General features: G+C 32.2%; 5 protein-coding genes across 8 annotated transcripts; all 5 read right to left on the bottom strand.

The window, feature by feature from the left end:
- Positions 1 to 74293: 74293 nt before the first annotated feature.
- On the bottom strand, positions 74294 to 84640 carry LOC129217399 (flavin-containing monooxygenase 5-like). The gene is made up of 3 exons (XM_054851695.1): positions 84584 to 84640; positions 78227 to 78864; positions 74294 to 75887 (listed from the first exon to the last, which is right to left on the bottom strand). Exons 2-3 carry the CDS (start codon positions 78860 to 78862, stop codon positions 74928 to 74930), a joined length of 1596 nt encoding a protein of 531 aa, XP_054707670.1. The 5' UTR covers positions 78863 to 78864; positions 84584 to 84640; the 3' UTR covers positions 74294 to 74927.
- Positions 84641 to 88322: 3682 nt separating this feature from the next.
- On the bottom strand, positions 88323 to 98048 carry LOC129217398 (flavin-containing monooxygenase 5-like). The gene is made up of 3 exons (XM_054851694.1): positions 97921 to 98048; positions 94921 to 95559; positions 88323 to 89495 (listed from the first exon to the last, which is right to left on the bottom strand). The coding sequence occupies exons 2-3, from the start codon at positions 95554 to 95556 to the stop codon at positions 88536 to 88538; spliced, it is 1596 nt and encodes a 531-aa protein (XP_054707669.1). The 5' UTR covers positions 95557 to 95559; positions 97921 to 98048; the 3' UTR covers positions 88323 to 88535.
- A 10249-nt stretch (positions 98049 to 108297) lies between these two features.
- LOC129216067 (flavin-containing monooxygenase 5-like) lies at positions 108298 to 173253 on the bottom strand. Of its 4 annotated transcripts, none has more exons than XM_054850212.1 (3): positions 168269 to 168412; positions 115914 to 116552; positions 108298 to 110097 (listed from the first exon to the last, which is right to left on the bottom strand). In XM_054850212.1, the coding sequence occupies exons 2-3, from the start codon at positions 116547 to 116549 to the stop codon at positions 109135 to 109137; spliced, it is 1599 nt and encodes a 532-aa protein (XP_054706187.1). In that variant the 5' UTR covers positions 116550 to 116552; positions 168269 to 168412; the 3' UTR covers positions 108298 to 109134. The 4 variants fall into 4 exon arrangements, with proteins under 4 accessions (XP_054706187.1, XP_054706188.1, XP_054706185.1 ...); XM_054850213.1 differs by lacking the exons at positions 108298 to 110097; positions 115914 to 116552 and adding exons at positions 130851 to 132548; positions 134052 to 134690; XM_054850210.1 differs by lacking the exons at positions 108298 to 110097; positions 115914 to 116552; positions 168269 to 168412 and adding exons at positions 157125 to 158255; positions 165361 to 166013; positions 173174 to 173253.
- Positions 173254 to 178447: 5194 nt separating this feature from the next.
- Positions 178448 to 186445, bottom strand: LOC129217397 (flavin-containing monooxygenase 5-like). The gene is made up of 3 exons (XM_054851693.1): positions 186351 to 186445; positions 180526 to 181164; positions 178448 to 179426 (listed from the first exon to the last, which is right to left on the bottom strand). Exons 1-3 carry the CDS (start codon positions 186402 to 186404, stop codon positions 178470 to 178472), a joined length of 1650 nt encoding a protein of 549 aa, XP_054707668.1. The 5' UTR covers positions 186405 to 186445; the 3' UTR covers positions 178448 to 178469.
- A 47761-nt stretch (positions 186446 to 234206) lies between these two features.
- Positions 234207 to 237245, bottom strand: LOC129216590 (uncharacterized). The gene is made up of 2 exons (XM_054850805.1): positions 236442 to 237245; positions 234207 to 236090 (listed from the first exon to the last, which is right to left on the bottom strand). Exons 1-2 carry the CDS (start codon positions 237243 to 237245, stop codon positions 234207 to 234209), a joined length of 2688 nt encoding a protein of 895 aa, XP_054706780.1.
- Positions 237246 to 288358: the final 51113 nt, after the last annotated feature.

Genomic DNA, 288358 nt, shown 5'->3' with positions numbered 1-288358 from the left:
ATATATATTTTTCAAAAGATTGACATCCATACGCACACAAAATTAAACAAATAATTAAATAAGTGATAAGTGCACTTTTTTCTAAAATTGATGAGAAATAAAAAAGTTAAACTTTAGAAACATTAAAAAGTGCAGTTGATTGTTTGAAATATTATTAAATATTTATTTTTAACTGCAAGAAATTAGTCAATCAACCAGTATGAAAGATTGAATTGGTAACTCAAGGATTACGTTATGTGCATACTGCATAATTTTCAAACGTCCATTGCAATTATTTTGAAGCAGAAAACATAATTTATTTACGTATACACAGAGAAATATTTCTAATTCCAGAAAAATACGCAGTTTAAAAATCCCAAATGTTTGAGTTCTGTGATAAAATTATTTCACCTTACAGTTTAGGAAAAGCAATGCAGCTTTGTTTAAAAAAGCATTTTTCTTTCAATCAATCTGTCGTTCTTTTTTATTACTGAGCTTTATATGTCGTTAGGATCAAAGGACTGGCGAAAAATGTACTGTCATTAATCACTTTCTTGCCGTAAAATTTTTTTTTTTCTTTTTTTACAGATTTAAATGCTTCCTTTTTTTTCCTTCTACATTTTATTTTTTGATAAGAGATACGTTTTATCGTTTGTCTTCATACACGTAATCCCTGATCATTCAACTTTTTGACAGCTGAAAACTTTGAATCGTCCCAACTTTTTTTTTTTTGAAATTTTATCTCCTGAAATCAAATGCTTCCTGATGTTCTGTGGGAGAATACTAAATGCAAATGTGATCCTAAAATCTTTCTAATCCGTCAAAAAGCTTAGATTTTTTTTATTCTTGATACTCTACTAAGGATATTTTATGATTCTATCTAAAATGTCATTCTGGGCTTGTAGATGTAAAATAGTTAATGACAAATTTTTGCACTAAACTCTGTGTCTGATTAAATCAAACACAATTTGTCAAACTTTTTTTTTACGAACACGCATATAAATTATTTTTGTAACGATTCCATAAAGGTGGAATTTATGTAAAAAGATGATGAATTGATTCTAAAGATGAGGATTGATGTAAAAAAAAAAATACCCAAAATATTTCTACTGTTCCCAAACTAAATATTGGCCTGTATGGAAAATAATTTTCATCAGATTTGATTTTTAATTGATTTTATGTCGATTGCAAGAAGTTTTGCCTCGTACCACCTACGAGGTATGACCAATCATTGTTTCACGAATATTAAAAACTCGCGGTACACAAACGGCCTTAAAATAAAGTTTATTAAAAATTAAAGGTCATTTGTTTCGCCTGTATATTTATAGGTAACTTCTGTTGTACATACATGAGTATTGTTTTTTAAGATCTCTACACATTTTCAGCAGATTTAAGAATTTTCTTCTACTACTACCAGTTGACTACCTTCTGGCTGCTTCGCGGCCCCCCGGCCTTAAAAACTTAAGGCTGAAACATGAAAGGTAGGGTGTTTTGGAGAAATGTTGACTACCATCTATTACGGCAACAACAAAGTACAAAAGTAGACAAAATCCTGGTCACATGTCCTCTTGTCACCGAATTTGGCACATCACAGCTTCAAAATTCTCAAGATATCTCTAAACTATCGTAGTTCCGTTCCAATGCTTCCGTGATTTTACTACCAAAGCAAGTTGAAATGTAACCTTCATCGGCTGAAAGTAGTAAAACTTTCAGATTTTTGACTTTTTAGAACTTTTGTTTTCTTTATTGAGTTAAAATTCGTTCGAATATCTTTTGTTTACAAGGAAGTGTTACCGCTTGATATTAATAAACTCAATTACAAATAAATAAAATAGCCAGCCGTAATCATTATTCACTGTGAACAAAATACTAATTTCATATTTTCTCTTAGATAGTAAATGAAATTTTAAAGGAAAAAATTGTTATTTGAAAATAAATATTAACAGTATAAATCAGAATCAGTAGAAATAAGTAAATTTAAAGTCTTAATTTACGCAGCATTTCCGTGAAACGTAACCCCCGCGTAAAACGAGTGTCTACTGTACATATAACTTTATCTATATTTCATTAAAAATTCAAAGTAAGACAAAATTTAAAAAAAACTAAATTTTGTTACTCACATTAACCAACAGAAGTTTTGAAAAAGATTCAAAAGACGTTTTCAAGTTTTCTTTTCTAGCTTTAAAAGAGCAAAATGATACATCTTTCTAAAATTTAATATTTGGAAAAGAATTTTGCAACTGCAGCTCTTACAAGTGAACACTTTATATTAATGAATAATTTTTCTAGGTTAATTTCATTAAAGAAAAAAACTGTACCTCAGAGTCAGAGTGACGTAAGTCCAAAAATTGCGATTTTCTATTTTTTTTCAGTGTATTGTGTATGTAGAAGCTATTCCGCATTGATCCATGTGAACGTAATTATTAAAACGAGCTGATGTGTGCATCACATGACTTCCTTTTACTCCAATTTAATGTCATTTTCCCATTATTGGCAATTTTAATGTGATTCAATTGTTTACTCTCTAAATATCACCAACAGTGGCCAAATCGAAACCAGATTTAAAGCCGCCAAGTTGGCGACAAAACTTGGCGACCAAAAGACTAGCGATATATCGCCAAGTGTCCGCCAAATTATATCACCACTTGAGTTTACATCGAAATTAACAATGATTTCCCTCCAAAAAAAGGGCAAAAGACCCCCTTAAGAACATTCGAATACAACCAAAAGGGAAGGTGAACTACTAGACCCCACTAGGAGTCCACGTACCAAATTTAAGCTTTCGAGGACATACCGTTTTTCAGTTATGCGAGATACATACACACATACGCACGTCATGAGAAAACTCTTTGTAATTCATTCGGGGATCGTCAAAATGGATATTTCGGGGTATCTGTACGTTCTTTGGCATATATCCACGTGTGGTCGAGTCGGAAAAAAAAAAACCCCAGCATTCATTCGGGGGTGAGCAAAATAGAAATTAATTCCGATTTTTGAGTGAAATTTTTTTCGCGAATACAATACTTCCTTTTTTGTAAATGGAAGTAAAAAGGAATCAATTTCAATTTTTTATCAGGGTTAAAACACCGCTTTTCCCGTCCTTTGCATGGTAAAGTACAGATTTTACAGTTGACTTTCATTCAACATTTATTTTAATTTAATTCATTTTATGTAAAATGAAGTTTTTTTTTTAAATGTCAATTTTAAACTGAGTTTTTATCCATACAAGGACTGTCACTCGCAAACCCTTACTCCACGAAAGTTAAATTCTAGCTGCGCTAGTTTCTAGCAGGAAGTTGAGAATCATTAAGATGTTCTTAGAACTGTGGTAGGTGCACACGTAGCGGTGTATTTAAGTTGAGAAAAATTATAGCGGTATAGGAAAGGGTGATGCGCACAGAGCTGAGTTAAGTGAGTTTTGTATTAGTTTTAAAACGTATAGGGTAAGTCAGAATGAATGTAGCGATTGCAAACGGTTATAACTATTTAATTAAAAAAAATTATCAGTAATATTTTTAAAGGATGTAGACGGGATTTCAAAATTTTGTTTACATACCTCAGAGATTTTCTATGTGACTTCCTTTGGTTACAAGGACGTCATCATATAAGCGGTAGTTCCTTTCACGCCAAGTATTCTGAAGCATTTGATCAGCCATCTGCGTATGTTGTTCGCATTTGGAAGTTCTTAATTGTACCGCTGATGAAATTTTCTCAGCACTCTTATAACATAATGAAATATGTTATAACCCAAGACACATAATGTTTTCTGCACTTGAGTAGCCATTTCCACTAATGAGACTGAACAGGTCGTTGCGAAATTTGACTTCACACATGGGCTGACTTCCGCTTTGCTGCACTGCGCTTTAGGTAATGAAATTTTGGAATTCCATCTACATTCTGTGAAAATTTTACGGATCAATTTTTTTTTCATTAAATAGTTGCAGCCTTTTGCAGTGGCGGAGCAAAGGGGGAGGAAGGTGTTTGGGGGTGAAAACACCCCCCAGAGCTATTGGTTTTAATATAAATGCAAATTCCAATACAGTAGTTTATGCATATGAAAGGGCTGCTTTGATCAAAAAATCCCCCTCAGAAAGTATTTTTGGTCAAAAACCTTCTCGAGAAGGTTTTTTTTCATCAAAAAGCTTCATCCAGAAGGTATTTTTGATTTCAAAAAGGACCCCCAAAAGGTATTTTTGGCTGCGCTAGTGGCCGTTTGTAATCACTATATACATTTTGAGCTACTCTGTATTCCTATAAAATTCCAAGCCAACAGACCGATCATTTTTCACTGATCTCCACCAAAAGAAGTAAATATTTTTAAGATCATGCCTCCGCTTTTCGGAGCCACTCCATAGGGATTTACTCAGAAAAATCTTTCATGGATTATTCCTTTTCTTTTAAACTTTTATTTTGTTAAGCTCTTCGTTTATTTATATATTGTAATTAGTGGCACCCGCACAGTTTTGCCCGTAGTAGAAAATTAAAAGGTCTTTTGGTTCGCTTGTATATGTAGAAATAATGTATGGTGAATTTCTCGTCAATTGGCTTGCCCATCTTACGGTTCCACGTTATGATAACTTGGTAATTTACTCGTCCATCTTATAATAATTTTGTTCGGGAAAATGTTCTTAAAATTGGAATAGAAAAAAAATCGAATTTTTGAAAAATCACTTCAAGGTGCACACCCCCATGCTACAAACTAATTCTGTGCCAAACTTCATGAAAGTCGGCAGAACGATCTAGGCGCTATGCGCGTCACAGAGACCATGACAGAGATCCTGATAGACAGAGAGAGATCCGGACAGAAATACTTTCAGCTTTATTATTAGTAAAGATTACCATATTGAAAAGGATTATTTTTGAAATAAGCATAAATTACTTTGTACTACGTATATTTTAGTCTTTGCTATGCAATGCTAAAAAACATTTGAAAGTTATATATAGCAACCAAAATCTCTTTCTTTTTTTTAAATGTAAAAGTATATTTCATAGCTGCGCTTTTTCAGTTAAGGCAATATGTAGGGAAAAATAACTATTTGAAGTAACGTATTTGTTGGTTGCACGATATTTTCCCCAAAATAACGATGTTTTAAATTCTGCAAAAAGAACTCTGTATTTTAGAGGCTCTGCCTTTTCTCTTCGTGTATCTACTAGCAAAAAATGTGCCATTGCTTTTTCTCATGCTGCACTGCGTATAACAGCTTAAAGTTTAAAGGGCTTGCTTTTCAAATCCTTTACCGAAACCGTTTATATTTTTGTTCTTGGAAGACTGTATACACTAACAGAAACTTCTAAGCTTCTTTACCATGTTTATCCCGCAGAAAAGCACGAGATCTGTAGAATTGTTTTTCTTAAGCAATTGTTTTGCCTGTTTGCGTTTGCGGCAATACTTTTAGTCAAAACTGAAGAAGTGAACTCGGTAGTTATGCTTTAAGGCATTTCTCTCCCTGTAAGTTCGTGCAAACGTAGAAAAAATATGTTTGGGTATTTTAAATGCAATTTCTATTTCAAAATATGTACTGTAACATAAAAACAAATATTTTGTATGATAGATGCGTTTGTGTAGGGGAAGTTAAAATCACTTAAATGAAATTCAGATTTTAAATGAAACTGAAGTAGGGTTAATTGGAGTAAAAGGTTGTTAATATCATTAACTATATTTGCCAGTTACCGTCTTTTTTTTAATGTACAACAATCTTTTTGCAAAAAGCACAAACGCACATGGTTTTACGATAGATTTTTTCAGTGAAAAAATATGAGATTTACCTTTCTGCTTCAAGTTTCTCATCTAAAATCAAAATTGATTTTAAAATGCAGAGGCTTTAGTTTCCCATATAAAAGCATATCACTACATCCAGATAACTTATTTTCATGAAGTTTTTACTTCAGATTAGATCAAGTAAAGCGGAGTTAGTTGATCATATTGTTTGGTTTAGTCATTTGTGTGTTCCGAAGTGATGCATATCATTTAAGTTGCTTTTCATTTTTAATAAACATATAACATGCGACTCAACATGTATCATCTCACCATTCGATTCCAGTAAAGTTAATTGGCTTCAGGAATTTTGAAGTAAAATGAAAGTGTCTATAGAAACATGGGGTGCTGATGGAGGCTTATTGGCTGGAAGTTCTCAAAAAAAGTATGAAAAACGGGATAACGAAAAGTTTTCTGCTCTTTGATTATTGTATCAAAAATTCCGGACCAGAAGATGATCTAAAAAAAAACTCAAGCTGAAAAACCACTAATATCTCCTTCAGAAAAATTAACTGTTATTTGTTAGATATGGATCAAGTAGGGAAATGTGGGGCAAAGCGAAATGTTGAAATACTTACTCTGCTTTTAGCGCAACCTAAAAGCGTAACCTTCAGTAAGTTACCGCCCTTTAGCCAGGGCTAAGGCAGAAATACATGAAATACACCGCCAGCTCAGTCAATTCCAGCCGATGACTTTGCAGTCCTCGGCTGGAATTGACTGAGCTGGCGGTGCATTTCATGTATTTCTGCCTACTGAATATACCTTGCCTTGCCTTCAAATTCGAGTTGAACCGAACCATTGTTCCGGTCACTCGTCTGGTCAGTGCTAATTCTGTATTAGCTACCAGTTTGTTTGGCACTCTAGGCTTCCTTGAGAGGTTTTCCACCTCCAGCTCAGTCACTCCTATGCCGGGCTGATGAGTGCTAATAAGCACGAAACTGCAGTCCTCGGCAGGAATTGACTGAGCTGGCGGTGTATTTCATCAATCTAGTAGTATTATAACTGCATACAGGTAGTAACACATGTAGTCTATTCCAGTTAAGAAAAAGTTACCTCTGAAAATCAATAAATATGATAATACAAGCAATTTTCAAAAATTTATACTCATATCGCAATATTTTGTTTTAAGTCAAAATTTATTTCTGCTGTTACTTAATGATTACTTTCTTGCTATTAGCATTATAAATAATGATTGATACCCATTAACATTCGATGCAATATTTATTTGTTTAACAGCTTATTTGTTTTTTATAAGCTTTTTTTAGTAAGGGGGTGAATTTCATTCGAAGCAAAGTGGATGGGGCTGAGTGAAATAGTTAGTCTCGTTTACTTATTCAATCCTTTATCGAATTCATTAGTTTATTATTTCATTTACATTCTTTCACTAAATATTTCCCATTATTTATTCATTCATTTTCTTATTTTTGTAATTATTCACTATTTTATTCACTCATTTAGTTTTTCTTATACATTGTGTTTTATTTTATTTTTTAATTAATCGTTTATTGTTTCATTTTCTTTTCATTCATTCAGTTATTTTTTTATTAACTCATTCATTTGATCAAAAATGTATGTCATAATCGAATAGAAGAAAAAAATCGTTAGAAAAATATTTTATTTTTTACTTCTCCCTTAGAAGATAAAAAGTGATTTTTTTTTTTTTTTTCATATTTTATGAAAGTACAAATTTACTGCCAAGTGTACAAAATACTGTTTCAATGTACTTTTCATTATGGAATATCTTGTTTTTTCTTTATGTGTTGTAATTTTCAGAACAAATTTCAAAAAGTTTCACTTTGAAAAAAGTAAATTGTGATAATTATTTCACTTTGCCCCACATTCCCCTACAGTGGGATTAAATCTTTCGTCCGTTTAATTTTGTCAAAAGAAAAATTTATTTACCTTTAGTATATCATTAAATATCCAATTTAGAGAATAACTGTTACAAAATATAGTAATGTAGATTAAATTTGAAGTAGTTTCATTCAAATACTTGATGAGCCAATATTTCATTGTAAAGAGTATTGCTAAAAGCTTATCTTCAATTTGAATAATAAAATTACACACAAAGATGTTCAACAACGTATATTATCTGTTTTGTAAACTGATCTTATTGAATTTTTTAAAAGTTATCTTTCTTTTCTCCCAATTTACAGTCATTTTACCTCAAACTAAGGGATCAAATGGCTATCAGAAATATGCAAAGACTATAAGTGGCTTTAGGAAAGCTGAAAATAGATAAAAGTGTGCTCATTTTATCACACTTGACCCTGCCATAAAATAAATTTAAACGAGCTGATGTGTGCATCACATGACTTTCTTTTACTCCAATTTAATGTCATTTTCCCATTATTGGCTATTTTAATGTGATTTAATAGTTTACTCTCTAAATATCACCACCAGTGGTCAAATTAAAACTAGATTTTAAAAAAATCTGCCTAATTTGTCGCCAAGTTAGCGACAAAACTTGGCGACCAAAAGACTGGCGATATATCGCCAAGTGTCCACCAAATTATAATACCACTTGAGTATCCATCAAAATTAACAATGATTTCCCCCCAAAAAGGGGAAAAAGACCCCTTTAGAAACACCCGAATACAACCAAAAGGGGAGGTGCACAACTAAACCTCACTTGGAGTCTACGTACCAAATTTCAACTTTCTAGGGCATACCGTTCTTGAGTTATGCGACATACATACGCACATCCGCACATACGCATATACGCACATACACATACTAGAGCCCCTATAACTGGAGAGACCGGCGCATCCGCCATTTTGGAGCAAGCGTACAACAGGGAAAGCTACGTTTATTGGCAATCATTCGCCAAACAGGTAACGAGAGAGTCGGAGAGCGAAAGTGAACATTGGCGAAATTTTGGAAACAGTTAGCGTCGTTTCCAGGCTGCCAGTCACTTCGCGGGCTATTATTAATCCATTTCTTTTTTCTTTCTGCATCTGCTGGAAATCTGAAGAGCTGAAAACCTTTTTTAGAGATGTTTACACAATTAGTAGCCGAACAACCACCCATTTGACTCAATTTAACACATGCTAATGAAATGTAAACATCAGTAGCGATACTATCGCTACGAAGCACTGGATCAATTTTGCTCCAAAATGGCGGATGCGTCGGCTCCTCCACTATAGGGGCCTTAATACATACATACGAACATACGGACGTCACGAGAAAAGTTGTTGTAATTAACTCGGGAACGTCAAAATGGATATTTCGGATGTTTATACGTTCTTAGGCACTTATCCGCGTGTGGTCGGGTTGAAAAAAAAAAAAAAAACCTCAACATTAATTCGGGGGCGAGCAAAATGGAAATTAAGGCCGAATTTTGAGTGAAAATTTTATCGTGAATACAATACTTCCTTTTTTGTAAAAGCAAGTAAAAATATTGGATTGTTGGCTCATGTTTTCTTTTTCCTAGTAAAGCTTTCGACGCTACAAAAACTGTTGGAAATATTGACTGTTTTCGCAATTAGAACAGCGTTTATGCTGTAATAAATATCGGGAAATGATTTTTACTTCCTTTTACAAAAAAGGAAGTATTGTATTCGCGAAAAAATTTTCACTCAAAAATCGCCCTTAATTTCCATTTTGCTCACCCCCAAATGAATGATGAGTTTTTTTTTCGATTCGACCACATGCGGAAAAGTGCCTAAGAATGTATAGACACGCGAAATATCCATTTTGACCATCACCGAGGTAATTACAACGACTTTTCTCGTGACGTCTGTATGTATGTGCGTATGTGTGTATGTGCGTATGTGCGTATGTGCGTATGTATCTCGCATAACTCAAAAATGGTATGTCCTAGAAAGTTGAAATTTGGTACATAGACTCGTAGTGGGGTCTAGTTGTGCACCTCCCCTTTTGGTTGCTTTCGGATGTTCCTAAGGGGGTCTTTTGCACCTTTTTGGGGGGAAATCATTGTTAATTTCGATGTAAACTCAAGTGGCGTTATAATTTGTCGGACACTTGGCGATATATCGCCAGTCTTTTGGTCGCCAAGTTTTGTCGCCAACTTTGCGACAAATTTGGCGGAGTTTTTTTTTTTTTTGGTTTCAATTTGGCCATTGTTGGTGATATTTAGAGAATAAATATTGAATCACATTAAAATAGCGAATAATGGGGAAATGACATTAAATTGGAGTAAAAGGAAGTCATGTGATGCACACATCAGCTCGTTTCTTTTGCGAATACATATGCGAGATGGTTTCTATGTATTGCTGAGCAATGAGTATTGAGATTATGAAAAGCTGTTGTGAACATGTTCATTTCCCACAAAGTATAAATTTCGCCGAATGAAAAATACTGAGAACTCATCGAAAATAGTTGTATCACTTCTATTATTTCTACTATTGTACTATTCTAGTAATAAATCATTTTCATTTCTTCTCCGCAAGATATACAAAAAAAATAAAAAATAAATAAATAAATAAAATACATTTACACGATACGTTAAAAACATTATGACAACTTTAACAATTACAAATAGCAGTTAAAATTAAGAACACATGTTTTGTGGTTGTAATAAAGAACTTCATTAATGCGAAAATGCTTACGACGAAAAAAGAAACATATAACATAAATCGAAACTGTGACTATTTTTAAAAATCCAAATGAATTTAGCAGACATTTATAAAAAATATAAATTTCAGAAAACAATAAACAGCATTCTCCTGAAAACTAAAGAATAAATCCAACAGAAGTTGGGCCATATAATATGAGATTAATGCCGTGTTGAATGTTACGCACCCTGCATAAACCAAAATCCAGTAAAAACTTCAGCACTAGATTTCTTTTTGAATTGGGATGTTCTCTTTCGAGGCTTGACATGCATTAGGCAAAACTTTTAAATTGTCAACAAGCCCTGTGACTTCAATCTAGTAAAAAGTAAATAAATAAATAATGTTATTATCCAAAATGCACATTAAAAAATGATCAGATCTAAAGGAGATTTTAAAAAATGATGCTCTGTCGTTGCCTGAAAATCTTATTTGGGTTCAATAAGAAATGAAAATTAATGAAATTACATGGTATTGCATTTAGAGACAATCGTTTGAAGGCTGCAGGATACCCTGGAGATTATTTTCTCATAAAATCTCAGCACTTAGGGGGCCAGTTCTGGAATAAGACAATACTCCCATGCATACAAACAATCCCACGTTTGAATGGTGTCTGGATAATGATGTACATAAAAAGAAAATCTACAGCTTAAAAAGTGAGACAGTAATTCTAGTTTTTTTTTTCTTTACAGTGCAGTGATACCACTTTGGTAGGAAGAATTATTCGTTTATATCGACATTCCAGTTATTCCGTCAGAGATTGAAGTTCTGTCCTTGTAATAGACTACAGTCTGGAATAGACAATAACTGATCTGAAGGCAGATGTTATTTCTTTAAGTAGAGATTGCCACTCTTCGATTAGCCACGTTACAGCCCCGCTTAAAATCAGTTATAAATCATATGGGAAATAGTCTTAAGAGTGTGATAAAAAAAAAAAAACCTGTAGGGGAGGAGTGTGAGATCAAGTGAAAGAGTGAACCTAGCTTATCTTTTTCAAAATGAACAAATCGAAAATTTGTTTTGAAGATTACAGTATATAAAGAAGGAGTGATTTATTTAAAAGGCATTGAAACATTATTATTATTATTTTGTCAGTAAATTTGTACAGTTGAACTAGCTAGTAACGAACCCTGATTTAACTAGTTCCCAGGTTTTGCGAGGAAGACAGAAATATTTGGTTGTTGGTTCAATGTTAAATCTAGGGGAGTATAACTCGCTTTTAACGAACTAATCCTATGAGCAGTATTTTGGAATTCATAAAATTCTTACTGCTCTCCAGTTGAACGTGTCCTTGGAAAAATTCTTTCAATATTATGAAGTGAATCGGAAGTTAGTAATGATTCATAAATCTGGAGAAAAAGTGCCGAGGATATTTGAGGTAGTGAGAAGCAAAGGGATACAAGTGGCAAAATTAAAAATTTGGAGATAACCAGCACATATGAACCCCTCCTCTGTCTTGGGTCAAGATATTGTAATAGTAGTCCTGGTAGGTGCTGCTGTACAGAATTATTTAGAGAATAAAATTCAATGGAAGCCTACTCAGGATCTGATCTTTAAACGCGTTTTACTCGAAACTTTAAATAGTCCATTTGCATCCCTTTGTTTCTCACTGCCTCATTTTGGCTTAAAGTCAGGCTAATACAGATGGAAAAAATAATGACAACAACGATGATGACAAATATGAACAATTTGAAACCGAACAACCCTTAACCTATTCAATGGCTTTTGATGTGCTGCAAAACTTAAAAATTTTTCATGGTTGCGGGTGGCTATGACGAAATCAAACTCTATGTTAATCAAATGCTATAAGCAAATGGCTATGATGCTCCAAATCAATAACACATTCAAGAGATAGTAAAACAGTTTGAAGTTTGTTAAAAAACTTCTTTATTGCTGGTACAGAAGTATGAAATAATATAATTGCACAAAGCAAGTATGTACGAATTTTTGTGATTTTTCATGAACTTGTTTTTTACGAGTACTCGGATAGAACGAGCAATTATCGCGGTCCGTTCACGCTCATTATACACGAGTTCGACTGCACCATTATCACTTTTTTTAATAGGCAAAGTAAAGTATAAAATAATTTCCAAAATAAATATTTTCCAGATTGAAGGTTAAAAATTATTAAAATAAATGAGTAAATAGTAAAAAAAGAACTACGCAATGAAAAGATAATGGAGCAGTAAATGAATAAATAATTACAATAATAATTTAATATATGTGAAAAGATAAAATAGTAAATCAACAAAATAAACCATGAATTAATAAAAAGCGCAGTATTAAATGAAGAAATGTTAATGAATTAATTATTCAACTAATGTATAAGTGATGTACTAAATGATTAAATAAGTAAATGGATGAACTAGGGATATCAATTTGCCCCATTCATTTTCATAGGAGAATTTACGGGGGTACGTCACGCTCTCAACATTTTTTGTAGGACTTTGAAAAAGAATAGAATTAACTGTATTTCATCAGGAAGAAATCTATACATATAATAAAATAAGATGTTTGTGTGTGTGTGTGTGTGTGTGTGTGGCGCGCATCCCGGGAAAACGGTAAGGCCTACAAAGATGAAATTTGGTATACAGGTGTAGTTTTTGCTGAAGTTGTGCACCTCGGGCTTCGAATTTTGATATTTTAATTATAAAAAAAGTTATTTAATGTTTTATGTGATTTTTAGCACTTTTTAGTACTTTTAACCTCACAGACCCCGAACCAATCGCGCCAGACAAATATTTTTTGTACTATAGGGTCGGAAATTTAATTTTAAATATGATGAACAAAAAAATTTTGAAAATAGAGCAATTTTTGTATTTTTTATAAATTTTTGAAAAAACCTTTATTTTGCATTTTTTTCTGGGTTTTATATTTTTCTAATATCATCCTGCGAGAAGTATCAAAGCTTCATTTCTAAAATTTAAGTTGGTAATAGTAAAAACATTTTGCCCTCTTCAGAAGAAAAAAGTTCTTAAAAATACGCAATAGCTTTTTTTTAACAATTTTTTTTAATGCTGAACACATTATGTCTTTCCACACATCAGTCGAAAAAAGCGTTCTTCAATCTTCTATGGCTCTGACGTCACTACTTGGATTTCGATTCGATATTTACGACGGAATCTTAATCGCAAACAATGTTAATCTCTTTTTTTTTTTACTATATAGCTTACTTCTAATTTTATGACGTGATGACCACGTGTTTTTCCGACAACGCTTGCTTTTTTTTCTTTCCTTTTTTTTTTTTTTTTTGTTTTATTTAGGGATTGCATTTATTTCCTTTTTCATTCTCCCCCCCAGCTGGACGTTTTGTTGTATCTATATTACGTTACATTTCATAGTTGTGCGCATTTAAGTCACTAAAAACAGCGAGATTTTTTTTTCTTTGTTACTTACTTTACTTTGTTACTTTTAGCACACTACGGCGAATTTTGGAGATAACTTTTTTTTTTGCTCTACTTAAATTAAAAAGCGGTTTTTTGAGTGATCTTTGTTTTTATTAGGAAATGAGCTTGGAGGTTAAAATAAATAGAGATGAATAAGAAATTTTAGAGACAGATCGTAAAGGTAGATAGCCGCCGAAGGCGTCAATCTTGGCGTAAAAATATGAATGGCACAAAAAAAGATAGAGATGGATTAATACTGCGGCCAAATTTATTTAAACAGCCGCCAAAGGCGGCAAACTTGAATTAAAATGGTAAATGACAAGTTAGCCAAACAGCCGCCGTAGGTGGCTGCTTGCATAGAAAGGTGAAATGCGTAAGAAGGCGAACCAGCTGGTCGCCGCAGGCGGCTAGTGTATACATAAATGTATATCATCAGAAATTTTGGGAAGTAACTTCACAAACAATTTTTCACGCATACAATGGAAGTTAATTTACTTGAAAGCAAGCTTCAAATATGTTGATACATAAGATAAACTTGATCTTGACTTTTGGGAATCCTTTCATATTTTGAGGTACAGTTCTAACTTAGTTAACGATCTTAGTGCAGTTCCATATTTTTCCAACATTTAGTTCCCATATCTTTAATACTGTCCTTTCCCCATTCCCTCCTTTTTTCCCATTCATTTTTATCTATCTTCCTTTGTTTATTTTTACCTTTTTGTCTTGTTGACATCCCCCCCCCCATTTTTTTTCTATTTATCTTTTTTTCCTTTTTTCGAATTTTTTTTTGTTTCTGTTTATTTTATTTCATGGTTTTCCATTCTGCCTTTCCTTTCTTTCGGTTCACGGTTACTGACAATTTCTTTTCTTTTTGTTTAAGCTTCAGCTTATTCTTTGTCCAATTGAATTCTTTCTTTCTGGTTTTCGTACCTAAGAGAAAGCTCTTGGCCTTTGCTTGCATTCCTATTGGTTCCGGATTGTTTTACAACTTTGTCATTGGTGTTTGGCTAATCCGCTGTTTTTATCTTTTAAGCTGCATGCTTGTCTGCTCTTGGCTTTTGTCGGATGTCTTTTCATCCATAAGCTCATTATTTTTTGTATTGAAAAAGGCGTTCCCTGTAACGCCGAAACATGTGTCTGCTGTAATTTGAAAATTTGTGCTTCTTCTAACGTTGTTTGTTTTACATTAATGTTGATACATAGTTAAAATATTATGAGATAGTTGTCTCTAAAATCAGAGTAAATATTTCCCCATGTTCACATTTCCCTTCTGCAGACTTGGGGGGAAAAAAACAAACTCCTTTGAACGGGTTTATTTATCGTTTTCTTAATATGAACTGACATATTTCGTAAAAAACTTTAAACCCATCAAAAAAGGTTTTTCCAATAATTATCATGTTTTCATTAGTTAACCTTTCGTTTCAAAACACGTTGTATGATTTATTAAATGATAACATAGAATCAGAAATAAGAAATAAAAAAAAAATATCTGTAACAAAACTTGTTAAATAGAGGTGCAAGCGATAAAATGACATCATTTTGTAATTTTCAAAACATAATGATGTTTTTTTTTTTTTTTTTGTCTAAAATATCCAAAAAAAAAAAAAAAAAAAAAAAAAAACATGATAGCATAAATAAGGATAACAAATTCATGCTGAATAAAATATACATTAAGCCAATTTATTATTCGCAAATAATTAACTAAAAATAAAAGACATTTTTTTTTTATCATTATGATTGAGTACCACTTTGCAATTTTTTTCTTGTGTAACACTGTATGTTAAAACTCAATCTTCCAAAAAAATACTTTAAAAAGGTAATTATAATAACTATTACATTAAAGAAAAAAATCTCGCTGCTTATAAAACAAAACAAAAAAAAAAAAAATGCGATAGGGAAAAAAATAGGAAAGCATTTGATATACTAATAAAGCCATAATTGTGTTTTATTTATATTATTTTTACTGTAACTGTTGATCTATTTATTTATTTATGTTTTTTTCTGATAAAAACGTGAATAATTATTACTCAAGCATACATTAAAAATAATTAATGACCTCAAAGTAAAAAGAAGTAAGAAAAATTATTTTGTCTTCCTTCATGTCGGGTTTCCCTTCACTGATTTTCTTTTATTTTCTTTCTTTCCTTTTCTTTACTTTACCTGTATTTTTTCTTGGAGTAAAAATAAAAAGGCCAATCTGACACTCGCAGCATTAACCCTCAACGTATCATAGCCATAAGCTATACGAATATTGATCATGCCATCGACTAAAAAAGAATGTATGTAGTCTGTACTTACCTTTAACATTATAAATAACGTTCAAAAAAAACTGTTTTTTGGAAGTTCAAATTCTCTTTTCATAATGCTCAATAATAGTGACCTTTGACATGTTTCCTGGTAAGTTCGAAACGCTAGCATTTTATAGAATTACTCTTAGACATTGTGTGTAATGCCAGATTTTTCAAGGAAAAGTATGGACACTATTTCACACTTTCCCTAAGCATTGACGCCTAGACGTTCTGTCGAATGACGATGGTTTTTTTACGAAACGTCTGACAGAAAAGGTCATTATAAGGCTAGAAGATATGTTACCGGCTTGATGTGAAATCCAATATGCTATAGAATGCCTAGGCATTGTATATATATATATATATATATATATATATATATATATATATATATATATATATATATATATATATATATATATATATATATATATATATATATATATATATATATATATATATATATATATATATATATATATATATATATATATATATATATATATATTATATATTAGGGTGGTCCTTATTTATATAGGAATTTTTTTTTGTCGGAATTCAGCAAGTGATGCCCCCTAGTTTTGTGACACTATAATAAAAAGTAACGTGTGCAAAATTTTAACTCGATCGGTCAATAATAACACGTGCCCCTAGGGCGTTGAACTTTACCCCTTTTGATCATTTTCCCACAAATCTTTGAGTTTTTACTTCAGACCCAGTTCATCGTTTCTCCCAGGTTAGCAAAATATTTTTACAGTGAGGTAGCATTAAAATTGATCTTTTTAGTTATTTTATATCATCTAAGCATTTTACGTTGAAGAATGAAATAATGCTTTAGAAACTTTACATTAATCATACGCTTTTCTCAATGTATCTCGATCGTGTGTATTTTTTTCCGGTAGTCTTGGACACTATGTAAAATAAATTGATTTTGTGACTCATATTTGGCAAATTGTTTGTGAAACTCTTCGATTAATTGTGCTCCTCTTTCAGTTGTATCATTCACAACTTTCAGCATTTTAACGATCTATCTTCCCTTTAAATAGCTTACTTCATTTTTCCATAAATCGGGATCAAGTAGGAAAACATCTTTTGTTATTTGTAACTTATCAAGCAGTTTTATTGATTTGTAATTGACTCTATAAAGAGGAAAATCTTTACTAAGAAAGTATTTCAAATCATCTACCATGATATAAAATTTTTTGTACAATCATCAGACACGGCTTCCTTATCAGCAAGCATTTTTTGGAGTGGTCTTTTACTATCTTCAAAGTCAATTCCTTCATTTAATACAGACAAGGCTACTAGTTTATCCTCTCAATACCACAAGTGATTTATGAATTTTCCAATTGCTGCTTCTACTGCATGTTTATTATCAATTTGTACGCAGTTAGTGTTTTTGGCAAATTATATTATTTAAAGGAGCCTCGATTGAGTTCCTGCGAAAAACTATATCTTCATACAGCATTTAACTGTAAAACAGCATTTAAAGGCTTTCCCCTCATGTAAGATCAATTTAAATTGTTTCCTAAATATATATGAATTTTCAAGTAATAAATTCCTTTTGCCACCCACCTGGCTCTGGAATAAGCTCCAGGCTGCCGAAAGCATATCCCTCTGGGAGGGTCTTCACCAGGAAATATTACAAGTTAAGATAATTCTCTTAAAGGGAAGTTCTTTCTCAGTATCCACTTCTTACGAATAATAATATATCATCATTTTCGTCTTTAAGAGGTCTGTGTACTTGATTGAAATGTTATAAGTTATGAATGGTGAAGATCTCTCCACAAAATGCTTAATAATGGAATATCGGGTCTAGAACTAAGAAAGGCAAGAACTTCTTTTGAGACACTCTGCAGTACGATTTCAAGTGCATGATGATGGCAATCAAAACGTAATATATCACCATTCAGTTTTTGCTCTAAAAAAATGCATGAATGTACTTTCGCTCTCTTGTCCTTGTGTTTTCTTTGTGTGGATGTGTTGTGCTAAGAATGCAGAAATATTAGTAATTAAGCACACAATTTATTGTATTAAATTTATATTTATAACACACTCCTCTGAAAAAAATCATTCATGTCTCAAAATTAGTAGTATTTCTATCGAACAATTATTTTAGTTTTGTCAATATAAAAGTGGAAAAATATTTTACTACAGCTATAAAGATACATTTTATACAATACAATTAAACTATGAATATTTCTTTTTCGATAGTTTGCAATAAATCAACAGTATCTTTGATCTGATTCACCAAAAGAAACATTTCTAGCTGACGGAAAATTTGATACAACAAAACTAACTTTTATATGTTTTCAGAAAATTTGCAGAAGTTATGATGCAACAAAGCTAAACTACTGCGATTTTAAAAAATAAGGTTTTCTCTAAATCAATTTCCTGCAAATGTAACTTGACAAAGCTGAATTTTCAACAAATTATACATTTTAATCATAAACTACAAAACGACATAATGAAAAAAGAATTAAGTGGCTCAGAAATGGGGGTTCAACATTGATCGCTTTTTTCCTTTTCCTTTCGGTATTTAACCCTTTAAATAAATGTCTTTTCATTTTGTCTTTTCCCTCTATTTTCAAGCAACAGCTCTTGCTCTTTGAGCTTCTCTCTCTTACATCAGCATCAAAATCATATAAATAATAGACAAGTCACTGATCGAGTAACGCAGACATCACCAGCAAAGAAACTCGTGCCAAAGCATGATAGTTTGATAATATTTTCTAGCAAAGTTAGACATGCAGGGAAATGCTTTATTTTAACAAGACTGAACTTTATTTGATAACTGAACCAAAATTGTAGGAGAATGAAAAACGAAAAAGTGGCTAACAGCTAATGCTATCTACTGGGGTTTACGGTTAATCCACTGGGGTTACGGTTAAAATTTCAACTATCAAAATATCACCAAACAGGCAATTGCTTCGTTCAAATGGAGAAGCAATTTTCAACCCTCATACCTTGACGAGCGATTTTCTAGTCATAAATATTTCACTAAAGTGTTAGACGTGACTAATAGATGGCAGCACGAATCTTGGCTATCATTAGATTTTTCAACATTGTTTCGTTCAGTTTGTCTCTCTAATCTACGCCCTCTCTCGTTTCCATCCATAAAAAATTAATGCTGCCTTAAAATTCCCAATTCGACTCCCCCCTTCAAATAGAAAACATTTATGCTCCAAAATAGCTGCTTTAGCAACAGAATATTTTTTTCTTGCATGGTGTTATCGTTTTTAAGGTTAGTTTCATAAAGAGAGGGTCGTGTGTGTAATTACACATTTTTGAAAAAAAAAAAAAAAGAGCAATTTTTAGTGGGCAGTTAGTAGAAAAGGGGAGTGTATTTGGCGCTGTGGTACCTTGCGCTACCTTCATAGCGGTATTAATTCAACAATAACTTTTCTCTTCACTGTGGAGAGCCAAAGATGTAATACATTTTCAAAATCGGTTGCAAAGTTACTAGAGCCGAACGTCGAACTCATCGATAAATTGCACAAAATTGAAGCAATCGTTAATTAATCTTTTTTTTTTTTGGAAATTTCTTTCAGTTTTATTCCAGAAATTTTCTATTTCAACCGACCACCACGTTTTCCCGTGATTCCCCTTTTTATACGCCTGTATACACAGAAATACTCGATAAGTTTCGCTCTCACTCTTTCTCTCTCACTCCCACTCTCCCTCTTTTTTAAGGGAGTGATATAAATTGTCAACGGTCATTTGGTTCGCATGCATATTTGCAAATAATGGATGATGAATTTCTCCCCAATTTGCTTCTTTAATTTGCTCACCCATGTTATGGTGATTTACCCGTCCATGATATTTAAATTTGCTCGGTAAAATATGTTCTTAAAAATGGAATAGAAAAAGAACAAAATCGAATTTTCGAAAAATAACTTCGAAGTGCCCATGTTACAAACTAATTTTGTGCCAAATTTCAAGAAAATCGGCCGAGCGGTCTAAGCGGTATGCGCGTCACAGAGATGCAGACATCTGGACGGAAAAACTTTCTGCTTTATTATCAGTAAAGATAAAAATAAAGATTAAAACATTGCAGAATAAAAAGCTGTTATTATTTCCTAGTCAAGGGAATGTAATTATCCCTGTTTTCGGGTTGAACCGCGCATAAAGTACAAAAATCAGTATTTAACAACACTTCCAATCCAAACGGGAAAAAGCAAATAAGATGAAAATTGCAGAAGTTGAATATTTCATTTATGCTATCATTCATTAAATTTAAATTTTCTTATGGTATGGGCTCCAAAATTCTTGTAAAATGGATGTTAATTGTCCCCTTTACATGAATTTTGGAACTTCGGTGAAATAACAGACATATATTAGTTGAATATATAACTATATCTTTATGAATCTTTATGAAAGTTGATGCAGAGTAAGGAAGGGAGATCCCTTCAAATTGAATTTTCAAGCTTCTACATACTGCTGAAACTTGATACTAATTTTATTTATTTGTTTTTTTTTTTCTAATTTTTTTTTCAAATATTTTATTAATATTTTCCGTTTTGGAAAGGGGGAATGCGCCATTGAAGGGTGGGGGGTTGAAGGACGCTTACAAGATGCAAACAGAATAATTACTGAAACTAAGAGACATTAAACTGAAATTGAAATTTTGAGGAATTCCTATGGTAGAAAAATAAATAAGAAAAAGAAAAACTTGTATTCGTTTATGACAAACCAAAGCTCACGCAATCAAGAATTGCAGCTGATTCATAATGAGTACTCTGTGATATTTTGAATTTTCCGGGAGAGGGGAGGAGGGGGGGGGGCAAAGAATATGTACTGAAAATACACCCAGACAGCCACATATTTCCAAACTACTTCCTATAGATATCTAAGGGATAACAAGCTGGACATTGACCTTATCCAACAGATATCTATAGCATATCCGAATGTCCAAGAGAATATCCACCAGAGGTAAAAAGGTTGCAACGTCTGGATTCCAAGCGACGTCGAGATATCTCGATCTCCCTTGGATATGCTGGAGATATGGAAGGGAGGTTTTGGTTAGCTCTTGGATATGCTATAGATATCTCTTTCATGTTCAAGCGATATTATATCCAGATAGCTCTAGGATATCGTATAGTTATGAAATAGATATGCATTTTAAATCTCTTAGATGTATATTAGATATCAAAAGCGATGTTTTCTGGATTTGATGTAGTTTTAAATATACTTTAAAGCTGTAAGCAAATTTACAGGTCTAAAAATCGCATTTTTTGTATTAAAAAATAAATTATTTATAAATATCTTCATTTTCAAGGCCCAATGCAGTTATAACAGCCCATTTACTGATAATATGAGTAAAAGTGTTGATATTTATAACTAACTCATCTGTTAATACAAAAAGTTATGATTTTTAAACCTGTAAATTTTCTTACAGCTTTAAAATATTAAACAAATTAGTAACATGTCTTTCACTGTATAATTCTTACGAAAAGTTTTAATTTCCATAATATTATAAACGATATCTTATTGTTCAAATAGTATGAAGTTGTAAAGATTTAGGGCTTTAGAAATCGAAGTTTTTTTAAACTTATGAATAAGTTATTTATAAATGTATACAATTTTACAGGCTCAATGCAGTCTAACAGCCATGTTACTGATAGTTATTTATAAATAACTTATTTATTAATACAAAAAATTGAGTTTTTAAATTCGTCTTACAAACTTTGTAGTAATTACTTACAGATTTCTTTTTTTTTCTTTCATAAAAAGGATGAGTTTTCCCTCATTTCTCCTCCAATAATATAAAGAAAAAGTAATCATAACTGAAATAATAGCATTGTGACTGAATTTAGGTAATGTTTATTTTATTTTTTTTTAAAAAAAGGTCTTTTAGCATGAAATTCAAGATTTATGTCGAACAAAGCAATAAACAATGTTTGCTTTTATGCTAGACAGTTAAAAACGTACTAAAGCAAAATTAAAAAAAAAAAAAACTTCAAAGTAAAAATTACCATCTCTTAATTTTATTTTGTTATTGATCTCTCTTTTTTCAATTATTATTTTCTTTTTTGGAAGTTCACATATTTGGGCAGGCACTGGTTTTTGCCACTTCAATTAAAAAAAAATTCCCTGCATTTTCCAGAGTTGTAAAAAAAAAAAAAAATCAAAATTTCCTGTACTCTCCCTGCTTTTTCAGGTTTCCCTAACCCTGTATAATCAAATTATGCACATTGTATTTGGAACTGTAATCTTGACTTCATTCCACTTTTTGAGAAGCTGAAAAATTATATCTTATAACAATTATAATATATAAAAATTATATCTTATGACAAATATTTTAGTGAAATTAATCTTTTTATTGAAAATTTAGAGAAACCCACAGAAATAGCTCAAAGATCTTTATTTACATACACAAAATCAAGTACTGTACATAAAAAATTAAATAATAGATTGGGAAGCATGCTAGAAAAAGAATTTCAACTGTTAAACCATTAAGTTAGTTTTGCTAAAAAAGAACATAGTTATGTCAAAAACATACTATAACGATTGAAAAGAAATAATGGTAAATAATTGTTCACCTACAAATTTTATTAATACAAATTATTAAGCAAAACAAAGCATAAAATCTCAGCTAAAATTCAAAATAATTAGAATGCAAATTAAACCAACGTATATAAAAAATATATGCACTATAACATGAAGAAATAAACTAATACACATTAATACATAATACAAACTCAAAGTATTGAGTTTAGCGACCGCTTGCGTTCAAAACAGAACACAAGAAGCGAGAGAAATGGCGTGGCTGCTCGACTCAACTGATTAACAACGTTTTGTAAAATGTGGAGAGCACGAGGCCTCAAGCGTTTAAGTTACAGTTAATTAACACTATGTCACACATTTCAATGCAGTAAAAAACATTGTTTTTTAATAAAACATGAAAAATAAAACAATTTCATGCAGATGTCTGAATGTAAATAAATCCAACAATATCTATAAGTCAAATATCTAAGAGATATCTTGAAAAAGATATGTCCTAGACATTTGCTATGTAACATGGAGGTTATCGTATAGTTATCTACAGGATATCCAAATATCTATATCTGAAACATGTAAAAGTCTGGATATCTCACAGATATGAAAATAATCCAAATCCACGATTTGGATATACCCAGATGTCCAATGGATATCCGAATATCCATATCTAAAACATGTAACAATCTGGATATCTGGTAGATATTAGAAACTCAAAATCCATGACTTGGATATTCCTGGATGTCTGCCAGATAACTAAAATATCCAGCAGATATCTCGATATGTGGTGGATCTTTTTGGATGTCTAACAGATATTTGTGGTTGTCTGGGCACTTGTTCGTGAGACTTGAACTTTCGCGATTTTTTGTTAGCCAAAATCACAAAAAATTAAGAGTCGCGAAATATTTCAACCTTATACTGATAATCAACCTTTGGTTCTCTTCACATTCAATTCGCGAAGTTTTCAACTCGCAAAATCATCAATAGCTTCATTTTCCTCAAAATTATGTCTCACAAAAAAAAGTGCTTTTGCAGTAACAACGCATTGAATTTTTTTTTACGTTTTACTCCTCAGTGTCAAAATGTCGTGCTGCCATCTGATGTGTAATTGCAAAAATAAAATAGATTAGCACAATATTTATTGAAAATTTTTTCTAGCTTCTAACATTTTCTTTCCACTGAAGTAAGAGATATATTATTTGAAATTAAAGACATTTATTGATTTTTTAGATCAGTTTTTTGGCCTTCTTTCCAAATTAATTTATTAGTGTTCCATTTTTTTTAATTTCCAAAATTGCAATAATTATTATTTTTTACGTCATGGCTTAACAGCATGTTTTTATAGCACTGCCGTTTACAAAAAACAATCGATTTTGCACACTTGACAGATAAACATTTCAAATAGATTTTTTTCAATTTCTGCTGAAAATTAAGTGCACAAGATTAATTAATATGAGCATGATGATTAGTACACATGAGAATGACTTTCTCATGGACATGACAAAAATTGACCATCCATTGTACATGAAAAAAATAATATTATTAGCCCCTAAATGTGTTCTCTTTTTATTGTGTGAATAGATAAATTTTTAATTACTTTTTAAAAACTTAATGGTATGCATTTAAATTATCTTATGTTTATATAGTATTTAAAAAAAAAAACAAATTTCCATTTTGTATGTGTTTTTAAACATTTTGTATTTTTTAAAATTAAAATGATCTACTTTGTTATCTTTCGCAACTTCTATACCTAGATTTTTCTCCGGTAGAATCCTTAACCTTTCTTCGTGCATACATTTAATAAAAGAACATTACTAAGAGGAGGGTTATATGTAATGTCACACATTTTTTCAACAAATTTGAAATCCCTTTGACACAAAGTGCCAAAATCTACTTTCCTTTCCCTCCCCTTGTAACGTATCACACTGTATTACAAAAGTATGTTGCTATAGAACAACTCTGCCGAATTTCCATAACTCGAAGTTTATAACTCAAATAATCCTTTATCTCGCAGTTTTCATCGGGTCCCAAACTCTGGAGACTGTTGTAAAAATTTCTCATAACTCGAACTACCAATAACTCGAACGTCTTGGGACTTCGAATTATCGAGAGTTATCTGTATGTCATGCTAAGCTTTTTTAACATTTCCCTTCCGATTCAGCACAAACTGTCAATTTCACAAACCCTCTTGCCCCTCAATGTGTCAATGTGTGAAATGTGTGATATTATTTATCATTAGTGGGATGAATTCTAATACGACGTACGTACGAAAGATCATTTTAGGTTTCTTTCAGAAAAGTTATCTTTATAGTTAAAAAAGACATGTAGGCCGGGAACTGCGTGACCGCAGAAACCGAAGCGCAAGGGGGGGGGGGGGGCTCCATAAAGGGCCCAACAGTCCAAGAAATTGAAAAAAAAAAAGAAATTGAAAAAAAAAAAACTAGCATTAAGACTCATTGACGTTGCAATATACATTACTGGCCTGGTGGGGGGGGGGGGGAGGCAAAACTAAGTTTTGTTTTGACTTATTGCAACGAACCTGCCTTATATAATACAAAATATTACATATTTTATGGCTATTTTAAATATTAAAATCATTCCTTTTGTAAATTAGTAAGTTTTTCTTCTTGATGCAGCATGATTTTCATTTGAAGGCTTCTTTTATTCATACATGTACTTGGAACCATTTAAATTATAAAACCATGTTAGGATTGATATTTAATACTTGATTGGAAAAATACATTTGACATGGCTCAGTTGAGGAATTGAACTTGTGAACTAAATCCATTTTAAACTGTAACTTTAAGAAAAAATGTATAAGAAAGACAATAGATGGCGCCACACAAAAATATGTAACCCACATTGTTATTTTGGCTCATTGGGTCGATTGTTTTCGTCAGATAGAGAACCGAATTAAATTTTTATTTGTAAATTGCTTGATTTCCAAATTAATAATACATTTCCACGAAGTTATAAATGTCATTTTTATGTACTTGCAGTGCAGTTAGGAGCTTTTAGAGCTACCAGCTTGGAATACGCATTTTCTAATTTATAAAGCAAAACTAATTTGCGAAAATGAAAAGGTTTTACATGAAGAAAGAAACATGAAATGACTCTGCTGCAAAACAACTGATTTTCACACATGCGTCTAAAATATCATTCGCAATCTTTTTATTATATTTTTAATTTAAAAACGATCCATCCATACTTATTTAAAATAATTCAAACAAGTGTTTTATGAACAGTTAGTAATCCAACGTTGTGAAGCACAAAAATTGCAAAATTATTGCAATAATTTGCAATAATTATTTGCAATAATTTTGCAATGTTTGTGCTTCACAACGTTGGATTACTAACTGTTCTAATTTTCAGCACAAAGGTATTTATTTGTTATTAAGTGTTTTATCCCTACTAGCAAAATTTCTTGCAACAACCTTGACAGATCTTGATATTATACTGACGGCGTCAATATTGACGTGTTTCATACTGCATAAAGCTTGCATAAAGATTAAAAAGCAATATTACAATAACAACACTTATGCAACATTGCATTCATCTTAAAATATCAATATTGATATTACCTTACAATAACAACATTGCATACATGTTGACGCCGTCAAGATGTATTGATTTCATGCTGTCGCCGTCAAGGTAATTAGTACACAATAGAACAGGTGGACCTTCGTTGATACTTGCGCATGCGCACAGTTCTTTCTACCCAGCGTCCCTAGCATTGCTGGCACATCTCCCTCCTTTATCCTACGATTCAGTCGGTTCAGAGGAGCTGCACGTGGCGTTGGCGTTGCGTTCTTTAGGCTTCGTTAAGTTTGTTGCTTAGTTATTAGTGTGGAATAGTACTGTTTTAGGAATAACTTATGAATGAGTGATAATTGCATTTGTTTATTAATATAGTACTAAACAAGTCATATTGCAGACGATGTGCGATCAATGTTAGAAATGGTCGAAAATAACTTTTTTCGTCCCTAGACTTTGAAACAAAGGACATGAAGCCCAGAATTTCGTATTATCACTTTAATCTCATGAGTAAGATTAATTTTATTCAATGGTTATCTCACGTAAGATTAATTTTATTCAATGGTATTTATGTTATTCTTTAAGATAAATTTATATGTTTTGTCCATGGGATATTTTCAATGCTGACATCCATTTGGAAATGCACTTTATAGTATTTATTTACTTATTTATTATTTTGCTTTCTTTACTCTTAAATGTGTTATAAAAACTTCCGCAATTATTCCTAACTAGGCATTTTATGTCTTTATAACACAATTAGAAGCATGAATTTAAAAAATAAGTCAAGTATTACGCAAAACGAAGAAACTTTCATTTTTTAAATTAAATTGCGAGTACTATTAATACCTTTATATGAATTTCCGATTAAATGTCAGCTTTAAGGAAATATTCTTAGGCCAGAAAACTATCTTGAAGAATAACAGAAATAATTAAAGAATGAAATTTAATTCTCGAGTTTAAAGTGAAAATAATACAAATAAATAAATAGATAAAACACCTTGCAAACGTGCTGATTTCATACTGTCATGTCAATGTATCCTGACATTTTCCTGTCATATCAATACGTATGCAATATTACAAAAGCAAGATCATCTTGCCTAGACCTTGATTTCATGCTGTCATGACAACATCTTGATATTATCCTGTCATATCAATACGTATGCAAGATTACAAAAGCAAGATCATCTTGCCTAGACCTTGATTTCATGCTGTCATGACAACATCTTGATATTATCCTGTCATATCAATACGTATGCAAGATTACAAAAGCAAGATCATCTTGCCTAGACCTTGATTTCATGCTGTCATGACAACATCTTGATATGATCCTGTCATATCAATACGTATGCAATATTACAAAAGCAGCCTACCTTGATATTTTCCTGATATTATGCTGCATACACCTTGTCAGTCAATATTGTGGCAGCCTGCTTACAGCATAAATGGAGTAACATAACAACATTGAGGCAGCATTAATGCAAGATGATTTTTCTTGCATGTCAACCTTTATGCAATACTGAGGCAAGATATTTTGCTTACTGGGATGATTTTAACAATATTGTCTAACTGTTTTGAGTTCAATGAACAACAACTAAATATTTTAATAGCGCATAAGTTATAGCAGGGTTTCTCAAACTTTTCCGACTCACGGCACTTTTAAAGAATTCAAAAATCTTCACCGCACCATAGTCTATCTCTATCATATCATACATTTACAAAAAGGGGAAAATGGGGCACATGTGGCCATTTTTTTTTTTCTTAATTTCTCAAAAAGAATTATCACTTTTTGGAAAAAATTGCCCTCATGATTCAATTCTCTTTTCTTTCTGCCATGGAATTTTTTCAGCCTTTTCAAAAAATTGTGTCTTTACTTTATGGAATTTTTAAAAAAAATTCTTCAGTTGTTCACATGTGCTCCTATATTGGGGATATGTGAGAAGGTGGACTGTGGAAAACGTTATCATCACTTCCCGAATCTTCTGAAGGAATTCTGCAATTACTGTTTTGTGACTACAAAATAACAGCAATTATGTGAAACTGTCATCTCAGTTACCAATAAAAACGCTGACGTTCAATGTTACAAGCTTTGCGTTCATTGTTTAGTGAAACATGTAAAAATTAAGTTTCAGTGCACAGTTTTGACGATGAGGATGATGGTGATGTTGAATGATGCTGCTGCTTTGTTCTAGATTTTTTCAGATATCACGATCTTTTTTAAACATATTTTACACGTTTTTCAATAAGATCGTCACACCTAAGTTTTCATAGTAATAAATGAATGCTGCAATTTTTTAACTAACTTTTTTCCCTTATCTTCATTTCAAAGTTAGAAACGGTAAGATTTCTTTCAGAAATGGAGTAAAAATTGCTAGGTTATTCAATAAATGGAATATATCAATCAGTTTGCAGTTCGTATTTTGAAACGAATACCAAAAAAATTCTTTATTTTAGTTGCTTATGCGTTCTGCTGCATTTTACGTAGAAAATAGAAATTTTAGCTTTTGGCGTCAAAACGTGTTTTTTGAACTTATTTATTAGGAATTTCAGGGTATGTATCGAAACAGTATTACTTCTACAGCATGTAGGTTTTGCTATAACTGAAAAATCTTCGTTTTTGCTCGAGGTATAAGGAAGCCAAAAAGAACTAGGTGGCCATCTTTGATCCGCCATTTTGGATGGAAGCTCACATCCAAACTTAGGGCATTTTTTTAAAATTTATTCTACTTCCTACAAGGATCTGGCTCTGAAAATATTTCTTAATTATAAATTTGTGGTACAAAAAATCCTGAATTTACTGGGCTTTAAGTGCAAGTGGGAAAATATCACTTGTTCCTGTTGATCGAGGGATACAGATTAATCGAGAAACTTATAGCAAACTCATTTTGGAAGTCGTTGTCTTACCTTGGTCACAAAAATGCTTTAGAAACAAAAGATGGTCCCTCCAAAAGGATTTTGATGCTGCACATAGAGCTAAAGGCACTCAAAATTGGTGCATGACACATTTTCCGGACTTCATTGAAGCTCTAGAATAGCCACCGTATTCCCCAGATTTAAGCCTAATGGAATATTCTGTTTGGTCCATCGGGGAGACAAGCGTGTTTGCTAAACCTCATAAAACTTTGGCATTCCTTAAGAAATCTTGATGCAACGAACGGGATAAAATATCGGTAAATGAGTTGCGGCCCATTGTCGAAAACTTAGTGACACGTTTAAAGCGTATTAAGGCTAAATGTTGCCACTTTGAAAATTTGCAAATATATTAGACAAAATAGTGTATTTTTAATAATTTTGAAGTTTGGTCGTAATATTAACACTAAAACTATAATGTATCATGTGTGTCCTAGTTATTTCTGTACCGTAATCAGTGTTGGTAGGACAATATCTTCGAATCTCATTTGTAGCACGGCCACTTAAAACTTTAAAACTGAATATTTTCTTAAATTTTGCCTGTTAATACTTCAAATTTTTTTTTATTGCTTGTGATGTCCTTTAATGTGAATAAAAGAACATAGGGAGCATGTAAAAAGTTAGGTTTTATATTTTTTTACTTTTTTTCTCGCTCAAAACAAATTTAACTCTGCACCAGCTTTTGATCATTTTTGCAATTGGAAATACGTATCTAGGATTAACGGTTGCGAAAATAGAGGGCTTGAAGTTTAAACAGGGACACATGCTGTGTATCTTCAACTGAAAATTAGCATCGGTAACGATTCTTCTTTCTAGAAAACGAAAAACGTTTTTATGTAACTAGCAAAGGTTAGGATATATCTTTCAAACAGAATCCTTATTCAAAGTACAAAAAGCATTGTACCGTACCTCCTTCACTAAAATTGCAACATCGCTTTATCGAAGAACAACAATTAAAGCTCTCACCGATGTCAGCTGGATAAGATAAAATTTGAAAATTCTGTCTATTTTACACTTTATGTTTTGCAGATTTTTCACGAGAGAGATTGCAAAAACTAATAGATTAAGCACCAATAAAAATTATTTTAATAAAAATATCAATGTCCAGATATCACTTCAAAGTTTTTAGCAGTGATAAAAGAGATAAAGGAGGTTGTTGTACGCGTGACTTTAACTCACAGTTTTTAAGAAACTACACTTATTTTTCTGACTGAAGAACAAGTGTGCGAGAAGATACAATAGTGCTCGTGTATTGGCTAATGAACGTTTGTATTCTCGAGACTAAGCAATATTAGACTCTAAAAAATTATTTAATTTGAAATGCTGTAAAGGTTCTAGAACATTTGTTATTTTTAGGAATTTTTTAATCATTTCCTATGTTGCCTTTTACGTATCAGTGAAGCCGCTATACCTTTTGTCAACTCATTCTTTCCAATGAGATCTTGTCGCCTCAGAGCAACTGTAGGATGTCCTGCTGTTGTTTACAAGCTTAGAAATCTTACTGTTATTACTCTTCAGCTTAGATATATTAATGTTGCTCTTAGGCGACAAAATATACTTTTTTAGTGGTAGTAATTTATAATAAAACGCTTGATTTGAAATATTTGGTATTTTTAATCAACAAAAATAGCATTTTCCTTACTTGAGTTATGCTATTTTTTAGTTTTGCGTGCACTTAGTCAAGGGCGCATCTAGGAATGTTTTAAAGAGGGGGCGGTTGATTTTTCAACTACTAAGTATTGGATTACACATGTCTGGGGGGGGGGGGCTGTCACAACATTTTAATCTAAAACAACTAAAATATAGAGACTTAGTCAAGGTAATTGCGTTTAAAATTGCGTTTTAGAACTTCTATTTTGCAATAACTCTGTGAGAAGGTTTCGAAACTCCCACCACCTAACATTATCAACGGTTGTCTAAAATCACTTTTTGAAACTTTAGTTTTGAAAAATTACCGGAGGGTAGTCACTGAACCCATATTTCAACTAACACTACCTGAGAGATGTCTACAGTCGCATCTTTTAAGACCCAAATTTTGCGAAATACCCGGGGATGGCGCCCATGAGTCCTCGTAACATCGCGAAAAGACAGTCTGAATTTACCTTTCTGAAATTTCCATTCCGAAAACTTCCCCCCCCCCAGGAGGGAGATTTGAATCCAATTCCTTTCCTAAACGGCATTAAATATGGCCAACACTTGTGTTTCGAACTTCAGGAATAATTGATGGCTAAGGTACCCTCAAGGGAGGGTCGATTGCCCCTCCCTTGTATCTGTCCTTGCATTTACAAATTTGTCACATGTATTCCTCCAAATATTTACAATTTACGATATTTCTTTAGTGAAAGCTAAAAGCCCCTCAATATTTAAGATTATGTTGCTGTCTTGAATTTTATGGAAACTATTTTTCAAATGAAACACTATTCAGAGATAGAATGCAAAAGATTCTGGAGGGGAAAAAACCCGTTAAGGTTCACACTTTTTACATGTTATATTTAGCGGTTGTTGTTAAAATATCAGATTTTATGCGATAACAAAATTACTAATTTTTCTAACATTTTGAAGAAATATTTTCCTTTTTTACCACATTTTGTAAGTGTGAGACGGAGTTTCATTTAAAAAAAGCTGTATAAAATTGAGTATGCGTGTATGTGTTTGTTTGTGTGTGTGTGCGTATGTATTTTCCCTTTACAAAGCCAGTTAATGTTGGATTTTTTTTTTTTTTTTTGTTATTGTATTCCATTATTTTCTAGTGTCGTGCTCTTTTGCCAGTACAGATAAAGACAAAAGCTTTTCTTGTCCCATTCTGCTCCAAAAATAATTTTCTAAATTCCTGATTCACGATCTTTCAAAATACCGCAGCTGATTGGAATAATAACACTTATGGGTAAGAAATTTATATTCAGCGCTTCCCTAACTTTTTAGGCTCATGGTACTCTTTGAAGAATCGGAATTTTCTCACTGCAACCTATTCTGCCTTTACCATACATAATGTCTATAATGATTGACACTGCGTGGCACTGCTCGTCGCTCCATGCGGCACCCCCAGGGTGTTTGGCGCCAACTTTGTTAACCTCTCTTTTAGATATTTCTCTTTAAAACAACCCAGGGCATCATTAAAAGCTGTGCTAGTCTTCGTTTTTATCATTGAATATTATAGTTGCTATTCGCAAAACAATACTTCTTGCTTCGGGCAAGATATTTTGCTTGTAACTTAAACATTTTTATCTCCTTTTTAGCGAACAATCCATATAATACTGAACTCATAACCAACAATAGAAATACATATTTATCATCAAATCTTGCGTTAATTTCGTTACACTGTTAAAACTACAGGTTGCATTCGGCACCTTTCAGGGGTGAAACGCTTGTTCACCAGCGGCACCCAATACGGAGCCGAAATTTCACCTCTAACTAGGGTGAAAAACAGGCACCTTTCAAAAAGTAGGCAGCCGGGGTGAAAAGAATGAACCTTCGGAGAGAGAAATGGCACCCTTACTGTAGATCCTCCCCCCCCCTCCCCCGTATTGTGTGCGTTTTTGAATACAGTTGTGTATTTTTCTTTTTTTAATAGTGTTGTTTTGATTCATGATAGTCTACGTTTTGCACACTTTTCACATTGCATGAATTCAGTACTGGAAATGATTAAAACTTGTAATTACAGCATTTGACCATATTTCAGAGTTTTCAACATAGTTAAGGAGTGCTCATTGCTTTAATTCATCTGATCGTTCTCTACATCAGTGTTTCTCAACCTCTTTTGACCCACGGGTCGGTAAAAACAAATGAAAAACATTCGGGACCTGTGAAATTTTTATCCTTTTCTTAAAAATAAATAAAATAAATAATAATAATTATAATAACTCTCGGGGCGGTAAAAAACTTGTGAAAAAATTCTGCGTACTGATGAGTTTTTTTTTGTTTTTTTTTTTTGTTTTACAAAGTAATATTAAAGATGAATAAAATAATAAATATCTACAGACTTTATTTGGTATCAAAGAGTTGTCACAAATATATTTAAAGTTAAAGACGAGTAATTATTTGAATAATCATAGTTAAGTTAATAATCATTTGTGAGAAATAACCGCACCGAAAGTAAAGTGTAGATGTACTTATGAATTATTTACATGAACAGCCAAAAATATTCTGGGATATTAAAGTTACGATAAAACAAAATCGTTTCTCAAACGTTCAACATTTCAATCAAAATAACAATAAAATAAAATGCGCATAAAATTTTTCGACAGTTAAAAATTTAAAGAAACTCCTAACACTATCGAATAACCGCTAACAGGAAATGATTCAAACACTTGAACGAAAAAGCAAAAGAAAAAGATAGACGGAGAGAGATTTCTTTTTTATTTTTTGCGCTCGCTACACGAAGAACAAGAATCATTTTTATTTAGGTTCTCACTTGTTGGTTATTGAAAATATCATTGCGGTTACTATTTCGGTGATTAAATGTTGCTTATCGAGTACTCAAGAAAATAATGATAGATACATTTAGTAGCGTTTTGTGTGAATGATGGAATTTTCACGATAGTAACGGTAACCTGAAAATAAACAACTAACGGTACTACGGTATCGTAACGGACTAACGGTAAATGAAAAGCATTAAACGTACTTTTAACTATGTTTGAAAGCCCTAAAAGCTACAAAGTGATCAAAAGCTGTACTTACTTGTTATTTTAAAAGAATTATCCTACAAAAGTTGAGATTTAATCCAATAGTGTACTTCATTCAATGTGAAAGACGTAGAAGCCACGCGTAGTGCAACCTATCATTCGTCCGCCATATTGAAGTGGTTGAATGGTGAATGTATGCCGGAAGCGCATGCGCCAGCAAGTCATTTAGCGATTGCTTGCTGTTTTGGCACCCCTGTCTACGACTGTCTGCTACTTTCGCACCTCTGCTTTACTTCCTGGCCAGTATGACACCCTTGGTCACCATGCTTTCACCTTAGGGGGAATATATTCACTCGTCTGGAACTTCTGGTTATAACAGTGTAGAATCTAAATCTATTATTTTTTTACAAAACATTAATTTAATTTATTTCTTTGCAGTTTGCATCATCATGTGAACTTTTATCACCTGTTCTAAATCCGTTTAGATGTTCTATCTTTTTTTTTTGCGCATTTTTAGAGTATGCGAATGCAGTAGACCCTCTTTAATCAAGCCATAGTTAATTCGTATCAAATTGATACACCCTTTTTTTTTATAATTTCACAAAGTAAACGTTCGCTATTCACTGAAGGGAAACTTTTTAGGCGAGGGCTTAAAATTTGGATCGGCAAATTTTTTGTTTCACGGAAATGACGTAGTTAATTTATAATTGTTGCCAAAAGCAATATAAAATAATAGTAATTATAAATTAAAAAATACTTCCACATTTTAATTGTTGCCAAAAACAATGTAAAATATTAGTAATTATAAAGTTGATTTTGTTAATAAACTTAACAAATTAATTTCAAAGCTGAACTTAAGCAGGCATACATTCGTGGAAATTGGGCATTTTAAACTTTGCAAATGATGCAGATTTTCAAAGATGTCTTTGATTCAAGTCAAGTCCTCAGCTTTAAAGTGCAATCTACATTGCTTAAGTTAAGCCTTGAAATTAGTTTGCTAACTTTTATTAACAAAATTAACTTTATAATTATTATTATTATTGATTATTTTCTTGGCAGCAATTAAAAAACGGGTTTCGAGTATTGGTTATTTTTTTCGTTGTCTGTAATCTATATTCTTCATTCAAATATGCAATTTGATGTATATATATATACTTAAGTCAGGGGGGAAGGAAAAAAAGCGTGGCGTAAGAGAAAAGTGCGAGTGAAGTTTTACAGTTCATAATGTTAAAACCTTTTTTTTCCCTAGGTTTATGATGACGCATTTGCAAAATCGTGCTTTACATTCAGACACCACACGTGCTTAAAGCAACGGACCCATGGTTAGCTAAGCAACGATGTGAAAAGCTGTTTTTACATTTTTAATGTATATTAAACAATGCGATGTAATACAGTTACAAAACGTGGTTTTTTTTATCCTAATTTATGGTAAAATCTGCTTATTTAAGGATTTGCTAAGGATTAAGGTTTAGAATCCGGTTTATCCTGATATTCGATTCTCCGAATTTCTTTCAGTGTGAATCAGACCAGATTTACAAGATTGTACCGTACTTTTTTTTTTAAAAAAGGAAATTTTAGAAGTAACATTCTTTATTGAAATTATATTTTGTCAAAAAATATAATTTACCGGAAAAAAAAGTTAATAAAAGTTCAAAAGCAATACATTTTACGCTTTCTGTATTTGTTATTTACTGCTATTTCAGCTATTCATGAAAATATTTACTGTTTTCCAATCCGCTTTGAAAAACGCAATCTTGTTTCACCTGAAAAAATATGCTTTAGAAATCAATTTTCTTGAACCTATTGACGAAAAAATATTTTCCACCCTCCATCTTTCAACTTTTCTTCAAGTCATGTCTTGAACATTAAATTTCTATGTTTCTGATTTCGTGTTATAAATAAAAGAACCGTATTTCCTATCCATTTTTTTGTGATTTTATTTCATGTATTTATTTATTTTTTTTTTTTTAATTTCAGATCACAGGAAAAATATTCACAAAATCGAAATTATCAACTCCGAAGGGAAGGTTTTTTTTTTTACAGACCATATGTAATTTAGAAAGGCAATAAAAGAAATAAAAAAGAATGATTTTTTTGAAAAAGTGGCCTTATTATTTGTTGGTACAGTGAAACCTGTGTAAGTTGACCACTTGCGGTGCAGTACTTTGGTGGTCAACTTAGACAGGTGGTCAACTTATGGAGGGTAGTTATGAAAACTTCTTTTTTTTTTTGTTGTTGTTTCTTGTCCTATGCATTCATTTTTAAACTAATTGGAATACTTTAAACTTACTGTCATTGTTTAACATTACTTTAAAACATTAAGAAAAAATGTTGCTTAAATATTTTTTGAGATTATTTACCAGAATGACGCGTAAAGTATCATACAAATTTAAAATTTCTGTGAATCGATCAAAAAAAAAAAAAAGCCTCATTGCTTATGAAAAACTACTTACTTGATACTAACAATTCCTAAAGATTCATAACAAGTCAAAAGTGACTCAAATTCTTCATTTGATTTTTTCTTGTACATTTTTAACCATGGTAATCTACTTTTCAACAAAATACCTCCTTATAGAATTTTAGCGCTTTTTCTTGGACTTAACATGAGCCCAATGTTTTTCGATGGAAACAAATATTTATAGGTTTTTCTAAAATGCCTGGTTACTTATTTGAGGCATGACTGAAGGAGCTTTTAGTACAATCTAATGCTTTTGCCTAATGGTCAACTTACAAAGGGTTTTTTACAAAACTCCAAACCAAAGAGGTGTATATTAGTGGTCAAGACAGACAGGTGGTCAAGTTAGAGAGGTGGTCAAGTTACAGAGGTTTTCCTTCATTATATAAGATAGGACTAATTCCGTTCCTGACAAAAGCGGTCAACTTAGACAGGTGGTCAACTTACAGAGGTGGTCAACTTTACAGGTTTTATATTAATCTGAAAGTAAATTTTTTGTTTCATGTAGTAATAACTTTCTGAGAAAGATTATATGTGAGGCAGAACGTAAACAAAAAAAATAAAAATCACGGTCTCTTTTGATAAAAACATCGTGCATGTTTTCCATATCGTTATAGCTCGAGAATCAAGTGGAAAATATTACGGGACATTCTCACAAAAATAAATAAATTATGTTCGACACATTTGAATTTTATTATTACTTAAATTAATTACTTTCAATGAATCATATATTTTAATTGATTCTCCATTTAATTTCCTTTAACCAAGTGCCAATGACATGTGCCCAATAAATTTATGATTTGCTAAAAATGCAGGGCATCCAAAGTGTCCTTGACACATTTAAAAACTTCATAAAAAATCAACAAATCGTCGTAAAATATGCGGTTTTCATCATAATGCTTCACAGGTTCACGATTTTTTTTTATTACGTCGTAATAAAAAAAAGTAATTATACGTAATCGCTGTATCATCACAGTAATAAAAACCAATATCATGTGAAGTGTTTACTCGATTTATTCAACAGAAAGAAATACCTTTCATTATCAGAGTTCAATGCATGTGCCGTTTGTAGACATGGGATTTCGAGCAAAATACGGTGCACAAATTAATCTCTGATAATGAAAGGTATTTCTTTCTATTTCATTAAACGGTTAAACCCCTCACAGGACGTTTGCATTTCTTACTGTGACGACACAGCGATTACTTTTATAACTACAGTAAACTACCGATTATCGACGGAATTGGGTGGCACAAGTGCCGCTGATAATAAAAAGCGCAGATATTCCGCAAAAAGGCTGACTTAACTTGATTCTCTTAACGCCTAGTGGCGCACGAGGCCGCTAGCGTGGCATTTCATCCCGACCGGTTTAATGCCGCGTCCCTGACACTCCCCCAGCTGGGCTATCTAAAGGCATTTCTTTCTTGTGTGGTCATCTGACGCCAGGTTAGTTTTGGACGCCTGCGCTTCTTCTTGCCATCATGGGTCCACGTGAGAGCAGTTATTGCAGAGTCTATTGCCTGCATTCTGAGAACATGTCCTATCCATGACCATCTGTGCTTTTTTATCAGTGTGTTTATTGGCTTGCAATTTGTACATTTGTACAGGTCTGAATTCTAAATTTAATTTAGCCATTATATGAAAAGGCTGAGGGACTAATAATTTAAAAATTGTTCTTCCTGAAAAACTTGGTTGCATTAATGCAAAATAATTTCCACAAACAGTTGAAAAATATAAAAACCAGCAGGGATTCTAAACTTTTCAGAATCAGCGCCCCCCTTTGAACATTGGCAGGAGCTCACCCCCCCCCCCACACCCTCCGTCAATACGAGGACACAGTCAAAATTTGAAACTGAAGCTTGTTGGGATAGCTGCAGCAGGTTATTAAATAAAAATATTGATAATTTCGTAATATTACTACACATAACTTTGTTTTGAGCATAGTCTTATTAGAACATAGGAAATTAAAGAACTGAATGCAAATAAATTGGAAGCAATCTAGGACCTAGATGAGGTTGATTATCAATAAGCAGTGCTAAAATTTACAAAGCTGAAAAAGAACGCGTAAAAGTTGTTTTTTGAAATATTGAAAATCATTTGGCCATGCTGGCAAAAAATTTCAAAAAGTATTTTCCTGCTGACGACAACTTGATAGCAAGTTACGAGCCTGTTAGAGATCCATTTCATAAGGTTCCCGAAGGACTCTCCATTGATGAGGAAGAAAAATTCATAGACTTTGCGACAAAAGGCGAAGCCAAAAGACAATTGAATAATAAATCACTGTTAGAATTTTGGTCAGGAGTAGAAGATTCATTTTCTGCACTAAAAACAATGGCATTTCGCATTCTATAACCATTTTCAAACCCTATCTTTGGGAAACTGTATTTTCTGCTGTGGCTTCTTTAAAGACAAAATATAGGTATCGGCTAAATATAGAAACGGAACTGAGAGTGTTTTTTTTTTTAATATTTAGCTTTTCTTCGAAAAACAAATCTTCTTCAAGACAAGCCCAAGAAAGTCACTAATAATTACTATTTTTTTCAAAAAATTGGTATGTTTTTACTAAGTTCACACACCCTGTATTTTGTTTTGAAACAGGAAGAATAATTTTGGTCGTCTAAACTTCAATTCATTTAGGCTTAAAATATGATTTAAAATTGTACTGAACTTCAATAGCAATTTAAAATATCAGTAAGTTATATTCGTCACACGCTCACAGTATTATAATATAACTTAAAAGATATCAATATTTTTTTTTCAAGAAGCATAACTTCTGTGCTGCCCCTTTGAATTCTGTAGTCAGGAAATAATATTCTATTTTTTTATAGTTAATTTCAATTGTTAAATGTCCATTATATTGCGTCTGCATAATGATAAAAACTCTTTTACTTCTTTTTTTTGTCTCTTGAAATTGCAGACATCACATAATTTCAGAATCATAATTTCATCTTGTTATGTACATATAACTTTTTTTCTCAGTTAGAACTTTTTTAAAGGCTTATTTGTCCATTCTGTTGGTCAAAACATTTAATATCCATTCATTAATTATTTATGTATTAACTATTGATAATTTTTTAGCCACAAATGAAAGAAGAATCGATTAAAAAAATGTATGAAGCGTTATGCTTTTTTTATGGAAATAATGCTCCATCCCAAGAAGTAATATTTATTTAAGAAGCTATTTATAGCATGTGAATATTGAACTTCGAACAAACACTAAAAATATTTTCTTAGCCTTAACGTAAAATAAATTCAATTAACGTACATGAACCATACATACAAATCTAAAAAATCATATTTCTGTGAGTTGAAGTGAAAACTTTTCAATCCCAATAGTACGCCAACAAATCATCTTCCTCGAAACTTAAATAAACAGCAACAACAAGTAAAGACTGAATCATAAAAAATATTTCCACGGAAACTCAGATTTAGCAAAAGTGAGAACTGCTTTACTAGATGCAACTGGTGAAGCTTATGGCGACTGACATTTGTTTATGCTTCTTATTTCTTTTTCAAGCTGGTGCATTTGCTTTTTGAGTAAAATGCAGAATATCCGAGATGTCTTCCTATATTGGAAAGAAAAGTGAAACGACAGAAGAGATTTGAGTTCTTAAGTTGTGAGAATTTCGTTCTGCATAAAAATCTTAGTCTGCGCAGCACCTGTTTCACCCATTTACGTTTCTGCAAACGCAGATAAAAATATAAATATAAGAAACTTAAAGCAAATGTTATTGATAAAACTGTCAGCAAGGAATCTTGGTATTTACTTTGCTGTCCTATCAATCTAAGAAATTGTTATACTTGTGAGACATATTTGCAGAGAAAATAAATTAAAAAAGTCCAAAAAAGAATATTAGCTTCAGTTTAAAGGAGTACATGCAAATATTGTTAGACCAGACATAACAGTGGCGCGCACGAGGGAGGGGTCCAGAGGGCTGGACCTTCCCATAGGTCTTGCTTTTTTTCCTCTATTCATTACGATTCTATGTATTTTGTACGCAAAAATAATTTCAAAAAAGGTAACAATAATTTCAGTTCTAATAAGTGAAAAAATAAAATACTCATGTTAAAATATTTTTAAAAATATTGTGCACTTGTCCTATAACAAGCCCATTCCCTATAACAAGTAGAATGATGATTATAAATGTATACACTGTAATAAAACTATGTTTGTAGTTTTGCAATTGCAGATTGCATTAAATGAGATTTTATGAACGTCTAAAATCTTACGGCGATTATGCAACTATGAATTTGCTATGCTGAAACCATTTTTTAATGATGAGAAAAAGTGAACACGTATATTATTTTGCTTTCTGGTGATTTATTTAAGTATATTTTATTAAATAATGCTAATTATTTATTCAATAGTTTATTTTGTACTGTTTTTTGTTCTCGAGAATCGATAAAATCAAGTCAATATGTTTGACGGCTTATTGAGGTATGACATGAAAATGATGCGATGCTTTCGATCTTGGACCCTCCCTCTGCAAAAATCCTGTGTGCGTCACATCATAAAAACATGGTGTATACTTCTTTTGAAAAACAAAATGCTATTCATCTTATTTTTCTCCAACTTCCGCTTGTTATGAGGAATTTAAAGTACTGAACAAAATGGTTTACTGGTATTTAGCTTGGAAAATATTGAGTTGTAGTTCGGGCAAACCTAATCTGGCAGAGTAGAAATGCTGTGATTAAGATTCGCGTAGCCTTCTGCTGACAGGTTACCTTTGCCCAACTATAGATATAACGTGTTCTTACTCATTTAATACTAAAACTTGTTGCGCAAAGTAATAAAATGCATGTTCAGGCGAAAGAAAAAAAAAATCCTCAAATTTAATATTATTTTTAATGTATTTTAGTGCCTTTCTTAGGGTACCATGAAACCCATTTTTTAGAAATATCTTACATATTTTAGTCAAAGTTTTCAAATGGCATCACCATGTTCTTACGCTATCATTTTGAGCGAGAATATTGACAACATATTTGTTTCACAGCTGAAAAAACCTATTTTTACGTAAAACAGGTAATGTTTCATTACTCTATAGTTTATAGACACGCAGAAATAATAGTATGTGCCAAGAATATGCCAGTTGGAAATAAATTGACATATACACGCACACACACCACAAAGAAGAATGAAGGAGGAGGAGGAGGAGGGATATCGGTATTTAAAACTGTGGAAGAAACGCGGTGTAAAACTAGTTACCAGGTGCGGAAAAACATTTACTGTTTAAAAATGTAACAACTCCTCGCGTGTGATGCAAAATGTGTGTTACCTTCAACAATACCTAATAGTAAAACGAAAAAAATGTTTTTTTTTTTTTAATTTTCAATTAAATCTCTCCTTGAGCTGAAGTTGAGTCACTGAGATGTGACTAGGCAAAATGAATAGCGAAAAATTTCGCATCACTTGGTATCCGTATCGACACCTAACCACCAGTCAAATTTTGAGAACATAGAGTGAAATACATATGTTTGTTTGAAAGATGCCTTAAAAAAAAGGACATAACGTCAATCGATGTGGAAAGAAAACAACGGGCATTAACTGTTTGATCAATGGGAACTAATTACCAACTGTTGATTTTAATGTATTTTATCGTTTAGACAATTTTATCTTTAAATTCTTCTGTCTCGAGTTGAGAGATTTTTGGAGAAAAAAGGGAAATGAAATTCATCGCCACACACTCAGCTGGCAACAGCGCAGAAATAATATCTAGGAAAGAAATGATAGATGATGCGCAGCCATGGTTTTCAATTTTGTTTAGTAACACTCTAGTAAAGGATCAATATCCAATATAATCCTTCTTAAAGTGATGGATGAGCACTTCAAAATTGTACACTCCATGTTTTTACTATTTTTTCCGCCAGAAATTCATAACGCGGCACTTCTTATGCTTTGTGAATAGAAACAAAGTGAGAAATATTCCCTACACGTATCCGATGGAAAATGAGAAGAGTTTTGCTTTATCTCATTGTAGACATGTTAGATGCTTTATTTATGTCTTAAATGCACTTTTTGAATTTCACATGCTTTTATGCTGGTGTGTTTTGTTCACGATTTGGTATGTTTTATGTATTGTAATATATGATCTTTTAAATTGGGTTTAAATAAGACGCTTCGTTTGATCATGAGTATTTATGTAGGTAATCACTCTTTAGGATATTTTATTTGTATACGCAAGTACTTTATCTTCAGATAAAACAAAACCATGTAATAAAACTGATTTAGCCCAAATATTTTTCTTTACATTTTAAAGAAAATCTTCAAACAAAAATACTCTAGAAATTCGAAAAGCATATTTAAAAATTCGATTCAGTAAGTCAATTTGAATTAAATTTTTAATTAAAAAACAATATTTTTTTAAATCGGTTTTCCGTATTATTTATCGTAAGGTAATTGCAATTATTTTAAATAGGATTATGGGCCTAATCTAGAAAGTTTTAGGTAGGCATACTAAATATACGTTAATTATGAACCATATGCATGACACTATGTATAAAAAATACATTTCATTCATGCCAAATTAAAAAATCGTTACAACTAATATTTTCATTTGGTTTAAGAAGTTTGTAAACGGGGCCTTTGTGGCTTTGTGGTAAAAGCTTCGCTTCAAGTACCGGAGGTCGTGTGTTTGATTCCCACCCGTATTCTGAGTGTTATTTCCTCTCAATGTGCTATAAATATTTCTTGTGTTGTTTTATCTCCAAACAAATAAAGAAGTCCAAACTCTCAAGGAAATGGCACCAATGTTTCCGTGGTCTATTTTATTAAAACATGTGCACGCACTGTATTTTAAAATTCCCTCAAAAAACGGAAAATGTACTGGCAGCAGAGTTGCCGACAATTTTCCTTTTTTTTACAGAAGCGGTGTTTTCCGTTTTTATCACGGATGGTTTCCGTTTTTTCATACTGACACTTTCAGTTTTTATCACGGACACTTTCCGTTTTAAAACTGCTATTTTCCGTTCTCAATCGGAATATTTTCCGTTTTGTGAACTGATGTTTTCAGTTTTTAATGTAGATATTTTCCGTTTCATGAACTGATGTTTTCAGTTTATAATATAAATATTTTCCGCTTTATACACGTGTATTTTCAGTTTAAAAAACTATTATTTTGAAAATATAGCTGGGCAATTAAAGCATAATGTATTAACATTTGCAGATTTTAAAAGCTCATATATTTTTTTTTTTTTTTTTTGAAAAACAGCAAAAAAAAAAAAAAAAAAAAAAAAAAGAAGAAGAAAGAAAAAGAAAAGCAGTTTTATTACAGCATTTGCACAAATTTCTTCCTTAACTTTCAAAAATTTGTGAAACTTCCTAAAAGTGAGGAAACACATTTTTACTATGCAGAAAACTATGCATCTTTCTCTTTTGAAGGTATAGAGGGAAGATATAACAGCTATATGGGAATGTATTTGCTTTGCATTTTATTGTATTAAAATCTTTCATCAACAAACAATTACAAAACATATGAAATAAACGCAAATCATACCAACTGTTTTTTTCTTTTTTAAATCAGTCTTCACAAAAATACCCTCCTCTCCCCCTCTCCCGACAAAAAAAAAAGTTCCTGTAATTAACTGTGCGATGTTTTATTTAACAATAACTGCCACAAAATTTAACTTTATCAAAATTATTGAAACTTATCAATTGTGCATAGTTAACATTGTTTTCAATAAAACAAAACATTTATTACAAGTACAAAATCATTTATTGCAGATCTTGTGCTACACAATTTTTAAAATTTTTTGCTTGAGTCAATGTCGAATTAATAGTTTGCTTTGCTGTCATCATTAGTACCATTGTTATTTCTGCACTCATATATAGAGATTAAATAAGATTGATAGGTACAACTGGGCCATCTTTGGACGATTCCAATTTTTCACAATTAATGTCACAAACCTAAATTACAAGAATAAAAGTATTAATGCATGATATCGAAAATATTTAACACATGAACATTTTATTGAATAAATTACCAAGTGTCATGTCATAAACATGCAGATGAAAACATCAATTACCTACGGTAAGATATTTGACATTTTTTTCTTGACAATGAGGTAATACGCTGACAGCAAGCAAGAAAAGTAGTCAACAGCACTGTCGAAATTTGGAGAGAAATTAGGCATCTTACTTCAGAAACAGTTAATTTGTAAACACCCATGCTTTTTTTTTTTGCAACAGTTTTTAAATTAATACTTTCAATTTTAAAAGTGGCAGTGTGGAATAGTTTATATGTTAGAATTGAACGTGCCAGCCAATAGCTCAAAAACAATTCTCGATCTCTTCTAATTCTCGCCTAGCTATAGTTGGGGCGAACCTAACCTTTCAGCCAAGTAATACTGAGCTTCGGATATGCTTAGCTTTCACAATGCTTCCAGGTTAGGTTTGCCCTAACTATAGTAAGTGTAACATTTTATTTGCTAACTCAATTTTTGTTCCGAACATCATTACTTGACTCTCAAGAAACAAAACAAAACTTATCCATGAAAAAATAATATTTTAGCAGGTTATAAGAATTGTTTCGAGAATATTATTCAAAAACTACTAAAGAACTGTTATGAAAGGAATCATGAATTTGTGAATCACAATAAATATCACGGAGTTATACCTGGATGTTTTTCTACTATATTCTCTCCCCCCCCCCCCCGCAAAAAATCATTATTTTTTTATGTTTATAATTTGTCCTTGTACTGTGCTTTCAATCTCCTTTCGCATTTATTTGGAAGGATGCAATAATGCACAATTCCACAAAATCGTATAAAATTGCAGCTAGTGCAGAATTAATTTTTTCAGTGTATATGTTATAGTTGAACTCAGGTCAACGAGAGCCAAGGTTACGCCTTCTTAGTTTGGTCTCCTTAACCCTTCCCCACATAAAACTAAAAATTATATTATTCCGATTCTGACTGATTATTATACACCTGAAAAATTTTTCATGGAAACTTTTTTTTCATAAAAAAATTATTTTTAAAACAGTAAAATATTGTTAGGCTTTATTTCTCAGGGCCAATCGGGTTTTTTAAACTTAAAGTATATCCTTCCGCAAGAGGAAAGACTTCTGTTTGACATCAGTTACTCTTTAAATTATCATTGAATTCGGTTTACAGACATTCTGCATTTTAGAACAAATTGTGAAGTGTGTTGGGTTAGGATAGGCTGTCTGCTTTATTAGTTTTATTTGCTAAAGCAGCTAGGTCGTTAAAACTAGATTACACTGCAATAATTAAAAATTACTTTTGTTAGACTTAAAGCAGAACATTTTCATGAGTGTGTAAATTTTGTCGTCATAATTCATAGTAATCTAGTAACTGATAAACAGCCAGCCATTTGTGCTGAGTAGGGCAATGTGGGGCAAAGTGAAATAGCTATGATGACTGAGCTTTTTCAAAGTGAAAAAATTAGAAATTTATTTTGAAAATTATAGTACGTAAAGAAAGAACATTCTATTTAAAATAAAACTAATATTGAAACTGTATTTTTTATGTATTTTTTAATTTTGGCAGTAAATTTGCAGTTTCAAAAAAAAGGGGGGAAATTTTCAACTTTTTTTTTTTTTTGGAGCAAAGTGAAAAATGAAATATTTTATTCAATTAATAGTAGTATTCGCACGGCTTTCCCCATTATAAACAAATTAAAAATATCTTTTGGTTCGCCTGTTATATTTACAAATAATGTATAACGAATTTTCAACAACAACAGTCAACATGCAAGTCTAAGTTCCCTTCAAGCACTTTTAATAAATCAATGAATAAAAACACTGAAATATGATGTCGAAGAATATGATTGGCTTTGTATTGATATCCCGAGCCGGTAAATGTGATATTTGATTTTATTTGCTTCAAATGTAATTTTTAGTTACAATCAGGGGCCTCGCAAAATTCAATTACCCACACCACTTGATGTAACTATGCCACTGCTCCTCAGTAGGGCTCGACCGATGGCATTTTTTGGCCGATGGGCCGATGCCGATTGTTGGCCGATTGTTCAAAGATGGCCGATGGCCGATGGCCGATTGTTTTCCTCCAAATGGCCGATTGCCGATGGCCGATGGCCGATGGCAAAAAAAAAAAAAAAAAAATCAAACAGAAATAAATTGATAAAATTGTCAGGGATTTAAAAGATCGTTGATTCATTTCACTTTACTTCCGTTCTACGAATAAGGAATTGTAATCACAAAAAAAAAATCAGATTTTGACCTAAATTTCTATTTTACGATCACCCAATTTAAACTTCACAAGTTTTTTCGGCACATCTGCTGTACATGCATATGTACCTAAGAATATATAGATGACCGAAATATCCATTCTGAATGCCTCCTCAGTTAATTATCGCAAATTCTCTAGTGATGTCTTCATGCGCGTAAACTTGCGTCACTCAAAAACTTTATGAAATAGCAAGTTGAAAACTCATATGTACGTATTATGATCTAAAAGTTAGAGGAGAAGTTGTATAAAACCTTACCCTGAATAGTTCACATTACCGAAGCACATCGATCTACAAAGTAGTCACCTATATATATACAAATTGAACATATAACTAAGATTTCAGAAAAAGATTGTAATGATGTATGGATTTTGGAACACTAAACATAGTTAAAAAACATTAAACTATGTTGTTTAATCATTCCCAAAAAAATAATAATAATAATAATAATAATAATAATAAAACAATGAAACCTTCAACAAATTACGCAATTAAAGTCGAAAGATTGCACGTAGACATTTTTTAGTCATCAAATTAAACAAAAAAGGTAACAGATAAATTACAATATTAAATCATAATAGGAATATTTTTATACTTATTTAAAATTTATGAATAGAAAATTTTGCATTTTTCAGAAAACTAAAACAGTGACATAAATTTTGCTGAAAAAGAAAAAGCCATGAAAAGAGCGAGGTTCTTAAAACGCAGCTACAATAAACAAACTCAATATTTACACCAAGTTAATAACTGAATACATATACTACTTGATCTGTTGTTTGCACACATAATATTAAACAATTTGATTGTTTAATCTTTTATGAAGCTTTACAAACATGTTCAAATTAAATTGTTCAATATAACAATAATTTTCTGAAATTTAAAAAATTACATAATAGAAAATCCTTGAAACTTTTCCATAAGAAACGAAAATAGGTTATTCATTGATTTTATATAAATACATTAAAATAGTTACTTACGACAGAAAAAAAAATCGATCGCAAAAAAGATGGCGCATTACAAAATGGGGGGGGGGGGTCACCCTCTGATTTTGCAGTAACTCACACTTCGGCCCCAACCTCAGCCTAATTTTTTCAGTACAGAACCGCTAAAACCAACGCATTGGAAGAGTTTCTGAATCTATTTCAGCACTTCCGAAGAAAAAAATTCAAAAGTCTCTTCGATTTCCGAATAATGTCACCATTCAAAACGTCTTTAATCAATTTCTAACGTTAATGCTCTAAATTCTTTCTAAACAATAGATAAAGGGTTTGAAAAAAATCTCTAATTTTATGAATGGTGTTAGTTTTTAAACAACTCAAAAGTACAACTAGAGTTTAATTTCAAAAATTGAGGGGAGTGGGAGGAGGGACGCGCAAGTGTTCTTGGAAATTCAAAAAATAGTCGTAAAAAATAGAGTTCAAAATAATCATAAACATTGAGCAGAAAAACCCTTTCAAAACTTGCACCCGAGTTTGTTTTGATGTGCAGTGGCGGATTTAAAATATAGCAAATGTTGCAATTGCGCGAGAGGCACCATAACCATAGTGGCACCGTAGGAGTTAGAAAAATGCTTGTGATAAATGTTTTACAACTTCTGTGATAGGGAAATAGGGCCCCAAAATGTATTTCGTCGGGCCCCAAACTTGTAACTCCGCCGAAGCGATACAGAAAAGACTGCATTACTGTGATTTATATTACAAATAATCAAAAATACCCGGCGTTGCCTGGGTCAGTCATAATTGCGAGAAACAATCGCTATTTTCTTTCGTTTTCTGTTTTAACTGAAAGAACTCAAAACACATCGCTTTGACGTGATTAAAAATCGAGCTTCTTCTTTACCCATAAAAGTAAAATAGCAATAAGTATAAAGAACGAACGAATATTAATTTAGAAACGAAAGCACGAATTTAAGCATATAAAAATTTGAAGAATTTCCAAAATACGAACTAACAAAAACAAAGATCACTAAAAAAAAACCGTGCGCTTTATTTAATTAAATAGTACACACACAAAAAAAAAAAAGCTCTCTACTAGGTTTCTTTAAGGGTGCAAAAAGTAGAGTTTCCAAAAGTTTAAATGACTTTAAACTCATGTTTGCTCCGGAGAAGCCTTGATTCAAAATTTTCATTATGATTACTTTTAATATTGTTGTTGTTAGGCAACGAATTTTTGTAACAATGGGTTTCATATTCGCGACTCCAGAGCTCGAATACGCTACCTTGCGGTGAAAAACCAATGCTAAAGAAAAAGGTAAAACATTCCATTCCACGTGTTTTCTTTGGGGTAAACTACAGGCTTCTAGCAGTTTGTGGTGTAATGTAATTTCAGAAGAATAGAAAAGAAGGCTTCTCACAAACACGATGAAAAATTAATGTCATTCACTACGCGTCAAAGCAAGTTTTACGGTATTTTTTTGTTTTACCTTTTTCATCCGCCATTAGACAGTGGCTGCTGCGCCCCCTATAGTTTATTGGAGTTGCGAATTTAATCATTTCATGGGGAAATTATATGAAATTTACTGTATTCCACCATAACTTTTTAAAACTAAGTTTATAAGGAATAAATTGTAGCCTAAGTTGCTCCCGGATAATATAGCTCTATATGGTGAAAAAATTATTAAAATCCGTCCAGTACTTTTGAAGTTTACCCCCGGACATCCCCACAGAAGCAGCCACACACACACACACACACACACACACATATATATATATATATATATATATATATATATATATATATATATATATATATATATATATATATATATATATATATATATATATATATATATATATATATATATATATATATATATATATATATATATATAAATGAATGTTTGTCTGTATGTCATCCATGAACTCAAAAACTACCCGACAGATTTGGCTGAAACTTTCACCGTTTGTTATTTTTGGTACTGGGAATGTTTATAGACCAGTTCGAAAAAAATCCGATCGATAGTTCCTTTTTTATTCCAATTTAAGTCACAATCCATTGGATAAATACGAATAAAATTATCGGCTGCAGAAATTAATTCGCGTGAAAGATCTCATTGATAAGAAGTTTACTGTTGCCATTTTTCTTGAGTTTGAACAAATAAATTATTTCTTTATTGTTTTATGACTTTTCATGCAACGGGGGGATTTAAAACTTTTTCTATTTGATATTTTTAGCGATTGATTGATCTTGCAAACTGCGTGAGTACAAAATTTGAGTATAGTCACTAGGGTGGGCCGAAAAAACTTTTTTTGGAAATCTGTTTTTGGATAGTGCGGAAAAGTTGCTATATGGACCCGTTATTACCCATAAAAAATTTCGCTAAATTTGTTTAATATTTAGCCGGCGCTATTTGACCTTGAAAAACTGAAAAAAAAGGCAAAAATGCACTTTTTTCAAAAAAAAAAAAAAGAAAGAAAATGGGGGGGGGGGGTTAAAAAATAAAAGTTTGAAGCTAGTTTCAGCAAACATTAGAAGTATCTGTCAGTGAATTAGTTGAAATCCTCAAAGACTTTTATACATTTCGTAGAATATTTAGCTACACTCATTTAAGACTGACACATGGGAAAAATGAAAAAAAAAAAAAAAAAATTAAAGTAGTTTCAAAATAAGTAAATACTGAAATGTTACGCAATACGTTTTTTAGAAAAATCAGTGAAAATTCAATTCAATTCTATGCGACATTTGTTCGCCAATTTTAAAAAATGCACACACTCAAATAAAAAATAGTTACATAAGATGCTAATTTTTTACTCTTCGGTTCCAATTGTTTCTCCTCGATAATAAACGGCGCTCAACTGCTTCTATTATTCCTAAGATTATGTTATAACTATTTATATATGTTTGACAAAAAGAGCCCTTGAGTATTAAAAAAATGTGAATCCTCTGAAGTTTTTTAAACGGGAGCCGGACATTTCGAATGTCATTGCATGAAAGATGTTACGGGGCTGAAGTTTAGCACTGAAAGCAGGACAAGGGGTCATTGTTTTAAGCTATTTAAATCTCAGGCTAACATGGATGTTAGGAAAAATTATTATTTTAGCAGGGTAGTGGAACCTTGGAACAGTTTACCGGAAGAGGTGGTAATGAGCAAGGGAGTAGATAGTTTTAAGAGGGCCATTGATCTTCACTGGGGATTGTAAATTGACTAGGACCATTCTAGCTGGGCCCAGAGCCTGTTGCTGGTCGTCACTTTTGTATTTGTATTATCTTTGTTTTGGTATACAACACGACTGTTATGTAGAAACGCGCGAAAAAGAAAGTAACGCGAGCAAGCACAAGTAGTCTTCTATTTGGATCTGTAAGAGATTTGTCTCCTCCCGATGCTTTATTTCTTCCAAACATATGAGGACATTATCAGATGTTATCAAATCACTAAGATGCAAATAAAGGGAGAAGGAAGTAAGCAACCATCTTCAGCAAGTGTGGCCGCTGTAGTTGCAAAATAAGTTATTGATATTAGGGGGCGTGCTTCCCTTCCCCTTGTTTCGATAAGAAGAGTGATTGCCATGATTTTATCTTATTATTCTAAATATAATAGCGCAACAAAAAATGCTAAAAATATAAAGACGCAACTTTTACAATCAAAGCTAGGCAAATTTAAAACAGAGGCTACGACTTTGTTTGACGTTTGTGCCTCCAAATGCGCAGATTTATATTCGTGTAATTGCAGAAAAAAAGCAAAAGTCCCTGATAGAGAAAAAACAATTTCTAATTGATCAAAGGATAGTAAGAAAAATGGCTGTTGGAAAAGTGGATAAGGTAACAAATAATGCATATTTCGCTCATCCTGAACAGCTACTGTTGACAATGTTGTTTGACTCAAGAAAATACATTCGGGGAATTAGCTGTTAAGGTGCATTCTGAACTCTAGAAATAAGAAGACGAAGAGCTCGGATAGTTACGATTTTTTAAGCGTCCTAAACTCAATTTTGAAGCCATTGATTATGTTGATTTAGTTCATTGGGCAAACTGTGTTGCAACAGAGCCACCTCTTACAATGCATCTAAAAGACCAACAATGGAAAGAAATGTGCAAAGAACATTCTACAGAGTTTACTTTCGAGAAATTTCCCTGTCACACGCAAGCTGTGAAACGTTGTGTGAAACTAATACCCGAAGCTGCAATAAAAGTTCGTGGTGAAACTGCACGAGATGGATACATTCGTGCCAAACTTCAAGCTAGGAAAGAGCTTCCATCATTTGATAACAAGGCACAATATTATTCCAAAAAATAATATTCATTATGCATGAGGTATTATAAATCAAATTTGAAGATTTCTTTTTCAAAATTTTAATATCTTTATATGTAATTCTAGAAAATGTATGATATTATTGCGTTATAATAATTACTATGATTAATATTGCTATTTAATTAATTAGTCTATGATTTAATTTTGAAAAATAATTTTCACAATGGTTTTTTAAAAAATTCAATATTTTTTCGTTTTTCTCCAATTTTTTGATGTCCGAAAGGAGCGGTTAAATGCTCATTAAAATCAATGAAACATTTTATGGGCTCGAACTAGCTCATTATATAACATTTTCGGTGCATTCCAGCAAAATATTTGGAATTTAGTTTTTTAAAAAAAAATTTGACAAAAATTCATTTTTCTCATTTTTTCGGTTTTTTAGTGTCAAATAGCGCCGGCTAGATATTTTTTAATATCCAAGAAATTTTTTGTGAGTGCTAATTAGCTCATCACGCAACTTTTGCGCGCTATCCAAAAATTGATTTCGAAAAAAAAAAATTTTTCGGCTTATTTCGGCCCACCCTAATAGTCACGGCTTCACTTGATACCTGGACCGATTATTATGAAAATTGCTATATATGTGTATTTTTCCACGGAGAAGGTGCATAATATGCTCATTGAAGCCACTCACCACCAGGTGGCACTGCAGAGTAGCAACTTCTGCCCCGTTCAACCGATTGTCATGAAAATCAGTATAATGATGTATTTTTTTGTTGGCGTAGCTACGCGCGTCGGGTACAGCTAGTTTATGTATAAAGATGAGGATACAACATCTAAGAAAGCAATAAATGTCATGCTTGCTCCGGAGAAGCCTTGATTCAAAATTTTCATTGTGATTACTTTTAATATTGCTGTTGTTAGGCAACGAATTTTCCTAACAATGGGTTTTATATTTAATCATAACATGGGGAAATTACATGAAATTTAATGTTTTCCACCATAACTTTTTAAAACTAAGTTTTTAAGGAATAAATTATAGCCTAAAATGCTCCCTGATGATGTAGCTATCTATGGTGAAAAAATGGTTAAAACCTGTCCAGTAGTTTTGAAGTTTACCCCGGACATCCCCACAGAAGTAGCCATTTATGTATATAGATATCGAAAAATTAAGAATTACCGTCGGCTCAACCGGAATCTAACAAAATGACACAAAAACCGGTTTTGCCGTCTCATATTTGTTTCCAAGGTGTCCAATTCGACAATATATTACCAAATGATCGTCAGTCTGAGACGCTACATTAGTTTTGCATTGAAATAAGTAATTAATAGCCACAAAACATGAGTAAACAGGCTTTTCACAACACCCGATCGAAAACAAAAAGGGAAGTGCACAACTGGAAGTGCACACCCCACATGCGAAAATTATCTTTCTACAGCTTACGATTTTTGAGTTATGACTTATGAGAGGTACATACGTACATCCAGCAGCAAGGAACAACGCAATAATAAACTTGTTTGGTACTTGAATGCAGTATTAAAAACTCTTTCAGGGGTGACTAAAATAGAAATTCATACTGAAATTTAGTAAACAATTTTATATGAAAACAACCTTTACTTTGTATTAAAAAGTAAAACATCAAAGGTCCTTTTTTTTTCAAAAACATCGGCCAGTTCCATCGGCTTTTCGATGTTTTTAAGGCCGATGGGCCGATGTTTCCTGCAATTTAGCATCGGCCGCCGATGCCGATGCCGATGGATAAATTGTTGAACAATCGGCGCCGATGCATCGGCCAGGCCGATGCATCGGTCGAGTCCTACTCCTCAGTATTGAAAATCTCAAAGTAACAGGTCAGGCACCAGATCTACAAATATACTGGATCCAACAGGTCACCGAGGTGACAAAAAAAAGAAAAAAAAAATGTCGACAAGTTGTTTTAGAGCAAGACTCTTTCAGAAGCTAAGATTTTCCTTATTAAATCGGATATGTAATTTGTCGGTAACCTACAATTTCTTTTTACCTCTCAAGAGTTCACATTTTTTGTCGAACTCCTGCATATGCATACTATATTCATTATACAGTAAAACCTGTAAAGTTGACCACCTTTGTAAGTTGACCACCTGTCTATGTTGACCGCTTTTGTCAGGAACGGAATTAGTCCTATCTTGTAAAATGAAGGAAAACCTCTATAACTTGACCACCTTTCTATCTTGACCACCTGTCTATCTTGACCACTAATGTACCCCAAATTTGGTTTGGAGTATTGTAAAAAACCCTTTGTAAGTTGACCACTTGGTTTATTTTTTAAACCTTAATTTAGCAAATTATTTTATTTTATTATTATTTTTCTTATATCTTTCCAAGAATATTTTTGATGCCAGACCAGCATTTTACCAACTAAATAAAACAGCAGCATAACTAAACCTCCTTGTAAGTTTAACCCCCACATTGAAAAACTACTAAGAACCCTTTTATTCTAAAAAATTGTTTTTCTTTTGTTGTTCTATTTGAGATTACCTTTTGTACTCTCTGTTCAATGAAAACATGTGTCAGTAGAAAAGTTCAAAGTATTTTTTTCCAGATATTAAAATTAATTGAAAGGTAGAAATCCAGAGAAAATTAGCTGACACATATGGAATTTCCAAAACTAGTGTCTAATAAGTGCACCAGATTTCAATAAGGAGTTATTTTGTTGAAAAGTAGATCATCATGGTTATAAATGTATTAAATGTATATGAGAAAAAAAAGCGAAAAATTTGTTATTTTTGATTAGCTATGAATTTTTAGAAACTATTAATATCAAATAACTTTTTATAAACAACGATTTTTTTTTGATCAATTTACTGAAATTTTAAATTTATATGACACATTATACGTCATTCTGAGAAAATAATCTCCTAAAATATTTGAATAACATTTTAAATTATTGTTTCAAAGTAATGTTAAGCAATGAAAGTGAGTTGAACGGAAAGAGTAAGTGTCAATTACTGAAAAAATGAATACATGGTGCAAGAAATGACAAAAAAAAAAAAAATCGTTACCCCCTTTATAAGTTGACCACCTGTCTAAGTTGACCACCAAAGTACTGCACCGCAAGTGATCAACTTACACAGGTTTCACTGTACATGCATATTTATGTTTCCAAATAGGGCTGGGCATTGTAGGGATTTCTACATTGTGATGCATCGCCAACCTTACATTACGATGTTATGATGCATCAAAATGTACATTTTTTTTTCTTTCTTCATTTCACTTATAATTGCTTGTTTAAATTTTAAAAAATACATATATTCTAAATGAAAAAATATAAATGCTACAAACACGTTCTAGCACCAGCAAAAAATTGTCAAAAATAAAAAAAACTGTGTACAAGGTAGCAATAAATATTAGTCATCTGTTTTGAAACTACAATGAACCTATTTTTTCAATACAAACAGATGCAAGCTTGTGGAAGCAATATCATCTTGCATTTGGAAAGGGGTAATTCAAAGCAATAAAATTCGTGCATACAACCTTTGCTCCTATTTTGAGATTTCATTTTGATTTGTTTTGCAGAGTTATTTTCTGATCAACTTTGTTCATCAATATATTTTTTGCAAAAAGGTTTTTAAAAACAATTGCATTTACTGCAAGTTTTGGGAAAAGTGAAAGTTGTTCGTTCACTTATGATACTTCTTTACAGACAACCCCGCTTTTAAATGTTCGGGAAGGGATGATTTTTTAATTTACCGAACGATACTCTGAATTTTACCGAATGATAAAAAACGAGCATGAACACAAACGTGCATCCAATGAGAAGAGACATTAAACATCACTATTTAAAAATTTCAAACAGTTTTGCATTGAAGTGTCCAAATTTACAGAATCATCAGAAAAAATTGTCGACGTAGAACACTTTTGGTAGTTCACAGTGACCTCCCATCAGGGTGCCGCTGCCAGTGGCGTTTTGAAACAACAAAGATAATACAAAGGCAATAATAGTAAACCGGTATCCGTACAATTGGAGCTTCGATTCGTAGTCGATTCGTAGTGTGGAACCAATGCATTGGTTAAGAGAAAAATTAGAAAACCGATTTAACAATGCAGGGTTTACACGGGTTTTTGGCGATGTATCAATCCAACGCCCAGCCCTAATGCATATGTAAAAGCAACATGTTTTATACTTACAATTTGCATATTCGCGGCAAACTTCCCTTTTCTGTTCAAGGAGTTCTGTTCACTCAGTTGCACAGTTGAATCCGCATTCCATCAATAAATTCTCCGGCTCACTTTGGAAGGTTCCAGTGCTGAGAGGGTTCAAAGTGGACAGCATCTGGAATGATAAAGTGCTTAGAATAATATGATTCAAAGTTCTCAAAATAATGCTTTTTTTAATGATTGATACATTTTTTTTTATATTCATTTCCTTAAAAAAATATGTATTATATTCATTAATGTAGATAACAAGCATTTAAAAGTTTGAAAGAGGGGGGGGGGGGAGAGAATTGAAAACCCAAGTAGTTAACTAAAACTAGATGCTTCAACTCGTTAATGGAAATCTAATCAATTGCAAGAAGCAAGTTTATACAGACATAGTCATAGAAATTAAAATAAATTAATAAAAAATAAATAAAAAAAACAGTAGTATTTTAAGTAATAAGCAATATCTTTACATTAACCTTACATATAGGCAGAAAATATTCTTCATTAACAATAAAACAATCAAGACTCAATGGTGTCCTATCTAACAATTACCTAGTTATTCGAGACAATTTTGTAAAATATCCCCTTAGCAAACAAAAGTTTTTAATATTATTAGAAGTTTTTTAATTTTAAAAACTTGTCACGATGTTTTAATGTTTAAACAAAGATCTACGGGAAATTAAATGTTCAAACTAGATAAAAACTTAGTTTTAAGCAGCAATCATCGTTAGAGAATTCAAAAAGTATTTATTTGTAGTAAAAATGTAAACACTCACCTGCAATCAATCCCGGATGAGAAGATACAAAAACTTCGTCTTCGGGCGATAACGATTTCTGACCGCTACGGCATCCGCCATTGCTGCAAGATAAACAAACTAACCGTAGCCTACGAACAAACGCTCTAAGCGTTTCAGTTAATGCAGTAATCACTGCTGTTGTTCAAAACAATTTGATGTTGATGGAGAAGAGGAAAAAGTTCGAAAAATGTTCAGTATACAGCTATCTCCATGCACGAAATAAACAACGTGCTTCGTCGCCATTACTCATTTGTTACTATCACTCAATACTTAAAAAATCTTCTACGCTGGAGATATTCCGTTTTTTCACGGATCAAGGCTCCCTCTAACGATCGCATACGGACATGTTCTGTTAGTGCGCTAAAGTAAAAGAAAATTTCCAGTAATTCCATGAAAAGTTCCGTTATCAATCCAGAACGGAACTTTTCTATTTATAAGGGGAAATTGTACAGTAAATTTACGGAAAAGCATTAGTAAATTAAATGAAGCAATTTTACAGTGCGTCTATCTGTCTGTCTTTAAGTCTATCTCCTGCGAACTGGAAATGTCTATCAGGTTAATATTAGTATCGTTGGATGAAGGACATCCAGAGGTAACGATTCCGTCAAGTCTCACTCCTCTACACCAAAGAGGACCGGAGATAAGGGGTCGGACACCCAGTTCTGAGGACATCAAGGGATGCCCTGGCACAGTGAAAAGTTTTAAATTCAGCAATTGTGACCCAATGCAGGTGGCATTTAGCCATTGCGGGTGGCGATTCGGTGTTGGGGATTGAAGCAAACAGGGGATAGAGCCCTCTAGTATTTATTAACTAAGGACACATAGTTAAGCGCAGATAAAGTGCAGTACGCGTAAATTTTTTATTATTTATTTTTTTTTCCATTTTCGGTTATCAATTGTACTTGAGCTTTATTGTACAAGCTTGCATATTTGGTTTTCACCGAAAATAAAGCACACAATAAATAAATAAATAAATAAATAAATAAATAAAATAAATAAATAAATAAACAAAAATAAAAATAATAATTTGAAACTTTACATCTCGAATTCATATTATGTTTTTCGCAATCATGAGTGTGTGTATGTAGGCGTGTGTGTTTACGTGTGTGGGGAGGGGGTATATTTGTGTGTGGGGGTATGTGTTTGTGTGTGGGGGTATGTGTATTTGTTTGTGCGTGTATGTATAGATGTGTGTATGTGTAGGTGTGTGTATGTGCAGGTTTCTGTATGTATACGTGTGTATATGTGTTTGTGTGTGTAGGTATATGTGTGTGTGGGTAGGTGTATGTGTAAAGGTCGGCAAATAAGTGACGCAACCTGGAGACGGTTTTCTCAAGAGGGAGCAGCATTGTGAGGCGGAGGAAAATAAAATCATAGACATTCAAAACTGTCAAGTGAGAACAATAAGCAATCGTGATTGCTCAAAAAAAAAAAAAAAATCACAAATTCTAACATGCTTGTATGGAATCCGAAACAAGTTTCTTCAACTATCTCAAAAACTCATTTCTGCAGATACTACGTTTTACTTTCCTACGGCTGTATTATTTCCTTATTTCAGATAACTATTGATTTTTAAGAAGTTTTTCTTCCGTTTTCACCAAGAAATATAGTTAAACTACTCAAAAGCGAATGAGGTAGTTTTAAATGGAAAACCAGAGCTCAGAGTTATCCTTAATAATTGTTGGAAAAATGACACTAAAATGCATCATATTATTCTTTATACAGACGACTTTACAAAGGCGTAGTTTCATGCAATATTGAATTATAATTTTTTTGCGTTTTAAATATAACAAAGTTTGTGAGTGGCTTTATTTCGAACATCAAATTATATATATATATATATATATATATATATATATATATATATATATATATATATATATATATATATATATATATATATATATATATATATATATATATATATATATATATATATATATATATATATATATAATTTTTTTTTAAATATTCCCGTAATAGTCTAGGTTTAAAATTCCAATCGATTCCGGGTATTCCTCAGAAATGTTTCTGGATTTTATTTTTCAGACAGCGAGCACATGGTTATCTATTACTTTCGAAACTTTTACTTTCAACACTTCTCGTGCTTATACGTCTTTGAAGAGAATATCACTTACCTCATGGGACGTTCTTTTTGGATCCGATCAAAAATACTCACATGTTTAACGCGGATAGACAGAATGAAAAAATATATATCAGAGAATGTGGGGCAAAAAGGAATAGCTAAGATAACTAATATTTTCAAAACAAATAAATTGGACATTTGTTCTGAAAATAAGAACACATAAAAACAATGTATTTTATTATAAAACTTTGAATTTAAACATTGTTATTATTATTTTATCATTATTATTTTTGGCAGTGAATTTGTCCTTTCGAAAAAGAAGGGGAAAGTGAACTTTTTTTAACGGGGCAAAGTGGAGAATAAAATAAATTTTATTTCATTGCTAAAAATAATTTGGGCAAATAATAATTTGTGTAAATAGGAAATGGGATGAATAATAGAATATGTAAAAAAAAAAAAACAATAAACGAACAAATAAATGAATTAAGTAATTAGAAAATGAGGAAAAAATTAAAAAGTGAATAATATAGGGAATAATTAAGAATATAAGTGAACCATTAAATGAAACAAGTGAATTATTAAATGAAAAATGTAAACGATTGAATTAATTAAAAAATTTGTAAGTAATTTGGTAAATGTTTTAATAAGTAAACGACATAAACTCTTTCATTTTGCTCCATCCACTTTTCCCTGCATGCATTAGACTAATTGCACAAACTAATTAGCATAAAAATTCTTTCATAATAAATGAATAATTACTGCACTGAATAGTGGTATGTCCGAGTTAATATTTAAAATGTTAATAAAAAGAATCATTAAAAAATATATATATTTTTTGACTTAAAAAAAAAATGTTACAATATGTATGAATACCAATTTTTGAAAACTGCTTGTTCTGTTATATGCTTTGATCTACAAAGGTAACTTTTTTGTGATTGGAATAGATTTTAAATACACTGGTGTGCAAAAATTAAGGACGAAGTCGAAAAATTAGCATACCAGCTGAACGAAGAGGCAGAGCGGACAGAAAGACCAATCAGGAGATTATGTAAGGTGATGTACGGTAGCACATGCGCAGATATGCAGGCAGACGTAATGGGGGAGTGTCTGAGTAGTATAAAGCATGTTGTCGGTGTAAGATCAGTTTTTCTGGCAAAGAGATTGCACGCCGTATAGCAGTTAAAATCACACCGAGTTGCTGCCTCAACGAGAAATGGCGAATAATCAATATGTTAGACGACATCTGGATGCTTTTACCCGAGGTCGAATCATTGGGAAGTTGGAGGAAGGCCGCAGTGTGAAAAGTGTGACTGCCGAGTTTGGAATTGCTCACAGCATCGTTTCACGACTTCGGAGACAATTTCAAACTACAGGAACAGCTATCCCGGGGTTCAGTAGTGGTCGTCCACGAGGAACCACACCCGCAGATGACCGGTATATTGCCTTACAGGCCAGAAGAAACAGGCGGCAGATAGCGGGCGAAATCGCTAGACGCACGACACAGGCGACTGGACGACCGATATCGCGTTTTACCGTGGCCAGAAGACTGCACGGTGGTGGTCTGTTTGCACGACGCCCTATACGGTGTGTACCTCTAACGCCTGCCCGTCGGTGAAGGTGTTCTCTGTGGTGCCGGGAACACCGGAATTGGAGAGACAATAAATGGGGACGAGTACTCTTTACAGATGAGAGCAGTTTCAGCCTGCGTAGCGATTCTCATCGCATACTCATCTGGAGAGAGCGGGGAAGCCGCAATCATCCCTCGAACATCATTGAAAGGGACAGGTGTGGAGGACGCGTTGTTCTAGTTTGGGGAGGCATCATGCTTGTTAGTCGTACAGACCTTCACATCTTCGACGCAGGTTCAGTCAACGGGACCTGTTACTGTAACGAGATTCTTCTTCCATATGTGCGTCTAGAGGCGCTATGGGTCCGCAGTTCCTTTTCATGGACGACAATGCACCATGTCATCGCACAGTAGCTGCCGAGAGTGAGGATATTGAACGCATGGATTGGCCGGCACGATCTCCGGATCTCAATCCTATCGAGCATGTATGGGATTTTCTAGACAGACGCTTGGCAGCTCGTACCTTACCACCAGTAACGATTCGGGAGCTTCGATTGGCGCTGCAAGACGAATGGGCAGCAATGCCTCAACAACTCATTGACACCCTCATTCTCAGCATGGGCAGACGCTGTGAAACCTGCATAGCAGTCGGGAGAGATCATATCCCCTACTAAAGACCGGATGTTTCTTGCTGGACACCCATCACAGGGATGTTTCGGCCTTCAGTCGCATTGCGCTCCATGCTACTTTTTCAATAAAACTTCTTTTTATCCCTCATTTCTCTTTTAGTAAGTGTTGCTTACATTACACATGTCCTTACGTATTGGAGATCTTACAGTATTAAATGTGTTGATTTGGAAAGCTTTTGTACAAAATTATATTGAAAAAACCGTCTCGTCCTTAATTTTTGCACACTAGTGTAGTTCGTGCTAAAAACAGAGTAAATATTTCACCATTTCACTTTGCCCATATTCCGGCGTAAAGTTACATATCGCTTGTGGAAGGTCACACCATGGTAATGTAACTATGGTGTAACGTCTCTCTCATCTGCTTGAGAATTTTGATTATACTGAGAGAAAAAAAAATCTTGGAAGTTTACACTTCAGCAAAAATTAAGCTTTCATCTGACTTTCTTGAACGGGTACTCATTTTCAATTGTAATTAGACTTATCTTCGAGTTAACTATTCGATGGTGTAAATTATCCAAATATATTAAACGATCAAATAATTATTTTTTTTAATACGTTTTAAATTAAGTTACAATACTTGAAACGTCGTTATAACAGTGTAAAAATATCATGCTAGATACGGCTTGTTTTTTTAGTTCTTTACAGCTTTTACTTTCAATCATTCGTTTATTCAATATTTTTCAACTATATGGGTCATTCTTCAAAAAGTGTAACTTTTCTGTCACACGTTTTTTACAGTAAACACTTTTAGAAGCAATTCATTCCACAATGATTTTTAATTTTATCAAAAATATATCTCTTTAAACCTGCCAACATTTTTTTTTGCAATAATTTTTATTTTAGTATATTTTTGGTTCACAACATGTGAATTCTCACCTCCGTGGAATGTCACACACCTTGTGTGACTGTTAATTTTACTTCATAACTTGTTTAATTAAGAGTATGTATTTATTTATTCATTATTCCTTTCACAAGTGTCTCAAATACTAATTGTTTAGGTGTATTTATTTTTTTTAAATATTGTGTTTTAATTCGTTTTATTAGGACGAGAAGTCATATCACACAATAAATTCTCACCTTCGTTACCTAAACACAAAATGCCATCCCTCATTAACATGTGGCAGTAATGACATCAAATTTTATTTTCCATGATACGAGGGAGCCCCGTTGTTTATTTTCAGCCATAGTTGAAGTTGTGAGAATTTTGTCGAAAAACTAAAAAATAGATTTTGCTTCAAAAACTTAGAATGGTTATTCTGACTTCTCACCTCCGTGATTTTGAATTTCAGGGATGTAAATTAATGTAAAAAAAGAAGTGAATATGTTTCCATATGCTTAACACGTGCAGATTGTAGCAACGGAGAATAAAAAAATTCCCTGAAAAATGAATCTATTAGGCCTATATTAATGGAAAATTTCTCACCTCCGTGACAGACCTTATCAATGTCATTATTTTTGAGGTGAAAATAAATGATGGAGGAGAAATACGTCAATAATAGGCATTCTACCAAAATTATAAATTCCCAATGTGTCCTAAAATTTACTAAATACTATTTTTAACATACAATTGAAACTACTAATTAAGCCGTGCTTTTGTTTAGAGAGCTTAATATTATATTTCCACTAATAATTTAATCAGCTGATTGCTTGCACCAATTAACAAAAACTACTACTTTGATATTAAATTGGCCTTGATTTTTAAATATTAAAAGTTTCTTTCATTCTTTCTTTTTTTTTTTTTTTTTTGTTTCTATGAACAAGGCTTTTTTTTATTTTTTTATTTATGTGTAAAATAATTGGAACTTAACTGGGCCATTGTTTATGGGAACTTCTTGTAGGTAAAACTTTCATATAACAACGAAAAAAAAAGAAAACGAAAGGTTTTGAAATTGAAAAATATTTGCGTTCAAAAGTTTTCTGGAGAATGACCCATATGCTTTTTCACTACCTATAGGGGAAGGTAAGGCATGGTGGTCCACATTTTTTTGCTTTTTTTTATCTCCTCAAAAAAATTAATGAGTAGTTTGTTTTTCTACATTAAGTTTCACTAAGCATTTCTCAATACCACAATTTTTTTTATTTCATTTTATTTATTATTATTATTATTTTTTTTTTTTTTACGGAACCTTGTAAAGTAGTCCAACATGACCCACGGATGGAGTACGTTGATTTGCCAGGTGGGGCACGTTGGACCGCACAACGCAAACAACATCTGTTCAAATTTTAGAGACAAATTCTATCAAACATTGTAACTACTTTATTATCTTTGTGTGCAGAGTGAAAAACATAAAGATTTATGATCAATGTAGCAAATTAAATTAGTTTTAATTAATAAATCATTTTTAATTCAAAAGAGCAATAACTATTAACCATTAGTACACAATTGTTTTTTAAATATTTAATACTACTTTTTATTAAAATAACATGCATTTCTTGAAAAGTAAATTTTATTTTTCTAAAAAACTAAGCTTGACCCTTGATAAGTTAAGTAATTTTTGTGCATAAAATGTAAAATAAGAAACAACAACGTCAAATAGCACAAATTACAGATTACTACAGACACACGTTTTGGCGTTACTTTTTGGCTTTTATCGGATGTCTTTTCATCCATAAGCTCATTTATTTTGCATTGAAAAAGGCGTTCCTTGTAACGCCGAAGCACATGTCTGCAGTAATCTACAATGTATGATATTTGACGTTTTTTTTTTTTTTTGAGCAATCACGATTGCTTATTGCTTTCATTTCACTGTTCTTGATGTTGTGGTTCCTTTTTCAGCTTGGATCAAGCACACCAGCACCACCGCCCACCGGCCCCTGCAGGCGCGACTGTCCCCCGGTAGCCGCTTCTCCTGGTCGGTAGCGTCCATGTCCTAGACACACGCACGCCCATACACACCGACACGCTCATACACACACACAGACTCATACACACACACACGCTCATACACACACACACGCTCATACATACACACACGCTCATACACACACACACACGCTCATATACACACACACGCTCATACACACACACACACACGCTCATACACACACACACGCTCATACACACACATGTCTTTACACACATACGCACACGCCTACGTGCAAACAGACAGGTCTACGCACACACACAAGTCTACACATGCACGGACGTGCACCTACACACACACACATAACCGTCCAGAAGGTGGGGCAGGAGCCGTTTCTAGAAACAATAACCTCAAAGTAATGTGAATTCAAAATTTCAGAATTCACATTAATTTGTATTTTTTTTTTATTTTACCCCTTTATATTCATTCTTTTTCATTAAATCTTATTTTTCTAAACTTTAAAAATAAGGTTCATGTAAATATTAAGAAACCGCCTTTGGATAGTAACGAACTTTATTAGCGCACAAATATGTACTATGGTCGAATCTGAAAATGGGAATTTTTTTTTTCCTTTTTCTTCAATGAAGCTCAATTTTCATTTTGAAAGAAATTCAGTTTTATGAATCAGATAACACACCCTTGATATCAATAAACTGAATATTTTTCGCAGACAGATATTTTTTTAGCGCATGTGAATAAAAGGAAAATGTTTTTCCTTCAAGAAAAAATAATTATTTCTTTTAACCTTAGAGAAAGAGCTTTCTCAGACGGAATTTTATGATGAGAAAATAGTTTTCTAAAATGTTTTCTTCTCTGCCAGTGAAGACTCGGAAAATATGTTTTTGAGCTTTTCAAAATTTTTACAGCGAAATTGTATTATTATGGTCATTTTTTTTTTTTTTTTTGAAAATACTTGTATCATTATTATTATTTCTTTCTTGGGTTGAAACTGTTTCCACCTCCAAACATAAATATTATTTGGAAATTGAAAACTGTTGTAATTATAGAAAATTTTTCATTAATTTCAAAGTTGTGCGAGACATAAATACAATAAAGTTTAAAGATTCGATTACATTTACATCTTACGATATGGGATTTGTTTTTTGACCAAGTTTGCAATAAACTATTTAAGTCGTAATACATTTTTTTAATGTTTGCATTTTGTTTACTTTCAGGATCCTGTAGGATACTTCGAATTGAAAACAATTTCAAATTATGTGAAATAAAATAGTTTTAGTCAATGGTATAAAAAATTAAAATCGAAACTAAAAATAAATTATTTACTACAAAATAAGATTGAAACTTCACTACTTTTAGTTCAAGAAATTGTCGGTAAATTGGCATAGCTCTTACAGGTTCAAACCTGGCTGTAGTCGGAGGGTTTTCAAGACACAAAAAGTTGCTATCGTCCATGCCGTATGATTATGTGGCATGCAATATATCCATTGAATATTTGTTTGGTTTTGTAAAAATCTTGGCAAAATTAAATTTATCGTGCGTTTTCGAAACGAAGACAACCCCAGTGCCTCCATCTGGTAGGGAAACTGGGTGTTAAAATTATTTGAGGATGACTATACGCTAATAGAGATCGGGAGCAGTAGTATATGTGAAAAATAAATAGTGAAAAATCAATACGTAAACCCATGACCACACAAAATGAAACAAACAAACAAACAAAACAAAAAAGAACGAAATAAATAAAAATTAAATAAAAATAAATTTCCTGAGCTGAAAAAAATGAAGTCGTAACTTCTTGTAGGAACAAATATATTTTGTAGTTTGAAAAACTTTTAAGAATTGCAAGAAGGAAATAATTTTCATTATGTTTTCTGAAAAGCATTTTTTTTAGTAAGTAATGATAGGTTAATTTAAAAATTACGCATTATCTAACAGCAACACAAACAATGGAAAGTATTACTTGGGGTAATTTTTTAAAATTAGTTATTTGAAATATTTAAACAAAGCTTAATTCATCAAAAGAAGAAGAAAAGCTGGCTCGTTTTTTTCTCATGTCTAATGAATGAAATTTTGGGAAAGGTGGGCGTTGATCGCACGCAGTTTTTTTTTTTTTTTTTTTTAATAATCAGACCTGCGGAGTTGGAGTCAGACAGGTTTTGAGGTACAGCGGTCAGAGTTGGAGACGAAGGATTTGTAATTTTAATTGTCGGGGTCGGTCATTTGCCCTCAGAGCAAGGACGAAAACAAGGGAGGGGCGATGAAGGCGATGAGGGCGATTGTCCCCTTCCTTGAGCCGAGATACAGGAACTTTCTTCTGGTATATTTTCGTTATTAAAGTTCCAAAAAGGCAAATTTACCTAATCTTCGATGGTGTTAGGTGAAAGGGAACTTTTCCTCGAAATTTTTCCGGAATTGAAGTTTTGGAAATGTAGTCGTCGTATATCTCTTATTACTGTGAGATAGGAACCAAAATTTTCTACAAGATTTTTTTTTTGCAATTTAAGTTCCAAAACCTCAATTTTACACGATCTTAGATGATATTAGAGATAGGTTCATGGGCTCCACCTGGATATTTTTCGAAAGAAACACATGTATAGGATACATTTGATTACGCAAGGGAAAACGATGGGGTTCAGTACACCCCTTCGAAAAATTTTAGAAATTGAAGTACTTAAGAGTAAAGAGTAAAATATAATCGCCCCCTCCTCGAACATGTTTTTGGATCCGGCCTTGCCTCAGGGTCTATCTCTGCTAGTGCTGCGGCGTCGGATTGATTTCTGGTACATGTATCGAAGTCGAAGTTGGAGATTATTCGGTCCTATATCACAGCTGATATTCTATAGATACCTTTTGCTGCCTAAAAATTGTTTCTGTAGGTAACAATTGTTTGAAAAACAATATACATACGTACTACGCATGGTTTAATGTTGAAAAAACTAGTAATCATGTTGAAAATGTTCTTCTTTTGGCGAATCGGAATAGAAAATAAATAATTTATTCTTAACAATTGATAAACGACGTGCATTGTACTCTAAACATAATTACACAAACACATATATTCTATTGATTAACAATAATTTCCCAAAACAAAATGTTTCTTTCATGAGAAAATGAATAGAATACTGAATATTAATCAATTAAATGTGGCACAATAAAACCAATGCATCTATTGGGAAAAGTAAGTACATTTTGGTTAAAACAATCAATTAACTTCCTAGCTTTTGTCTAATTATAAACACTTATCAGAAGCTTCAATAATCAATGCTTTCAATAAGTTCTCTTGATCTGTCTCAGATTTCTCCATTTTTCTTCATAGAACGAAAGAACTGTACATTTATCGATCAAAGTGCTGCATTCAGATTAAAAGGGAAATTAAAAAGGAAATTAGAAATACTTATTTATCGTTATGTTTGTCGGATACAAGGGGTGAGTCATGCTGGTCACGACCCCAAAGGCTGCTAGTAGTTTTATGCACATTGCCTGCGGAAACGTGGGCAACATTTAAAACATTGTGTTCAAATATTTTGTAAATAAAATGTTAACGACTGCAGTCATCGTTTCAGCTAACTATTTTTAGTAATAAATGTTTAAAGTTCTACTTCCTTTAATTGCTTGAAAAGTTAATTATAAGAGTTCATGCCCTAGTGTCGTTTTCAAGGCCGATTTAATGCTTTTTATTGAAACTTGCTTTTTCTCCGTTAAAGATACGTCATTTGAGTCTTCTTCTTCTTCTTTTTTTTTTTTTTTTTTTGACGATTTTATTTAATTCATCGCTATTGCAAACAAAATTTCGTAGTTGGCGCCATTTAACACGGTTGATTTCTAAATTATGGGTTTGCTAGTCAGTTTATGCAGATTTTCTATTGTCGCCAAAAAAGAAAGTAAACAAGTTGCCTAACCTAGTGACGTGCATTTAAAGGCGAAGTACCAAAAAACATATCAAACAAACAATCAAAATCCTTAACGAGAAAAAGTCAAAATCAAAGTACTGACTCGATTCAATGCACTAGTTAGTTATTTTAGTTGTTTTAAGGGTTTGTGCAAAACATGATAGATATTTTTTAAAGAGAAATATTTCATTAAGTTTCAAACGCAGAAAAACGTTTTCTAAAAAAGAAAAAAGGTAACATTCCAGAATATTTATTTTTGTTAAATTTTGTAATTGGCGACATTCAATAAACTTCAATTTCTAAATTATAGGTTTGCTATATACTTATACGCTACCGACAGTCAATTAAAACAATTTTTCTACTGTAGCCAAAAAAGAAAGTAAACAAGTTATCCAACCTAGTGGCGTACCTATGACGTGGAAGAGCCGAAAACATATCAAAAACACGTTAAAAACCTTTAACGAGAAAAAGTCAAAACAAGAGCACTACCTCTATCAAATACAAGAATTAGTTTAGTAATATAGGTCATTTTAATGTTTTTGCCAAAAATAAATAAATAAGTAAATAAATAAATAAATGAAATATATTAAAAAATGGAAATAAATGATTTATTATGCTTTAAACGCAACAAAACGTTTTCTAAAAAAAAAGATAACATTGCAGAATATTTATTTTTGACAAATTTTGATCCAAAGACGCTTGGAAAACGAAGTGTCATCGATCAATATTGCATTCGTAGGGGTGAACGATGAGAGACTTAAGCAGGCTTTGCCTGCAGCAACTCACCAAATCCGATGATTGTGTTCAATATTCAACAAGAAGAACATGGTATGAAATTATAATCCCCTTACAAATTCCGAGCAGGAAGTTTATAAAGATGCGAAACATGAACTTCGCGATAAGAATAGTTGGAATACGAAAGGAGGGAAAAATTTTATTTACCGTCATTTCCGAGCATTCAATGCAAAACTGTTTATTTACTTTTCTGAAGATGCGTAGCGTTTTTAAATTTTTCCGGCAAATTAAAATGGAGCTGCTTTGAAGAAGGGAGAAAGTTTTCCGGAGCAATATGTTTGAAAGTGAATGATGTAAATGGTGGTTTTCTTAAAGTTATTTTGCCTAAACTGTAATAGATATGCATAAATTATTTTTGAGCTTGCATTAAAATATTCAAAGGTGCAGTTGGGTGAGAAGGTGCAGAGTTAATGTAAAATTAAAATATGCCGATTAGTGTCTTCTCTTGACTAGTAAGAGTTGCGTTTGACAATTCTTTGCATTCAGAAATTAGTTCGAAATATTGGGTTTTTCTTTTGATGCCTGAAAAGTTTGTGTATGTCCGTGCTCACGGGAATGTATTCGACACGCAAGAACCACGCTACCATAAAAAGGTAAAACGTTCTTTTGTTTTATACAAAATAATAGAATGCAATTTCTAAACTATGGGTATGACAGTTTAAAAAACAAAAAGAAAAAATAATAAAACTACCGTTCAAACCTACCCTGAATTACATGCATAGTACATGTATAGAACTCCGAGAAAAAATAAGACGAAAGAAAAAACAGAAAAGTTTGGTACTTTCTTCTTTAGGAATCCCAAATTTCATTCAAATTGTTAAAAAGTCGCATGCAAAATTATTCTTTTGGTAGGTGACATTCCATACAGTTATTACACTTCGGAATGCTTTATATGTAATAAAAACTAATCTCAAAACAAAGATTGGGATTGGTTTTTCGTATTTTCTGTACATTTTTTCAAAATAGTTCAAACATATCTAATACCTATACGAAGACAATGTTTATTCATTCATGATTCATGTTTTCAAAGCTCAAAAATTACAATTTTGAATCTAAAACTAAAAGAACGATTCGAAAAGGTTTTGTCATATAAATGTAAATTAGAATTGAAGTTGCTTGACAGTTTTGAAATACGGCATGTTATTTACTACTCTATGCACTTTAGTAGGGATGTTTTATGCATTTCAAAACGAGTATTTGTCTTTAGAGAGAGAAATATTTGTTGAATTATGCATTGTCATTTTGCCTCCATATTTGCATTCACGTTTGAAGTGCGCAACATAATATAATTATTGTTTAGGAAAATGTAATTCGAAATTTCCATTTTTTCTTGTTTTGAAAACAAGTGATTTTAATGTTTGTGATCCTCATTTAAATAATAGCCAATGATTGAGTAATGCTCCAGACGTCATCAACAATGAAGCTCGCGCCATGGCATAATAATTTGATAATGTGTGTTGGAAATGTTTAATATGCAGGGAAAGGCTTTATTGTGATAAGGCTGAACTGGATCCGGTAACTTAACTGTTTTACTGGTAAGACTGTCATTTCAGTGGAATGAAGAAACGAAAAAGCGCTCAATTATGAACGCTATCTACTGAAGTTTAGGGTTAAAATATAAACTATAAAAAAATCACCAAACAGGGAATTGCTTCGTTAAAATAAAGAAGAACAGAAGCAATTTTCACCCGTCATACCTTGACAGGCGACTCTCTAGTATGTGCAAAAATGATATATAACCCTGACTTTTTAATTAGTATTAATTGAAATTTCTCTTATCTACGATCAAAAATGGTAATTACGCGTTAATTTCTTTAAACGTAGCGATTCTAAAACTCGAAAAAATTTTTGATTTTGCATATGTTTCTTTTATTTTCCCAAAATAGTTTCTTACAATATCTTAATTATTGAATAGGCACAAACTCTTAACAGTGTGTGATTTTTTTTTTTTTTTGCTCTTTGGAATTTTCATCTACTTCTCAAGTAGTCTACGCTTTTTTTCACTACACACAATGCAAATAGTTATTTCGGAGAAATGTATTTTTTTACAAATAACATTTTCCTAAAGATTTCGAAAAATAAATATTTCGTTTCTACATTTCCCAGCGAAATCTAGTTTTCTTTCGATAGTAGCAATATTTCAACGAGTGGCAAAATATTTCAGGAAAAAATAAAATAATACTATTTTTGAAAAATGAACTGATATAAATTATTGTATAGAAAAAAAAATACGTAGAAAGAATGTTATTTTTTCTTCTATCCTATTTTTAATTCATATAAAATGGGTAACTTTCTTGTCATTTTAAAATACCATATAACTATATTTTGTACCACGTGTGACGTCATGTCTTCTCTTTCACCGGTTTTTCTCAATTAGAATTTAGTTGCTATCGTAGAAAGTTCTTAATCTTATGTGGTTTTAACGGGACACCCTGTATTCAACGTAAAATTTTAAGAAATTGTCCATCAATGATGTCAAGCTTTCAGGGCAATGGGGTTCGAAAAATCGTGAAATTTTGCAGTAAGGGGGAGGGAAAATGTAACATGAGGTGTGACATCACATATTTTGGTTGCAAAAACTTCGTAAATTACATTGTCATAGAAGTAGAACTATTTGGGCACTTATTTTACTCCTAGCAATAAATCTGGCTGTGCAGTGCGTATGTGGTTTTAACGAGACACCCTGTGTTCAACGTTGAAGTTAAAGAAGTTGTCCATCAACGATGTAAAGCTGTCAGGTGGATGGAGTTCGTGAAATTGTGATATTTTAAAACAAGAGGGAGGGAAAAGGTAACTTGAGGTGATAAATTACAGTGTCAAAGATGTAGAATTCATAGGGCACCTATTTTATTTCATGCAATAAATCTGGCTGTGCAGTGCTTATGTGGTTTTGGCGGGACACCTTGTATTCAGCGTAAAAGATAAAGAAGATATCCATCAATGACGTCAAGCTTTCAGGGGAATGGGGTTTGAGAAATTAAGATTGGGGGGAGGGAAAATGTAACATGAGGTGTGACATCACATATTTTGGTTGAAAAAAGTTCGTAAATTACAGTGCCATAGAAGTAGAGTTCTTAGGACACTTATTTTACTCCAAGCAAAAAATCTGACTGTATAGTGCTTTTGTGGTATAGACGCGACACCCTGTATTCAACGTTAAAGTTAAAGAAGCTGTCCATCAACGATGTCAAGCTGTCAGGTGGATGGGGTTCATGAAATTTTGACATTTTGAAACAAGAGAAAGGGGAAAAGCAACATGAAGCAATAAACTACAGTGTTATGGAAGCAGAGTTTTTCAGGCGCTTATTATACTCCAAGCAATAAATGTGGCTGTGTAGTGCTTATGTGGTCTTGACGGCACACCCCATATTCAATATTAAATTTTATGAAGTTATCCCTTAATGATGTCAAGCTTTGAGGAGGAGAGGGCTTGAGAAGTTGGGACAATTTGTAACAAGGGGGAGGGAGGGGGTAATATGAAGTGTGGCGTCACATATTTTGGTTGAAATAAAACCTTTTTTACTGTAAAATGTTTGTAAATTAGTGACACGTGTGATAAAGGGGGAATGGGATGGTAAACTGGGACACTTTGTAACAAATGCGTAAGGGTGGCAAATATACGTAGGGAAAAATTTGTGACATCTTCTATAAACAGTCTCTGATGGGGTAATTTTGTGGCATACTGAATACCTACACAGAAAAATCCCCAGTTTCACCGACATTTCAATTTTCCCCCCAGTTTAATATATCAAAAGGTATGTTTGAAAATGAAAAGTGGGGGGCGGGGGTCGTGTTAGCGAAACTGGGGAGATACCGTTGTTTGAGATGATGGTTTTATAATCTAACAACGAAAATATAAATGATTGTTTTTTTCCGTTGAGAATAAATTTTACTTTCAGCAACATGCCTTGTCTATGATCAAATAAAATGTGTGTCTCATACTTTGTACTTCTTTTAAATCCTCATTATACGATGTGCTTCAAGAAATTTGATTTCTTTCAAAAGCGTAAATATGTTAAAATACTAAAAAGTTATTTCTTAACAGTGAAAAATAAATATTGTTGTTATAGTGTTTCGTTTCTGCAAAAGAACATTGCGAATTGAGGTTTGTTGAAGAACTTTAAAACTGCAAAAACAATCGAATCCTAAAAGTGCTAAGTTTCAACTGCTGGTAAATTTTCATGAACAAGCTCAATGAAAAGGAATCACTTCCACGTGATATCTTGTTCATCCTCATGTTTTGAGACTCAAGACTAACGCGAATCAGTGATGTTAAAATTTCGATTTATAGCCAGCTTTTTGGCTCAAATACTTCTTGGTCATAGCTTTGGGTCAGACAACCAAGCAGCCCTTTGATGCCTTTTCAAAAAACAAGAAGCCTTAAATCTTCATTTTGGCATGTGACCGTGAGTTAAGTTGTAGAAGATTTCGACCCGCAATTTGGCTGTCCAACCGAGGATAAAATCATCTATTGAATACAAACCAGGTTTTTTTTTGCAGATTTTTATACAGTTCATCGAGCTAAGAATGTTCATTAATTTATCATGGCTAGAAAGTATTAAATCATGATTAGGAAGGAGTGAAAATTTCCTAAATTAGTCAAATAAGTAGAGTGATAAACGACAAAAGTTAAAACCTTGACTGATTTAATATTAGTTATTATGTGATTTTGTTTTTAATTTTATTTTAACGTTTCTGCTGAATATATTGAGAGTTTTCTTCCTGATAAATGTGTTACTAGCGATCATAACACAAAAATATTTTTAAGGTCGAGGAAATATGTACATAGTTTCCATTTTGAATGTATATTTTAGAATTTTTAAAAAATATATTTAAGTACAATATGTAAATTTAAATATAATTGCGTGCAGTTTTATGGTCATTTTATATCATGTTCTAGTAAAAACCTCATATTACAGCGATGGCAAATACTTTAGACTACCCTGATAATAAACTCTAGTTAAAACGCAATAAAACTGCTTGGCGACAAATATTATGCTGATTTATGTGACAGTTATTTCTATATGACATTTTCCACCCCATTATTGTTACAGAGGCATAACTGGAAACGATTAACTTTTATCAAAAAAAAAAATGTGGGGATCCGCTCTGTTTCAGATAACATGAAAATAAGTGTCTTAATTAAAGGCTGTTTATGTTTTTTTTACAGTTAGAGTGAATATCGTAAAAAATATGTGTGCATGAGCTTTACTGCTGCAACGTTTTCTTGTAAGTCGTGTGCAAAACCGTTTTAAATGGAAAACCTTAATCCAATAACTTAAAACTACACAAAAATTTATATTTTATTGCTCTTATAATTTCGGAAATCATAAGTGAAGAGGTTTTTTTTTTGATAGATTGAATCAAGCAATGCTGTATTATACTAGTAATCAATGCCATAAAACCAAGGTAGCACCTTCACTTGTTTTATAATTTTCAGTTTCTTTAAATGCAAAATAAGATTTTAACATTGCGCTGCAGTCTCTCGCCAATGACTGCTGAATGAAGTGAAATAAAGTACGACTCACTTTGTTCTGTCCAAGTAGGCATCTGCCTTTCCCGTGCAAATTGAAATGTTGCCTCTTAAGCCTCCTTAAATCACCGCTAGGTGGCGTATAAAAGCTCCAGAAAAGCTAACCAGCAATGAAATCCAAAGCTGATTTAGGGTCTAGTTGTTCAAGAATTTTAAGCAATGAAAAAAAAAAAAAAAAGAAATATACATATATATTAAGATTAAAACGTATATACATTATTTTTTTGTGTTTTATGCTTTGTATAACAGGACTTACCATCTGTATTTAATCTAAGTACATTAATCTTATGAATTAGCAAGGAGAAAATTAGTTATGCGAAGTAATACCTTGCTGTTCTATTAAGAAGCCAAACGAACGAATGTGTAAGGGTGTTTTTACCTTCAGATAGCGTTTTCTATGGTAAAATGGTAAGTATTGGACACATAGTTTGCGCTGGTCTTGTTGGAAAATAAAAAGGCATAAATCTAGCTGAAACTCATTCAAAATAAAACATTACACAAACAATCTTTTATATTCAATCTTTTTTAATTTTAATTGCAGAACAAAACTTCATGTATAAACAATACAAGAAATAAAATGACACCCATTTGGCAAAATCGCACCATTGCCTTTTACTAATATTTGAAGTATGCATACATTTGATTTGTTAAATAAAAACATTAAAAGTTGTAATCAAAATTCCCAATAACAAAGTCATATTCTATATTTTTTCTTTCAGTTTAATAAATTAATTGTAATAATAAATTTCTAAATTTTTTTTCAGCTTATTAAAATTCAGTTTAGAAAAATAAACTGAATTTTTAAAGTTTAATATAATTTTAATAATTCAGTTTAATAATTGAAAAACACTTAACTTGTTATTGTCAGATCTTAATCTTATTTTATTAAATGAGTCATTCAAAGGCCTATTTGGTCGTTTCCCTATGAACTTCTTGATTTCAAAAGTTAATAAGTAATAATCTCAAAAGCTGTTAAAGAATAGCTGAACGTATTCAACCTAGTAGTTATGTTATCTCTGTTAAAATTAAGAGCTCTAAAATTTTAAAAATGAATATTTAAAAACCAATACATTTTTTTATATACAACCATATTGTCTTCTGAAAAACTGAGATGGCCTTAAACTAAAATATTGATCCTGTTTAAGTTTTCAACTATCATTACTACATATTTTTGTTGCTACAGATATATATTCGTTGGTATGAGATTTACAATATATTCAATTATGTAGTCAAAAATTCCTTTCTTTGTTATTTTTCTTTTTTGAAGGGGCCAGTGTATTCGTTCATCACTGGTCATTATAGCTTCTCTAGCACCTTCCCATTTATGCGGGCCTTCTAATCTATACTGATATGAAAGGCAAGGACCGAACACCAGTCTCAAAAACAATTTGGGGTCTGTAAATAACAGTCTCCAGAAATTTGGTTTTACCCCAAGTTCGTTCGCTAGTTCGTCCATAAACTGAGAGAAATCGACACGGAGGGTCATTTTTTCACTTGGAGTATATCTCTTCTCATTTTCGCAATGCCGTCTCTTTATCTCTTTAATCATTTCGTTTTCAGATGGAAGTTTGTTTTTACCAGCAAGAATACTAGCAGCCAATCTGCTTTGTAGTTCAATGATGGGCCAACTGGGCCCATAAGGTAGGAAGAAGCCAATGATTGATAAAGTAGGATGCGGCAATTGTGGCGGATACATACATTTGTACAAATTTATAATTCCATTTTCATTAACTACTGTTCCGTTTTCAAGAAAAGGAAAGTCATATGTGTATCCAGTAGCCATTACTATGACATCTGCTTTCGTTTCTGTGCTTTCATCTCGAAATATGACTCCATTTTCTGTAAAGCAACCAATGTCTCCTGTTTGTTTTACTGCTCCAGACAGAAGTTTCGCCGCTATGTGGTCATTAACCATTGGATCTTTGGAAAGAAGGTGATATTTCGGTTTTATAGCATACAATCTGTGGTCGAAATGGCGGTCCAGATAAAATGTTTCTACATACCAACTGCATAGGTTTGTTGGTAAAATATCTAAAAATGTAGTCAAGTATCTTCTAAACATGATGTAGTCAATGGGATATCCGCTAGGGCCTACGCGGTTGATCACAAAAGCACCAGATCTGCTACTCAGGTATACCTGCAAAAACATGTTCAGTTTGCTGTAAAATTATTTCAAAAATAAAAGAAATCTAAAGCAATAGGAAAACACAAAATCATTGGTATATTTTAAATAATGGTTTACGACAAAAAAAAAAAAAAAAAAGAAAGAAAGAATACACAGAAAAACTTAACGATACATGCTATGTCTAAGGGTCTTTTTGACCCCAAGCTAAGTTTTTTTTTTACTAACTACTTTTCTGTATTTTCATAAAAAGCTTATTCCTTCTTTAAATTTTCTTAAATCATCGTGCTGTGCAATAATATAATGTTTTCAAGAATATTGAACTTCTTTTAAATCCAAACTTAAGGAATATACCTAAAAGTTTGGGCATATATCATTTGAACCCTTTTTAAAGAAAAATAAATGCAAGCAAATTTACTGATGCTGAAACAGAGCATAAATTCAAAAATGCCTCTTAGAAAATAGCATTGTCACAACTTGTAGCATTTATATTATTGTTATTATTTTTTTTACATAGAAGAGAGCATAAGTCGCTAGTTTCTGGATTGCAACTGAAACAGGGTTGGTTGTTTTAAGGGTATTTCTAACCTTTTTTAAATGCTTCATTATTCCTCCCTAATAAAGTCCTAATTTCCCAATCTGTATTCATATGTTTTTAAACTAATTATCTTTGCTTACTTACGGTCTGTACTTGGTACATACGCACAAACTTAAACGGATTTTTTTTTATTTTGGCATTATTTTTTTCAATCAAAAATAAATGTTTAATTGTAGCAGATTATTATGAGATCCGGTACGTTTAAAAATTGAAATTTCGAGGAAATAGTAACTTAAAATGTACATGAAAGCAAAGAATTGTTTTTATTTTACTAAATAAAATTTGTAGTATTTGAATGGGACATTTTTTTCATTTGCATCACTAGAGATCCATAAACATTGATTTAAGATTTATATGAGCTCACACTCCTAGTCAGACAATGTCACCAAAGATCTATTAATGCTGTTTTAAGATTCATATATTTTTAAATCCGTCGTATTTAATTGGATCCATTTTTTTTCTTGCTGCTTCAAATAATGCAATCACAATTAAGGAGGTAGATTTCATATTAGTTTTGAAACCCTAAAATGTTAAGGGGCACAATTTCAGTTGACTCCTTTTCTTATTGTTAAATTATCTCATTACATCTTACAGGGGAGCTAAAATGAAGAGGAAAAAAAAGCGAAGAAACTGACAATTTTCGTATTCCGCATGCAAATGTGTGTATGTTACTGTATACTGTGTTCACTTAGAAATAGCATAATGTTTAAAACATTTGTATTACTGTATTAACATTGATGATTTGATTTACAAACATTTCATTTCTAAGACTATTTACAGATATAACATTTTTTTCTTGTTGGGACAAAGAAATTTAATTCAAAATTAAAACTTATATCAGTGCTCGAAAAAAAAAAAAGAACTGCAGTGTGTCGATAAAAACACACAATCGAAGTGAAACTTTGTGTTACAGGAAGGCACTAAATAGGGGATAGGATTGCATTGCCTGTCATTTTGATAAACTCGATGAGACGATTCCTCCTACATTCCCTGCAGAGGACAGGCCAACCTCTGTCTATAATCCATTTCGGTTCCAAAAGCGCTATGGATCTAAACTGTTTCGAAAATACTTGAAAATGCGTTTTACGACTGCCTTTGGTTGCTATGTCGTAAAAATAACTGATGAAAAGTTGAGTAAAATGCACTTTCAGCAAATCTAGAAATGTAACTATTTTCTTAAAAGAAAACATTGTACATCGGGACATATTTCCCATTAAAAACTCAAACTTCATACCTAACTTATTTTAAATGAGAACAAATGAACGTTCTCCTTTTATCAACTGAAACAGTGAATCAAACTAAATATCTGAATTTTAGACACCAGTCTTTTTTCAACGCGATTTTCGTACACATGCTAATATTGCCACACAGCGCAGTCAGACTGACAATTACCATGGCTCAATTGACAGAGCGCTAAGCGTTGAATGCATCGGATCCCGGATAGGGTCCAACCAAAGACGTTTCAAACCTATTCACGACAACATTGTATATTTAAATGGCGAAAAAAGTGAAATGCGTTGGTTATACACGCGTCTTTCAATGGATGTTCTGTTAATAACCAACAGCTGTACTCAATGCAGTACACTTCACCATGAACAACGAGAAATAAAAAAACGCGTAAAAAGTGCATGTGCGACTTTTCACACACTAACATTCGTCACTTCCGTCACACAAAAATTTGCCGATCAGAATTTCAAAGCCCACTTATAAAAATTTTTTACTTCGAAATAGTAAATATATATAATATAGGACTTACTTGTTTTGCAACTCTGCTTATTTCCACAGCAGCATCAAGTGCCGAACAACCAATCCCAACAACTACCACTCGTTTGTCTTTGTAACGTTCTACGCCTTTCAGACTATGAGTATGTAAGATCTCTCCTTTGAAATCAGATTGACCAGGAAAGACTGGGATATATGGATTATTTATATGACCAATGCATACCATGACACCATCAAATATATCAGTTTCCTCCTCTCCCGTTAACCTATTTCTTGCTGTTACACTCCAACGTCCAGTTGTTTTGTAATCTTCGGATTTCCTCACTTTTACCACTTCCATATTGTAACGGATATACCTCTCTAAATCTTTACATTTTACGTATTCCTTTAAGTATTCATATATTTCAGTGTGCTTCATGTAGTTGTTGAATTCTTTTCTTGGAGGAAAATTGCTGAAAGCTCCCATTTCTTTACTGTGGTTGATGACAGTAGTTGGCATAATTGAAGCAACACCAACTTCTGATTCCTCTCGATAATACCAAGTTCCACCCAAAGCGTCTAACTTTTCAAAGCAAACTGGCTCCATACCTTCATCTTTAACCATTGAAATTGAAGATACACCCGAGAAACCTCCTCCAATCACAGCGATGCGCTTTGTGATTGGTGCCATTTCTATAAAGAAAAATAAAAAAAAAAATAATTTTACACAACTGTTAGTTATGAAACATGACTTCTTAGGTTAGAAATCTATCTCAATATTTGTGATTTAATTACTTTTCTATCGGTTTCTATTCCAGATTTTCTTAGCTCGTATAACATTTTTTGTTGTACAACAATCGATAAAAAGTATCCTCATTGTATCTTAAATTTCTAGACATGAATTGTTTCATGGGGTAGAGTTGATTTTAGGTTTTTTCACACAAGGAAGTCAGCATTTTTGCTTAACTATTATAATAAATGCTATGTACATAGCCTTTCTCACATTGAGGCTTTTTAGGTATACACATATATTCAAAAGGAATTTTATGTTTCTTTTTAAAGATTAGATTTAATTTTTCATTTTCATATTTCCATTTGGATCCAATTTTGCAAGTTATTTTATGCACATTTAAACTTTACTCATAATTTTTAGTTTTGTCAAGCACTCGTTAAAAAATGTTCTGTAATGCAATATCAGTTGCTATGATATAACACTACAAATTTTTAGGGATTTAATGCGTTGAAAAACTATCTTCGGTAAAAAGAAGGGAACAGTTTTCAGTTTTCCATTTGAAATTAGTCCTATTAGTAGAGTTCCAAGTTTCTTATCGATGAACCTTGAGGCAGTAACCTCATTAATCTCGTTATTGATCTCATTAATGTGTATTACAACTAATTAAGCACGAAACAGAGTTTTGTTTCTCGATTTTTTACTGAGTTTTTAAGTCTGTAACATGTTCTGCAGATGCTTCCTGTTATATTTTTTTCCATGTCAAGCATTTGTTATTTTTCTTGTATGAGAGAAAGGTTAAGTTAGTGTACATTATTATTGTACTTTTTAAGATAGCAGCTCATTTTAGTACGAATAAAATTTTTTCACCAGCTAGTACTAAAAGTTGCTTCATTAATCTTGTTAACATTTGCAACATTTTTTCATGTAAGTAAATTTTATAATTTTTTGAAAACTAATAAAAATGAAGTTAGTAAACATTTTCCACATTTGAAGTTAAAGCATTAACACTAAAGCTCTTAGGGTTTAAAAAAATACATAAAACATGCGCAGTTCAATCTCTTTAGAAGTAATGATTATCTCCCGATATTTCCAATAAAACTATTTACTCATACAATTTGCAAAAAGTGGTAATATTGCTTACATAAATAAAGCATTGCTACTTTCAATAAAAGTTTTTAACAGTTGAAATACTGAAAAAGTTTGAAAAAAGTAAGGTAAAACCAACAGCAACTAATATTGCACTAATAGTTGGCACTTATACAAAAAGAAAAAATTAAAAAGAGAAACATAGGCAGACCAAAATATCAGCTAAGAATTAGCTGAAAAGAAAACAAGAAAATTTAAGTAAAGGTTTATTATTTGTAAACATATTTAAATTTTCTATTATAAATTTACTTTTTAAAATAAAAAACTACTGCTATTACATTGCCAACTATTGTGCAGTTTGAACTACTATTTTCGTCAACTACTGGGAGTTTCACAGTTATTTAAAATAAATGGCTGCTAGCAGTAATGATAATGCACTTTTAAACATATTGTGCCTTTTGATAGAATAAATATCAACACATTCCTTTGGATTTTTTTGGACCTGTTAAATTCGATACTGTAACAGTAGAACCTTTGTGTAAACCAGGATAACAAGTTCACTAAATCCTTTAAGTCGTTTAAGTTCAGATTATTTTCCGTCCAAAATCTTAATATTTAAAAGTCATTCTACAAATAACTGCTCTATAGGGGAAACTGCTGTGCCCACGGATGTTTATCGGGAAATTCCTGGTATTTCGAACGAGATCGGATGGGGGGGGGGGGTCATCATGTGTGTCTCAACCCTCTCCAGTATCTCAGGATATTTCAACTTCATCAAACGAACGAGCAAGAACTAAGCACAATTTTTCGGTTTTAGTAAATAGTATCTAAGTTAAAAAAAACATGTACAATTATATTTTTCCCCACTTAGTGGATTGTGTTATTCACTACCGATGTAGGTATCACGTTTCCCTATGTTTTCAAGGTGCTGTTTCTGAATTTTAATGTCATGAAACTATTGTCCTGTAAATGTGACTGGATTGCAAAACCAAAATGGCGTACCTTTGTACCCAAGGACACATAACTATGTGTACCCTCGAACGGCAACCTTTAGTGTCCTTGAGTCACAACCTCCCAACCGAGTCTTCATACAATGTGAAGTACGTCAAAATGATGCCATATCGTCAACGTCAGAAATTTACTTTCAACAATGATGATGATTCCAATGAATTGGAAGAAGGGCTTGAGGATATAGAGTTGAAGTTTCCTCCACCTGTTCTAGGATCTCCAGACCGTCAATCCCAGTTGTTTCCCTTTTGAAGTCGACTTTTCTGGGTTTTTGTAGGGTTGACTGAACTGCGTTTTTTGTTATGGGTTAATTTCGTTAAAGGTTTCCATTTTCGTATAAATTGAAGTAATTATATAGGTGCATAGAGAGCCATATTAGTCATGTATCTAGTTTTTTTTTGTTTAAAAACATAATATACTCTCTCAAGAGTAGTATATTTCTTAAAGGGTTCACTGATGTTAAAATTAAAGATAACTAAAAAAGGAAGAAAAAAAAAAACCTTAGGTATTCGGTAAATTTTCGGAGTTTGATTTCTGTTGGACTTTTTGTTCACTGTTTCTTTCAACGGGTGTTGGAAGTATTTTTAAAATATAAAATGGCATATGAAAATGTATTGAGTTTCTCAAACCTATTTATAATTTTTTTTTTGAATACGTCCATGGATACAAAGACTACTGTCCATGGGGTCAACGGAGTGTTGTACCCACGGAAAAAAAAGGTTAATTGCCTCATTAGATGATAAGTTGCAAATTCTGCCATTCAATTTTACCGATCGATTATCCATTTACGGAGGTCAGCGAAAATTGGTAAGTAAATTTTGTCCGTGGGTACAGTAGCCTCCCCTACGTTTAAGTTTATGCACGCATATCTTCGCAAATACTTAAGGTAGTTTTTTGCAATGATGTGCATAACATTATATTTTTGACAGAATACAGATACAATATACTTATATGTGTCATTTTTAAATCTCAGGATATTTTCGCAAAGAGTGTGTTTGTAATGAAATACGCAGTACGATCTAAAATTGTGGGTAGAAGTGTTATAAAACCTTACCAAAAACGTCCACCTTCAATATAGTCATCTTCAGCGACTATGAACTTCTGCCAACGTTCGTATAACTTTTGGAAGCACTCCCGGGGTTAATATTAAACTTATTTGTGTTTTAAATTATTTTTACAATTAGTCAAGTACATGCGAGGCAAAGCGGATGGAGCAAAGTGAAACAGTTTATTTCGTTTACTCATTAAATCATTCACTAAACCACTTATGTCATTTAGTAATTCAATTATATTTATTCATTCATTAACTTATTTCCTTATTCATTGACTCCTTTACTCACTCATTTTTCTTCATATATTAATTATATTTAGTTGTTCGTTTATTGTTTCATTACATTTTCATTTATTCATTCATTCGTTTACTTACTGAGTTACTTGATAAAAAATATTTTTTATAATCGAATAGAAAATACCTAATTCGAAAAATATTTTATTTTTACTTTGACATGAGGGAAAAAAAAACTTTTTTTTGGAAATGAAAATCTTCTGCCAAAAAATTAAAAATACTGTTTCAATTCAAGTTTTATCATAAAGCACAATGATTTTACTTTATGTATTGCAATTTTAATACAAATTTCCATTTTGTTCATTTTGAAAAAGTTCAGTCATCTTAGCTATTTCACTTTGTCTCGCATTCCCCTACGTAGTCACTCAAGGTGACTATTTTGAAGGTGGATGCTCTTTGGTGATGCGAACTGCTCAGGGTAAGGTTTTACAACTTGTCCCCGAACTTATGTTTCGTACCTCGTGTACATTATTGCTTTTGTTCAACTGTTTATTAGAGAACACCGATCAGTGAATGAATACTACCCAGTAAATGAACACCTCGTACATTTTGTGAAAATATTCGTTTTTAAAAGCTTTGTAAAAAATGATTTGACAGTAGTAACTCCCTTTAACTTTTACAGAAAAAAAATGATTCGACAATGCTGAAATTGTCCAATGTTTGGGGTGTTTATACACTGGATCGGTGCACTTTTTTAACTTCAACACCTCAAAAAGCTTTAATGCAAAACCATAATGTTCTCACAAGTCTTTTTAAATAACAACCTACATCATTTATTGTTTCTTTATTGTCATGTGGCAAATACTAAAATTTTTAACGATGCTATGAATTTTTGGAAAATGAAAATTCGCTTAAGGGTTCATTCACTGGTCGGTCTACCTTTCAAAAATCTCATTTTATGTTCTTTTTAATTGAAGCATTCCGAAAAGCTTTTTTATAGCACAATAGTAAAACTTTTAAACTGGCAAGTAGTAATTGTATTGCACATTAAACATTAATTGTATCGCATGGTAAGTTTTAAGGATTGATAATGCATTTTTAATAAGGAGTCTCATTTTTTTTGTGGAGGAACCTTTTAATACCTTCTCAAAAATGCAAATTATAGTCAACTAGTTCAAGATGTAGCCTAATGTAATAGTTTAAAAAAATCCCAAAAAATGAAAAATTTATCTTTAGCAGCCAAAATGATAGTTTTATGTGAAATATTAATTTACTTTTATAAATTTCTTTTGAAAAAATTTTTAAACTGTAATTAGATACATGTATTTAAACATTGCTAATTTAAAACTCCTGTAACTGGTCGGTTTCCCTGAGCTCTATATTTTAATTAATTTTATTTCCGTAATGGTAATAAAAAGCCTTTTTTAAATACGCAGCTTTAAGTTAGCATATTTTAGAAAGTAATCATTAAAAAAATTCTAAGCAATCTGAAGTTAAGCATTTTGAATTTCCGAGTATGCTGTGCAAAGACATTTTTTTTATGAGCACATAATAATGACATACATAAAAAGCAGTGGTGCCAAATCTTTTTCTACCTGAGAGCCGGACTTCATATTAAAATGATTCTCGCGGGCCACAAAACGTATGAAATTTCAGAAAATTAAATTTTTTTCTAAATAACATGGAAAGTATGGAAAAGGAAAGAAAATTAAAATACAATAATTGTTGTTGTGATTACTACACTTCTTTTATTAAATGTGTCTGTTTTTCAGTTGACACTTTCTGAATCTTTGGCTCCAAATTTGAAACATTGTCATTAATCGTGCTTTGCGTTTTGTAACATTAAGTAAAGCAATGGGAAACACGGATCAGTTTCAAGGGCCGTAGGTGTGGCACACTGATGTAAAGTAATGAGATGCATTTCACATAGTGGAAAAAATGAAGACATTATTTAATGAAAGTAGTAATGCTTAGATAGCAGTAGACTTCGACAGTTTAAAAAGAAAAACGTATTTACTTTTATTCACAGAAAAAGTTTGATTTCATTTCATAAAAAATTGTATTTAAGGTAAAACCTCTTGAGATAATTAAAGTTAACAAGCCAGGTTAACACTGGTACCAGCAGATCAGCTAGAAAAAACTGAAAGGTAAGCATTGCAAATTTAAACACCATTTTATTATTTTGTAATTTTTGCTTAATTTGGTCATTAATAATATTAAATTAAAATAGAGAAAAAAATGGAAGTAAGCAATATTATTATAGGTTCCAGCGGGGGATAGTATAAAATCTTTGATCTTACCTGTTTTTATCTTGCAATTGTGCTATAGATAGAAATGCTTTCTCATAACATAGCTTTCGATGGTAAAATAATTTTAACCTTTTTAATCTATATCACATAAATAAATTATGATAAGAGAAATCTTGTTCTAGAAATTTATTCCTTTTATCAAACAATTCGTATTATCTCGTTTCTTATCTTCTGAATATCATTTTTTCAAATTATGTGTATTTTGCCAGAAAAAAACGACAGATATGAGATGATTTTTTTTATTTTATGTATTTGCTAAGGAAATACAGGAGCTTTTAAAAATTAAATAGCAGGTAGGTTATTTAACTTCACTTGAAATCACAAATTTGTAGAGGTTTTTTTTTTTTTTTTTTTGTTATTAATAAATACTTAAACAAAAAGTCTAATAAAGATGACATCGATTATGAAATACATTCTTAAATACAAGTCTTAGCAATTTTCTTTTATTTGTGTTTAACCGATATTATTACCCAAATACTTAAATAAATCATGTAACGTTAATGATTCGTAAATTGTATGTCACTCATTAAGTATTGCATGCTAGAATCATCACTCTCATTCTTGAAGGAAGAGAAACCATGGGAGCAACAATATGGGCTTGTTATACTAAAATAAATGTTTTTTTTTTCTTCACCTTAAACATAATTAAATAATCAAGTCTAAAAATATCCCTGCGAATCTTTTTGCTGTGACTGACAATTGTCTCCCTTTTAGAACACTTGGAAGCACACTTTCCGGAACAGCTTACAAAACACTTCTCAAAACACTTTTCGGAACATTTATTTTGTTTGGCACTTTTCAAACCCTCTTGGGAACATATTTGAGAACATTTTGTGAGAGCTGACGCATGTTCCGTTCTTTAAAACACTTTGCAGCACCCTATTTGGGACGCTTTTGAAAGCATTTTAGGAATACTCATTTGATGCCAGTAAGTTTTTCTGTTTAGTTCACAGTAATCTTAAGAGGCAGCAGTTAACCACTGCCGGACAATGGATATTCTTCAAACAAGAAAGACTATTCTTTTTAACGGCATCCGTGACACTAACCGATAGTGATTCATTGTTGAAAAAATTCTAGTTTTCAAAGATTCAATTAACTGAAAACTAAAAAAATCTGATGAATTTATATTTGTTCGAAAAAAAAGGGATATATTTCACAAGTCTGCCCCTTTGGGTTCCCAATCTGTTCTTAATTGAGCCCTCCATTTGTACTAAAATGTTCCCTCCATCTGTACTCAAAATTCCCATCCATCTGTACTCAAATGTCCCCTCCAGGTGTACTCAAATGTGCCCCAAATCTGTACTCAAGTGTGTTCCCAAATTTAAATTTAGAACTTGACACATTCGAAACTGATTTGGAGAGCATTTGAGTGCACTTTCTTTTTAACAGAGCACGTTTGGAGCCCATTTTGGTGCACTTTAACAATTTTTCTGAATTAAAATATTCCAAACTTGTCTCTCATATTCTCAGGAAATTCGCAGTGTTTTGGCAGTTGAAAAAGTCTAGTGTTTTTTTTTTTTTTTTTTTTTTTATGTCTAACGAGTTTATGTTTTGACTTCATTTACAATAATATCAAAATTTACTCCCCGAACCTAAATGAAATTTTGAAATATTATATGAAAAAAGATGGAGAAATGGTGGCATTAAAATTTATCATTATCATTAATTAGCCCTGAAGATTAATCTATCGATTATGAACAGCCGATTAATCGTTAATCAACCTATTTGTTTATCGGCGCATCCCTTAAGCTACATATAATTCGCAAAAGTTTTCGACAAAATGTTTTTTTTTTCTCTTATGTTTTAAAAGTTCCGAACCTGAATGACTTCCTTGATCATTCGAAAGATCTCTCAGTGTAAAATATACAAATTAATTCTGGGAGTCAGTTTCAATTACTTTTGCTGTTCCCGAAAAATGCAAAAATTAGTAAAATATGGCCAGTAGACCAGTGAGAGCATGTAACGTGCTACAGTAGCTTATAGAAATAGTGGTATGGACCTTAACGAAGTTTGCCGACAATATAGAATCCTGAAAGCAACTTTAAACAGTCGCATGGAAGAAAAAACATGTTTGTTGTTACCTTAGTTACTTATTAGAAATTTTGGAGATAAGCCCTCCGAAATAGGAATATAGTGAATCATATTTTGAAGCTAGAGAAGACGTTTTTGGAATGACTTCCGAAAAATGGAGGGAATTTGCCTTTCAAGAAGCTGAGAAAAATAAAATGGCCCTCTGATTTAATTTAGACAAAAAGTCTGCTAGTACTATAATTCTCTGGTAGTTTGAGACTTCTGGTTTCAGGAATAAAATGGTTAATAAGTTTTTTAACATTTTGGAGTACAATCTTGCGTCGAACAAAACTTTCAAAATTGATTTAACAAAATTCTCAACAGTTCAAAAAAGGTGGAAAATATATTAGCTAAGAAGAGTTTTTCACAGGTTGAGAAAATATCTAGTGGTGAACGAGGTGCGATGACAACAGCTGTGTGTTGTGTAAGCGCTAGGGTTTCTTTTATGTTCCTTTTATTCGAAAATAAAGCATTTTAGAAAATAAATCTTTTTGTCTACAACTTATTGTTATTTGTCCTGTTTATTGATCACCCGTTATAAATGTTTGTAAGTGGCGAATTGATTTTTTAGTTTGAGACAGTGGTCCATCGATGGAAACTCGATGGTCCATTCATAGCAACCGGTAGCCATGAATGGACCACATGCAAAATTTTTTATTTTTTATTTCCATTCTTTATTGGGTATATTTATCAAGAAATTGAATGTTATTATTAAACGAGAAATATACTGAGATATTGTTCCTATAACTAACGTGAAATTTGAGTTGCATTTCCTTTTTAAAAAATCGAAAACTGTTATGTGACTCATTGTCGGAAACCTTCCCCTAACTTCTTGAAACTTTTTTTCAAACTTCCCCTTCAAGAACATACGTTTTCTTAAAAGATTTTAGTTTTTATTAGTTTATTAAGAATGTTTCACAAAAAAAGACAACAATAATAATATACTAAAGAACTTTGAATGCACCAAATAAATTCTCTGAGAAAGTAAACTGCATTTATTTATTTATTAATTCAGAAAAAATGGGCAAAATTTTTCTGTGTGTTTTGTCTCCAATGTTTGTTTCGCATTTGAAACTTTTATGCGAAAAATTAATAAATTAGCTTCTACTGTTTAGAACGATACACTTCTAGAGATTAGATCACTAGTAATTTATTTGTATGAAGGTAATTAAAAGCAATTAATAATATATTTCATAATGATTCTAAACTGAAATCTTGTTCATCCCTTGTTCAGTAATTTACTCCTCGAATATTAAATTTAAAACAACAGCAACAACAACAAAAATTGTAATCTAAGCTACTTTTTAAACTCTCCTTTTAGTTGAACAAATGTTCATAAAAATGTTCTTAAGTATTTTTATGATGGTTAAAACCATTAATGTTTGTCTGTTGGTCTTGTAATGGCATCATGTGAGAAAAGTAACATCAGTGAAATATTAATGGCATACTAATGCATTGTTATAAGAACGCAATTTTAAACATAATTATGTTACATAGAACAATTAACATGCTACTTAAATTTTTTTAATAAGAGTTTTGATGTGTTTCTGCTTGTTGGCTATAAAGAAAATATAATGAAAATTTCTTGATTTAAAATCGATATATACTGCAACAAAAAAAATTCTGTCAGTAAATAATACTAAACAAATTAATCACGAAACACAAAATAAAATTTTATTTCGACGAATAACAAAATATTTTGCGCATTAAAATGCGCATTCTGCTTGAGATAAACTAAAAGTCGAGGTAATTCAGGATATTTTTATATTTTTGGCAGAAATTTAATATTTGAAAGTTCACCAACAATTAGCTTAAATTTTATTTTAGTTTAATGAAAGAAATCTTTAATCCTGTTCTATTATAACCTTTTTTTTTAAAGAAATATATTTTTGGGTATTAAGTTTAGCACATACTCAATTAAGGATTCAAAAAAGCCTTTCTTTTCTATTTTCTTCTGCTGAAGTGGCCAATGCAATCGCTCATCACTAGTCAATAAAGCTTCTCTTGCCCCATCCCATTTGTAAGGTCCATCTAGTCTATATTGATATGGGAGACATGGGCCAAACACAAGTCTTAAAAACAACCTGAAGTCTGTAAACATAAGTTTCCATAAATTGGGTTTTGCTCCAAGTTCTTGAGCAATTTCATCCATGTACTGGACGAAATCAACACGAATGCTCATTTTTTCACTTGGGGAGTATCGAAGTAAATTTTGCTGATGTCGTCTTTTGATGTCTTCCATCATTTCAGCTTCTTTCGGAAGCTTGTTTTTACCAGCTAAAACACTTACCGCATACCTAGTTTGTAGTTCCGCCAAAGGCCAACCTGGTCCAAATGGCAGAATAAAACCAATCATTGCTAAAGTAGAATTCTGTAACTGAGGTGGAAATATGCACTTGTACAAATTCAGGATTCCATCATCTTTTATAATAACGCCATTTTCAATAAAAGGAAATTCGAATGTGTATCCAGTAGCCATTACAACAACATCAGTTTCAGTAACAGTGTTCTCACCACTGAAAATTACCCCATTTTCAGTGAACTGCTCAATATCTCCTTTCTGAATGACTGCACCAGAGAGCAGTTTTGACGCTATGTGGTCATTAATTATTGGATCTTTCGACAGCAAGTGATACTTTGGCTTGATTGCATACAACCTGTGGTCAAAATGGCGATCGAGATAAAATGTTTCTATGTACCAGCTGCACAAATTTGTCGGCAAGAGATCCAATAAGGATGTTAGGTATCTTCTGAAAAGGACATAGTCGATGGGTAATCCGTTTGGTCCAAGCCGATTGACGATAAAAGCCCCGGCTCTGCTGCTTAAGTACACCTGTAATAAACATAATTACGTCAGAAATAAGTGCACTACAAATACATATACTGCCATGTGAAGGTAAACGACAGTATCTGCAGAAATGAATTTTCGAGATATTTGAAGAAATGTATGTCGGATTCAATATTAACTATAGGGAAATCTTGGAAAAAGACGTTTTTTCGCGCCTTTTTTTCAGTGGAAACCAAATAAGCAAGCTTCTACAATAAAGCTAAAGTAGAATAGATGACAAAAATACAAAAAAATGAAAAATGAAAAATTTGCAATTACTGCCCTATACCTGCACACGGCAGTATAAACCGATCATGATTTGTTATATGTTAGCGTTGTAAAATGGTTGTTAGTCTCAGATGGTGCGACGGTTTAAAATATGCAGTTAGAAAGTTTTCAATAACCCCTCTGTGCGTCTGAGAAGCGTGCTTTTTTGATTGTATGCTATTGGTCATATATCGATCTTTTTTTCTTTTTTCTTCAGAGTAAACGTTGAAACTTGAACTGGCGTAAGGCATTATGCTTAGAATAATCAATCTCAGAAATATGTGATTAAGTAATGCGAAAATGAGTAACAGGTGCGCTCAAATCCTGAAAAGTATTTGATTTGAACAGGCTGAGTATTCAAAATATTTTTGAGCAGCATTGTAGCATTTTCAAAATTATTTCAGGCTAATAAAACAAAGTTCTCAGTTTCAGCTTAAAATTTCCTATTCTGAGAATAATGCGAAGTTTAAAATAAATGAATTTAAGAAATGAATACGCTATTTGTAGCCACACATAGTACAATAGCATTTTCAATACCATGCATATTAAGTAATATGTTAAAGCAGCAGTGAGCACAAGTTGCTGTCAGTGTATCTAATTATGCTGTTTTTAACCCTTTTCCTACGTTAAGAAAGCTTCTTTATTTATTCCTTACTTTTGAAACTTGATTGAGTCAATATTTATGCAAGCTCGGTTAATAAGTAATCAAAATTAAAATCCAAAGCCGAGTTTCATGTTTTGTGCGTAGAAAACTCAATTTTTTATTGTAATGTACCGTGACTGCGCAGATAATTTTGAATCTTTATTACTGTTAAATTACACTATTGAATTCAAATAAAAACGTCAAGTTATTTGTATGTATGTATATATGTCACCATGATACACTCAAATTAGAGAATGTCGACTTTCGCCGGCGATCGAACCGAATTATTCGGTCTTTCGTCGAAGTCTTGGTATGTGCAATTGTACATCTTGATATTCACCGGATAATGTAAACATTTACCAGATTTCGAACTTTCACGGTGACGTATACATTCCATTTCACTGCACTCATCAATTGTAGTTTGAAGAAGCTACGTGAGATCTGATTACTAGATACAGGGGAGAATTATGTATTTGAGGGACTATTAACAATTAGCGACAACACATAACTGACTTACCTATATGAGATAGTTTAGAGTAATTATCCTCTATGTGACTGAGTTTACCTCTTCAAAATGATTACAGAAATCTGACCTTTTAGTTCTCAAATCATAAGTGATAGTTTCAACTGGGGTATCTTTGCCCCAACTAACGAAAAAAGATTGTCAGTACTAAAATCTCTACATTGTATAAAATGAAGTCTCCAAAAGCCGTCTGTTTGTGTGAACGCACAGAACTCAAGAACCATTCCACCGATTTCGCCGAAATTTTCAGTTTCTTTCATTTAGCACCGAAAAGGTTTGCAAACCAGTACGAAAAAAATCGATGAAGAGTTCTTTTTTTTATTTTAATTTAGGCATAATTTTCGCATAAATTCCCAAAAATTGGGGGTGAAAAGTTCCTTGCACATATTAATATTACATATCGTTAGAAAGGGTAGAATTTTCCGCGCAGTTTATTTCAATGCTCTAACTTAACTACGGCGGGAATTATTTGCGTTTTTAGTTCGATTGTGTTTTTAGGCTTAGCTGAAATTTAAGCCCTAATTTCTTCATTAAATCTATGAATAAAAAGCGAAGGAATTGTCCTACGGTTTTCTTTTTGACACCAATGGAATAGCGACACTTTTTACTTCAGATCCATCTCGACCCATGGTCGCAAAACTAAGCTTCTATCTCCAAAGGAAAAGAAGTTATAAGTCTTTTTAAAACAAGTTCGAGAAATCACATCTGCATTTAAGCTGTTAACCATTTTATTTTCGCGTTTTCACGGTTACCCTTTTTGAATTATTGTTTCTTTCCATCTTTCTCACTTTTTTCATAAACTTATTTTATTTTGTGTTTCTATGACAATGCTTTTTAAATCCATCTTTCTTATTTTAATTTCTTCGGTTGTTATTGTTTGAAAGGGAAACTTTTCATGATTTTTTTTCTGCTATTTAAACTTAATTGTTGAATATACATCATTTGACACAATTTTTATTTTCAAGGTAGACCGGGTAAAGCCGAGCAACGCAGCTAGTAGGCATATAAGATAATTATCTTTTATTTGTTAGTATACGTATTCAAATGTATACGTTACCGGAAAGTTCGAAATCTAGTAAATACATTAACCGATGAATATCAACATGTGAAGAGTAATTTATCAAAAGGGAACATATCCATTTTTCAAAAATGTTCAGGAAGTGAGAAAACGAATTAAACTAGCATAAAAATAGTTTTTATTATATTAAAAAAAAAAAAAAAAAAAACAGGAATATATATCATGATTCAAATTTGGGATATGTGCCTTTTTGTTTAAAAAACTTGATGATGTGCCTTTTTGAACGAAAACCCAAGTGTTGGTAGCTCCAACTTCATCAAAACTATTGCGTCACTACGTCGGGTCCTCATATCGAAGTACTTGAACCTGAAATTAGTAGATCAAGTGTTCATGAGCCTAATGGAACAATTGAAGTTTTATCATCATACATTTATGTACTTCATTCGTGGTATTTTTTTCGTAGTAAGATTTTTTTTTATAGCTTTTTACTTAATAGGTGTTCATGATTGTACTCTTTCATAAAATGTTATAGTAAGGTTGTCAAATGATGTAGCAAATTAGAACAAAGGTAAATAGTAACAAAAGCAAGAAGTTCTCCTCTGAGACACCGATTTAAAAAAAAAAACAATATTCGAAAGTTTCACACAGAATAATTTGTACTAACTTGTTTGGGTAAAATTCTCAACGCTGAAAAAAAAATTCATTTTTAAAACACTGTAAGGTAATAAAGGTACAGTATATTTGCTAAGAGGAAAAAATAGTCCATTTTCTGAAAATCCGTTTGTTGGTCAAACTAGACATCTATAGCAGTGTCCTCTTCGTCGAAACATTTTCCATCGTCTTCACAGTCTTAAAAGCTTATCTAATGACACATTTGATGAAGAAGACTAAATGCACTCTAACGGTAGTAAAATTTGTCTTTTCCATGAATCATACAAAAAATCATCTGTCACCTAGCGGATATTTTGTCCACTTTCGAAGAACACCAATTAGAAATTCGGAGATTTCGGATGCGCGCTCTTTTAAAAAAAATGTTTTCATTCTACAGATTTAGTTCAGACATGCTCCCTTTAGTTTAAAATAACCTGAAAAAAATTGTTGGGGTCGGATTAGTTACCTTTTGATTGAAAAGTCGAACTTTGCCCTTTAATTAACTATGGATGTGTCCCACTTTTGATTCCAGAGACTAGGGGATTTGATTAAGTTCATCTGAAAGATATAGAAAATGCTAAAAAACGATTTTTTTTTGAAAAGTGGATATTTTACCTTTTGATAAATTACTCCTCATGTACAACTGTACATACAAAAAACGTTGACGAAAGACCAAATATTTCGGGTCGATCTCCTGCGAAAGTCGACGTTATCCATGTTGCTTAGTCAAGACAACACTGACTTGAGTTAATCATTGCTAGCAGTGCTGATTGATTTTTCATTTGTTGAGCCAACGGTACCTAAAGTTGGCCAATAATCCCAGTTGACAGTAATGTTTGCTGTTGTTTTTAATTATGTGCTCTATTATTATTATTATTATTATTATTATTATTATTATTATTATTATTATTATTATTATTATTGCTGTTCTTCTTACTCTTCTTCTTATTATTATTATCAGTATAATTGAGTTTAAAAAGAAGGAATAGGAAATAATTAAAATGAGAGATAAAAAACAGTGAAAAAAATGACGCCTTTAATCTGTAGAACCTCACCAGTTGTCAAACGATAGGGGGTTGTTTGGACTTCCTCTGAAGGATGAACCATTGTTAAAAAGGATAGCTCAGTTTTAATTCATTTTATTTTTAAGACACTAATTTACTGGTACATCGTGTAAAATATTGCATTACTTTCTTTTTAAAGTGAAAAAATGGTTATTCATTTTCTATGCTTATTTAGATTTGTTAGCTACATAATTTGTTCGTCCTTTAATGGAACAATTTTCATTTTGCTTTGAGCGTTACTGTATGTAGTCATAAATGAGGTACAAAAAATAAGTTGGCAGTTGACTCGGTATTAAAATATAGTAGTGTCAGTAATATTAAACTTATGATACGATAAATAGAGAAATCTATTATTATTGTTAGTAATGTTCCTTAGAGCTGAAATTTAGAGATTGAACTACTGATTTATACTTACATATATGGCCTTATCATTATTGCTTTGTAGTTATTTAATTGTTTTCATTTTTATTTAAATCTTTTAATTAATTTTAAGTTTGATTTTAGCAATGCTTTTTAGTTGTTGGAATTGCTGATAAGAAGACATACACTAACGGTTTTAAAATCACCTTGCACTTTCCCTATGCTTAACATTTTATTGATAATTAAATGTTTAACATAAAGATCTATGCTGTTTTAAATTAGAATTTTTATTCCCGCGTTTGACAAATTTTAATAAATTTTTTGCCGGACTATGCATTGATTAAAAGCTTTTTTTTTTCTTTTAACCACAAATCATACTGTGTTAAAAATTCAGGAAACTTTTACGGTAAATATTACTGTAAAATGTAGTGTTTACAGAGCATAAAAAAATTACAGTAAATTGTACTGAGAGAAATAAACGATTGCATCGCCAATTGATATACCACGTGACTTACAGTTACTTACCAAGTGACTTACAGTGCGAAGCAGATAAGAGCATATTTCCCTTCACTCGATGTGCCCGAACTCGTATGGTGGGCAGCAAAACCGCCAGCTAGCTGAAGGTCCCGAGATCAAACCAGCGGATCCCATTTTGCGTTTTTTAACTCTCATTTATTCTACCGTAAAAATTTACAGTAAAATTGGATTTTACGGTAAAAGATACTGGCAACATGGATGCCAGTAACTTTTGCTGTAAAATTTCAGGACTTTTTTTTAACAGTGTATGAGAAATAGAAGTAAGCAAAATTTTGCACTCGGATGTAAGTTCTATCATATCATAGCTTCAAACAAAACACAGTTTATACTAAGAAATAGCAAAAAAATAATACACAAAGACCACTTACTTGTTTAGCAACACTGCTTAATTCAACAGCAGCATCAAGACCGGAGCAACCAATGCCAACAATAACAATTCGTTTTCCTTTGAAACGTTCCACACCTTTCAAACTATGAGTGTGCATAATTTCTCCTTTAAAATTTTCTTGACCTGGAAACTGCGCCATTTTTGGTCTGTTGATATGACCGACGCATACCATCACAGCATCGTAGACATCAGTGTGAATCTGTTCAGTTACAATGTTTTTAGCCGAAACAATCCAGCGTCCTGTGTCAACAAAATCTTCCGTTCGTCTCAGTTCAATTACTTCCATATTATATTGAATGTGTCTTTCAACATCATTATGTTTCACGTACTCTGCTATGTACTGATATATTTCACTATGTCTCATGAAATTGTTGTATTCTTTTTTGGGGGGAAAATTGCTGAATGCTGCTACTTCTTTACTATGATTTATGATTGTTGTGGGCATAATTGAAGCTTGTCCATTTGTGGATTTTTCCCGATAAAACCATGTTCCTCCAAAATTGCTCGACTTTTCAAAACACACTGGCTCTAAACCTTCTTCTTTGAGGGATGCGATTGAAACTATGCCGCAATATCCACCTCCAATTACGGCAACGCGCTTCTTCTTTTGTGACATCCCCTGCAAAGTAACAAATGCTTTTAAATTCAAAACGTTAAATTCAAAAAAAAAAAAACTTTCGAATTTCAAACTTAATTTGAATTCTGAAATTTTCAATTCAAATTATGTTTTTCGCAACCACAAGTTGCGACAGAACCCTACTCATTGGTTACTACCCCACTCGCTTGTTTCTAGAAACGGTCCCCCCCTCCTCTTGAACGGTTACGTGTGTATAGTCGTGTATGTGTAGGCTTGCGTGTGTGCGTAGACCTTTGTGTATGCACGTTGGCGTGTGTGTATGTGTGTTAAGGCGCGTGTGTGTATGTGTGTGAGTGTGTATGAGCGTGCGTGTGTCTAGGACATGGACTTCACCGACCAGGATCAGCGGCTATCGGGAGGAGTCGCGCTTGCAGAGGGTGGTGGGGTTGAAAAGGAACCGGACATCAAGGACGGTCAAGTGAAAGCATTTAGCAATCGTGATTGCTCAAAAAAAAAAAAAAAGGAACCTCACGACATACAAGTAACTATTTTTTAGAGCAAAAAGCTGCCAGTGCTAAGTATGAGATTAAAATGGATAGAAATGTATTTGAAGGAAGATAAATGGTAAACTTAACTCATACTTCTACAAAAATAATTTTAATCCAGAAAAAAATGAGAAAAGGAAAAAATTATGTATTGTATATATATATTTTTAATCGTCGTATTCAGGAAATCGATAAACTGTTTCTAAAAAAAACATACCGCAACTTTCCGTATTCTTAACTATATCCAATTTCCCTTAGTAATAAATTCTTGTCGCTTTCTCGCTTTTAACATATAGCGAAAATGAACCCAAAACGAATGTACAAGGATCAGTAAATTTTGGTACGAAAGCTAACTGAAATTTATCGAAGGTACAGTGGTGGTTAGAATTATAAGGATCAACTAGGCTCCGAAAGCTCGGGGTTGAAGGATCCTGACCAACCTGTGGAAAATCCTCTTTATACGCCAACCGGTAACTAATTCCTATTGAATCTTTATTGGTCAAAAAGCCCTTTTCGTTCGCATCACATATCAGTACTTCAGGCAGATTGAATAAAGGATTGTTTCGTCCCTGATGCGCATCAAAACTATTTAAATGTTGACAAAGTTTGTTTCTATATATCGTGTGGTGTCGGTGTTAAAATCTGATTTCCACCGTTGCGATGCTCGTTTGAAATGAAAGCTTAAAATGTCACTACTTAAAGAGTAGATTAAAAAAAGAGTTGTGTAGAGTATCCAAAAATTTATGACTACACTGAACGCTAAGTTTGGTAAATGTCCCCTTGTTGATTTTGTAAAATTATCACGCATAGACTTCCATTATTCGATTTCACATTTAGAAGTTTGCAAAAAAGTATTTTATCATGATTAGTGTTTCTATGTATCCACTTTTTGTACTCATTTATGTTCTTAATCCTACGTGAAAAAAATTGTTTAAAATGTCTTTTGACGGCGTTAAAAGGAAAAAGACCTTAAGATGGTAAAATAATTGGTAGGAGCGAATTTCTCTGATCATATTTCAAAATAAATAAATAAGTAAATAAATAAATATAAATGAAAACAATGAATTCAAAAATTAATAAATAAAGATTAAAATTTATAATATAATAAATAAATAAAAACATAAATAAATAAATAAACAAAAACATAAACACATAAATAAATAAAAACAAACATAAATAAAAAATAAGAAGCATGAAATAAAATTAAAAAAAAATAATAATAACTAATTATTCAGAGAGAAAGTCAAAAACAGTTGTATAATAAACTAATAACAAATGCAAAAGTTAGTTGTCAAATTTCTGAATATTAAGCAATAACAGTTGAAGAGGAAAAAATAGATGAAACGTTGCTTCGCTACAAAAAAGAACCAAAAAAAATTCACCCTAAATACATGAGGAAAAATACACTGATTTAATAAATTTACAGATACATTTCTTCAAAAACACAGTTGGACTATTAGTACATAGATTTTAATTAAATTTTATTTTGAAGTTAAACAAAGTAAAACTGAGTCCTAAAAATAAATTCAAAAATTTTAAAATTAAAAAACTTTAATTCTAACATATACATAATACGATTTGTAGTGAAATGTGTTTTTAAAAAGATAACTGACTAGAGTTTAACAAATATGCCTTATTAATTTAGGTTGCAGTATCAATAAAATGTATTACATACTTTCCTCCAAAAATATTCATGCGAGAGTTTTGAAGAGAGATTTGAAAATGCTTATCAAGTAAAACTAATTCACTACTTTTCTAAAAAAAAAAAGAAGGAAATATAGTAGCACAATAAAAACTTATTTTGCCTTTAAGGGTAGTTTTAAGGTATTTTATGTTACATAAAAATTGCATATCGTACCTGAATTTTACTTGAAGATTATGAAGTTATAATATATTCAAAGAATCGTTTGAAACACAATGTATTAAAAACTAGCTCTCCAGTGTTTTAAAAGGAATCGAGTGCTTTAAGATTCATTGTCGTTCTTCTTGTTTCAACGTTTTTCGTATTGTTTTCCTATATCGTCATCGTTCATGTCTGCAAAGTTTGACTCTTCTGGTATCTGTCCAATCGAAGTCCATTTCTTATCTTATCACGACACAAGATGGAATATGGTTCCGTGCTAACATAATAATGCAAATTTTATTTAATCATCCAAAAAAAAAAAAAAAAAAATAGTTACAGGAAAAAATACCGGCTGCAAAAATACAATTTAAATCTTAATTTTCATTTCAGCTTATTGTTGTCAGATAATTGAAATTAATGTCTATTGAACGCGGAAACCAAGTACCTTACTTTGTTTTTTGTTCGCTTTTTTTGGTCAAAATTTCCGCAAATCTGAATTCACTAAGAAAATATTTGTTAAACTTTTTCAAAAGCCGGGTAATTCGTTTTCCTAATGCAGCCGCTCACCTGTTTTTTCCCTACGTAGGGAAGAATGACTTGCGGTGAAAATCTGTTCCGTAGGGACAAAACGTCCAGCTTTAAGCTTGATTTTCCATTTCCTTTGTAAATGCACAATTAATGTGACAAAATATACCTTTTAAACAAAACAAAAAATCACTTCATCTAATTTGAACATTATTTACACTATAGACATTAAAAATGTCAATTTGTTATTAACAATGCACTACACGAGTTTCTAAGTTCTGACAAGGGGTCATTTTCATATTTACTCACTTGAGTAAGTCATTGATAGAAACTGACGCCCTCCCCTCCCCCTACCAGTCCTTGCAGGAAAGCAAACATAATTCAAGGAGACTTGTAAATCAAGGTGCAAAATAATAAATTGATAGTTGCGATTACTTATATCATCATAAATCTATTTATTTATTCAATGTAAGTTTGTTTTTACAGTCGTCTCTTACATTTATTAAAATGAAGTGTAGGGCATAGGGTGCAGATAAGGTAAGCGGCGGTTCCCCAAACGCTGACTTTAAAAAATAGGCAATTGAATTTTAACTTCATTATTGATTAAAATTTGGAATTATATTTCGTTAAAAAAAAGAAGCTTTAGCATCATTTGTGGCTGGTGTACCAGGAAAGTGTGGACTCAAAGGAGGTTCAGGGTAGAGGAAGGGGGGGGGGATTGTTTAGATGAAGTGGGTGGAGTTCCTATCACTGACTTGGAAAAAAAGATAGGGAAAAGGAATTATATATTCTGACCTACTACTATTTTCATTATTAGGGCAATTCCACGGTGTCGGACGTAGAATTTGCACGAAATTTACCAATAAAGGTTCATATTTTTCAGAGTTAAAATGGATGAACTGAGCCATTTTTTTTTTCTTAATACTTATGTATGTAGGAACACTATAAAAACTTATAGAATTTCTGAAAAAAAATTCAAACTATTAATATTAAAAATAAAAAACCTCATGGTGTCGGACGTAGATGGAAGGGGAATTGAAAATTGACGTACGTTGAAAAAAACCCAAGTTTCAGCTTAATGAACTATTTTCAGATTTTTTGACTACTTCAATATTGAAAAGTAAAGCTGAAATATGAATAATTTTTCCTTTTTCACCAAATTAATTCACGGATAAATAGCACAATTTTTTTTCCCTTGGTGTCGGACGTAGAATAGTTGGTGTCGGACGTAGAATGTGCAAAGCAGACAACATCCGATATGAAATAAACGTCTTAAAAAGCTGCTTAACTCTTAATTTGTTTATGGAATTATATATTATGGTATTTTAAAGCATAAAAAAGGGGAAAATATGCATAACAGGAGTCGGTGCAAAATTTTTCCCTGGGCACCATTTTTTGTGAAAAATCAAATAATTTTGTGAAAATTGAAATAATTTGAAACTAAAAATTTTATGCAAAAAGAATGTAGGGAGGGAGGGGGGTCATGGCCCAAGTTATGTCATAGAACTTGTTTACAAGGAATGTTTTTCAAGACATTTCTTTGTTTTTCTGACAAAATATTCTTCTTCTGGGTGTTCTTGAGGGATTTTTTTTTTTTTGGAGGGGGGGGGGGGCAAGGGGGATCTCATTGCTTTTATGGAGATGGACACCCCTAATGTATCAATATCTATGTATCATTCCAGGAAATTTGTATTTTAAGTCTTCACTCATAAAATAAGGAAAATACTATAACGAGAACAAGAGAGATTAGACGCATTTTGTCAAGGTTTTTTTTTTTTTTTTTTTTTTTTTTTTAATGTGAACAACAAAAAACTCAATCTCTAAGGTGAAAAGAAATGAAGATTGATTTGCAGAATTTTAATGAAGAAAAATCTAACTTATTAACAAATAATAAGAAATTTGGATGTTGGTTACAAATTGTTGAAAACGAAACTGAGCATTTCTAGGCACAAACAGGGGTTGTTGCGAGTTCACCAAAAATACCTGAGAGTTTTTAAGTGAAAACTGGGGAAGGGAGGAGTGTTATTTTTGAACTGAGAACCCTAATGCTTCTTAAATATTCATAATTTTATACATAACTACTTTAATCGCTATTGATAAACATATGAGACTCATTTCTTATCTTCAGATATTTTCCCCAGTCAAAATATTGTGTATATGTTCTTTAAATTTATGTTATGTAAAATATAAATATAAATACGTAATTAGGCATGAATAGCATGTGTGAATTATTTAATTTAACCAGGAATTTTCGTATGCCTTTAAACCTAGTTTCAGTTAGGAAAATATTGGTGTCGGACGTAGAAATTTTTCTGACCATTTATTTAAGCATAACTAGTTTTTTGAAATTTAATTTAAATGATTATTTTTAATTGCATATAAAATCTTTATTTGCAGACAAAATATTTTGTAAAAATCTCCACTCAGTTTTACGTAACATAAACTTTCAGCCAATTTGGTGTCGGGCGTAGAATTACAAAAATGCCTTATATGAAAAAATCCCTAAAAATTAAGTTTTTCAGTTAAAGTGCAATTTTTTTGTATATAACTCTTCTAGAGAGTTCTGAGAAGCATATTTTAGAGAGAATATTTGAAAAATGCGATAATGTAAGTATCAAACAGCCATTCATAAGTCGTATAAAATAAGTTACTCGTAAGAACATGATCATAACAACCTGATTTGAAGCCTCAGAACTCTAATTAATTTTGCTTTTGTTATTTCCATACACTTCAGATAATTACCTTTCCATTGATACCAAAATTGTGAGAAAAATATTATTTTAAAATTCTGCCACCTTTTCCCCTTTTCTGTGGAATTGCCCTTTAATAATTTCATTCAGATTCTGAAATAAAATTCAAAACGAAAACACTCACGTGGTCTAAATTTATTAAACCAGTGACGAAAACATGCACTTACTCTACACACTAACAAATAAACCAAAAGAAGAAAAAAAAGTATAATGGTAGATAATCAGTTATATAGCTACTGCTTGTTGGAGTGAACATTTTCGGTGTACTCGAGGTTGGTGTGGGGGATTTTAGGTGTGGAGGGTCAAAGGAGGTACGGGGGAGAAATAGGATGGGTGTCTAGCTTTCTAGCTGAGATTGGGTGGCATTCCTAGCACTGACTTGGGAGAAAAAGCGAAGCATTGAGATTATATATTCCTTAATACAAATAATTTATAACATGGACAGTATTGGTTTAAACTGTCCGCGTGATCCCATGTGGAAAAAAGCATCATACCTCCCTTAGAAGACATGAGAAAAGTTCGTCGCCCTTACACCGATATGATTTTCTTTTGTGTATGGTGGAAACAGGACACTACGTATAGGGAGCTTACGGAGTCATCAATACACACGTACTACGGTTCCTAAAGCACGGTTCGTTTCGTAACCGTATTCAGGTGATTTAAATGATTATGTTTGCAATATCAAAAACCTCTTATCACACATTTATAACACATTTGTAATTATTAATATTTTATCTCTTATAACAATTTTCGTTTATAGTATAGTTTCAATAACTGTTCCGCAGAACATTTATTGAATCATTATTATATCAGAATCTTTTGCAATCTTAAAATGCTTCAGATATTTTTGAGTACAATCTTAGCTAACGTAGTTTTAGGCAGGGCGCACACCTAGAGGATATTTGTCTGAAACATGCCAGCGACATTTGTCTTGCCTCCTTCACGTCGGCGACAAAACATTTTTCAGCGCACATTTGACAGACAACCAGCAGGTAAGACGGTATCGAGCGCGCATGCGCAGTGCTACATTTATCAGTTGTTAACAAACATGGCGACGTTTCGCGGGTGAGATAACGATTCATCTGATGATGAAACTTTGTTTTTATTGTTACTCCTTACTCGCAGGTGAAGAAGAAATTAATATAAATTTCAGACTGAGCTTTTGTTTATTGATGTTTTTATTTTAAGTTTTTTAGTGTTAAGTACCTAAATTAAACTTAATCAAAACCTCTTGTAATATCCTATGAATTTTCAAGAACTAATCAATTGTGTGTGGAATGTGGGTCAAAGTGAAATAGTTGAGAAAACTTTCAAGATGAACAAATTGGAAATTTGTCCTGAAAATGGCGATACATAAAGAACGAACAATACATTTTACAATAAAACTTGCACTGAAACATATTTTTATTTTTTTGTTTTTGGCAGTAAATTTGTACCTCAAAAAAAAAAAAAAAAAAAGGTGGAAAATGTAACTTTTTTTTTGATGGGCAAAGAGAAAAATTTAATATTTTTCTCAGGAAACGTTTTTTATTTGATTATTAAAGTTATTAAAGATATCTTAAACAAATATGGACATAAAAGAATGAATCAATAAATGAAAAGAAAATGAAACAGATGAGTAAATAAATGAATGAATAAAATAGAAAATGAATGAATAAATAAATAAGGGAATTATTAAATAAAGGAATGTAAATGAAATAATAAATAAATACTCAAGTCGCATGCACTTGACTAACTGTACGACGTATTTAAAGTACAAATTAACTTAATATTTATTAATATAAACAAATAAATTCGGCACCGAATATTAAATATTTGAAACGTTGAAAACAAGAACTTTATCATTTGATAATAATAATAAAAATGTTTGACTTACAGACAGCGCTTTACATTACAATTTGAGTATCAAATTTCGAAAATTGCTTTTATTTTAATGAATTTTCAACACTAATCACGCAATTCATTAAAAGCTATGAAGGTGCTAAAACGTTTAATATTAAAAACATTTAGGACAGTGTTATTAACATTTAATAGTTATTCATGTAAAACCATATCAGTTATCTATTTAAAAAATATTATTATTCAATAATACAATGATTTTAGTGGAAAAAAATTACATAACACTTATTATATCGTCACAATTTTTTTTCTCAAACATGGAACTCAGTGCACTCTCATTTAGCTCGTTTTGACCAATTTCTTCCAGCGCCTCAGACTTTTTTCAACAACTGAACTAAGTTTCAACTTTGAATGTTCATAGTTTGGTAGTTAAATTGAAAACCTCTTAAAATAATTCATTTCATTACAGAAATTACCATTACAGAAATCATTGAACTTACTCATTTATAAGTAAACTACAACGTGCAAAATGGTTCCAAAAGGCGTCAAATGCATACATTTCTGTATAAATTTTACATTATCACATCCCTCATTTAAAGCTTAGAATAAAAATATCATAAATCCAAAAGTAATGCAAAAACATTAACTTAACAATACTATCATAGTTCTTAGTTTTTGAAATGTAATTTTCCAGTAGAATTTTGCTTTCCTTCGACTTTAATCCGCGCTATCTCCATTTATATTTTGTTCGAACAATCTAACGATAGGATTAAAATAATTTTTCTTTTTGTTTTCAACATTTTTGATAAAAGAGATACTAAATTAAGCGCTTTCTAGCAACACAACACTCATCTTGCTGTTTTGTCTTTGGCGACGCGGGAGCGACCCAGGAACAAATATCCCTCCTGCTACACTTCGAGGGAAGGGGGGTAAGACGGAGACAAATGTCGTACCCCCGCCCTGTCGCTTAGGTGTGCGCGCTCACTGCAGAGCAGAATGAACTGGTTTTTCGGACCGATTGTCTGAAACCTGTCGACGAGATGTTCGCCGCGCCTTAGAGGAAATGTTTTCATCCGCATAAAACTATGAACTATCCCGAGAATGAAACGGACATTAAGTAGATGAAAAAACCTTTTTTTTTTTTCTTGTTACAAATGAAATTAATTGAATATCAAATAATGTGTAAAATGAACAATGAATCATTGTATTATGAAATTAATGTGTGAAGAAAAATTGAAGTAATACTATAAATTCATATATAAAAAACAACCCCATTCTTTAACAGTTTTCATGTAAAGAGCCAAGATTTCAGTTGAAAATATTTAAGAACTGATTTTTCCTACGCTTTATTATTAATTTTTCCCCGTTTTTAGGACCGCCACACATAACTTCAACGCGAAATGATGATAATAGAGAATCGTTTTTTAATTATTGAATTAAATAGTAGTATGAATTCATTAAAAGCGAGCTTAATAAGCGTATTATATTTTTCTCCTTACACATTACACGTAGTTCTAACTAGAAATCGTCGATAGTGGGAAGATGATATCGCTAATCAAATCACGGTGGCAACATAAAAAAATATTTTTCCTTTAAAGTAACTTTATTTTATTAAGTAAAAAAAAGGTTGTCATTGATATTTTCCGTGCTTTAAAATGTTTTATTTAGAAAGTGAGCAATGAATAATTAGTAACCCAAGCGCAACGCATCCTGATCTTCCGTAACTTACTTTCATTGATAAAATTCAAAAAACATGTTTGAAGTACAAGATGCTTATAAAGTTTTGCACTGATAAAGAAAATTTATTCAAAAAAAAAAAAAGCTATTTAAGAAATAACATCATTATTACTTTGGTGTCTAGGAAAGGAAAGTTCCCAGAGACACAGCGAAGGGATTTTGATTTGACCCCTACCCCCAGAACCTTTGATTTGAACACATATTGTCAATTCTAATAATATAGATTATAGCAACGTAAGAATTGGTTACCTCTTCCCCCTCAGAAGGTAGTATGTGGCTGCCCTAGTGCCTAGCGCTAAGTTGAAAATCATCTAAAACCATGAAAGTTTCCCGCCTAGAAACTTTTTGAGATACCATTCAATAAAGAAAAACAATTATATTCGTATAGGAAGAAGTTTTTTTTTTTTTTTGATGAATTTTCTTTTAAACATCCTGTATAATGGGACATCAAGAGAGTATAAGTTATTTACTGAAGAAAGTCTGCTTTATGAAATATACTTTTAATTACATCTACAAAAACATTTATTTACGTATTCTAATTTCTTGTAGGGGAAAGTGTTGTACCTTGGGACACTGCTAATTTCTAAGAATCCATTTTTAGCAGCCATGTTTTTGCAATCTGGAACAGTAACCTTCACCGCTAAATGGTGCCATAGTAAGAAACAGCATCAAATGAGTAAAATTGACGATTTTGTGAGAGAAAGAAAATTTCATGGCTCCAAAGTAAATACTTCCTTTATTTCTATTTCATTTTCTGTCTTTGTATTTTTAAAACTAATCAAATGAAAGTTTATTTTGTTATGAAAAAGAAGTATTTTAAATATTTTGGTCACGAGAAAATAATGATTGTGCATCTAGATTGACCACCATTTTGGTTTTTCTTAAACCACGTGGTGATTGTACCTTGGGGCAGCCAAACATGTTGTATCTTGGGATACGTTCCAAGGTACAAATTGTGCATGGTTCTTAATAATAAGGATATGTTTAGGAACATGGAACACTATTCTAATCTAATGGAGTCTTTTAAACAAAATTAATGTTATATAATTATTCATAATTCATTATTTATAATTTATCTTTCATTATTCAGGATTTAATTAATTACCATGAAAAAAATATATTTATATATTTTTTGTTTTTTGGTGCAAAATTGGTTCAACTATATGGTTGTTTCCTGAATCATGGAGGCTTTCCCATTGTACAACAGGATATGCCCCAAGTTACAATAGGATGTTGTACCTTTGGACAGCTTGGAACTCTTGCTTTAAATGTCTTGTATTATTTTTTTTTTCAAACTGTCTGAATTTAAAAAAATATATTTCATAGAAATATGTAGGGGTATTTTAATGTGACTTTAAGATTTTAAATTTGATTCAAATAATTGACGTTAAAAATTAAAATATGAAAAGTGTCCCAAGGTACAACACACTTCCCTATATCTGAAGTTTTATCGAATTTTCTAAATAGTGATGGAAACTAAACATTAAATTTCGTCCTGAATTAAAACTGACTCTCATTATTTAGATACAATGTTAGTTTTAGGGGCTATTTTTAGTACCTTCTGCTCTCTGTTTCAGCCTACACTGTTGAAAAAAAAAAAAATCCGAAACGGTACTGAATATTTCTGAGGAACGTTTCGAGATTTCTCAGAATTACATCTATTTCCACGTAAAATCAAGTATCTTGGCGAAAAGGTTTCATGAATTGCTACAAATTTACAAGTTGCACAAGTTCAGACTTTTCTCTGTTGTGAAAAATTCTCTGAACTGATAGTTTAAAGACTTTTATTCAATATATCGGCTTTAGTTCGATTACGTCCCATTCAGATTGACTATGCTCTCAATGAGTAAGAAAAATTCACTGGATAGCTGCAGAGCCAGAATTGCAGGTGAGGTAGATGCTTGGCTCTTACTTACAATTCTGTCTTTGCTTAGACTATGGCTGTAATAATTTCTGGAGCTTTCTTATCGAATCAGGAATGTTCCAATCAATTACCCATAAAAAATCTACATAATTTTTCTTGAAGGTTCCAGAAACATGATTGTCTTTAACCGGGATATTTCCAAAATGTTAAGAAAGTTTAAAAGATAATTTCAGAAAGGTTACTAAAATTTAGCGGAAAGTGTTCCTGGTTTCAGCAAGATATGTAATTGGCAGAAATTGGGTACATCAGTTGCCCGTTATTTTCCAGGAACTTTTCTGAATCGTTTTTTGTATAACCGTAGGAATTAAAAGCAGTTCCAGTTGGATTACTTAGCAACTGTTTGACAAAATGATTTGTTGAGGTCGCATCATATCTGAATTCAAAATTGTTACTGAATACTTTAAACATAAAATCTATGTGTGAAGTTTTGACTTATTTTCTCAACATATGAATATACTTTTTTTAAAACGTATATGAAGCGGAACATTCGTTACCCCTTAGATGCCAAGTAGCATCCCATAAGAGTAGAGTTAAAAATAGGCTCGCTAAATATTGAAAGAACTTCTTCTATGTAGAAAGGGCCCATTTCAGAAATAATGAAACATAATAAAAAAAAAGTTTCTTTGAATGATGAAAAGAAATGGTTGAAATAATTTGGGGGTTCAAATGAGAAGAGATGAGAAGTGTCACAAAATCGATGATCTTATTCGAGGACGTAGGCTCGTTGCAAAGGCTTTCACTGATTTCTCTCCGAACCCCTTTAATTAACTGCCATAGTTAATTTTCCAAGTGATCTGTTATTGTGAGTCTGTCACACCAGTTTGTCTTCTTTCGCTTTTAGCCATTTACCCCAAATTTCTTTATAGCCAGTGACAGCTGCTCTTCAACAAAAGTGCCTACAGTATTTTTAAAAGCAGTTTTCACTTTAAAAGAATGTGTGATGCTTCAAAATTAAGTAGCTTTAATTTCAGTAAACTAGGTTATTAGACTAAACAATATCAATTAACTGTTTGCGACAGAATGATAGAAATTATTTTCTTGAAGGTTAAAACAAATTGCGAAGAAAGAGTGAATTTTAAATTATTTTAAAATACCCTCTCAGATTCAACTCTTGTTACTGTCATTGGGTTCAACGTTTTTTTTTTTTTTTTTTTTTTTGAAGCAGTTATGACCATCATTAAGTAATATGTGGTTTAATGTGACATTACTTTTGATTTTATTACTTAAAACCAAAAGAAACCAGAAGTTTTGATCTGTAGATGCAAATTATTTCTTGCTATGTTTTTTTTTTTTTTTTTTTTTTAATTTTAATACATTATACTGGTCACTGTGCAGTGAGGAAAATTGAAATTCTGACAATTGATACATTAAAAATTGATACATTGTGTAAAAAAACACACCTGAAAAAAATTGCACAAGATTTTGTTCATTTATTTATCTTCATATGGATGAGCAAAGAAATGGCTAATTATTTATCTAGACTTTTAAAAATGCAGTAAATAAATGTAAACATATAAAAGATTTTGCATAAATTTATTTTGCATAATTTAAGAGTTATAAAGGTGAAAGAAGTGATAATAATTTTATTTAAATGGATATTTCCTCGCACCTGTCCATGTTAATAATAACTGTATTGCTTGTTCCAGTAAAAGACACAAAAAACCACCTATAATTTTTGAAGCAATAAATGTACATTCTGCTTTTAGAAATAGAAAGGTGTAATATATTTACGAAACTTACACTTTATAAGTAGTACAGTATTATTTCCCCCATAAAAATTAAGAATGAAAATAATATTTTTTGGATCGAAGAAAGAAAACATCAGTATACCAAATAATAAAATATAGATGTTACGTTTTAGTCTTTCAACGAATTAAATGCTTCCAGTTTTAGATGATGCAGAATATATACACTTTAATTTCGAAGTAATATCAGATTAATAAAAAATGATGCTATTGAATTCTACACAAATTCAATAATATTTAAAAAAATCTTTTAATTTTCGGTGTATTTTCTTTCTTCTGCAAAGTCCAATGCATTATATGTTCTCAAATCATAAATGTTTAGCGAGCGCCTTTCCAACCATGCAGACCCTTTTGTAAACAATGGTAGGAAAGGGATGGAGTGAACACCTAACATCATGAGGAATCTGTAAAGAAGAATTTAAGGGAAAATGTGGCTTCACTCGCAATTCCTCTACAAGATAATCTTTCTGTGAAATTGATATACGTGTATGGCCATATCTTAATTTATTCGAGAGTTTCATAACATTATAATTCCTTTTTTGTGATCTACTACTTTTTTCTCGTCGTAGAAGGTAGATGTTTTGTATCTGGAATTGCATTCACTTCACATCTGTATTGGCACACACAAAATAAAAAAAATAAAAAAAACTTAGACCAATAAGAAAAATTAGTCTTATATCAGTCAAAATGTTCATCTTGTAAACTAATATCACAGATAAATATTTGAAGGTATTAAATTCAAGACATATTCAATAATGTATTCAAGAAAACTTTTCTTTTGAACTTTCTCCTTCTTCTGTAGAGGCCAGTATATTCTCTCTTCAGAAGTCATAATTGCTTCTCTAGCTCCATCCCACTTATGAGGTCCGTCTAATCTGTACTGGTAAGACAGACATGGACCAAAAACTAATTTCATAAACAGTCTGAAGTCCATGAAAAAGAGCTTGAGGAAATTTGGTTTTACTCCCAATTCATTTGCAATGTCATCCATGTACGAAACAAAATCCACATGCAATGATGCTTTCTCACCTGGTCCGTAGCGTTTCATAATGTTATGATTTCTTCTCCTAATATACTTACGCATTGCAGTTTTAGACGGCAGCTGGTTCTTCCCTGCAAACACACTTGCTACCCACCTGCATTGCAATTCACCAAGTGGAAAACCTGGGCCAAGAGGAAGAAGAAATCCTATGAAAGCCAGTGTTGCGTGTTTCAGTTGAGGAGGAAACACGCCTTTGTACAAATTTATCATTCCTTCTTCTAGAGGCAGGATCCCTTCCTGAAGAAAAGGGAATTTAAAAGTATAACCCGTTGCCATGATTACGACATCCACTTCCGTTACATGTGTGTCTCCTTCAAAGACCACACCACCCTCAGTGAAGCGTTTAATATCACCTTTTTGAATTACTGATCCAGATAAAAGTTTCGATGCAATATGGTCATTCAAAATCGGGTCTTTAGATAAAAGATGGCTTTTTGGTTGTATGGTGTACAATCTGTGGTTAAATTTTGGATCTAAATAAAATGTCTCTATATACCAGCTAGATAGATTTATGGGCAATATATCTATAAACATAAAGAGGTATCTTCGAAGTACGACATAGTCAATAGGGTAACCATTGGGTCCAACTCTGTTGATTACGAATGCCCCACTGCGAGTGCTCAGATATACCTGTTAAAGAAATGTACATGAATAAACATTTAAAATAGTCGACAAATGCAATAATGTATCGTAAAATGGTACTCTATGTCCAGGTTGTATTGAGAGGGGGTTTAAATTACTCTAACGTGGAAAAGGAAATAAATGAAATGAAAATTAAATAAATGAAGGTTTCATACAAACAGCCGCAAGAAAAAGAAAGACTTTTGCCTGCGCAAGTTTTTAACTAGGCAGAGCAGAATTATTAATAATAGTTTTATTAAAATATTTTAAACCTCTTCCTTGTCTGCACAAACAACTACTTCTGTTGAATTGTGTTGAGATAGAATGCTTGGCAAAATAATAACTTTTTGATTATTTTGCTCAAGATTTCCAAATCAAAGTTATTTCTTAGTGTGTTTTACATATTCAAAGCGATTAATATGCAATTAAAAGTTAGAGAATAATTACTTTAAGAAATTTATTTAAAAATTTGTAGTGTCTTTTAAAATTGAATATTAAGGGGGAAAATTTAGTTTTTAGGAGGAAAAAGTAAGTAAAGGTGCATGAAAAATTATCACGTATTAAATATTAAAGATTATGAACAAAATGAACAGGAATGGGAAAAAAACTGCCACCATAATGTCGTAAGCTTTTAAATTTACCGACTGTTAAAACTCAGAAAAATGTAGTTGTGTAAATATTTTTGTTTTTCTAAACACTACTTTTTTGATACACAGCTTGCCGAAGTTGGCAACCCGGGCATCATTTCTAATTTGCGAATTTAAAAAAAAGAATTGCTTCATGAACTGTGCACGATATTTATTTTTTTGAAAATATTATATAAAAAATATTTGCTTCGTTTGTAAATATGAAGGCAATTTTTTTTCGCACAACTATAAAAATTAATAATAAAAAATATAAAAAAATATTTTTTTTTCTAAATTTCCAATTTTAAAACTTTTGATTGTTTTACCCTTGTTTTTTCGAATAACTTTCAAACCTGTTATACGAAAAATAAGAAGATCTGGATTTAAAAAAAGCACCTTTTTTCTTTAAATCCAAAGGCTGTTTTAAAGAAATTGAACTCATATTTCCAAACGTCGTTATAAAAAAAAATGTTTCAAACAAAAAGAAAAAAAAAATCCGTTCCGGAGTAACTGAGCTTAAAAATTTTATTGAAAATCGAAAGTGAAAAATGACTCTTAGATTTTCACTTCTTTGGTGTTTCTCGGGACAGGAATATGTTCGGGAAAAACAAAAATATTTATTATCTTACTTTTATCTGAATTTTAACATATGTAAAATTCAAACACTGACGAGAATATGAAAGTAACCCTCCTGCTTAGATGAAAATGTACGTTACTATACGAATATTTCTGCTATGCAAAGGGGAGAGTGTTGTACCTTGGGATACTGCTAATTTCTAAGAATCAATTTTAAGCAGCCATGTTTTTTTATGTTCTCTAATATTAACTTTCATTACTAAATGATCATAGAGTTCCAAGCAGCTTTAAAAAATTTAAATTGATAGTTTTATGAGAGAAAAAAAAATTTCATGACTTCAAATAAATATTTTCTTCATTTTCATTTCATTTTCCCTCTTTGTATTTGTAAAACTAATTCGGAACTCCAGCGCTCGAATACGCTACCTTGCCTTGATTTACAAAACTGCCGATGAAACTAAAATATTGCCACGTTGCGTTCCACGTGTGTCTGTTGACGTAAACACAGGCAGTTTGTTCTGAGTATTTATTAACGCAATCGATGAGTCTTAGTTTGCTTTCAGCTACAGAAATTAATTCGTCCCTTAGTAGTATTCTCGAGCTTCTCAAAATAATGTTAGTTTTCCTTATTTCCTTCTAAAATATGAGTTGATTGAAAATGGTGAAAGCGAAAACTGGATTAACAAACTTGGATAACTTTATACAAGGTAAAAATTTTTTATTGTTTTGTATGAATTTGTAAGAATATGAATTTTTTTTTAATCTTAAATTAATTTAACTAACCATCTTTTACAGCAGCATTTAGTTGGAATGGACGGTATGCAAAATATTTTCTTGAATATATTATCGTAGAACAAAATGAAAAATGTTTCACAGAAAAAGAATTTACTTTATTCCTTTTATTCTCAGCTGAAAGGTTTCGCCAAATTTGTTCAGGGTTATAGTTTTAGTATTGTGCGAGCAAAGTAGCCTTGGCGAGATTTCGCGTTTTTAGTTAAACCATTTTTAATTTTTATCATGAGTGGAATAAAATGGTAGTAAGATTACAGAATTCGTAAGTAAAAAGAAATAATGGTCAATCAACTGAAAAGAAAACTGCCACCATATATCCGTAAGAATTCTGTAGATGATTTGCATAACTTGACATAATTAAATCGTAACTCAGAAATTAGAAAAATCGAAACAGAAAATTTTTAAATTAACCGATTCGGGAATTCGAGAGAAATAACTCAGCAACAAATACAAAACAATAAGCGCTAGCCAAGCAAGGCAAAGAAGTATCATCTTCTTTCGATAATAATTTGTAATGTCATATTGAATTTTCTAGCATTAATTGTTGTTCTTGTCAGGCCACAATTATTATTTAGTTTTATCAAGAATGGATAAATATCGAATTCAACATCGTGGAAATAGCTGCTTAGAACTACGAACTACGTAGTTTGCATTAATCTTTAACGTTTAGTAATGCTTCTTGAATTCTCATTTCTTTCTACGTGGGCCAGAATATCCACAAGATTTTGAAAATTAATTTAAAAAGAATAAAGCGAAAAAATCACACGTACGAACAAAAATCACAACACTTTTAGCATTTTCTTCGTTACCATGTGCGTTTGTTTTAGTTTTTAAGTCCGCCATTAGACAGTGACTTCAGTGCCCCCTATAGTTCGTTGCAGTTGCGAATCCCAACAAAACATAAATGTGAAAAAGAAGCCAAGTTCTGTTGAAATGAGAAGCGAGAAAGACGGTGTCACAGACAAAAAAAAGTTCAGATCTAAACAGTTACCAAGCTCCATAGCAGTTCCTCATAGAAGTGAGATTTTCACATGTTCTTCAATTCATTTAGAAAACAATTTTTTACTTGCTTTGATATTGGATTTTAAACTTGAGGCAAGTTTTAATCATCACTATTTTTTTTCTTTTTTTTTTCAAATTTGCAAGTTTTAAATCCAATATCAAAGAAAGTAAAAAAAAATGTTTTCTAAATGAGTTGAAGAACATTGGAAAATCCAACTTCTATGAGGAACTGCTATGGGACTTTGTAACTGTTTAGATCTGAACTTCTTTTGTCGGTGACATCGTCTTTTCCGCACTTCATTTCAACCGAACTTAATGTTTGTTGGGATATCATTATTTTTTAAAAAGCTAAATCAAAGGTTATGTTGTAATTTAGACAGTTATAAATGCAAAACCTTATATTACAAATATATGATTTAGTTTTTTTCTCTGCTGTTACGGTGCAATGGTTTGCGGTTTCTTTTTATTAGAAGTTATGAAGATATTTTGATAACTGGGGACTTGGCGCGATCTCCAATTTTGAGCAGTAATCAGCTGTTTTCCCATTTAACGGCAAGGCCAACGTACATTAGGTCTTGGCTCTTGGTCTTTGGCGAAAATATTTCTCAATTGTTGAAATGATTGCTGCCATTTTTGCTCCTCCTATAAAATTTTTCATTTAATTGAGATCTAAAGTTTTTATAAAATTTTAAAGGCGGTTATTTTGAGTTTAAAAGCTTAGATCTAGATTTGTAATTTTAATTATTTGAATGGACATTTTTCATTTTAGCGGAATTTAAAGTACTGTTTCAAGCCCCATTTCGGTTAGAAATGAAATTGTTAATTTAAAACTTCAACTACCTTGTTTTGGCATCGTTTGACGAGCCTATTAGTTTTGATTTATTTGACGAAATATTTTGCAATCGCGCGGTGAAGTGATTACGCCGTGATGCTCATACAAAATACCGTAGTTTTTTGCTATTTTAAAGTAGTTTTTTAAATTTTTAGATTTTTCGGTAGAATTACGGTAACTGGGTCGCGACGATAAATGTTTCATTCTGGAAACCCGCTACTTCAATTGGCGACAGAGCAATATTAGCAACCCTACAACCAAGCTAATTCGCTATTCGTTTGGCCAATCGGCGATACACAAAATTGTAATTGATTTGTCTCATAAATCTTTTTTTTCTTTTTAATTCTATAGAGTTATATTTTTAAATTTCAGAAAGTTGATTTTTTCTGAAAATTGGCAACGTAAACTTTATCTTTTCAGTTCTTAGATCGTCGAAACATTTTAAAAAAAATTTACATCGTGGAATGTTTTTCACTCTTAACTATTTTAAGTTGTTGATTTAAAATTTAGTCATTCATATCTTTTGGATAGTTTTTTTTTTTTATAGATTTTGCTCGCCGTAAGTACTTTTCTTCATGTTTTATTGTTCCATCTTTAATTTGAACTTTACTAATTATTATAATTATTCAGCAAGGTAAAATTAAAATTTACAGTTATATCATAACGTTCTCGGACTGGATCTTTTCGTGTAGTTTAATTTATCAAATAGATTATTTTCGTTTTACTGTTACACTTTAACTGTTTAATGGCGTTTTCTGTTTACTTGACGATTTGTTTCATACTTTAATGTAGTTTTCGATCCAACTTTTAATGTTGTTGAATTTTGTTAGAATTTATTTTACATTTTTTTTTTTTTGTTCCTTAAAATTTGTTTCAATATGTTTTGGTACAGTAATTTAAATTTTAATGGAGTTATTAAATCATTTAATTAGAATGTTATTTTACATTTTAACAGAGCTTTAACGTCATTTTTTGGTATTTTTAATTTATTTAGCTTTTTTTTTTTTTTTTTTTTTGAATTTTAATACAATATTAATGTTACATAATGTTTCGTTTCCATTTTGCTCATTTCGCTCATTGCTAGTTATGTATTTTGTTCGAATAAATTGTGCACGGTAGACAAAAACAGCTGAAGTTTTATTATTATTATTATTATTTTTGTTGCATTAAATGTTTTTGAAAAATATCAATTATATGTTCCAAATATCCACTCCCCCACCCCTTTTTTTTCTTTCAAGTATTTAATTGTTTTCTCTCTTAAAAAAATGCTATCTATACTGGATGATTTCCTAAATCAGGTTTAATAATATGTTTATTTGTATATTTTGTTACATTATCATCATTTAAAAGAGGAAAAATAATTTTAATATTTTTTTCTTTGCGGTTACGATCAGGAAAAGAAAAAAGTTATCAGACTCTTTGTTACCAAGGTGATAGTTTGAGTCATTGAGAGCTCCGCTTTTTTTTTGGGGGGGGGGAGGGGTCTATTCTTATTGGTGGATTTCCTTTGTTTACATTGAAGTATTTTGTTTACATTGAGTCGTAGGTGCCAACTTTGGCTGTTTTTGAAAAAATCCGCAAACGCGACCTGGTTACCGTAATTCTACCGATTTTTTCTTTTACATATGCATGAAAATCTATCTTTATACCAAATTTCAAGTATGTGAGACACTTGAAAGTTCATAAACATTTTGATGAGTGAGTTAATGAGTCAGTGTAAAAGATGACACTTTTCAGATAGTAATAATTCCATAACTATAAGAGGTACATTCATGAAATTTAGGACTACAAGTCTGCCAGGAAGCTCTATTAAACATACAAAATTTCAAGCACGTAGGTTTAATAGATTTTGGGCAATGAGGGAGTCAAAAATAGCTTAAAATGGTTCGTGTAAGATACACACTGGCGATTACGAGAAAATAATAATACTTCATCTAGATTAAGCATCATTTCGGTTTTTCTTAAACCACGGGGTTAAACCAAGTTGCACTTCTTACCTGCTTCGAAACACTACTGACTTCAACTGCTGCATCCAGTGCTGAACACCCCATTCCAACCACAACAACACGTTTGCCTGTAAATTCATGTACTCGTTTCAAACTATGAGTGTGCATTATCTTCCCTTTAAACTTTTCTTGTCCTGGGTAATGCGGCATCTTAGGCCGATTAATATGGCCTGTGCAAACCATAACGCCATCGTAAATATCAGTTTCTACTTTGTTTGTAACCGTGTTTCGAACAGTTACCATCCACCTGCCAGTTTCGTGGTAATCCTCCGCCTTCTGAACATGCTCAACTTCCATGTTGAACTGCACGTGCTTCTCTACATCTTTATGCTTTACATACTCGAGAGTGTATTGGTATAATTCACTGTGCCTCATGTAGTTGTTGTATTCCTTGCGAGGCGGAAAGTTGCTGATGGCTCCCATTTCTTTACTGTGATTTATAATCGTCGTGGGCATTATAGAGGGAACTCCAACTGTACTTTCCTCCCTGTAACACCACGTTCCTCCTAACTTGTCAGTTTTCTCGAAACAAATAGGCTCTAGTCCTTCGTCTTTCAACATTGCGATGGAACCAATCCCAGAAAAACCTCCGCCCAAGACAGCTATCCTCTTCCTTTTCACGGACATGTCCTGAAAGCAATTCAGAAATGAAAATTAATTATGTGCGACTCATGGGTATTGATAAACAAGATAAGCAGCTTTGAAGTTAATCGAATTGTTATTCATTTTGACCTGTTTCTCTGGCCAAAGGAAAAAAAAGTCTTAAAATACCCAATGCGAGTATGAAAGAAGGTTTATATCCTGAAGAAAAAAAAAGATTATAATAAAGGACTGTAGACAAATGATGTCACTCTTTGAGGGGGAAATGTTTTTATGTAATTGCAACATTTTGTGGCAAAGCGGAGGAAGGGGATATGATTAAAAGAAAAGTGTGACATCACGAATTTTTTAAGGGAAAAGATTTATGAGATTTATCCTTACATGCGACAAAGACGGGGGAAAGGGAGGGGTGGTGAGAAACTTTGTTGCAAGGTGGAAGGAGGGGATATTCAGAAAAAAAAAAGAGTGACATAACGCATTTTTACTTTCTTCTATATCTAATATATAGAAGAAAGTATTGGATTCGTGCAGATTTTCGAATTTCGAATTTTGACGGAGCTTACAAGGGGGAAAAAATCGGTTATTTTACCTGGAAAAGTCATGAAAGAGAAATTACAATAAAATAACCGAATTCAGTAAAACAAGGGTTTGAGCATACATTGTTACTAATCTGTGGGAATTTAAACAATCACTCCATTTTAGTTTACGAAAAAAGCAATCATAATTTAAAAGAAATATTATAATGGGCATAAATCAAATTAAAATACAATAGCGTTTTGAAAACCAAAATTTTGAAATTCTGGACTAAAAGATTGCTCGCTTTCTTTCTTTTGTTATTTTTATATTTAAATGTGTTAAAACATTTCAGCTGTACAACAATTTGCTGTGTTACAAAATGTATACAAAAAATAGTTTAATGAAATGACATGAGAAAAATATTTAAAAAAAAAAGTTAATTTATTAACGAACAATCAAATTACTTTTCAGTCAGGATTAATAAAGAAGGCCAAACTTGCCAAAATTGATTTTCTTAGAGGAATTTTTAAAATTTTTGATAAGCCAATGACTTATAAAACATTCAGTATGCATAAAAAATTTCACAAAACTCCAGTATGATGAATCATAGAATCGTTACAGAAACAATAATAAATTGCATATAAATGAGCTACAAATTTACTGCGTCGGAATTACATTTGATTTTATTCAAAAGAAGAGGGGGAAAGAAAACATTAATACGAACTTTTAAGATATTATGCAGCACATGTTTATGCAGGGGAAAAAAAGACAAATGCATGTTTAGGACCCCAGTTGAATGCTACCCCGGTATTTTACTCATTACACGACTAGCGAACGCAACACTTAATTTTTAACCATTTATTATTTCAAAAAATAACAGCATAGGTATTTGAAAAGAATTCCAGCGCAACAATATGTGTTAGTTATACATAATCAACTTCAACACTTGGTTATTTGTTAACATTTTTTTCAGTCATTCTTTCAAGAAGCATTATATTGTTAGTGGAAGATGCAAAAATAGAACAGCAGTTAGTTGCATAAGATTTTGATAGAGCGTTGTATTTATTTGGAAAATTTAGATCTCAAGCTGGCACCGAAAATGTATTACGACATAACAGCCAAGTGATGCCAAAAGGCAAGTTCAAATACATCAGAGTCATAAAGGGGCATAATTGTCATGTCAGGATTTTTCATATTTAAGTAAATGAAAAACTAGAATACACATTGTAATTATATTGTTTTTGTAGTAAGAGAATTAATAACTTATTTTCTTAATATCAAATAGAAAGCGCTGGATTCGTTAGAATATAACCGCCAAAAAATACGTTGAAAAAACTTTTGTGTTTTATCAAACTTAAAAGAAAGAGCTAGGAAGAGATCTGAAACCCCCGTGTTAAACGCTCATATTATTACGTAACCACACTAACATTATTGTTTTAAATATTTTTGTCATGTAGCAAGATAATTAGTTTTTTATGATATGTAAATTTCTATTTTCTTAGTTCAAAAAATTATTCATTTTACGAACAATACTATTAAAAATACTATCAAATGAAAATTAACTACATTTATTCTAATTATAAACGGTGTACATATGTTTTTAAGGTAAAATGTATGATTTAAGACTTTTATTTAAAAAGATGTTGTTATTTTTAAGCAATAGAATGTATCGGTATAAAACAAAAAATATCTTACTAAACAAGAGACAAGTATTTCGTAACTTTAAAAGCAGGAGAAAAATTAAAAACAGGAAGGATATTCTTCGCTCTTTATTTCGTTTAAAATTGGGTAGCATATTTTAGTTTGAAATTCACTTATCTTAGTATGATAATAGATAGGGCTTATCTTTTTTCAATACATAGCAGAAGTAGATTTTGATATCTTATCTTTTTAAGCAATTCATATTATGATAGAGAACAATTCCATGTCGGATTAATCATCTTCTTGACCTGAAAAATGCCGATTTTAGTAAAATTTAGTATGAAGGACACATATAACAAGATAAATAATCCTGCCCAAGTTTTAGATTTCCGTTTTAAAACTGTTCGGAATATATGCCCGTAAAAAAACTTAAAAAGTGAGAAGAATTATAGTAGCTTTCTATTTTCTTCTTACGAGAGATTTAAGTTTCAAGGTCATTCACCGTGACTTTTGACATTGAATTTCTCAAAGCACCCCCCTCTTCCCCTTCTCAGAAATTTTCAAAAGAATATATTTTACTGTCCCAATACTCTCATGTTACAGTGTACCAACAATTAGACTGGGACTGCAATGGCAAAACAAATGGATAAAACAAACAGGAGTATTTACATATTTTTCGTAGATGAAAAATTCCATGCCACATCAATCACAAAAATAATGAATTTTAGGCCTCCTCAATTCCGATTTTAATAAAATTTTACATGAAGGACCCATACGACAAGTTAAGTAATTCTGTCAATTTTTAGATTCTTATTTTGAAGGACTCTCAGGGAGGCAGGTTGCGAGTCGTAATATATTTGAATTGTTCATCTCCACGCGAGTTCTTGTGGATTTTTTTTTTTTTTTCGATTTTGGCTAGTTTCTCATCAAGCGAGTGCTGGTGTGATTTACTGGCAATATGTTTCTACTTTGATTCCTCAAATATTGAATGATGTATTCAGCTGAAGTACTAAAATAAGAGAAGAAATCATATAGGGTCATTCCATGTCAAGTGATCCAAAATTTGGGAAATTTTTTCCCTCACCCTTTTGTATTTCTTTGAAATTTGGCTCATCGATTGTACCCTTTGAGGTAATCAAAAGTCCAAATTTTTAGATTTTTATCACTATTATTTTTTTATTTATGACACTTTGATTTTTTCGAAAAACCCGCTTTTTTTCATGGATACTTGAACATAAAATGGACGACACCTCAGCACCAAATATAGATAGAAAGATTTGGTAAAAAGCATTTTAAAGTACATTAGTTGCTGTTTAATGGGATATGCAACATGACTATTTTCAAAAACATTTTAATTTTTAAAAAAGGAAATTTAAATTTTAAATTTAAATTTCTCAAAAAAGGTATAACGAATTTTTTTTAAAAAATTCTCAAAACTTTTTGTGTATTTTATCTTCATTTGTGCAAAGTTTCAAGTTGGGATCTCAATGGGATCATATTTTTATGAATTTTTAAATAAAATTTGACTTGTGAAATAATGACATTTTTCAGATTCTAACTAGTTAAAAATGGGATTCTCTCACTGGGGATTGTCTAGTAAGTAGTAATTGATCATAACTATGCTTGAAATGAGCTGACGTGAATTTGTAAATTGGCAAGCACCCCCCCCCCCCGGACCACCACTTTTATTATTATTTTTTTTTTTCAAAACTATTTTCAAAATGTAAAAAATAAATAAATGAATAAAAAACCAAAATGAATAGAAAACATATTAAAAGCTGGTAAATGTTCTTCTTTAAAGCAAGACAAAGTACGTACATTACCCCCTACCCCCCACACTCACTCACACATACGATTAATACTATACTAGTATCACGCTTCACCTGATGCTTTTTTTTTTTTCAGACCAAGTGTTTCTTTTTCAATCCGAACTTCACAAAGTGTACTTGATTATTTCACTATCTCATAAGGAAAGTTATGATTCATTTCGTCCCTTACCCCTGCACCAACTTTCAATTTTGGATGGAGGAAAGAAATAGTTTGCCCCAAGATCACAGCAAAATAGGAGTGTTTCCCCCCGTGTTGTTTCATTCTTTTTACACTAAACTAAAAGTAAATCTAAGTATCAGGTCATATGTCTGTCCGCATAAAACTAATTGTCTTTCTACAACATTTGGGGTGCAGCTGTTTTTTCTTTTCTTTAATGCTAGTTTTCTTTTAATTTCACTTGTAAACGAGAGCAATGCAGCGAGATCTATTTATACATATATTAAAAGCAGTTATAGATCAAAAAAAATTTTGCTAATTTGAGCATAACCTTCCATGTTCCTCTTCAGTTTTTCTGACTTTTAGTTTTATGACCCCCCCCCATTTATAAGCTTTAGTCACTACTGATGTTTAGCAGCGTGCGTCCCAGTTTATTATGGTTATAACTATTACGTGCCGGCTTTTTTTTTAAATACAATTTTGAAAAAAAAAAAAAAAGATAAAAAGTGGTTGTGTGGCGGAGAGGGGGGGGGGGTACTAATCTACAAAGTCATGTCAGTTCATTTCAAGCATAGTCAGGATCAATTACTACTTACTAGACCATCCCCAGTAAAAGAACCCCATATTTAACTAGTTAGAATCTGAAAAATGTCATTATTTCATAAGTCAAATTTTATTTAAAAATTCATAAAAATATTATCTCATTGAGATTCCAACTTGAAACTTTGCACAAATGAAGATAAAATACACACAAAATTTTGAGAATTTTTAAAAAAAAATCACTATACCTTTTTTGAGAAATATAAGTATAAAATTTAAATTTTATTTTTTTGAAATTAAATTTTTTTTGAAATTAGTCATGTTGCATATCCTATTAAACAGCAACTAATGTATTTTAAAATGCTTTTTACAAAATCTTTCTATCTATATTTGGTGCTGAGTTATCGTCCATTTTATGTTCAAGCATCCATGAAAAAAAGCAGGTTTTTCGAAAAATCAAAGTGTCATAAATAAAAAAATAATAGAGAAAAAAATCTCAAAATTTGGACTTTTGATTACCACAAAGGGTACAATCGATGAGCCAAATTTCAAAGAAATACAAAAAGGTGAGGGAAAAAACTTTGGATCATTTGACATGGAATGACCCTATATTGTTTTTGATGAATTTGAGGGAGATATGTGATATGAGATGAAATCTCATGAGCGAGATCTTAGGTTATTTATTTTGACATGAACTCTGAATAATTTTTGAAACAAGTAATGCATTTTCAGAAGTGTTAGGATTGACTACTTTTTGTTTTTCACGGCAGGTAACTGCTTTATAAATTAATGATGATTCTTGCAGACTATAGGTTCTTTATGTTATTTATTTCTTAAAGAGCAACAAATAAAGTCACTCGAATTCGGTTCAAAAAAAAAAAAAAAAAAAAAATCCTTATAACTTGTTCTGTGCTTTATTTAATGTATTCTGTAAGCTGTTTTTTATAGATTATGCATTTGATGTACATTAGGGGAAAAGGGGGCATATGTGAACGTTTTTTTTTTTTATTTCTTTTTTTCCAAAAAATACTATCAATTTCTCAACGCTTGAGTGTCCCCATAATTGTATAAAATTTTCTTTGTGTCATGGATTTTTCTTTTTCTTTCTTTTTTTTTTGGGGGGGGGGTGGGATTTAAAAAAAAATCTTCACATTATGGTATTAAAAAAAAGTTTGCAGTTGTTCACATGTGCCACTAGAGCGGGCACATGAGAACAGGCCTGAAGCACACATGAACACGGGTAAAAAATGCAGGAAAAGCATCATATTTTAAAGGAAAATTCTTCAATATGAAACATATAACAACAAATACGAGCATAGGAGGGAGCCTATGATGCGGAGTTTGTAACCTATACTGCGTCAGTTTCAATTGTATAGGTATTTTTTCAGAAAGAAAATATTTTTTCTGAATATTTAACTGCGCACTGTCAAATTCTAATGTTTCGCAGCCTGTTCTGATCACTGAATAGACTAGATAAAAACCTATATGACTAAATAATACAAAGATGTTTTTCTTATGTTAAGGTTACTCGATATATATTTTACTTTTGAGCTTTATACATTGTTTGATATTGTATTTTTTAAATGATTTTAAGCTTCAGTTTTTTATTAAATGAAAATATTTTTTGTCTTTTTATTTCCTGTTAGTATTATATAACACTTAACTATAAATCAAGTATTTAGTAGCAAAAAATTAAAAAAATGAAAATAATAAATATTTATTTATTTATGTTTATTAATATTAATAACAGTTGACTAACTGATTGTAGGAAAATAATAATTTTAAATATTTACACAATTTTTAAAACTTACAATACTCTACACTAATATTAATATTAAGGAGAAAGACTAAGGGAACTGTTCACTTGTGCCCCCCGAGATGTTGTGTTCACAAGTGCCAAATTGTCTACTTTAGAGCTAATTCGCCAAAACAAAGTACTTTTAATTGAATGAAAAAATTTAAAACTTGTCATAAATTTGCTTGAATGTACATACAGCGGTTCGTAATAGTTAGATTTAGATTAGCAGTTAGTTTTAAAAAATTTATCACATGAAAAAGACAGTGATAAAATGTATTTCCCACCTGCAAAAACAAAGATGTTGCCACCACAGAATTATAAAATGACCCATTGTTCTAAATGTTTGTCCAAGAGGTATAACTGGTACTGTCCTTACTTGAGAATTTTTCCAGATTTTTTGCTGGAAGAGATCTTAGTAAATAATACCATGTTCACACGTGCCCCGTGTTCATTTGAGCCCCCTTTTCCCTCATATAGATTTTTTATATTGACTATAATGAAAAATATGCCTTTTTTTGAAGCAATTTTTGCAAAAAAGGAAAAAAAAAGATAACATTCTAATGGTTAAGAAGAAAGGGGGATTGACAAAAAAAAAGTTAAAGAAATTTATCCTGTTAAAGAAAGTTTGAACTGTTAAATGTGAAGTATTAATTTTTATTTTTTAACTGAAACGTTTTTGGACCAAATATGAAACAATCTGGCAAACAAATCTGTTACATAACGATATGTTCCCTCTATTGTACAAATTGATTCTGTACTTTCATGCCACGTTAAACTTATTACTTAGAACGTACAGGACAATATAGTGAACTCTCACTTATGCGCCGACCAAAATGACCAGCAAAAAAAAAAGGCGCATAAGTGAAGAAAATGCGCTGCAATACGCTTCAAAAAAAAAGTTAGTATTCTCAAAAAGGGGTCAAAAATCAGTATTCAAAAAGTGCTTGATTATTTGCAGTGCAAGGGAGCCCATATAGGGAGGCAAGGGGGGACTCGAGCCCCACCCTTTGAAATTAGAACTTCCTTGCTTTTAGTACTTTTTTCTTTGCAAAAATGTAAAAACATTGCTTCTCCAGCCATTAATGAATAAGTTATCAGAAATGTCAAATTTTAATGACTCTAATCTGTCCTGAAATCAGTTTCCACGGGGGAAATATCCAGCTAAACCACGGGGAAAATATTTGAGCTCCCCCTTGAGACTTTGCATATGGGCACCCATGTTGCAGTGTGATGTAAAACTTAACTTTTCATCTTCAATCAAGTTTTTTATGGTTCCATTTATGCGAAGTAGAAAAAAAAACCTTTAGTATCCAATGTCTCTAAAAATGGCCAAATAAACAGCACGTTATACGGCACGACAGCAGTTAGTTGCCGTGTGCTTTCTCCCCTTTAAATTTGTTTCTTTACTGTGGAATCTAAACATTTTTTGCCATCTTTTTGTCAACACGTTTTCCTTGAAACCGATAAATACTCAGGAACTAAAGTTTGTTAACACTAAACGAACCTTTTTAGTTATAAAATATTTCCTTTGTATTTATAAAATAAAAATACTTATTAATGAAGTACATTTTTTATTGTTTTCTTGCTACTCATACGTTTTTTGCAGTGAAATAAAGTTTTGTTTTTGCATCTACACCCTGTGAAATCATATCTTTTACCTTAAAATCTTCTCTAGTTTTTCCCTTCTAGAGCTGGTGTTTCTATCCCAGAGAACGCACTTGCTCTATACCACAAATGAATGATACAATCAGACAAAAGTTGGCATGAGGTAAAGCAGCCATATTTCGTCCCCCTAGCTTTCTCTGGTCTAACACTCGACGTCACCGCCAGTGATGTTTTTTTCTGGTTGTGGACAAGACCACTATTCATTTGCGGAAGTTTCATAAGTCTAACACACTACGTAGCTTTTTGGAATCACTTGTTGAGATTTAAAAAAAAAAAAAAACCTTGAGTTGACTTAATACTATATGTAAATGACCTTTTTGGTTTATTATAATGTGTTTATTACAGCCATGAAAAATATTTTCAGGACACGTTGAAAAATGAGTGTTACGTATGAAAATAATCATCAAAGGCAATCAAAATCAAATATAATTTACTACTTGTAAATAGAATCCTGTTAGTACGAAATTAAATTAAAATATAATTGTTAAATCACAAATTAACACAAATGTATTAGGTGAACCATGGAACAAATTATAAAGACACTAAACAGATGTCTCCTGAAAAAAATTAAAATTCTACAAAATCAGTTTTTTTAATTACCCTCATCAATAGTCCAGTCGTTGACTCAGAAAGTTCAGTTAAAGTTGATTCAGAAATGGTTTTACATGCCAATTCAATGGATGTTGTCCGTTCGTATTAATTTGCATACTGTGTTCCATCTTTAAATACTTTTCTAGATAAAATGACACACAGATGATATCTAGATAAAATGACACACTTGGGGTTTAAATAAAGATTTTTTGTGGGCCAGTCTAGAATAATCACTGAATTGGCATCAAACCATGAATGCGATCCACATGACACATGGCAACTTGCATTGTCTTGTTAAAACAAATAAGCACCACCTGTGATAAGGGCTGTTTCAGGTAATACATTTTCAGCTAGTATATCAACATATGATTCTGAATTATATTCATTATTGTCCGGGAGATCAAATAGACATAATTGGTGGTGCTCCATTAGCTGTAAAATCTGCCCACATCCATTGCAAAACTGTCTCCAAATTTTTATTTTTAAAAAAAGGAGTTTCGTTTTCAAATCATGCCAGTAATGGTGAAAATCATGTGATCAGTGGATCAATGCAAATAAAAGTTTTAAAGTTTTTTCATTAGAAACGTATTTCCATCGAGACACACACACACACACACACACACACACAAAAAAAAAAAAAAAAAAAAACGTGTTTCTTAGCGAATTACAATCATAGCTTATTTTGAAACTTTGTAAATGGTGAATGTGACCGTAGTTTGGCATATGTAACATTGGAACCCTTTTGCAAAACATAACGCACTGTTCGAATAGTGAAAGTTGCATTAATGTACGCTTTTCCTTGCCATTATTTTTTTGGATTCTTTAACAAATTATAAATAACTGCTTTAGATCTGTTACCTTCCTTACAATTTCCGATCCACTAATTCTACATTTTTTGTAAGCAACAGTTTGTTGTTTTCACATTCAGAGAAATGTGTGCGGTTCGGCCTGAAAAAGAACAAGATAAAATTAACAATATTACTGCGCAACAGTTTTGGGTTATTGTAAATATCATACGACTAAATATGCAAATTTTTGCTCCCGGTCTCAAAATAAATGTGTGTCCTTATAGTTTTCTCCAAGTGGCGAACTAGTAAAAAGTTAAAATATCATGCATTTTAATAATTTTAAATTTTTTTTAGCCAAAGTGTGTTTAATAAATTTTATTTCGTCTATTTTTTTTTTCGTGAAAATATTTGCATACTTTTCTAACCAAATGGCGCTTAGAATTGGCAACTTTTTACTTGTCGTTATAATTTTCTCCATCACGGGAGTTATATTTGGCATATTTGTTTGGGATGAGATCTAAACTGGGTTATCTGAGCATTTGTTTATGTACTGTTACATTCACGCAGAACAGGAAACCACCATATTGGCAACTATGGTTTTCCTTCTTCCGTCCCCTTTCGATATTGCAGTAGAAGATCTTGATGCATAGTATCCTATGTTCCAAAAAGGTTTTTATAAAGACAAACATAAAGAAGTATAGATTCGTTGACCTCAGTGGGCCTCATGGAAAACGCCAAAATGTGCTCCGGAGAGAAGAACACAAAAAATCATTTGTTAAGCTTGTTTTGAGGGCTTATTTTTTTTTTTTTAATTTGTTAACTAAATATTTTGTAACAAAAGAAACAATTTATGGTATTTCTTAATCCATATTTATTATTATTACCTGGTTTTTAACTTATTATTGCTGTCTTTAGAAAATGATTTGGTGGGAGGAAGAAAATAGGATAACAATTTTCAATTCTGGTAAAAGTGCTTTCTTTTTTCTTAGTTTTTTTAATTTTTTTAAAGCTGAAAACGAATTGTGTTTAATGTGTTTAAGTTTAAATATCACGTGTATGCTTAGTTGATGATGCTACATAATTCGTTTTGGACTGATTGATCGCAACATATGCAATTTGGAGGCCAATAAGCTTAGGGAGACGAAATATGGCAACTTTATCCTACAGCATAACCCCTTCTGCTGATAACAGTTAGTTCAAGTCGCTAAAAAAATCAAGTCAATCTAAATATTCTCCACGTTAAATATGACTAATACTTCTGAAGAAAAAATTGTGTCTGTTTAATTAGTGTATGTGTGATAAAGAGAAAAAAAAATTGATCATATTTTTTCAGATAAAACGTGTAGAGGAAGTCCTTCGAACTTATAAGAGCAATTGTGTTTTAGGGCAAAAAACCTAAAAATAAGACTGGTGAGCAAAAAATTGTTTTTTCTTCTTATTTTCAATTTGGATGATGCCATTTGTCAACAAGAGTTAAAAAAAGGAAAAAAAAAATGTTTCATGAAATAACGAACAGTACATGCATGCAAATCATAAAGTTTCAGCTGCACATTAAATCAAAGAAAATGATAATTGAATAATAGTTTATACTTAAATTAAAAAAAAAAAAAAAAAAAAAAAACGTATCGAAAGTGTGACAAAACTCTAACAAAAAAAAAAAGGCTACAGCTTCCCTTCAAGATATAATGTGACAATAGCGAGAATCCACAGTATTGCCATGCAGCTTGACTAAAATATTTTAACCTTTTTTAGTTTTTGGTATTTGAATTAAAATTCACATTTAATTTGTATCACTATACCTAGAGCTGCCAATTTCTACGAAAAAAAGCGTAGTTCTATAAACTAAAGCCTTGAATTATGAGTCTTTTCATCCATAAGCACACTTAAAAAAAGCATTGAATATTCTTGTAATTGCAGTAAGCTGCAATTTTGTTCAATTTTATGTTTTTTTTTCTTATTTTTACCAATTTAGATTTTTTAAAGTTTGTAACTCTGATTATATCTACTGATCCGCTATGTCTCATCTCCCCTACATAAAAAACAAACCATTAGGAACGAAACTTCTAAAGACTTGAAAAATGGATTCTTCCTAAGGTTTTGCTTGAGGTTAGTGAGAAAATATGTGTGCAGAAAATAATTTTGTTGTTCTTTAATGGATGCATTGTATCTCTCCAACTAATTTCAATTTATTCACAAATATTTGGGCAAAAATCGTTAAACTCCACCTCAATATGCGCATTTCAATCTTTAGCTCAAGAGTTATTCAGGTTGCACCGTTCGTTTGGTTACGTCGTTCGTTTGCAACAGCTGACTGTAGTATTCACAGTACTGGCACAAACATACCCTTTTCAAATTTTCAAAAGCTTGCTGTACTATGCACAGCACTGTTAGACACAGCATCTAGGGAAATTTCTGTCGCCAAATTTTTTGTCAATTTGCGGATATATCGACAACGGAATTCAAATATATGAATTTGTTTTAGTTAGCATTAAAATTACCACGCATCCCTTCCCCCTCCAAACGGACAAAAATCCTATTTGGAACATCCTATAATGCAACCAAAATATTAGTTGCACATTTAAGTCCCACTCAGCAACTACGTACAAAATTTCAATCTTCTATGGCATCCGTTTTTGAGTTATACGAGATACATACTGTATACGTACACCTAGCCGTACAGAGAAAATTCGTTGCAATTAGCTTAACCTTTAAGATCACGGACGGCGTACAGCGAGAAATCAGCTGCAAATTTTAGAATAGTCACCTGCCCAACGCTTGATAATTATTTACCCTTTGTGCAAGGTCCGTTCAGTGACGTACTTGTGTTTATAGTCGAAAATTGCCTTTTTCTCTTGTTCTTTTTTAATATTTTTTGTAGAAACCACACGTAAATGTTCCTATTTTGTATGCAAAAAGCATACATAAATAATAAAATATAATAAAGAGAGCTGCAATAATTGTTCAAAAAATGCCAACAAGTTATCTCAGTGACTAAAATATCTTTTTTAAGAATCCTTTTTTTATTTATTAAATTATTTCCTTATTTATTGATTTAATATTCTTGGAATTCGCAAATAAAACGTTATCATCATTTTTTACTATATTATGATTGTATTCATTTTAATTGTGTTCGTCTGTTCGTTCAATTAGATCTTCGCTGCTTAACTTTACTAAACATTGTAGAAAATGAAAAAAATCTTTAAAAATGGATAGTTAAGCTTTAAAAATGCTGGCGAACGGAGTACGCCACCCGTGTTCTTATGTTAATTGAAACCGTCCATGTTCTTAAAGCTTAAGAATGTTCAAAATCAAAATTTCGGGTGTTCATACGTTCATATGTACACATTTACAAGAGGGTTTGCCAAAATACTACTTTGCAACCATTCAGTAGTGAGTAAAATGTAAATGTAGGTCAACATTTAAATTATTTATGAATTTTTTTTGCGAACACATTTCCTCCTGTACTACGTACAAGGAAGTAAAAATAGTAATATTTATTTAATTTTATCTTTGTCAGTGTCGGACATAGGGTTTTTTCCGAGCTGAGCATCTTGGAGCTGCCGCCCCTATTTATCTTCCTTCAAGTTTTATATTGAGTTTCAAAAAAAAAACAAAAAAAAACACGCATATAGAATATGTGGCCTCCCCTAAAAGTTGCCTCCTGGTGCAAGGACCATACCCTCCCTCCCCCTCCAGATCTGACACTGATCTCTGCAGTAAACTTTCCCACAAAAGATTAGTAATTGTAGAATTCCACTGCATTTTAATTGTTTAAAATAATAATATTTATGCTTAAAATCAGTGATAAGAAACCAAGCAATAGATTGTACTTAGTATGTGAGTAGCAGGAACTTAAAGATGTAAGCCTTGTTGATAGCAAATCAAATTTTCTTGTTCCGGAGAAACTAAAATCTTTGTGAGCATTTATTTTATTTTATTATTATTATTATTATTATTATTATTATTATTATTTTGAAAAAAAAAAGTGTTTACCTTTTACGTTTTTGATTTGCTTAAAAAAAGAAATTATGGAAATTAATATTTTAAACTTAAATGTAGCTTTACATTTTCCTGATAATTTATTTTATTAATACATACTGTTCGTATGTAATTTTGCCATAAGCTATTCAATTGCTTTTGAGACATCGTTGAATTTTAAATTTTAATACTAATAATTCTGATAAATAATCAGGTTCTGTTAAAGCCAATGCCCTGTTTGTCAAGCCTATTGTCTCAACATAGGCAAACTTAGTGCATAGTTATACTTTCTAAAAGCTTATTTTATACTTTTATATCTTGTATACTGGGGGGATATTAGCGCTTCATAATTGTTCTAAAACGTATCCTAAAAACTGTACCAAAGCGTGTGCCACAAAATGTTCAGCGTAAATGTTCAAAAACTTTTTAATATTACTTAATCGTTGTAAAAGAGTGTGCTGAACTAAATATATTTTTTGAACAATGTTTTTAGAAGAGATTTGATAACTGTTTCACAATAGTGCTCTAGAGATAAGGCAAGTGTCCTTGTGCAAAATGTGTTCAAGAAGTGTTTCATTATTTACAATGTAGATTATACTTTCATCATTTACATCCTTTAAAAGTAAATGAAACCAGCATATATTTATTTTAAAAGAACACATTTTTGGCAAAAAAAGTCTGTAAAAATTCTACACAAGTCACATTAAAAGTATTCATAATTATATAATAAAGAAAGACATTGTCATTTATTTAAATATTTTTCAACCGTAGTAAGTAAATGTGAACAAAGAAAGGATTATACATTTGCACATAGATTTAAGCGGTAAATGTTATGATACAAAATAAAAAGGTAACATATTTACAATTTATTTTAAATGTAGTACATTATCAGTTTTTTTACATACAATCGAGATTAAAAATCAAAATTTAAAGAATAAGAAAAAAAGAAAAAAAAAATAATGTACCTATACGAATAAAATAAGTTTTAATCTTTCAACAAATTAAGTACTTTTTGTTTTAGATGAAAAAATGCAAGCTCCCAATTTTAAAATAATTTCTGAGAAATTTTTTTTGAAGGCATTACATTCCGGACGTATTTGATAATATCTTTCAGAAATCGGTGTAATATCTTTCTTCTGGGACACCAGCGCATTATCTCTGCGCATGTCATAATTATTTCCCTGGCGCCATCCCAACTGTGTGGTCCTTGTAATATGCAATAGTAGGAACGACATAGACTGAATTATAATTTTACGAACATTAAATAAAGAATTATTTAAGGGAAATTTGATTCAGTCACAAATTCCTTTTCGAGCTCTTCTTTAAAAGAAATTAAATTCACATGCGGAGATTTTTTTTTTTTTAAACTTATGCTTGCGTTTCGCAATACGGTAGTTCTTTTATGTAACTAATTAGTTCTTTTCCACATTCAGAAAATTCAATACGTTAATGAAAATACGTACGTTACACATCTGCATTGTCACTCACCAAATGAAAAACTTAAACCAATAGAAAAAATAAGCCCAATGAAACTCAACGTGTTCACTTTGTAAGAAAATAGCACAGATTAAAATTGAAAAGTATTAACTTCATGACATATTGCAGAATATATTCAACAAAATGTTTCTTCTGAACACTCTACTTCCTCTGTAGAGGCCAGTGTATTCTCTCCTCACACGTCATAATTGCTTCTCTAGCTCCATCCCATTTATGAGGTCCTTCTAATCTGTATTGATAAGGCAGACATGGACCAAACATTAATTTCATGAACAGCTTAAAGTCCGTAAAAAAGAGCTTGAAAAAATTTGGTTTTACTCCCAATTCATTTGCAATGTCATCCATGTATGAAACAAAATCCACATGCAATGATGCTTTCTCACCTGGTCCGTAGCGTTTCATTATTTTGTTGTTCCTTCGTCTAATTTGCTTTCTCATTTCAGTTTCAGACGGCAGGTGGTTCTTCCCTGCAAATATACTTGCTGCCCACCTGCATTGTAACTCGCCAAGTGGGAAGCCTGGACCAAAAGGAAGAAGAAATCCTATAAAAGCCAGCGTTGCGTGTTTTAGTTGAGGGGGAAACACGCATTTGTACAAATTTATCATTCCGTCTTCTAGAGGTAAAATCCCTTCTTGAAGAAAAGGGAACTTAAAAGTATAACCCGTTGCCATGATTACGACATCCACTTTTGTTACATCTGTGTCTCCTTCAAAGACCACACCATCTTCAGTAAAGTATTTAATATCACCTTTTTGAATTACTGAACCTGATAAAAGTTTCGATGCAATATGGTCATTCAAAATCGGGTCTTTAGAAAAAAGGTGGCTTTTTGGTTGTATGGTGTACAATTTGTGGTTAAATTTGGGGTCTAAATAAAAGGTCTCCATGTACCAGCTAGCAAAATTTATAGGCAATATATCCAGGAATATTGCGAAGTACCTTCGAAGTATGACATAGTCCATAGGGTACCCATTTGGTCCGACTCTGTTGATTACAAACGCCCCACTGCGAGTGCTCAGATATACCTATTAAATAAAGTATACATGAGTCAGTACTTAATGAAGTATATAAATGAGATCAGTTACTCGAGTCAGTACTTAATGAAGTATATAAATGATGTTAGTTGTTCTGACATATTTTTAAGTTAATAATGGTGTTCTTAAAACAGCTGTAAAAAGAAAAAAAAAACAAGTTTCGAGACTGCTTAAGTTTTAGTTTCAATATAACATTTATATCTATGGTTTTATTAAAATATTTGAATCACTTTCCTTGCCTAAAGTTCTTTACTTTTTAACAGCATATACAAGTGCCCAAAAACAGCAACTACTTCTGATAAATTCGTAATGAGCAAGAATATTCGCCACTGCAAGAACTTTTCGTTTATTGTGCTCAAAATATTTAAATCCCTTTTATTTCTTCAAGTGACCGTAGAGATTAAATACAACCGTTATACCCCCATATTTTTAAACATCAATAGTTTAAGAACTTCATTAAAAAAATTTTTCCTCCTTTTGAAATTGAATATTTACTGAATAAACTTAGTTTAAGGAGGAACAAGTAGATAAATGTGTATGAAAAGAATCAATCATTAATAGTACAAAAATAATAATTTTATCGAAAATGAAGTTCAAACCGTCAATTTTTGCTCTGTTTAGGTTAACTCAATAGTTCAGGTGTTCAAAATAAACTGGGATAATTAGTTATTCTTGAAGTGATTTCTATCTTAATGCCAAAGCTAGTCTAAATAAAAACGCACAATTTAATTGCAAAACTAATCCTCATAAACATATTCCTTATAAAATACCTTGCTCCGTTTCGTAAATAACAGAGTTTAAAACTTTTGTCGAAAGTCGCAAGTGAGAAATGTCACTAAGGTTGCCATCTTGCTGGGCTATAGCTCTAGACAGGGCTTTTTTTCTTTGGGAGAATCAAATATATTTTTATGTCTTCATTTCTTAAAAAAATAAATTCAAACACTTACGATAAAAAAAAAATAACCCTTCATCCGGTGTACAATATGTACTATGCCAAATAGATATTTTGGCTGCCCGTACGTTTGTAAATACGTATGCCCAACCGGGAAAGACGAGAAGACGACGAATCAATCACTCAAGGGTGTACAAAATTGTAGTCTTAAAAAGAAATCGCGAATGCAAAACCTACTTTGGCTCCGAGCAGAAGTAAAAAATAGTAAACATTTTTAAGTTTAAAAAATAAGTAAATGTCATCATAATTACGTATTGCTTCGCTGAATATCTGTGATTCGGATTAATGCGACAGAAAAATTTCAAAAAAAAAAAAAAAAAAGAAAGAAAGAAAGAAATATAAAACAAAACATCTTTTGAGATAAATTGCTTTTTTTATTTATTGAATATCTAATCTGTGAAACAAAACCTGACTTGATAATTTTCCAAACGAATTTCTAGAAAAGTCTAAACTACTTTCAGTGTCGTGTCTTGACTCTATCACAAAAGATGAACAAATAAACAAATACATATAGGTAAAATACTTTATTTTTAACTTCTTACCTGCGTCGAAACACTACTGACTTCAACAGCTGCATCCAGTGCTGAACACCCCATTCCAACCACAATAACTTTTTTGTCTGTAAATTCATGTACTCTTTTCAAACTATGCGTATGCATTATCTTCCCTTTAAACTTTTCTTGTCCTGGGTAATGCGGCATCTTAGGCCGATTAAAGTGACCTGTGCAAACCATAACTCCATCGAAAATATCAGTTTCAACTTTGTTCGTAACCGTGTTTCGAACAGTCATCATCCACCTGCCGGTTTTATCGTAATCTCCCGCCTTCTGAACATGCTCATCTTCCATGTTGAACTGTATGTGCTTCTCAACATCTTTGTGCTTTACATACTCGAGAGTGCATTGGTATAATTCGCTGTGCCTCATGTAGTTGTTGAATTCCTTGCGAGGCGGAAAGTTGCTGATAGCTCCCATTTCTTTACTGTGATTTATTATAGTCGTGGGCATTATGGAGGGAACACCAATTGTACTTTCTTCCCTGTAACACCACGTTCCTCCTAACTTGTCAGTTTTCTCGAAACAAATAGGCTCTAGTCCTTCGTCTTTCAACATTGCAATGGAACCAATCCCCGAAAACCCTCCGCCCAGGACAGCGATTCTCTTCCTTTTGATGGACATATCCTGAAATTAATGGGGGTGTTTCCTTCAGTCAAAAGTACTACTTTTAGTCTCTGAAACAGACAGAATAAGCAAATAATAATAATATTATTATTTGCTTATTCAGTCAATTTCAGATAATATTATTATTATTCAATATATTTATTATTATTCATGCTCGTCATCAAGAGCTTTTTCACAAAAAGTTTGCTTAGTTGCAAATTCATTTTAAACTTCGCGATTTATTTTTGTCATTAAAGTCCTCGTAGGCACTATCTTTACGTTTTCTGGAACTGTTCAACATTGAATAAAAAATTGTTCAGACCAAATAGTGACATTCAGGAATGGGGTGTTCTTCCGAGCTCTTTCGAACTAAAATAAGTTTGTTCGAATTGGACAATTCATTCAAAGGGTATCTCTATGTGTGTTGTGGGAGGGATGAGGTTGACCGACAGACTTACAGTTTCTCCATCTCAAAATATACTCGAACTATTTAAAACGAACTTTTTACGCTATTTATTTTATTTTTCGTAACATTACATTTTAGCTTCATTACATGTACATAGATACATCGTTACTAATTCATAAGGATTTAGGGTCAAAACATCCAACAGTTTAAGTAGACTTTATAGCAAAAAGCTTTTTTTCGATAATGTGATCATTTAAATTAAATTTATATCTGTTTTGAATATAAACAAAAATGTAAAAAAAATATTCTGTTTAAAATGTGTTTACATTTGAAAGAACTCTTTTAGCAAGTTGTGACATTTCGAAAAAATGTCGAAACTTTTTTACCTGCGGGAATTTTCTATAATCTTAATATACCCTATAAAGTAATGATTTCTTGCATATTTTTGGTGCATATTATAAATATTCTTAATTTTTGCGAGTTGAAATTTATATGTATACCTTTTGATACCAATCTTCATTTTTGATTAAGTAGCTTATTGAATTCAGTGCGAGGACTCATTTGAACCAGAAATTCATACACCGTATTTTTAGCTCCTTTTACATTGTAAAAGAAATATTGTAATCTCAAAAGAAAAAAAAATCATTTACATTCCGGTCTAAACTTTATCTTTTCTCACCCCCGTGTGAATGTTAAGTGGTTTTCTGGGCCCGTCCTCACTTGGGTTTAAAACTCGGAATCCCCAATCCTGAATCCCGCAATGTACGAGATTGAGAGCAAAATCTCGCAGTATTTCCAATCCGCTAAGATTTTCCATGCAAACATTTCCCAACATTTTTCGTTTATAAAGCGAATATTTTTACAAGCATAATTTGAAATTTGAATCACCTTCTTCGTATATCTACAAGAAGAGTAGGGAAAACTTTGTGTCTCATAAGATAAATGGTAGATTTACCATTTAAGAATACATTAAAAATAAATTTTATTTTTTTGCAAATTAATTGGTATTGTCATTTGAGTTTTCAACTTTCATTCGTCCAGCAATTGAGAAAATAAGTAAAAATTACATACCATTACTTACATTTGAAACCCAGGAAATTGCACTTGAGAAAGAATTGTACAGTGAAACCTGTATAAGTTGACCACTCACGGTGCACTGCTTTAGTGGTCATTTTAAAAAGGCGGTCAGCTTACAGAGGTTGATTTATATAATAAGGGCTAATTCCGTGCCTGAAAAAAAGCGGTCCACTTAGTTGCTCAACTTGCAAGGTTGGTCAACTTCACAGGTTTTACTGTATTATGCAGGATGGTTTTAAAATAACGTGAGGTGTTCAGAGCCCTCTAGCAAGTGAAGTATTGGACGAAAGAACGCCAAATTTCATGGGCGTACATAGCAGAGCATGGGATTTTGATTTCTACAATAAAAATAGTACCTAAAGTCACCACCAGGGGGATTTTGGCGCTGCAAAAGTGTATTACTTGCGTATACAGAAGAAATAAATGCCAATTAGAAACACACATTATGTTTTGTGCTACAAATAATTGTTGCTTACAAATGAGGTTCAATAAAACCAACAAGAAATTTCAATTTGCAACAAGAGAAGAATTTTACTAAAAGACGTCAGGAAGACATTTCGGTGCGACAGCAAGGATTTCTTTCTGAATAATTATCATGTTATATGGTGCAGCACCCCATATTGGGGTTTAAATTCTGAGTGCATGGCGGTAACATTTCTTTGATAGCAGTTTTTTTAGTCATGCATTTCCTACGGTTTTTAAGACCGTGATCGACTAATCTTTCACCTTGTGATTTTCAACCATATGAATTTCGTAATGGCATTGTGTATCTGCGACATATTCCCGATATCTCAACTTTCAAAACTAGAAAATGTTACAGGTTGGCAAAATTATTCCCCCGCCTCCAGATGTGTGGAAATTATTGTGCACTGTATACAGTACCTGCAAAATCTCGATGTTGGTCATATTGACCCTCACTTGTTGGTAAAAATCATGTTTTATGAATAAAATTGATGCATGTTTTATCATTTAGCATCTAATCCTTCAATAATCACAGTAATACACCTTTTCAACGCCAAAAATTCCCCTGCTGGTGGTGCTTTTTGGTACTTTTTTTTTTTTTCAGAAATCGAAATCTCAGGGTCTACTGTGCATGCCCTTGAAATTTTTCAATGCTTCGCCCTCTAATTCGCTCGCTAGAGGGCTCTGAACACCTCACATTATTTTATAAGTACCCTGTAGATTGGCAAAACCACTGGAGTAGCCTGAATGCAATGTTGGACCGCTTCTGTAAGCTTTAGGAATGTATTCCAAACTTTTAACTTACTGTAAGGACACACTGTTCGTCCTAAAATAAGATAACAAAGAAAAATCTGACATGTTATTAATGCTTCCTAACAAAGTGCCTGCTGATGTAACTGTGAAGCTAGTATAATAAATGCGATGGTATCTTGAAAATTACATTGGATGAAAAAGCTTAAAGCTTATCAATCTGCAGTATTTGGCACGACTCTAAAAAAGGCGACAGAAGCTAGAATGAAACACAGGAAGACCCGCATGAGAGTGAAGTATGATAAGCATCTCAAGTAGTTGAATGTCTCTTCAAAGTGAGCAGTAAATATAGTGAAGTTACCTAAAAACTTTTATTGAAACTGCCACTTAGTGAAACCTCTGCTGTAATAAGTCACGTACACTTATACAATGGCCAACGAAACTGTGGCAACAAATGCATTCTAAATGCAAGTTACGATAAATTAGACATTGTTTTTGGCGAAAGTTTCATTCTTTGAGCAAATTAATGAAGATCGTTTGCTAAACTTCCACAACTATTTAATCTCAGTTTAACCAATAGCAGTGGAGCCATATCATGCGTTTTAATGAAGCTAAATATTTTTTGGGCAAAACCCGCTCCTCATCCCATGATGTTTTGTTAGGAGGTTCACATTTTTGAGTACCAAACGATAGCTGCTAAATGCCACGTGACTTTGTAGTATTGTAGTACTCTTCAATTGGTGCTCGGAATTCGAAAAAAAAAATGCTCATTCAAATAACAAAAGCAGTCCTTCCTGAAAAGCATAACGAGTGCTATTTGACATAAAAAATTAGTTTTTAGAATAATAAAGTCAATGCTGCGAGATCCCGGGATTGTCTCCTTACAATGAAAAAATCCCGCTGAATTGGGTTCGTCGATGAATTCAAACCTTGGTATACACGTGCATATGTACCTAAGAAAATATGGACTCTGAAATATCCATTTTGACTCTTCCCGAGAGATTTATTATTAGTCTTATCGTGGCATCTGTATGTGCGTATGTATGTATAATCTGGCATAACTCAAAAATGATATGGCGTAGTAGAATGAAATTTCGAAGTGCACTCCAAGTGGGGTCTAGTTATGCACCTCCCATTTTAATTGTATTCGAGTTCAAAAAAGCAGTTTTGCAGTTAATTACATTTTAAAGAAAGAAGTTGCATTTGTTGTTCGTTACAAGAAAAAAATAGTTTTTTCCGACTACTGCTTGTAGTATTTACAAAATAGACATTTATATTCGTCTTAGTTATGTTAATATCACACTCATTTGGTGCTGCAATGACATTTAAACTGACGCGTAAGGGCTCTAGGTGGGCTCTCTTTGTTTTTTCAGTAGCAATGTTATCGTCACCAAATTGGAAATACATTTTGTTTGTTGGCTAAAGATTCATTAATCAAAGTCAGTGATGAACATGAATCTGAATTGTAGTCACACTTTATGAACAAACGAACTTCGATTGTGGCTCATTCTTGGAGCAATGGCTACTAAAATATTTCCCCAGTTCCCAGTCACTTCCATCAGTGTGTCATGTTCATAACTAGAAGAAAATTCTGAAATACAACAGAATATATCCGGGGAAAATTTCGGGATTCTACGTCTTTCAACCAATTTCCTGTCAAACACAAGTAGATTTCGTAAAGTTTCCTGAATCGCTGCAAGTTTCATTAATACTGACTTCTAAATGTAATAAAAATAATTTTAATCCGCCAGTGTGAAAATAATTTCGGCCTAGTTATTTGCTGTTTCGCTTTCCACACAGCTGCGGCCACTCTAGGTGACTAAATTTTGTGCAGAATGTGAAATAAATTAATACTCAGTCCAAACACTTACACACCCTGTGCTTAGTTTTTTATTTTGGTAAATATTTAGCAGAGTATGACTACCACGTACACTGTAAAATAATTCTGTTTGGTTATCATTCCTAATGGGTGTAATGTTACACAACTTCTGGAGTAAAAGTCGATTTTAAGAAAACTAATTCTATTCGGAGTCACAACTGACTACAACTGTATTTATGTCGAGCACTGCATACTAAGTGGCTTGCCTCCATTATTTTTTTATACCAATAGAGGGCAGCACCATCACCGTATCGAACAGTTAATGAGAATTTAGAACTAGACCAGGATCTAATAGCTACCTGGTGCTAGCACCCCCAGAGGTATCGCTTCACTTGGAGGACATTGAGACCACGAGCATATTTAACGTCGCCCAGTTCCCTTTAATGACGACGGTGGGTCTTCGACCATCGAGGTTCGAACTCAGGACCCTCCGGTCCCGAATCCGACATTCTACCGATCGGGCTACCACGGCCCAAAACTCTAATTGCTCGAAGAAACTTTTACGGTGGCTACTGTAATGTTTCATCTAACTTAAAAACTGAGGAAGAGTTCAAAGCGCATGCGTAAAATTCAACATCAACGCAGAGCTCAGAAACTTTTACAAACGAAATTAACACGGGTCTTTGCTGCCGAGCAGAAAAACCATCATACTTTGCGAGCTGTCTGTCCGCAGTAAGACTTGATGTTCTGGGTTCAAATCCAAGAGGGTATTTTTTCTCCTATCATTAATCGAAAAATGAAAAATGTCTTGTATGTTTGTTATAAATTTTGAGTGATCTAAAGTTGATTAATGTTCTTTTGTTGTGAGAAAGCATTAACCTGATAAGTATTGAATGATTGAATCAATACGAAAGTAAAAGCTATAAAGAAGGAAAAATAAACCAAAGAACGATTCTTATGTTATTTTGGTACGCTATTTTTATTTCTTTTTACACAGTAAAGGATGTATTGTGTTCGCGAAAAAAATTCACTCAAATATCAGCTTACATTTCCATTTTGTTCACCTCTGGTGGCTGGGAGGTCGAACTCACTTGCTCTGGTAGTTACCTACGCATCGGTTCCCCCTGCCCCCCCCCTTTTTTTTTGAAGCTTTTTAATCGATCTTTTGTAAGTAATTTTTTACGAAGCATTTTATTTTCAAGCATTTTATGGTGACGTTTTTTGATAACTGTTACGGAGTAATTTGATGCTGGTTTGTTTACCTTCCTATCCCTCCTCCGACTCAACACCGCACCCTCTAGTGACTAAATTATAAATTTTTGTAATTGTTAGAGGCTAGGCGTAAGAGTACGCAGTCCTCTTTTGATTCTTGAGTTGATGGCTCATTTGATAGAAGTTTTTTACCTTGCAGATTATTTTTAGGCTTTTCAATCTGCGTCTCAAACTGCTTCAAAAAATTCTGGTACAGGACGTGTGTATCGAACAATTATTATAAAAAACTACCAAAGAAGATATTTATTTTTATACAAGACCAAGCAACATCTTTTATGCAATAAGATATTGCTTCTGTTGCCTCCGGGACTTAGTGGTTCACGCTTACCTGTTTGCGGTACCGGATGTCATGTCGACGGAATGCAAGTATTCCTTTTAGCTGCATACCCGGGTTGTTGTTATGGAGTACTCGATTACCGCTAAAGTAGGTAAACTTGGAAATCAATTTTCAAATGTAAAGGTTATTCTTTTCATGCTTGATATTTTACAAACCGCGCTATGACTATTTCTGCCGACACTTTAATTTTTTAAAAATGCGGTAAATACCTAATGCAACAAACTTTAAAATAAACCTTACATTTTAGAGATTTACAAGCATATTGAACTTCTTGCATTTAAAAAACGGCTTGCTAGGTGACGCTTTTAAATTACACCAAATATAATGTTTTTGTTGATAGTTGAAAAACTGTCGTGGTAGTAATAAATAGGAAATTTTGAAACTGGTGTGTATTCAGAAATATGCTTAACTTTAATATATTAAACTTACATTATTATTGAACAATACTATAATGTATATCTTTTTCTATTACAGGCGGATTTTTCATGAGTAAATGTTACAAATGCGAGGACCCAAAGACAATAGTGTTTCTATAGGTGACTCAGAAATGCAATTGAAAAAACATTTCCATAGTTCTTGTGATAGAAAATTGGCCGATAACACTAGATGGTTGCACGGTATTCATGGGTCAGAGCAACATCAGTTTTAGCAGCCTTAAATTAATATTTAAATAAATCCAAACTTATTAATGTCTGTTACTGGTGCTGTAACCCTATTGCTTGAAACAAAACTTCATTGTACCTCATAGTCCTTTTTCTATCCTTCTGTTTTATGTCGTTACTCGTAGCTATTTTTTTTTCTTTTGGGGTAGATCTGAAAACTTATTTCAGACTTCTAAAATCCACCATATAAAATTATTCATTGAGTAAAAAAAAATTAGCTGCGTTCTAGTTTACTGATGCACGTTGAGTGTTACTAGACATTATATACTTGTAGAAAGTATTTGAACAATCGTTACCATAGAATAAGAAAAAAAGAAAAGTAAATAATTATTTTCTGCTGCTGGCATTTTTTGTTGTTTCTGAGAAAACATCGTCTTTTCTCAGTGCTAGCTCAAATAATTTAGCTATCGGATTGCATCCCAGATTTTCCTACAGATAAACAATCACGAAATGCTTTAATAAATATTTTATTTTAAGAAACAAAATGTCCTAATTTGTGAAAATTATTTTTGACAATCAAAAATATATTTCATGTATTCACTGTAGATACATTTACCGTTCATGCGTAACAAATTATTTTAAAGATCACTTCAAACAATCTAAATATTACCCGGGAAATCTCCGCATAAACACGACCTCCAATCCCTTAAACGAATCTATCTAGTTCTTGCAAAAATAAAACGTAAAAAGGAGGGATTTCCTATTCGAATTTTTTGTATTCTTCCTATTTAAAGTTTATTTAATTCATTGGACTAATTCTAGAGCGAATTTCATGGACAACTGTAAAATTTACCAAATGTTTCGTATCCAAAAAGTTTCCATACGCATGAGTTTTTTTGCATATCGTTCTTCTACGACAATACCAGTACATCTAAAAAAGAAAAACAGAATTTCAGAAAATTAAGGTTTTATGTACACAGGGTTTGAGTACCGCACAGGCCAACTAGGCCTGGACCTGGGACCCCATGTTCCTAAAGGGACCCAAATTACTTGAAGAATTATGCATAGCATTAAATAATACAAGATTATTTAACATTAATTAATACAAAAAATGCATGTTTTTGTAAAATTATAATAAGAAAGTAATGACTTGTTAATATGGGTGGAAAAAAACTTCCCTGGGGAAAGATGACTTTTATTCCTTCTGTCAGTTGCGAATTTGCCATGTTAAAATTATGAGGGGCTCCGAAGGGGATTTATAAATGCACATGATAAATTATTCACATAATTCTGTGATAGACTTGTAAATCAGCCACTGCATTCTGCTATCGAGTCTGCAGGCGGCCTCCCAACTATTGCGGGTCTAGGGCCTCAATTTTAGTTAGTCGGGCTTTGTATGTACCTTAATGCTGATTTATTCTCATGCAGTGAAACATTAACTAGTGAATTTTTGTTGCATCAAATAGTAACGTATAGTAAAAGTTTGAAAACAGTTATTTTCATTCGTGAGGCTTTTCTAGCTGATGTATCATTTATACAATATCACGCTTTAGTTATGTTTGCTTAAGTTGTGGTCGCACTGCGTCAAGGAAACTATTGAACTACCTATTAAAAATATTTATTTTAAATATTTATTTATAACTTCTTTTTCCAAATTCTCGAGGCGTGTTTCTAGGAACACAGGTGAGTGACATATTTTAACCATATCCATCATTTCTTCGTTTAGCGCTCCAGAACTCGCGCCGTGAGCAAAATACTTACACCAGGAAGAAAACAGTAGAATCCGCCTAATAGGACCACCGGTTAATCGGACCAGCCTCTTATTTGGACCAAATCGTAAAGAACCAAAACAAATCCCACTACACAAGCCTAATATTATTCGTTTATTGAGACAAAAATTCGTTTAATCGGACCCATGAGAAAAAAAGGAAAAAAAAAAAATAAATAAAAATCGGCCGCTCGAAGCGTGTTTCAAGAGGTTCAGCGAACTTAATAGATATTGCAATTATAATTAATAATGGTTCCTTGTAACTTTCAATTAAACCCAGAAATATTTACAGGAAAAAATGGCTAACGGAACTCCCATTGGCATGCCAACACTGTTCCAGAAAAGATCAAAATTTCACTGAAATTTAAAATTTCTTCCGTTTAGTAAGCACGTTCAGTAATATGTAATTTTTATACGTAATTTACATTTTATTCGAATTTTTAATGACCGATTAGTACCTTTTAACACTTATTTTCTCAAACTCACACTTTTAGTTAATTATGGTTATTGAATTGAATCGAGACTGACTAAAAGGAAGAACTAAAACCGTATCGGTCTTAAAACGTTGTTGAACGAGTGTAAAAGTATTTTTCGCTTAATTTAATTAATTTTGTAATGGAAAAATTTCGTAAACATAAATTTTTCTTCTTTGTATGCTTACCATACATATGGGGCTCACAATAATAATAAGGGAATTTAAATGCTTTGTGCATAGCTTGTTCGGTTAAAATGCACATGTCTTGTTCGCTTAATCGACCAGTCAGTTAGAAGGATTAAACGGTCCCGTCCCAATGTGGTCCCATTAAGTGGAATCGACTACATTTGGTATTCTATGCTACAAGGGGAACGTGTTGTTCTCTTTAGATTTGCCTTGTAATCTTCTCTTGCTGCCCGATGTGTGTCTACATGATTAGTCATTCTCTAGATCTCATCAAAAACAACCCTGTTGTAAAAATTTCCCCGACAAGAAAACCTTTAACTTTTCCGCACAAAACAGAAGGCCTTCATCCTAAACCATAAAACCCTCAGCCTTAAAAAGTTATGATATCTAGTTTGCCCGTCAAGTATCTGCCGAACTATCATCCTCCCTGTTCTCGTCTTTTATCACACCTACTTCCGTTAGAACCTCCTCCCACCTTCAACTCCTCAGAAATATGGATAGATCCTTCAAATTGTTTATCATGTTTGGCGGGAAGCTTTTCTAAATGAGGTGGTTGCTTGGTGAGCAAAAAGCTTCCCGCCAAACTAGATAAGGGTCATTCCATAGTGACTAACGTAACATTCGCAGCTGATTTTCAAACTCTTTTTATTTACACCGAGAGTAAAAATAAGTGTGTTTTGGTTTAATATGCAGATTTAAAATGTAATAGGTGACTATTTTTCATTTCTACCAAGAATTTGAAGCAAAATACGCGCTGCAGGTGTTTTTTCACCAAAAAAGGCATTGTGACTAACGTAACATTTTTGCAACCCTGAAAAACAATGCTTATGTTACGAGGCAATTTTTTCTGAAACTTATGCAGGCATTTGAAATTGACCGATATATTTGTAAGAGGTAAACAATCAATTTTCTAAAATGTACTACAGATTCGTTACAGATGAATCTTTTTTGGCCCTTAATGGTACTTTTACGAAACACTGTGTGTGACTAACGTAACGTGACTAACGTAACCATCGAATAACAAGCAATGAATGCATATAAAAAACTTTTTAAAATTAATTTCTTGCTCTTATATTACTTTTACACTTTTTAGGAAACTTCTTTGTGTTGCATTATGGTTCTTTCGTTACTTTTTTTCTATATTAGTGTAAGAAATTGAATGAAAGGATTCAGTTCAATTAACTCAATTTGAATGTGCGAAAAAAAAAATAAACAAAGAAAAAAAACTGCTTTTACAAACTGAATAACATCATTCTTGGGCTAATTAAATCCTAAATATCTCTCTTTTTAAAAATTAACTTTATGCAAGTTGATAGTTTCACCGAATTCTAGTATTCTACCGATATACTAGTTATCGTCATAAGAAATTCCGTAGTACTTTTCAATGGCATATTATTTTTTAAGGTTTACTGATTCATCGAACGAATAGTGTTGTGCATGCTTTTGAATTAAAATGTAATATTGAAAAAAAAATATTCGAAAAATTTTGCAGAATGAATTTTAATTACATATAACACCGCAAGTGTTTGAATTTCTAAATGATCATTCCTACATTTTCTGAAATATATGGCAGCAGAGCTTATTGTCACTGTTTCATGTAACATCTTTAAATGTTTTCCAACGAGTAGCTATTACTTCATTTTAATAATACGTGGAGATGAATTTTCAAAAAAATAGAGACGTTCTCCTTTGTTAAAACTGTATTTCTATTATCTAAATTCTTAAGCTTGGATTCTTGTGTTGAATGCACATTCAGCAGAGTACTCATTTTGCTTTACTCACCTTTTTTCTTTTTAAATAATTCTTTAAATTGGAAGTATCTTTATAAAGGCCTTTAAAAAAGTATTTTTCTAAGTAAACAGAAGGTCTACAATGTAATATTACTGGTATTTTTCACCCTTTGTACTTTTAATCAATAGAGAATGCCTACATTTCCAAAATTATTCATGAAAATAAACATTAAATTAAATAAGTTTTAAATATTAGCAGTATTTTTAAAATGTTATGTTAGTCACATGCAGACTGTTACGTTAGTCACAGCTCAAATGTTACGTTAGTCACACTAATTATTTTATATCTACTGATACTAAAATAAATATTTTGCACTTTTTAAGTAGATATGACACAGATGTAAGAAAATAAAAAGTGCTGTTTGGTTCAATCATCTGGTTTAGTTTTTAAGCAGAAAATAGTACATTTTCGTGACTAACGTAACGTAAATACCTTCGGTGAAAAATCCAAACTAATTAAAATACTTATCTTAAAATGTATGCAAAAAGAACAGTCAATTTCATTGGGCCAACATCTAATCATTTAGAATAAAAATAGTTCTTTTAAAAATTTGCAAAAATTTTTACATTACACAAGAAAACGTAGACGCATGTTTTTTGCACATGCTAAGCCTTTTCTACAACCTCGCACGTTTAGAGCCAGAAGAAAAACACCGAATGAAATATTTGCAAACTGTTACTGGATTTATGTACTAGAAAGTATGCTGAATGACACGATCGGTCACAATTAAGGCTTTGTGGAAATTTTTTTTCTGAGGTTGAGGTTGACATTTCTATGGAATGACCCATAACCAATTTAAAGGATCTATCCATATTTCTGAGGAGTTGAAGGTGGGAGGAGGTTCTAACGTATGTAGATGTGATGAAAGAGGAGAACAGAGAGGATGATAGTTTGGCAGATACTTGGCGGGCAAAGTAGATATCATAACTTTTTAAGGCTGAGGGTTTTGGGGTTTAGGATGAAGGCCTTTTTTTTTGTGCGGAAAAGTTAAAGGTTTTCTTGGCGGGGAAATTTTTACAACAGGGTTGTTTTTGATATTTAAAGCCTGAAAAACAACTGATAAAACTCGATTTTGGTTCGAAGAATGAGAAATATAAATTTGAAACTTGTTTCGAGACTTATGTAACGTTTAATGTAAGTTGATTTTTACAAGCGATGCATTTAATGTGTACACATTCTCTTTTCAATGAAAAACATTCAGCATTTTGCAGACTTTTTGCATTGAAAAAGAAAAAAAAGGCGTTTTAAGTGTTAAGGTCATTCAAGTCACAAAATATGTCAAAGAACTTTTTCCTCTGCTTTTATTATTTAGTTAACCTCTAAAATGTTTTATGAGGTTTTTGAAACTTGTTGGAAAAGTAATTTGTTTGAAGTATATTAAGTCTTAACTGTGCAGGGAAAAAATATTTTCTGAGAGAGAATTGTATTGATACATATGAAACAGTGATACAGTAACGCTTTTTAATAACAATTTTCTCTCCCAATTGTACAAATGTACTGAATCTTAACAGGGCAAAAAAAATATTACTTATGAAATAATCCTTCAATTTTAAAGCCGTTACCCAAAATACTTTATATCAGTGTTAAACAGCTATATTTCTTTAAACTTCAAGCCTGTTTCATAAATGTTTTTCAGACTAACTTAAGAAATTACCCTTTGTTCCTTATTTGAAATGATAACTACTGCAATATTTACAATATAGTCAAATACCATTGCCCTTTGTAGAGAATACAATGTATTTAGCTTCTACCAAGAGCCAAAGTCCATCATTTTTCCATCATTTGAACTACAATTAGCTGTTGAGACAACTTAAGAATTGTGAGAATTAAAAAAATATATATTATTGTTTGATCTTATCCGAACAATTGTATTTAAAATATTTTTATCCATTAGTCTTGAAAGAAATGTTTTCAAATTTGTCGTAAAATCTACATTTCAACCTAGTTATTTACGTTTCATTTTCAGTAAAAATAGTTTTAAATTATTCAATGTATCTAAAAAGAGCCAAGGATTCCCTGTGCCTAATTGCTGTATCCTATCCCTCCTCTGAAATAGTGCCTCTGGTATAAGTATTTTTATTAAACTTTTACTCAAGTCTTTTTTCGAGTTGTCCCTTGTGTTAGTGTTTTCTAACTCAAAATTCGGAAACACTAAAAAAGTCTTTTTATGATGAAATACTTAATTCATCAAATGAATACTTTTTCCTGAAACATATTTTTTTATTGTAATGTTATTGTTCACGTTTCTTTTCTTTTTGCTGTTATATGGATTTTTCTTTTTTCACCCATGAAATCTAATTTTTCCCCGTCTAGTCTTCTCTAGTTTCTTACATTTCCTGATAGAGTTCCTTACCCGGGAAAGTGTGATTGCTGTATGTCACAAATGAATGGTACGATTAAAGTAAAACTAAAATACAGAATCAGTACTTTCGCTGATAAAATATTTGTGCCAATAGCTGAAAGAATGTTCAAATAAGTCTTTTTCGTGTTAAGCCTGACTAATATTTTTTAAGGTCTTACGCAAGATATGAAATAAAAATGAATTTCTGATGGATCTGGAAAGGAACAGCAGCTAAATGAAATTTTGTGATAATAGCCATAAGACGGACTGCGCAATGAGAAATGTTTCATTTGTCATAGATATTCATACCTTGATGAAGCAGTACAAAAATTTAAACATTTCTAAATATGCAAATAGCTTTTTAACTCTTTGTTAGGAACTGTTGAGAAACTAGTTTTAAACCAGTATCTAAAAACGTTGCGCCCCCCCCCCCTCGCCGCTTACAGTCTAGCTTCGATTTAACAATATCCGATTTATACATTTCATCAGACCGAATTTGACTGCACTGAATGTCAATCCTCCTCGGTTTAACGATATCCTTGATTTAACGGTAACTTTTTCCAGTCCCTTGGCAATCGTTAATTCAGGGCAATTTTGTACAGAACGTTTATATGATAAATACAGAAGAAAGCTTCGTAATAGCCACACTAATTTTGATACGCAACTGGTAAATCTTTTTGCGTCTTATTGATTCTTGTTGACATCTTAAAATATATCTAACATGAAATAAATCTTTTTTTTTTATTTCTTTTTGTTTTCCTTTGGGAACTTTCTCCTTCCTGAACTCCGTAGCGGTTAGTCTAAAGTTCATAAACATGCGGCGGTACGTACATAGAGCATAAATGTTATTAGAAATTTTTGCAGAAAATTCATGTGGTGGACCGTAAGTTTCGTCCCCCAAAAAGGCCAAATTTTATTTCAAAATTTTTCCAATAGATGGCGCTTCAGAATGTATTAAACCGTAAATCAAAGAAAGACAGAAAATTACATCATAGGTTTTCGAAAAATGTTTCAAATGAACAAAATTACACAACAATATTCTCAAAATGCCTGCCGCCGGCTGCAACCACGTGTCGCAATCAGAGCAAAAATCGGTGAATTCCAATTTTTTTTTCGACTTAGAGGCTTACAGTCTAAAGCGCCATCTAGGGAAAAAGTTTTGAACTAAAATTTGGAATTCTGGGGGACGAAACTTACGGCCCACCACATGAATTTTCTGCAAAAATTATTTTTTTTATCATTAATCATTTTCCCGTTATAAATGTTGGAAAAACAGTCAGTCTTTTTCAGGACACCCTGTATTTACGGAGATAATATAATATCTGTTAAGTTTGAAACACGTACGCTGGATATATAAACATGTGAATTATTACAAGTTGCGATGGTGATTTTTTTTAAATCTTTGCTCGTTTAGGAAAACAATAGACAAATAAGTTTCAGAAAATGTGTCTGTTTAGTTGGTTAATGGGTAACACCCTTCTGAGCACCTTTTTTTAGGTAAAGTATGTAGAAGAAGTAATTTAAACTTTTGAGAGCAATTATGGTTTTGGGAAAAGATCTAAAGATAGGACTGGAGAGAAAAACAATGTTTTTTCCTTCTCACTTAATTTTAAGATAACGTTATTTATCAACATAAACAAAGCCCTAGTCAACGTTTTGACTGCGCATTCAGCGTAATGATATACCTGAAGTTTTGGAAAGATTATTTGAACCATTTCTACCGATGCTTGAAACGTATCTGTCGCATTCAACCAGAAACAACAAAAACGCTGAATGGGAATTTGAAAACCAATAACTAAATTTATTAGTTTTGAAACGAAAAATGAGAAAAGGAAGACCGATATGCTTTAAAAGCATCATATAAAATTATTTTAACGTAAATAATCAAATAATATTGCTAATTGAAAAAAAAAAGAGAATATGGATGAAATCATACACCAAATGTTTCTCTAAAAAATAAAATTGGAAAACATTAATTGTAAAGGGCATGAAACTTTATTTTTTCTATCCTGTAAAATTTATAGAAATGAATTGATCTGGTTTTGACACTAAACACTTCATATTTTAAGTTGTAAAGTTTTAAATGATTTTATTTCTTGGGTACTATGTTTTACTAAAAACAAGAGGAAGTAACTAAGTTGTTCCCCCAAGGGAGTACACGAGAGCCTATCATGTAATAATGCTGCCTGAACGGTATTTGTTTTTAAGAAAACACTCACTGAACATTTTCTCTTTCAGAGTAAAATAATGTCTGGAGGTAGTCTTAGTACTAGAATAGAAATAAAGGGCAATTTCCAGATAACAACTTTTCGGAGCATTTCTTGAACACAGATCAGACCTTCTTTATAGTTAGAGAACTCTTCAACAAAATGAGATAGCTATATGTCAGAGGTACCGTATCTTCTTCCTGCTTTACTATTTTATTTTGATTTTATTTATTTATTTATTTATTTATTTTTTTTTTGGATTTTTTTTCATCAGCTAATTTTAAATTATGTGAAAGAAAAGTGGTCTTGGTTTTGCCACATTTTTACAACTGAAGTATTAAATATTTTTTAGTGCTATCGTTTTGGTCATAAAAAACGACTTTACATGAATTGTTATTTCAATTTGGTATATCAGTGGGCAAGAACTAGCCAAGGAAAAAAAAAAGACATGCTTTATTCTCATGGAAACCAACGATGAGATCTCAGCTAAAAATAATCTTCAGAAAATCTGCAGAAAAAAATTTTTTTTTTGAAGTATTTTTCAAGATTTCTGCAGATTTTTAGACGACAAGCAAAATCTGCTTTTTGTCTTCAAAATAATCTGCAGAAAATGCACACAAAGTTTTCTTTTTAGTCTTTTAATATTCTGCAGATTTTTTAAAGGTAAAAAAAAATCTGCAAATTTTCTTCAATTAGATCTACAGAAAATCTACACAAAAAATTCTCTTACAGTTTTCTCTAAATAGTTCGCACGTTTGTAGATATTTTATGGTCACCAAAAAGAAATCTGTATTTCAATTCAAATTATTTCTTAAAGTTTTATTACAATATAAAAGTTTTTCACATTTTAAATTTTTTTATATTTTTTTTCAGTTTTTAGAAAATTAAGCACATTTCTTTGTTTCTCTTATTAAAATCAGTAATAAATTACTTAAACTTTTCCCCCAAGAACTTTGATTTATATTTTGATAACTTAAATTGAAATTTAAAAGCATTTCAACACGTTTGAAACATTTACCAAATAAAAAATGTCTGTTTATTGTATTATACAAATAATATGACATGAAAATCAATTTTAATATAAGTGCATGATTCAAATCAAATAAAAGTGAAATTACAATACATCATTTTTTTTTGAAAACAAAACGATATTGAATAACGCAAGTTATTACATGGTTTGAAAGGGCTTTCAAAAATGTCATTTTCAAGAAGGATACGGATTAGAACAGAGTCAAATTTGTCTCACTTGGAGAAAAATCAGGAAATTGAAATTAAATAAGAACAAATATGACTTGAAATAATGTTCTCGAACGGCGCGCCGTTCGAGTACAAATTCACCGAACGCCAAGCCTCTTACCGTCCACGGAGGCCTCGGTCCGTCCCGCAATATTCGGGTGCCACAAGCGCAAGGCTACGAGAGTAGATTACCCCTCGACCAGGTGACGCGTATGGTTTTTTTGCTCCGTCACGGAAACAAATAATTAGGGAAATTTTAAGTTCCATCATTGGAAACCCATGAAAACATATTGGATTCATGTCTCGGTTCACAAAAAGGTAAGACACTTTAAAATTCACCAATTATTATTTGATTAAATTAACTTTTATTTAATAAGTGTATAGTATATTAGGGTTAGTTTGAAATGTTATGCCTAATCGGAGGTTTTTAATTTTTGAAATTTTTTTCTTTTTCACCGATTGACTTACAATTTTGAGCGAACATTTACGTTGTCAATATCTATTAATAAAAAAAGAAAATGTGTTACGATGTCTCAATAATAACCAGCCTAATTAACTTAATTACTTTCCACCACGTGTTCGATTTGGAGGAATTTTTCGAAATTTTTAATTTTTACAAATTGTTCTATTTATTATTTCGTCTTGAAACTTTATACTAATTTTACAATCATAGCGATGTATTTTTGTGACAAATTTGGTTTAATTATTTCAATTTGCATAAGCTTCAATTCAATAAAATTTAAAATTTCATTTTGGATGCGTAGTTCAAGTTTTAATTATATGTTTTGTTAAACGAACATGAAACACCACTCTGCAGTGAATTTACTCATTTTTATTAAAGAAATGTCGAAACTTAAAATTAAAAATGTTTTCGGATTTTTATTGCATTGATTTCATTTGTTATTAATTGTTATCTACTATTTTTAATTTGCTGGGTACATTTTTTGCAGTTTATCTACAGATTTTCTGCAGAATATTTAAATATATTTGAAACATGCTTTCTTCACAAAATCTGCAGAAAAAAATCAGCAGAAAAAATTTGCAGTAAATTTGAGCATATTTGGAACACGCTTTCTGCAAAAAATCTACAGATAAAATCTGCAGATTTTCTTTAGAAAGCATGTTCCAAATATGCTTAAATTTTCTGCAGATTTTTTTAAAAGATTTTCTGCAGATTTTTTTTTAGCTGGGATGGAACGAGGAATATCCGGTTTACAGATGAAAATGGACGCATTTATTACATTTCAGGGGTGTCAGTTCTCAGTTACAGATGTGTGTTAGCCTCATTAAGCATAGTCACATTGAAATGACGAAACACGAGCGTCATTTCCCCCCCCCCCCTTCTCCCTCAATCAAACCAAAACCAAACCCAGCGGCACGATAGCCATTGAGAGCTTACTGTGCCCATCTCAGTCTTCCTGACTAAGGGCTCTGGGGTGCTAGGCAGATGTTCCGGTTAGGTGGTCAGCTGAACGTGGAACCTCCAGGGTTTAGTTTCCAAGCACGCTTGGTACTCATTCCCCCCACTGAAGGGATGAACGGCTGAGTCGACAATCCCGACCCGGATATACCCTAAGTAAATTAGACTGGTCTAAACTAGTCGCTTGCCAATGATACGGCAAATGTGGTCAGATAGTACTTCAGTTAATATTAGTTATGAAGTACGTAATTTTGTAGAAAGAAAACGCATTGATTTGATAGTTTTTTAATTGTAAAATATTTTTGTTCAGAAATTTCCCTGAAAGCCTTTAGTCTAAAAAAGCTTTTTTTCCTAAAGAACAAGAACTATCAGTGTTAATAATTATACCAGAAATTTACTTTGTCACCATATTTTTACTTTAAAATTTAGTTTGTCCAGAATTATTTGTATTTTCATTATTGGTCAAATCAATAAATTAGCAAAATATATTTCTGTGTTTATTTTATTAGTGACAAAATAGTTGTAAAGAAACTTGACATTATGTGCTTGCGCTGTGCAAAAATTAGCAGCAATTTTTAGTAGATTTTATAACTGTTTTATATGCATAGGCTTAGCAGAAGAAAAAGTACTTGGAGAATCTCTTTACTAAGATAGTTTTTCTCCAGCAGGGTAAATAAATATTTGCATTCTAGAGTAAAAGAAAATGTGTCCGCTCAACTCCGTCGTCATACCAACAATTTTTGAGTGTTAAGGCCTTTAATCAGAGAAGATTGGTCCAGGCATAAAAACGTCGATATGCGCTATGCAAGGAAACCAGTCCACCTGACCGTAAACTTCGAATGTAGATTTTTTTTTCTCAAAATCTACGCTATATGACTTAAAAATCAGTTGCAAAGATGTTTAATACTATTGTATTTACAAAGAAACGGCATCTCTCGTACGATAGAGCACAAAGTTCTCAAACTAAATTGAAAAAAAAAAACTCTCTTCATTTGCGACTGTTTTAGTAGTATAAAGGTTCAAACTCTTTCGCAAATGACTTTTGTGCATTAAAGCTCATAACACAAAATGTCCCGATCCACAGAGCATCATCTCCAATTTGACTCGCATTTGATTTGAAGAGAACACAGACACAGACTTTTGAAAAAAAATCTCATTTTTCTGACAGTAAGTTTTTATAAATAGAAGAAACTGAAATAGCTTTAACCTTTATTACTGTAAGCCAAGGGAAAGAACAGTGATATTTCGTAGAACAAAATGCATCACTTATCCACAAGCAAAAGGTATTTCGATTGCGTCAAAGTAAGTAGTTCACTTAAATCTGGCTTTGGAACTAAACATGTATGTTAAGAAACAATTACGGTTGCATTCTTGAAAAAAAAATCGTTTTATTTATTTATTAATTCAAATGAAATAGAAAATGCGTATTCAACTGATCGAAATCATTTTAAAAGTAACATCAGTTAAGACAGAATATTTACGTTATATAAGGAATGAAAGCCTAAGTGGTTTATATATAAAGTCACATATCGAACAGGAAGTATTTAAAATGTGATGAAACACATTACTTGAACTCTGACGGTCGTACATTTCAATACTAACCGTAAAGTTAGAGAAATATGGGGCCAATTTTATTCTAATCCTTCTGAGTCGAAGCGGTGTTCTTTATAAAGGTTTTTTTTTTTTTTTTTTTTGGAATTTAAAGCTAAGAGTTATGTGGTATTTTTCATCAAAATGTACCAATTATTTATTGAATGTGACAATATTTTTTTCTACTTTTTAATAGAATATTTTCTTTTCTTTTAAGATTATACGCACGACGTACTGCATTTATTACAAAAAATACTCTCGAACGAAGCAATATTCTTTTGAAAAGCAATTTGAAAATAAAGTAGCTTAATTTAATTCTCAAGCTTTTTTTGTGATAAAGTCATCAAAGTTTAAATGCTATCTGTGAAATTTATTATCTACTTCATGCTCTTTTGACCAGAAGGAAAATCAATGTTTATGAAAATTATTTATTAGTTCTATGCTGTCGTCTCGTAAATCTTCATAACTTACAAATAATAGGAGAGGAGGGATTTTTTTACTGAAAAAGGAATATTATTTGAACTAAAAGCACACAGCACACATACACACACAATTTTTTTTTACAAAGGTACGGAAACGTTTCAGCTGAAATTCAAGTTCTTTGAAAAATATATTGATGTCAAAAATTCAAAACAGTAGAGGAAAAAACTTTTGTTTCACATTATAAAAAAAATATTATCTGCAATTTTTGTTTGAGAATAATTTTCTAAAAAATGCATTTCTTGAAGATTAATAAACAAGAATAATTGAAATAATTTTTGAACAAGATATTATTTTTCACGATTTTTTAATTTGCTTTGCATTATGTACATCTGCCATTGTGTACATCTGTATTTGCCATTGTGTACATCTGGAAAAAAAGTTAAGTTTAAACCCGAGTGTATCTGCCTGTAATCCTATTACTCCCGGACCGTTGCCCATCTTTTCAAGATATATACAGGCACCAGTGTATTGAAGATATTTAAGAGAAACCATTCCACCTGGTAACATCCCTCCGGTCCGTAACGAGCCGGAAAGTTGAAAAAAATTGTAGACCTTAGAGATTTGGATGCACAAATTGTCCGAGACTGTTACAGGATGTAATCCAGGGAATGGTACTATATTTAGAAACTTATCACCCATTGGTTCAAAACTGTTGTTTAATTTGCCGAAAGTTAGCGAAGTCCGCGGGAAGTACTAACCCGCCACCGACAAAGGTTGCCACTAACCAGGCACAGACTGCTTGGTAGGTGCAGGGAGCGAAACTAGGAAGCATCCATAGGAGTTAGTGTCCAAGTGGCCTACTGAGTTGGGTAACAAAATGAGTAGGGGTGAAGCTCCCAAATTATCCACCGATGGCAGTTGAATAGGGATTTCATTCGCTGAAGGAGGTGAGGAATCTGCCGTATGCTGGGGTTAAAAACCGAACTGAGTAGAGGTGGAGCAAAAGAATTTCTATTTAAACGTGTGACCGACTGTTAAAAATTCTCATCTCCCCTATACTTAAAAAAAATAAATAACTGTCTTTAATTTCACTTAATATTTGCATAAATGGTCAATATAATACTAAAACTGACATCTTGTGCATAACAAATTAAGTGTGATAGCTTAAACACTGCTTTCTTTATTTTGATATGTGAGCTGATATTAACTTATCATTTCTGATTTCGACATAGATAAATAATTACATAACGAAAAAATATTTTTGATATAATCTCCATATCAGTCAAGTCTAATAACATGAAGCTAGGTTTTTTTTTTTTTTGTAGATAGCTTAATCCAATTGTTTCTTTATCTTATCAAAACTTAATATTCAGCTATCGCACAAAGACGGAATCTAGTGATTTCCAAAAATGTGTTTATATATATTTTTAAAGATATCAATTTAAAAATCAGCGTATGGTACAAGCAAGAAACGCAGTCTTTTGAAATTTTTTCGTATAGTATGAATTGCACAATAAGTCATGCATTTATTTTTAAAACTCCTGTTATGTATCACTGTGACTGAATTTAGAGCAAATAGTGCAAGAAAGTTAGTATTATTTAAACATATCTAGTACTTTAAAGTATGCGCTTTTAGGTTTCAAAATATACAAAAATAAGACCTTTTTGCGAGCCGAAAATTTACTTACTATACACAATTATTTATTTAGTATTTCTTATAAATTTTACAGCTTGGGAAAACTTGTAACACATCTTTATTGTTTAGGTGCAATGAATTGCCAAAAAAAAAAAGCCCTTACAGCAGCAACAATGTTAAAGAAATAAATAAAAAGTTATCATAATTTATGCTTTTTGTGCTTACACTTACTGAATTAATAATTCATGTTGCTAATACAAGTTGACATTATCATTTTAAGGCAAACTTTTGTTGTAAGAATTAAAAGGAAGAAAAAATACAATGATGAAATAGTCTACACCTTTTTCGGAATAATGTTTTATTAATTGTTCGTTTAAATACTTTTTTAAAATATACATTATCATGATACATGAAACAGTCAGAGTGCTGCTAAGAACAATTACTCAACTGAATTACTGACGATAAAAGACACCTAATGCAAAGTATAAATTGTCGAAATGTAAAAATAAAATGATATAGATGCCTGCATAACAAAAAATGTTCCGATTTTAATTTATTGCTTTGTGTGAAAGACATCCAAAACATAGCAACTACCAGTGCTGTACTTCCAAAAAATATTTGGCGATGTTCGTCATGTGGTTGGAGGGGCGGGGGGGGGGGGGGGGGGGGGCGTGACTCACCAAAGGAAAAGGTGGTTTGAAACCAACTTATATTACATTTGCCTCATTTTTACACTTAAAAAAACCAGTTTGGGGGGGGGGGCAGTATCCTCCCACATCCTCTGTCCCCAACTACAGCACTGGTTACACTCTTATTGATGCAATATTAAAGATAGAAATTCGATGGTACTAAATTTATTACATATTCAATGAGCGATTCAATGAATCCTTTTTTTACTATGTTTGTCTTTTTCTGAAGTGGCCAGTGTAATCTCTCCTCGCTTGTCATAATTGCGTCTCTAGCACCATCCCACTTATGGGGTCCTTCCAATCTGTATTGGTACGACAAGCATGGGCCGAACAATAGCTTTATAAATAATTGAAAGTCTGTGAAAAACAGTTTGAGAAGATTTGGTTTTACTCCCAACTCGGTCGCAATCTCATCAGCATACTGAACGAAATCAACCCTTATGGACATTTTTTCGCTAGGAGAATATCGTTTTATATTGTCATAGTACCTCTTTTTGACATCTGTCATCATTTTTGCTTCTGAAGGCAGATGATTTCTACCAGCAAAAATACTTGCTGCCCATCTACACTGCAATTCTCCAAGTGGGAAACCTGGTCCAAAAGGATTAAGAAATCCTATTATTGCTAAAGTCGCGTGTTTTAAATGAATGGGATACATTAACTTGTACAGATGTATCATGCCATCGTCTTCGTTCAAAACACCATCCTCAAGAACGGGATACTTGTAAGTGTATCCAGTTGCCATTATAACAACATCAACTTCTGTGACCTTTTTGTCTCCTTCAAACAAAACACCTTCTTCAGTGAAGTATTTAATGTCCCCTTTCTGGGCAACAACACCAGACAGAATTTTAGATCCGATGTGATCATTTAAAATTGGATCTTTTGATAGCAGATGGCTTTTTGGTTGAATAGTATAAAGTCTGTGATCAAACTTAGGATCCAGGTAAAATTTTTCTATGTACCAGCTACATAGCCAGGCTGGCAATATGTCCAAGAAAAACGTGATATACCTGCGGAGTAAGACATAATCTATTGGATATCCATTTGGACCAACTCTGTTGATTACGAATGCTCCGCTTCGTGTGCTCAGGTACACCTATTAGATAAAAGATTACAGAGTGAAAATATGATTCATTCACCACATTGAGTTAAGCAAGGCAAGTTACAAAATGTTTGCATAGTTTACAAAACGTAATATAATATGTGTATAACAAGGCATAAAATACGAAAAGGGAGTCAACTTTGATCTACATTATTATTTGCGTAATGTTGTTTTGATGACTAGTTAATTTATTTATACCTGTGTAAAGAAACGTTTAATATTATGCAAGTTCTAACATGTTGCTCTGAGGAAATAAATTCAACAAAAAAAAAACTTAATTTATCGTTGTTAATGTAGCAATGACTTTTAAAATTATAAATAGTTTGAATTGACACGGTGCCTCACATAACTGGGGAAATTTCCTGATGAAACAAGTTTTTGAAGAAGTTGTATTAAAAGAAGACCAAAAATTACTACTAGTTGTCATGATTACGGACATTTTTTACGGATTTACCCAAAAAATAAAAATTACGGTTTTAAACCGAGTGTTTCATCGTAATTTTTAACCCGACTGCGCGTGCACGACGCAAAGGAGGGTAATGTGTTTATCAGTCTATGTATGCATGTCTGTTCTTATGTGGCGTTCTACAGGCAAAACGCCTTGGCCAATTTCTAGTGGGGATAAACGTTAAACAACAAATGCGGAATTAAACAATTAGGCAGCCCTGTATCAAATTTTAAAATGTCATAAAAGATATTTTCTTCAATATTTTTATTTTCAATTTCTTTACTTCAAATTAAATGGTGTGAGCGAAAACCAAAACTTTTAAAAGTACAAGTCTTAACTTGACATCTAACGGTATCTCTATATCACTTTTACTGTACGCTTGAATAGCACAAATTACTTTACTAATTGTTATAAAGCTCTAAACTTGATTTTAGCTTATTGTTGACTGTAATTAAATGATTTTACTTAGCCCTTTTAGCATGCACGTATTTATGAATTATTCTCTAACGTTTTTGTATTTACACAAAAATAAGAAAAGAGCTAAATATATAATGCCCAAAGAAACAAATGAATGAGCTTATCAAAAACCTTTATTTTGGGATGTTAGGATTGCAGAAAAGTTAACTTTGGAACTGTCTACTTCCTAGAAAGAGAGAAGGTGTTCTTTTTCTGCCGTTCTCCTGAACACAGTGACAAAAATAATTTGCAGTCTGGATCTGATAAAACAACTTCTGATTGACGAAGTGTTATAATATTCCATTTGTTAAGCTAGGGGTGAGGAAAGCTTTTTGCTTGACTATTAACAGTTATTGGTGGTGTGCAGAATGGTAATTTCTCTCTTTTCACACGAATCATAACTAAGCTCGGCCAAGATTAAGCGTCTGGTTGTCAGATCCATACGATATTGTTTTCCACAATCAAGTTACTGCATATGTTTACTAGGGTGGGCCAAAAAAAGGAAATTTTCGAGAAGCAACTTCTAATAGCAAAAACAAAGTTGTGTACTGCCATTCTAAACATGTGAAAAATGATGAAAAAAAAAGTAATATTTAAGTCTTCAGATTGCGCATTGGCAGCAAATATTGAAAAAAAGGTCAAAAATAGTTAATTTTTCAAAAACATTTATGTAAATCCAAATATTCGAAATTTTTGTTCTGATACCGTTAACATGCTTCCTTTAAATAATTTCTTCATACGTCTTTAAAAATATTTACATTCCTTTGCAGTTTTTAGTTCGCGCATAAGCCGCAAACTTACGTGAAATCAGACAAAAATTGACGTTTTTAGCTTATTTTGCACATTGCAGTATTTCTTCTTTTTGATCCCAGTTATGTTTTTTTTAACAATAGATGTGCCTTAAACTAAAGCCCTGGATCCGTCTCTTAAGTGGCGACACACTTTGATCCATGCACTGCGCGCCGCTTTCGACTGCGATTGGAGGCGGGCAGTCACGTGGGTTCAGTCCGCCATTTTGTGTCGTTGCCTGTGTGATTTCATTGTGCGGAATACTAGATATTTTCTCTATGCTATTCGTATTTTTCATCAAACGCTATCTTTAATGAGAAGATGCCTTGGTGATGCGCATTAAGATGTTCTAACAGTTCAAAATTACTATATCGAAGTACATTGAAAGATTATTTATGTACTATTTCAAATGTTTTCATCAATACTGCTGCGCAATTTCAGATACTTTATAAAACTCTTGTTGAAATTGTAATATTTTTTACTTTTCATGAAACTTTCTGATGGTTTGTTAATTTTCATGGGATAATAAGGACATTCACTAAAATCATCATAAATAGTTCCTTCAAATATTGTAACGCTCAACTATGTAACGCACCTAATAAATTGCTAGCAGTAGTAAAATATTTGCCCTGTTTTCAAAACTGATTTTTCTGAGTTTAAGATAACAAAAACGCCAAAATTTAAATATACTAGTTATTTTATTTATTTTTAATGTAAATTTTCTGTTGTTTAGTTAGTTTCAAAATGTCTCAATAACTGTAGCAAAATTATTTTAAGAACACGTCGTTTTGCTTTTAATTGTGTCATAGCCATGAGTTTCAGTGTGTTGCCAAGTTAACTATTTATTTATTTTGCGCGTAAAAATTAAGATATTAAAAGTATGAAATTATTCATTAAAAAAATTAAGCTTCTTTGAGATTACAGCAACATGTAACTCAAGCCAAGTTATATAATTACGTGAAGATTTATTTTATTTTATTTATTTTTTATTTTTTTAATTTTTATTTTATTTTATTTTATTTTATTTTATTTTATTTTTTTTTTTTTGGCCCAGAAAAAATCTGTTTTCGTTTAATTTTTATTTTGACGTGAAAACTTTTGTAATAAAAAATATATATATATATATATATATATATATATGATTTATCCCAGTATCCGTTAATTTACAAATTCATTATTACTATTTATAACAGTTCGTCATAGATGTAATCTGCAATCTTTTATTTGAATTCCTATTGGTATCAAATATTTCAATTATTTTTTTTTTTTAAATATTGATTTAAAACTGGTTACATTTTATTATCAGTTGTTTGAAGTTTTAAGAATTTGTAGTATCCTTAAAAATCAGGTTTAAATGAAAGGCATTTTTTAATGTAAAATCGTCATGAGAAACAAGAAAGTGTTGGTAAAAAAAAAAAAAAAAGAAAGAAAGAAAGAAAACTACACACATTAGTAATATAAATGATACTGCTTTGCGTGAATAAGTTCAAACTGTTTCCCACAAATAATTTATGACATCATTAATTTAGCTCACTACTGTTCTACTCAGTAGTAGATTTAAGGGGGGGGGAGGAGGCCCGTGCCCCCCTCCCCAAAAGGATGAATTTATTTAAATATTTTATTCACAATTTTTTAATTGACTTCTCCATAGCGTTTTTTATATAGTTAATTAAACAGAACACAAAACACACATAGAGCATATTTTGAATAATAGCATTTTTGTTTGCTAAAGAAGTCATACTGGAGTCCTAGAGTGGCAGAATACATTTATACATTTAACTCGCTGGTTTTGAATTCAAGGGAACGTAATATCGCGATTCGTCCATTAATTTTTCTTTGAGGGAATCAATAACTAACATTCTTCAAAAAATGTGCAGGCGTGCCTAAAAGAATTATTTTGATCCAGGAAGTTATTTGCGAAATAATAGCTTTTTCTTATTCAGCTTATAAAAAATGCAAAATGAAAGAAATCATATCGTAGTTTCTTGAGAAAACCATGATATTAATGGAGGCGGTATGTAATATGAATATGTTATCTCAACTGTATCATGGCTTCAAGAACAATCAGCAACTGCTTCGAAATCCACACAGAAATTGTCCTGAATTTTTCAGTAAAACTTATATGTTTAATAGCTATGATTTTCTTAATTAAATAATATTTTATAAGATAAATTCATAAGCTCATTATTTTTTGCATTGAAAAAGGTGTTCCCTGTAACGCCGAAACACGTGTCAGCTGTTATTTACAAATTTGTGCTTCTTCTAACGTTGTTTTGTCTTATCTTACTTTAATATTTTATAGTTAAAATACTATAAAATAATATTATAACCTCAAATGAGGTATGGGTATTTTTTTATTGAATAACCTTGCCCTCGTTTTATAATCATTACGGCATTGTTCCTAAAATTAAAACCGCTAATTGTATAGCATTTCGGTAACATTATTATGGTTTAGTATTTAAATGGCTTGAAACGTTAAAGATGTTTTACGTCCACATTCAAAGCATACTGGTACATAATATGTATGTTCTTAGAAGTGGATCATTAGCTTAAGGGATCCTAAAAAAATTCAAAAAAAGACATTTTAAAATAAAGTAATGAAAACTTTGTTATGAAACACCGTATGTGGCAGGGGGGAAGGAGGGGGTGCTATTCAATTTCCCGGGTCCCCTCCGAGAGATTTTTCTGTATCCGCCCCTGGTTCTACTACACCAACTTTCTAATAATAAAACGCATATTTAAAACACTTCAAGTAATTTGTAACTCAGAAGGTCTATATGGGGGAAAAAAAGAAATTACTCTTAAAAATAGTCGAAAATTTCTTTAAAACACCTTTTTACTAATATTTGGTTTAATAATAAAAAAAAATATTTTACTAAGGTAAAATTCAACATTTTTGTATGTATATTATCAGTTACATAAGTTACGATCAAAAATCTGCAAACATTCGTTGATAAAAAGATACTTTTCATTGAGCGAAACTCTGCATTTTTCTACTGTTGAGATAGGGAGAAAGTTGCGGAACGACACAAAATGGCGGACACTGGAGCGTGTCGCCACTTAAGAGACGGATCGAGGACTTTACCTTAAACAGCTCCTGTATGGAAATGCAATTGTATTTTATCACATTATCAACCCAGAACCCACCACAAATAGATGGTTGCATTTTGTGCTCCACCCTGCTCTTCCCAAGAGTAGTTTTGCGCAGGACTTATATATTTGTACAGTAAATTACATAAACACTAACTATATGATTTTTAACAATTTTCTACGTTTTGAGCAAGATTTGAACTTGAATTTACGACTGAGTTTTGGCATTGATCATTCCGAATAAAAAGTTTTTCAGATAAATCGATCTCTTGCGTCTACGTTTGTTCTTTTCTTTAAATTTTAGTTTTATCGAACCATAGTCGCATAATTTTTAAAAATATATGTCCTCATTCCGTTAGTAGTTTAGTTTTAAAAATAGACAGACCCAGTACTCCTTTAACACTTGTTAACAAATGCTAATGACTGGAAGGTCTTGTTTTTGGGAGATCGAGATCAGTATCCCATTTTCATTTCTGTATTATATTGACAAAAAAAAAAAAAAAAATGCTCGCTTTTTAAGTCAGTTTAAAAATCTCTATTTCTTCAGACCGAGTACTATCTAAGTTAATTGTACATAATTATACAAAAATAGTTGAAGCTTTACCCATTCTTCAGTTTTTTTTCCTATTTTACGTTCCGGCAGTTGAAAGGGTTATTTACCTGGTAAGTGAGTCCGTAGGTTGGGTATTTTGGAATGAGACATGATATGGATTAATGGGAAAAACTTTGTACTCGCGAACATCAATGCAAAAATTGAGTCACAAGTCCAATTTCAATCCTTGATCGAAACTTAGAAACTTGTTTAAAAGAATATAGTTATTGCGAATGTATTTTTTTTTTACAAATGTATAAGTTCTGTAAATAACTAGTCTTCTTGGCAATGTTATAGTGGAACGCAAAGTACAACCACGAATTTGTGGTGGGTTCTGGATAAATTGCAATAAAGTATAATTGCATTTTCAACAAAGAGTTGTATATTGCACATTTATTGTAAAAAAAGATTGTAACTGCAATCTAAAAGAAGAAATACAGCAATGTGCAAAATAAGCTAAAAATTTCTATTTTTGATTGATTTCGTGAAATTTTGCGACTTATGTGCAAACTAAAAACTGTAAAGGAATGTAAATATTTTCAAGATATATGTAGAAAGCATTAAAAAGAAGCATAAAAATGATATTAAAACAAAAAATTCGAACATTTGGATTTGTATAAAAATATTTAAAAATGGACCATTTTTTAAACATTTTTTCAAATTTTAGGATGGTGAATCACAACTTTTTTTTTTTTTTTTGCTATTAGAAGTTGCTTCTGGAAAATTTCCTTTTTTCGGCCCACCCTAATGTTTATCAATCTTTCTGAAGTTGAGTGTTTTTAAAACTGCATGGATAACCTGCAAATTGGAGACTGCAGTCAAAAATCTAACGTTATGTGCACATGCTTATTGCTTTTTTTAATGTACAATCATAGTTACATAAGCTTTCTATAACGGTAAAATAATGCAAATGCAATAAAATTCACTGATTTGTTGAAAGGAACTACGACTTGTTTTATTTATTTATTTGATATTGGAAACAGTATTATTGTTAAGTGAACTTCTCGCAAAATTATTATTAGAACAATTTCCCATGCTTTTTAATCATAATTTAGAACATATTTCATTGCATTTTAGCCAATAAATGCATTAGAGTTATAGGCTACGTTGCACAATACTTGCTTTTTATAAAATAAACTTTTTGTAATTAAATACTTAGCATAACATTTTGATTTGCATACGAAACCGGTAAAGTGAGTTATATACTAAAGACATTACTATTTAGTTTTGATCATACTGCTACTATCAAGTTAAACTGTCATACTAAAATCAGCTTCAAAGCATATGAAAAGTTAATTTGACGTAAAATGATTTCACATTTTAAATTTTGTGATTAATAGCACATTATGGAAAGCTCTTTAATTTTTTAGAGTTTTTGAGACTTTTTAAAAGTCGGATTAGCTTATTAGAGCTTTACTGTACACCGCTCCTTAAAGTTAAACAATCCGTACACAAATAAGCCCTTCCCCTCTTCTCCCCCCCCAGGTAGTAAGGAAAGTGACGTATAACACTACTTTAAAGCAATGTCACATTTTATTAGAGTATAAGAGCATAATAATTTTTATGCAGTAGGCAGATGCTTTTTTTCTCTCTTTATAGCAATTATTTGAACAAAATCAAACGTAAATATAGAAAATATTATCATATATACTTTTAATTTTGCACTTCATAATAAATTTCAATTAAGAAAGAATAAATAATTGAAAAAAAAAATGCTTTCTTACTTGTTTAGCAACACTACTGCATTCAACAGCTGCATCAAGTGCTGAACACCCCATTCCAACCACAACAACTCTCTTGTCTGTAAATTCATGTACTCTTTTCAAACTATGCGTATGCATTATTTTCCCTTTAAACTTTTCTTGTCCTTCGTAATGTGGCATCTTAGGTCGATTAATGTGGCCTGTGCAAACCATAACTCCATCATAAATATCGGTTTCCACTTTTCCGGTTAAACTGTTCCGAACGGTCACAATCCATCTCCCAGTCTCTGAATAATCATCAGCCTTCTTGACCTTCTCGACTTCCATGTTATATCTCACATATTTTTCAATACCATTGTGTTTTACGTAATCAGTCACATATTGGTAGAGTTCGCTGTGCCTCATGTAATTGTTGTATTCTTTACGAGGTGGAAAATTGCTGAAGGCCCCCATCTCTTTGCTATGGTTTATGATCGTTGTTGGCATTATGGATGCAATGCCTTCCACACTTTGTTCTCTGTAGCACCAAGTTCCACCGAACTTATCAGTTTTTTCAAAGCAAATGGGATCTAAGTCTTCTTTCCGCAGCATTATAACGGAGGCTATCCCAGACAGCCCGCCCCCAATGACAGCAATTTTCTTCTTTTTTTCTGCCATATTCTGAACCAGTTATCCTATAAGAAATCATGTTTAAAAACATTGCTCAATTATCCTTGTTGCTACATCGGCAAGTGGTTTCTAGTTTGAGGCAGAATTTGTTTGCTTTGAAATTAACGTTGATTTGCCACAAAAGTAAAGAACCAATTCGGGACATCAGATTGAAATCAAGAAAGGAGTATATCTTATGCAGACCCTGCATCGAAGCTTCGACTTTCTTATTTCATTTTTTTTTTTAAGATTTGAATGTCCACACATAAGTCATATTATACATACGAACATGCATATACGTATATACAAACGCAAATACAGATGAAACGAAAAACACGGATAATAAAATAAAAGCTTAGGTTGAAAATGTGTTGAAAATCATTTCGCGAATAATATACTATCTTTACATCGTACAACTAAGTAGGGTTTTGCTACTCATAATTTAAGCGAAGTGAAATATAAAACGCATTTTATATGGGAATTTTGAACAAAGAATCACAACCTAAATCAACTAAGAACCATTATTAAATTTAGAATGTCATACGTTTATTTAGAACTTTATTTCAAAAAATTTTAAGGTACCGTTAGTTAACATGTAAAAAATAAATAAATCGTTACATTTTTTTTCCGCTGACAGGTTTAAACTAAACGACTTGATTAGCAATTTCGACAGTTTTTTTTTTTTTTTTTTTTTTTTTTTTTTTTTTTTAAGACATCAATAGATGAAACTATTATCTATTGTTTCACATAGCAAGTGTCATTTCTAGTGCATTTGCTCCTTTTTTAAGTAATATGATGGGGATTCTATTCTCATCGACTATCCGATCATACTCATCGTGAATAACGTTAGCCACCCTTTTTCTGTTCTTCTATATCTAACACACAGAACAAAGTATTGGATATGGGAACATATTCGAATTTCGACCGATTTGCACGTTTGAGATACGCTGAATATATTTTGGTAATTTTAAGGAAATATCTCTTAGTCAGTCCATCAGTGAGACTGCATGTGTGTGACCGATTTCCTATTACCACTCTAGAGTAAAAAAAAACTACTGCATGAAATCGGTAGAAATATGGTACGCATAAATCCTCTCTTGTGACTTTATGCCCAGTAGGTTTCGGCTTTAACAGAAGGGATGGGGGGATGGATTTTTTTTTCCTTTTGTGCGTGACTGCTATGTCTCAGGAAGTAACAGGCGGCAAAATTGGTTCAATGCCAGAGCTTAGAGGATATAAGAGTTGATTCGATTTCGGCGGCAATAGCTTCAAGGGGGGTGGTGCAATCGAACATCCTTTCTTGTTCAATGCGAGAGCTATCTCTCAAAACACATTGCTATATCAAAGATAAAATTTGAATAAAGGTGAACCTAAACGGTAACAAGTGTCTATTTAACTTTGAGGAACTTTTTTTTTTCGTTCATTGCTACTGCTATATTTCAAGAAACAATGCAACGGTTTAAATGACGTTCAGAATTCAACTGAACCTACACAGAAATTGGCGCTCATTAAATTCTTAGCTTTAATTGACCAAAGGGGACAGCTTTTGATCATCATTTGCACGTGCCAAAATCAACAATCGAAAATATTAACCACATTAAAATGTTGATTTCACTTAACTTTTGTAGCTAGAATGCCTTTCGTCAATTGCTGCTGACAATCAGCAAAATTGGTTCAATCCTCATTTCGCAGACATTAAAAATTCCTTACCACTAAAAATGTGTCAAAAGAGAAGATTTAGAGGGAAAAACAAAGGGGACTAAATTTTATGTCGGCGAAACGGTGCGGACTGCAAGAAATTTCAATGATTTTTGTCTGTAGCCATTTTTTATTTGCTAACAAGTAAAATGTTTGTTAATTAAAGTAAGGCTTTTAAAATTATCTTCAATTTTTGCTCTACTATTCATCTTTTTGCCAATGGCAAATTTTTGCTATAGCGACTACTTTAGTGCCATGAATTAATTCATTTAGTAAAATATGAAAAAAAAAAAAATGTGATGAGCTATACTACTTATTAGTTTTGTCGAACTAAGAAGACAGAGTGATAGGTTTTACCTTACTATTTTACGTATTTTCCTTTTTTTTAAGTTAATTTTCTGTTTTGAAATAAAAATACATAATAAAGAATTTCTCCTTCTTTAAAACCTTTTCTCTTTTCGATTTTTATACGTAAATTATAACTACAGACGGTTAAAGCGGAGCTCTCATCAGGCGAAGTCCGGTTAATCGGGATTTTTAATTAATTTAAATTAAATGGAAGGTATGAGCCTCCAACACTCACCTTATAGAATGAAATATTTACTCAACTAAAGAGATGGATTGAGTGAGACCTTGGAGAAAATATCTTGATAAGAAAATTACTGGAAATTCAAACTTGCTTGCGAAAATTATATTGCCTCCAAAAAGAGGGTGATGCACTACGAGATGTTTTACTGGGTAGACTTAAGAAAGCTTAACCTTTAAGGGCTAACCGTTTTTGAGATATGTGAGATGCATACGTACTCTCATGCATAATACATTCGCACGCACCTGTGTCACGACAAAACTCATTTAAATGAAACTGGAATTCTTGAATGGATATTTTGATCTTTTATTTATTTGTATCTACGTATATGCATGCTGACGTGACGAAAGAATTAGTTAAAATAGTTCCAAAGATGGATAAAATGGCAATTTAGGTATAAACTGAGATTTTTTGTGAGCATTTCGCATTGAAAAGATAAAACAATTTACAAAGCAAAAAAACAGTTGAAAGGTTTAATAATTACATTAGAGTAATTTGCATTTTTTAGCCTTAGATTCTTTAAAAGTAAAGGAAGAAACAAAATGTATGAAAAGATGGCTTAACGTATCTTAAAAATAAAGCTTAAGAATGTCTAAAAAATAATTAGATAATAATCGAAAAATGAAAATTTAGAAAGTAGGGTTTTGAGATTTAAACTGCGTTGGTCAGTCTGTATGAGTGCCCCCTTCCCCCTATCTCCCAACTAAATTTTGAGTAATCCGGTTAAATAAAACTAATAATTTTTCTCGAAAGATCTTGATAATCCTATTTTACTTTTTGATTTGAACAATGTTCCGTTCAATTTCGAACAATTCAAAAAAACTAAACTTTAGCGCCTGCGAGGAAATTAAGGAAACGAAAAATTTCCAAACTTGAAGGCCAGTTTGCTTCAAAAAAATTTGTTGGAAGAGCTCTTAATAAAGAACATGTATAGAAAAGTTTTGTCTTTTTTTTTATTTAGCTACTTAAAGGGTACTAAGAAAACCCGTTTCTTAAACATGTTTTTCATCAAGAGTTTTTTCTAACAAAGTTAGCTTCAATGGATGTTCCAGCTCTAGCGTTTCCCACCGAAACTACTGCAATGCTGTCTTCACCGCATTGGCAGTATGTGGACGTCTTTGGACAACATGCCTGACCGTTTCGACTTAATGGCTCGTCTAAGGCTCTGTAAAGTGGCTTGATAACGCTGGGCATTGATGGTGGTTTCCTGTTTCAGGAACTCGGCGAGCATTGGGCCCCCTCCCCCTGAGTGGGCCCCTGTTGTATAAAAGGACCAGTATCTTAGTGGACGATAACTTGTGTGACCACTTTCTCTTCGGCGTTAAACCACACTGTCACTGTGCAACATGAAACGTTGCGCATGCGTCAGTATCTCTCCGATGTATGGTGTCTCCATACATGCAGTTACGTGGCATCGTCTAACCTCTAATGTAAGGTTAGACGCAGTGACCTGGTTTCATTTGAATTAACCTTATACATACTTTATCAGAGCTTTTTACAACCACGTCTGTTTGATGCAAATTCGCCTTTTAGTTTGTGATTTATATTCGGCTTAAACTTCCCCGTATACACTAATTTTAAGTTGTTTTGAACTGTTCCAAAATGACCGAAAAATTGTACAAATTGAACAGTAAAATATAGGAATGTGATTTTCTCTCTGTGATCTTTCGAAAAAAAAAAAAGTCGTTCAAATCAGATTATTCCCTCGACTATTGGGGCGAAGGGGGGGATGGGTCAGACTGTGACCGACAAACTAACACTTGTTTTCCATCTCAAAACCCAATTTCCCAATGTTTAATTTTTTAGTGTTTTTAAATTTAGCTATTTGTGACTTTTTTTGTGAAGTTTTGAAGATGTATTAGGCCTTCTTCCATTTTTTTGTTTCCCTTCTTTCTTCGATTTTTAGGTGAAAATAGGCTAAAAAGGAAAAATCAATTTAAAAAAAATGAATGATATCATGTGAATGTAATACACATTTAGATGACAGTATTATGCGTTGACAAATTAAATAGTGAAATTTTTCATGAGAACTGCAAAGAAAATTATTTTTTTTATATATAAATAAACAAAGCATTAATCCATTGAGAGCAAAAGTAGTGGAAGTCATTAAAATCAGAGTTAGAGTCTTTGAATTATTTAGGAAAGTCTGGCTGCCAAGAGATGGCATTTGACCACGGCTTATTTCAGAAGCGTCCATTTTAATGAAGTTGCGATACGCAGAGCAAAATTGAAGAACGGATTTCGCAATTTTGGTATGGGATCTAGAGCTTGAATATGTTCCTAAAAGTACTTAAGAAGTTAACCAAAGAGATATACTAATTTAATTTTATGTGGTCAAAGGCAGATATCTCATTGGACATGTCATACTCTAAGAGTAAGTGGGAGGGTCTTGCTTTTACCTCTTCCAGCAGCGATTGGTCAGATACTGCTGCTTCTGCTTTCCTTAATTTGAATTGAAAATTGGCGAGAGTAGGGTTGCAATAATGATTGCAAAGCTTGTCTTTTTTACTTTTTTGGCACCTTAATACAGTTATTGCTGCAACTTAAACATTTCAGGTCTGAATAATTTTATCAGGAAAATATATCAGGAGTACATTTATTATTTAATGCAACTTGTTCTAAAACTGCTAAGTATTAATCATAAAACTTCAAACATCATTTTTTACGTAAAAATCAACATCAACTTACTTCAATCAGCAAACGATAAATTAAGAATTAAATTATTTTGATCAACATATTTACGATAATCTGAATGAAATAAAATACATAATACAAACAGCGGTAAGGCAAATTTATTTTGTAAAAGGAATTCTGAAAACGGGAAAAAAAGTAGAGTCTTATTTAGGAGAAAAATCATTAATCAGCGTTATTTTTTTCAGGGAACAGCAGAAAATGACAACGGAAACGAGATAATGTATGACACGGACACCGTAAAATCGGGGTTCCGTTGAATAAAAAATTGAGGTACACCACTTTCGCTTTTAAATCACTCTCACTAGAAGTATCGCTTTCAATGTCATCTTTATTAGTGTATGATAGTTTTGTATCATCAAGCAAATCCTCACTTTTAGTACCATTCAAAATAGCGGTAATGCCGGCCAGACAACTTTTCGAAATGATGCCTTTTGCGATTTAAGTCCACTATTGTCAAAACCAAACATATATATTTGCTTTCTAAAAATTTGACTTGCACCACTTTTGTTCTTAACGGCTCAATTCAGAAAAAAAGTTTTGAGAAAAAAATAATAAAGCTCTTTTAACGTTCTTAGAAAGTAATAAATATTGACTAAAATAATATAATTACATAATTTTATTTATAACCATATATAATAACAATATAATATTATAAAAATAATAGAAACAATATTTCTTTCCAAATTTTCTTTAACAAAAAATTTAATTTTAAGGTCTTATAATAAACTAGTGATAAAACTACTCATTAAGATATTTTAGTTACGTTATGTTATAATCGGATTCCAAATCTATGAAATGTTCAGTCTTCCACTGCAATTTTTTCTTCTTCTCTAACTTGATTATTCTTTACTTCAAAACATTATTCTTTTATTTCAAATTCAGTTTAGATTACTGTTTTTTTTTTCTTATTTCTATTATTTATCTTTTACCCAAAAAAAAAATGCACATTTAAATAATTTTTTAAAAATATATACTAGAATGAGAAATAAAGAAAAAGAAAGAAAGAGAAAAATAAAAGAAAATGAAAGATATAGGGGAGACCGGAGCAAGATGACGAATGTCTTAATTTTTGCGTTTTTCTCTAGGAAAAACCATCAACTGGATACTACTGGCTCTTCTATCGGCTGTTCGTTCAGCAATAATATAAAGACGCGGAAATTATCATATTTGTGTTAGTTCTGAAGCTCTGATTGTTTATCGTCGCTACGTTATAACTTTTATGCATGTGTAAATAAGCTCTGCTAAAGATACAGGAATGATAGATTGTTTCTCTTAAGTATTTATGAGTAACTTAGTTTATATACTGCCTATTACCATGAATAAAAGTTCATTAATCGCCTTCCTTTATGGCAATAAAGACTAATCATTTCAAACAGGCTGTCCGGGACACGATGACGATCCGAAACACGGGGCAAGATTAGAGTACTACTTCTTTACAAGTCCTGCTTATAAAGAATAATATTGTGACCCTCCAACAGAAGAATGGTTCTGGTGCTTCAATGCCAAGAGTGGTGGCGTGAGGAATGTTCCGATTTTGAAAATGGCCTTTTTATTTGTGACTATTGTTAGCTGCATAATTAAACACTATAACGTGACTGTGCAATTCATTACGCTTAATTTAATGCTTTGTAAGTTGTAAAAACACAGTAAAAATTTGTTAAAATATGTAATATATTCAAAAAATAAATTGTGTTCAACCTTTTTCAGAGTTGTCAACTTGCCCCGAGGCCAAAGTCATCAAGATGACGATTTTTTAAGGTTATGAAAAAATAAAATCCTTCATTTATTTCATTTGAAAAATTTATTGGTACTATATTTAATACTGCAATGTGCCACTCTAACTGCTCATGTAAAGGAAATTTTACAATCCTTAAAAATAAAATAATAAACAACAAAAATTGTTAGCATAGTCATCTTGCCCTGATCTCCCCTACCATAACTTGAATGTTTGGAAAGGGTGCCCCGCATTTTTATGCAAAAAAAAAAAAAAAAAAAAGAAAAAGAAAAAAAAGCAAACGATCTTGCTTTAATGAAAAACTAAGCAAATACGCTTACTCAATGTCAGAACTATTTTTACAACCTTAAATAGAGCATATTATAAACTACGTATACAAAATAAGGATAAGTAAATGTTTTAATCAAGGTAAAGAATAAGTAAACAAATTTTAAGTACATTTTTTTCCAAAATATTTAAAGCTGCACACTTACCAAATATTGAGGTTTGTGTTGAACGCATAAAGGAGCTGTGGTTCAAAGTGTAAAAAAAATAGCAGTGCAGCAGAAGCTTTGAACTTGACTTCAATATGCAATTAGAAAGCAGCGATAAAAGCGATTTTTTAAATTCATTTGATAACAATAGACTTTCCTGCAAATTCTCGGTATTATCTCTTTCTAGATAAGGGTAATTGTTATTCGTGCCACTTTATCTTCACTTGAAAAGCACGGAAAATCATATTAACCAGTAGTAACACTAAAAATAAGGAAAAAATTCATTATGAAGAAATTTTACGTAACGTTGTTTTTATCTGCATAAGAAACTTCTTTGAAAACTTTTCAACACTTATCTTGAGGCTCTGTTCCTTAATGTGTTGATTTTCTTAAACACAGCGTGACTACGTTTGAATTGAAAGACCTGTAATTTTAACATTGCTATTGTCTGTGATGTATCCATCTAGTTGCAAAATGGTGCAAATGAGATGCAGGGTTAAGGTATTAAAATTTTGATTTAAAAAAAAACATTTTAATTTTTTATACAGTCTCCTAGTCTGTACTTTCAAGTTTAGGAAAAACATACTCACAAAAAAAAAAAAAAAAGCTGACACAAAGTATCGGATTATTCAAATTATTATTATGAAAATATTGAGAATTTTAATGGTTGAAGTGTTCCCCTAGTAAATTTTGTCCCATACTAAAGCAGCACATTTACGTATTACTCAGCTATGTGCGGTAACAATGGGACGGGCTCCTTGAAAATGCATTTATTGTCTCTTTGAAAACAAGGTGTCACCTTGGAATTAATTGGAATATAATTTAAAACATTTCAAATTTTCAGGGAACAGGAACTACCCCTAGTTCAGGAATTTCTTTTTGACTTCTAGAGTTATTAATGTGGCCACGTATTTTGCGCTCACGCGAAAGATACACTAAATATATAAAAAAAAGAAATCGTCATTTGGCGACTTCCATCACATGGTTAATTTGGACTAGAACAAATTGAGACCAAGCAGACGGTGAATGTGAATAGTATTGGTTTACTAACCCCCCCCCCCCTTCCCCATTGAGAAATTCCTAAAGGAGACACAGTGGCAAACCTTCTATTAAGTTGTTTGTTTTATTTCAGTATATCTTTCCTGCCAGCGCAGTATAGGGTTTCACCCGCCCCTTTCTTTCTTTCTTTCCTTTTTTTTCTGAGATAATGCATTTTAAAAATGGTTATTCAACAATAATTTATAAATACGGAAAACCCTACAGTTTTCGCCGTAATGACAACTTATGACACTTTGTGCTTGGCGTAACACTATTTAATTTTGAGGCGACGAAAATTTTAATTTTCAATGTCTGAAAAATCGGTACGTGATTGATTGTTTTTTTTACCCCTTTTTTTTCTTTTTGCTATTTCTCTTGAAATAAGAGAAACAATCTGAAGTTTAGGAAAACGTTGAAGTAGGAGTTCAGTAGCGAAGGACAAGTAGTAAAGTTACACTTTACTACTTGTCCCCCTACACACAAAGTTGAATAACTTTATGGCCCAAAGTGCATTAGCGGGGATTTTTTCTTTGAAGAAAAGGAATCTTACTTTATAATTGAAGTTGAAAGTGTATGTATACAAAATACAGTTACTTAATGTATCAAAACAGCCTATTTTAATGTGCAATATGATTCCCATAAAATGAATATTAGCGACACGTCTGGAGTAATAAACAAATCGTAAAAAAATAGAGGTAAAGTGGTCATTTCCTTTTTCGTCTGAGATTTTCTCAATATTTCACGGTTGGTCAAAGCTCCGTGAAGTAGATAAGAGCACTGAAAAAGAGTGGGTAAAAAATAAAATAAGAAAAAAAATGATTAATAAGGATATAAATTGTGAATTCTGTAGCTACAGAAAACAAATTAATAATCTTTAAATTACAGGTGGAAAAAACCTTGAACATGACCGAGTTATATAACCGAAAATATTACGTAAGAAAAGTTGACGCAGTTTCTAATTTGTTTTCCAATTTGAATTATTGATTTTTTTTTCCAAGCTCAAGATAAAAAAAAAAGGGGGAAATTGTGCAGTGTTATTAACATGATGCATTTTTTGTGTATTGTTCTGTTGTTACTGGTATTCTTTCAGAAATCAAGTTGTCTTTACGGACAAAATGGTTTGCAATTCTCTGCTTTTTCATTGGATATCCTCACTAGCACAGCCCGAGTTTACCATCAGAAGAAGAGTTACTCATAACAGTCCAAGAAACTAACCTATTGACGCGTTAGGATTGATATTAAATTTTAAAACAAACTCTTTTGGAGGAGTTTCCCGACTACTCGCTACACCTACGTCATGCATTTTTTAACTAAAAAAAAAAGTTACGTAGCGTTCAGAACAAAATGCACGCATTATATTATTAGTACCAGTTGGTGTGAATGAGAACATAAGATAAACGGAAACATATCGCATAATCACACCTGTGGTGATTTTTTAACTCCATATGCAGGGGTGCCTACCTGAGGGGGGGGGGGGCATGGCACAGACGTGCCATATTGGAATTATTAGGGGGTTTTATGCGTATTTTTCTTTTCTTTTGGGGGGGGGATGATCGCTTGGAGAAAGGGGGTAGTGGTATTTAGAGGGATTGGTGCGCCTTTTTTCTAGGGGGGAGGGAAATTACCGTTGCTATTTGACAGCATTCTTTAAAGATGGTCGAGTGAAAAACAGTTTTAAAAAAAAGTATGTAAAATAGATAACAACAGTAGAAAAATTTAGTGTCCTTTTGTGTCCTAGTGCATGTTCTTAGCAGGAGTCAAACACAAAATGTTTTTGTGTAAAATTTGCATAAGTTCAGCTCTGGCTCCTGGGGTAAGCGACCTATGCAAAAAAAAAAAAAAAAAAATAGAAAACTCAAATTTGTTTATTGTTTCTTGTTTCTTAAATTGTAGTAATATGTGAGAGTACGTTCAATTAATTAAAATGTATATAAAATCGAGGGGGCAGCGGTTGTCAACATCGCCTGGAGAGGCAAAGCTACTACAGTCGGTCCTGCATTAAGTTTCGAGTGTAAATTTAATTTTTATTAAAGGTTTTTCTCTTTAAGGGGAGTTGGTATCCTAAAAGGCTTTTTAAAAATATTTTTCTGTTTTTGTGCATTTAAAATATTTAAATCAAGAGCTTTCAAACGATGCTGAATTCGTGTCTTTATGTAGGTTAAAAGTTACTCAATTGAAATATTAATGTAGCAGGAATGTGTTAATGCGTACATGTTATTTTATTTTCAAACGCTGATTTTCTCAAAATGTCAGTTTTGAAAACTCATCATTATTTTTCTACGAAACTGCTTTACTTAGTACTTTGAAAATTTTACATCATTTTTTATATATGATAATAAATGTATAGAACACACTTTTTCCAAAACAACTGTTTTTATGACCAAAAACGGTATTTTGTTTTTCCGTTAAGATGAGACTAGTGGGTAAAATTCAATAAATTATGAAATAAACGAAATCGACTCAAAAGTTCACTTTAGTAGGCTCTTCCATATCTCTTAAAAACACTGAAATTTTTAAGCTTCTAACATTAAAAAGTTTTAATAAAAAGGTATATAAGGTTTAGCAATTTAACATTATGCATATGCAGGGTACCAACTCCCTTAAATGATTTTAGGAAGTTCTTAGAAGTCTCATACGACGCATAGTTTTTAGGTGAAATATCACTACCCCAGGGCTTCTTAAATCTGTATTCTTGTTATGTGTGCCACAGTTTTCTCCCTATGTCAAACCTATGAGGAAATAAATCACCGTTTCAATTCGCACGCTATTTCCTAGTACATGGTGTAAGCGGAAAAACCACGAGTAAAATAAAATCGGTGTTAAATTCACTAGATAAAAAATCATAGAAAACGGCTTTTTATCCTATTGCTCGAAGACAGTAGGGTCTTATATGCAATGCCTAAAGGTTTATATCTCAGTGCAGAGGTGGCAGAGAAGGGTATAATGTAAAATATTCAGTTTCTTTACTTATTATCTGAGCTGAAAATATATTAACATTATTTTTTTAACCTTAGATATCACAGTGACAAGTCTATTGCTATTATCCTTGGTAAGGATTTTAATTGGAAAATTAAATCATATGACTAAACTAATTGAAAGCCCCTATCTTCAGGAAATTTGATATAAGGCGTAAGAGTCTGAATATTGAATTATTATTTTTTTTAAAGTTGCTCTCTCTCGAGTTTTATTTTCGTAGACTTTTTTTTTTTTCTATCAAAAACATTAATTTAAGCTACCGATCAAATTTAGTTATTTGTTTCTTGTCAATGTAACAACGATTTTTTTTCTCCGATCGGTATCTGACTTTTTCTTTTCCCATGGCAAAAAGTATTCTTTTTTCCTTTTATAATTTTTTTGTTCCGCAACGTGCATTTGACTGGATTTGTTCAAGTGTACAGTTAATGATCAGGTAAAATCATGTGTGCGGATTTTAATTTAAGCAGCAAATTTGCCACCCCTCTCCCGCATGTTATTTATATATGTTTTTCTTAACTTGTTCCGGTATTCCATACAAGCGTAGATAAAATTATTCATACGTAGTTGAATTAAAGCATCTGATTTTTGTTTTTCGCAAACGCTTTTCCGCGCACTATGTTAGACAAACTCAAGCATACGGCTTGAATATTTTTATAATAATATCTGAGTGTTCTAACATAATAAAAACTGCCATTCATACTGTTATTTTTTGTTCCCTTTGTATTTATTTACTTACTTTTGAAAACATTCTTTTCTAATGGGGATTTCTGGGGTTGTTCAATTGTTGTATAAGTAATTTATGTTTCCCTGTAATGTGAGGTACCCGAGTTTAGCTCGGTAAAATCAGTTGTTCGTATTTTCATTTAATACTGTGTTTTACTGTTGTTACCTATTTACATACTTATTTTTTTTTTAATCTTTGCAAAGGTTTATGGAGTTATGGTTGCTTTAATGGTGCTTAAGGCTGTTTCTCTCATTATAACTCTAGTCGAAATAAGTAAATAAACTTAAAATAAACTTGCAGTGTCTAAACAGGGATGAAGTATGTTTTGAGACTGTCAAAGACTATTTTAAGTTCTTTGTACTTTTTTTCTTTAGTACGATACATTATTGTTTGTTTTAAATATGACCTAACTTTTCTTACGTTCGAATGTAATTATTTGAAACTCGTTGTTTTCATCAAAGATAAGATTTTCGTGTTGGAATGAAAGAAAAAATAAACAGTCAAAATAAACAATACGTGTTTAATGAAATGCGAAGATGAATCATCAGAAATGTATAGTTACATTTTTATCACTGATTCTTCACTGATGGCTTTAAAATGTCCTTGGAATTTTGAAGTCTCTAAAATCACAGCATTATTTTTTAATGGCCACAGCATCCTTTCCTTACATGTCATTATTGCCTTTCTCGCGCATTCCCATTTATGAGGTCCCCGTAGTCTGTACTGATAGGAGAGACAAGGTCCGAACCACAACTTAAAAAATAGTCGAGGATCTGTGAAAAAGTATTTTGTTAAATTTGGCTTTGCTCCTATCTGCTCTGCAATTTCGTCCATGTACTGCAAAAAATCAACTCGTATGCTCATTATCTCACTCGGGGTGTACCGTTTTTCATTTTTCTTGTGCCTTCGCTTGACGTCCTTAAGCATTTTCTTTTCTGATGGCAGCTTGCAGTTTCCGGCAAACACTTGGGCAGCCCATCTGCATTGAAGTTCTCCTAATGGGAATCCTGGTCCAAAAGGATTTATGAATCCAATGAAGACTAGACTTGAATGCTTCAGCTGAGGAGGGTACATGCATTTGTAGAGGTTTATCACCCCTCTGTGTTTCGTCAATACCCCTTCTTCTAAAAACGGGAACTTCCACGTGTAACCTGTTCCCATAATCACTGTATCAATTTCTGTAGGCGTTTTTTCACCAAAGAAGACAACACCGTCTTCAGTGAAATACTCAACATCTCCTTTTTGGATCACTGCACCCGAAAGAAGTTTGGAGCCGATTTGGTCATTGAGAATAGGATCTTTCGACAGAGTGTGAAATTTTGGTTTTACTGTATATAAATGGTAATCAAATTTTGGATTCAGGAAAAAATGCTCAATAAACTTGCTACACAGGTCAATTGGGAAAAAGTCAATGTGCTTTAAGAAGTGCCGGCGTAGTAGGCAGTAGTCTATTGGATACCCACCCGGTCCCACTCGGTTCATTATGTAAGCTCCACACCGTGTACTGAGGTATACCTAAGTGGAAAAAATAGGAATAAATCAAATATTCATTGAAAATTGAAAATGATAACTGCGGTGCCTACTATCTCTGTTTTCTTGTAAAAAGTATAGATTTTTTTAACGTACTGGTGAATTCGTTTTCTTTCTTTTTTCGTATATGTGTGTCAAATAATTTCTTATCTTAACATGATTAATGTTTATTTAGAACTGATGTTTAGTGATATTTATATACTATTATACAGTAGGCGCATCTTTCTCACCGATTGTAGACTAAAAATAAGGATTATGGAAACTATTACGCATGGAAAAAGACCATTTCGTCTGCCACTCTAAGACTTTCGAAAAGCTGTTTTTTACATTAAATGTAAATAAAGCTAAAATATTAAAAGTACATTTTGAAAGGGATGATGTTTGTTTCCGTTCATGGCTTGAAAACGAGTAAATGGTTGACAATGAAAAAACAAATGCAAGTTGCAAGATAAATAAATGTAAATGACACCCATTGTTTTATAAACACGTACATTAACAAATACAAAGTAAGAAAATCTAGGAGAGATTACTAGCAATTAAATAGAATAAACGACAATCAACTTATTTATTTTCATCCAAACTATCCACGAAAAATGTAGACTTCTTTTGCTTCAATGACTTCTCTTTTCTCGTTTTATTCTTTAATTTAAAGTTACAGCTCGCGAAAACCTAACATAATTTTTTTTTAAGTAGTCTTTTCTTATAGGGCTGATTTAATTTCCCACAGAAGTAAATTAGGCTGATCTAAATTAAATTGCTTGAATTGTATTACCAATAGCTACAATGAAACAATATACGTATGATATTGAAATAAAACTAATTGCCCAATCAACTTTTAAATATACTACACTTGTACAGTTAAAATTTAAATTATATTTTTCTAATGCTTTTGTTAGCAAATTAGTAGTTGAGAAGGTTCTAAAACTAAATTCCCCGATACTATTCCTTTATGTTACCACAAGCTGGAACATTTTGCTCGATAATCATAACAGTAAAAAACAAAAGTGAAATGAACTTTATGCTATTTAATGCTGAAATGCACTGGTAAAGTCAGACATAAGAGTGAAAAACGGGTTTACCTTACCTGTTTCGCAACGCTACTAATTTCAACAGCTGCATCAAGCGCTGAGCATCCAATGCCTATCACGAGCACTCGTTGGCCTTTAAAATCCTTAACTTCTTTTAAACTGTGAGTATGCATGACTTTGCCCTTGTAATGTTGTTGTCCTGGATAAATTGCCATTTTGGGCAAATTTATGTGCCCAGTGCAGATCATGACACCGTCGTAAACATCCGAAAGTTCCTCCCCAGTTAGGTTGTCCCTCACGGAAACGATCCATCGTCCAGTATCTTCATAATCAATGCTTCTTTTTACCTCAGTGACCTCCTTATTGTACTGGATGTGTCTCAAACAGTCAAAATATTCCGCGTAGTCTGTGATGTACTGCAGCATCTCATTATGTCTCATGTAGTTGCTGTACTCTTTACGGGGAGGGAAGTCGCTCCAAGCCCCCATTTCTTTGCTGTGGTTGATAATGGTTGTTGGCATGATGGAAGCTACTCCTTCCATGGTTTCTTCTCTGTAGTACCATGTACCGCCAAAGTTACCAGTCTTTTCAAAACATATAGGTTCTATACCTTCCAGTTTAAGTTGGGCAATTGACACAATTCCACTTGATCCGCCACCAATTACGGCCACCCTTTTTCTTGAGGGTTCCATCATCTAGATATATATATTCGGAACATGTATGTAGTGATACACATTTGCATTATCACAGTACAAACATAAATTCGCAAACATCCGTTTCAAAACACTAACAGAGCATTTTCATTAACATCAAATTTTAAAAAATGAGAGGGAGAAAGCTCACATTAAGTCGAAAACTCAAGTGAATAGTTATTTTTCATTTTATTTTCTCTGGTAGATTAAAAAAAAGTAACGGCAAAGAAATTGTGAAATTCTGCCTGTGGCGGGCATGCATCAAAGAGACCTCATTACAGCTCCATCCTTGAAATTCGGTATAAAATTGCTTCGAGTCCCGGTGTTTGCACCTAAGGTTTTTTTAACTTTAAATTTTGATTTTTTTTTGTAGTTAATTTTTTACGCTATATTTTCCCCTTAAATCGCCTATTAAATGGATGAAATATTTCCCACATTCCTTAACATTTGAAGTCGTTCGGGAGAGATTTTTTTTCTGCATCAAATAACGCTTGTTCCAATTTTCTTAGAAAAGCAGAGATCAGGGTTTTTATTTTAGTGGAATGTACTCGGCTCAAATCAATTCATGTCCGAGCTAAAGAGCAAAATATATTACTGTAGACCACGTATTTAAAAGCAACTTTTCAAATCAATAAAACTACCGTTTATACCCCGGTTCATAAAGGGTATGTGCCGGAACAAATCAAGGACAAGCTGAATTTTTGGCAGTTGTTAGTACCCATAGAGGGTAGTATTTTCCCCAAAGTCCCCGCCTGTGCCTCTTGAGCTTTCCCCCCTAGCCCCCCCCCTTAAGTATAAAGTCGTAGGTTTTTAAACAAACGGCTATATCTCCGTCAAATACTACTCAAATCTTTTAAGCTTGACATACTTTTAATCTTTATAACATGGAAAATGAGAAATTACTTTTACATTTTTTTCACAATAAATACCTTTTTCATTATTTGTGGAAATACGCCATTTTTCATTATTTTTCGTTCTTAATGATGTAATCATGGGGACTTCTCACGTCTAATATTCATTATTAAAAAAAACAGCATTGTTTTTAGAGCAGTTTCTAAGCTTTTAGAAAATACATATATCTATAGAAATGTACAGGCAACTTTACGCATAGAACGCGAGACAAGACGGTAAGCACCAACTTGCTAACGCACTAGAAGCTTTCTTCTTACATCAGTCAATCAGAGGTTTTTTTTCGGAAGAAATTTGGGAAATGCTGATTTTTTGTCAGGTGTTAGCACCTAGGGAGGGGAGTATTTTCCCAAAAGACCTCGTCTCTCCCTCTTGAGCTTTCACCCCTAGCTCCCCCCCTTAAGCATAAAATTATAGGTTTTTAAATAAACGATTATGTCTCCAGTAAATGTTATTCACATTTTTTAAACTTAACATATTTTGAATCCTTATCATGATAAATGAGAAATGAGCTTTAAATTTTCTATATAAATAATACTTTTTTTTTTGTAATTTGAGCAATTACGGCAATTTTCTTCGGTTTTTCTTCTTTAAAGATGTAGTATTGAATGCTTTTCACGTTTGATATTTATAATTGGAATTTAAAAGAAAAAAAAAACAAAAACATGCTGTGTAGTTTTTAGAGCAGCTAAGTAGAAGTCTCAAAGAAAAATTCTTGTGTTTTGCATTTTGAGGACATCACAGTATGCACGACACGAAAAGAATTTTTTTTAGAAAATACAAGAAACAAACAAACAAAAAAAAGACTTCTGCAAACAATAGTTTTAGAGCTAGGCAAAAGAAGAATACCAGAATTGACAACAGAAGATGGTGCTGATGTCCATATAGTAAAATTTACTATTCGGAAGTTTATAGAATGCTCGAAAGTTGTCTTTGTTTGTGATTCTCTCTTACTCCAGAAAAGAAAGAACTGTATTTTTTACAAGATTATAGGTGGCAAGGAATCAAGTTTGCTTCAACATTGGCATTTTAATCCAGCAACATTGGGAAATTAGAAGTCACTTGACTGCTCCTGCTATCTCTGGCTTTTATGGTTTGGGAAAGGTAAAAATCATTGAAGTGATAAAATCTTCAACGCAAACTCAACGGCAAGCATCAACATTTTTGTTAAAAAATATTTCAAAATAACAACTGCTAATTGAAGGAGATATTTTACTCTTCGACTTTTCGAAATGAGCGGATATGGACTTAAGTAATGAGTTAAGTTAATGAGTTTACCCAAAAAGTAAACTTTGCTATCAAATTTTGATCAGTCAAAGTTACCTCCGATAACCGGAGCATGCCAACACTATGTATCTACTAACTAGTTTACCTGCAAGTCCGGAACTGACTTATGAACAATTTAACAACAACTGAATGGGATAGAAGTTATAGTCAATTTACCGAAAACAGAAAGGGGAAAAAAAATATCTTGCCATTGAACTTCTGTAAAAACTTTTGCACCAAATGGACTTCTAGATTTGGTGTCGTGCTTATATAAAGCCGATTGTGGCAAACATTGTATATACATAGGAGGGTGAGTTAAGGGTCGCCGAGAGCCAAGACGGGTCCCTCCCTCCATACAACCTTAAATAAAAACTGATCTGATTCCAAGTCGAGCCCTCCCAAAGGTCGGACTCCTAGTTTCAGACTAGGCGGACATGGCCTCTCATTGGCCCTGGGTAGGTTTACGTTCCGCTGCGATGTGCGAGAACTGCGGCGGATATTTCGTGTTACATCGCATCAATTATGGCCTATGATGAAGAATTGATTCATGATGAATGATTAATACTGCTCTATAAATTACCTATTTTCATTGCTTTAAAGAATTTTATTGCTCCGAATTTCGATGAATAAAAACAATGGAAAAAAATTAATTTAACTAATTGGAGGTGAGTGCTAAATTTGTGATGATAATACCACAGTGACGGTCGCACATTCTCGAGTTCGTATCTGTTAGAGTTTGTGGATATTTCCGAAGAGTGATGTATAAAATCACCGTTACAGGGGGTTAAAAACAGTGCTTCTTCCTGTTCAATTATTTTCAAAATAGGAGATTTTCCTTTAAAAAAATATGTTTTCTAAAATGTCCTAAATATATTAGTTTTAAAGAATATATTTTCAAGAAGAAAATGATGCAAAGTTAATGAGTTTAAAATTAAAAGTAATTAAAGAAATCATTATTAGAAATGCTTTCAAAACGAACGTTTAAGTTCAGCAGGGGGGAGGGATAGGGTAAGTAGGCACGAAAAAAACTTTTATTCCTACAAGTATTATATCATTTGAAAAGTTAAAATGTGTTTAACAACTTTTCTCCAACTATTTTGATATATTATCAAAAATGTAGGCGCTGTTTTCTAAAACTAATAGAAAATACATATTTTCAACAAAATCTTTTTCGTAATTTAGCGATTTATCGAGGGAATACTATTTTTGTGCAAAAATTCAGGTTGAAGAATAGTGTTTTAGGAATTAAATAGCCTAATGTTGAGATGCATTTCAAGGGAACAGTGACCAGGATATGCTCATAATCAGAAACGCATGAAAAACCAACTTAGAGGGAGGGGGGAGTAGGGGGTAAAACGGGAGGGGGACTTTTGGGACAATACTCCTCTCGTTGGTACTAATTACGAACAAAAAATTAATGTCCCTTATTTCTTCCGACAGAAACATTTTATTGACTGGTTAAGAAGAAAGCTTCTAGTGCGTTAGCAAGTTGGTGCTTGCCGTCTTGTCGCGCGTTCTATGCGTAAACTTGACGGTACAATTCTATATATGTATAGATTTTTGGCAAGCTTAGAAACTGCTCTAAAAACTACGCTGCATATGTTTTCAAATAATGAATATTAGACGTGAAAGCACCCAAGATTACGTCATTAAAAACGAAAAATGATGAAAAATGACGTAATTGCTCAAATTACAAAAAAGTATTAATTGTATTAAAAGTTTAATGATAATTTATCATTTGCCATGTTATAACAATTAAAAATATGTAAAGTTAAAAAGATTTAAATAACATTTAACGGAGATAAAAACGTTTGTTTAAAATCCTATAATTTTATACTTAAGGGGGGCTAGAGGGGAAAGTTTAAGGGGGAGAGGCGGGGGCTTTTGGGAAAATAGTCCTTTCCTTAGGTGCAAACACCTGTCAAAAATTCAGCTTGTCCCTAATTTGTTCCGACGTTTGGTCATTTTTGGCCTTTATAGATTATTAGTAATGTTCAGGAGCCCTTTAGCACCTACTGCTGTGCAAGTTGGTACAAGTTAGTTTGGAACCCATGAAAGGGGTACTCCTCAAAGCGCTTTTTTAAATAACTCGGATATGCATATTTCTATCAAATTCTTTTTGTCTTCGGGAGTGAGCGGAATTTTGCTCAAGTTGAGTTTTTTGCTTAAATTTCATTTTCTACGGAAGGAAGAGAGTTACTGACAACTGCTTAAAACGAAACTCGTAACGCTTTTTTAAATCTGACTTTTTCTATTAGGCCATTTAAATCTTTGCGAATCCAATAAAATTACAAAGCAATATTTTTGTGTTGGTGGCTTATTAAATGTTGATGGTAATGTTTTTCCCAAATTATCGAAAAATTTTAGCAGAATTGATGAACAAGAAACATCACGATTTCAAACTCAGGAAGTGCCGGGATCTATCATTTGTGCTAAAAACTTTTCATTTCGGAAGTCAGAATTTGGTACTTCAATTGGTGACATTAGGCTCAAAATATTACTTTATAATTTGTTTGGTATAAATTAACAAAATGTGTCATTTTCAAGCATTAAAAGCGGCAGAGGTAGACATTCTTACTGATTTTCCGGGAACTGGTAAGTACTTCTGGTTTATATTCTGTAACACTTCGAAAAGAAAATTAGACTGTATCATATCACTAGTTTACAAAGTAAAATATTATTGGATTATAAGCACGACCCTATAAGGTTAAAATAAAAGTGTAGTTTCCTTGCTCATTTACACTATTTTTAACTGCATTTGGATCATTCATTGTATAACGTGGATTGAACTATAGATAACAGAAAAATGTCTTTAAACTTCAGACACAAGAATGTGTCTAAGTAAAAAATGTGATAAACATTAAAAAAAAAAAAATCTATTCAACTCAGACATCTGTTATGTTGCTAACACATTTTAAAATCGAGTGAATAAACAAATGCATAATTTAAGGTTTTCTCAATAAAATCAAAATAATAATTAAAAATTCATTTCTTACTTATTTGATATAACTTACAATTGATGGCCGACTTGGCGTGCTCAGTTCATTACTCACTTCCAGCTTCGGCATCTTTTCTTATTCTAGGCGAAACCTATGCACTGCAACATTTTCACTTATGAAATAAAGAAAGTTAGCAAATATGCAGTAATGGGAAAATGCCTACACAAGCAAAAAAAAAAAAAACATAATGTGGAATTTTTTTAACTAATGTGACACATATTTCAAAAAAAAAAATGCATTTTCTACTGCAAAAATCTAAAACCTGGTAAATGTCGACGTCAGTCGACAAATATCAGTATTTATTACCAAATGACATCAATGGAACACTGAACGCTTCCAGTGAATCACCGGTGAAAGTCAACATTTTTAAATTTCAGTCTTTTACATTTACAGATGTGACTCAAAAAAAAAAAAAAAGGAAAACAATGCGTCAATATATTTTGTGCAAGTTAGAATCAAATCAATTAATACTCTTTTCTGAGTACTTTTCAACGCGAGTTATAATTTGGACATTTTTTTTCGGAAGCGTAAATTGTTTTCAAAACAATCGTTAATGCAATCCTGTTGAAACTCGATTTTAACCACATGCATTAAAACAAAGTGAAATAGATCAATGTAAAAGAGAAATTTGATACAAATAAATAAATAAATAAATGTCTGAGTCTGAAACATTTTTGTAGTAATAAGTCTCCAAGAGTACTTAGAGTCGTCAGTTGTAAAAAGAGGGGGGGGGGAGGGAATGGCGTTTTTTTTCTTCTTCAAACATATCTCTAGCTGTGCCAAAATTATTATGATGAATTCGCAATAAGGGGGAGTATGGTCTATAAACATTATGTATATTTCAGTTTTGTTTCTTATATTATACTCGTAGTTAAAATAATTACAGAGCTTAAAAGAGACCAACATACTTTATAGAACTACTTTATTCTAAAACAGAAGCCATCAAACTAACACTCTACATTATTTTGAGTTAAACTTATCAAAAAGTTATTTACCAATCCTTACGCAACAGATTTAAGTATAAAGCTAAATAAGAGTTATTTTTCATACCCCGGTACGCCACCGCAACAGGGTATTATATCCTGTTAGCTGCAATTAAAAATACAAAAAAAACAAAACCTATAAGAGCATATCAACCATGATTTCTCACGGTACATTTGAAACTTTTGATTGTAAAGTTAAAATTTTGGAAACGAGCAGTGATCGCCGTGCTAAAAAAAAGAAGAAAAAAAAATAGAAGAAGAAGAAAATAGCGCATGGGGCAACATTTCGAAAGTTCAGCAACACATGTACTGGAAAGCACATGCTCGCGATACATTTGTAAATTCGGTTTCCATTGTTCTCATGGATATGAATAGGTAGTTATCGGAGCATAGTTCCCCTAACAGTGAAAAATAATTAAATTAATTAATTAATTAAATAAATCTTTAAAACAATTGCTAAAATAAAACTTAACGAGTAATACATATTCGATTAAACACATTAATCGTATTAAGGCTATTACCAGTTGAAGGCTAAGCTTTGCACACTGAATTATTATCGTGGGAACTTTTATAAGTTTTCTTTATAATCTTTTAGCGGTGTTGCGAAATGTTACGCGGTCTACCTCAAAAATAAAACTTGTTTAGCGGCCCATGATCTTCAATATGGCTTAGTTGGAAAATAGTGTAGAAAAGTGTAGAAAAAAATACTTTATGACTCAATAATTTAATTTAAAACTCTTCAAATGTTTTTTTTTTTTTAATTTTTAGAAGAAAAAAGAACTATGTGGATTCCTGAGCATCAAAGAACGTATGTGTCAAATTTGGTAAAGACCCGATATAAACTACGGATTTGTATCAGGGACATACACCTCTCCTACCCACACACAGCCCTTTTTACATAACATATAGAATGCAATACAGACATCTTATACCGACGCTATGACAGCCTACAGGTGACGGTGGGGGTTGAAAAAGCCACGGACATCAAAGACGGTCAAATGAAAACAATAAGCAATCGTGATTGCTCAATTATAGATTCATTTTTATTTGATTTTCTCGAAAAATATTAAGACTCTGGCAAAATTTCCTCTGAAAAGGTGTATTTCTAATCAAAATTCCGAAATATTTTTCCCCATGCAAATGAGAGTTTAAAAAACATCTGAGGGAAATTACAGGAATGTATCTCAATTACACGATTTTCAAAAAAATTCGTAACTAGAGCGGTTTTTGAGACTTCACGTTCACTGTTACGTCCTACTTTTTCACCTCCCCTGGTACGGGTTAAATGATAACCCGTGGTTATACAGTGAACTCTGGGTCCATAGGGTATAATCTGGCGCGCGTTGCTTACATATTGTGATGTACTACCTAAGTCATAAGGTCGATAAACGGAAACTCTTTCTTCTCTCGCTTCGAAAGTATTTTATCTTTTCTTTCATCATTTTCAAACACATTGTTTCAAATAACATAATGAAATAGCTGATGTCTCTACTAACAGACAGTTCTAAACGTATCTCTAAGATTATCGTTCAAAATTCTTGATATGATTCTGTAGTTGCGCGAAGTTTCTTTATATAAGGCTAACAATAAGGGGTAACTGATGTTACCACTACTCTTGCTTCAAATTTAATCACATATTTTTTCTTAATATTTAATAAAAAATGAAATGCACTTTTTAAAGGTATGTTGTGAATAAATATTTACCTCCTTCCAATGAGAAGAAACAATTTAATGTACATTCGGTACACTGTATGATGACATTTTTTTTATTTCCTTTTGTAGTACCTAGCGCATTTTGGTCTCTACGAGCAATTAACGGGGCGGGAGATGAATCCATTAAAACTTTTATTAGCTTTTATTTAAAAAAAAATAAAATTTACACATTTTAGAACTGTGAATTAACTAAACATTAAACTTCCTAATTAAAGTTAAATTCTATTCTTCAAAATGTGAGCTGAAAATATCCTAAAAATTTAGAGGTGAATTAAAAGTTATGAATTTTTACGTTTTTCAAACTTATCTTTAATATTCAGATAAAATTTTTGCATTGATTTTGTCTCAGAAATGCTTTGTGTGAGTTAAAAGTTTAAGTAATCCTTTAAAATTGTAGTGTAATTTTATGCAAATGCGTGTTACAAAATTTGATAGAAATGTATTACGCAATTCTAAAAAAATATCATTTACATATACCACGGACATGTTTCAATTTTTTCTATATTTAGGATAGTGAAAAATGTTTAATTTTTAATTTCAATCGAACCTAAGCCTCCTTAAAAAACTTTTTACTTCTGTTTATATAATACATTAAATACCTCTGATCATAGTCATATGAGGCAGTGAGAAGCAAAGGGATGTAAGTGGCAAAATTAAAAATTCGGAGATAACCAGTACAAATGGTTTGTGAACCTCTCCTCTGTCTTGGGACAAGAGATGATACTAGTAGCCCTGATAGTTGCTGCTATACAGCATGATTTAGAAAAAAAAGATCAATGATAGCTTCTAGGATGTTATCTTTGAACGTGTTTTACCCAAATCTTCAAAATGTCCACTTACATCTCTTCACTTCTCACTGCCTCATATGTGCCTGTAGTCAGATAATTTTTAGAATGGAATGCGATGGGGAGGCCCCGGGTTCGAATCCCAGCTCGGGAGAGGATGTACTTTCTCTCTCCTGTCCTTGTTCTTTCTTTGTGTGAATGTGTTATTGCGTTGTGAATGGTTACCTACCCTATAAATCGGTCTTTATGGCTTGCGTGCGCTGTGGAACGTGGAAGTCGGACTTCATACCGAATTACGGTACAGTTAGAAAAAAGGAGCAGCGCATTACACATTAACAGCCTAACTGCTACAAGACAAAAAGAACAACAATAGCCATTCGTAAAAGAATTTGTAGTTTACTAATGTTTTGAGTTCGATGAGTCGCAAAATGCTGACGTCACCTTGGTGCGTCTTGCGAAATAAACTGCTGCATTTTTGTCTAACTTTTGGTTAAATTCAAAATTTGAAAGAACCAATGTAAGTTTTTTTGTTTATAGATTAAGGATGATATTTTTGGCTGTAACTTTTGTGACATAATTGCTCCAAACTTTCTTTTTCGCAAGTAGTAATTTAAATACTGATAAAACACTTAAAAATAACTAAATTTATATGATTAAAATGTGACATGCAGCCCAAAAGGTGGCTCGTAGGGGAAACTTATTTTGTATACGTTGCTTTTAGATAATTACAAACATAGGGTACTGATGGCTCCTTTAGAGTTTTAAATACACTTAACTTATTAAAACATGCAAAAGTATAATGAACTGAATGATTCAGAACTGTAAAATTTATTTCAAAAAAAGACGTTGGCAATTAATGGACATGAATGACCATGGCATTTTTATTGTAGCAGTGTAGCAATAATCATCACTAAATTATTTTTCCGAGGAAAAAGCAAAAACGTATCATAACTGTACTTATTAATACACAAAACAAATGCTTCAATAACTTATAATACTAGGGGAATGTTGCCGACCATGAACCAGTTCCATGAGTAGACCGCAAAGATATTCCCCGTACCAGAGTTTGTGCCGACGCGTAATCAGTTTTAGTACCTTCCTTTGCCTGAAAACAGTGTAATGCAGATTCGTCAAGTAGCTAAAATCATTTCATCACTTTGTTAATCGGTCAGAAAAGATTTTTATCATTATCTTACTAATTATTGAGGTTTTCATTTAGTTGCAACATGCTTTGAATATCACTGATCAATTAAACGTGAACACTGACTTAAAAGGTGCCTTTTGAAGTACAATTCCCAATTCTTCATGTTTATTCATGATTCGTTGCAGCATATTCACCTATAAAACAATTCAAAATAACGCAGTTCCTATCGTTGGACCGCTAGGTATTTTTACAAATGGACCACCTAACAGAGTGGTTCATTCATGGAAAATCTCAAATATTGTTGCAACTTCAGCTCAATAACCTTTGAAAATGGCTCTATTGCTTTAAAATAAATATAATAATGAAGATAATAATCTCAGAAATTGATGAAAACTGTTATACTTTGTTATAATTCCAAGTGATTTTTTTTTACAAAATTGATTAAAAATTTAAAACACAATAACACAATTAAGTAATTTTGCTGTTTCAGAAAAATGCAAATAATAGTAAAATGAGGCAGTGAACAAGTGAGAGCCTGAAACGTGTTACAGTAGCTTACAGAAATGGTGGTATGGATCTTAACGAAGCCTGCCGACAATATAGAGTCCTGAAAGCAACTTGACACAGTTGCATTGAAAATAAAAAAACGGTTTGTTGTTACCGTAATCACTTATTAGAAATTTAGGAGATAATCCCTCCGAAATGGGAATATACCTATTGAATTATATTTTGAAACTAGAAAAAACGTTTTTGGAATGACTTCCGAAAATTTGGTGAAATTGGCCTTTCAAGAGGCTGAGAAAAATAACATGTCCCCCAGATTTAATTAAGACAAAAATTCTGTTTGTACTACATTCTCTGGTAGTTTGAGACTTAAGCTTCGGGTTTCAGTAATAAAATGGTCAATAGATCTTTGACATTTTAGAGAGTAAATACGTTCTTGCATTGAACGGTAATTTTCACAATCGATTAAACAAAATTCTCAACAGTTCAAAAGAGGTTGAAAAGATATTAGCTAAGAACAGTGTTGCAAAGTTTGAGAAAATATCAAGTGGTGAACGAAGTGTGATGACAACAGCTGTGTGTTGTGTGAACGCTGTTTTTTTTTTCTTCTTTTTTTTTCTTTTTTTTAACGTTCTTATCGAAAAATAAACCAGTTAAAAAAATAAATCCATTTTTCTATAACGTATTGTTATTTTGAGTGTTTATTAATCACCCGTTCTTAATACTTGTACGCATCGATTTTTTAATTTGAGAATGTGGTCCATCGAGGGAAACTTGATGGTCCATCAATAGCAACCAGTAGCCATGAATGGACCACATGCTGAAATATTTATTTTTAATTTTCATTCTTTATTGAGTATGTTTATCATGAAAGTGAATGTTATTACTAAAAGAGAAAAATACTGAGAAATTGTTTCTATAATTAAAGTGAAATTTGAGTGGGATTTCATTTCTAAAAAAATGAAAACTGGTATGTTGTTCATTGATTGCAACCTTCCCCTGTATAAAACTTATATAATATTTTTTGGCTAAAAGCATGCTTAACCTTATCATGAAATTCAATATAATAAAAATTGATGCAGTGAGAAGCAGAAGAAAGTAGGTACTATAGTAAATAAAAATGGAGATAATCAGTACAAATGATAGGATATCCTCGTCTCTGTTTGAGTGCAAGAGATGGTACTAGTAGCTTTAGTGGGTGCTGTTATACAGCATGATTTAGGAAAAAATTTCAATTACATCAACAAAATTCAACCGCATTTTTCTCGAAACATACTAAGTACTTGTACATTCCTTTTCCCCACTTCTCAATGCTTCAATTGGAAATGCAGAAACAAACAGAAGACATTTATTAATCTAAACAACTTGACAAAACAAATAATAATGTGGAAGAAAAAATCTAAAGCTAAAATTTGTTGTCACACAATATTGTTCAAAATTTTAAAAAAAAAGGTATGAATGCTAAAATACACTAATCAATAACTTAAAAAATATACCAACATGACGTTATAAGCATGATATGCAACATTAAGGGAAATTTTCAGGAGAGTATTTTAAAAAGTATACTTTTCTCTAAAGAACAATTTTCTTGTTGCTTATGCGATCTAACTAATTTGTATAAGGTTAATTTTTTAATTAAAATAAACAAATTACACGTTTTTTTCTTTTGAGTTTTAACTTTCTGTTGTGCTTTAAAGTCACATCGGGGATAATATTGCAAGAAGTTACATCATGTAATAGATTTGTCAGTAAGTAATTAATTTGGAGTTTAAAAAAAGATAATTATTTGTGACAAATTAAAAACAAAACTAATTGATCTGATTTGAAGCAAACTATCATTTAAAATAATCACGCAACAGATGGTTATTGATTTGTTTCAAAAAGGAGAGGGTCTTAACAAAATCATAAAACTAACTATCATTGTTTGCTAAACTACTCTAAAAAAATGTAACTGTTTCACTTCATTCAATAATTTGGTGTTTCGAACAAAACAAAATTAGTCGTAGAAAAAATGTTTAATTTCAAACGATCATAGAAGTTTTTTTTTAATTGTTACTTCAATTTCAAAGTTGCTTTTAAAAAAATAAATATTTCTTCTGTCAAATATTTTAATAGGAACTTTTTTGGTAGAAAAAAGGTTGAAAAATCGCTTTCAGAAGCATTGTGTTACACGTAAGATTTTTTTTCTATTTTGTCTAACTAATTAAAATATGCGTTTTACTATTCCACATAACAAGTTTTCTTGAATTGAGACCCTTTTTTTATAATTAAATTCGCATTTTGAGCTAATCTATTAACACTATTCTTTAAAAAATATGCAATATATTTACAAATTAAATAAAGTGCAATTAGAAATTTTTAAAAAAATATTACTTGAAGTGCAAAAGTTGGGCTTGTTTTCTTTAATATGAGATAAATAGTTTATAACAATTAAATAATTAGAAAGTTAAATTATGCAATTGGATTAAGATTGTTTCAGTAATTAAAATTTGATGAGACATAATAATTTACCTTCAAAAACGTTCACCTCAGTTTTGTTTTAATCTCAGTGATGGATGCGATATTGCAGCAATAGGTCCAGTATATCCAAAATGAAAAGGCAATATTCTATTTGAGCAAAAATCGTAAAACTGGAAAAACAAAACACCATTCCATATTATGCAAAAAAACATTACAAATTACCTGAAGACTTAAGCTCAATGTCGTGTTTAATAGCAAACAAAACAACCCATGCTAAGTGTAAAGACAAATAAACGTTATTATTCAGTCAAAAAACCTTTTATAGCTTATTAATATTAATATACATACACTGATGTATCGTTTGCGAAATAGGTAATAACTTAAACAGCATATTGACATAAATCTAATTTTTAGTTAAATCTCCAGTATGATTCTGTCTGGCCTATGAAATCGTTTGATTTTGTTTGCATTAAAAATAATCCTTTTTTCCGGACCAATCAGAGTTCACTTTTGTAATGATTTAAACCGTAAGCACAAGGAGCAGACACGTGAATGATGATATATTCTTAAGAAGTTCAAGTAGAATATGTAAATTTAATGCCATTCGAGAGGAACACTTGTTGCTCACAGCTCATGACCAATTGTTCTTAATCCCCAAATATCAAAATAACAAGAGAAAGACCAATACAAGTTTTCGGAATCAAATACCGTGAAAGAAAATCCGCTCTTACATGGCCTTTTGAACTGATTTTTATCATGCTTATTTATAAATTTACTTACTTCATTAGGAATATTTAGATGGCATAGTTCCAAAAATGTCTTGTTTTCAGAATTCTACTTTGGCTAGATTAATAGTTTTTCAGGGCAAACGTCCAGATAAATGTAGAGCATTAAAAAAAAAGTAAGATGCGTAATTTTAGAACGTTTTAATTCATAACTTCGACAGAATATTTTATTATTAGTAAAGAAAAAAAAAGTGCAGTATTTTATATATATATATATATATATATATATATATATATATACTAGCTGCGTTTCCCGGCTTTGCGCGGTATATCTCGAAAGTAAAAGTTTTGTTAAGTAACGCGTATTCAACAATCAGGCTTCATTTAGAGGGGGGAAAAAACTAAAATTTCTCGTCAAATTAATCATTTTTAAAGAAAGAAAACGACAAATCAAAAATTTCTGAATAAATTAAACGCAACCCTCCATAAATCCAACTAAAGTTCTAAAAAATTAACCGCCGAATAATAAACAAAAAGGGAAATTTTTACCTCGAAACAAAAACAAACTTTTATTTAGTCACAGTCGAGAAAAAAAAGTGGCAACCTTCTGAATGGTTTTCTTCACGCTAATTTAAAATGTGATCGCGCAAACGATAATTTTCCGATATGAAACTGCTATTCCATTAGGCTTAAAAATGATAATAATTTTTTTTTCTAATGATTTTAAAGCCTTGGTTTTCATTTTAACTCGAAGGAAGGAAATGAATTCAAGAGGTATTTTTTGCGGCATTTCGAATAGCGCTAAAATCGAAGATGTCGGATAATTATTTCGGGTAGAAAGAGCCATTTAATGCCATTTACGGGCCGTAAAATTAAATTCGAACAGTCCGGTACTTTTTTGTCATTTGAAAAAACCCCTACGTTCCTTCTCGGGTGGCCAAGTAATTTCCTGCCAAATTTGGTCGAGTTCCGTTGTAAACTGTGGATTTGTATAAAGAACATACATATATACATAATGCACATATATTCCCTGTTTTATTTATACATATTTGATTATTAATATATTGATTAGCTGTAGACAACCAGTTTTTTGAAATTTGAAGACGAAAATTTATTTGACACGAGAAAAGAAAATAGGACACTTCTTCAACATCAGGGGTGATTTATTAAGTACCGATAGCTAAATCTTAAACGAGATAAGGCACTTAAATGATGTCATGTTTTGACTTCCTTGATAGGCTGATTTTACCACTACATGAAGACTTTAAGTGGCGATCGTTCAGCCCGCAGTTATGTTTTGCTCATCAAACTAACTTCGAATTTTGAATCTCTAGGAGATGATTACTTATTTGTATAGTTATGAAATTTCAATTCAACGCATGTTTCAAGTTCAAAACTCAAAAGAGTATTAAAGAACCTATTTTTTTAAAATAGTAGCACAATAAAGAGAATGTTTTATTTGATAAAATATCTTTCGTGTTAGGAATATTGTTAAGCGGTATGTTGAAGAAATAGGCAAATAAAATAAATAAATAAATAAAGTGGTTATAGTAGACATTTTGATTAAAACTCCGTTAATTAATTTCATTGACGTGTAATTAATTACCTTGCTCAATAGTTCCTTCAATTACGCTAAAGCATCTTTGGATATTTTTAAATAATTTTAGAGTGAAGTTTGTAGTCATGTTGATTTCTATTGCACAATAAACTAATAAAATATGTTTTAAATTATGCTTATCATAATAAAATAACTCTTAAAGTACTACTCAGAATGAAATAAACGAATGAATTTATTAAAAAATTTTTGTCTTACAGTTATTACTCATTTACTTTGAAAATGCTAAAGTATCAAAAACATGTTTTACGTTGATACTTGGTTTAAAATAAGTTTTAACTTTAAGCTTGGGTATTTTTAAAATTATTTGAACGGGTTTAGAACATGTTTTTCTGTTCCTCAGTAAGAGCTTAACAAATGCTTCGTAAGATTTAGTACTAGGTCTTGTAAAGAATTAGAACTAGTAAATAGTTTCTACTCATAAGAAAGAAAAACTTCATGAAATATTATCTTTTTGTGTAATTTAATACAATAAATCAAAAATATTTACCTTTCGGTTATCACAATATTACATCATAATTGAAACTATCGCATTGCTGCCAACTTTTACATTGCTTTCATTAATCATTTATGTTTAAACTGAAAAAAACTGCAGCATTTCATTCAAATATACCCCGGAAGAAACAGTAATATATTTCATAGCTTACAACTTATTTGCAAAAGAGCTATAGAAAATTTTGAGGTCCATTAACCCAACGGTTAATGATTTTGAATATGTTTTAGAAATATACTTAACTGCATGCTTAATATCTTCTTTACGTGCATTTTCAAATCAGTTTTATTGGAAGCGGTAGGGTTACAGAGGACGTGCATGACATTTAATTCCACACATGAAAGAAACTCTTCCTTACTCATAAATCTTTTTTTTCTCAATCAGTTCCTTTGGTTTGAGCTGGAAAACATATTTTTCTTCTTTCGTACAATCTTTATTTATTTGTTTTTGTTTGCGTATAATATTTAATATAGGTTAACTATTTGGGATAGCCAGGTGGAACTACTTTCCACCTTCGGTAATTATGTTATATATGAATCATTCTCACAAAAATGGTCATTTTCATGTCATTGTAATAATTTACGAATGTGTTACGACTTGGTACATATTTTTAGGGTTTAAATACTTTTCAAGATTGTTTAATAAGATCATTAAAATTAAAAATTCTACATTTTATTTTATGTCTTTAATGCAAGTCTAAAGTACCCAAATGTCATTATATGTCGCCACTGTTAGTAAGGAATAAGCAAACATATTTCTAAGAAAACAAACAACGAATTAACAATTGTGTATTTTTTAATTCAAAATATTGGAAAAATTAAAAGGAAAAAACATTTAAAATTAAATTGTCATTAAAGATTAATTCATATAATTATTTTTTAATTTGAATGCAGGCTGTTGGTGTCATTCCCTCACAAAAATCAATTTCCTTCCCAAAATCGCAACAAATTATTTTTTTTTAGCAAAAAGTATAGTAATTTGCAGTTGGAAACCCAGAAAAATATTGCAGCATATTTGCGTCTTTAATTTTTCAGAAATTACTACTTGGAATCTATATGAAAACATTTAATTAGAGAAGGGTTTTTGCTTCCGTCATTCTCTCACGTGTACTTCTACAGAAAAATATAACAATGCATTAAAACTGCGTAATTATAAGTTGCTTCCTGGTTTGAGAATATCTGTAAGTGAATAAACTCAAATATCAGTTAGGCATAACTACTAGAATCAAACTTTTAAGAATTCATTATTCGCTCACTAGTCAGGGAATAACGCTTAAGTGAGTTTATAATGCTAAGGGTATAATGCTATTCAAGAAAAATATTTTTTTTTAACAAAACAAACACTTTTTCCATTAAGTCCTTACATATGTCTACCTCTTTAAAAGGTTTCATCTAATTCCACCCACTTTAATTTTTCTGAACTTAAATAAGCCCGAAATAACTTTTTATACGAACTATGTATATATTTTGTGTGTGTGTGTTTACCGAATTTTACACTAACGCACGTTTCTAGGGATCAAATAAAACTGGTTTGAGTTAAAACCCCAGTTTTGCCGAAGCTGTTCGAATGTACAAGATGACGTTTTTATTTTATTTTACGATAAATACACGGAAAGTTACTTCCCTCAAAAGCTCTGAAGCTTTCAATGAAGCCTTAGCACACGAAACATTGCGGGTTATTCGCATGAACTAGACCAAGAATCGAGCTTGGATAGTGTGGGTGAAAGACAGATTTTATCCAGCCTCTTTTAAGAACTTACCAGTATATCAGAAACATATAAAGCTAGATGATTGCAGTTTTCCATGTTTACTATTAATTAGTATTCAGATTCAATAAAGATAAGCATAGAAATCAAGCTCTAGGTTAAACAAAATCAATTAATTACAATTACACCAGTTTTCATTGCAGGTATCCGAGACAAAAAATACATAAATAAATAAATAAAGAACATATTTTTAGTTTAATGTGTAAAAAAACTAAAAGAAACAGAAGGCAAAAGAAATATATACAAATGCAAAGCAAATAGTTTAAGCACATTTGTTTATAAATAATTTTGAGAGGGGGAGAGAGATCGGCGATTTTTGTCTAATAAATATATTTATAGCGTATTCGATTGAGAATACAAGGAAATCACTAACTACTTTGTCGTAAATATTAAACAGATATTTAAGTACACAGCGTCCAAAAAGTTAAGGTACAACATGTTTTTCGAACCTCACCATAAAAAAATGGCAGTAACAATTAAATGCATAGTTTGCATGAACGATAATAACGATCTTTAAAACCATTTATAAAAAACGATAGCTTTCAACTTAAACATTTACTATATAGAAAGCAACGCATTTTTATAAGTGAGAAAAAATATGCAACTATCAATTTTTTGTTCTTTTGTGTGTTAGTTGTGTTGGTTTTCAACTGTTTTTGGCAGTTTCGATGACAATAGTCAATAGGGTCATTCTCACAAAAAGGTCACTTTTACAGTCCCTTAATAATGAATAATAAAAACTTCAGTATATTCTTTAATATTTTTTCCATGTGTTTTAGTTAAGTTTTGAACTAATTAAAATTTATGCATGACAATTAAATAAATTTAATATTTCAGTTTTATTTTTTAATAAAAGTTGCTTTAAAATCCCCTCCGTGGATGTCCCTAAGTCTGTGAGACAAAGCAATTTGTAATTGGTCTCAAACTGTTTAAATTGGTTTTAAATATCTTTGATTGTATTAACTAGCTAAGAGTTCTAAGATGTTTTTAAAATAATTTTTTTAAAAAAATAAATTGTATTTATAAAGAAAATGACTCATAAACTTTGTCCCTAAGATTGAAGTCTCCCTCCGTGGACACTTAAAATAACTTAATAAATACATAATAGAGGGCAGCAAAAGTCAAGTCCATATAAGGTAAATGGTAGGATACTTAGCCATTTTGTTTTCTAGTGATCAACTTTAGTTCTCTTGTACACGTGTTGGATTGTTGTGTCTAAATCTGGTTTGGCAAAGTTCTTAGTGTATTCTCCGTGGTCATCATACAAAAGGTAAAATAAAGCTGTTTTGTATTTGAAACATCATTTTTAGATAGCAAAAGTAGTATATTTGATAAAAAGAAGCATTCCATTTTTTTAACTTTAAAATCAAAACTCTGAAAAATTCTAAAGCTTACTTTTGTCTCCTCCGTGGACTTCCCCTCCGTGGACGTGGCATGTCCACGGAGGTGATGACGTGGTCCACGGAAAAGACAAAGCCTTAGAAAAAATCATAATAAATTTCAGTTTCTACTCAATAAGGTAAAAAAAATAACCTCAATCAAAATGTTTAGCAATTATGGTAATAAAACTTACAAAACTGTGTCAAAAAGAGATTTCACAGAAGAAACACAGGTAAATGTTCAGAAATTTCTAGAATCTGACAAAGCAAGCCGCTTGTGCCCAAGGAAAAAAGATACAATTACAAGAAAAGAAAAAAAAACAAAAGCGTTATTTAAATGATACTATGTATAATTTGCATAAAATGTTTATAAAGGAATGCCCACAACATCAAACTCTTAGTTATCAAACTTTTTGTCGTCTCCGACCTTTTTGGATCTTATTTCCGAAAGTTTCCGATCGGGAGACATGTTTATGCAAAGTTCACGAAAACATAAAGCTTTTAATAGTAAAACTACATAGTCTTGTTATTATAAATGAAAAAAATATATCTCAAATTCTTAAAGCAGCATGTTGTGATCCTCAGAGAGAACTTTGCCTAAATCGTAAATGTGATGCCTGCAAATTAAAAGAAATTAAAATAAATGACTTTCAAGATGAACCTGCGCTACTTCCAAAATGGGTTAACAAAAAAGTTACTATGAAGATTAAAGGTGAAACAAAAATTTGCCAAAGAACCATGAAAGTGGATATTGAGAGTACAAAAAAAGAATTAGTGAAATTATTTTTTTCTGATATCATCAAATTTTTTAATCATGCATCTAACATTGTACACCAATATCAAATGATTTCAGATATAAAAACAAATTTGAAAAGGAATGAAATCCTGATGCATATTGGATTTTCCGAAAATTACATATGTAAGTTTCACAGAGAAATTCAATCAGCCCACTTTGGTGGTTCAAAGCCACAGGTAACTAACTATACATACTTGTGTTGTATATTGTCATAAAGATATTAAAGAAAGTCCTATTTCATATGGAACAATCAGTGCATGTAATAGGCATGATGCATCAGCTGTTACTGCTCATTTGCTTTCACTCAAAGATAATTTAAAGTCTCTCATATCCGATTTAAAAAAAAAAAATTAATTTTCTCAGTGATGGTCCCAGTGCTCAGTGCAAAAACAAAACAATGTTTCAGTTAATAGGTGGATATTTAGCCTCTCAGTTTATTTTGGAGGAAAATCACTGGCACTATAGGGAAAGCTCTCACGGAAAAGGTGCCTCAGATGGAGTTGGAGCAGCAATAAAAAGAACAGCTGACAATTTAGTTGCCCAGAAAACAGATATCCCAGACTGTGAAACTTTAGTTTCGGTACTTCAAAAAAACTGTAAGAATGTAATAATAAAAAATGTTGAAGAAAGTTTTATAAGTGATGTAGATAAACAAATTCCAAAGCATATTTCACCGTTTCCTGGAACAATGAAAATTTATAAACTTGTATTAAAAAAGACCAAATAAATATGGAAGCAAGATACCTCACCTGTCTAAGTTGTGGTGATCAATGTAAACATTACCATTTGGGATTAATTCATCGAGAAAGGATAAGAAGCAAACCAAAAATCAATGATTATGTTGTTGTACAGCAGGGATGCACAACCTATAACCTGCGGGTCAGAAGCGGCCCGCGAAGCTTGTTAAATCGACCTTTGGCAAGTTCTTCAAAAAAAAAAGATGATTTTTTTTTTGAATTAAAAAAAAATATGTTTTGATTAATTAGGTTTTTTTTTACTCATCAATGAAAATAAGAACATACTTTCGATATTTTCTTTTCCAAATAAATTAGGTTGAACTTTATTGATTTTGTTACAAATGCTAGAACGTTGATTTTTTTTCAATAAAATAGGATATTCATAAAGAGCGAGGTCCTGAGTCTTTATTTCAAAAGCCTCCACATTTTAATTTGTTAATGTTAAGTAAGAGTCACATAATAGTTCATATAGCTTTAAAACGCATGTTTACTTTCATAACAACCTTTATTGACACTTTCTTACATAAAAAATATCCTCCGTTCACTATTGTATCCCCTCCGTGGACGAGGTGGGATTTAAAATATTTGAAATATTTTTAAACATAAAATAGAAAACTCAACCGCTAATATATGGACATAATTTATAAACAAACAAAAACATTTATGCAATTTTTATTATTTTTTTACTTAGTTTTGTTAAAAGAATTTTTTTGGTCTATTTGTACCTTTTCTGTGAGAATGACCCAATAGAGTTTCAAAAATGTCTCAGAGGCGTCGTTTACCCGATTCGTTAAGGTGGCGTTCAGTTAGCTGGTTGGATATGGGATTATCGCATGCTGATGCTGCTAGACCTCTTAATGAGTCTCGTAGTGTTGTTCAGCGACTTTGGGATCAATACCAATCCGAAGATTCTGTGTCCAGAAGACATGATCCAGGCCGACCACGAGCTACAACACCTGCAGAAGACCGTTTTCTAGTTCTTTCGGCCCGAACGAGAAGAACCACTACTGTGCCGCTACTCGTTGCAGACCACTTTATAGCATCAGAAAGAAGAATCTCTGCTACTACGGTGTGAAAAACGTTTTAACAAAGCAGGCCTCTATGCAAGTCGACATGTTGTGTGTGCTCTCCTCAACGGACTAAAGCGAAGGATCCGCTTATGCTTGGCAAGAGAACATGTTTCCTGGACCCAGCAGCAATGGGCTTTTGTGCTGTTCACAGAGGAGTCCATATTTGAATTGGAGATTGATTCAGGGCGTCTTCTGATCTGGAGGGAGCAGCGCACTAGATACCATCAATCCAACGCTGTTGAAAGACACAATTATAGAGGTGGTGAAATCATGGTTTGGGCAGGGATTTCGCTTATTGGTCCCACTGTCCTGCATGTGTTCCACGGAGGAACTCTGACTGTTCTGAGATATTGGGAGGTGATCCTTGACCCATATGCTGGTTCTATTGGTAATGACTTCATTCTCAGTGATGATAATTCACGACCTCACTAAGCTCGGATTGTTGATTAGTATCTTGAGGATCACGGTTGGGAACGAATATAATGGTCAGCTGGATCTCCAGACCTGAATCCGATCGAACATTTTTGGTACTATCTTGGCAGATAGGTTGCTGCTTTAATTCCTCCTCCAAGGTCGTTACATGAGCTGGAACAAGGCTCACTCTGTGTCTGATTTCGCTTCCTATTCCGGTGTCCAACAACTTTGTAAACAGCATGGAAAACCGATGCCGCCAATGTATTCAAGTTAGGGATGGACACATTCCTTATTAGAATCCATTTTTGTATTGTTTCTATGACATTTTACTACATAACACTGTGATGTTCTGTTTTCTTCAAGAATTGACTTTTCCGCAAAGATTGCTCTTTTTGTTATAAATCGTTTTTGCAATACACTTATGCTAATTTCCCTGACGCATTCAATAGAAAGCTATTTAATGCATATATCCCCCAAATTTTTTGTTTCTACAGTCATTAATTTGCAAATTGGAGGCAAAAAGCGTGTTGTACCTTAACTTTTTGAGGCCAGTGTATTAGTATAGCTTATGATGTGCAAAACGCAAAATCAATTATTTCAAACGGGACTCTTAAATCGTCGAGGTGAAGTAATGTTCAGTATTAGTTTAAAATATATTTTATTTTTTACCATCATTAATTTATACCGGGGTTATAGTTATTAGTAGCATAATGAAAAAAAAATGCAACTATCATAAATACAACATGAATAAAATAAGAGTAAATGCTTATATTTTTCAAACTACTTACAAACTCATACGTCATGCTTTACTACTCGTATTTAAGGTCATTTCAGTCAAATGTGTCTCTTAATTTCGAAATATTAAATAATACTTAGCATTTATATATTCAAAAATTTTTATGAAAAATATAATAATTTATCTATGTTATTCCACAATACAAGTATTATTATTGACAATGGGGTGATAACTAATTTTAATAAAGATTACATTGTGAACTTAAACGCACTGTAAAAAAAATCCGTAAAATTTACGGAAAAAAAAAAACTGTCAGCCAGGACGCCAGTTTTCTTCCGTTTATTTTACAGAAATCTTCCGTATTTTTATTATTTATTCAAGCTGATTTATTATTTTATGAAGATTAAAAAATGAAACTATACTTTCATAAATACATTTCAATATTTACTATATTACTACGAAATACATGTATACAAAGGTACATTTCCGAATATGCCTCAGTAACAGATGACAAAAAAAACATAATAATAAAATATTGATTAGGATGCAATGAAATGGAAGTTGCAAACGCTTTAAGACTTACTCGCTTTAAATAAATATGAGATCAAAAACTCGAGCACGAGAACCAAAATCTAAACACGCGGGCGAAATGTCGAAGATTCGAAGAAAAACAAAGTATTACCGGTTCCAGATTCAAAAAAAACAGAGAAATCCTGTATTTTATTACAAACAGTTTTTTTCTGTAAAAAAATACGGATAACTTCTTCAAAATTTACAGTTTTTTTTTACAGTGCGGAAGAAATAAATACAATTACTAAAGTTATTTGCATAAATTATTATTTTTGGTTTCATTCACTGCTACGAGCATAATGAATCATTTATTTTAAATGCGTGTCTTGAGTAGTTCAGATTAAACATATTTTTGCATTTATTGAAAATACCTTTGAAAGTTATACTAATTCTGATATCACGACTTTAGTTATATGTCAAACAAAATTAGAATAATTACTATATCATGAATTATAATTGTGCTAAAATAAAATACTCAGTAAAAAAATAAAAAAAAAATAATAATAAAAAACACGCAGTTGCTTTAACGATGTCAAATATCGATACGCTGACTTCACCTTAAATGAAATTCTCGCCACGACATGATAATTTAATAAAATTTTTGGCAATGCTTGTCATGCAAGGAAATGCTTTTTGTTTTTCCACTGGATCTTTGGTAACTTAACTGTTCTACTGGTAAACTTATTTAAGGAAAATGAAGAATCGAAAAATTGTCAACAATGAACGCTATCTAATGAAGCTTAGCGTAAATAAACTGGTGTTAGGGTTAAAATTTCAACCATAAAAATAACACCAAACAGGTAATTGCCTTCGTTCAATGTAGGAACATTTTTCAATTTTTCAACCGTCAAACGTTGACGGGCGATTTTCTTATATATATATATATATATATATATATATATATATATATATATATATATATATATATATATATATATATATATATATATATATATATTACAAAATGCAAACAATAAACACATAAGGGATTTACAAAATTAACCAAATGAGAATAATAAAACTAACAATAAGACTAAGTTGATGAAGCCAGAACCCCTCAGCCGTGGAACCTTCATTCTAAGGTCAACAGATCAAAAATTTTAAACTAAAAACTAAAGCGAGATGTCCAGTTCCGAAAAAGCTAGGATTCAGGAATACCTAGGGTTAAACGCACCATATGCGAAAAAATGAACACAGATTTCTTTGAACTAGGACCTAAAACTATACTGTACAACCACGGATTGCATGGAATTTTCAAACTTCCAGATGAGACGAATATATCTTAATGAGGGGGAAAATTAAAAATTTAATGTGCGTATTCCGCTCATTTGATTGAGATTCTGCTTCTGCAAAAGTTGACATTGCTAAAAATAATAGATTTGTCCATTTCCGTCTGTAAAACGGATGTTTGTCTTTCCATACAATCCGTGGTCAGACAGTACACTGGGGTTTCGTCTCGACTATTAGAACCCAGTGGCTATCAATAATAGTCCTCCACCGTACCACCAGCAGAAATTCAAAGGTCTTACCTAATATTCCAGGTGAGAGCTCAGTACCGTGTCCCGCAAGTCAGTGTTCATTCCAGTCGATAAAACGTAGATCCATTCAATTAAAAAGATGTTTATACCTAAAAACAGTTCCATAAAACGAACAAAGTCGACCGAAAAACTAATTTCTTAAAGCATCATTAACTAAAGTCCACGTGTTGTGGTTTACTTTAAAAAAAAAGTCATTTCATTAGAAGCAGTTAAACGGTTTACAGTGAGGCAAAGTGTTAATCAAAGGCTATACCAGCGAAAACGTTGTTGACGAGATTATTTGGGAAATTGTTTTCAAGTAATTTATTTTTAAGTAGAAAAATTTCATGGTTGAGAGCTGTAATGGTGTTGCAAATTCTTTTGATTCTGATGGCTTGTGAAACTATGATGCCGATGAAAAAAATTTTACTAAAGCAAGAAGAAAAACTTTGCAGACAGTTAACTTTGAAACGAAACTCGCGTCTTTTATCATAAATGGTGGTTTCACAGTCGGATTCAATATTAATTTTAATGTCAAGAAAATTAAAAATTTTACTATTAGAACTAGTATTTTTCAATGTAAGGGAGTTATGATAGATTTTTTTGCTGAATTCGGAAAAAATGGGGTAGTTGATACACAATAAATCATCAATATATCTGCAACAAAAAGGAGCAATATCAGGATTGTCAATAGAAAATTTCCTTTTATAAAATAAAAGGAAAATGTTTGCTAGGGTAGAACTAAAATGTGCACCCATTGCAATACCATTGATTTGTTGAAAGCAGGAATTGCCATTTTAGAAAAAAATGTTAAAGATGCAAAATTTGAAAAGTTTGAGAAAAAATTCCTCATTTATTTGGAGTGAAGAGTTGACTATTTTGAACAGTTCAGTAACGGCAAAAAGTAGTTCATCAAGAGGGATGTTGGTAAACAGATTTTCAAAATCAAATGTTTCTAGATGATCGATATCCAGAAAATTAAGTAAATCAATTACCTCAATGTTGTTGTCAACTCTCCAAAACAAAGTTGAAGTTCGTATAAATTTTTTAAGATAGGATTCAAGTTTAATACTGAGATTTTTCCCAATGGTGTTAGTGGCAGAGCAGATAAAGCGGAGGGAAACAGGTGTTTTGTGGAATTTTAGAATTGCATAAAGGTAAGGTAGACAAATTGAATCAGGCGGGGGTAAGTTCAAGAGTTTGTAAGCGGCTAGGAATTTTTTTTAAGATGGAAGTTTCATGAAGTGAGAATTTTTTGTACTTGGTGGTTTTTTCCAATTCTGACTTCATAATATTAGCATAAAGCTTTTTACAATTAATGGAATAATTGGAGCTGGCTTTGTCAACAACAGTGAAGACATATGCTTCTTTAAGTTCCTTTAGAGATTTAAGATCATCTAATGACAAATGGAAATAGGAAGATTCTCTGTTGACAAATTCTGCTGGTGGTACGGTGGAGAACTATTATTGATAGCCATTGGCTTCTAATAGTCGAGACGAAACCGCAGCGTATAGTTTTAGGTCCTAGTTCCAAGAAATATGTGTTCATTTTTCGTATACGGTGCGTTTAGCCCTATGTATTCCTGAATGCTAGCTTTTTCGGAACTGGACATCCTCGCTTTAGTTTTTATTTTGAAATTTTGGGTCTGTTGACCTTAGAATGAAGGTTCCACTGCTGAGGAGTTCTGGATTTATCAATTTAGTCTTATTATCAGTTTTAGTATTCTTATTTGTTTCATTTTGTAAATCCCTTATGTGTTTTTTGTTTGCATTTTGTAATATTTACCTGGTTGTTTGTTTGACTGCTTTGCGCAACATTGGGCTTGTAGTTTACTTCATTTTATTTTATTCTTCTCTAATTTTCTTTTATTTTGTTTCAGTATATATATATATATATATATATATATATATATATATATATATATATATATATATATATATATATATATATATATATATATATATATATATATATATATATATAAAAATATAGGCTTGCCAGTCGTCCTGGTTTGGCCAGGACAGTCCCAGATTTCAGGCAAAATCCAGTTGTCACGGCCGGTTTACTTAGGTCCCGGAAAAAGATAAACTTGATTTGATGACCAAAAAAGTCTAGAAGTAATTAACTGAGAAGGATTATTTTGGATAATTACTTTGTCATTTGAAAAAGACTTTTAAAATTAATATCGATCCACTTGGGAGGATTTTTACAACAACATTAGTGTAGAGTTTCTAAAAAAGTCCTTGCTAATGAACACTACATGTAATTATTGTTCAAGTTTTTATTCCTCATTCAAAGTACTTCTTCTTGCTAAAGTAACTAACGAGTATTAACACGAAAGAAATTAAATGCTTTTTACCTGCTTTTACTGTTCAATATTATCCCTGATTTAGGCTAAAATTAGTAATTATTCATAGCAATGAGAGTGAACTTATGCCTCTGAAACACGCTAAAACCTGCCAAGGGTGCGTTCCGTTCAGAGTTTTTGTGATTCGAAGTTTCCAAAAATTTTGATATGATAACACACCGTAAAGCTAAAAGAAAATATTTGAAAAAAAAGCTTTTCAAATGTTTATTCTCAATAGTTTGAATTGTTCAAATGACAACATATTTCAAAAGTTTGTACGGGGGTGGGGGGGGGGGGTAGTGTCGAGCTTTATCATAGTTTCTGAAAATGTCAGTCTTTAGAAAACTTAACTCTATTACCCCTGGTTCCTTTTTGAATACTAGCGACGGGGGGGGGGGGGGGGGTATATTCCGGTGTCCCGGTTGAACATTTCAGAAATCTGGCAAACTTATATATATATATACATAATACAATAATTTAACATGAGTTATAGTATATTTATTTTTGTAATAAGCTGTGCTACTAAATTATAATATTGAAATCTATTGCGTGTAAGTTACAAATATTATTATAAATATTTAAACACATTATATTTCATAATGTCATATACTGCGACACGTGTTCAACATCATTTCTTTAAAATGGCTCCCTAATCTTTTTAGGTTTGAATAATACTTACCATTCTTTTAAAACGTTAAGAAAATAATTTCACTAAAGAAACCGTATAGTTATTGAAAAACAAAACTTTTTTTTTCCCACATATAAACATTTTGAAAGCTCAACAAAAGATGGAAATTCATTGAAGAATTTTGAAAGTAAATGCTTGAAACAGTTTAGCTTTTCAAAATCATTCCAAACATTCTTGCTTTGATACGCTTGAAGGAACAGGTCAAAGATATTTTAACGAATCACTGAAGCAGTTAAATCAAAACAAGGTTTTAGTGATATTTTCGTAGTGTTTAAAAGTAGATTTAATCGAAAATGTGAATCGAAAAACTCTAGATTTAATGTAACAACTTATTTGTATATAGAGCGAGCGCTAAAAATGGATATTGTAACGATCTGTTACTTGTGAATAAAACCGAATACAAAAGGTGAATTATTTTGTTTAGTTTGCTTTTTGCTACTGTTTCACTTACTGCTTCACTGCTAAGATAAAGAGTCTTGATGACTTGGTGTACACTACTTTATACCGACACGAAATATCCCCCCCCCCCCCCCCACACTTGTTTTTCTCTTTCGACCTTACATTTTGAGATATTTAGGGATTTTATCTCGGTGGAACAACAGGAGCTACGAAAAAGGGAGAAACGAAATATTTCGTCTTTAAAATGGCCGAAATAATTTTATCCTTTTGTAAGTCATGTGTGTCTTTCACGTTGTTATTTTTCTTTCTTTAATGGCCAAAAAGATCATATTTACAGGCAAACAAGTTAATATTACAAAAGATTTGATTTTATGCATCTTTAGTTGCGTTTTTGCGTTCTTCTGAATATAATATCAGCTGCGTAGCCCGGCTTTGCACGGTTCACCTCAAAGATAAAAGTTATGTCAAGTTACGCATGTTTAACAATCAAGCATTCTTACAGAAAGAAAACGGCAAATAAAAACTCCTGAATAAATTAAACGCAACCCTCCATAAGTCAAACTAAAATCCTTGATTAGCTTCTGCTGACAGTACAAAAGAAGAAAGAAGATAAATCGCCAAATAATAATCAAAAGGGAATATTTTTGCCTTAAAACAAAAACAAATTTTTTTAGTCACAGTCGAGAAAAAAAAGTGGCAAACTTCTGAATGGTTTTATTTACTCTAATTTAAAATGGGATCGCACAAACGATAATTTTCCAATGTGAAAATTCTGCTCCATTAGATTTCAAAATGCTTATTTCTGTTCTTCATGTAATTTTACAGACTTGACTGTTTTTTTTTTCTTTTTTTGAAATTCCAAGGTTCTAGACCGGGATCCCTCGCCCTTTTTCGTTATTCATTACTAACAAGCTAATTTTCCGTTAGTAGCTTCATTTTGTCGAGACGCCCAACATTAGCCAGTACAAAAATTTTGTAAGTGGTAGCTAACAGGGGTAATAAGGACATAGTTTGTTGATTCGCGGTTATCAAATATTTATAACTAACTGTTTTTTTTATATAATTCTCATAGTAATTATCTAAAATAGCCGAAAAAAAATTGTCCTACAGAATGCACGATTTGATCAAAGCTGTCCCACTTTTGCAACATGTACTATTTACAAAGACATGAAATATCCGAATTTTTTTTGGTCAGTTAGTTTATATTTATATAATTTAAGGCACACATTGTCCTACAAATTGCGTGGTATGCTTTTCTGGTCCGACACTCCAAAGTTATAGTACAAATACCAAATTACTCTCAAGTTACTCCCAAGTAGTTTCGTTTCAATGAGACGCCAAACAGTTTTCTTTTGCATAAATGCTTTATTGTGGTAACTAAGAGGAGAAGCAGGTATATAATATGTTGATTTGATGATAATAAAAATGTATTACTGAGTTTTTTTTTTTTTTTTTCTAATTCTCAAAATAATTATTGATATTAGCCGAAAAAATATTTGTCCTACAAAATTCAAGATTTTATCAACGAGGTCTCCCCTTTTTAACATGCATCATTAACGAGGTCATGAAATATAATTACTAACCAGCTGAATTTTATTTGAACAGTTAGTTGATATTTATATGATTTAACACCCACATAGTCCTACAAATTGCGTGGCACGTTTTGCCGATCCTCCAATGTAATTTGAAATTCATACAACTGAAAATAGATTCATTCACTACATTTTGCTATTGGAGTTCAGTTATATTAGTACGCATGCGCACATACTTGTTTACTGTGTATTAGGTATTTCACGTTGGAGCCGACCATAACCGTGCTAAGTTATTTTATGTTGACCACGTGTTTATCGCTCTGAAATAATTTCAATTAAGGTAACGCACCAGTACTGGCCACAGTTAAGCATATTTTGTATCTTTTTTAAACTGTGAGTCTACAATATTAATTCCGATTTTTTAGCTCAATGAGTGTATGCCCAACTATTCCTGAATCGTCCCATTTTCTAAAAATGCCAGAATTTCATTTTTTTCAATTTTTTATCCATTTTTTCCTGAACTTCAAATTTGATCCAATAGTGGCCACTCCAAAATCTGAGATTTTCAGTAGTGGCCACATGCATGAGTCAGTAGTGGTCATCTGACATCCTTTCCTTAGAATTTACATTACTCACTTTAAATTCAAATAAATGATGGATAAATTGATTCAGTATGATAGTTACATTAAATACCAATATATTAATCACATTTTATTGTACATTTCTATCTTCAAAGTACATACGTACTTAGAATAAAATAAAAAGGTTTTAGTAGAAAATATGTATTTATTTTTTACATTAGCGTACAAAAAATATAAAGTAAAAGAAAATGAATGTACTTTTTAAGTATTCTACATATGAACTTTGGTAAGTATGAACTGAATAATTATTACCACTTCGAAATCATCTTTACTAATGAAAAACCTGAAAGTCTATCTCTCTCTCTCTCTCTCTGTATGTCTGGATCTCTGTCTCTCTGGATGTCTGTGACGCGCATAGCGCCTAGACCGTTCAGCCGATTTTCATGAAATTTGACACAAAGTTAATTTGTAGCATATAGGTGTGCACTTCGAAGCAATTTTTTGAAAATTAGATTTGTTCTTTTTCTATTGAAATTTTAAGGACATTTTCCCGAGCAAAACTATCATAAAATGGACGAGAAAATTACTAAGTTATCATAACGTGGAATCGCAACATGGGCGAGTCAATTGGCGAGAAAGTCGCCATCCATTATTTGTAAATACATAGGCAGACCAAAAGACCTTTTAATTTTTCTGCTACGAGCAAAGCCGTGCGGGTACCACTAGTTCATAAGAAAATAGTAAGTACACAATTCAATGTAATTCTAGGACAATTTGTTTCTTACAACTTACAAGGTATATCAATGGATATAGGAAATTAACAGCATAAATTTTCAATTCTACTAAAGATCCATGCACTTAGAAATTCGTGGATTCCGGTTATGATCGAAAATGGTCATGGAAAGTCATGATTTTCTGCAAAAAGTGCTCAAAAATCATGGAAATTGGTAATTGGTCATGGATTTTAAGTTCAAGAACATGCATATTTATCGAATCTGCACATTAGCTTAAACTTACGCAACTTGACCATTTTTTACGCTATTACGTGTTAATCCCAATTTTTCACACATTTCTAAATCTGATTGCATCCGCTTCTTTAATACTCGCTCATTTTTCTTTTCCTTGTGATTTTTCCTTTTGGACATTTATAGTTATGAATTTAGCATTATTTTAAACATTCCTTATATGTCATATTGTGTAGTTGAGGACTTTTAGACTTCTAATACTGCCGATTGCATTCGATGCAAAAATTTTAAGTCATCCATGTTGATTCAAGAGACTCATAAAAATTATCATTAATTCTCAGCTATGTTTTAAGTTAATGAAGATTTTAGAAAATAAAATTGGTCCGAAGAATTAATTACGGACGTTTTGTATATCGATAAAATACAGAAATCAGGGAATTTTCTAAGGTAAAATTTTTAAAAAGTCCGTAAATGCTACATATTTAACAATTTCGGAAATCTTACAACATTTGTAATCTATCACAAAACTTTGGCGGTAAATATCTGTTTTAAATACTTTAATTTAATATTTTTTTTCTGATTATTTATGCTATTTATTGAAAACATAATTTTAGTAACTACTAAATTATTGCTAGTCACAGATAATTTAGAAAACTATTAGTAGTAATATGCCACAGTGAAGCATATTTTTGTGGCTTTTTTAAACTATCGGCCTACAATATCAATTACCATATTTGATACTCAATGAGCGTATTATAGCCCTTACTCGTCTTCCTTAATCCTAATAACTTACTTCCTTAATCGTCTTATTTTTTTTAAAATGCCAGAATGTCGATTTGTTCAATTTTTTCCAAACCTCAAATTTGATTCATCAGCGGCCATTGTACAATGTACATGAGTCAGTAGTGGGAATATTACTGTTTAGAAGTGGCCACCAGGTGGCCACTAGTAGATCACACAATAATATTATGTCAGAAATGAGGCAGGTTATTATGTTAAGGTATTACAACTTATTAAAAGGAAAATTGAATTGATTAATGAAAAACCTTCCTGATTCAGTAGTGGCCACTCGGGGACCACTTTTGAATTTCCCAACGTTTTTGGTACCATTAGTGACCAGGTAAGCGGTCAGCCATAAAAGCAACTATTTTGAGTTGAAAACGTTCCAAACATGACCTTTCACATTTCATAACATGGTTACAGCTCTATAAATATTACTTTTGAGCATTGTTCTATTCATAATACAACACAATGTTTTATATACCTCGTTACGGAGAAGCGTTAGAAGACAGCTGAAAAAACATCGACAATCCAGGCGACCGTATTAAATAGGTTGATAACAATTTTTCATGATGCTCTGCCTACTCCTCCTTGAACTGCCTACTACACTATAGTCTGAGGTCTACCTCCTGCAAGTTTGAACCCACTAGGACCCCTAGAATCCTTATTTTGAAAATATAAACCTTAAAGTGACCACTACTGAAGCAGTGGCCACTACTGGTGCATTTACCTTACTTTGTAAATTGCTGCAAAATAATGGAGTGTTTTTTGTACAATATATTGTGCGACAACCCTCGCTTTGAGAGAAACGTGAAGAAATCAAGAAATTTTCTCAAGATATTTTGCTTTCTTGTCGAAATTTTCTATCAGCTCGAAAGCATCATAATCACAAATATTGTAATGTCGTACTACCGGAAAATTGGAATGACGACATAATCGGGTATCATTCCTCTCGCTATAAAGAATTTTGAGTGAAATCAAAATATTTATGCTATGAAAAGTAAGTCGATTGACCATTTTTACATTTTATTTTTAAAATATATGAAAAATAATTTATTTAATAGAAATTTTCAGGCAATTATGTAAAAAAATTGGAGTATTTCCGTGATAAAATTATTGCTATTTTTTTAAACAATCATTTTAGTAAGCAAAAGTTTTCTAAACAATTTGGAGTATAATGCATATAGTACAGTAAGATTAGGCCAAAAAATGGCCAAACCCAAACATCAAAAAAAAAAAAAAAAAAAGTTGAAACCTGTTCCAAATTATTTCTTACCCTTCAAGCAAAAAGAGGTAAAAAGTCCCAGCACTTTGCGTGTCGGGTTTTGGGGGTAAGTGAGGGGGAGGGCAAAATAATCTTCTTTTTAAATAAAAATAATTTCTATTACTTAAAAAAAATACTCAAAACTGGCAGAAACCACACTCTATAATAGTAAAAATAATAAACTCTCACAGAAAAAAAATTCTAACTGGAGGGCACAGACGGGGGATGGGGGGGGGGGGGTCCATAGCGCAAATTGCGTCATTGGAATTTTTAAAGCAATTTTTCAAGGGGTATTTCTTTCTTTTTTCAGGGCTTTTATTCTGGATGGGTACTCCGTCACACTTAAGGGGTGCGCCATCGCTTGAGGGTTTAGTTTTTTCATGTTATTACAGATTTAGATATCACAAACGGACAAAATGAAGAAGATACTGATGAAGATGAGAGTGATACTAGCAGCGGTGATGACGAATATTTGTCTGATGAGTCAGATGAAAATTAATTTATTTTTTGTGTAAAAATAATCTTTTGTTTATATACGATAATAAAGTTGATTTATTTCAATAAATGTATTTTCACTTTACGTTATGTTTTACACAGGAAAACGAAAATAACAATTATTGTAAGACTAGGGATTATACCTGTTTTTCGTAGGACATTGTTTTCTTTGGGCACAAAACACACTAATCTATCACGTGATATTAGTGGCCTACGGTTACTAAAAACAAAAATGGTCCTGGGGTTATTGACAATTTTGGAGTATCGGACCAGAAAAGCATACCACGCAATTTGTAGGACAATGTGTGTCTTAAATTATATAAATATTAACTAACTGACCGAAAAAAATTCAGATGGTTAGTAATTATATTTCATGTCTTCGTAAATTGTACATGTTGAAAAAGTGGGACATCTTTGATCAAATCGTGCATTTGGTAGGACAGTGTTTTTTTGGCTAATTTAGGTAATTATTGTAATAATTATATTAAAAAAAACCAGTTAGTCATAAATATTTGATAACCGCCAAATCAACAAACTATGTCCTTATTACCCCTGTTAGCTACCACTTACAAAATTTTTGTACTGACTGATGTTGGGCGTCTCGACAAAATGAAGCTACTACTGGAAAATTAGCTAGTTAGTAATGAATAACGAAAAAGGGCGAGGGATCCCGGTCTATACGTATTTTTAAGTAAACATACTCCAGGGTTTTTTTTTCGCGGGCTTTCGAATGGCGCTAAAATCGAACTGCTCGGACAATTATTTCGGGTACAAAAATCCATTTAATGCCATTTTCAGGCTATAAAATTAAAATTTGAACTCTTTGGCATTTTTTTGGCTGTTGAAAACCCCCTCACGTGCCTTCTAGGGTGCCCATATACCTCCCTGCCAAATGCGGTCCAATATCCGACGTAAACTGTGCATTTGTATAGGTCACATACACACACATATATATGCACAATACACATTTATTCTCTGTTTATATATATATATATATATATATATATATATATATATATATATATATATATATATATATATATATATATATATATATATATATATATATATATATATATATATATATATAATATAGAAAAAAGTATTGGTTTCGTGAAAATTTTCGAATTGTGATGGATTCAAAGGTTTTGAGGTGTGTTAAGCACATTTTGACTATATTTCGAGAATATCTGTCTGTATGCATGTTCAACCGGTTATATGCGGCCACTCTAGAGAAAAAAAAACGCATGAAATCCACGGCTGTGGAGTCGTAGTCAGAGTCGAAGAGTTAGAGTCCGAAGATTTTTTTTAAAAATGAATCTGAGTCGTTAGAGCACATGCCAACTCCGGGCTCTTTGTTTTCTTTCTTTTTTCACTGATTCTCCTTGCATTTTCTTAAGGTTAGTCAGTACCCCATATACGGTACATGTTAATTTGTACAGGTTCTTGTACCTTTTTATAAAAATATATTAAACATGCAATTATTAATTTTTTTTCTACACCTTAAGTAGACTCTTTTCTCTATACTGAAGTAAAATTTTACAGAAAGAATGTTTAGTTTTTTTTTTTTTTAATTCTACTGTGTAAATCACCATTTTTTTTTTCAAAAAATACCATTTTCCAGTACGAAATCAGCTCTATAAAAAAATACTTCCGGAATATGAGAAAAACTTTACTTCAGTACATGCAATTTGATGCATGGAATAGGTGGTAAAAAATTCAAAGCCCTACACGCAACTTAGTTTCTGAGAAAAAGGAGCATTTAGTTTTAAAAATACCATTTCGAGATATATTGCAATTTAAAGGAGAAAATCGTACCTCATCAAAATAGGTGTAAATTTTTTTAAAACTTATTTTAACTTCTAATATGAGCACGATAAAGAAGTTTGAATCATGAAAAAGGTGTTGAAATGGAGTTTCAAAAAAAAATAATCGAATTTTTGAAAGTATTGAGGGTACTTACTCCCCTTAAAAATGATTAACATTAGTTCGATTATATGTATGAAATTCTACTAATAAGAAACTAACCGTCATTGTGGCAACCAGCTGGCTTGATTGCTTATCGGTCTTTCTGTAATTGCTACCTACGCCGCCGCCGCTCCATAGCTTGCTTGACTTTTAGCTTTCTGTAACCAATAGCAACTGTCAGCAAAATGTTTTGTTATTAAAACTAAGTATTATCTTTCAAATAAAAATAACAATAATGTTTTTTTACTTCGATCTCAGTTATAAAATAGTAAAAGTAATGTATGTATCCCTTCAGCAAGTCGGGAAATTTCTGAGGTGTTTGGTAAATTCAAATAAGTGTTGGTTCGAAAATCGCGAATACAAAAGATCCGATAAAATATGTATGTTTTTCTAAATCTAAAGATTATGATATGATTTCTTGATTACGGTGCTCAATTATTGCAATTAATCTTAACATCTTCGTATTGAGGTTAATTCTAAAGTATCCATTAAAATTAAAAATTAAGCCAAGAAATATTTGTATGGTCAAAACATTTCGTACAGAGCTGTATACCGCCGCATTTAATGTGAAATCTGCTCCAGAGGTACGTGTACTCGACCTTTCCGCGTTGTATAATGCCCTATTTCGTTGCAATTTTTAGGGCGAAATAAAATTTCAGATTTTCGGGAAAATTTTTCAGAATTAAAGTATTTATACTTTTTATAAATTCTGAATTTAATTTGGGACACCAAGAAAGGTTTTTGACCTTGCAAAAAAGCTTTTTTTACTGTCAAGTTACAGCTTTCAAAAACTGAAAACACAATTTGATCAACACCTATAGGGGTTGATCCTTACTTACATTAAAGGGGAGCAAATAAATCATTTTATAATTTTTTAATAAGATTTTCAAGCAATCTCATTTTTAAAATCGCAACTATTGAAAAATTTGATTTTCAAATTCAGTTTCTAACGTTGCATGTAGCTTAGGTTTACAATTAAGTACAACGCGAAAATTTCATAAAAAGGAATCCATATTTCGATCTGTTTTTAGCGTTTTTTCACCTCTTCCAATGTGAGGGAGGAGGATTGGAAAAATAAAATTAATAAATAAAAAAAAAGCCGGAGTCGGCCATTTTTCTTCCAAAAATGCTACGAAATACTACCTTTAAAAAACTGCAATATACAGCATCGTCCGGTAGAACCAAATAAAAAAAACGATATTAGTAAACTAGTAAATTGTTTACGATTTTTATTTATATTATATACAACTGCAAAAGCATCACATATGTATATAAATCTCTTTCTGAAATTAAATATATCAAATAATTCATTTCATTTTTCAATTTCGGAAAAATAGTGTCGACGTACCGAAAGATTAACCAGCAAGTTTTTCCTATTTTTGTAAATTTCTGAATGATTAAATTTTAGTGTAGGCGAAACGGGGGCGGGGGATAAACCAGAATCTTTATCTGTAAAAAATTAAATCATTTGAATTTCTGTATATCTTTGTATTGTCATTTGTACAGTCTTAATTTACCATATTTTTCGTTCAGTAAGTTGCAACATTTCTCCGATGGATAGTTATTTTGAAAATTTTGAATTATTTTGAATGTTTGCGATATCACTCAAATCTCTCATATCACTCATATATATTATACTATTTAGTGCTATTCATAATGTTATTAAATACTACAAAAACTTCTAAAGCTTTAAAGTACTTACATGAATATTTATACGAGGTATACAAGTTGCGTGAGTATTTAAAATATTGCCTTATCATGCTCTTTTGAAAAGTCTAGTTTAGCTGCGTGTGACGAAGTCAGGAATTTAATCAATCTTGATCTAGAATGATGCATGGAGAAAGTTTATTATTGCAAAATTCAATCCATTACTTGAGAGATCAAATTATTAATATCATCCATCACCAACCCGCTCAAAATTAAGGAATTCTTTAAATTCATTTTTACTTCACGCCAGGGAAAGAAAATGGTTTGAGTGATAAACCCTTTTTGTATTTATTAAAAAACGAACTTTCATTATATATATACATAACGTATGTGTATGAATCAATATCAATATTAATTACTTGTAAGTCTAAACGTACTCACAAAAGAAAAAAAAAAGGTTTTTAGCGGTTTATTTTGAATTTCATATTTTTACGTATCTGTTTTTTTAACATCATCATCTTTTTCAGCTTAACTTTCGTGAAATAGAATTATACCAACTAAAAACAATGCTATGTATACTATACTAAATATACTAAAAACAAACCCATTGATTACTGCATTGGAAAAAAAATCATAAAAATCAAAAAATACATAAATAGTGACAAAGTAAAATTTCCTTCATTATTTGCAATCAAGAATGACAGCTTTACCTTTTTGATTCCATAACATAACATTTGCCGTAATGACTTGTAAGGTATTACAGTTGTGGCACAAAAACTATTTACGTATCTACTTATATTTAAGGTGTTTGTGTCACCAATTTTTACGAATTTGTAGTTTTAGATAGTTTTGCCCTGAGATTGTTAAAAACGTAAAACTTTGTTTTAAAATTCATTTGCTTAACATTAAGGTGCCTCTTGGATGTTTTATATATAATTTTTAGGGTTTCAAACTTGATTTTAATAAATAAAATATGTTCATTACATGCCAATATCTTTTCATTACATGCCAACTTAAAATATTTTTAAAAAAAGTACATATGTAAGTACGCAAAATTATGCAAATAGTTATAATAATAATAAATGTACGCATTTTTAAATTTCTGACTAAGAGCCCACTTGTAATAGTTCTTTTTTCGGTACTTGATGTTTCTTAAACCTAGTCCCGGAATAAACGAGAAAATATTTCGCCATCTACCTAACTAAAGGAGGTAGTCTAGTTATTAAAAAAAAAAAAAAAAACGAAAAAAGAAAAAAAAAAAAACTTACGAATACTCTCTTTTACAAGTGCTTGTGATTGGCACCTTTTCACCAAAGTATTCTGAAAAAATATATATATAATTAAAGGTCTTTGTGTGGAAATTTAAAGCCCAGCGGGTGCTTTTCGATCCTTAGACAACAATATAGTAATGAAAATAACTAATTTTAAATCTGGTGAACTGTTTTTGTGTAGTCTCTTTTTGCATTCCACATGTAGAGTTTGTGTATTTAAGTATGTTTTATTTACATTTATATTTAGTTCACAACAGTACTATTCACTGATTCATTGAAAGGAAATCCATTTGTACAAAATTCTCATACAGGGTGTTCCGTTTCAACCTGCAAGACCTTTATTTTCGTAACCGTTAGTCCTGTATATATACTTCAAATTGCAAAAATGTTCAAAATCAGATCCTGGGTTAAGGAACTGAAAGTTTGAAGCAAAAAAAAAAAAAAAGTCAAAAAATACAAAATTAAACTTTTTATACGGGCCCTAGGTCCCCTAACTAATATTCAGGGAAATAATATCCATTGAAAACGATTACTGACAAAAAAAACTTGACATTTGTGCGACCAAAACTCAAGGAGTTATTAAAATTTAAAGTTTTAAGGGACCATACAGAAGATGAGATTGGAACTTATCGCCTTTTCAGAAGAATGAAAGGTCGGCAAAGTAAGAAAAACAAGGTATTTATATTTTTAATCACTATTCTAAGATAAAGGCAAATGTTATGCCGTGATACGTAAAAACACACTACATAACCTCGTACAATTTGAAATCCAAACTCTATACGAGCATATAATTTCAAACTCTTGTTAACTGCTTTATTTTCCCCCAAAAGGCGTTATTGACGGCGAGTAAAAATTGGTGTTAGTCACAAAACGTTGCGTTTTATATCTCGGTGGATATTGGTCGTACTGATTTCGAACTTTTTGTGCTGGAATTATTTTTCAATTGAGTTTATTTCCCTGAATATAAGTTAGGGGACCTGGGGCCGGTATAAAAAATTTAGTTTTTTTTTTTTTTGACTCATTTCTATTTTTGCTTCAAACTTTCAATGTTTTAACCCTGCATCTGATTTTGAAATTTTTGCAATTGGAAGTATATATCTAGCACTAACTGTTGCGACAACAAAGGTCTTGCAGGTTAAAACGAAACACTCTGTATGGCTGCTATCATCTAGATCTAGATTGGAATTTTGTTTCAAAACTAGTCTCAGAAAATTAGTATCAATTCTGCTGTAACAGCTCTCACGAAAATTTTAAAAAAAATACAAGGGAGAGAGAATGAATCAAAATAGATCAAAGCTAAAATAAATTCAACAGTTTCGTAGATCTTCTGATACATTAAAATTTGTTATATTTAACAAATTCATTCATGTATTTCACTGATTCTTGTAAAACAATTTGAAGTGACTTTTAGTCTTATTTAATGGGTTGCTTTGTTTTAAAATTAAACATTTAATGTTTAACGTCAGCAATATTGATTTTGGCAACTTTCAAAGAGAAAATAAAGAGCATTGTTTTGTACGGCTTGAAGAAAAATGTAGTAAATGATTAGTGACATACCTATAACGGAAAAGTTTGTTTTCATGGTTTATAAACGAATACGATTTCTTTCTGCTGAAAATTATCATATCATCTTAATTCATTAAAGTTTGCAAAATTATAACTTCGAAAAAGTTTATATAAAGAGAAAATGCGACTCCTGATGTAATTTTGTTTAAAAAATCGCACATTATCAAGGTTTAGATGCATTATGCAGCCTCTAAGTTATGGTTAAAATTGAATGCATACAAACCTAACCTCGTAGCTCGCGTAATGTTTGATTAAAATCTACGCTACGTTCATAATGTTGCCAGGGTAGGTTTGCCCCAACAATAGTTTCCTGAACTAGCATCAGTTTTAGTGGATCAACCAAATTTCGTAATATTTGGTTGCTCTATTAAACATTTTTTTTCACCCTTTTTTTTTTAGTAGAATTAAATTACATGCGAATTGTAGTTGCATTTGGTGAAAAAAAAACTTTTTTTATACAGTGTGTTTACAGTTCAATAGATCACTACGATTCTTAACATATTCATTTTTTATTGCTTTGGTCTTATAACAGTTATCCCAAAATTTTCATGGCAACAAGTTTTAAAATTTTAATCAGGAATCGTACGCTCCTTCAAAACTCCTCCAATGCTCAGTCATTTAGGAATTTTTTAATAACATTTGTTTATAAAAAATATGACGTGACAAGAGGAGTAAAGTGAAGTGTGACACTTTGTGACCAAGGGGTAAGGGGGTCAAATATGTTGGAAAAAAATGTGGCATCGTTTAAGGACAGCACATTAGTACTCCTTCAAAATCTCATTTTACTCCTTCAAAACTTCTACAAAACTCCTTTATTTTATTTCTGAAATTGAGTACAAACCCTGTTAATAGCTTACATTTCAAATACAATGCAGTCTACAGAATCTGAGGAAAAGCTGTTATTAACGACGTTTTTGCGGCGAAATACCGCACACATATTGAAACCTTACACAGTCAAGGGAACTATGAATTTGACAACTGCCAAAAGTCTTCCTACTAAACAATCGGCAGCAATAAACCTTTTTGGTTTAAAAACCATATATAAATGGGTCGGTGGGTATGAATTTGAGGAACGCATTTATCAAAGCAGGAACCCTCAATTAGTGTACTTTGACGCCATCTTGAACTTCGAAATTTAAATTGTAAAGTGAGAGTTTTTTTTCTTTTTTTTTTTTGCCTTTCATTAGATATATTCCTTCTGCGTATGCAAAGTACACCCAACATTGAAGTTTCCAGAATCTGCGTATCAGTTTTAACATCACTAAATACGAACCATCTTGTTTTATCAAGGAAATGATCGTTTTCTTCTGTGATGCGTGGTATAGACTTACAGTCACGCTTCAAAACACTGCAACGGATCCCTGATGTTATGGTGGACATCTTTATTCTCTTCCGCTGCGTTGCGAAACTACCCATTCGGAACAAATCTCCCTGGAACTTTCTCTAAGTCGTTTTCAACATGTTTTTCGAAAACATTAATCTGATGTTATACAAAGTAAATGCTCGATACATGATACCAACTTGAACTGCGTGCTAAGAGCTCAGTTCTAGAAAAAATTACAAATTACAGTCAATGAGTTGTATACATATGTGTTATGTACTGTATTAGGGCCATTCCTCCAAAAACGGCCATTTCGTCCTGCACGTGACGTTTCATACATTTCATTAAAATTTATAATTTGGAAGGGCAATGAACAAATTTTGGTTGCGTAGGGAATCACGAACGTATGTGTAACTTCTTAAGCAAAATATTTTGTCAAAACTTTTTAAAATTATTTCCTTCTCATAAAATACTTGTACATAGGAACTGTCACGTGCGGGGCACAATTTCCGTTTTCAGTGGCATGGTCATATAGATTTTTTTCCCAACTCTTAACTTTTTATTTCTCAGCAAATGACAGATGTTTCCTTTACTTCGGACCATTGGCTTTCAAAACCTGCAATTTGTTTCGTCATTGCTACATTAATAGAGCAAAAGTATTAAATTATGCATACAGCAAACTACAAGTGGTTGACTTTGGATGTCCCGCGCGTGAAACATGTAAATAAATGAAAGTTTATGCAATTAAGTTATTTGAAAAAAAAAATACTGTGCCTAGTATATTTGTATGAATTGTAAAGATTACAAAATGTGCTTTCTCCAGTTTAATTAAAATATTAAGATCTATAACAAAATGTTAGTAAAATTATCAAGTAGAATTCTCTCGCAAGTGACAATAGAATGGTATCTTACTGTTTATCTCTTACTGTACGCAAGCTATCGTTTGAAAAGTCTGTATATTTTAATCGCTCAATCATTTTGATATGTATAAAACCTAATCTTGATTCAAGATTTTAATCATAATTACTATTTTTTAAGCTAGGTGAATTTTAAACATAAAATTAAAACTTCCTTTTAAACATTATTTTATACACAAATTTGAGTAAAGTATAATTTTTATTTCCATGTTAAAAAAAAAGTCACTCCCTTCTCACAGTATATTGGAAAGCATTTGATGTTTCTGAAAAGCTTTTCATACTCGATCCCGTAAAAAATGGTTCAAAAAAAAAAAAAAAAAAAAAAAAAAAAAAAAAACGAACCAATCAGTTTTTCCACAACAACTTATTCAGAAACTTACCTGAAAACTTGTAAGATATTTTCGTGATTTACTTACGCTAAAATTAAACATAATGATAAGTAGTTGTTGTGCAATTACAGAAAATATTTAAAAAAGTAATCGCAAAATTGACCAAAGAAAATATCGCATGACATGTTGCTATTTTTCGATTAATTCAGTTAAAAAAAAAAAAAAAACGAATAAACAAGTAGTAGTACCTCGGGGAATTTGAGGCAAATATCAATCCTGATCTTAAAAGCAAATGTGCTTCAAACATTTTTTTTTTGAGAGGGGGGGGGGGCTATTTTTAAGATTTTTTTGAGCAACTCAGGGTGTTTTAACACTAAAAACAACGCGGAAAATTTAGTTTTTGGCACCAAAAAATGGAAAACAATAGATTCTGAACATATTCTCAATTTTAAGTTTCAAAAAGTAGAAAAAAACGAGCTGATGTGTGCATCACATGACTTCCTTTTACTCCAATTTAATGTCATTTCCCCATTATTCGCTATTTTAATGTGATTCAATATTTATTCTCTAAATATCACCAACAATGGTCAAATTGAAACCAAAAAAAAAAAAAAAAAAACTCCGCCAAATTTGTCGCCAAGTTGGCGACAAAACTTGGCGACCAAAAGACTGTTGATATATCGCCAAGTGTCCGACAAATTATAACGCCACTTGAGTTTACATCGAAATTAACAATGATTTCCCCCCAAAAAGGTGCAAAAGACCCCCTTAGGAACATCCGAAAGCAACCAAAAGGGGAGGTGCACAACTAGACCCCACTACGAGTCTATGTACCAAATTTCAACTTTCTAGGACATACCATTTTTGAGTTATGCGAGATACATACGCACATACGCACATACATACAGACGTCACGAGAAAAGTCGTTGTAATTACCTCGGTGATGGTCAAAATGGATATTTCGCGTGTCTATACATTCTTAGGCACTTTTCCGCATGTGGTCGAATCGAAAAAAAAACTCAACATTCATTTGGGGGTGAGCAAAATGGAAATTAAGGGCGATTTTTGAGTGAAAATTTTTTCGCGAATACAATACTTCCTTTTTTGTAAAAGGAAGTAAAAACTAACTATAAAATTCTAAATACAATTTTCCGTAAATTTAACATTGATGCGAGTCAGAGATAAATGTGTCTGAATGAAAATGAAATTAATTCAAAACGCAAATGTTTTTACTAGGGCTGCAGAGACAAAGAAAAAAGACTGACTCCGATTCTGGGAATTATAGAACTTTCGACTCCTCCGAATCCCTTACACCAGTTCAGCCCAACTTTTTCTGTCCGAAGGCCGCACCTTATATTAAAATCACTCTTGCGGGACAGAACATTACCGACCAATAAGTGTCGTTCTTACTTTGATGATCATTTTATTGAATGCTTGTTTTTCAGAAAGCAAGTAATGAATTATTGGCTTCAAATTTGTGACATTGCCACTAATCGTGCTTTTCAACATGCAACATTGGGGATTGGATAAAACAAGGGGATAATCAGATCAGATTGATGGATCGGATGTGGTTCGCGGGCAGTAAGTTGAGCACCACTGCTTTACACCAAAATCGGATCGACTCCGACTCCGCAAGAACTGGTATAGAGTTGCGGACTTTGAGAGAAAATGTCCGACCCCGACTTTTAAAATTTAAACCTTTGGGACCCAACCTCGATTCCGCAGCGCTGGTTTTTTTTGTATAAATTTATTTTTTGTTGATATGATTTATTTTTATTTGATTTTATGATTTGTTTTCAGGGATCATTTAGCGGCTTTATAAATTCTTTATTTTTCGTCTCAAATCGCAAGTGTCTGTTTTTACCCTTCTCAGTGTTATACCTCGTTTTTTTTTTTTTTTTTTTTTTTTTTTTTTGAAATAGCAATGAAAGATTTCCATATACATTGATTTCTCCCTTTAATAATATTGCAATCGATGTTCTTTTGGTAGAGCGATATGTTCTCAGCTCATTTTCAGTACTACCCTTTTAAATTTGGAACTTGAATATGCCGGGTAATATTGATCGTACTTCTGTCAATTTTTTTCTGTTCGATTTTTTGTTGTTTGTAATTTCCCTAAATATAAATGGGGCGACTAAAGACCATACAAATAATTAGATTAATTATTGTTTTCATAACATTCTATCTTTGCTTCAAAATTTCAGTACCTTAACTCTCAGTCTCTTGTTGACCATTTTTGCATTTGAAAATATGTATCTAGCACTAATGGTTGTGAAAATGGAGATCTTTCCGGTTAAGTGGGGCACGCTGTTCAAACGTGCATTAGTGAAAGTACCCTCGTTTCGTGGGATACCGCGGTTTCAATGAAATTCTGTGATGTCATAATGTTTTCACATCAAGTTTGACATAAAGAAAACTTGACTTGAAGGAGGTGTTTTGCATACGCTATTGGTTCCATATATTTTAATTAACGCACCCCCGCGTTTAAATTGCATCTTGATGGACTATCATTCAATTTATCTTTGCAATCCCCCCCCCTCAGTACTATCAATGGTTGATTCCGTTATGAAAACTAGTACAAGAAAAATGTCGCAGTTGGTGTAAAGTTATAGAAATAAATATCCCAATAGCATCATTTGCGGCTACTATTGACGGTGTAGTTCTGCTCTTTACATTTTTTCTCCACAGAAAAAAAAAAAGATTGAATAATGTGTTTTCTCACACTTTCCAACTATAGGTACGTAGTCTCTTCATTATACAGACATCCAGTTTCACGAAACTTTTGGAATTCAAGCAAAATACTTTGGTGGCTGGATACCGATTTTCTGTATTTACGTAATAATACACTTAGAGCACTCGTAACCAAAGACGCTTCTCATATTCCAAGAATTAGTACTTTTCCTGCGAGTTATATAAACTTTGTGCGAGGTTTGGGGAAAGAAAATGCATTGTTACGTTTTAAGGTCACTACATTTTATGTCTTTTACGAAGTTTTAGCTGTGCCACCATTGTCGGCGGTGAGATATATTATATTCATTTCGTTCAGTTTGTAAATATCAATTAAGTAAAAGTAAACATTTAAACACGTATTTTTTTGGACACAGCAAATGTTTTACGGGAAAAGATTTTTTTTTAATACAAGTATATTTACCAGAAAGTTTCCTACTTCTTTCCGAATTAAATTCCTTAGTGATTATTATTATTTGAATTCTCATTAAAAAAAAAAAATATGTTTTCAAGAATTTTTTTAGAAAGCTTACAGAAAAACAACAATTGTGAGCTTTCTAAAAGAGCAAATATTTACTTAATGAAATAAACTTCTAAACTATTACCGAGCCGTATACAAATCTTTCTCCTAGTTTCATGTGGGCATTTACGTGTAAATTTAATCAAACGCTTTGAAGTATTAAAAATCCGGTACGAACAAATAAAACTCATCCGACGTTTCCCAAACTACCTTGGAAATACAGATCGGCCTCAGAGCAAATATTTTCGTTGCAATCCTTATCGTTATTGAAGTTGAACACCTGCAGGCATTTCACGAATGTGCTTCAGTGATTCCTCTTCAGAAATTCCACCACTCTTTTGTTACTTTTACTTTAGCAAGTCCGTAAAACAGTTATGATATAAATGCTCAAAGTTTGAGATTATATTCGCTGAATCTACTAAGATGTCATATCAAATTTGGAATTGCTTTTACTTTAAGGTAGAATGTTTTCCAGAACTTTCGTAGCAATTTTGAAAGTAAAATGAAGAATAAAATTCTAAAGCAATCCAGCCACCATTTTCAAGCAGGAAATTTTATTCGTATGTTAAATTTGGTTAAAGAACAACTACAATCAACTTATATAGGAAAAAGTAAATCCTTTGTGCACTGCACAATCATTAATTTTTAAAATCAATGTGCCTTAGACTATTAATATTTTTAACATTAATTGTTAAAATAAATGTTTTACTGCAATCCTTATCGGCTTTGAAGTTGAGCATCTGGGCACGCATTCCACCATTGTACTAAAATGATTTTTGAGAAATTCCGTCACTCTTGAGTTGCTTTTATTGTAGGTAATATATAAAACTGCTTATGATAGAAATGTTCAAAGGTTTGGATTATGTTGGTTGAATCTACTGACAAGTCACATCAAATTTGGAATTGCTTTTACTTTTAGTTTAACTGAAGAAGACGTAACTGAAAAGAACCTAACTGACAGGAAAACTAGAGCTTTTACAGTAATTTTTAACTTAAAATGAAGAATGAACTTTTGAGAAATACAGTCACCGTATTCTAGTAGCAAAATTTCACTTTTACGTTATATATGTTTTGAAAGCAGAATGAAACACAAAATATATAATGAGCAAATCCTGTGTGCAAAAAATATTTGTTAAAATAAATGTTTTGAAATTTTAACTGATGAAGTAGCGAGGGTCTTACAGATTGCAAATATTCACAGAAGAATTGAACTTTGCTTTTAAACTAGAAACTATCAAATGAAACACCTATTGTCTACGTTATGAGGGATGTGTAAAGTACTCAAGCTCAAATCTTTTAAAAGTCACCTTTGTTTCTTCCTTTTCAGACCCATGTTTAAAATATTTTGCATATTTTTATTTCAGTAATGTTTTATTATTTTTGTATATTTTTAAACATATTAGATTTTAAGCAGTGATTCTAAACCTGAGCGGTCCTCCATCGTAGATGGTGCATTAAATTTGAAGAAGGCATCAACTAGTTTAATCTCATTTTGAACTACAATATTCATTTCTAATGATAGCAAAGATAATCTATTTTTTTAATATAAAAAAAACATTCTAAAGTTTTAGTGACTAGTTTTAGTTTTAATATATAGTATTTATATATGGTCGTAAAAGCTTAGTTTCTAAAAAGGCATTATTATAATGGTATTTTATGAGATAGTATCGGTGAAAGTTAAGACTGTAAAATAGGTTATAATTGCAAATAAATTGAGAAACGAGGCTGTAGATGAAATGGTTCAAATATTCGCGTAAACAAAACCTTTTGAAATTTGTAAACCTGTGCTTTAACAATTAATTAATTGTTAATTGTGGTAAACTACAACTAACAATTAATTAATTGTTTACTGTAGCAAAATACAATTAACAATTAATTAATTGTTAATTGTAATTTTTCACAATTACAATTGTTAGTTGTGGTTACGTTTACCAATTAATCAATTGTTAATCTTTAATTAATTGTCAATGCAATTAAAATTTGCCCAACTCTGACACGCACAAACGCTCAAGCAAGCTGCTTTATATATCTATAGATATAATGAAGCTTGTTTTTGCGATAATATGCATATTGCAGATGCTGAAGAAAAAAAATGTTTTAAAGTGTTGTAACAAAGATGTAATATTATTTCATAACATATTATTGCAAAGTTTATTTTTCTTAACTATACCATATCTGGTTAACTCAAAAATAGCACTAGGTATTTAGCCGCGCAAAATGTACTCTAATATTTTACGGCAATAGTTTTTATGTACATCGGTGAAAGACAGTTTAATGCAAAAAAATATTTGTTTACGCTTTATAGAAGTTGAAGTGGGTTATTAATCCAATGACATAATAATAGATACATGTTAAGGATCAGCTACAGACGGATTTAGAACTAAATCAGTTCATTACGGGTGGTTGACTGCAGTTGAAATAATAGGTTTTTGCACTGGTCAAAAACTTTACGCACTAAATATTGCATCGATAAAACTGTTTTTGCCGTTTTAAATATCTTGTAAAATTTAGTTCTCATGCAAATATTTCTTGCTAAAATATGAAGTAAAACTGGCATTATATTCTTCAAAAACAATTCTACATTTTAACACCACAAATAAAAGTTAAGATGGGAAAATTTCTATTTAGTTTGTTAAAAAGGAAAATAATTAAAATATATATATATATTTTGTGTTACTTTAAAATACGAAATCTGATGCAATTCCCAACTAATATCTTGCGAATTTTATACCAAACTAATTTGAAATAATCATAGATAAAGTGATTAAACTTTTTTTTAAAAAAATGATAAAGTAATAGTATCGAAGTAAATAATTACGATCTACCGAAAAAGAACGTTTGAAAGCACTGCCTCAAAATTCTTCTGGCCGAGCATTTTTCAACAATCATGCAATTTTTAACCTTTATGCAATTTTTATCTTAAAGCGCCCGCTTAATGGATTAGCCAATTTTCCACGAAAAAATATTCTAATGAGCAGGATATTCCATTAAAACGGGATTAAAATAACAGACATCGACGGTTTGGTTCATCGAAAATGTATTACATTAAGCAGGATATTATTTTAACCGATATTCTAATAAGTGGGCTGTAGTCATCATTAATTCCTTTAGAGGCATGACATGAACCAAATGAATTTACAATAATTTCGTAAAGAACTAACTAAAGTTTACTTTTTCCACGTACCAATATCGTTTTGCTAATGTTTTCTTAGTTAATCTTAAATGGGCATACGAGGAAAGTTATTTCTAAGGTACCTTTCGAAGATCTAACAATATCCCTACAGTTAAAATCACTATAATGCAAAAGCGACGTCAAACTATCGAGCTTCACGCTTCAGTAAATTCCAACAATAGGCAATCATATTTTCAAGCGCAATTGAATAAACACTTTCTCTGAATATTTACAAACATAAAAAAACAAGGAATACAACAGAGTGGCAAAACGTGTATAAGGAAAAATGCGTTCCAATATAAAGTTCTAATCTGATATTTATCCACAGATGCACATCCCTCAAGTCCCCCAAACATTGAATTGGCATTGTCTGCGCTATCACCCGTCGTGGAAAATCCTTCATAGACAAATCATTGCTATCGCCTGATAGGGCCTTCTAGTCTATTACGATTTTACGTCCATCTTGCTGCAAACTGGATACAACTAGAAAACTTCTTTACACCCTATTTAAGTATCTTTTCTAAAAGTATTTTTTACACAAAATGAGTTGAAATGCAGAAAAATTTGTTTTCCAGTAAAAATATATATTAAATCGCAGTGAAATTTAAAAAAAAAATCAAAAAGTTAAATTTTAAGTATGAAATAAGGCTTTGTCGTAGTACAAATACAGTAAAACCCCTCTAATGCCGACACTAACGGGACAATTTTTTTTTGTCCACAATAAGGGAGTGTTAGCAGGACAGGGGTTTAATAATGTTATTTGCATTGGAATCGGGGAATTAAAAAATTTTCGTAAAAGAGAGGTGTCCGCACTTGAGGGGTGACCGTTAGGAGAGGTTTTACTGTGTTTAGAAATGTTCCTTAAACATATTAAAAATGGGAACTAATGATGTTTCGCGGCTTTACATTTGATTGTCGGATGTTTTTCTTTTATTTGTACAATTGTTCTCAAGTATTTTTAATTATTTGCATTTAACAAGGTATTCATTTATTTAAAATTCTAATGAACAATCAGGGATTTTTTTAGTAGCATTTTCTTTAATTGGTTCATATTTTAATATTTCAACGAGTTTTAACAAATATTTAATGTCAATCCTTAGAAAAAAAATATATGTTATTTAAATGAAATCAAAGCACTTAATTTATATACTTAACAGCTGAGACACGCATTACTCCGCGAGTTGTGTTAAAATAAATAGAGGCCAATACAATCTGAAATCGTCAAACGATATACTAAGGTCTCAATAAAACTATTTGGCATGCATCGCAGATCGATAGTTCCAAGCAACATTAAACGTCTTCCTATTCGCTTCATTTTTCTTTGTTCAGAGTGAAGTAGGAATTAAAAACGAAACAATATATAGCACAAATAGTTTTCCTTGCCAAAACGGCCTTTCTTAAAATTCATTAATGCAAATAATTATCATGTACGGAAGAATTTTCCGTAATACGTGACTGGGGTTCAGTTACGTGCAAATTATTCTAATTACAATGCTGAGCTTATTTAATTCAGTTGGGTAGATTGTTCTAGAGCTGGATTTTTTTTTTTTTTTTTTTGGAAAATGTTTGAAGATTTAATTAGAAAGCTAAAATTGTTAAAGAAAGAAAATAACACCTTTGTACGCAAGTTATACAAAAAGGATATGCCCCCAGAAAGAGCTTCGTCGATTCATTTTCCTTATACAACCGCATCTCCAAACTGTTTCTGTGGAGCTTTAAATATAATAATGTGTTTAAAATGTTTACTTATGCATAATTAAGTTTTTACGTAAAAGTTTTCATTGAAATTTCCCTCAAAGTGATTTTATACATTCTAAAATTAAATTCTGTTTTCTTTATTGCTCTACATTTTTCTATTTTATCGTATTAGCAGCATTCATCAAATCCTTTCAAGAAATTGCTTTTTCTCTTTGAATAGGAATGTTATATTTTTCGGTAGTCATTGGTCTATACTGCCTAGGCAGGTAAAAGGGAGTAACTTTTTTTTGTCATGTATTGTTCGTTAACTTTATTGTATATGCTTGGTTTCCGCTGTAAAAAAAAAGGCGAAGAAAACTTGAAATTCCAACATTTTCCTATTGTTAGTATTCAATCTTCAAGTAACTTGAAAACTTATTTCCACAGATACTGCCTTCTGCCTGCCCACGGTAGTATAAACAACGACATTGTGTTACAAATCGCATTTTTGTTTTATGTCTTTTTGACTTTTTATGAGGCATTAAAATCTTAGATTGATATCATGTTCTTTAACTGTGCTAACAAATTCATTCACCTTGTTATCGACCATCATGGCCGCTTTGTGCATGCAAATATATACAGCAACGATATTTCTGAGATACAGTTATCTAGCTATGAAATGAAACGTTTTTTTTTTTTTTTTTGTGCAGAAAAAATATATTAAATTTAACAGTCTTCTCCTACTCAAAACTTGCTAATCGAACAAATGCTTTTGCCGCATATCTTTTAAACTCAAATGCTGATAAATTTATGTATTAATATATAGGGTTCCATTTTACACTAAAAACCAGTTTTTGCAGTAAACTTTTGAATAATAGCCTTGAGGTAGAGTATAGGTATTATTTATAGTGAAATTATTTAGTAGTGACTTAACACGTATATGTCAAGTTTTTTGAAGCTTACTTCTGTAGATTTTGTGTAAACGAATGGGTTTTGTACAGCTATATGATCCAACAGAGATGCAAAACGAAATAATTTTTATTTTCTTTTTTAATTTAGTTTTGCATCTCGCAGCATTTTATTATTTCTTTAAAGTTAATTATTTCACTCGAAAATATTAGAAAGCTAATCACATTGCTTACATTTAGTCTTGAATTTAAAACCAATCTCGCCTAAAAATAAAAGCATGATAGCATAAAATTGATGTTTTGCTATCGATGTGTTTTATTTGCTGTATTTTTAAAATAAAATCGCAGTATATTTCTTTAACAAAAGCTGTTTTCCTTTTTTTGTAAATGTTGAGATTTTTATCCGTTAATAGTATCGAAAAATATTACTTTTAAATTATACCTATATATACTTTCAAACTAAGTTTCAAATATAATAAAGTGATGAAAAAGACGGAGATTTTCCGGAAACGCGAACTTTTAGTAATCTTGTATGATTGAAATGCGCTCTTACATTGATTAATTTCCTTTAGCTAGAAAAGAGTCTCCGAAAGTCGAAGCAGTTCTGCTTTGTGTCTTTTTAAAAGATCTTTAATTAGTTTCCTGTTTACGTGTAGCACATTTTTCACAATTGAATCATCTGTTGTTTTCTTTTTCTCGGCTTACACTTTGTAACAATAAACTTCTTGACTGTTTACAGTTTAACTGCTCTAAACTTTAGCCAGTAATTGTGATAAAATCTTCATTCACGTAATTCCTAGAATGAAAATCAAAACTTTCCCCCTTTGTGCATGTTTGGGGTATATAAACTGCATTTTCAAAAAAAAAAAAAAAAAAGGTTTTTTATCAAAATTACGTACAGATGAGACCAAAATGAAAGATAAATAATACCATAATGTATTAGTGCTGCTAATGGTTAAAATGAATTATTCCTAGTACAAATACAATGTAATTATACTTGAACTCGACCTTTACAAAACAGCAAGTGAGTGATCAAGGAAGTGGAAGCAATAAAGCCTCGGAGCACGCATAAACGAACTAAGATGCTATTCATCACACCATCATTGAAGAGAATATAGTTTTATGTTCTTTAATTTCTATACTTCTATTTATAGATGTACGTTGCGCCAGAGGAAAAATTTCCACGTACACAAAAAAACCGTAATTTTATGTGTGTAAAAACAAGCCACAAAACATCATTGAGTTTTCAGAAAAACTGCCATTTTTTTTATTATCGTTCCATAGAACAAGACAAAAATTGCGCCCTCTATATTAAAGTAGAAATTAAGAATTAAAGTAGAAGTTATTAAAATAAAAATATAATCAAACATTCTCCCCGCCCTGTCAAGAGTCATTCTTGACAGTCAACTGGTAACAGTACTAGTTTCGAGATGGATCGCCTGAACAGTCCACAGTTCGTTTTAATGTCCACCACGCGTGTCTTAAAATCAGCTCCAGGATGTACAGCTACAACTCGTCCCACTGTCCAAGATCCAGGGGGACCACTGTCCTTAAGAAGAACTATATTCCCTTCTCTTACATTTGGCTGTGGCATACGCCACTTGACCCGCGACTGTAGAGTTGATAAGTAGTCTCTTTTCCAGGATTTCCAAAACCCATTTCTCATGAACTGCACTAAATTCCATCTGGAAGAATAAGAAAGATTATTTACCGGAGTACCATCAAGGGGACTAAGAAGAACATCTCTTATAAGAAAATGAGATGGCGTCAGAATTTGAACTTCCAAGCTACTGTCGCTAATAGCAACTAGTGGACGGGAGTTCAGGCATGCTTCAATTTGGGTCAATAAAGTGGTTATCTCTTCAAAAGTTAATACTGTTTCGCCAATGACTCTATTCAAATGGAATTTCATAGATTTAACTGCTGCTTCCCAAAGCCCGCCAAAGTGCGGAGAAGCAGGTGGATTAAAATGAAATTCAATATTGGACTGAGATAAGAAAAAAGCAATGTCCTCATTTTCATTCACAGATAACAAAAACTTCTGAATGTCGTTGAGCTTCCGTTCAGCTCCAACAAAATTTCGACCATTGTCACAATATATATGACGCGGTGCTCCTCGACGGGAACTAAATCTTCGTAATGCTGCTATGAAATTATCTGCGGACAAATCACTTACTGCTTCTAAATGGACGGCTTTTGTTGCAAAACACACAAAAATTGCAACATATCCCTTTGTAGTTTTTGATCCTCTTCCTTTATTAAATTTCAAAACAATAGGACCTGCGTAGTCGATTCCCGTGTTTAAGAAGGGACGCGCAGGTGTAACCCTTGCTTCGGGCAGATCTCCCATTATTTGAGTAGTTTTTGCTTGCCTATACCGTGTACAAGTAATGCAATTGTTAATAATTTTCTTAACGAGTTTTTTGCAATTGATGATCCAAAATCTCTGTCTGAGAATATTTGTTAGCAGTGTTTGTCCAGCATGAAGGTGAATCAAATGATATTGCCAAATTAGAAGGTTACTAATTTTGTGATCCGCAGGTAATATCCAAGGATGCTTTGCATCAAACGGCAGCAATGACTTTTGCAATCTTCCGCCCACCCGTAATGCATCATTTTCATCAATGAAAGGATTTAATGGGAGTAGTGGGCTTTTAGTTGAAATAGCTTTGTTATTTCTTAATAAGTGCAGTTCCTTAGAAAATGATGAACTTTGAACAAACAAAACAATTTTTAACATAGCCATATTTCTTTCAACAGAAGTTATGGGAATACAAGTTGCAGGATTGAACCTTAAGTTATTTTTCTTACACCTATTAATAAATCTCAAACAGTAAGCTACAATACCAACTATTTTAGAAAAAGAAGAAAAACTATCAAACAGTTTTTCAAAGAAATTGTCTTTGTTTTCTGATAAATTGCAATTTAATACTTTAAGCTTTTTTTCCGCTAGTGTGTTTTTGTTTTCTTGCACCTGAATGGCTTCAGGCCAATCCTTTGAATCTTTGAGTAGCCAAGGTGGGCCGTTCCACCACAAATTGCAATCAATTAACAAATTAGCATTTAGCCCGCGTGAGGCAATATCTGCCGGGTTCTCTTTTGATTTCACGTAGCCCCAACTTTTGAATGGAATTATTTCCAAAATTTCAGATGTTCTATTAGCTACGAACTGTTTCCATTTACGGGGATGGCTAGCTAACCACGCTAGAACTACTGTAGAATCAGTCCAAGCATAAATTTCTATTTCAAAATCTTTCAATGCAACTTGAACAGACTGCAGAAGACGCGCTAATAATCTTGCAGCATTTAATTCCAAACGTGGGATTGAAATTTATTTAATAGGACAAACTTTTGTTTTTGCAACCATCAAACTGGATTTTCTTGAACCGTCTGCTGTGGTTTGCACCGTATATATTGCAGCAGCATATGCTAATTCCGACGCATCGGAAAACCCATGAATTTGAATTAGTTTATGCGTATATAACCACCTTGGAATCTTTATTAAATTAACAGATGATAGATTTCCTTGAAATTTTTTCCAATCCTATTGTAACTCATTTGGCAGAGCTGTATCCCAATTTAAATTATGTAACCACAATTTTTGATAAAATATTTTAATTATTACAGTACAAGGAGATAAAAGTCCTAATGGATCAAATATCTTTGCAGATTCTGAGAGAATGTGTCTTTTTGTTACTAAATGCTCTTCACGAAAGACAATTTTAAACGTGAAGCAATCCAAGTTCGAGTCCCAATAAAGTCCTAAAACTTTTGATTCCTTACTTGGCAGAATTCGAACCTCTGCTAAATTTCTCGAATCAGACTCAATGTGATTCAAAATTTCTTCCGCGTTTGATCTCCATTTTCTAAGATGAAAACTATGTGAACCTAGTAATTCAGACAGCTCAGAACAAGTTTCAATACTTTCACTTATATTATTTACACCCGATAACAAATCATCCATGTAAAAGTCATTTAAAATAACTTTTGAAAGAAGTGGATTTTCTGTTTCGCAGTTCATTCCTATTTGTTGCAGCACTCTGGTTGCCAAAAATGGGGCCGATGCAGTTCCGTATGTTAAAGTACGCAATTTAAATTCCTGCATTTGAGACTTTGAATTGTTTCTCCATAATATGAGCTGATAGTTTTGGTCTTCTTCAGATACCCACACCTGTCTATACATTTTAGCAATGTCTGCAGTAAAAGCAAACTCATACATGCGAAAGTTCAACAAAATTGAAAATAAGTCTCTCTGAACGATTGGACCAACACCCAAAACAGAATTTAATGAGACCGATGTCGAAGTTTTACTTGACGCATCGAAAACCACCCTTAGCTGAGCAGTTACACTATCAGGCTTTAAAACTGCATGATGGGGTAAAAAATGTTTTCCTGGATCTGTTAAGCTTGCTGGAACCATGTGACCCATGTCTTCATATTCCCCCCATAAACCGTTTATATTCTTATTCTAGCATTTCATCCCTTTTTAAATTTGCGTTCAATAGCAAATAAGCGTGAAATTGCGGCAGCTTTTGATTCACCCAGCATATCTTTTGATTTATAGAACGGAAGTTTAACTTCAAATTTCCCATCTTCCAAAATTTTATGAGTATTTTCAAAATTACTTTCACAATACTGTTCTTCATCCGTCAAAACCTTTTCTTCATAGTTTATTTCTTCTGTTTTCCAAAACTCCTGCAATGTTTTGTCAATATTTATTTCCGAATGCATGTTAATTAAATTTATCTCTCTTGAATGACCTGCTTGCGATTTTAGTTTACCTGAGATAATCCATCCAAAAATTGTATTTTGAGCTATTGGTTCATTTTTAGCTCCTATAATTTGCCCAGGACGTAGTGTCTGAAACACATAATCTGCTCCGATTATTACATCATATAGGTCCAGGCTGTTGGAACCGAGGATCCGCTAAATCAATACCTTTTAAATAACTTAAGTTGTTAGGATCTAATTGTTCCGACGGTAAGTTCGCTGTCAATTAATTTAAAACAAATGCCTGAACGTTCAATTTAGGGGCCTTTTCTTGGGTATTCGAATGAATAGTTAAATTTACAACGCCTCGAGTGGTGTCCGCTTTGCTTCCTCCTATGCCGTTTATTGAGATTCTAGCATTTTTTCTTTTTAAATTTAATCTTTGTAAACAACTTTCCGAAATAAAAGAGGCCATAGATCCAGAGTCGAGCAAAATACGAGTCTTGAGCCTGTCCTGACGAATCATTAATTTTTACAACTGCCGTAGGCAGTAAAGCACTACCCGATTGTTCATTTGTGTTGACCGAAAGGTTTGAATTCTCAGTTTCCTCTACAGAGTCTTTATTACTGCTTGAGGAAACTTGCAACGAATTTTTAGAACTCTCATGTAATAATGTATTGTGTTTTTGTTTACAAATACGACATAGAAAATTACTAGTGCAACTTTTAGCATTATGCTGCTTGAAACACACGAAGCATAAACCACTTTTATACACAAAACTTCTTCTAAATTCAACATCCATCAGTTTAAATTTCATACAATTGTGTAAACCATGCCCCCCATTACATTTAGGACACATTTACTTTAAATTACTAATTAAATTTGCTTTGACAACTTTATCCGGTTTTGAAACCAATTTCTTATTATTTTCTTCATCACATACTTCTAATGATGAACATCTTTCATTCAAAAACTGAATAAATTCTTCAAACTTAGGGAATTCCTTATCACAAGTCTTTTGCGACCAAATTTGACGCGTTTCACAATCCAACTTTTGCAAAAGCAAGTATAAGCCATGGATCGCGTAACGTTACTTCATTATGCAATGACTTTAAACCCCTAATTACCTCATCAGAGGTATCTGCCAATTGTCGTAAATTACAACCATTTACCGTAATAATATTAGGCTGCTCAATAAATGTTTTCAATAAAGAATTAACAATCTGTTTCTTTTTATCATATCTATTAAGCAATTTTTGCCACGCTTCATCATAACCATTTTCACATACCGGAATATGCTTAATTATAGCAGCTGGCTCTTCTAACAATAAACCTTTCAAATACTGAAATTTCTGTACTTTGCTTAAAGATTCATTACCATGTACTGTTGAAACATATAAATCTTTAAAACTGAGCCAGTCTGTATAATTACCATTAAAAGGTGGAATATTAAGCCGAGGCAATTTAAAATCACCCTTAATAGAATGCACTGGATTAATATTCGTAGAAAAAACCATTTTCATTAATAACAATTTCATCCAACAAATTTTGCAATTTGACTCTGGTATCGAAATACAGTTCCGTAAATTCTTCAATTTCCGAATCTTTTTCAGGCAAAAACCCATCATATTTATCAAAATCTTTAAACGCTTCTTCTACTTTTTCCAATCTAATAAGAATATCATTTTTAGATAACACAGATTGCAATGAATTGCGAAATCTGGTTAATGAGGCTTTAGCTCGCTCGCGGAGCTTTTTTGCTTCTGTATCTTCCATACCAAAGTCAGCGGCTTTTTCTAATTCCAAAAAAACTTCAGAAAAGATTATACTTATCTTTCCATTTTTTTTTCAGATATCTCGCCGGTGCCTCCAATTTTATGTACGTTGCGCCAGAGGAAAAATTTCCACGTACACAAAAAAACCGTAATTTTATGTGTGTAAAAGCAAACCACACAACATCATTGAGTTTTCAGCCAAAACTGCCATTTTTTTATTATCGTTCCATGGAACAAGAGAAAAATTGCGCCCTCTATATTAAAGTAGAAGTTAAGAATTAAAGTAGAAATTATTAAAATAGAAATATAATCAAACAATAGATATTCTATTAAGAATAGATTGATTTTGGTTCTGTGTCATCGAAAAAGAAACGCACATTTGAAATGACAGTAGAAATTTAACAAGTTGAAAATACTGCTCATTATTTGCAACTAATACCGAAAATACCGGAATTTTACCTCACAAATGCCTGCATTAGGAAATTTTAAAATAGCTCTAAATACCAACATTTAGAATAGCACTTTCATAATTGTCCTGAATAAATTTGCTTTAACTACATCACAGTTTCACACAGTACTTCACAAGTTTGTATGCTTTACATTATTTTTCACGTAATTGTAGAAGAACAATTGTTAAAAATTAACCAAATATAAATTTGTATGTTAGCATGAATTGCCCACATATTTAATTTTCTCTTGCTTATAGCCCCTTAAAAAGATTTATATTTTTACTTTATTTCCTAGTGTTATTGAAGCGTGCATTTTTAAATGAACAATACAGTAAAACCTGTAAAGCTGACTACCTGTCTAAGTTGACGACTTTTTTCAGGAACTAGTCCTTATCATATGAATCAACCTTTGTAATTTGACCACCTGTTTAAGTTGACCACTAAAGTAGTGCACCGCAAGTGGTCAACTTACACAGGTTTCAGTTTGCAAAAACTTTCCTTTTGCATTGTGTATTATGTGCAGTAAAATAAGTAAGTTTGATCAAGGATGACCACGAGGGCAGTTTAATGACTGTTACACTATTTTAAGAGGGTTTCGATTTCATTTCGGGGTGGTTCTACTTCTTGTGTGGGCGGGTGTTCCGTTGCATCTGAAGGGTGTGCCGTCACCCTTGACGGGATGAGCAAGCTTATTTACAGAATGTGACTGATCAAATTATATAAAACAAATATTTCCTTTAAGACTGGGTCAATAATTATTTAACGCGTAAGTTTTTACGCTACTAGTTTTTCATGATAAAAAGAAAAAAAAAATCTTACGAATTAAAACTATAGGAAGAGAGTTTCCGCGAAGATGAAAGGATCCGATATTTGTTCCATACTTACCCTGGAACGTCTCCATGCCACAAATAATTTGCAAGAATTTTCTGTTTTACACTTACAGAACTAGCAGTGTAGTTTCTCAAAAACAAATGATTACCATCTCCCCTATGAAACGATTGTAATTATTTATTTCGAAACAAAATCAGAAAGCGCTTTGAAAAGGAAAGAAAAACTGTTTGTTGGAGATGCCCTTGCTTTAATAAATCGCTTCCCAACCTACGGCTGCTGTATCATGTGGCTCGCTATTGCTGTTATGTTCAATATTTCGAATCAATAACTCGTTTCTGTAACAATTTAAAATAAGCGACCATTTTCATTCTCTTTTAAGAATGGTTGAGTCAAATTTGGAGCCTAATTAACAGAAATCAGGTACTAAAATGAAATTGAATCTTTGCATTAATTCAGATAAGCATGTTAGTAATAATAACAACAATTTTTGGTTTGTAATTTTTCCTTCTTTTCCGCGGTAAAGCGTGCTTCCAAGAAAAAAATTAAAAAGGTGTTAAATTTTATATGGGTTCTTGCCCGCGAAATTCGTTTCAAATACAGGTACGGCCATTGAGTAAAAAAAGATTTGGCACCACTGCTTTAATCAGTTAAAATGTTACGTTAAAAAAGCAGTGGCGCCATCTAGATTGTTTCAAGGCAACAATGCCTTTATTATTGGTATCATCACGACATTCAACGATAAAAATCTCAGTTGTTATTAAAAATACCGTATTACCCCGCAAATATCCGACATGCCGCAAAACTCGGGGGTCACCAGATTTTCAATAACACTTGCCTGGTCCTTTCCGTCATGCCGGAAAAATCGAGTTTAGGGAAAAAAAATATTACTATAAAAAATACATGTTCAGCTTAAAAATGAATATAAGTTATATATATATATTATTAATATAAGCAGTTAAATTTTGTAAAAATATTTACTAACAATGCCATTTGTCATTTTGTAGTAAGTTACAGTTCTTGGCTCCCTTAAGAGATTTTTCGCCTCCAACTCATGTGATTCCTATTCCGGGCTGATGAGTGCTAAAAAGCACGAAACTGCAGTCCTCGGATGGAATAACTGAGCTGGCGGTGTATTTTAAGAATGCCATTTCTTCCTTTAAGAGGAAAAATATTGTTTGATAACGAATAATTTTATAAAAATTAAAACTAAGTAAGCAATCATTTAAGCAGTAAGTGACAGCCCCTAAACCAGTGCTGAAGAATTTACCTTAGCTATTCAATAAATAAAAATTAAACTTGCCTCTCTAAAGGAACCTGAAATAATTTATTAAAAATATATATATATTGTAATATTTTTCGTCTTTTGCCTTAAATTTATTAAAGTATCCTCTATAATACTATTCAGTAACGATTGTTTTTAATATTTATTAATTTAATTCATTATTTATGCATTCATTTATTTGTTTGATTTCAACTAAGTAAGCATTATTGCTTTCTGTTTTAAGAGAAGGCAGTCTCAACAGGCCCGGATCTGCGTTCCCTCATACTCCGAAGTACGGACGGGGGGGGGGGGGGGGTTGGACGTCCTTAAGGGGCCCAACGGTCCGAGAACTTGAAAAGAAAAATTAAAAAAAAAACTAGTACTAAATCTTATTAACGTTGCAAATAAATACTGCTGGTCTCTGGGGAGGTGCCCAACAGATTTTATTGCAAGGGGGCATAAAAATTATATATCCCTGCCTGACTCTAAAGCAAAGTTACAGCATTCAACTTCGCATTCCTTATTCTAATTTATGTAAACATTTGCTTTTAATGTAAAATGACCGAAAATTTAACTTTTATTTGACTATTCGAATAGGAACAATTGTACTTTAAAATTACATTTTTTTTTTTTTTTTTTTTGAAAAATACTATCTTGTTTTCGCATCCATGTTTTTCAGATAATAAAATTTACCACATGTTGATAATTTAGTGAAAATTCTTCAACCTAGATAAACTTGTAAAATAAATCTTAAACCGTAACAAAATATTTAGTTATTTAATTGTATGTTTTTCATCCTCAACACAGGTCTTCAGAATTCTCTTAAGCTTATCATTTAATTTTAAACATACGTAGGCTTTGCGAGCGCAAAACAAACAGCCCTTAACGATCGTAAATTATAACTTTCTAGTAACATTTGATGCTAAAAAAGGAACGAAACATACATTTATTCCGTGCACCCGTATTAACCATTTCGATTAATTATGAATACTTTTTTCATGAAACGCTAAGTATGTGTTCCTGGATCTCATAGCAATGAATTCGTTGTGGACGTTTTCCCTATTTTTCCAAATTACCAACAATTTTACGAAATCGTGTTCCATTACATTAGGTTTCATAAACTCACGGAACAATAAAGATTGTTTTTCTAGCGAAAGGAATGTATTCGAAGTAATGTTCGTAGTAATTTTCCGCTAATTGTAGGTAATGAGTACGAAAACGAAGTCTTGTTGATAGTATTAGTTGCACGCAAATTCTAAGAACAAAAATAAGCTAAACTACTTTCTCTCAAGTATAGAATGTGTTTACTGAACTTGTGGGAGAGACATGATTACAGCTAAACTTTTTAGATAAATAACATTTATGAGGACATTAAAATGTTATTGTAAAATGCGTTATTGTAAAGTTCTGTAAGAAATACGAGAACTGATAAATAAAGTATTACCTAATTAAGAAACAAGAAGTTCCGTCTAGAACTAGACGAGCCTACTTTCCCGTATACCCATACTACTTTCTAGTACCTGATCAATATTCTCAAAAATAGCTAAAATCGCAATTTTTTTCAAACATAGTTTTTTAAATATTTTAAACTGATTTCTAGGAATAAAATATTCCTTACTTTTCTTCAAGAAAAAAAAAAAAAGAACAAATAAAATAGCAGCACCTTTTGAACAAAGCAGCTAATACACTTCTTTCCATTAAAAAATTTTTTTAACAGCTTTCAAAACGAAAAAATAATAATAATAAGTTCATTAAAATAAATACATCATATAAAAAAAAATCGTTTCTTTTTCCCCTGTTGCCAAAAATAATTTTTTAAACGAATTAATGCACTTACCAATATAAAAAAAAAACAATAAAATGTCAACTTAAAGAAATAATTTTCATTGTCAAAAAAAAAAAAAAATCGTCTGCGCATATTTTTCGAGTTTATTCACCGAAAACTAAATACCTAAATTAAAACTTTAGCGTGAAAATAAAAACAAATCATATCAACAATAATTATTTCACAGTTAAAACCACAGCAGCGGAGTCGGAGTCGGAGTCAATCTCATTTTGGGATAAAAGAGTCGGAGTCGAATATCCAAGAATCGGAGTCAGTCATTTGTCCTCCGTGTATAAATGTTTGCCAAAGCTACGAAGTCAGAGTCGAAGTCGGGGAGTCGGAGTCCGATTAATTGTCGGGAACAGGAGTCAGAGTCGGTGTCAGGTGCCCCTAAATTCTCGGAGTCGGAGTCGGGAGTAGGTCGTCAAGAGCTATTTCCAACAAAGTTTGTTTGAAGTAAATCCGCCTTTTAGTTCAGAATCTATATTGACTTTCAGTTTCCCCTTAGGCGCTAATGTTAAGAGATTTGAACTGTTCCAAATTGAACGAAAACTTGTTCAAATCAAAAAGATATTTTCGATACATGTTTTTTATCAAAAGTTTTTCCCTACAAAGTTTGTTTGAAGCCACTTCGCTTCTAAGTTCAAGATTTATTTTTGATTTGAATTTCCCCGTAGGCGCTAATGTTAAGTTTTTTTGAACTGTTCAAAATTGAACGAAAAATTGTTCAAATCAAAAAATGAATTATGGGAATGAGATGTCCTCGCCGAGATCTTTCTAACAAAAAAAAATTTGTTCGAATCGGACTATTCATTCAAAAGTTATTAGGGGGGGACAGACAGACAGACCGACAGACAGACCGACAGACAGACAGACCGACAGACATTTTTCCCCATCTCAATACCCTACTTTCCAATTTTTAATTTTTAAATATTTATCTAACTATTTTATTTATTTTTGACTTTTTTTTGTTTTTCGGATATTTTTAAGATGTATTAAGCCTTCTTTCATGCTTTTTTCTTCTTTCTCTGATTTTTACTGGGAAAGTAGGCTAAAAAAGGAATCAGTTTATATTAATTGCTCACGTTACTTGAGCACTTACAATGCATAGAGAAAGTAGAATTTTTTACAAAATCACTGATTTCATGGCGAAAAATTTCAATGATAATATAGATAAATGCAGGAACATAGTGGGAAAATAACTTGACATTTTGTGGTCTACATTTTAATACGCATTTTCGGTTTCTAAAATGCTGATGTTGCGTACCGCATTCTATTCTTGTTGTTCATATTCGTAACATACGTAATATCATATTTATTGTAAGCATGCTAGAAAATCGCCCGTCAAAGTATGACGGGTGAAAATTGCTTCTACATTTGAACGAAGCCATTGTCTGTTTGGGGATATTGTGATATTTAAAATTTGTAACCCTAATTCTAGTGGATTAACCTTAAACTCCAGTAGGTAGCGTTCCTTGTTGACCGCTTTTTCGTTTCTCCATTCCCCTGAAATTCCACAGTTTCTCCATTCCCCCCCCCCCCCCCCCCCCCCCCCACAGTCTTGCCAGTAAAACAGTTAAAATACTGGATCGAGTTCAGCCTTAAAAAAACATGTTATAAAATTTTCATGCCGTGGCGCGAGTTTCATTGCTGAAACTCGCGAATATATAAGTGTTGCAGAAAGGTTTCCAAAACTGTCAAGTCTCATGGGCTCCATCCTCAAAATTTCTATTGTAGTTTCTGCTTCTGCAATTTTGATTCGCGTTTCTCCTGTTTTCAACTGTGTTCTAACTATGGCAACTAGTGTTTCATATAACCGTAATGTTTGATTTACCATACTTGCCGACATTATTATTAGTGTTATTTTATAAATAAATTACGATTGCTGTCGCACTTGTGCAGGTTAGTGATTTTGTTCAATTTATGTTCATTCCTTTCTTATGGCTCTCGGGGAAGGTAACATGCATTTGGGACTTTTCCTCTTGCTTAATAGAAAAAAACCTTCTGAAATAAGGAGCTGGTTTTCCACCTGACGACGTATCATTCCTTGCTTTACGTACTGTGTTTGATTTTATTTTGTATTTGATTTTAGAATTTTTCTACTTTTCAAATTCTGTATTTTTGAAATTTTTTATCTTGATAATTCATGTTTTTCCTATATATTAATATAAACTCCTGTTTGTGAAAATTGCAACACCACGAAGGACTTACGCAAGTGAGCTGAAAATTGCAGAAAGTTTAAAGTGAGGCATGATATGCAAATGATTAGAATTGCAGACCGGTAGAGCATGCGTGTGCTGAGCAGCGCCCTCTGAACGGCGGATTGAACCGAAAATAAAAAGACGTCTGTAGCGAGGCGTATATGATTATCGGTGGTGTAGCGAGGCGTATATGATTATCGGTGGTTATATGCTAGACAAAACGTTAACTGAATCTTTACTATGCCTCTTTGACAAAAAAAAAAGCGAAATTTGAGCAATTTCGGAGTTTGAACGAGGCAGAATCGTCAGTCTTCATGAAGCTGGATTGTCTTATCGTGCAGTAGCCGCTCGTGTGCAGCGTAACAGCAGCACAATCACGCGTGTTCGGAAGCAGTGGACGTACGAGGGTTGGACAGCTCAGAAATCCGGGAGTGACCCCCGAAATGTGACGTCAGCTCACGAAGACAGACACCTGATGCGTATGGCGCTGACGGACCGCACCGCTTCTTCTAGACAATTGGCAGCACAGTAATCAACAACTACAGGTGTTTCATTGTGTGCTTCATCGATTCGGAGACGTCTGCTGAAGCGTGGGCTGTGCGCAAGGATTCCTTCATACAGTATTCCTCTCACGCAAAACCATCGCCGCCTGCGGCTACAATGGGCCAATGTTCATAGGTGCTGGCATACTGATTGGCAGCAGGTTATCTTTTCTGACGAATCCCGCTTCAATTTGTGGCACCATGATGGCCGAATTCGTGTCAGGCGCTATGCCGATGAACAGCACATTCCGGAGTGCATTATCGAACGCCACAGTGGACGAATACCCGGAGTTATGGTCTGGGATGCCATAGCATATCATGGACGATCACAATTGCTACGAATTGTGGGCAATTTGAACAGTACCCGATACATAAACGAAGTTTTACATCCCCAAGCTATTCCTTTCCTGCAAGGATTGCCAGGGGCTGTATTCCAGCAGGATATTGCACGTCCACATGTCGCCAGGGCTGTCAAATCCTACCTTGATTCGCAGCAGGTACAACTTCTTCCTTGGCCTGCATATTCTCCGGATATGTCGCCGATTGAACATGTGTGGGCTTTCGTTGGGCGGTGTCTGACTCGTGATCCTCGTCCTGTTGCTTAGACAGACGAACTTTGGTTGCGCATATAAACAATATGGAATACTCTTCCGCAGGCAGATATTCACATTTTGTTTCACTCCATGCCGAGTCGTGTAGCAGCTCTTATTGCGGCGCGTGATGGCCACACAAAATACTAATTTGTATCTCTTTGTATTGTTTGTGTGGTTTGAAAATGTAATCATTTATTTGTACCATTACCACTCAACTGTGTATTAAATTTCATTCAACTATGATGCTTTCTTCATGGTGTTGCAATTTTCACAAACAGGAGTGTATATTTATATATATAAATACTAGAGAACCCGACAGACGTCGTTCTGTTCAAACTTTGTAAAGTGAAAAGTTAAAAAATTTCAATAAACCATGAGGTGTTTGAACCGTTCTGTTGAAAAAAAAGAGTAAAGAAAATGTTTTAAGCTGCTATGATGTCAAAATACGTATATTTATTACAACTTGATTTATCAAATGCCAACTGAGCAGCTGATTCATTGACTATTTTTCTCCCGTACTTGATGGTTTGTTCCTTCAGCCATACTCAAAGAATAAAAAGCGTCCTCAGATATTAAATGTAAGATTCTAACTACCCATCTAGAACAAACGGGAAATCCCGCTGCAACATCCTCCATATGAAAAAGAATTACACAACTGAAAGGATATCGTTTAGAAAAATGATAAAGGTAAAACATTTCCCTGAATAGGCGAAAATCACTCCCCCCCCCCTTCCCGATGTAAAATAAACGTTCTTCAACTAAAATGACTAAACACTCTTCAAAAACGAAAAACAATTCTTTGCAATTAAAAATATTTCGCCTAATAAACAACAAATACAATAAATTACATTTAAAGTAGCTTTAAAATGTAAACAAATGAACACGCTACTGTATTGTTTATAGCCAAAGTCGCCAAGTCACCACGTTACTGTAATCCAGCCGATCAGTGAGCGAAGCCAACTCCGACCGATTAGCGGTCCGATCTTTTGAACGAAAACTTATTAAACTTCATATATTGCCTAATTTGTTCTTTCCACCAAAGATAAAGATATTCCACGTTACTGAGCTTTTGTGTACAGAACTACCCTGTTGTAATTTATCTGGCCGAAAATAAAATTTGTTTCGTCTTTTAATTCCATCACCTTTCCCTTGAATAATGTACTGATTAGTTTGATAATCCTTAAAGTATTCTTGACATTGGTGCCAAAACTCAGATGGATTTGAGCCGAGAAACAAATGTTGCTAGGTACGGTACTTTCTGATCATTTGGTTAGGAAAACCTAAAGCACCGATCCGGTCACATGGTTCAACTACGATGACAGAACACACGTTTTGCGTGAACACTCCAGTACTTTACTTTAAAATATATCTCGGGACCTAAAATCGTTGCTTTTAAGAAATGAAGGCTTCATTCTCCCTCTCTCTACGTTTTATCTATTCTCAACTAACATATCACAGTAGGAAATTTAATTACAAAAAGTAGAGCTGGCTTTTTCACTGTCCTTTGACAACGGGTTAAATATTTATTTCAGTTCTCGCTCAACAATAGGTTAAAATAAATATTAACCATTTGGGAGATATAACCATCCAATGTTTAAACTAATTAATTAATTAACAAAAACGATTTTCAATTCGATCCATCTCGCTTCTTTATTTGAAAGTGCTACAGGCATATTACGCTTTCGCATGGCGATGTCTATCAAGTTCAGGTTCCACGACTTGTCCATTTAGCTGGAAGACACAATCCAAGCGATGGGCAACGTTTTCAGCAGCGGCATATAAAATAGCTTTATAAATCAAAGCGGGACCGGGCAAACTGAGAGGCATCTCGTACCACGTTACTGGCAGAAATGACTGCTTCTTTTATTTGCTCATGATTACTAGTGTTTGTACTGTTAGCGCCATCCTTTTCAGGCTGCAGCAATACCTATCCGTGATTGAAGCAACTAAATTTTTTTATTGCACCATCCTTCTTCCCTCTTCAGGATTATTCAATGTTCCAATTTTGGTTGCAGTCTGATCACTTCTTTAAATTCCGAATAAGGGTGCTTATTTTATAGCCACCCAGTGTATATATATATATATATATATATATATATATATATATATATATATATATATATATATACATATATGGTCCTTATTTATATGGCAAAAAAATCGGAATTCAACAAGTGACGCCCCCTAGTTTTCTGACAATATAATAAAAGTAACGTGTGCAAAATTTGAACTCGACTGGTAGATAATAACATGTGCCCCTAACGTTGCACTTTTGATAATTTTTCCACAAATCTTCGACTTTTTACTTCAGACCCAGTACACCGTTTCTCCTAGGTTTGCAAAATATTTTTACAGTTAGGTAGCAATAAAATTAATCTTTTTAAATTACTTTATATCATCTAAAGATTTTGCATAAAATAAAAGTGAAACAATGCTTTAAAAACTTTGCCTTAATCGTATGCTTTTCTCAATGTATCTCGATCTTTTTTTCCCGATAGTCTTGGACTGTCTGTAATATAAATTGCTTTTAGGACACATATTTGGTAAATTGGTTGTGAAATTCTTCTATTAATTGTGCTCCTCTTTCAGTCGTATCATTCACAAATTTTAGCATTTTAGCGATTTCTCTTAATCTTTATTCATTTTGCCATGATCAAGATCAAGTAGGAATATATATATATATATATATATATATATATATATATATATATATATATATATATATATACAGGATGGTTATAAAAATAAAGTGAGTTGTTCCGAGTCTTCTAGCAAGTGAAGTATTTGACGAAATATTGCCAAATTTCATGGGCTTACATAGCCGACCGTGGGATTTCGATTTCTGCAAGAAAAAATAGTACCGAAATTCACCACCAGGGGGAATTTTTCGCTGAAAAAGTGTATTACTTGCGAATACTGAAGAATTAAATACTAAAAAATTCAGCACACAACAAGTTTTTCACTACAAATGTTTGTTGCTTTTAAATAAGGTTCAATAAAACCAACAAGAAATTTCAATTCGTAACAAAAGAAGGATAAAACCAAAAGTCTTCACGAAGAAATTTTGGCACGGAAGCAAGGAATTCTTCTTGAATAATATTTATGTAACATGGTGCACCACCCCACGTTGAGCTTTAGATACTGAGTGTATAGCGACAATATTTCTTTGACAACAAATTTATTAGTCATGCATTTGCTACGGTATGGCCACTGTGGTCGCCCTAACTTTTACCATATGACGTTCTGACTTGGGGATTTCTTAATGGTGTTGTGTTTCTACAATATGTTCCCGATTTCTCAACTTTGAAAACTCGAATAACATTGCAGGTAGGGGAAATTAATCCCTCCCCCCCCCCGATGTTGAAAGTATTGTGCATCGTATGCAGTACATGAAAAGTACCTCGATGTTATTCATATTGAAACACATTTGTTAGTAAAAATCATATTTTGAGAATAAACATGATGCATTTGGCAGTTAGCATTTAATCCTTCAATATTCGCAATAATACACCTTTTCAACGCCGAAATTTCCCCTGGTGACGGTTGTTCGTACTATTTTTTAATTTTTTATTTCAGAAATCTAAGGCCCATGGTCTATTTCGTACGCATATATATATACTGCTCGACATTGAAAATGCAACACCAAGAAGGAGTGTTTAGAAATTTATGCAAATTTTAGAGTAGACGTACATCACTGAGTTATGTAAACGATTTGAAATGCGCAGCTTTCCGACGCACGTGAAGTAAGATATAAGGGAAGGAACTTGCAGAATGGGTAATATTCGTGTCGGTATTTCTGACTGGAGAATTAGCGAAGAAATTTTGTTTTTTGTCTTGGAGGATACGTGTAACACGAGAGAATGCCAGGCCGCCGTCAACGAAGGCACTTCCAGCAGATAGACGATTTTACGAGGGGTATGGTGATCGGACTGAGAAGGGGAAGTTGGTCCGTACGTCAAATCGCAACTGATACCCACATGGATGCGAGCACCGGTGCATCGGCTGTTCCGAAGATGGTTTGAACAACGAAATAGGGCAAGATTGAGGGGTGCAGGGGCAGCCAGAGTGACGTCAGAACGCGTGGATCGACGAATCAACCGACAAGCTGTAGCAGACCCACAAGTCACTTGTTCCTCGATTCTGCAGCAGGTGCAAGATATCCTGAATGTTCCCGTGTTAACCAGAACCATTTCCCGTCGTTTTGGTCGCACGTGGTCCGCAATCACGGCGACCGCTAAGAAGACTGCCATCGACCCCACAACATAGACAGCAACGTTTATACCGGCAACGTGACGGACTAAAGCGACGTGAATGACAGAACGGCGAAATGTCGAGTTCTCAGATGAATCTCGCTTCTGTTTATCCAGTGATAGTCGCCGCATACGTATATGGCGTCGACGTAGAGACAGATCTAATCCGGCAGTAACTGTTGAACGTCCCCACCGCACGACAACGTGGCATATTGGTTTGCGGCGCAATTGCGTACAATTCCATATCACCTCTAGTTCGTATTCAGGGCACTATGACGGCCCAGCGATACTTGGATAATGTGATGTGGCCGGTGGCAATCCCTTACCTTCAAGGGATACCTAATGCCATTTTTTAGTAGGATAACGCCCGACCACACAGTGCTCGCATATGCCAACATGCTCTCCAAGTCACACAAATGCTTTCCCGGTCACCATACTCTCCTGACCTCTCACCAATCGAACATGTGTGGGATGTGATTGGACGCCGTTTGCAGACTCTGTCCCTCCCTCGTTCAGAAGACGAACTGTGGGAAATGGTTGAAAGGGAATGGAGAGTCATCCCGCACCCTTATTGACTCCATGACTAGACGTGTTTTTTCGTGTATCGCTGTCCGCGTTGGTCCTACATCCTACTGAGCCGACGCCGTTCTCGCTCTGTATTCTGCTCTATCATTTTGAAATCAAGATCATTTATTATTCCTTGCTGTCTCTGTCTTTTTTCCAAATTTCATCACTTTCTGACCGCTCCTCTTGGTGTTGCATTTTCAATGTCGAGCTGTATATATATATATATTGTCGAGCAGTATATATATATATATATATATATATATATATATATATATATATATATATATATATATATATATATATATATATATATATATAATATATACAGGGGCGGACTGGCCAGGTCGGCTAGTCGGGGATCCCCGACTGGGCCAACCGCCCAGTGGGCCACTTCAAGCATTTTTTTTTATTAAGCTTAATGCATTTAAATTCACACCCAACATTTTTTAAAGTGTCATTAAAAAATAAATAAATAAAATCATGTAATTCGTTTAATCTATGCAAAAAAAAAAAGCGTTTGGAAACAGGTTTATTTTTTTTTTCCACCGTAAGCAAGGACCAAAGTAAATAGCCGAAGTTCACCACGTACGAATGCTTTCCTCTCTTTTATCAACTTTCGCTCTAACTTTTTGAGCTCTTGGGGCCATGACTCCCACCATCTAGGAAACGGGAGTTGACCAGAGAAATTGGGGTCCGACGCGGCCTGAAAAAGCGCCCGGGACTAAAAGAGAGGTTTAAAAACTTTTATTTGTACGTTTATTAACAAAAATTGAAGGGACCTGCACTATTTGACAAAGCGGCCCCGGCACTGCTAGCTGCTATAAATGTGTGGATCATGCTTTCTGGTGTTGATACATGAGCATGAGCATACACGGGGGGCGGGGGGGGGGTGTGGAGAGAAGGGACAGCTGTTGGCCCCGTTCCGATCCTGAAGAAGGCCCGAGATTTTTTAAATGAGGGGTGAAATGTATGTAGGGACGTAGGGGGTAAACAAGAAAGAGGGGGCCCGTAAAAGTCATTTGTGACGTGCCCCAAAGTTTCTGAGCACGCCCCTGATATTCACTGGATGTGACATATTCGACTAAATGCTGTCAGTTGGCAAGATATTTCATTGGTTTATTGTAAATTATCGCTATACGAGTCTTTTCATATCAGAATCGCATACGGGAAAGCGAAAGCAAGTCTGGACTACACTGTTAAAAATTCAGGAAGATTTTCTGGTAATTGTTACTGTAAAATTGCATCGCTGATTTTTACGGTAATTTATACCGGAGAAATAAGCGATCCCAGCGCCAACTGGTTGCTGTGGCCTACCGAGGAAACCATAAAATTTTACAGTAACATTTGATTTTTACGGTAATAGTTACTGGCAACATGGATGCCAGTAACAATTACCGTAAATTTTTCGGAAAATTTTTAACAGTGTACGATAAACTGAATCTGAAACGGAACAAAATTTCGACTTCGAGAGAGATCCTGAACACAGGCGGATTTAGGACTGAGTTCCAGGGTGCTGGGGAGGGCAAGGTTTCTTTTTCTTTTTTTTGAGCTACATTAGTTGAGGAGTAATTTATCAAAGGGGAACATGTCCCCCCATTTTTAGAAAAATTCATTCTATGATATTTTCTAAATCTTTCAGGCGACCTTTATCAAATCACTTACTCTCAAGAAGACCGAACGTGGAAAATCCTATTTTATTAAAGGGTGTTGTGTGGCTTTTTGATCAAAAGGTAACAAATCCGTCCTCTGCACGTTTTATTTTGAACAAAAGGGGACATATCCTGAAAGAATCTCCAGTACGAAGATTTTTAGATCCAAAGGAACACATATCCAAAATCCTCAAATTTTAATCCACTACTTTTAGGTTGGTGTACTTCGATAAGAGAATATGAGAAGGTGAAATTAGAGTTTTGTTGAAATTGGAATTTTCAACATTCAGGTTCTCGTTCAAAAGGGCACATATCCAAAATTAAGATGGTGATATCTCCTTGTTTTTTTTTACAAAATCATTTCATACTCTGGCCCTTTGATTTGCTGTGCTTTTGTGCTCAATTCTGTACCCAGAGAAGTTGATAAAACTATTTTGCTCTTACCTTAATTCGTTTTTCTAACCTCCTGAGTATTATTGGAAAATGTATATGTTCCCTTTTGATAAATTAGTCTTCGGTTGTAATCAGGGCAAGATTTATGCTTAACGGGGTGCCTAAGCTATTTCAGATATGAGGTCCCTTTGTAGTCTAAAAGTCACCAACGATACTAGGCTTAAGTCTACAATTGAGGACACTGATGCAAGAACCAGTTCTGTTCGAACTTTTTTTTTTTTTAAATTCATTTTTGAGTGTGGCCGATAGTATAGAAATTTCGATTAGTGCTACAACGGGAACCAAATGTAAGATCAGACCTCTGCTTTCTACTAGATAATGTGAGAAAGATATTAGCCTTATTTCCGGACACTGGTGTTATTTGTTGGTCTTGCCAAAAATGAGTGAGCCTGGATTTAGTACTTGGTTCTTGCATCAAGGCTCTCAATTGTATTTTTCAGATTTAAATATCGAAAAATTTCAAGACAAAGTCATCGAACCTTCGCCGTTCCTTTAAGTCACTAAAGATAGCGTAAAATTTTTGAAATTTTCGTGGGAGAGCTCCGTAACCCTTTTATAAGTACTATAGCCAAAAATTGATTTCAGTTTCAGAAAAAATGCCCTGAGGGAACCAGTGTTTCCCCCAGACCAATAAAAGGGCAGTGCGCTTTCAGATAAAAGGGTACTGTTTAGAGAAGTTTTGTAAAACACAAAAGGTGCTTCTTTTACTTTTTGGTTTTCTAGATACATACAATGTTCGTGTTTTCCCATAGTAATTATTTTTAAAATATTGAAAAGTTTTTTGATGCCTAGTTTTAAAGGTAATGCAAAAATAATCAGATATATTCTAATCAGATTCTTTTGGATAAGTGATTGAAACGAAAGAGTGACATTTCAAGGACAGGCATATGTGAATCTTTGCCTTTTGAAAAAAATTTAGCTTTTGTGCAGTTTTGTCTAAACTTTTAAGGGGCAAGGAGGGATGATCAAGTTAAGGCTCAAAAGTTAGCTTAAAAGCGGAAGGGCACAGCGTCCTCTTAACACTCGAGAAACCGATCCCCTTTCCTTTTAATGTTTTCAAAAGATTATGTTTTTAAAATTCCAATGTCAAAAAACTAAGAAAGAGAGTCGCCGTTTTCCTTATAGTAACTAATTGCAGTTAAAAATTGGTTAGAGTATACTTTAGTTTTTAAATGCTTCCAAATGAGTTCACTGAGCCTCCTTCTCTCTCACGCTGGACCAATGATAGTTTTTAGTTTTCTAATAGTTAAAAATTGAAACGTTTTCGTAGAGAGCTTCCGATGCTTCCCTGTTTCATTAATTTTACCAAGGGTAACCTAAAATTGTATTTCAAAAACTTCTCATTTTGGAGAATTTTTGTGAAGAACCCTCGACATTCTATTGTAAACAAAAATAGCCAAAAATACTTAAATTTCGAAAAAAAAAAGAAGTTAAGAAAACAAAAACGTGGGGGAATCTTTTCTTTTTCCTTTCTTCAACGTTACCGAAAATGGTAAAATTACGCTTTTTGACATCAACTTTGAAAATATCGCTTGGAAGGGAACTAGAACCCCTTCTCCCAATTCTTTTCTCCTTATGCCTATACAGATCAACCAATTTCGAAAAATTTCCGGAGGAATTTACCTGATTCTTCTCTTTCCTTGTATCCTTCCTATGTTGTCAGTATAGAAGCCTAAAAATATGCCTTTTCGGACTTGTAACCATTAATATCCTTCTTTCAAGTCACATTAAAGATGTGTCAGTGTTAGCTTTATTTTACCTTTCACAATTTTCTTTTTTTAGAGCTTTAAAACTTGATTTAGAAACTTAAAGGGAAACAGGAGCTATAGCGGTAATTTAATGTCTTTGATTTTTTAATTTACAGAGGTGGGCCAAAATACTCTTTTGCCGACTGGGCCAAATTCAGCCAGTCCGCCCCTGTATATATATATATATATATATATATATATATATATATATATATAATGTAGTTATTTATTCATTTGTGTGTGTGCATTTTCGTATCTTTTTTTTTCTTTCTTTTTCTCCAGCGACTTTTCGTTTTAAATCTTCTGGCAAAACATAAGTGGCAGTTAAGCTTTATTCGACCCTAGGGAAAGCAAAATCTCAAAGACCATATATCATATTTCTCGATCTTTTGCTATAGATCAAGCATAAAGCAAATATTTTCTAGTTTTAGAAATAGAGAGAAGTTATGAATCCATATTTTCTTGGTAAATTGAAATATCCCGAAGGAATTTTGCCGTTTGCTCGAGTTATTATTTCTCGAGAGGCTAGCGTTGCTTGCTACGCTCAAGTCGAACGAATGTATTTTGGTAAAATGTTATCCTATATTTACGAAAGCCTTGTACAATCGCTACGATGGACGCCACATTAAACTTCTCATAAATAAGTGCGAAATATTTTATTCTCTTGTATGAAGAAACACACGGCCATGGAGTAACGATGCCCTCTAGAATAACGTAATTGTTTATTCTGTTGATAATAATATTTTCTCCAAATCTTTCCGTTCGTTTGTGTGTATATATATATATATATATATATATATATATATATATATATATATATATATATATATATATATATATATATATATATATATATTTATATATATATATAAATTTTTTTAAGGCAGAATTTCTTACATTTGGGAACAGCGATCATGTGGTCTTAAGTATGTAAATTGTTTTTTTTTACTAACTTTAGACCTTTGAGTCCAATTATGAGTTCAGTTTCAGTCTGTTGTGCCTAGTTTTTAAGCTATACATAAATCTTAAAGTAGCAAATTCAAAATCAAGGTCATTTTTGAGAAAAAAAGATGTACAATATAAATGTTTATTTTTTCTGTTGAGCAAAAAATGCATCACCCCTATTAAACAAAACTCTTCGTGTTACTTATAAGCACGGTACTTTACATTCCCATTAAAAAAGTTAATTCTCGCTGTGAAAATCAAGTTAATCAAAAATATCAATAATAATAATATTGATATTTGGCAGAAGAAACAAAGTGCACTTCAATTTTAAAATGCTTATACATATTCATGGGCGGTTCCAGGGATTTTGGATCCATACATGAATGAAAATTTCCCTCATAATGCATGCAAAATATAACAATAAGAGTATAACAATGAGAGGGGTCGATGGTCACGCTGAAAATGTTTCAAAAATAGTTAAAAACCTTTTTTAGAGCTAAATATTAAAAAATCCTTACTATTCCTCGAAGTCTAAAATGAATAGCAAAACAATGTCGAGGAGTTATAAAATCACGCTGAGGAAGTTTCAAGTAGTTCTTTAAAACCCTCTTTCCTAGCTTAAATTTAAAAAAAATCGAATCAATTTTTTTTCCTTCTAAGTGGACCTCCAAAACTTTTCAAAACCCTAACCTCACCAATGATAATCTAAAATGTGCTTTAAATTTCTATAAATTAGAAACATTTCCTGGGATGGGCCCTTTTAATCTCTCCTCCCCCTTAACATCACCAAAAACCGTCCTAAAACAGCCTTTTTAAAGCTACAATATCCGGGGGGGGGGGGGGAGGGCGTGCTCCAACCCTCTTCTCCTCTACCATTACCAAAGATAATTATAATGCATCTTTAAGAATAATTGTAAATTAGAAAAAATTCTTGGTGCGGGTCCCCGAATCGCTCCTCGACGTATCATCGCGAAAAGATCGTATTAAACTGCGTTTTTAGCTCTACAATTGCAAAAAAAAAAAAAAAAAACTGCCGGAGAACCCCCGTATCTCCCTCTTCTTAACATTATTGGAAATAATGTTTGCGTTTTTAAAGTTTCAATTTCGGAAAATGGGGGAGGGGGGGGGGACGAAGTCGCACCCGACTCCTTAATATTACGAAAGACAGTTCAAATGAATTTCTAAGATTACAAATCCGAAAGATTTCCTTAGATGGGCCCTCAATCTCTCCTCCACATGATCAAAGATCGTCTAAAACTGTATTAGAGCTGCAATTTCGAAAAATAGACAGAGGAGCGCCACCAAATCTCTGCTCTCCTAACATTACCAGAGATCGTCTAAAGTGCGTTTTTGAGACTACAAATTTCAAAATTTTCCGGGGGAGAACCCCCCCCCCCCGACCCCCTTTGGTTCACAATGGCCTCCTCTTGAATCAGAAGTCCTTTATAGTCGCCTCAGAACAAACAGTACTGATTTACAGGAATACCTCTTTGAGGCGACGATATATGCACACGTTTGTTAAGTAAGTAAAGAGGAAAATTATTGGGACGGTACAGCCTTTATGTTGAACTAGTGTCGCCAAGTGAAAATTCCTTAAAAAATACTCTTGTTAAAGGTGAGCTATATTGATATTTGTAACATTCAAAAATTTGCAAAGCATCATTTTTTCCCAAATGGCCCCCTCCGAGAATTCTATCTTGATCCGCCCCTGTACATATTAGCCAATACGAGAGCAGTAAAACATCATGTGATACTCCTTCTTCGCGGCAAGTGGTTGCATTCACACGAGGTGTGGGGAGAAAAACTGACACGGTTGAAGAAAACTAAGCAAAGTTAGTAAATCAGCATGCCTGTTAAACAGCCAAAAATTTAAGTCAATTGCAATTGTGACATAAATTGCTGATCGTGTTATTATGACACGGGGAGCAATTTAAGTTACAATTATTGAAAACTTAAGTTACTCATTCTTATGCGTAATTTTTAATGAATATTTGCTGAAGGTAAGTCGAAAATAATACTTAACCAGATACAGAGATTATTTTTTCCTTTAATGTTAAAATAATATTTCCAAAATTATGCTAATAAGTCTTTGATAATATTATATTTGTTGGGTAATATTCCTGGTTTAATACTATACTTTTTTCCGGCATAATAGTGTAACGTTCGGACAAGTTCGGCTTTGTTTTACAAGAGGGTTTCGAATCCCGTCGTAGGGGCCCGCTCTGAGGGTCTCGGAAAAATGTTGACTGTAATATTAACCCTTTTGTTTAATGAACTCAGAGACATTAAAAAAAAAAAAAAAAACTTTCAGCTCAAATTAATATTTCTTATCGTGTGGGTGTGGTCCGCGTAAAATGAGAGAAATAAAAGTTTATTGTCACTTGTTTGTACTGTTATTGTACTGCAGCCTATAGTGAGCTTATGCAATGACAAAAAAAAAAAAAATAACTGTGTAGAGCACTTGATACAGATTTTCATCTTAAGAAACCACTACAGATGTGTCGGGACAAGTGTCCCTATGTTTCTAAATCAGCCTCAGGGTGAAAATTTTCTTTATTTTTAAAAATCATGATAATATTTTACGTTCAGTTTGTCCTGCATTTTTATTTTTGTTTCTTTTTTGCAGTTTCAACATAACAACGTTAATAGTTACTGCCGAAAAAACTGTACAAAGTAATGCAGTGTTAGAGAAATATTTCGTTAATCAAATATTATGAAAAACATGTGCCTGCTTCTCATTTAATGCAATTTGTAGCTTTTTCGAATCAAATTCAACGAGTTCCTGTTAACAGTTACGTTCAATGGCCAAATCGCTGTTTTATTATTGTGTTTTTCAGAACAGGGTGGAATACAATAGCATAAGATGCAGAACGTAAAATTAACGGTCCTTCACATAAGTTGGCTACCTCTTGGCGATATATATTGCTGAGATTTTGGTTGCCATTAGCATGCGATATTTTAATGTGTGTGAAGCGTAGAGAAGTTCATTTAAAGTTATAACATTCATAAAAAAAGTTTCCTATTTAAAAAGTGTTGCTTCAAACACGCATGTGTAAATACGCGAGTCGACGTGTGGTTGTGTTGCGAATGCCGAGGAGGATAAATAAATGATTAAAAGAAGTTATAAGACGGCTATCACATTGAATTAAAAACTCGTCTCGAGTCAGAAGAAAAAAAGAAGAAAGTACTTAAAAACTTTATTAACTTAACTTTTCTCCTACCCTTATGCAACAATCGATTTACTGATGATGCCTGGAAAACTGATTATGCGGACTCGGCAAAGATATTAGAGATGACTGCTTTGGACGAAGATATGAAAGAAGTAGAACAATGAAGAAAAATCTGTTGTGAAATACGTGATAACAAAATTGTAAGTTTTAAAATAAAAAGAGATAAGCCTGTTACGCAACTTGTAGTAAATATGTTACTTTAATTCTAGTTTAGTTTCAACGAATGACAATACTAGTTTCAAAAAAAAAAAAAAATAATAATAAGATTGAGAAGCTATTGCAGTACACGTACATGAACCACTGTTGTTTCTAAATTATTAAAATGTATGTGGAAAATATTGTTCGTAACTTAAAAAGAACTGGCATTAATTTATGACAGTTATCCCATTGATACATGGAATTTATCAACAATTGCTTAAAAAACGATAAAACATGTCTTTTTTTTACGTGTCATTAAAAGCAGCTCTAAATAAAATGAAAATCAAAATCCAGATTACTTTTTTAAAAATTCAAAAAAAAAAAAAAAAAAAGAATAAATAGTATTAAAATGAAAAAAGGAAACATATTAAGATAGTCAAAAACAATTGAAGACGACAGTCTAAATTTGAACCTTTAATTCACTTGTTTTTTATCTTATCCCTTTTTGAATTTTTATAGTTGTGTCTGAAAATTTTTCAAACCTTTCAGATTATACTTCTTTTATTGTATAAAAACTACTTTTAAATACTGTCCAACCACGGATTGTATGGAATTTTTAAACGTCCAGATAAGGCGAATCTATCTGAATGAGGGGGAAAAGTAAAAATTTGATGAGCATATTACGCTTATTTGAGTGAGACTCTGCTTCTGTAAAAGCTGACATCGCTAAAAATTAATAGATTCATCCATTTCTAGCTGTAAAACGGATGTTTGTCTTTCCATACAATCCGTGGTCAGACAATACATATTTTGTGGATTCAGCACCTTTTAGAAATGTCAATTTAATTTCATTGTAGAATTTCTATGGCAACTATAATCATTGTTATTATTAAAACTAGAAAATTTCCCGTCAAGGTATGACGGGCGAAAATTGCTTCTACATTTGAACGAAGCCACTGCCTGTTTGGTGATATTTTGATAGCTTTAATTGTGAACTTAACTCTAGTGGTTTAACCCTAAACTCCAGTATTAGGTAGCGTTCATTGTTGACGACAATTATTAGCCTACTTTCCCAGTAAAAGTCAGAGAAAGAAGAAAAAAGTATGAAAGAAGGCTTAATGCATCTTAAAAATATCCCGACAAACAAAAGTCAAAAATAAATAAAATAGTTAGATAAGTATTGAAAAATTTAAAATTGGAAAGTAGGGTATTGAGATGGGGAAAAATGTCTGTCTGTCGGTCTGTCCCCCTCCTAATAACTTTTGAATGAATAGTCCGATTGGAACAATTTTTTTTTTTTTTTTTTTTTCGTTAGAAAGATCTCGGCGAGGACATCTCATTCCCATAGTTCATTTTTTGATTTGAACAATTTTTCGTTCAATTTTAATCAGTTCAAAAAAACTTAGCATTATCGCCTACGGGGGAAATTGAAAGCAAAAATAAATCTTGAACTTAGAGGCGAAGTGGCTCCAAACAAATTTTTTAGGGAAAAGCTTTTGTTTAAAAACCATGTATCGAAAAAATCTTTTTTATTTGAACAAGTTTTCGTTAAATTTTGAACAGTTCAAATCTTTTAACATAGCACGTACGGGGAAACTGAATAGATTCCGAACTTAAAGGCTGATTTACTTTAAACAAACTTTGTTGGAAATAGCTCTTGATGACCTACTACCGGATCCAACTTCGATAATTTTGGGGCTCCTGACTCCGATTCCTGTGCCCGAAAATTACTCGGACTCCGACTCCCCGACTTTAAATCTGACTTGTAGCTTTGGCAAAAATGTATGCACGGAGGAAAAATGACTGAATCCGACTCTTGGAAATTCAAATCTGACTCCAACTCCTATATCAAATAATAAGTCCGACTCCGACTCTGCAAGTATTCGGAACTCCAGCGCTCGAATACGCTACCTTGCGGTGATTTACAAAATTGCCGATGAAACTAAAACATTGCCACGTTGCGTTCCACGTGTGTCTGTTGACGTAAACACAGGCAGTTTATCGATGAGTCTTAGTTTGCTTTCAGCTACAGAAATTAATTCGTCCCTTAGTAGTATTCTCGAGCTTCTCAAAATAATGTTAGTTTTCCTTATTTCCTTCTAAAATATGAGTTGATTGAAAATAGTGAAAGCGAAAACTGGATTAACAAAGTTGATAACGTTATACAAGGTAAAAAATTTTTATTGCTTTGTATGAATTTGTAAGAATATGAGTTTTTTTTAATCTTAAATTAATTTAACTAACCATCTTTTACAGCAGCATTTAGTTGGAATGGACGGTATGCAAAATATTTTCTTGAATATATTATCGTAGAACAAAATGAAAAATGTTTAACCGAGAAAGAATTTACTTTATTCCTTTTATTCTCAGCTCATGAAAGGTTTCGCCAAATTTGTTTAGGGTTATAGTTTTAGTATTGTGCGAGCAAAGTAGCATTGGCGAGATTTCGCGTTTTTAGTTAAACCATTTTTAATTTTTATCATGAATGGAATAAAATGGTAGTAAAATTACAGAATTCGATAAGTAAAAAGAAATAATGGTCAATCAACTGAAAAGAAAACTACCACCATATATCCGTAATAATTCTGTAGATGATTTGCATAACATGACATAACTAAATCGTAACTCAGAAATTAGAAAAATCGAAACAGAAAAATTTTAAATTAACCGATTCGGGAATTCGAGAGAAATAACTCAGCTACAAATACAAAACAATAAACGCTAGCCAAGCAAGGCAAAGAAGTATCATCTTCTTTCGATAATAATTTGTAATGTCATATTGAATTTTCTAGCATTAATTGTTGTTCTTGTCAGGCCACAATTATTATTTAGTTTTATCAAGAATTGATAAATATCGAATTCAACATCGTGGAAATAGCTGCTTAGAACTACGAACTACGTAGTTTGCATTAATCTTTGACGTTTAGTAATGCTTCTTGAATTCGCATTTCTTTCTACGTGGGCCAGAATATCCACAAGACTTTGAAAATTAATTTTAAAAGAATAAAGCGAAAAATATCATACATACGAACAAAAATCACATCACTTTTAGCATTTTCTTCGTTACCACATGCGTTTGTTTTAGTTTTTAAGTTGGCCATTAGACAGTGACTGCAGTGCCCCCTATAGTTCGTTGGAGTTGCGAATATGTTTTGATTTTATTTTTAAGCTAAATTTTTAATTTATGTATTCAGTTTTTAGCAGAGAAATTCGGAGTCTTTTATGTTTCTACATAAAGATATGCGCAGACGATTTTTTTTTCGACAATGAAAATTATTTCTTTAAGTTGACATTTTATTGTTTTTATTTATTTTTGAAAGTACATTAATTCATTCTTCAAAAAAATGGCAACAGGGGAAAAACAAACGATTTCTTTTTGATATGATGCATTTATTTTAATGAGCTTTTAATTTGAATTTTTTTTTTTCCTTTTTGAAAGCGGTTAAAGATTTTTTTTTTGATGAAAAAAATGTATTTAGCTGCTTTGTTTAAAAGCTGCTGCTATTTTATTTGTTCTTTTATTTATTTATTTATTTATTTATTTATTTGGTATGTAATTCTTTAGATGAGCGAGGCATACTTTATTTCTCGAAATCAGCTTAAAATATTAAACAAATATGCTTGAAATAATTTACGATTTTAGCCAATTTTGAGAATACTGATCAGATACTAGAAAGTCTATATTGGTATATGGGAAAGTAGGCTCGTTTAGTTCTAGACAGAACTTCTTGTTTCGTTTCTTCATTCCCCTCAAATGACACAGTCTTACCAGCAAAACTGCTAAGTTGCCGAATTGAGTTCAGTCTTCTAACAATAAAGCATTTCCCTGCATGTTAAACTTTAACAAAACATATTATCAATTTATCATGCCCTGGCACGAGTTTCATTGCTGAAACACGCGGGTTACTCGATCTTTGGCTATTATTTATAAGTGGATTATTATTTATTTAGTTTATTTGATTGCTTCAGGAAGCTATGTTTGAGCATGCAATGTTACTCGTCAGAATGAGGAAGGTTAGTTTTTAAGCAAAGAAAAATACGTGTTTTAATTTATTGAAATATTTAAAAAAAAAAAAAAAAAGCTGCAGATAGTTATACAATATGAGAGGAATTGTCTAAATTTCACTAAATAAAAATGAGATAAAATGTAAGATACAAATGAGCTAGAGAAAATTTTTCCCAACTTAAACAATTCCATAAAATAAAATTACCAATCTGTTTTGATTCTCTCTCCGTCTATTATTGCGAAATTTCTTTCCTCCTTAAAAAGAATTCGTGACTAAAGCTTTTCCTCAAATTGCTGTGGCGCCATCTATGAAGTTCAATGGGAACAAATGGTATTAAATTATTTTTGTAACCACTCAGAAGGTGTTAGATAGTGGTTTAAAATTAGATAAATATTGTGCTTAAGTCAAAAGAGATTTTTTGTTAGATTTTGAGGTACACTTACATTAATGCACTGATCGGAAACCAATGATGTTGTTTTTAGGTGACAGCAAATACGATTTTAGAAGAAAATGTGTAAAGTTGTGGTTAACTTCATGAAATATTATGAAATCAATGTAAAATGTATGGTTAAATTGTTAACACTAGAATAACGGAATGTGTCATTTTGACCAGAAGCAGGCCAGAAGTGTCGCTTTTCAATGACTTATTTTTTGCCGCAGAGTTCTGATCGAAATTTTCATGAAACTTTTATTCGAAACTTTTTTTCAAGATTTCGAGCCAGAGTTACATTTATTGTATTAAAATCGGAAGAAAAAAATACATTGGAGGGTAACGCCACTACTCACAGTCATGATTGAGACATCGCTCTCAGGTTAACTCAATTTTCTGAGCATTTTAAAGTATTTCGACATTTTTAAGAGGGGAGTCGGTATCCCCTATACCGTCAATGTTAATTTGCACAGGTTCATGCGTACCGTTTTCTAAATATCTACTAACGATACAGTTTTGAAATTTTTTTATACCTTAAGTAGACTCTTTTATCTATGCTGAAGTAAAATTTTACAGAAAGAAAGCTTAGTGTTTTCTAGAAAAATTCTAATGTGTAAGTCACTGTATCTTTTTTCAAAAAGTGCCATTTTGCATCACGAAATCAGCTCTTTAAAAAATATTTTTGGAAAATGAGAAAATTTTATGCAATTAATTATGCAATTAGATGTATGGAGTTGGTGGTAAAAATTTGAAAGCCTAACACAATTTAGTTTCTGAGAAAAAGGAATATTTAGTTTCAAAAATACCATTTCGAGATATTGCAATTTGATGGGGAAATCATACCTTGTCAAAGTATGTTTACAATTTTTAAGCTTATTTTAACTAACTTCTAATAGGAGCATGATCAAGAAGTTTGTATCATTAAAAAGGTATTGACATGGCGTTTCAAAATATATCGAAATCTTGAAAATATTTAGGGTACTGACTCCCCTTTAACTATTTTTCTCTCATGCAACTACATCTCATCTAACGTTTGACTGCTTTTGGATCATTTGAATTAGTTAATTCTATTTTTATATGCTGAATTTCAAAAAAAGGTCCGATCCCCAAGTAACAAACACCGAAAAATCAGATGGAGATCAGACACCTATCTGATGATACAGAGTAACAGACAGGATGAGGAAAAGATGAGTAATGGACAAAATTACCTTCTTCTCTTCAAAACGTGCAAAAGTTCTTTATTTTTGGAACTACAGCCTTAATGTATTCATATGAACCTGAAACACCAGCTGTCCTCGTGGTGGCTCTTCATAACCTTCACCCTTTTCGTGGTGGCTGTTCATAGCCTTGTAAATACCATCGAGCTCACAAAATTCACTCTGATAACAGTAGATGGTTGCACCGTATTCATGGGCCACAGTAACATCAGTTTTACCAACCTACAAAGCTTATTTTTTAAATCCAAACTTATGACTATCTGCCACTGGTGACTTTACCCCAAGTCCGAAAATCTCGTTTAAAAAAATTAAATAAACACAGGCATCTAGTTCAGTTTATTTTGTTATTTTATCAAGTAGAGTGATTGCAGATCAACCAGAGAGGAATGTCCATAGGAGTTGGTTAGAGCGTCATAACGCAAAGTTCGTGGATTCAAATCCCAGCTCATCCCCCCCCTCCACGGGCTAGAAAATCCCTTTTGAATGACTTTATTTTCCTTGGGTGAATTCTGATACAAATTTCAAGAATATGCGAAAATCTAAACTCATTGCAATATACTGAATCAGAGCAGTGCTGTTGTATTAAAAACGGTAAAGAAAATATTTTTTTAAAATAGTAAATCGTAGAAAATTTACGCATACAATACATGTAAAAAAAAATTGCAAGAAAACTAACATGATAGAAGCTAAATAGTTAGAAAAATCTCGAATTCTGCACTCCGGTATATGTAAAAACAATTGTAATACTTTAGACAACCAACAATACAATTAAATTCGCAGGCTTGTGTAATTATTGCCAGCTGAGAAACTGCATAAAACTTGCGTTGTTTATCATACGAAACCTTCAATATTCAAATTTATTGTCTTATAAATATTTGCATGTACGCACTTGTCAAACAAATGTAATGTTCTTTGCGAAGTGGAAGTGCAGTCATCAACCTTTTACAACCTGTATATTAACTGACTTTTTGAAAGCATTTAGTATATTAGTGATTTTATACTAACATATTTTCATAGAAAGCATTTTTTAACCATCCAGGACTCGAGTCAAAATGAGAACTTGACCGGAAAACTCGGGCAAGAAAAGATAGATTTCTCACATCACCTATTTCCCTCAAAAGACTCGTAAATGAAATTGTGTAAATATATATATATATATATATATATATATATATATAAACGCAAATTATAATGTTTGAATCCTCCCCCTCCTCCTCACCAACCAACTACAACATAAGTACAATAAAAGCGAATAATAAAACCTGATATTTTTTATTATTTATTCCTACACAAGGTGCTTAAAACAAATTCAACTATCTTAACATTACATTAAAATAAATTTTTTTTTCTTACGGTTTGATACTCCTTTTCTATGAAAAATCCTACAGCTGTAAGTGTTCTATAAACCAACAAAGTTTGCAGACCGGTGTTATACAGCATAAATCTTCACTTAAGCTAGAAACGATAGCTCTCTGAAAATAAGGTTTCTTGAATTTTTAAATGTTTTTGTAGCAAGAGACTTTTTAAAGTTTTCTAAAATCCTTTCTGTTATTCTTAGACGAAAGATCAAACAATTGCTTTAGAAAGGAAGCCGAAAATAACTAACTTCAACTTTAAGTAAGTACTTTAAGTTGTATTACTTCGCCAAAGTTAGTTGAATCTTTTTTGTTGTTTTAGCATAGTAGTTTGTTCAAACGCTTTTAAGGAGTTTACTTTTGCGAATATTTTCGAGTGAGCTGATTTTCTTGATGTCATCATATGTGTGTAGGAGCCTTTTTTCTACTTGATTAAGCTCGATATTTTGAGATTCCTTGAAAATCCAGTTAACTTCATATTATTTGTTGTAGATGGTCTATACAATCAAAACATCTTGCAAAAATTTTGAACACAATAAGTAATTTAAAGTAGAAGAATCAAAATATGAGTAGATTCGTTGATAAAAAATATAAATTATTGTTTTGCACATTTTTACAGCTTGAACAAGAACTAAGAGATCCAAATGAGTCGTGACTAAGGTCACGTTCGATTAGGTCGTCTTTCAAAATATGAAAAAAAAAAATCAGAATTGGTTCATCCGTTTAGAAGCTATGATGCTACGAATACATAAGATTATGATCGTTAAAGTTGAGATTTCAAAGCGATCTAATTGTAAAACTACAAGTCAGGATAAATTGATACTACAAAGAACAGTCTTGAGGTCATGAAAATTTGAGGGGGAGAAAATGAACTAGTTCCAAAATTTTCCAATCGATGGCGCCGACAGAGTCGCTATTGTTGCAGAGATATGCTAATTTTTTTGATATGACCTACGCAAAACAGGACATAGCTGTGGTAAAAAAGCAGTGTGAAAAAAAAATCGTCTGCTCTTAAGCATGTTTTATGCTTTTAACTAGTAAAGGAACAAGATGGAGTACATATTGAACTCTTCATGCAAGCAAAGTGTTTGTTTCTAAAAGCTCTTCTTTTTCTTTTGAAGGAGAAGAAAAAGTGAGAAAAAAAATAGTTCTAAAATTTTTCAATCAATAGCGCCGTCAGAGTTACCATTGTTGTAGAGCTATGCTAATTTTATGGATACGACATACGCAAAACATAACATAACCGAGATGAAAAAGCAGCGTGAAAAAAATCGTCTGCTCTTAAAGTATGTTTTATGGTTTCAACTAGTAGCGGAACAAGGTAGACTAGATATTGAACTGTGCATGCAAGCAAAATATTTGTTTCTAAAAGCATCTCTTTTTACTTCCTTTTACAACGAACTGATGCGTGAATCACATGACTTCCTTTTACACCAATTAAATATTATTTCAACATTATTGGCAATTTTAATCTGATCCAATAGTTAACTCTCTAAATATCACCAACAGTGGCCAAATTCAAACCAGATATAAAAAAAACGCCAAATTTGTCTCCCAGTTGGTGATAAAAGTTGGCGGCCAAAAGACTGGCGATATATCGCCAAGTGTCCGCCAAATTATTCCGCCACGTGAGTTTGCATCGAAGTTAACAATGATCCCCCCCCCCCAAAAAAAAGGGGCAAAAGATCACTTTAGAAACACCCGAATGCAACCAAAAGGGGAAAAGCACAACTAGACCTCACTAGGAATCTTCGTACCAAATTTGAACTTTCTAGGACATACCGTTCTTGAGTTATTCGACATACATACGCACACTTCGTTTTACAAAAAAGGAAGTGACGTCTGTATGTACGTATGTATGTGTGTTTGTGTGTATGTATGGCGCATAACTCAAGAACAGAATGTCCTAGAAAGTTGAAATTCGGTACTTAGACTCCTAGTGGCGTCTAGCTGTGCACTTCCCCTTTTGGTTGCATTCGGATGCTCCAAAGGGGTCTTTTGCCCCTTTTTTTGGGGGGGGGGAAATCATTGTTAATTTCGATGTTGACCCAAGTGGTGTTGTAATTTGGCGGATACTTGGCGATATAGCGCCAATATTTTGCTCGCCAAGTTCTGTCGCCAACTTGGTGACAAATTTGGCGATTTTTTAAAAAAAAATGTTTATAAACCTGGTTTCAATTTCGCCACGTTGGTAATATTTAGTGAGTAAACTATTGAATCCCATTAAAACTGCAAATAATGAAAAAAATGAGATTAAATTGGAGTAAAAGGAAGTCATGTGATGGACACATCAACTCGTTGTAAAAGGAAACATTGTATTCGCGAAAGGATTTTCACTCAAAACCAGCTTTAATTTCTATTTTGCACGTCCCCCAAATGAATATTGAGTTTTTTTTTTTCAACCCGACCACACGAGGATATATGCCTAAGAACCAATATACAACCGAAGTATCCATTTTGACGCTCCCCGAGTTAATTACAACGGGTTTTCTCGTGCTGTCCGTATGTACGTATGTATGTGCGTATGTATCTCACATAACTCAAAAACAGTATGTCCTAGAAAGTTGAAATTTGGTACGTAGATTCCTAGTGGAGTCTAGTTGTGCACCTCACCTTTTGGTTGCATTCGGATGTTCCAAAGGGGGTCTTTTACTACTTTTTGAGTGTAAAATCATTGTTAATATCAATGCAAACTCAAGTGGTGTTATAATTTTGCAAACACTTGGCAATATATCACCAAGCTTTTGGTCACCAACTTGGCGACAAATTTGGCGGGTTTTTTCTCTTTTTTTTTTAAACTGCTTTCAATTTGGCCATATTTAGAGAGTTAGCCATTGAATCACATTAAAACTGCCAAAATTGGGAAAATTCATCTGTATAAAACGATTTTTTACTTCGATTTGCATTAAACTTAAGGTGAAAATATTCAAAGTGTTTCTTTGCTTACTCCGAGGCACTATTATCATTAAATTGAATAAAAGGAAGTCATGTGGTGCACACATCAGCTCGTTAATTTGTAGGAGAAGAAATATTGAAGATAAAATAGTTCCAAAATTTTCCGATCGATGTCACCGTCAGAGTTACCATTGTTGCAGAGCTATACTAATTTTATGGATACCACATACGCAAAACAGAACATAGGTGATAAAAAAGCAGTGTGAAAAAAAATCGTCTGCTCGTAAAGCATGTTTTATGCTTTTAACTAGTAGCGGAACAAGGTGGAGTACATATTGAACTCTTCATGAAAGCAAAGAGTTTGTTTCTAAAAGCACCTCCTTTTTTTTTAATCACAATCATTGTTTTCTTAATAACCCGCAACTTTGTGCAGAATTTTTCATTTTCCAATTGCAACTAATTATAATCTAATCACTATACATATTAATAAAAAAGTTAAATAACCCTCTTTTTTTGGCTTTAAAGGTTAAAAGCATTGAGGAAAAAATATCAGGAAGTAGGCAAGTGCTACTATTTTTTAACCATACAATGTTTTGAATATTTCTTAATGACATAGCAGTGTGATATTTCTAGCAACACAATGCTAACTATTATCAGTATTTATCAGAGAAACCTAAGGCGTAACGCTAAGAGGTGGTGTGATATGGAGAAAAGTATTTATCAGAGAGAAAGAAGTAGCCAAGAAGTTCATTTAAAATAGAAATCTATTTCTTTAATGAGATGGTGTGTAACACAAAAAAAAATAAATAAATGAATAAATAAAGAGATAGTTCATTTTAGAAAGGAAAGAGAGTAATTCCATGAAAGTCATACAATAATAGTAAGGTGCCGTTTTCTTTGACACTTAAAGCAATAACTTCATCCAGGATTAACCAAATGACTTTCTGCAGTTTTCAGCACCTTTTTTGTACTTTCGCTGCATCTTTTTGGTCTTTTTAGGTTGTATTTTGCTCTCAAGTAAAGTCTTCGCCAATATGGAACATATCGTATCTGACTGGTTCGTTCTGTTTTCTTCCATACAATCAATTCATAAATATACGTTGATATGCCTCCAATAAGATTGCCAATCCATTCTAATGTTGATGGTTTGCATATTTTTGATTGTTTGTGAGTTTTTTGAAGTTTATGTGGATAAAGACCTAGACTTAACTCTTTATTTTTCCTTATCGGTTTCTTGATTTCCGCAGACTCACTTTCCAGTGTCCAAATTTGCATCTCAGTATCATCTTTGTTTTTCCTTCCAGTGACTGCACTTTCTTTCCTGTTTTCTTTTGATATTAACATTTCACTGCATTGTCTTTGATTTTGTGCATCTCTCCTTTCCTGTTCACTTAGGAATGAAATCATTTTTCTAGTAATAATTCTGCATCCTGAGCCCATATTGGCTTCCATATGGAAAACATCAGCTGAAGGACGTCTGCAGAATCGTGTGTCTGCCCTCGTTAAAGGCAAGTCCATTGTTTTAATATTTTCATGAGAATATCGTCAAATTAAATACCTTCTTTTCTCTGAGAAAAGAAAAAGAAAACAATTAACTCTTGAGTTATATTTGAAATTTTAATTTCACATATTCTATTTTATAAAAAACAAATTCTAAAGTATGATAGATTTAACCTCCATGGAATATCCCCAGTTATGTTAATTTAGTGTTAACTAAAGAAGAAAGCCTAATTAATAATGTCTTTGAGTTAAACTGGGAACATTTCATATTCGGTATTTTATTGTTATTACGTTTTTTTATTATTAAGTTTTTTTAAATTTATTTTTTAATTTTTTTTAGAAAAAAGTTAATGAACAAATATTTTCTCTATATATTAATAAAAAGTAAGATCAAAGAAATTATTATAGGATGTCTGTGGCGGGAATACGTTCAGGAGACCTCGTATCACCTACAACCGTGAAATATTATTAAAAAAATTAAGCCCTAGGGGTTTGCATCTGGGGTTTTTTATTTTTAATTTCAAATTAGTTTTTTTTTCTTTTTTGTAATAATTTTTTTAAGCTAAAATTTCACATAAATTGCGTATTCAAGGGATGAAATATTTCCCACACCCCTTAACACCTGACGTCATTTGAAAGTGGCTTTTATATGCATCAAAAAAAGATTGCTCCAATTGTCTCAATTAATAAGAATAGCAGATATTAGGGCTTCCATTTTATTAAAAAATCCTAGATTCAACTCAATTCAAGCCCAACGCTAACGAGCAAAACATTGTACTAGAGACTGCGAAATTGAAAGCGACTTTTAAAACGAACAAAACTGCCATTTTGCGATGATCAGGAGTTCTTTAGCAACCTACAGCTGCGCAAGTTGGAACAAGGGAAACGGTGCTCTTCAAAGCACTTTTCTGGTTTTTTTTTTTTTTTTTAATACTTCGGTTGTGAATTTTTCTATTAAGTTATTTTTGTAAATTAAAGAGAGAGTGAGACAGAGAGAGAGAGAGAGAGAGAGATGATATTCTAATTAAGCGCACTCACATAAATTCCGTTTTATACGGAAGGGAGAGAGGGATTTTCATTTTGTTCGAAACGGAATCGTAATGAGTTTTTTATCTGATTCTTAAAGACGATTTATATATTTGTGAAACAAATGAGATTGCGAGGCAATCGTCAAGGGTTAAGGAGCAGGGAGCGAGGGTGCAACGAGCAGGGGGGTGAGCCCCTAGTATTGAAACAAATACGGAAACGTAGTCCTGGCACGTTTTTAAGAATCTTGGTGTCACAGCCAGTCGGAAATTTAAGATAAAATGCCGTTAAGAAATAAATAACGTCAACAGAATTTTCTTGAAAATTCCATTCAAACTCTGAAAAAAACAAACATGCTCTCAAAATAGAGCACTTGCTACGCACCCATGAATGTAAAAAGTTCAGTTTGAATTGAAATTGAATCCACCAGCTAATTTTAACAACATTAAAAGCTCCATTAACTACCACAAATCTTGCAAGTGACCACGTTTTACTCTAATACATCCCGCTAATTAGAAAAGTAATAAACAGGATTAAAAAGTTGTACTAAAATCTAAACTTATCTGCTAATAAACACATTTAGTATTAAAAAAATATTTTTTTGATTAGCAATAATAGATACATTACACCAACATTGCAAAATAATCCGTCCGATAAATAAAACAAAATATTTCAGAAAAGGAAAAGAAAAAAAAATCCATGCAAATAACCCACTAAAGTTAAAGCTAACACTAAGTTAAACATTATTAAAATGTAAAATATCCAAAAAAGTTAAGTCCATGTGGTCGTGGCGAGTTTTTGAAAATATTGTCAGAGCAGATGTTACGAAAGTTAAGATAAAATGTAAAAAGAAAATTTAGATAATTGGGATTCATGCCAAATCTTTCAATTGTCCCCAAGTTTTTGACGCAGTACGCAATGCGTTTTCGCATTGTTGATATTGCCAGAATTATAGGAACATTGCGCAAAGTTTGATAACTACTAACAAATCCCAATTATTAAAAGATCCTTTTAAAATAAATGAAGCACGTCATTCCATTAAAACGTAAAAGATTTCGGCAACTAATTTAAGCAATATTAAATCGCATATTTTTCTACCAACCCTCTCACACCGACCACATTTTCATAACCGAACGAACCATCCATGAGGATGTATTATTTGAAGTTCCACATTTTAAAAGCTATGTAAAAACTTTCATAGCGTTTAAAATTCCATCAAACCGTACAGTTACAAATCTTGAAGAGCAAACGATACGTTTCTGTTTCTACCAAGAGAGAAAGCAAGCATTTTGCCAAGCGCCAATTACTATTCAACACACCTATCAATTCTGCCAATTTTCATTACCTGTAAGAACTAGGATACTGTAACAAAGGTTGCTTTGCAAGACGGGATAAATAATGGAATTTTCAGTGTTTGATTCAGGTAACTGATAATTTTTCTAATTTTATTGAACTCTGAAAGTTAGTTAATGACTTTTTTTTTCATCAAACGGATTATTTCAAGTTTTAGTGGAAGATTTATTGGTTTCCCACTGTCTAACTTATTTATTTGGTGGAGTTTTTGGGTTCGATAATTGGGAATCTGGTGCGGACGTTTCATTTTTGGCGTAAATAATTTTGTTTTGGTAACCCTGCTGATTTATAGTAACCCTATGTGAATAGATGTTTTCGATCTCTTTGTTTAGATTTGCAAAGAACAATACCTCTCGCGCGGCGCTGGAGCTAAAAATTGATGCCAATGAAGAAAGATCGCCAGATTCCAAATTATCGAAATATCCCCGAGTTTTTACATTTACTGGAATTTCAGCTAGGCCATTTAAACTCCGACGTCTTGAATATCAAATTACGTTTTCCGCGATCATGAATTGCGACAAGACCCTACTCGTTGAGTGTATAAAAAAAAAAATTTAACTCCAAATTTTTCTATATTTTTACCTTTTTAGCATACGTTTCTTAAACGAATTTTATTCCACTTCCGGAAAAATTTAGATAATTTGTATTTAATGCTGCAACATTGAAAAAATTTGGCGTACTAATTGTTTATGCCACATTGTTGCCATTTGAATAAGGAAAAAAGATAATCTTGTTAAAATTTTGCGTTACCGTGTGATATTTTTTACTAGAATTATAGCCCAAGGCTGATAAAGCTTTGACGCCAATAATTATAAAAGTCGCAGCATTACATGAGCCACTTTAGACTGCGTGACTTAAGGCGCATCAGCTTAAGATCACCATTTTGGATCGAAGCGCGTGTTTGAGTGGCTGTCTTTTCTGGAAAGTTATCGCGTTTGGTGATTTTTCACTGCGAGCAATTATTAGCGGAACATGAATTCTTTATTAAAAATATTTTTGCCAAAACCTGAAACTTTGCTGTGGTAACCCTTAGCTCCTCAACAATGAAAAATACGATTCAAAATGGCTAAACTTAAGCTTATGCCTCAGCTTACTAGCGGCTCTACAGTCCCTAAAATTCACATAGTAGCTATTTGCAGACCTTAAATACGCCTCCCTCTGGTGATTAAGAATGTAGCCAAAGAGGTAAAACATTTTCATTTTGTACAGATAAAGCAGATGTCTCATTCGCCAGGTAATATTCAATGTAAGTAGGTGGTCTTGGTGAGCTATATTTTTCACTTCTTTCAACAATCAGTGCCGATCACTTTGTCTCGATCGCAGATTTTAAGCAAGATTACGTTTCGGTGCTGAAATGTAATACCCTAAATAATGAAAATACGCGACTAAACGTAAACAATTCGCCAACAAGTGAAAAACAAGCTATTCGCAACTCCAGCGCTCGAATACGCTACCTTGCGGTGACTTACAAAATTACTGAAAAAAGTAAAACATTGAGTTCTATTTGTATCTGTTTAGGTAAACATAGGCAGTTTGTTATGAATGTTTATTAAAGCATTCGATGTGTCTTAGATTGCTTTCAGCAACATAAATTGTTTTGTCCTGTGAGGACTCTCCTCTTTTCTTTTCGGCGGCGTTAGTGTCGCGCCTTCTCTATGTACTGTAACTTCCATATTGTGCTTCCTGAACGCAAAGCAGCGCCATGTTTAATACTGTAAATACGTGTGTATTCGAATAACGTTAACTAAGTGTTTCTATCATTCGTGCCATCAAGCGTATCAAGTAACGTTGCTTTAATTATATGACGGTCCTCAAGTGTCCCTAAATGGTATTCTCGAGCTTTTCAAAATACTGTCAGTTTTCATTATTTCCATCTAAAAAGTGAAGTTAATTGTCGTAAATAGTGAAAGTATAAACAGAAGAAAATTTTGGATTAACAAACTTCGCATTGGCATGAAATTAACGACTAACAGGCTCGTCTGTTGGAATGTTTTTTTTTTTTTTTTTGAAAGAGTATCAAGTTTCACCAGGTAAATTTTGTTTTTTGTGAATTTGTATACGTATGAGTTTTTTTTTAAATTTAATGCTCAAAAGGAAGATTTGATAATATTAGCTAAATGACTATGGCTTTTATCATCGCTTGATTGAAAAATAATTAATTTAACTAACCTTATTTTATTGCAGCATTTATTTGGAATAGACGGTATGCAAAAAATATTCTTGAAAATATTATCGCAGAAAGGAGAGAAAAATGTTTAACCAAGAAAGAATGTTTAGAATTTGAAATGGCAAAAACAAAAGCTGAAAGTTTTAATCCCCAAAATTGTGAGCCAACTTTACTTTATTGCTCACACTATCGGTTGAAGAATTTCGCCAAAAATGTGTTTAGGGTTGTAGTTTCAGCGTTGTGTTAGCAAATAACCCTTGGCGAGATTTCGCTTATCAGTAAAGAAATTTTTATGAGCGGTTTAAAATGGTAGAAAGATAGCAGAATTCGATAAGTAAAGAAATAATGGAAGATCAATTGAAAAGAAAACTACCACCATATATACATAAGAATTTTATTGATGATTTGCCTAGCATGACAAAATAAAATCATTTAACTCAGAAATTAGAAACGTAAGAAACAGAAAACAATTAAACTTTACCGATTCGGCAATTTGCGAAATAACTCAGCTGCAAATGTAAAACAATTAACGCTAGCCAACAAAACAAAGAAATATCATCTTCCTCTTTTGAAAAACAATCGTATTGTCATATAATATAACTATTTAGCAATAAATGCTATTCTTGTCAGTCTTATGGCCAAAATGAAAATGTAGTTCCATCAAGAATTGATAAATATCAAATTCAACATCGTGGAAATGACTGCTTGATAACTACGAACTACCTTGTTTGCATGAATTTTTAACGTTTAGTAATGCTTCTTGTCTTCTCATTTCTTTCTACGTGAACCAGAATATTCACAATACTTTAAAAATTGATTTCAAAAGAATAAACAAAAAACTCATACAAACAAACAAAAAGTACTAGGCCTTTTTTCATTTTATGCGATACGGCATGCGTTTGTTTTAACTTTTTCATCTCACATTAGACGGCGGTTGCAGTGCCCCATATAGTTTATTGGAGTTAAATTAAATAACAAGACATATAAAAAACGAAACAAAAAGACAAAGAACTTCAAGTAACTATTCGAGTAAAATCTAAAATATTGATGGATTAAAAAACACTCCATGCTTCAGAAAAAGGTAAAATTTAAAAGAGAAAAGCAGACCTGGCGGTGTTTGGTGGCAATACACCAAAAAACAACTCAAGTGTTCGAACCTCAAGGGATGCATCAAATAGACATAGAACAGGGTATCTTGACAATTCGAAACTCTAATAAACTGTAGGGGGCACTGCAGCCACTGTCTAATGGGGAATGAAAAATGTAAAACAAACGCATGCCGTATCGTGTAAAATGCAAAAAGGCCTAGTAATATTTGTTTCTATGTATTAGTTTCTTGTTTCATTCGTTTGAAATTAATTTATGTCATGTGGATATTCTGGCCCATGTAGAAAGAAATTAGAAACAAAAATTATTTCTAAATGTTAGAAAATAATGCAAATTACCTAGTTTGTAAATCGCAAGCCGCCATTTCCACGATGTTAAGTTCGATATTTATCAATTCTGGATGGAACTATAATTTCATTGTGGTCATAAGACTGGCAGAATAACACTTAATACTATATTATTCAATTTTATGACAACACGACTGTTTATCAAAAAAGAAAGATATTTCTTTGTTTTCTTTGGCTAGCGCAAATTGTTTACATTTGTAGCTGAGTTTTTTCTCAAATTTCCGAATCCGTTAATTTTATACTCTTCTGTTTCGTATGATTCTAATTTTTGAATTAAATGATTTAATTCTGTCACGCTATGCGAATCATCAATAAAATTCTTACAGATATATAGTGGTAGTTTTCTTTTTAATTGATATTCCATTATGGCTTTAAACTTATCGAATTCTGTATTCTTTCTTCCTTTTTAATCCACTCATCATAAAAATGTTTTAACTGGTAAGTGAAATCTTACCAACGGTTTTTTGCTAGTATAATACTAAAACTGTAACCCTAAACATATTTTTGGGGAAACTTTTGGGCCAAAACTGTAAGCAATAAAAAAAAAGTGGGCACACTATTTTAGCAATTAAAATTCTCAGCTTTTGCTTTTGTTAGTTCAAATTCTAAACGTTCTTTCTCGGTTAAAATCTTTCATTTTGTTCTGCGACAAAAAAATTTTTTAGAAGTATATTTTTGCATACTCTCCATTCCAGTTAAATGTTGCGAAGAAAAAAATGAGGTTAGTTAAATTATTTATATTACTAGGGAAGATGAAAGTCCTAATTCTTCAGCTAATGTTGAAGAATTAGGACTTTCATCATGTTGCCAAGTCTTCCTTTCGAGCTTCAGATTTAAAAAAAATCTCATGTCATATCAAAACAAATTCTCATAAAGCAATAAAAAAAAATTACCTGGTAAAACTTTATCCTCTTTCCAAAAAAAAAAAAATCTTTCGAACAGACGAGCATTTTTGTCGTTGATTTCATGCCAATGCGAAGTTTGCAAATCGAAAGTTTTCTTCTGTTTACACATTCGCTATTTATGACAATCAACTCACGTTTTTGGGGAAAATAATTTAAACTAACATTATTTTGAGAGGCTCGAAAATACCATTGAGTGACAAATCAATTTCTGTTGCTGAAAGCAATCTGACACATCGAATGCATTAATTAATACCCATAACACACTTCCTATCTTTACCTCAACAGGCACACGTGGAACGCAATGTTATAGCCTTTTCTGTAATTTTATTAATCACAGCGAGGTAGTGTATTCGAGCGCTAGAGTTGCAAATTGTAAAATGGAATAGATTTATGAGTTTTTTCGTCACGTGGCAGTACACGTCTCTGAATTTCAATGTAGTTAGAAATGAAGTGGATTAATGTTAAGACTAGAGATGCAAAATTTACATAAGTTTTAAAGTGGTGGAAAAAAAGTTTTTTACCGGTTTGTTTTGGGAAAAAAATGGTAAATTTGATTTTTTTATTAATACAAATAGGGTTTCTTAATAGCTCTCTTTTTCTTAGAACATAAAAACGGTGAAGCATTAAACAATACAAGCAATCCACACATCTTCTTTTTCTGCTTGACTGAAATGCGCATAAAGGTAATTTTAATTGGGAAAAAACACACCTTTTTGTTTTATAACTGAGAGCTTTCTTAGTCAAACACCAGAAAAAAGTTAAGTCGTTAGTTCAACCAATAATATTGGGTAAAGTGTGTCTAATCATAACAATTACATTTTCTCTTTTAGATTGTCTATGAAACTTAAACACTAATTGTAATTTTCGACTTTCAAACGTGATTGATATTGTTTGAAGGAAAAATAAGCATGATTTCCCTTCCTTACAATGTAGCTTTACTGTCTGAAAATTTAAGCTATTGAGTTTTGATTTTTTTCGAATCCAGTCTATAAGTCCAAATCAAAACTAAATTGGTTTTTCTTTTTCTTTTCAACAGAAACCCCAAACCAAAACTGCGTAATGGTTTCCAAAGCTGAACGAAAACTTAAATGAGAGTTTCAGTTTATTCATACGACCGTGTTAATCACAGTAATAAAAGAAGTCATACCTGCCCTTTTGAACAAAACTGAGTTATTATAACAAAATTTTTCTCTATTTCGTATTTTATTTAATGAATAAAATGCTTTAGGGTCAATTTATCAGAAGCCTTTTTTTTTAGTTTGAAAAAAAATGACATCTGAATAAAATAGCCAAACTGTAAAAACAAAAATCTCAACTTCAGCTTAATTGCAGATTCCACTTTTGTGCTTAGCGCTTAGCACGATATTATACACGGTACGGCAAAAAAAAAAAAAAAAAAAGAAAAAAAGAAAAAACAACTCAGACAGCCGCCTGCCTTGTCCAGTTGTCAGAGAAGTCTGATTGCGGCAGGAAGGTCCGGGCTCGAATCCCGGTTCGGGCATGGACGTACTTTCTCTTGTCCTTGCATTTTCTTTCTGTGAATATATCGTTGTGCTGTGAATGGTTGCCTACCCAATAAACGGGTCCTTATGGCAAGTGTGTACTGTAGAAGTCGGACTTCACACCAAATTGCGGTACAGTTGGAAAAGTGAAGCAGCGCACCCCAAATTACCAGCCTAGCTGGTACACGAAAACAACAACAAACAATTCAGACAGATCGCATCATGGAATGGCAGTAAAGTAATTTCATTTTAATGAGGGTCTTATTTTTTTGCGTCTGTCACTTTATTAGAAAATAATTTACAATATATCTCCTATTGTTTTACAGTTTTCTTGCAATTTTAAGCAAAATAAATGCCATTTTACAGTTTTTCGATGTCCGGAAAGGGTACAAAAACGAGCAGTGAACATTTCAGTTTATCGTCAGGTCATCCAAAAGTGAGTTCAATGAAATCCTTGTGTTTCCACGAGAGAGGTCGCTCATAAGATGGAAATTTGTGTCCGATAAGTGCGACTAAGAGCAAAAACAGCTCAAACAAAAGTTTTACGAGTTCCAAAAAGTTCAGACATTCGTATGACTCCAAAAATTCCAAAACCGTTTGAGACCGGCACGCTTGAAGATATACCGTTTGAGTCCGCAAGTCCACGCTTGAAGATATACCTTTCACTGATTTACCGTTCAACCAGCTCATAACCCCCAGAACAACAGGATTTGATCTTTAGACACTCCAAGCACCTTAGAAAATGCTAAACATCGCCAAAATCCTAAATCAGGCTTTGCCTGTGATGGAATCAGCACAAGCGACAGTAAATCTGTTTTTGTGTGGATAAGGGCCATAAAGGAATATCAAAAAGTGTACCAGAAGGACATTTTAGAAGCTTTTGTGGATTTAAGAGAACTTCCGCACAACTATGTAGACTGGACATTTCAATTCCACACCGGTTCATACGGCCAAAAAGACAAGAGTGGTGCAAGGCGCACTGTTTTTGACATGATATCGTCTTTAGAGAGGACGCTATACTCGCAAGACCTCAAGTCAAAGTTCTATCCTAAACTACAAGTAAGTTTGAACTCTTTAAAACAACTGCTTTTATAGGAAATATGATTGATTAAATCACTTGCAGTGCCCTTGAATGAAAATTTCAATAAGCAGTTGCACCTCTGCATTACTTAAAAAGGCGGCTAGTTTGAAACCAATTAATTTATTGATTGTTGAAAGTCTTCATATATTATTATTTTTTGTGTTTTGTTAATTTGTTTATTTTTAATAAAATTAGTTGGAAAATTGCGTGCCCGTTTTTTTTGCTGCACTCTGTATATTTGATTTGCACAGTAAGCAGAAACATAGTTCTATGATTAAAGTTATGCTTGTTTGTTTTATGGAGAAAGAAAATAAATTCTTCACTAAGGATATTGGTTTATTTATTTATTTATTTTTTTGAAAGAAAAAAAAAACAATATTTTAAAATTATACTTTAATTAAATAAAGTATTAAATGTTTTTCGATCTATATGCAAATTATGTTATCATACAACAACTTGCATTATCAAAGTTAGACAGTATTTTAACATACAAGGAGGGGGTGTGGAGAGGAAATTGCATCAGAATTTAGGTATGAAAAATTTGTAATCACTTTTTGCTGAAATTTTCAATTAAAATTTCCTGAAAAGTTGAAGAAATTTATTTTTTCAATTTTTTTGAAGTGGAAAGAAACGTTTTTTTCCGTTTTTTTCGAAATTTTCCGGGTTTTTTTCCCATTGTTTTTATCTCTAGTTACGACACATAGTTACGCTTCAGTGCACAAAAAAAGCGCTGAATAATCGTAATCACTTGGATATTTACATAAAGAACGCCAACATTGTAAGCATTTCGAATCTAATTTATCCAGTGACCTAATCATGGTAAATTATTTTTTCCACCTGACACTACACTATACTCCCGGGTCCCCCGTACCTAAGGCCCCTATATATACGAGTCGACGCATCAGCTTAAGATCAGCCATTTTGGATCGGAGCGCGAGTTTAAGTGGTTGTCTTTTCTGGCAAGTTATGCGTTTAGTGTTTTTGCACTGCGAACAATTATTCGCAACACGTGAATTGTTTGTGAAATAAAGTATTAGTTTTGGCCAGCTTGGCAAATCCCGAAATTTTGCTCTGGTAATCTTAGCTCCACAACAATGAAAAATCCAATCGAAAATGGCTAAACTTCAGCTGATGCGTCGGCCTATCTATATAGCGGCTCTACCCGTACCTAGAGTCGCTATATCGGATTTTTCATTGTTGCACTGCTAGGGTTATCACAACAAAATTTCGGATTTAGCCAAATTTGCCGAAAAATATATTTTATCCAATAAACAATTCACGTGCCGCTTATAATTTTTCACAGTGAACAACCAACAAACGCGATAACTCATTAGAAAAGATAACCACTCAAGCATGCGCTCCGATCCAAAAAGGCTGAGCTGAAGATGATGCGCCGGTTCGTATATATAGGTGCCTTACCCGTACCTACCAATTCACGTGGCTTAACCGATTGGATTGGGCTCTGATGAGAGCGATGTTTTTTGATCCAAATTAGAAGCTGAGCAATGACTGATCCAGCGCCCCAGCGGCATTGTTTTGGAATGGGAACTTTTAGGACTTAGTAAAAACGATCATATTTAGCGTACCACGGTCACCATTAGGAAGAACAGATCGGCTGGCATCGAACACGGGACCCTCCAGTTACGGGTCCGGCCCCTGAAAGGGGGGAGGGGTTACGAAAGCAATGCTCAGGTTTTCTTGTTCTAAAACGATTATCCAATGCAGTATGAAGTATTTTTCATCCATAAGCTCATTTCTTTTGAATTGAAAAAAGCGTTCCTTGAAACACCGAAACGCGTAGCTGCAGTAATCAGCGATTTATGCCATTTGACGTTATTTTTTTTAAATTTTAGATCCTATATAATTTAATATTGTTACAAAGCATCGTACTGTACATTACTTGTCTTTTGCTGTAATAAAAGACAAGTCTTCTTATTTAAGAACGTATTTTGCTTATTAATCTTACTACTCGGATAATCAGAATTTTCGTTTATCAGGATTATCTTTGCTCCATTAAATCCCGGTAAACGAGGTTGTATTATACCTTGAACATTAGAAACAAAATTCATCATACAAAGAAAAATTTGTTCCTTCGATTGATACCAATAGTTTAAATGTGCAAGTAAGTCGACTACACTGAAATAGCAACATAATTATTGTTTGGTTTTTAATTAGCATCCTCTGAAACTGAAGTCCTACGAACCTTGCTAGGAACAATTCAATCAAAACACTTTTTAGAAAAAAAAAGTGAATTATCAAAACCGGTTCATCCGTTTAGGACCTGCAATGACAGAGACACAAATAGATACGTCAAACATTAACTTCCTTGATTTTTGTGTCGAGGGTTCAAAATAAGTAATCTCTCTTGCAGGATGCCAACGATATGGAATTAGTCCTAGACGTAGAGTATATTAAGAATTTGTTAAACTTAATAAGTAGTCCCGCATTCAAGAATTTTCTTTTCCTGAAATTTTTTTTAATTTGTTTGTCAAGATTTTGTACTTTTTTCGGAGACATTGGCTCAGTATTGCATTTGAAAGCTTTTGCGTCATTGAACCTTATAGAACCAATCAACCTTTCGGAGACAGATTGAGTACAATAAAGCTTGGCAAATGCAGGAAAAACTGCTTACGAAAACAAACAATACATTTTTATTTTAGCAATTTCATTAACGTAGGAAAAAAAATTGTATTCATAGCAAAACTCTTCGTTTTTGCTTTAAGCCTATTCATTCAAGGAAACAAAGTTTTGAAAGAAAGGGCCATAAAACCTAATACTGGTAATAATATTTTTCTGATACTATATGCTGCAAAATAACATTAAGTGAAAAAGCTTTTGGTAGTATGCTTGTTAATGCCCATTCACCCCTAAGATAGGACGAAATATTTTAATGAGTCGTGAAGAAATAAATAATTAAAAGAATGAATATAAATTCGAAATAAACGCCTATTTAAAAACAAATCCCTACAAGAAGATCCTAAATTCTATTCGAAGCAGCATTTTTTTTTTTTAATTATGTTATTTCTTTTGCGTAATTGGAATTTTGGAGTAAAAATGAATAATTGCGCACGGATTTAAGCATAAAAGGGATTATTTTTTCAAAAAACATTATTCTTATCTTCTTTGTATCTGTAGTGTTAATTTATTTAATCTCTCGATCATTTGTTCTGTATAGCTGCACCTGAGAACAAAAAATCAATATTTTTCAAGGAAAACACACACAATATATTTTTTTTAATGTTTCGTACAGCTATTTTTCTTTTTTTTTTTAAGGCACAGTATTGAAATGAAGATTGATTGCTGTTCTAAGATACTGTAAATTTTTCTCATGAATAAAGTTCAACAATACAGTAAATCAATATCACAATGCGACTTTTTTCATAAAAATTTAGAATTCTTAGAATTTATACAAATAAAATAACAAACTGTGATTTCAATTTCAAATCACTTAACTTGAGATTTTATTCAAAAGTGCTTTTGATTTAATCTTCTATGTAGCGAAACATTTCTTTCACAAAAAAAAATCTGCATTTGGCTGCCAAACGTGATGGACACCATAACACGTAAAGCCTTGAATTTTGGAGCAAAAATATTTAGGTCCCCAGGTGATTGCACTTCGGAACAATTTTTAAAAATTTCAAATTAGTTTTTTTTTTTAATTTTTTTTTAATGCAAGAATTTTACATAAACTATCTAATGCCGGGGCGGAGACATTCACGTATCTCTTAACATTCTATGCTGCTTGAATTCTTTTTTTTCTGCACAAGATGAAGTTTATTTAAAATGTCCTACTTAGTTAGAACAAGAAGTCTAAGGGCATAACTTTAACTTCTACAGAACCTCCCTAACTCCCCACTCAATTGGGATTTTTTTTTTCTTTTGGCCTCCTTGTTAGGAAATTTACGCGAAATTTTAGCAAAAAGTACGATTATTGATTAAAAAAAAAAAATGGTAACCAGAGTTTTATGAGAAAATTGCACTATTTAAATACTCAAGCAGAAAAAAAGAGAACAAACGCATTTTCAAGTATGTAACTAATCGTTTTACTTTGATGCATTCGAAGTGATGCGTCGCATAGCATCGCATAGTGAAGATGAAGTATCTCAATTCTTTGGTGGTTTAAGCAAGTTAATAATTTTTTTGGAAAAAAAACCCTCCAAAAGTTGTCCCATTGCCAGTAAAAGAAGCACAATCTGTTCGTATTTATTTATTTTTTTAAAGGTCGTAAACAAAAAAAAGGAAAACTGTAGACATTAAGAAAATGCTAAAATACATACCAAGTGATTTTTTTGTTTTTTTATAAAGAAAGTTGTATGCGGCCTAGCAAAAATAGCTATGATCCAGAAGAGGATTCCTTGATTTCAAGATTTAACTTACCTTTTAAATTTACTTCGTTATTTGTTATCAATATTACAGTGGCAGAAATATGAATACCCATTTAACTTGAAGTTTATACAATAATTTTTATTTCAAGTTTCCAATACTGAATTATCATTATTTTTCCTAGTTAAAGTAATAACAACCATTTCTTAAAGTTTTGAGCCGAAAACAAGTCAACTCCAATTTTTAATATTTAAAATAAAAAATAAAATATGAAGTTTTATTATCCCATAGAAGTGATGAAATCTGAAGTAAACAGCTATATTCTACGATATAAGAATGGAAAAAGCCCTATATGTTAGATGAATATTAAACAATTTAGTTTTTTGCCTCTCCTTTATAATTAGTTTTGATGGAGATGTCAGGTTTTCCGCTTCATCGATTCAATTAAATTTAAGGAATGAGTAAATCTTTACCTTATTTTAAAGTATACTATATCTTGCATTCTACAGATATGCAGACACCGATCATTTTTCGTTTTTCTAGTACATCAAGGGAAGAAAAAAAATTTTATGTAACATTTATTTTTTTCGATTTTGAAACCTTTCACATGCTCTTATTAGACTTGATACTTTACGTTTTTCAAATCACTTTTTGCTGCATATTTTTAAGATTAAAGTACATTATGTAAGGAATTAAATTTACTTATCTCTATATCTTAAAAATAACTAACGTCGAAGAAATGGAAAAAAAATTCTGCGGCACCGTCTGCGTGTAGGAGGAAAAAAAAAGATATCCCACATTCTTTAACATTCAATACCAATATTAGCAAAATTCCTAGGTTAAACAACTCAATTCAAGCATGGAACTAAAGCTCAAAATGTTTGAAGAGACCATACATTTGAAAACTACTTTTCCAACGTATAAAACCATTGTTTTGCAAGCTCCTTAGCACCTTTGCCAGTTGGTTCAAGTTAGTTTGGAACCCAGGAAAGGGATTTTTTTTTTTAAGAATTTAGTTTTTTGTATTTGTATCAAGTTTTTTTTGTCGTCGAATGAAAGCAAGATTTAAGCAACTATCTGCTTTTAATGAAATATTAACGTAAACTTTATTTTCTACGAGTGAAAGAGGCGAATTTTCATTTTGTTCTAATTGTAATGGGTATTTTAATCTGATTATCTTACTACTGTTATATATGCGAAAGTTTGTCTGTATGGATGTTTGTTACTCTTTCACGCAAAAACTACTGAATGGATTTTGATGAAACTTTGCAATAATATAGCTTATGCCTCAGAATAATACATAAGATAGTTTTCGTCCCGTTATGGGGGGGGGGGCAAAACCCCAATAGGGGGTAATAAAACAATTTTCGTATACATTCTCTAATATGGGGATGAAAAAATACTAGCAAATATTAACATTATATGTCCATCGAAAGCTCTGATTTTTCTAATGAAGATGGCACCTGTTCGAAATTTCTAAGTAGAATAAAAAACGGGATATGAGCTTTTTAGTTCCATGTTCGAAGGCTTTCCTCAACTCAATACAGTATTTAGTGTATCATCTCAACTCCCTGTCGATAGTGACAATTGTACTGTTGACTATCTTTGCTTTTCGTCTGACTGTTCTAGGTTTTTCTCAAGTTAAAGTTTGAAGTAAGATTTTCGCGCAAGTTTGCCAAATAATACATGGATTTGGCTGGTTATTTTCCATTTCAATACAAATTTGAGGCAATTAATGGTGTTTTTTTAAATTTATTTGTGTTGACTGGGTATTTAATCAACCAGCAGGAATCTAGCCAAGCTTTTTTTGTGGAATCATTTCAATAGTTAAGGCATTTGGCATTTTTTTTCAACTGTTGCTATTTTTGAAGCTAAAGACTACGCAATACTGTTTATCGGTTTTCACCATGTGACCAAATATCGCCATTTCTTAAATATTTTTTTTTTAAATTTGTTAACACGTAAAATAATTCGTCTCAACTAAATCAGCAAATCCAAAAACAGCACGAAAACTTCTATTAATTTGTCTTTGAGCACAATTTCAAACAATTGCCAAATTTTTACTATGTATTGGAAACATTTCGGGTAGCATCATTTTATAATCACCAGAAGTATCTCAGTGTTTGGCGACACTATCTCTTTGGTGAAAATTAGTAACACACAGTTTTACAAAGTAGGAAGGGGGAGCCTCATTTAAGGTATCCCAAAACGATTAACGTAAATACGTAAATTTAATAACATTATAAATCGCAATAAGGAATTACGGGCGGCTACATTTTTTAAAAGTTTGTACTTCAATAGCAATATAGAGAAGGTTACTCTGTTAAAAGGATTATGTTTAAAAAAAAAAAGAGATAAATCCTTTTAAACAAGTGAAGTTTAATTTCATATTTTGGAAATTCCTCACATTTGTATATGCTTAAATATCGTTTTTTCGTTTCTAAAAGAGTACTATTTTGTTCTTTATACTTATTGTCATTTTACTCTTACGGGAGGAAGGAAGAAGCTCTATTTTTATTCACGTCAAAGCGGAGTGTTTCGAGTTATTTCAGTTACAGCAGAGAACGAACAAAAGTAGCAATTGTTTCTCATAATTATTAGAGACCCAAGCAACGCGGGGTATTTTTGCTACGTACAATTATCTGGTAACAAAATAAAGTTATGAAATAGAGTCTGCCCCCCTACCCCAGTTACCGTTGAAGAAAGATTGATTTTTCGCAAGGAACGGTCAAATACATACAAAACATTTTCTTTGTAGCATCTTCTGTTCGGAATTAAAAATCATATCTTATGAATATAGATTAACCAAACATTTTACGCAGTTTCATAAACTTGGCAAATCTCTGGCGTATATGTATAGTACTGTGGACCTTTGGCGATAAATAATGGATTTGGATTTATTATTTTACATTTTAACGCTGCTTTTAATTGCAAAAATATAAAATAAAACTAAACAAAATGATATTTAAAAAACTTATTTCATAGGCAGAGTTATGATAACGTGTTTGGGACGAGTGTTCAAAAACTTTAGCACTACAGCCATTACAAAAGTTGCATAAAAATGTAAAAATTCCGCCAAATTAATTTTGGTAAAAAGATTATTAAGTACTATAAGGTATTGAAATTAAAATTAATCCACCAAATTAGTGAAACAACATT

Source organism: Uloborus diversus, chromosome 2 (assembly GCF_026930045.1).
Source record: "Uloborus diversus isolate 005 chromosome 2, Udiv.v.3.1, whole genome shotgun sequence".
NCBI classification, from domain to species: domain Eukaryota; kingdom Metazoa; phylum Arthropoda; class Arachnida; order Araneae; family Uloboridae; genus Uloborus; species Uloborus diversus.
Note: the sequence above shows the minus strand (reverse complement) of the source record. Positions and strands in the feature narration are given on the sequence as shown.

What these genes read in the sequence shown, in the direction of transcription:
- LOC129217399 (XM_054851695.1), bottom strand. Translation starts at nt 78,862, where the DNA reads ATGGCACCAATCACAAAGCGCATCGCTGTGATTGGAGGAGGTTTCTCG. An exon ending in TAAGCAGAGTTGCAAAACAA is followed by an intron (nt 75,888 to 78,226) that starts GTAAGTCCTATA and finishes ATGTTTTTGCAG; the next exon opens with GTATACCTGAGTAGCAGATC.
- LOC129217398 (XM_054851694.1), bottom strand. Translation starts at nt 95,556, where the DNA reads ATGTCACAAAAGAAGAAGCGCGTTGCCGTAATTGGAGGTGGATATTGC. An exon ending in TAAGCAGTGTTGCTAAACAA is followed by an intron (nt 89,496 to 94,920) that starts GTAAGTGGTCTT and finishes TGTTTATTACAG; the next exon opens with GTGTACTTAAGCAGCAGAGC.
- LOC129216067 (XM_054850210.1), bottom strand. Translation starts at nt 165,996, where the DNA reads ATGGCAGAAAAAAAGAAGAAAATTGCTGTCATTGGGGGCGGGCTGTCT. An exon ending in GCAGTAGTGTTGCTAAACAA is followed by an intron (nt 158,256 to 165,360) that starts GTAAGAAAGCAT and finishes TTTATCTAATAG; the next exon opens with GTGTACCTGAGCACACGAAG.
- LOC129217397 (XM_054851693.1), bottom strand. Translation starts at nt 186,404, where the DNA reads ATGCCGAAGCTGGAAGTGAGTAATGAACTGAGCACGCCAAGTCGGCCA. An exon ending in CGCCAAGTCGGCCATCAATT is followed by an intron (nt 181,165 to 186,350) that starts GTAAGTTATATC and finishes ATATATATCTAG; the next exon opens with ATGATGGAACCCTCAAGAAA. An exon ending in TTAGTAGCGTTGCGAAACAG is followed by an intron (nt 179,427 to 180,525) that starts GTAAGGTAAACC and finishes TTTTCCACTTAG; the next exon opens with GTATACCTCAGTACACGGTG.
- LOC129216590 (XM_054850805.1), bottom strand. Translation starts at nt 237,245, where the DNA reads ATGGGTCACATGGTTCCAGCAAGCTTAACAGATCCAGGAAAACATTTT. An exon ending in GACTTTTATCTCCTTGTACT is followed by an intron (nt 236,091 to 236,441) that starts GTAATAATTAAA and finishes CGTCTTCTGCAG; the next exon opens with TCTGTTCAAGTTGCATTGAA.